Below are 213,176 nucleotides of genomic sequence, written 5' to 3'. Positions count from 1 at the left end.
GTTCAAAAAGGTACTTAACGTGGCAACATCCGTTTTCTTTCACTGCTTCCTGCTATTGACAGAATACTTGAAATTTATGAAGAACTGAAATCTTATTTTATTTCACAAGAACGTAGCTCAGTGACGATAAAAATGTTTTCTGATAATGATTATGATGAAGTATATTTGTAAGTTTATGCAAGGGCACTTCAAATTATTTCTCAATTATTTAACGAAGGTATTTTGTATTAATTTAGAAGTCAAATAACAAAAACCAGCGTTATATTTGTAAATTTTCACAAGACTAGTTTCGATGGTTTTACCGAACCATCATCGTCAGCTGCCAAAGCGCAAATGAATGATTTTTCATTCATTTGCGCTTCGGCTCTTAATAATTCATTTAAGCTGCTAAATGGATTATGTCCAATAACTTTTTGGATTCTAGGGGAGAGTCGTTCTGTATGCTGCACTGAGATTTACTCCTCAATTCTAAAGCTTGGTTACTCAGATGGAATCCGACAGCTTGGCTACTCAGATGGAATCCGACGGCAATGCATATATTGTTGCACCCAAATTAGACCTTGAAACAAAGCTTCATTTCATTTTAATTTCTCAACTGATGTTCCTCTTGAGAAACTGTCAACTGTGGTTTCGTTCCCAGGGCCATGAAACAAGTTAAAAGATTCGGTAAATTTATGAATGTCTTCGACTCGGTTTCGAACAATTGGTTTGAATTTTAATGCGTGTCATTTCTAATCCAGTGATAAACAATTGACGAATCAGTCTAAAAATAAAAAAAAAAATTAAATCATATTTCAAAGTTTGGGTATCTTTATGAGGTAATGTCACAACAATTCTCCCGCCGGTTCTAATCTAGGCAAAGAAGCAATGGAGCAACTTTGCTTCTTTGAAGTGACAAAATTAACATGGATATCATCATATTCAGTAATTTTCAGGTACCTAATTGTCTCATAAGCGTTTTGGGAAGCGTATGAAAAGCACTGGATTTCAATTCGATCGTTTTTCAATAATACTACTTGTCATGTAATGGCGAACTACTGAAATCTTATCCGGTTCATTAAGCTCATCACACCATTTAGTCCCGATTGATTTTAGATCGGAGGGAAATTCTTCATTCCATGATATACTTAACTGACAAACTCGTTGAATCAAGCAAATCCTAAAGTGTCAAATATACGGCTGCAACCTGTAGCAGAAATCGTTTCGAATTTATTTGTTTCAAGAGAAAGTCACATAAATAACGAGTATCGAAATAGAAACAGTCCCTTTTTATGTCCCAAGCAATACACGAATCTTTTGAAGAGAAAGTGAATTAGCCCATGGTTCCATAAATATTTCCGTTGGCATGCCATTTTATCCCAGAGCTTCCTAAATTCTTCAGGATTTAGTGGTAGTTCAGTGGTAGAATGCTCGTCCTGCTACGCAGGCGGCCCGGGTTCGTTTCCCTGCCAGTACTCCATGTCGTAAATTCAGCTGACTAAAAAATTCTCGAAAGCATTATCTTGTAGCTCCGTGTACTTTTCAAATTCTAAGTTTCAAAGTCTAATTCGAAAAGAATTCAGAAGATACACTGGACATGTACTTCTTTATAATCATGCAGACACATATTTAATTACACAAATCAGTGTAAATCATTGTAGATCACTCAGTCTAGGACTGTCGTGAAATTTATCAAAATACTGAGCTATAACAGGAACATAAACTTCCTTTCTTTAAAAATAAACACTCAAAATAATAATTAAAATATTTTCTTTTAAAGTATAATAGTTACAGCTCAATGAGGATTGCATAATGTTTGGGCCATGGCGCTTCAGAAGAATACGACGCAATCGTCTTTTCGCTGTCCGCCAACGGAGGCTCAATCCAAATTCAGACCCTAGGGGAGGAAAGAAAAGTTTCCCGGCGAGTTTAGAATGAAAGGAGAAATTTTAATACATTTTTTTATTTGCGTTGTTGTTGTTGCTTATGCTCACTTGTCTGACGTAGTCAGCCCAACCCCACGAAATTCCTCCTGACAAGGAGCGCTAGATTACGCCTGCCGTTGGCAACAGCCTTGAGCACCATTCAGGTGGCAGTGCGATTAAACTTAGTTCCGCCCCCAATTTTGATGGAGAGGACCCCGGGGGGGGAATGGGTCCGAGGGTCTCCCATTCCTCTCCCCTTCCACCAAACCACACGAGAAGACTTTCGGCTCGCCGCATATTTAGAGTGCCACCCTGCCGCACCGACACTATACATTTACAAACATCCATGCCTTCTCCGGGATTCGAGCCCGGCAGTCAGCAGCGCTAACCACTATACCGGTTGGGAGGCTTTTGATTTGTTAGGAATCATAATTATTTAAATCAAACATCGAAAACATTTTTCCGCTGTGTCACACACATGGTTCAAAATCGAAAGTTCCAAACTTCACTGCTGTTTCCAAAATAGGAATCAAAATAAACAAAAATAATCTGTGAGCATCGCAGCGCCCTGCAGGGCGGAGAAGAACCTCCGCAGCTATTACTGAGGATGTATGATGCAAAAGTTGCAAAAGGAAACCTAATATTTTTCATCTTTTATGAATATTTATGAATAATTACTATATGTCATAAAAGACTTAGAACTTCACGTATTATATAACCACTTACAAAACATTAAAATATATTCAAAATCACAATTTCCATAGGAAATTTGAGATATTTTCTTATTACTTGCGAACTTGACGACATGTTAACCAACTAGATTTAATATATGATTTGATGCATTTCTTGTATTTTTAACAAACACAGAATATTAAATTTCGCGTATGCAAACTACTATATCGAATCAATTAAATTTTATACTTATATTATTTAGCAATTTTTACTCTCCAAAACAAATTTAATTACCATATTTGATGTTCATATATATATAATCCAAATATTTCGCATAACAGAAGAGTAACACAAAGCGAAGAAAGATGAATAACCGTATCACATAGAGAATGTTCAAGAATTAGCTAAAAAATATATTCATTTGTTGAAAATATAATAATATTTTATACAATCATATGCATACTACATATGTTCAACACATTTCTAAAAACAGATGCCTCTTTACAGCACTCATTCTTACCTAACGCTCATTATTGAAAATCATTTCTTACTCAACTTTTATAATAATACATTACAAGATTTTACACTTCATCGAGAAATACGCTAAAATTTACTATATCCAATGAATGGATTTTCTTAGGAATCATGACTATTTTTGATTTTTTTAATTCATTTTTTCCCAAAAATGTGTGTGACCATTCTAATAATAAATAGCGTATAAGTGCTTAACATTCAAAAATCTTTATTAAAAGTTGTAAGGGGTTCGTTTTAGATAGGGCTATAGAAGAGTCCTGTATAGTGTAACAAGTATTTATTAACAGGTTTAAGTGACACACGGACATTACATTTAAGAAAATTGCAGAGCAAGAGTCTGATACAACCTATCAGGTTAGACACTTGGCTTTTACTGAAGTACTTCTCTGGCTACTCATCAGAGGGCACCCTTGTTGTCATAGTTAATCCAACAGTTTATGTTAAAGGACTGGTTACAAACTCCCCTTCTGGCTCCGAAAACGTCTCGGGAAGGAGACAGAACTGGAAGATTTGGGAGGTCTTGCAATATTGTCTTTAGTCTCAGTTGTTTTGTTTTCCTGGGCAAGAGGACCTCTCTTTGAAGCACTGTCTGGAACAAGTTCTTGATTATTTCGGGAATGCAAAGTAACTTTTGGCGGTTTACCTCTCTTCTTCATCGGAAGAATGGGAGAAGTGGACGAGTCTTTGAAAGGTGTTAGTGCAGACGTATGGTACTTTCTTAACGGTTCTGATGGTTTATGAAGGCTTGAAATCACATAGGAAGTAAGTGAGTTCTGTGTCCTTACCAAGTATGGACCGTTACGCATTGGTATGAACTTTGAAGTCTTTTTGTTTTTTGCATTGCTAACGGGATATAAATTGACCCATACTTTATCACCTGGTGAATAAAACACTTGTCGCCTTCTTTTATCATATTACTTTTTACGTTGATCTTGCTTTATTTCGATACGCTGTCGTATATCCTTTTTAATAGATGCGAATCGTTTAAGATAAGGGGTGATTTCAGGAACAAAGTTATCATTTTCGACCACAGCTTTAAAATCGTGAACAACGTCGTCGACAGTCCTCAGCTCTTTTCCAAACATTAGGAATGCTGGTGTATGGCCTGTAGTGTCACAGACGGCCGTATTCATAGCGAAGCGAATAACTGGAAGTTTCGAATGCCAGTTGTCTTGCGCATCTCCTACAAGAATTGCAAGACGAGGTTTTAAGTCTCTATTTTTCCGTTACACGGGATTTTATTGAGGAAAGTAAACTGGTATCAAGTTTTTATTGACATTTAATGTGCAGCAAACTTGTTGCATGACTGCACTGATAAACTGGGTTCCCTTATCGCTGATGATTCTTCGTGGTATACCATGCCGCATGAATACTTCTTCGATGAGGGTTATAGCGTAGTCGCGTGCTGTAGCTTGAGCAACAGGAAGTAATTCAACCCATCGCGTAGTACACTCTTCGACAATGAAAATCCATTGTTTTGCAGTGTCAGTTTTTGGCAGTAGTCCAAACAAATCAATAGATATGATCTCAAAACGTTGAGAATAGACAGAGGTTCTTAGCAGTCCAGCTGGCTTTTGATTGGTAGCCTTGTAGCGGTTGCTTTTCACATAGTCGGATATGTACCTTTTCATACTAGTCCAATAATAGCGTCTGGCAGTTAGTTGGAATATTCCTTCCTCTCCATAATGTCCAGCCATTGGGTCATCATGGTGCTTTCGCATGATGGATTCACGCTCAACAGTTGGAATTACTAACTGGTCCTCTTCTGAATCAGAGTCAGAGACATATCGGTAGAGAACACCGTGATTCATTAAGAATCCCCGTTGGCACATTCTTCAGTTTTCTGAGTGGATTCGAAACTTTCTATAATTTTTTTAAAGTTTTCATCTTTAAGTTGGGATGCACGCATGTCTTTTGGACTTCTTGTGGGCATTTCCACTACAGATATTTTTGAAATCTCACAAGGTGAAACTTCATGTTCGGAGCTTGGACGGGACAGCACGTCAGGGATGACGTTCGCCTTTTCAGGAATGTGTTGTACTTTCAGGTTAAAAGACTGAATTTCAAGCGCCCATCTAGCAAGTCTTCCGGTTGGAGACTTGAGGTTCCAAAGCCATTTTAAAGGTTTATGATCGGATGCTATAGTTACTTCTTATCCTTCGACGTAATCACGGAATTTCTTCAGGGCCCAGACTTCAGCGAGGGCTTCTCGTTCAGTCGTCAAATACTTTCGCTCCAGCAGAAAAAAGCAGTCGGCTGGCATATTTGATAGGGTGCTCTTTTGATTCTTCCCCTTGAAGTAAAACGGCTCTAAGAGCATAATTGCTTGCATCTGTTCGAAGAATATACGGTTGAGTCCTATTTGCTTGCTTACAGGAGGTGTTATGAGGTAGTGTTTTAGAGTTTCAAATGCTCTTTGCTGGTCGAAACCCATTCCCATTGGACTTTCTTCTTTGTCAAATCACTAAGAGGTCGTGATATTTCCGCGAACTTTTGTATGTATCGTCTAAACCAAGAACACGTTTGAAGGAAGGATTGGAGTTCCTTGATGTTTTTGGGAGGTGGAATTCTCTGGATAGAGCGAACTTTTACTGGATCAACTTCGATTCCTTTTTGTGTGATCAAAAATCCCAAATATTTAACACCAGAAGAAGCAATGTGGCACTTCTCTCTGTTTGCGTGCAGTTTGAAGAGCAAAAGTCTTTCGAAAACAGCTTTCAGATTGGAAAGGTGTTTCTCGAATGATTCTGACAACACGATTATGTCGTCCAGATAGGTGAGGGTTAGTATGTCCTCAAGTCCGTTGCGAAAACTGTCTATCAATCTCTGGAATGTTGCTAGAGCATTTCGAAGACCAACAGGCATTCGTTAAGAAACGATATGTTCCGAAGGGACACACAAATGCTGTTTTGTTTTGATCATCAGTATGAACCTTCACTTGGTGATAACCTGCACGAAGATCAAGGGTCGACATGAAAGGAGTAGGTTTTGCCCCCTGTAAAATGTTGTAACAGGTCATCCGTTCTCGGAAGTGGATAGAAATCGGGAACTGTAATCGCGTTCAATTTTCGGTAATCTATGCAAAGGCGTACTGTTCCATTAGGTTTCGGTATTAAAACAACTGGGGATGCATAAGGGGATTAGCGTTCTTCAATTATTCCTTCAGGTAAGAGCTTCTCAATTTCTTTCTTAGCAGGGTTCATTCTGTATGGTGGTACAGCTACTGGGGGATGGTTTCCAGTTTTAATTCTAAGTTCTATGAAAGGTGTTGCTTCTCCCCCTGGTTGGAAGATAGTTAATATTGACTCAATAATTCATTTAATTGTGATCTTTGATGAGCCGATAGATGTTGTCCTTCACCTTCTCTTAACAGTACAGTGTCAACTTCCGACGTACATTCGGTTCGATCATTGGGTTTAAAATCAGCGTCCATAAACTTAAACTTTTGTTGGGGATTATCGTGGTAAAATCACCAATGATTTTGTAGATCTAAAACAATTCCAACGCTTCTAAGAAAATCCGATCCTAAAAGTGTCCTGTTACCCTTTGCTGAGGGAAGCGCAAATAAAGTTATGCGGAATGATCTTCCTTCAATGTAAATGTCTACCTGGGTCATGTGGACCTCTTCGTCCCTTTGAATACCGTCGGCAAGTGTGACCTTCATAGTAGTTTTCTTAAATTCTGATCCCTGTTTTTTCAAGAGATTATATAATGTTTCTCCCGCTATAGTGTGAGTAGCGTCAGTGTCAGCACAGATAATTCCCGTAAATCCGTTGATTTTTTAATCTTAAAAGAGTCGTGTGAGGTGTCTCTACAGACAATGCATGTAAGTTTATAACTTTGAAGTTTACTGATTCTTTACTTAAATAAGGAGAGCAGATTGGACAATTAGCCTTAACGACGCCTGATTTTCCACAACCATAACAACTAACAGTTGGTCTATCTTTTCTCATGCCAGAATTCCTTGTCGCTGAGTTTTTAACAATTCGAGGGTTATTTTTATTATTTTTAAGACCACTACGTTGAGACGGCTTTGGAGTATTATTACTGACGTTTCTACTTCTGATATGTTTAGCTTCTTTATATAAATCTAATTTATCAGCCAGTTGAAGCGGATCAGTCCACTCGGACCAATAATCCACAAAATATTCTCTATACTCAGAAGGGGACCGTTTTTTTTAATTTGGTCCGATATTGTCAAATCCCTTAAATTCTCAAAAGTATTGACTTTAATTCGCCAATCCAGCCATCGAAGAAATTTCTCAAATCGAAGTAAAAATCTCGCCATGTACTATCAGGACGTTTACGATGTTGCGAAAATAACTGTCGAAACTTTTCAGCGCTTAATTTAAAATGCTTTAAGAGAATTTGATTTTGTCATAATCTTGTATATCACCAGCAGATTCCTTTGCAGTCAGTTTTGCAACGTCATAAAGTAACAAACCTAAGAGATACACTACCCATTTCCTTTGAGGTATGTTCAAAATCTTTAGTTGCCTTTCAAATAAAGTGAGAAAAAGGCTCATGTCATCACCTTTTGGATTAAAGTGAGAAATTAAAGTTTGTAACTGTAACTTAGGGATATCCGTGTCAGTGAGTTTCAAAAGAGGTACGGAATCATGAATAGCACCTGAACTAGCTACTTGTATTTTCAATTTCTCAAGCTCGTGCTCGCGTTCTTCTATCTCGTTCCTTTCGTTAAATTCCCGTTCCTCTATTGCTTTTCGATCCGTAATAATGCTAAAAAATAGATCTTTAGTGAGCTCTTCATTATATCCCTTACTCATTAAAATGGCATCCTTAATATATATAATATTGTCATTTGTTCCGTAACATTCACACCAAAGTCGAATGCTAGAATACACATATCTTGTTTACGTTCTTTAGCAAAAAAACGACAGGGTGACGTGTTTCACTTAAAATAAATTCTACGATGAAAAAATCACTTTATTATGTCACTACTAGAAGGTTGTAATGAGATCAACTTACCCAGAAAAGATTTATAATCATTTTACCACAGAATAGCACTATACATAAAGTTTGTTGTATCCAAAGTAACACAGTGTCAAAATAATATATAAAAAACACTCTCTTCCTTAAAAGAAAACATTTTACAGGGGGCTTAGAAATGTCACAGTTTAAATAAGTTAAGTTAGGGAAAGTGCGATGTCTGCTGAAAGTCAGAATTCCTTGGAACAAGAAGGGCCTTACATGCGCAAATAGTAGTTCTAAAGACATTTTTTGTCTGGATAGTGGTGCAACATCGCATATGTGTAACAACAAAGTACTGTTCCAAGAAATTCATGAGGTAGGTGATACTTATGTTAAACTATCTGCTTATAAAATAGTTAAAGCTATCTGAAAAGGAACTGTTAAAGTTCGTATAGGTTCTAATGGTTTTCACCACGTGTAACCTGTATACGAACCAGTTTCCGATAGAAAGTCCTTCACGAAGGCATCCCTCCACTTAGGAAGATAGCCCTAGTGTGCTTTGCCCTAATTAATAAATCAAACCAAACCAAACGTATATGTTCTAAAACTGAAAATCTCAAACTCAAAAATGTATTATGTGTACCTGATTTGAAAAATGATTTAATCGCAGTGTCTAAAGTAACTGCAAATAATCTTTCAGTAATTTTCAAAGAAAAATGTGCTCAAATACTTCATTCTAATAAGAAAACAGTAACTTGAGCTAAACGCGAAAATGATCTTTATTATGTTATGCCAATATTTGAATCTGTATCAATTGCTAACGAAATAGATCAATGGCATATAAGATTTGGCCATTTGAATGAAAATAATCTTAAAAAACTTCAATTAAATAACATTGTTAGAGGTCTTTCTTTTTCTCAAAACGACTCTCTTTCGACCTGTAAGTTATTCATTCAGGATAAACAAACCATAGCCCCCCTTCCCCAAGAATCTGAATATAGAAGTACTGAATTGTTAAATCTAATTCATTCTGATTTGTATGGTCCCATGAGAACCGAATCAATAGGTAGCTCATGTTATTTCGCAACATTTATCCACGATAAATATCGATATGTTCGTGTTTATTTTTTGAAATCTAACGTTGGTGTTGGTGTATTGAGAATACGACAAAGCACACTAGGGCTATCTGCCTAAGGAAAAGGATGTCTTCGTGGAGGACTTTCTAAGGGAAACGAGCTCGTATACACGTTACACATGGGGAAAACCACGAAAACGCCCATGCAGACAGCCCGTTCGCGGGATTCGAACCTAGGACCGAACTACCAGTGTTCAGCGATTTTACCGCTCGGCCGCTGGTGGGCCTTGAAATCTAAGGATTAGGTCAAAGAAGCTTTCAAAAAATTTAAAGCATTTTTTCAAAATAAACTTAACTCTAAAATAAAAATTCTCCGAACTGATAGCAGAACTAGAATATTTAGGAAGGAAAACTTAATAAATTTCTTAATGACACAGGAATAAAACACGAAAAGAGCACTCCTTACATGCCAGCCCAGAATCGCGTTGTTTATTATTGCAGTTCAATCTGCCTCAGAAATTCCAAGCCGAAGCCGTCAATACGGCTGCTTACATTCGAAATTCGAATTCTACGCTGTTATTCTACGTCTTCATGGCATAAATAAATGTTTTTCATGTAAATGGAAGACGTCATTTTATTCTACATATTTAACATTGAAATAATTGGCTGTCTCACTAAATTCGCGAGATATCTCAAATTTAGCGAGATAGCCATTTATAGATGTAGCTAACCTGATTTATATTAAAGAATATGATTAGCAATGTTAAGAGTGAGACAGAAGTAGTAACTGTAATTACGCACCTAATTCTGCACCTATTAAGCTCCTTATGTGAAGGCAATGAGAATTAAAATCATATCATTAAAAAATTAATAATTAAATTATTTTTAAATTATAATCAAAACAATCTTTATTTAGTTGATTAAAAACTATTTGGGAACATTTACCTTTTCATAATATTTATCACAATTTATTAAATCTTATCAGCTGTAAATTTCCAGTTATCGTCATAAGAGTATTCTTAATCATTACAAGAAATGTATGTTTTACTTCGAAGTAAATTCAGTCTAACCAATTAAAAACTGCTTTCAAAAACAATTCGTTAACAACATAACCTTTTATTTATGGAATATGTTTTATGGATTACTCTGGGAATTATCGATTTTACGCAAATTGATACTTATATGCAAGGAGAAGTTATAACTATCGGAAGTTCTGCCGCTTCGTTTTTACGGCCTTGTGGCCGTGACGTCAAAGACAGTCCTAGGCCTTTCTATATTTAGGAGGTAGTGGTCCAACATGAAATCGGGAGACCAGCGAATATTCAGAGTTCGAAACCCAAAGAGGGTATTGCACGTTTTTCCTGTTTCTTGCATCGATATAACTTAATGATTCTGTATAGTTAGGAAAGAGAAACATAATTGTTATATTTTCTTCTCTTAACAGCTCCGCATCAGAATAGTGTGAGACACTTTCGAGAGCGAAAAATGTTTCCCTTCACAGAATTTTCAATTTTAGAAATTTTATACCAAAGGAGCAAACTGCTCGTGAAGCTGATCCTTAAAAATGACTCCGTTCATCCATGCATTTGCCAAATTCTTGTAACAAACAGGCAGATTATAGAAGTTGTGAATGCCATCAAGGAGATTCTTTTCTTTCAGTTGTTTCTTTCAGTTGTTAATGAACACTAGTTTGAGCGTAGCTGCTAGTTGCATTGCTGAATGCTAAGATTGTAATTCTCTCTTTGCTTTTTTATAGCCTGGAGCCGATTTTTCTTCCCCGAATGCAGGCGTTTTCGAAAGCAGCAATCAAAAATGCAGACCAGATTCATCACAGATGTAAATTTGATTCCCAGGTGAAGTCTCCTTTTCAATCAAAACTATTGGAGTTTTTCTTGAATTTATTAAATTTTCCAAATCAGCAGATAGTTTCTTGCAACAGAAGCTTAAATTCTTAATGCGCTAGTGTTTCTTCCATCTGTCGATATAGCAAATACTAGCAGTAAATCCAGGCTCTTCTTGAAATTCCTCATAGAATTTGAGGTCTTTTTTATCATTCTTAAATTTGTCTTTCATTAAATGCAATCAAATTTTGCTTCATTTAGAAACTTTTAATGTCAATATTCTGAAGTTTATTGAGTTCTCCTCCTTTTTTTCTTATTTTTCATATTCGAAGTATTCAAAATATCTGACATTAAAAAAATTCGAATCTTTTCAGACTAGGATTCAATTTTTGGGGAAATTCATGTTTCCATCTACTTTACATTTTGCTTACAGTTTTCCGCTGGGTTTTTCGCTTTCGTGAAGAGCACGTCAGATGTAAAATATGGCAGAAACCTAAGATGACCAGAAATATCAACAGATGCAGGGAGACTGGTACTTGTAATGAACTAGAAGGGAAGAAGATGGTCGATAAACCACTCTCCGGCTGAGACTTCAACGCCTAAGGGTTACATTCAAGATCTCCAGGAACGATCTGAATTGATGCAAAAATCTGCAAGAGAGCAAGTCAGTTTTGAGACAGAGAAGATGAAGACTCCTTAGGATACTAGAGCTACAGGACCTCGATTCAAGGAAGGTGACGATGTGTGGTTATGGAATCCGATGCGACGGAAGTGACTTTCTCCAAAACTAAAGTCACCTCGGAACGGTCCTTACGCAGTCCTAAACAGGATGAAAGACGCGTGATTCGGATCCGTAAATCATCAAATCCTAAGCCTAAAGTCTTTCATTACGACAGGATAGCGCCTTACTATGGCCATAGTAGGTATATCCCATAGTGCATATTATATAAATAGTATATTAAGACCATGATCCTATGTGTATATAAATTTGTAAATTCGTGCATTTATTTATTGATTTCGTGTTTGATTTGTTACATATTATTTATTGAAATAATTATTTTAATGTTCCACTGATTTTATCTCGCTTTAAGCATGGCTTCTTGTCAAGGGATTGTAGTTTCCGGGACGTGCAGTTCTTGAGAAGGGGCAGTGTTACAAATTGTGTATATGAAAAGACCGAAGAGAAGAAACTCTTCGGAAAAATGAGATTACAGGGTCTGTTTAACATTGAGGTAAATGGCTGTCTTGTTAACTGGCGAGATATCGCCAAGCTCGCCATGGTTTTAGCGACTAATTTTTGTCGCCAAATTTACCAAATCTGTAAATGTCTCCAAAATTGACAGCCATTTAGCGGCATTAACATTTCCCTGGGAAAAAAAAAAAATTAATGGATATGTAACTGTGACTATATCCGGCTCTCAGATGTAATTTTAATCGTATATGTCTTCCAATAATTTCGAGAAATGGAAGGCAGTGGAAACACCTTGGCGGTCGGGGAAAAATAATACCGGAGATAGCAACAGTTCTCAGTTTTTAGTTCAGAGAAGACTTCAGAGTATTGAGACAGCTCCGTGTGGGTTTCGCTCTTAAGCGGTGCTTTGCATTGTGTAGTGTTTAACGTTCTTTGTAGTTTGAAGTGGTATTTACTGACAGTACTCTGTTATACTGAGAACAGCTGGACGAGTATTTTTGTGGAAAGTTTCAGAACTGTAAATTGTTTCTTTTCATAAAATAAATTTAGGCTAAACTGTGAATTGTTTCTTTTGATAAAATAAATTTCATTGTTAATTTATTATTATTTAAATAACAATAATAATAATTATTTATTATTATTATTATTACTATTAAATTTAATTATTATTATTATTTATTATATCATCGGTTCTGTGCGCATTGAATGTATTACTAACCCGTGTGCATATAACGACATATTCGCCTGTAGAGTAGCAAAATCAAAACGGGTTAAATGATGAATTTAGATAAACAATGGACTTTAAACTGATTAATATCAATAAGAATAATAATAAACCATTTCTGGTGTAACATAAAATACAGGGTGTCTATAATTAAAGAACCCTATTTCATAGCTGCCTACAAGCGAAACTGATCAGAAATATGTGAAACTTTGTAGCGGACTGAATGAAAGGATGAGAATTTCTTTCAGCGAAAAAAAAAATAGTTACAAATAGCGTCACTAGAGGGCATTATATTAATAAATTATACATTTAGTGACACCTTTACAATATTTTTACAGTTTTACAAATTTTGTTACAAAAAAAAAAAAAAAAAAAAAATAGTTACACATGATGGTCATCATTTTTAGGTTTTTTTTCCACAGTTGACCGAAGTGTGTGCTGGGAAAAGCTTAGCACGTGGCTTGAACTGCTGGCTTTGAGATGAGGCAAAGTTCTTGGATTGTCACTACTTACCAGATGTTTCAAATGTTCCCAAAGCCAAAACTCGCATGGCTTGAGGTATGGGGATCGGGGGCACATTACGAAAGTGCCGACTAATGACACGTTCTTCTATAAAATGACGTTTAAGAACATTCATAACACACCGTGCAATGTGTGAAAGAGCTGCATCTTGCATAAAGATTGTGCGTGCAAGACACTAACGTGATTGCAGAGACGGAACAATTTCGTTTTCTGCAAGCATTAACAGCGATGCATATCGCTCAGCGATTGAGTATGTCACTGGACCTTTGGAACTTAACTCCTCAAAGAAGTACGAGCCGAGAATAAATGGCACAGCCAAATACACACCATAACTTCACTTTTGGTAAATGCAGTGGGAACTCTAAGACAGAGAGCGGATTTCCTGATTCCCTAGTTCGGCAGTTGTGAGTATTCACTACACCGTCCAAATGAAAATGCGCTTCGTCTGTCCAGAGGATATTCCATGGCCATTCTGAATTACCTCACAGTGAGCAAGAAACTGAAGTGAAAAGCGGAGTCCAGCATCAAAATCATATGGAAGCAACCGCTGCGCTAGTGAAAGTTGTAAGAGTAATATCGGAAGATATTCCGCAAGATCTTACGAACAGATGAAAGTGGTCTATTCAGCGCCTCTGGTAAACTCCGGACACCGTTCCTAGCCTGAACGTTTGAAGATGTGTCCTCTACGACCTGAGATCTTATGAACAGATGAAAGTGGTCTACTCAGCGCCTCTGTTAAACTCCGGACACCGTTGCTAGCCTGAACGTGTGAAGCTGTGTCAACTACGACCTGAAGCGCAAATTCCTATACAGCTGCAGACACAAGTTTTCTTCCTCTTCCAGGACGAACAGAAACGAGCCGGTTTATTCAAATTGCGTTATCATTTTCGAAGGTTTTTAGCATTCATTGGATCTCTTACAATACCTTTCAAAGTCTGAAATTTCCGTAGAGAAACTACTGCGGATTGACTGTTTTGGTAAAACAATTTTACCAACCAAGCGCGATCTTGTTAACTTATCGTCATTGTGACCAACATGCACATTGAAAATAAAGTCTCCGAGAATGCTTCTAGGTTTTATAACAGCTACTGCATGACATCGACAAAGATTTGCATTTTTACTACAGGTTTTCAAAGAAAAACGCTTTCTGATGATGCTATTTGTAACTTTTTTCTTCGCTGAAAGAAATTATCAGCTCTTCATTATGCCCGCCCCAAAATTCACAATCTTCTTATCACTGGTTTCGCTTGTAGGCAGCTTTGAAATAGTGTTCTTTAATTATAGACACCCTGTATATAGTGGTAAAAACGAAAAAGGAAAAAACATCAAATTACCTGAATTAGAAACCCATTGAATTCAAGTGATGTATTAATTTCCTTCAGTTCAACAAATGGAATAAGTTGAAGTGTTTAGTACAATGAATGGAATATGTTGCTGTGTTAAATATCAAAATAATAAAAATATTTTCAAAAATTGAAATATTACCTACATTATTTAATATTGTGCACACACAAATACCTACCCCTCTACGCAATTCTAGAAAAATCATCTTTCGCCATTAATATTTATTATAATCTTAACTATTTCAATAAATATATTTTGAAATTAACCGCAATTATGATATGGGTATATACTAGTAGGATTCATTTGTGAGCTTCACCTACTTCACTCACTTTGAGTAGTTTTTTCCGCATAAATTTAATTTTTACAATTCTATTACAATTATAATGCAAAGTAGGATTAGATTTTATACAGCAAACCAAGCAAAAGTTAGTTGCTAAGGGGTAGGAACGTCTCCGCAAGATAACTCTCTAACCTTTTCCGTACCCATGTAATTGAAATGGATATAACTTTCAGAAACCGTCATTTTAATACGTTATTTACAATCTTCGTTTTACATTTCGGAGATTGGTTTTCTGCCTCAATGAAATTCAGCTTCGATTCTGTTTGATTTTGATTTATTTTGCTACAAACGCCTACTCTCCTTTTAAACAGTACCAATAACATTTTTCGTAGCTAGAAACAATTCGCGCTTGAAAGGTCTAATATTTCCGTCAACAATGGGGAAACCCGATGCATCAGCTGAGAACGAATTTTTGGATGATTTATCAAAAAAACAAACCGGCAAAGTATCAAAAACTCCCGCTAATGATGTTTCTCGTGTAACGAAAGACATATAAATGCAATTTAAAATAAAATTACTTTCTTAGAGCAACAATTGAGTTTTAATTTTATTTTCTCTTGCTTTCTTCACTAAGAAAGTCCTACATTTTATTTCGTATTTCTTACATTTTCATATATAGTGGACCACCGTTCATACGTCTTTCAAGGGACCATTCACAAACGACATATAATGAGAAAGATGTATAAATGAAATTTTAATTTCCTATGTGAAACATATGTATATGTATTAGCTTCACAATTTTGATACTACTAACCTACTACTGATGTTACACAGTTTTATTATTATACTTTGAATTGATTCAAAGTATTAGTTATGTTGAAATAAATATTAAATTAATATTTGAATAAATATTTAATTAATATTAATATTAAAAAAATTAATTAATATTTTTAAAATGTTATTAATTCAAATTTCATATTTTCAAAACCGTAAGAATTCAAATTTCTGTACGAAGTTACGTAAAAAAAAATAGAAGCCATACCTTTATTTGAATTACTATCGTAAATATAATATTCTTCCCTTAGGAACATTTTACAGCAAATCTTAGCTCTTTTAAGGGGGGAAAAAAGGAAGTCTTTAGTTGTCGTCTGACGTGTCTTTTGGTTCTAAATCTTAAGCCAAGCGCTATGAATAGAACTCATTTCTTCAAATGTATTATTACACACAAAATTCTGACGGTGTCAATATAGGAGACAGTATTTTGAAAATAAGGTGGGGTTTTTTCTTCATTTTCTTCTTCATCACTGTAACTTAAATGTTCATCTAGACAGTTTACATATTCTTCGATTGCAATGTCTGATCTCAGTAATTTCCAATCATTTTCGTCCATTATTACATTTTCATCATCATTTCATTGTCAACACTTTGACATGATTCTGGGTTCGAAACTCCCCATTTAATGATCCAGTTTTTAATTCTTTGCAGTTTTATTTTAATCCAGGCAATTGGAATATTTAGAAGGGCTATTTGAATCAATGTTTGCCAGTAGAACATTTTCTAATTCGTAATGGCATCCAGATTTAAACGTTGCATTACCCTAGTGAAATTTGCCGGCAGAAAACAATTTTCACATTGTCGTGACCAACGGTTATGGATTCTTTTTATCCGTTATTTGACGTCAATCATCAAATAAACTTATCCTTCTTGAACGTTTTTATTCACAGTAATACAACACAATAACTATATTTTACATATATTTCTCACAACTCTCTTAAGATTTTCTTTTTTCAAACCATTCAGTTTGTTCCGCATGATCCGTTTCGTTGTTTTCCTCTGCATTTTGTTCGTTGGCGTTCTCATTTTCCCCAGGGGGCGTCAGTGCTTAACACCTCCCCATTCGAGTAGGTGCTCAAATGGTGTGATTAGGAAAATACTTTACTTGGAATCAACTAAATGAACAATATCTTTAAAAAATTAAAGACATTAATCATATACGAATACAAACATATATATTTAAAACATAAGATTTCGATAATGGATATTATAATAGTAAAATGTTATTAGGAAATCGTTCATAAAAGTTTAAATACCTTCCCAGTGAGTAGTTAGGTCGACTTAGACCTAACTACTCACTGGGAAGGTCACTTAGTAGTCGACTTAGACACTTGTGGTCGCTCATTATCTGGACTTGAGATCCGCATATACAAGTTTCAAACTTTCTCAGAGCGAAGATAATGGCATACTCTTCTTTTTCAACAGTAGCATATTTTTTTTTGGGGGGGGGGTTGTGTCAATTTCTTATTCGCAAAAGCCACCGCTCGCTCAATTTCATCTTCATCAAATTGAAAAAGACAGTCTCAAACGGCGAAACTGGAAGCATCTGTGGAGATTATAAAAAGGGTTTGAAAATTTAGAGCGACACAATCAGGAGCGTCAAAAATAGTTTTTAGAGTTTTTTAAAGCATCTTCATGTTTTTTGTCCACTTGATGTTGCAAGCAACTTTGTTCTTCGTAAGCTCTATCAAAGGAAGTGCTATTTCCGCAAATTTTGGGACATAAGATCGGTAATAGAACAGGAGAATAAACTTCTTACATCTTTCTTTGTCTTGGTTGGTAAAATGCTTTTAATTGCAAGCACCTTTCAGGATCAGGTGAGTAGTTGCAGGAGTCTGCAATATGTCCCAAAAGTTTCACTTAAGGCTCAGCAAAGCTGCATTCTTGGAGTTTAATAGTGTAATTTGCTTCATCTAAGCTATTTAAAACAGCGTCAAGTTGTCTTAAAAGATCTATCCAATTATTCTATTAACGATAACTTTATCGTCTATTTCGAAACTTTTCTGCTTTTTTCTATGATTATGATAAAAGACATATACTGCTTGCTTGGTATCAGAAGCAAGACCGGCCTGGTCTACAGCTACAATTTTTAACTTTCGTTTAGATATTTCATAATAGATTTTAATTGTCCAAGGGACACAGGATGTCATCTGTCCATGAGCTTTCCAATATGGATAAGGGACCTGTGGGACATCTACCGTATAACACCTGAAACGAACTCTCAACAGTTATTTCATTGGGCACTTTGTGGTAAGTCCATAATAGATGAGTATATGTATGTCCCAATCATCATGATTTTCTCTCATCACATGATGTACCATATTTTTCAAAACACCATTCCATCTCTCGACAAGCCCATTTGATTGTGGATGTCCTGAAACAGATAGCCTAGTAGAGGAACCTATTTTTTTCATAAATTCTTTTGAATAATAAATAAGACTCGAAGTGAAATTTGTACTCTGATCTGTAGCAAGTTGGTATACCAGTTCTCGAAAATATCTGCAATAAAGCATCACAAGTTGCTACAGCCGATATATTCTTAAGCTTTAGGCCATCGTGTACATTAGTCTATTTCACACAATACGTATACAAATCCTCTCCAAATATGGTTTATCGAACCTATGAGTCAACATTTAATGATCTAAAAAGGCTCATCAAGTAGAGATACTGAAGTTATGAGAATTCCATCGGATGGTTTCTTTTTTGCTTGTAGCTGACATCAAACGCAAGTACCACAAAAACCTTTGGACGTCTTGGGGTTTTATATTTGGCCGACAGAATAAATATCTTAATCGTTCTAAAGTTTTCTTTTTTGTCCACTTCATACACTAGAATTTACAAGCTCTAATAACTGAATTTTGCGGTCAGGTGGAACATCTAACTGACTAAGAGATTCGCATAATATTTTATGTTTATGACAAGGAAAGTCATCTTCGATAAAATATCCGTTAGAACCGTTTTTGGCGTTTTGACAACATTTAATTAGTATCTCATCGTTTTCTTACTGAAAACGAAATTTATATGAATACAAAACAAAATTATCATTCACATTACTGTCATTAATATTAACACTCTTTAAATTATTTACAGGGCCATCTTCGATACCGTGCATGAGAATTTTTCGGCAGTATTGGATGTTAGGTTTCTCACCAGAACTAACAGAAATAGCTTCACGAAACAGTTTTATTTCATCAACATTCAGAATATTAACAGAACATTCAGACTTTACTTTTAGATGAAATCAGTTCGTTATAAGCAGTAAACCATAATAGTCAATAATGCAATGGATTATCAGCTATAGCATACATAACTGTAACAGGTGTGCACACAGTATTTGGTAGTGAACTAACTCATCACTAAATTTACATTTATTATAAAGGTGTATAACCTTCCTAAAGCAGATTTTAATATTACATTTCCACGAGATCTTTTATAATCAAGATAATCTTTTAAAATCAATATTTTATAATCACGTTTCTTTCCACCTGATCTTAATAACAGTACTCTTTATAATACTAATCTGAGTGGCAAGATCAACGACAGCATTTAACACATTTCATTATCACATTCTACTTGCACTCTAATTAAAGAATCAAAATGACTTTTAATTTTGTCAGACCTATCCTTCAAATTTATTAAACCATCTTTTGATACACTTGATGTAAGTAAATGATTTTCTGTTTTACTACATTATTTATCGATTTTCAAATTTTGCTGTTCAGAATTACATAAGATGTATGATGAGGCTTACTGCATAATTCATAGCGAATTTTTATTCTGAAGTCTTTCCCTATAAGCCTCTTGCCGAAGCATTTGTAACAGCGGTCCTGTCCTTTTAATTTTTTTTTTCTTTTCAAGCCTATGTCAATATCCGAATAATTTTCTATATGGAGTGTTAAATATTTGCATAGTCGCCTGTAGTAACGGCAACCGCCGGCAATAAAAGGAGGTGCTTTCCTTAGTGGCACCGCAGTTCCTTTTAGTTCGAGCCAGAATAGACCTGCCCGGAGAGAAGCCAGGGGATGAGAGATTCCGGTTTCCGCCCTGTTCCGGTTCCCGTCTTGTAGCGGATCCAGTCCTGTTCCGGTCCTGATCCAGTCCTATTCCAGTTCCAGCCTGGCCGTTTAAGTCCAAAACACGTAGGAGCGGATGTCTGAATTCAGCGGAATGGAGATATACGCCGAAAGGGCTAGATGGATTCTGTCTTTTAAAGGAAAGTGTTCTTCACCGTGCCGGCATAGCTGTTACTTTAAAGCACTTTGAAGTTTTCCACCCAAGATGTTAAGTTTTTGTTTGTGATGTTAAGTTTTCATCAGTGTTGAAGTTCCAGTTAAATAAACCTTTAAGTTTTAGACAAGGTTTTTGTGTTCTTCAGAAAATTTTAGATTCGAAGTCAGATACAGCACATAGGATTATTATCGGAAAAATCAACATGGAGGGTCTCGAAATAAACATGGTTTTAGACACGGACGATACGGTGTAAGGCTTTCACTAATCGGTTGTTTATATTCTCGTGGCTGCTGATAGCGATCTACATCTGCTCGTAATGACTTGTTAGAGCTAAACCGAAACTTGTGACTTCATGTAGCCATTCTATTGTCGGCATTAAATGCGTTTGCTCTCTCTCGAGCTTGTTATTCTTTTTTGAGGAAATCTAGAAATTTATTTATATCGAAACATGTCTAATCATCATTCATACTACTGTATTTTAATCCTAAATCTGCTGGAATTACTCTGAATAAAACTGATATCAACACATTGTTATAAGTTTCGGGATCAATATTTAAAGAAGAAAGACTTCGAACCTGCATTTATCTTGTGTCATATAATTTTCTTAATTTGAACACGTCACTTGGTCGGTAAACAGGAGAGAGATCTAGGAGTTTGGGCATATGTGCATTTATGATAACATCGCGTGTTCCAAATCTAGTATTTAAAATGTGTATTGCTGCATCACACTTTCCTTCAGATATTGAGAAAGCTTCTGTAACTGTCTTACAATAAAATGTGTATTGCTGCAGTTCCACTTAAGTACGATTTTAAGTAATTAAATTTTCTACTTTCGAAAAGGCAATATTGTCATGTATCGCGATTTTGAATGAATTCCAAAAATTTATCCAGTGGCTGACGTCACCATAAAATTTAAAAATCTCTAATTTAGGAAGGCAAACTTGATGAGTTTGTTTTGTGTTATTCTGCACTGGACTTTAAATAGTTAGCTGCTCTAGATTTAAATAAAATTATTTTATGATTATATTCATAGTACTTTCAATTTTCATTTCAAGTTTCTTTTCATCTTCTATCAATGATACAATTTCTCCACCTAAATTATGCGGTTATTTTTATTTTCAATTAATAAAAAATAATATAAATTATTAATAAATAATATAATAAATTAATAATAAGCAATCTTCTAGTAAATTTTCAGAATCACTATTATTTTTTATACCTTCGTTTACATTGTTTACAATGTTTCTGATGTTCTGAAAGCTCTGTGCTTTTTAATAAGTGTTTTCATTTCATCCATTTTTAACATAAACAATACTAATTTCTTACCTTTAAAAATCTTTGTACACTTTATAATCTGATTCAAAGGAAAGGATAATCTGATTTTTCACGATACACAAAATTTTGTGTCTCTTTTTTTAACCTTATGAAGCCATTATTCTATATCATTTCTGACACCAATTTGTCGTGACCGATGATTATGAGCTCTTTGCATCCGTTATTCTGGTGTCAACCATCAAATAAACTTTTATTTTTTAAACGTTTATATTCACAGCAACGCAACGCAATAACTATATTTTACAAATATTTCTCACATAACTCTTTATAACATTTTCTTTTTTTTTTTTTTTTAAACCATTCGATGTGTTCTGCGTGATCCACTGTTTTTCTCAGCATCTCGCGGGCGTTCGCCTCCTCACTCTTCATAGAAGGTTAAGTGTCTCACACACATTTTGCAAGAAATCTGGCATTTGAGAATGGGCGCTACACTTATCCATAAAAAGTAAAATTTTGTGGTCTTCTTTCCACATAGTTTCGCCTATGTTTTTAGCCCCATTCTGTAAAAATGTCCGTAGACATCCATGCTTTCTTACTTGCTTTACATTCTAATAGCATAGCTTTAACATGTTTGAATCACCTTGTTTTTTGTGACTTTCCTATAATTAAAAGAGTCCTTTTTTCCTTACAGTCAGCATTTGCACAAAGTAAAACAATGATACATTCTGCATTTTGCTTAGCTTCATGACACAGGCTACCTTAGAATGCTAGGGTTCTTGCAGGTATATGTTTAAATAAAGGGCAGTTTTATCAATAATGAAAACGTCTTTAAATTCATATCCATCTATTTTGATGGGTAAATTCTTGAACCACTCTTTAACCGACTCAGCAGCAACCCTTTTTTGCTTCTCCATTTATTATGACATGAGATTCCATGCCGCCGTTTAATTTTATGCAATCATCCAGTTGAAAAGCAAGCTTCCTTCACATTCATTCGAAGTGTTATTTTATTTGACTCCTCGATTAACATGAGGCCATTCACTGGAATATTTGATTCAAGACATTAAATAAAAAGTTTTAACAATATGGCTTTGACCTCAGAAAACTTTCCATCTTGAACACGTAATTACTTTGAAGTGGGGTGTCCACAAATTTCTGCTTTCCTCAACATTTTTTCTATCATAAACAGCACTTTAGTGCTGTCACAGGAATAGCCGGGTTCTTTGCTTACTTAAATTTCGTCAAAAAATCATTCTCATCAAATTCTTTTAAGACTTGAATTTTAACTTTTCACGATCTTTTTTATCTTTATAAGATTTGAATTTTATCTTTTTTTGGCCTCTCGCTTTCGTGATATCTTGTATTAGTTAATTCTGCTCTACTTAATTTACTTAACACAGCGTTCTGTTTAGATGGAAAAAAAAAAAATAATAATAACAGTATCTGTTGTTCCTTTTAAGTATCCCCTCTATTCATGAACCGGTTTTCAGTTCCTGTACCACATTACGATGCTTTATGCCTTTACTTCCTTCTCGTATCACCATTTATGGGAAAAATAGTTGACTAGTATAATTGCGAAATGTAAAACCAATGCAGTAAGTCAAGCAAAAGTGACGTATAACCGAAGTTATGGGACATATAAAAGAAAATTTTACTATTAAAATAAAAGGACTGCATTCGGACCAAGATGAAACGATATATAAATTTAAAAGATCTATAAAATAGAAACGTGTAAATTGCTCTCCACACTGTATATCTTTTCAGAGAAGGCTTTTAATTTTCTCTTTAATCGTATTCGAGAGGACCGTGGTTCTATTCCTGTTGAGGGCATTGCTCATTTTTCATGTCTCCTGGTTCGAAATAACCTAATGTCTCTACAGTGGCGCCTGAACTAAAAAAAAGTTGGTGGATGATGATTCTCCACCGCCAGGATTTGGCGTTTGGGTCCCCTAATCCCCAGTCGCCCTTTAAAAGGGGGAGTATTATAAGGTATTTCTCGCTCCTCCTTAGCATGCCTTCGTGGTGTAGTGGTTAGCATGCTCGGCGCGTAGTCGACAGGTCCGTGGTTCGATTCCCGGCGGGGGCATTGCTCCTTTTTCATTTCTCCTGCTTCGAGATAGCCTAATGTGTCTACAACTTCGCCTTAATAGCGTACGACATTCTATATAGTTTTTAGATACCACTTACAGTACCTAGAGAAAGAATATATTACAGATATTTCATACTTTGCCAACAAATGCCAGACATACTATACATTCCGTAGACATTCTATAAAATGCCTTTTTTCCACACATTGCCAGTAACATATTCCACAACTTTAATGGGAGAACAGATTGCGGAAACGATTCCTGAATCATAGGTACTGCTATTTTTTCATAGCGACTTCAAATCTACATTTTTTCAACTGCAGAAAATTTGAAAGTTTTCTATATTTTGATTAAAGATTAACTTTTGTGTTTTACTCTCTCGTGCATGTTCACCCCGCAGGCAAATGCATTGGTTTAAGACTATATGCAAATGAAACAAACATCACCGTACCTTGCCCCGCCATCTATACAAACGGCTCCAAAATCGCTATCGGGGTAAGATGTGTATTCGTTGACTATCTACTGAATCTAATCTAATGCGCCACAATCTACTGAAGACGAAGCCAGGTTCTTCAAAAAAAATGAACCTAGAAAAGAATTCAAGGCATCTCGTGGGTGGTTTGAAATTTTTAAAAGACGAAATGGAATTCAATGTGCCGTCCGCGAGAGTGAAGCAAAGAGTTCAGACATGAAGGCAGCGAAGGAAGTTCCATGAAATTTTTGTGGTACCGATAGGAGCGGAAGAGTGCATCTCCCAACAAGTCTTCAGCTGTGATGAGACAAGGCTTCTGAAAGAGGATGCGAAGGAGGACTTACATAAGAGAGAGACGTAGAGAAGACAAAGAAGCTAAGCCACAAGCCCATTAAAGATCTGTTGACTCTTGCATTGTGTACAAATGCAAGTGGCGACTTCAAAATAAAACCGCTCCTCGTATACCATTCAAAATTAAGGCACATAAAATTGCAAAAGAAAACTCCAAGTTAAGTGGAGGGCAAACCACAAGGGGTAAGTCACACAGTAGTTTTTCGTAGAGTGGGTCAAGCTTAATTGGTACTGCTGTTTAAATTTATCTGGAGGAAAATAATCTTTACCTACAAACCTATCTCGTACCCGTCAATGCTCCTGCGCATCCACAGAACTTCGAAGACGACATTCTTGAAATTCTTAAGTTAAAATTTATCAAGTTTATTTGTCACCCAACGCCACCGCTATCCTACTGAAAAATTGATCATCACATGATTTTAAATTTAAAAAAAAGCTCCTCATCAGGGGATCTGTTTGGCTGTGCTTTGATGTTAAGGAGAGCACCAAATTCGTCATTTGCGAGTTTTGGAAGGACATAATAATATTGCAATAGACCTAAGAATTATCCATATGGCATGACAGATTCTTTCCAGGAGAATCTTGAACTTATATACTTGAACTAAAGCTTGAATATGAACTTGAAATAAAGCTAGAAAGTATGGATTGAGGCTGTGTTCGAAAAGGGTTTTGATTCAAACAGGAACTCGGTAAAAATATATTTACGGGTGCCCCTTGGCGAAAATTGGAGATTTTTGGCGGTATAAGGATACCGAGTTTCTGCAATTCTTTGACTTATTTTGGCTTTGTGTAGCGGCAAAAAATCGCCGCTACACAAAGGCAAAATAACAGTTCAACACAAACTCGGTATCCATGTAAACATCAACCTATTTTCTCTTAAAAAAAAAGAGAGAGTTGCACAAACTTGGCATTGCGCACTCCCTTGACTGTTTTCATTTAAAAAGTCCAAGGAGCATCCAATTCTGCAGTAGAGCCAAACAAAAAATACATAATCTCAATAAACTACATTTTAAATCAAACAATAAAATAACATAAAAAAAGGAAATTCATGTTATGCATCTAAGTACTACATGAAACAAATATCCACTTACCTTATTTAGAAATTTCTGAGTCCTTCAGTCTGTGGCACACAAAATTCCTTAACAGCATCCAAAAATTTCCTAAAATTATCTGAACTAAAATCCGTATATCGATGTTGCCACATAAATTCACAAAAATAAGAGTCAAAAATATCCTCCGACGTTCAACCATACGCATTTCCTTCCTACAAACAGGACACTCATAATGCCTACTAAGTAAACCTTCATTTACACACCAGCGAATTAATGCACTTTTCCTCCTTTCGGGTTCCAAATCGTCCCGAAATTCAAATTAATCTTACATCATTCAGCTATTTTACCATCTAAACCACATAACAAGTAATGTACTTCCTAACCAACACACACCACAAGCACTGAAAAACCTTTTTCCCGACATTCAAAAATTTACGGCAATCACGCAAACGATTACGTCATAATAGGGTTTCCATAGCATTCAACAACTCAGGTTACCATAAATGAAATGACAACTTGGCGATAAATGAAACAACAACTTCGCGATAATACAAGGGACACCCTTCAATCTACACATGAACCCTTAGAAGTGTGCTGGAGGACACTGTGCTCCTCGGAAAGGTCATGGTCTGAAGATGGATGAAGGAAACGCAAATGAACTCGTTCAGTTTTTAGGAACTCATGATCCAGAAGTTGAATGAACTTTATGAAGAATAAAGATAGCAAACTTTGCTTACCTTTTATTCATGTGTCCAGAAACGCTGGTTACATCTCCGAAACAAAATTTGTTCTGAAAGATGTTTCAACGTGTATCCATTAATTATAGATGAGCATATTCATGCTTAAATCCCGTTTATTCAGTTCTAACTAAAATAATTAGAAGCAACGGATACATTAAAGATATATACAAGCACACAAAGGAGAGTAATAATAAAAAGTTAAGAATAGAACAAGAGGATTATTTTTAGCCATGGTTGCCGCTCGCCTTGGCGTTGCTAGGGTTACTAGAAGAAGTGAGTTGCAAAAGATATTTATCAAATGCTTGATTAATTTACAATAGTCCCTCCTTTAATCATGCATTTGGGAAAATGGTGGAAATTAAATTTAGCTCACTTCTTAATTTCAGAAATTTTGATTTGGGCAATGGCTTGGTGAAAATATCTGCAACCATGGGAATTTGTATTGCAGTATTTTATCTCGATTATTTTATTCTCTTTCATTTCTCTTAAAAGAAATATTTAACATTAATATGTTTTAGCCTGTATTCATTTTTCCCTTGTAAGGTATTTCTCCCGCCTTCCTAGCATGCCTTTGTGGTGTAGTGGTTCTGCACACTGGGTCGGTATTCCAGAGGTCCGTGGTTCGATTCCCGGCGAAAGCGTTGCTAATTTTTCATCCGGCCTCAAAAAAAAAAAAAAAAAAAAAAAAACTTATGTCTCTACAGTGGCGTTCGAACTAAAAGGGTTGTTGGATGATGATTCTCCATACCCAGATTTGGCGATTGGATCCCCTAAAAAAACCCCAGTTGCCCTTTAAAAGAGTGAGTACATAAGGTATTTCTCCCGCCTTTCTAACGTACCTTCGCGGTGTAGTGGTTCTGCACACTGGGGCGGTATTCCAGAAGTCCGTGGTTCGATTCCCACCGAAGGCGTTGCTAATTTTTCATCTTGCCTGCTTCCAAAAATACCTAATGTCTCTACACCCTATTTTATAAGAGCTATTGTGGACTTATTGTCCTCAAATACCTTAATGGGAAGTTTTGGGGGTAGTCCAAGATCTTTATAGAGCTTTAATATCCATTTGAACTCTTGAGCAGCTGCAGAAATGAGCTCGGATTCGGTATATGATAAGGAAACACAATTTTGTCTCTTTGTGGACCAAAATATTGAGTTGTTTCCTAAGAAAAATAAACTCCCCCCTGTTGATCGTCTAAGTGGTTAAATCAGATGCATAGTCAGCATCGGTATAACAGAAAAGTGTTGGTGGGCTATCAGAGTTAATTTTAAACGCTCTTCGTAGATTTCAGGTATTGAATCACTCTTAGAATTTCTTTCCAGTCCTTCTCATTTGAAGATTCATTTTTCCTGCTTAATAGATTCACTGCTAGGGTAATGTCTGGTCTGGTTACATCGGCTATGTATAGTAAGGCTTGTATGTATAGTATGACTTTCCTATACTTGGTGTTTTGTATTAGCTGAGAAATGCTTGGCGTCAGGGCGGAATCTTGGCTAATGGCGCATCCGCCGCCGGAATTGGCGTTGAAATATATTCTGTGAAAAACTTGATTTTGTGGTACATTCGAAGTTGCGATTCATATGTTACTCTGTAAGGTGAAACCTAGCGCCAGAGTGTCGCTATGGAAAATAAGTGTATTGAAACTGTGTAATGTGTGTGGTATTATTTTATTATGATATATAGCTATCGACGGGAAATAGAATAAGTCAATTCAAGTTTTGTGGCCGATCAGAGCCGGAACAGCTAATGAAGTTTTTGAGACTGTGATATTACTTTCGGTTTTGTAAATTGAAGAATTACTTAGGATACTTCCAGATTGAAGTTCTGTAGAAACAAAAGGGTAAGTACCCTCCTCCTTTTTGAAGCTCTTTATTTGTTTATTGACTTTTGCTAATTAAAATGTCACTAAAGGAGGTATTAGCGAAAAAACGTACATTGAAAACAGAGTTAACAAAGTTAAAACAAAAGGTTGCGGACGAAAATGTCCAAGGAAGTGACTTGGAAGTACTAAAGAATAAATTTAAAGTGCTTGAGACAGAAATAAATTCTAACTTCGATTCTTTGTTCGGGTTATGTACGGAAGAAAGTACTGATGCTTATGTAAAAGAGAAAGAAGAGATTGACGATATTCTCTTAGATGTAGAAGTCGAATTAAATCGTAAATTAGCTAAACTTTCCAAAGAAATTAAATCTGAGACTTCGGTTTGCACGAATACTGTTAAATGTTAAATTACCGAAATGTTAAATTACCGAATAATGTTAAATTACCGAAAATTACTTTGCCAACGTTTTCGGGTAACTTACATGAGTGGCTTTCATTTAAAGATATCTTTTTAGCCAGTGTTGATTCAAATCCTAATTTAACAGATGCAGTCAAATTACAGTACTTAAAATCTGAGCTAAGAGGAGATGCTTATCGTGTTGTGCAGTCAATATCCATAGTTGACTCTAATTATAAATTAGCCTTTTCATTATTAGAAGAAAGGTTCTCTAATCACCGTGAACAAGTGTATGCTCATCTGAGACGATTTATGAATATGCATCGTATGCAAAATGAGTCTGCGTCAGCAATATTAAACTTAATTGACATTACGAATGAATGCGTGAGATCATTAGAAGTTTTAAATCGGAGTGTTAACGGTTTTTCTTCCAATGTATTTGCATACATTTGAGGGCAAAACTTAAATCCTAACACCAAAATATGGTGGGAAAGAAAATTAGAGAAAGAGAATTTGCCTAATTTAACAGATCTTATAGAATTTCTTAAAGATCATGCAAGAACTCTCAACGCTTCAAATAGTGTGACTAACACAAAAAAAAAAAGTTAAACATAGAGTTACCGCAGTCGTTTCTAAAGCAAATGAAAAACATATGCAGAATTCGTGTAGGTTATGTAATTTGAAAATCACAAGCTTTTTAACTGCCCTAAATTTCAGAAATTAAGTGTAAAAGAAAGGGTAGAATTTGTGAAAAAACAGAATTTATGTTTTTGTTGTTTTAATTTGCACAGTGTGAGAAACTGCCGTTCTAATTACTTGTGCAAGAAGTGTAAGAAAAAACATAGCTTTCTCTTGTGTTATCAAAACGAAAATAATTCCGTTGGCACCACAATAGAAGGAGCAGACACTTTAGATCAGGAGTTGGGTGATCAAAACAGTAATGCGTTAAATGTATATGCACCTGCATTTCAAGCTAAAACTCAAAACGAAACCTTTACAGCCGCTACGAGTACTAATAGTGGGAAAAACGTGATTTTATCTACTGCCTTTGTATTCATTGAGACTAAGGATGGAACTTTAATTAAGGTGAAAGCGTTATGTGATAGTGGAAGTGTTTCTTGTTTTTGTACCACTGAATTAGCGGATATACTTAATTTACAAAGGGAAAAGACAAATATTTCGGTTTGCAGTATATCAGGTATTTCAACTACGATAAAAAGAAAAAGCAGTTGTCCTTATCTGTAATCAGGAACAAACGTATAAAAGGAAACTAGAGGTTTTGGTAATTCCAAAAATAGCAGGTTTAACTCCCGCAAAGTTTATCGATGTTAGTAACCTTGTGATTCCTGAGAAGGTGAATTTAGCGGATCCGGAATTTTATATACCAGAGAAAGTAAACCTGTTGATCGGCGCGGAAGTATTTTATGATATGTTACGAGCTGGTAAAATCTATGTTCCTAATACAGGCTTGATCTTACAAAATAGTGTGTTTGGATATATAGTTAGTGGAAATGCAAATGATTCACGGAGAAATAATTTATCGTATTTTGGGTTAATAAATGAAAATTCAGAGAGTGAATTGAAAATGTTTTTCAAACTAGAATCATTAGGAATTAAAGATGATCCTTATTGTCATGAGGAAGACAAAGCATTGGAAATATTTAATAAGACAGTTTGTTTTAAAGCTGGTCGCTACGAGGTTACTTTACCTTAGAAAAGGGACTGGAGGGAATTAGCTGATAATTACCGAGTAGCGGAAAATAGATTAAAAACTCTTGCAAAGCGAATGAATTATGACAAAATACTGTTTTCTACATATAGTGAAATATTAGATGATTATCTCAAGCAAGGTATCATTGAAAGAATGTCAGATGGAAATATACCTATCGGTAAACCAGTGTTTTACCTACCACACCAACCGGTATTTAGAGAAACCAGTGCTTCAACGAACACTAGAATAGTGTTTGATGGCAGCTCACATGAGTTCGGGCAGCTATCACTGAACGATTGTCTATGGACAGGGACAAATTTAAATCCTAATATGTTCCATCTGCTAATTAATTTACGATTAAATAAAGTTGCAATTTCAGCGGATGTAGAAAAAGCATTTTTGCAGATTGCTTTGGCAGAAAGGGATCAAGACGCAGTGCGCTTCCTGTTTGTGGAAAACACACAATTAAATGATCTAAAACTAGCGACATACAGATTCAAGCGCGTAAATTTTAGGATTAAGTCAAGTCCGTTTTTGTTGGCTGCAACAATTAAAGAACACATTAGAAAATATCGAGATGAGCAGCCAGATGTATTTGAAATATTGAATTCTTGTGTTTATGTTGGTGATTTTATTACTGGACAAGACAGTATAGATGAGGCTCTAAGCTTATCGCGTAGAGCTAAACAAATTATGAGTGCAGCAAATATGAACTTGCGTAAATGGGTATCCAATGATCCTGAGCTGATGAGAAAATGGGAAAAAGAAGATTTCGAGATCCATCCACATAAAATCAATGACTCAAACGAGACACTTAAGATCTTGGGAATATCTTGGGATACTAATGAAGACAGTCTGAGTATAGACACAGATTTTTTTGATGGAATTCCTTAAGAATAAGCGTAATACGAAACGGTTCATCTTGAAAACTGCAGGAAAGATTTTTTATCCCTTTGGGTTAATAACTCCATTTACTGTTAGACTTAAATTCTTGCTACAATAACTTTGGGTTCGAAAATTGACATGGGATGATGAACTACCTACAGATATCTGTCAAGAGTGGGCAAAGTGGTGCTGTGAGTGTCATCATCTAAGTAAAATTGCAGTTCCAAGATTCATTTCGAATCCCGAAGCCGATCCCATAGAGATCCATTGCTTTTCAGATGCCAGTCAGAGGGCGTACGGTACTGTTGTCTACGTAAAACTGCGTAAGCAAGAAGAAATTTCTGTGAGTTTCGTCGCATCAAAATGTCGTGTTGCACCTGTGAAAAGAATTACGTTACCTCGTCTTGAATTACTTGGTGCATTACTAGCAGCGCGTTTAGGTTCTGGAGTGAAAAAATTGCTCGATCAAAAGAAATCCTCGAGAATATTTTATTGGACTGATGCCAAAATAGTGCTATGCTGGATTAAAGGTACCAGTATCAAATGGAAATCTTTCATCGCCAACAGAGTTAACGAGATTAGGAAGTTAACACAGCCGACAGAGTGGTTCTATTGTTCAACTAAAGAGAACCCAGCAGATGTTATGACGCGTGGTGTTCAAATTGACTTTCTTGTGAACTGTTCCAAATGGTGGTCATGCTGTGACTTTCTAACATGCTCAGAGATTCCTCATCAGAACTTATCAATTGAGGTAGTTGAAGAAGTGTGTCCAAATGAACTTAAAAGGGACAATGAACTGCATAACGATTCTAACTTAGTTTTAATTGCATGTAATGAACCAAACCTCTTTAATGATATTCTTAATTTGTCTTCTAATTATACTAAACTTATTCGTATTGTAAGTTTCATTTTCAGGTTTATCCATAATCTTAAGAACCCTCAGGTAAGGAGGTACGGAGAACCTACTTTAGAAGAGATAAAGGATGCTGAGGTGCATATTTTATTAGAGGCCCAAAAAAGTAAGTTTCGAGAAGAAATAAATCAATTAAAAAGAGGTAAGTGTGTAAACCTCAAAAGTACTAGTGTATAACTAAATAAAAAATGCAAAAATTGGTTGAGTGTCCAGGTGAGAATTTAGCGAATTTTTATACCACTGAAGATATAGTGTGGAAATTTATTCCTCCAAAGTCGCCAAATTTCGGCGGAATTTGGGAGGCCGGGGATAAATCATTTAAGAGTCATTTGAAGAGAGTTATTGGTAATCAGTGTTTAACTTTAGAAGAAATTTTAACTGTTTTAACTGAAATTGAAGGAGTATTGAACTCAAGACCTCTTACTTCAATTTCAGCTGATTACAATAATTTTGAAACTTTGACCCCAGGTCACTTTTTGGTTGGTAGACCTATCACAACTGTATCTGAGCCAGATTTATCCAACATAAATGAAAACAGACTTTTTAAATGGCAAAGAATCACTAAGTATACACAAAAAATTTGGAAATTATGGAAACGTGATTATCTTAATAATTTACAAGAACGGCACAAGTGGAAATTTTTAAAGGATGACGTTCAGTTGGGAACTCTTGTATTAATAAAAGATGAAAATTTGCCTTCAACCAAATGGTTAGTGGGGAGAATAGCTGAGGTTTTTCATGGTAGGGTTAACAAAATAAGAGTAGTAACTGTAAGATTGCCTATCAGCATTTGCTGAAACGAAATGTTCGAGATATATGTATACTTCCTGTAGAATGATGATTTATTTCTATTATAAACTGGTATTTGTTGTAATAATTTGAATGTATATTTTTCAATATTGTGATTTGTTATTGTGAAGTAATTTATTGTAGTGTCTTTATATTTACATTTATTGAAATAATAGTTTTGAAATTGTTTATTTCAATGCCGGAAGTGTTTTGTATCAGCTGAGAAATGCTTGGCGTCAGAGAGGAATCTTGGCTAATGGCGCATGCGCCGCCGGAATTGGCGTTGAAATATATTCTGTGAAAAACTTGATTTTGTGGTACATTCGAAGTTGCGATTCATATCTTACTCTGTAAGGCGAAACCTAGCGCCAGAGTGTCGCTATGGAAAATAAATGTATTGAAATTGTGTAATGTGTGTGGTAAACTTTTATTATGATATATAGCTATCGACGGGAAATAGAATAAGTCAATTCATTTGGTATTGTCCACTGGTGGAGAGGCGTGCTCTTCCTTTGAATAAGAAGTATCCATTGGTATGTAAGATGGCTTGTGGATATCAGGACAAAAAATCTTCTTTTTGATTTTTGGATCAATAGGAACTTGTGGTCATCTCTTTTGGTGTTGATTCCTAAATAGTTTCTGATTTCTCATAAGTCTTTTGCTTCGAAGAATTTGATGACAGATTTGATTAGCCTTTTAATTTTATCTTCGCTTTTGTATGCTATAAGGATATCCTCGACGTAGACAATAATCATTATCGTGTCATTTCCATCTTTCTTTAGAACCAAACATGGGTCTGCCGTACTCTGCGAAAAGTTACTTTTTAATACTTCTTTAACCATTTAATTCTATGGTCTAGCAGTTTGGTTTAATCCATAAAGAGCTTTTTTCAGTTTGCAAACCTTTTCTTCTTGTCCTCGTTGAACTGTGCCCTCCGGCTGTTCCATGTATATTTTTTCTTCTAAATTTCCGTGTAGAAATGCCATAGTGATGTCTATATGCCTTACGTGCATTTTACCGTATGCTGCGACAGCAAGAAATGTTCTGATGGTTGTATGTCGAACTACTGGTGCAAAGGTATGATCGTAATCAGCTCCAAAGTTTTTACTATAACCGTTTGCGACTAGTCGCGCTTTGTAACGAATGACAGTCCCATCTTCATTTTCTTTCAGATTGATAATCCATCGACAGCCAACAGGTTTCTTTCCTACAAGAAGCTCAACTAGTTCGCAAGTTTTATTTCGGGATAAAGAATTAAGTTCTTCGTCAACTACGAGTAACCACTTTTCTTTGGAATTCAACTTATCCAAGTCTTTAAAATTCTCAGGTATGTTTTTGATTGTGTTTGCTAAGAATCCTAGGCGTTATGGTGGTTTCCTCTTCGTTTTCCTTTCTGATCGTCTTGGCTCTTTTCGGACACAACTTTGTGTTTTTCTTCAGTTTCTTCGTCGTTTTCAACGTCTTTAACTTTCGAATGGACGAAAAATTCAATATTTTCATTGTCTGATAATTCTTCGACAAATTTTATGGTTCTACTGAAATTTTATGACTACTGATTTTATGACTACGGATTTCGCTTGCGTAGATTCTGTATCCCTTAGATCGTTGATCGTAATCGACAAAAGTTGGTTCGATCGCTTTCTGGTCTAATTTTTTACGAATTTCCTTATGTACGTATGCATAGCCTGTGCCACGAAATTATTTCATATGAGCTAAATTAGGTTTTCCTCCACTCCATAATTCCCAGGGAGTCTTATCACAAGCTCTGGTTGGCAGGCGTTTCTCGGTGTAATTTGCTGTATTGACAGCTTCACCCGAGAATCTGTTTGAAAGTCGTCCTTGAAACAGCAGCCACCTGGTAATATCTGTAAGGCTTCTATTTTTTCTTTCACTCACACCGTTCTGTGGAGATGAAAAGGGAACAGTAAATTGATGTTTGATGCCGTTATTCGATAGAAATTCCTCCATTTTGTCGCTGGCATATTCACTGCCGTTATTGGTTCGAAGAGTCTGTCTGGTTCGTCTTAAATTTATTTCCTGTTATACCGATAAAGTCTTTTAATTTACTAAGAACTTCATTATTTTTAGCGAGCAAATAGATGACAGTGTATCCAGTAAAGTCATCAATAAAGGTTACGAAATAAAGTTTTCCACCAGTATTTGGAGTAGGCATAAGCCCGCAAATGTCACTATGTACAAGTTCCAGTAGTTTTCTTGCGCAAACACTAGCAGCTTTGAGATAATAAATTTTCTGCATTTTATTCTTTATGCATTCTGAACAACTATCATTATGAGTGCAATTATCTAATTTTATTCCTTCAGCACGATTTTCTCTTACAAATTTTCTGATTGCATCATAACTTCGATAGCCTAACCGTGAATGTCATATTTGTACACAGTTTTTATTTTTACATTCTACTGCAATATCAGCGTTTTCTGCATTTTTGATCAGAACAATTTTATATAAACTATTATCATCAGAACATGCACGCATAATTCTTTGGCTATCCTTTTTGACATAACAATTTTCTTTTTCGAATGTAACGAAATATCCCTTACCAGCAATTTGCTTAGCGGAAATGAAGTTGCTCTTTAAATCGGAAATGTAATAAACAAGAGTCAGTCTAATTTTCTGCAATCCACATTCATCTTCTAAATCAAGGTAAACAAATCCTCAGTCCTGCGAATATAAAATTTTTCCATGTGCTAAAATGACTTTTGCTCGAGAATCCTCATATATGAGTTCGGTAAACAAACTTTTATCTCCTATTAAATGACTGCTCGCACCAGAATCAACGTACAAAATGCTTTTATTTATATTTTGTTCTGAGCAATAACGTTGAATAATTATTAAACCCTTTTCGTAAACAGTACTTTGGACTGGCGCCGATGGACGCCTGTCGCTGGATTCACAGCTTCTTTCAACGGAAGTGTCTGCGCTCATACAATGTCGGTTCGATTTTCAGACATGTTCGGTTGCGCGAGTTTCTGATTTTGAGTTGTCAGAACAAGAATTGTTATTTTTGTTTTGTAATTTAAAACAACGTTCACGAGTATGGCCACTACGTTTACAAAAGGTAACAAATTTGTTTTGTCTATTATTATCATAATTTCTTGCATTTATTGCAGATTTAAACGCCGTTGAAAAATTAGAACTTCGATCTGCTTGTTGTTCTTGTCCTCTGTTGTATTCGTCAGCCAGTTTCTTTTCTACCAGATCTGTAGTTATAAGAGTTTCCTCTCTAGCTTCAGTGGCAGTTGTAAGATTACTGTATGATTCGGAAATTGAAACTAACAAAAGTGCGGTTACGTGCTGATCTGGGATATTCTCACCGATAACTTTCAGTCTTTCGACTAAGTCCATCATATGAGTGATCTGTGCGATCATATCACCGTATTCAGCCATTTTTATTGAATATAATTTTCTGAGAAGATATAATTTGCTGCTCAAACTGGTGCGCTCGTGAATTCGCTTTAAATGACTTTTAATTTTTAATTGACTTTTTGTTGAATGAACTTTATGAAGAATAAAGATAGCAAACTTTGCTTACCTTTTATTCATGTGTCCAGATTGGAGATTTTTGTGTCCAAATTGGAGCGCTCATGAATTGAATTTAAATGACTTTTAATTTTAAATTAACTTTTTGTTGAATGAACTTTATAAAGAATAAAGACAGCAAACTTTGCTTACCTTTTATTCATGTGTCCAGCAGCGCTGGTTACATCTCCAAAACAAAACTTGTTCTGAGGGATGTTTTAACGTTTATCCATTAATAATATATGAGCATATTCATGTTTAAATCACGTTTATTCGGTTCTAATTAAAATAATTAGAAGCGACAGCTACACTAAAGATAATAAAAAGTGAAGAACAAGAGGATTATGGGATATCATTTTTGGACGTGGTTAGCGTACGCCTTGGCGTTGCTAGGGTTACTAGAAGCTGCTAGGCTTATTAGAAGGGAGTTGCAAAAGATATTTATCCAAATGCTTAATTAATTTACAACACATTGACTTGAACTACAGATCAATGAGCATATAAAGGCTATTGAGGATGTTAATAACTATGAGGTGATGGGGTACAGGGGCCAATCTTTTCAACAACAATCTTTACTGGAAGAATGAAGCAAACTGCCTTAGAAAACTTAAAACCCACTTTACATGAAAGCGGGGAAACAGTGGAGGAAAAGGAAGCAAAAACCAGTAACCAATAATGAAGGTATGGTTTTATGTAGGTAGTAACAGTAATTAAGCATTATAAAGCAAGTTTATTTCTCTTTGGTCCTCTTTTATGTTTGAATTATGTTTTATAAAAGTTTTACTAGTTGTCTATTTGTATAAACAACTGTAGACAATACAGTGTATTAGTTGACACAGACATAGAAAAAATACACTGTATAGACAATATAGTGTATTTTTTCTCATTTAAAAATAAATAATAACAGCAAAAAAATTAATTTGATCTGAAAAGAAAATATTTAAATGTATTTCATTGACCAAAATTATTTCGGGATACCGGCAGATCGGCTTACGAGCTCGATCAGGGAACGAATTGTAAACTCATATGATGAGGTACCATTGTATATTAAACCTCAGCAGAAATTCTAGAAATCAAATAGCCTGGAATGAGCACAATGCATGTCGTCATCCCAGGACCGTTCCTGGAGGACTGAACGCCTGCAGACAGGTATTTTGTGCTCACCTATAATATTTAAAATACATAATTTAATAATTTATTGTTGCCTTTGAACAAAAAAATCATTGGATAATATAATATATATGTACTTGTACAGGTAACATCCACTTTATAGGATTGCGATTGAATTTGGCATCCTTAAATTTTGCTGTCTGCATATGGAGCAATTCGCTGCATACTCTTCAGAAACCGGTCTGCATCACCCTAAAAACATCATTGAAAAAAAGAGGTCGATATGGCACTCGAAGTGTTCTCAATTGGGAAAACAATACAAAACTGCATATATTGGAATCCGGTAACTGTAATCAGTGCCCGCTACTAAACCAAAATATTCATGTGCTCCTGTGCCAAACAGCCACTAGCACAAATTTCATTTCTGTGGTCCATAATGTGACATTCTATCATACTGTGACTATTGTTTGAATGGGTTGGCTTACTCATTTCCTGTATCCAAATCCAAATAGACATATCTAGGCAGATGCCTAGTGACATGACTAAAACCATTGTGGCTCCAGCATTTTCGGCGCCCTAGGCGATCGGTACAGTTATGGGTATGGATGTGATGAAGTGTGGTGGACACCCATTGTTTAACCATAGTCATTTTGCATATTGCCCAGCTACAATAATTATCCAGACAACAACTCTTCACAGGACCCCACCAGACGTTACTGCCTTATATGCTGTGCTGTATAGCTCCGTGCTTCTTTTGGAAAGGAAGTTTATTATGTTTATAGTTTCCTTTCTGAGATGTTTGTTGTTGATAGCATAACTTCTAAAAAGGATTTACTTCATTTTCTGAGTTCGGAAGTTTTAGAAGATGTCAGCTGTAAGGGAGCACTTAAAAAATAAGTAGTATTTAGGCCTGCCTCTTTCTCCATGTACACACTGATCTAGTGTAACTAATCAGTATAGCTGGCGTTTTAGGTAAACAAAAGGTGATAACAATTCAAAGAAAAATACACATTTATTTATTTGCTTATCAGAGTAACCTAATTGGCCCTCTTCCAAAATTGACATTTAGTCACTGCCTATGTCACCTAGGCTTGGAGGTGCTGTCTACATGAACCGCCAACTACTGAAAATGACACTAACAGAGGAATGCACTATTGTACAATTGAATCAACAACCCCTCTCAAAGTAGAGGCACACAATGCAAAACATGCATGAACATTCGAGAGGATTTTACACCATACTAGAAACTGTATTTCCTCTCTCATATATCTGTATCATGGCAATAAAATACTTCCAAATATTTTTCAGACATTTAGTATCTATTATTACTGTGTTGTTTTTTTCAATCTGGTAATATCTCCTGAAGTATCTTTTGCATGATTTTCTGATAATGCAAAACTAAAATCTGATTATTGTTCAAATTATACATTTAGCATATTAGGTATCTGATTACAGGGAAACCTCGTTAACATGAATTTGTTATGCACAATAATCACCATACCTGAGAGTGAAATGCGGGAATATTATTTCTCGCTTTACACGAGTCTAAATTACCAATATATTTTTTTTTAAATTAAGCTATGGCAATATACTTGTTTAAAACTCAATAAGACTGATAAAAGAAGTAACATAAAAGGAGCTAATGTATTGAATAAACACTACGCCATCATCGATATTCGTGACATATTGCCAGAAGTTCTATAACAAAAGTTACTTTATTTTATTAATTAGCTTTAGTAAACATAGCATAAATTTTTAATAAATAGCATTTCTTTCTTTTTCGCAAATGCAATCTTGACCCTTCTCAGAAGAAAAAAACATATCCTCATTCAGATTCTCTGATTTACAACTTTATTCAAAATGAATGAAATGATTTCGTGAAGCTATATTTTGCTAAAGAAAAGAATTTCTTTCAACCAGGCCAGAAGTATTCTACTTATAAAGTTTTATTTCTTGCTCTCTATATATTAGTAATGTACTTTAATTAGTACGGAACTTGAATGTAAATGTTATGACCTGACCTCTCTATATATTTGTGTGAATTACCATTAACTCATGGCTAGGCATGTGTTGCAGACTTCCATGAGCTCTGCTGAGAATACTCTAGAACCAGTGGTTGCTCAGGATTTACACACATTTACATGTCCAAGAATTTTAACACATGCATCCACTGTCTTGAAACTTCCTAAACCATAAGGTACACCTTTTCTTGAGATTTTATCCATTTTGATAAAAGGGGGAAAAAAGACACCAAGCTTTGAGGGGGGCGGATTGTATTTAAAGCAGCCTGATGGCAAAATGGGGTTGTATCATTCCAAGATGTTTGAGGATTACAAAACAAGTTCCTTTTTAATACTCTTCAGTGTTAAAACTAGACCAAAGATTAAGAAGCTAACTGTAAAGGAACTTTAACTAATTTTAAATCAACTCAGCATGCTACCTGATATGCAAAGGTAAACTTGTCATTATCTAGCTAAGTGATCACCATTATTATTCTATTCCACACTGCATGGAGGAGGAGGGATAAAACTCGACCACTAAAGCATTTCAATGTTTTTTTGTACAATAGCACTATCAGAAAAATGCTTATACCTCTAAATTAAAAACTAAACAATATATTTTTATTAAGATGGAACATTTTGGCCTTTAGTCTCTATGTGAAATGAAAACACGAACCAGTTTCCTTTGAGAAAGCATCTCTCGTATACACAGATATCTCCCTAACAAACTGTTCTGACATAGGTTTTTCATAAATTTAAGAAAAAGTTTAAGACTGATGAGTCATCAAACAAATGTGGTTGATTAAGCTTCAACTTACATAAAAGTATTGCATGGTGTATTTGATACACCTGAAAAAATTTACCTCTGCAATTTGTAGAGATTTGAAAAATCTTTTAAAGTATATTAATCTTCTTATAGCTACAAAGAGAAAAAATGTTCCCCATTTTTACTAGATTATTCAATGCTCTTGCAAGAATAAGGAACATAATTCCCAAAAATAGCTTGCTCAACTTTTTTAAAGTGCATTTTATTAATAAAGTAAGTGAATATCTGTACCACACAGCATATTCAAATCATACTTGGACAACAACCTTAGACTTTGAGGTAAAAAGACAGTACATCCATGAATTTAAAACTCTGAGTATGTTTTATTTATAAAGCAGGTATAAATATTTACAAAAAATATGAATGTGTTAAATTTACCACTTGCACATTTTTATTGATGAAAATTGCATTTAAACACACACATATTTGGATATATAATCAAAGGAAATTAAATATTGATTTAAAAAGTCTTTCATGAGCCATAAGCGCTTATCTTTGAGTAAAACTATAAATAAAATATTTTTAACTACAGATATTTCTGAATTTTGAAAGAAATGGAAATTTTAAAAACATCAATTCATTAATATTACTAACTGCTACATACAAATCCACCAGTGTTTCAGATAAAAGCTACTTACATAATTTTTTACTTATAATTAACAATCCGAGTTCTATGCTTTAAATACACAGCTTTAAGTTAAGCTTCTTTACAGCTAACTTAAAGGTACCCAGTAGTGAGCAAGGGGGGTGGGAGGAAAGGGAATAAAAAAGTCTGGTAGTTTGTGTCAGATTCAATTCCCAATAGCTGAATCAGTTGGCTTGTAAGTGTGATTGAAATATCAAGCATGCTCCATTTGAAAGTCCTTCCTCTAGGTAAATAGTTTTGACTGCTATGCTTAATTATAATTAACCATTCTCAGCTTAAAAAATGTTATTCAGTACATATGGGTCATCAAAAATTTATATCCTTTTATTTTTTACTTTCTGGTTCACTATTTCATCATAAATTTAGTAAAATTTTGCTTCATCTAGCTAGCCAAAGTCCATGGAAAGGTATTAATAAAAAAAAAAGTTCAACAAAAACTTTCATCTGGTGTACTAGCACAATGATCAGACATCTGATACTTGAATGACTGGCATTTTATACACTACCAAATGATCTAGTTTGGGATTTCGCTCTCGTCATTAGAAAAGTTATGATATGCCCCCACTATTAAATTAAAATACAGTTCTTAGCTATGTTCCTGATTTGAATGCAGAATAAACAATTAAAAAATCTACACTAAATTCTCTTAAAAATGTAGCAAAGAAAGTTTTGAATACATCAAATTTTCCCAAAATCTGAAATTAATCACGTTTTAACAATCTACGAAGAACAAAATTAACTCTAAATATGGAAAGAGAAAGAATGACAACTCATCTTTACATAACTAGAATAAAGAAAAACTGAAAAAAAAAAAAAACACACACATACATAAAATACTAGTTGCTGAACAATGACTGCAACCCAGCAGTAAATGCTACAAACACACTTGCAATAAAATATATTTTCTCATACAATACTTTTAATATATATTCATGTGATGAATAATACATTCAACAGTTCACATTTTGATAATATATATCCCCATAGCTGCCAACATGGGAAAAATTATCATTTAAATTTTTACACATGCATTGAAGAGCGGGATGTAAAGGTTTTCTTTCCATAATAACATATTTTCAAATACACATTTACAGAATATATACATTCTTATCAAGGAAATGCAGAAAACATTTAATAATTACATAAGTATACATCTGTTTAGAATTAAACTGATGCATTCGCAAGTTTAACTACTTAGTACTTTTCAATGATCTGTGTGCAGACAATTATTGGAGTTCTTGATTTAATACTTAAAATGACAAATACACTAAGAAAAAAACATTTTGAGTAAGAAAAATAAACAATGTTTTCTGAGGAGCTGCTACATTGCTAAAAATACTCACTAAAAGATTTCAAATCTCATGCACAATGATAAACCAATAAACATTTATAACGCATAAAAATGAAATTATGAAGGAACATTTTTTTACAATCTGGAAAAAAATCCTGATATAAAATAAGAGTACATAATCTACAAAAGCATAAAACATATAAGGGAAAAAAACGATTATGCAAGATGACTAAAAGTTGGCAGACATACTCTACCTGCTTAAACATCCTTCTTACAAAGAATTCATTGCATTTCATACTTTTAAATATTGCGGTGCAATACTGCACTTAATGAGTATTACTGCAACACTTAAGTCGAACAGATATTCATGAACAGTTCATCTGCTGACAGTTGCTTAAAATCTCTCATACATTTAGCACAGAAGTTACATTAATTCACAATTGTTGACACTAACATGTTTCAAGAGGAAATGGAAAACAAGCATATTTTCATAAAAAAACAACTAAAAATAGCTGATGTATAATTTCAAAAAATGTCACTTCCCATGAAAAATATAAAAAAACAAGAAGCACAATTAAAGTGACAAGGGAAAGTGATTATATCACACTTATATTAATAAATGCTAATTTATGGCAGTAGTCAAAATTAAATTTTTCTATGACATAAAATATTGATTACAGTTTGTAGAGCTTTTAATAAATTAACTGGCCACATTTTCAAAGAAAAAAGTAAATGGCCATACTAATAACAGATACCGAGGATATCATAGCACCAAAGTTACACTTAAATTGCGCCTTTTCAAAAAATGGCTTCATTTACTGAGAATAAATTACAAGTTCAGAATAACTGATGATCACATTCCTTTAAAGCAACAAAGTTTATCACATTGGATGAACTTTTGGGGGGTTGTGTACAAAACTGTCTTCGAAAAGTACAAAAGTATTCATTCTATATACATACATACATATCTATCTCTCTATATATTTCTCTCTCTATATATATAAATATCAAAGTTATAAAGATTAAAAATATCAAAATTTGAATTTAAAAAATTTAAATATTACAACTTTGAAAACAGTATTGTTTATGAAATAGTTAAATACCAAGTTACACACTGGATATTATTAAAACATGGTAAAGATTGTTCCCAAAATAATAACCATATTTTAACCTAATTACATATAAAGGATTTAGTTTTGCTTTACTATTCCTTTTCTTAAAATTACAATTGTTTTTTCACTGAAAAATTATTGATATCGACAGCTGCCATACATTCATTCATATTTAAAGACAAGGATGCAATAACTACCATCAAAGACCACCAATTTTAGGGCAAGACATAATGGGATTTACAATGCACACTTAATGTCACATAATATTATGCATGCCATATGTGCAGCAATACTTGACTTCTTTGTAATAAAATTATAAAAGCCCCTTCTGAACAAGGTCAGATAATTAAAAATAAATAATATATCATTTACATGCTGAGAAATACAGTTTTCAAATATTTTCTTGATACAAGAAAATTGTTTTTACATGGGTACACATTAATCATGACAAACATAAAACATAAAAGGCTGAAAACAAACTCAAATTATAAAAGTTTCTTTTAAAATAACACAGTTCACACACTTGTTTATGATATACCTTTTACAATGGTACTAAAATTCTCAAAGCAATAAAAAATTTAAACCAACAGAGAGCTTAAGAGTAGAATCATTTCCAATAAAATTACAGATATGTTTAATATATTTCACAAACACACACAGACATTCTTCCTTTCGTAAGTGTCAATGGAAACAATTATTTTATAAGAAAATTATTCTAATCTTTATATTTCTCTATCCTATTTATTACATCTTTCAACCTAAATGCATTATTATAATAAGGCTGCAAACTATATAGTTTTTGAGAGTTTTGTGTTCTACAACAAATTATCTTCCAACTTTCAAAGAGTTTTAGAGCATTTTTCAGAGTGTCCAAACCTAAGCACTCTTCTGCAATAAAAAACATGCATTTGATTAAATAGCTGCATACAGCACTAAAAGGTTTTGCAACATACAATAACAATATTATGAAGTAACCAAAACTAAAATTAAATTTTAAAGTATAACAAATGGAAGAACCTTTAAAAATCATGACCACATCAAACAAGCACAATCTTACCATAGAATATTTGTCCCATTTGAATCTTCTTTAGTCCTAAGCTCTTTACTTCTTGTAAAAATAATGATTCTGCAAAGTAAAATTCATAATGAATATTATAAAATCAGAAAAATAAGAGACTGGGATATTAAATTTTTAAATACAGGAAGCAATTTTAAATTGCATTTTACTTTATTATTTTTAAAATATGCTTTTATTCAGTAAATTGTAAACATTTCCATTTAAAAGCATACAATATAGGATAAGAAATAACAAAATATTACCTTCCATTTCTACATTAGAAAGTTTAGGCAAGGTGCATGCAACTAAGAAATATGCTTCCACAAAAGGAGCTAAAATGCACTGCAAAAATTGCAACATGTTCCGATTATCTTCAGCCATGTTTACCTATAATAGAAATGACTCACATAAGTATGCAAAGATAAGGGAAAGGAACTCACATAAGGGAAAGGAACAGAACCACCCTTCAAAAATGTTTGGTCTTAACAACTTATGCAAGGAAATTAATATACTTTTATTTGCTTTGTTCACTCTGTTTAATGTGTTATTTAAGAGCCATAAATGAACTCAATATAAAAAAACTAAACTAACAAATATGAGAAGTCGCAACTCACCTCACTGTAGTTATAAATGAATAGCTTATTTCCATAGGAAGTCTCAATTTAACCGTAGCGCTTAAATTAGGTGTTAATTTATTGTGCAATTTTAGTCTTGTTTAGTGCTTAAAAAATGGATTAAATCATTAAATTTTTGGTTATTTGAAAAGCTATTCGTGTGCATCGGTTATACCTATCCTGCATCAAGGTCACAATAACAGGAAAAAAAAAAAAAAAATTCTCCACATTTTTAAATGTGGCCCTTTATATGATATAATAGATGATATGAATGAAATGATTTTATGAGATTCCTTTTTTTATGGTAGAAAGTGGTTGAGAGAAATAAGGGTGCCTTATTTGTGACCCAGGAATGCACACAAATGATGTCAAGACTTTTTTTAAGAGCCAAAAACATATGCTCCTACTTACAAGAACCACTAGAAGTACTTATTTAGCAGGGTCTTACTAAATTAACTATTTAAATAGAGTGAAGTTTGCAGTCATAGAATATTTCAATTTTTCTTTTGTCAGAAGTCCACTCATCAATGAAGGCTATAATTGATTTCTTTACTGAAAACTGCTGAAAATGCAGCAGCCATCCTCTCCCAAATTTGTATTCCAAAAACATGAATTCTTGACATTTTATCACTGCTTCAACAATCCTCAAACGCCATTCTCTATTAAGCTATTGTTAACTATTCTCTTCGATAGCATTATACGGGGAAAAAGTCTAAAAGAATTGCTGTCAAAACCACAACATTTTTATTCTTTTGATTTTAGAAATCCCACTGCAGAAACTTGAAAATTTTAAGCAACTGACTTTTCACATTATATCATACAATCTGACAATCCCAAATACCCCCCTGAAAAACTAACACAATAAGATATAGCTACAGTATATTTCAATATAAGTGCTGGTGATATTAAAACATTTACTTTTTGCATTTGTTTTAATTATTGTACTTATACCATGAGAGAAGTATTTCAATAACACAGAACTAATTTTCATAGGCTAATGATTTTTTGTTTGTATGAGAATGTAATTCAGAAGATTAGCAAATAGTGAGCACAGGAACAAAATAATCATGCCAATGTCAAAACAACATAGGAGGGATTAAGAGAAAAATCTTAAAATCACAAGCTGAACTTTCATTTTTGCTGATGCCGCTAATAACATTATTATTAAAAACAGAGTGTGTACAAGATTTGTTCATAAGCATACCAGAACACTAAAGATTTGCAAAAAAATACTAGATCCAGGACAAAAGCAGTTTTACTGGACATGAACTCAAAATATGCATCACAAGAAAGAACTTCTATGCTTGATATACTAAGACATTGATAAACACAAAACAATCTAGACTCAGCATAAAAATTATGACTTTACAGATTTAATCAAATATACATAATTTTAGAAGGATTATTTGAAATGAGAGATACTGTCAGCTAATTTTAAATTTATTCTTTTCAAAATACTTCATAGAAACAAGCTATGGATTACAGGATAGGTTTCTGCATTTTCCAATGTGAAATATTTCTCTTTCATAATTTAGAAACTTTGCGATATGCATGGTATTATGATTTCTATTTATGTCCAGAATATGCAATATTATTTAATCAGAAAGGGAAAATCCATCAGTCATTACTTCTACCTGGAAAGAAGTCCAAATGAATACAAAAATAGTTCATAATGTTTCCAAGTTTAATTGTTCATAACAAGAGAAAATCAGTCAATGTAGAAACCAACTGCAAAGTCTTTAAATACATCTGTAGCAACAATAAATAAACCAAGATTTACAACTGAATAAAGCTTCATCAAGCAGGAGATAAATGGAAATTCAAACATCTGAATAATGACTCAGAATTGCAACAGATGTAGCATCTGCTTGAGCATCCAATTTCGAACTTGGATCACATCAGAATACATATTTGAACGATTTTATTTAAATACTCCACCTGGACAAAATGAATTATTTTATGAATTACACTGTTTGCTTTATCAAAACTCCACCATAATTCATACATTCGCTTCATACATTCGCTGTTTGTTGGTATACAAATAAAATCATCAAAAAGATCTACTAGTTTATTATTATTTTGGCCAGAATTTTACTATTAAATGAGCAAAAATTTGTTTCATTTTGCCTTTGTATTTAGAATCATGACATTCCTATTATATTGTTAATGATTAAATGCAACTTAATTTATTAAACACTGCATATATATGTACAGTATCAAGTCCAACATCCACTAGCCAGACCTCCAAACTACTAGCAAATTTCTTTGTCTCTTTTAAATCCCCCCCCATTAAAGTTTAGTTTAGGAATGCAGAATATAATACTTTAGCAGGTTATTATAGCAAATTGTACTGTTCCTTAACTTTCTAATTTGACCCAGATTATTATTTTTAGACTATTATTACTACAACTATTTTATCAAAATTAAAGCTTAAAGTATTGATTACATTGAAAAGAGTTTCCAATTCTGCTGCTGCAGCAGATCTGAAAACAAAAGCATATCTTAATGTCACTGAAGCGAAAAGTGGAATTGTTGCAAAAAATTAATAAAAGCACACTCATCTCAAAATGATACAAGGAATATGGCATTGGAAACACAGTAAACGAACTTTTTGAGGAATCTGAGTTACCATTCTGATCAGTTATTCTAAAAGTTGATAAAGTGATGATACAATTGGGGTCAGTCAAGAGTCACAGCAACATCATGCCTTTTATGGGTCCAGCACTACCCTAAATACTTCATGTGAGGAAATGGGCTTAAAAATTAAATGCACAGATTAACAGATTGCTTAATTAAAAAATCACCATGGTATACAGCAGATAAAAATTTCAAGCGAAAAAGCTTCAGTAATACCAAAACAGCTGAAGAATTTGTATATGAATTCATCAAACTCATTAACACCAACAAGTTATCTTCAGAATAAATTTATAATGCAGATGAAACAGGTCTTTACTGTCAATATATGCTTCAAAGTATATATGCGACCTCTGCAGAATAAACCTCACATCATGTCAAATATTCCAAACTGAAGCTAATGATTTTTGCATGTAGAAATAACTGCAGGAAGCACAAATTCTCATCCCTTTTTGTGCTTCCAAATTACTGTGCAAATATATTGACAACTTTTAAAGCCTGAAAAAACCTGTCTGTGATGTTGTCACATGATGATTCATTGAACTTTTATTCTTTTCCAAGATACTTATAATGCAATGTTTCTTAGCCTCTTTATTTTCGACAGTGATGTTTAGTACCATAATGTTTTAGAACTGCAATGTTTTGTCCTTGCTTTTATTTCTTTCACTATGTTTTTGCCATGACATTTTCATCTGCAATGTTTTCCTCTGTACCCTTGGGAAGGAGGGGGTAAAGGTCTAGCAGTAATGAAAGGATTCATGGGACAAAAACAGGTTGAAAATTACTGTTCTATAAAGTATTTTCTAGAATGCACTTATATTCTAAGAAACTTACCATTATTAACTGTTGTAATTCTGACTGATCGCCATATGCAAAGAAATCATCAAGCATCAAATCTGGAAGTTCATCTGGAATCATATCTGGTTTCTGGAAAGAAGAAATGCAATCAGCATGAAAGAAAAATTCTGAGAAAAAACTGTAGATTTTAGATGTATAGTACAAATTTGAGTTATTTCTTCCCTCCTGCATTTCATATTAAATTTTGCTCAATCCATAAAGCTGTCAATATGTTTTCTTATTTTTAGCTAAACATACTTTCTCCAGGCTTATTAGTTTCTCTACTGTTATTTTCAGATAATTCTCAGCATAGTTGATTTAAACAAAAATATCTATGGAGAATTCCAGTGGTCAGAAATCTTTATAGCACTGTTGATCTGCACATGCATATTACTAACAGCTGAAAAATAAAGAATGACAATTGCATGCATTACACCTTAAACCTTCATGTTTTGTCACACTTTTTGCAAATAGCTACGTGACCATTTCCCACATATATAGATTAGCTTATGTGCTTTACAGAAATACTGTAAATCCACAAAATTTAAAATACTAAATACATGTTCCGCATGAATACTGCAGGACAACATCTATCAAATCAGAGAGATTTCTTCTTCAGATATTTATAACACACACGTACTTATTAATATAATACAAGAATATTTATTAATATTTATTTAATTTTTTACTTATGACTAGTATGGAATTTTTTAGTTACGCTACTTTTCATAATTACTGTATATGATAAAATATTTTACAAGCAATTTTTATTTATCATAAAGAATACAATGAGCTGCAGACTTACATCTTTAATTAAGAGAAGAGAATTATCAATGAGTTCATCAATAGTAGCATTCAAAACTGTACAGATACTTGTACCAGGCTGAAAAACAAACATAAACAGTGAAGTTCTTTAACAAGAACATGAAATATAATATGATAGTTAAACTCTCAAAAATTTAAACATCTTCACTTACAGGAGTAAAAATAAATTCATACTGAAGAATGCTACACAGTTCAAAAGACTGCTTTAAGATACAACTCCTTTGAATATATACTGGTTCAACTTCTTCATCCTTCTCAGATTCTTTAGAACTCGATGAAAATGCAGCACGAACTACAAAAACAATGCTACTAACACTTTTGCTTTTTTTACATTTCAGTACTAAATAAATTGAAATCATGAATCAAAACTTCCTTTACAGAAAAATCTATGAAAAGTAAAATCTCACCTACAATACTTTCAAGAAGAAACACTGGTAAAACTGCATTTGAATAGTACTGAAGTTCCAACACATGTGGCAAACTTACAGATGATTTATAATAAACTAATTTCATATTGTTATTACACAATCCTGAAGACCATTCCATCTGCACAGCGTCTACATTAATCAGATTTTTTCCCAGCAAGGATGTTGCTCTAGTAATTAAATCTGCAGAATCACCATAGAAATGTATTGTTTTATTTCTTTTTGTAATTTCTTCTCTTAACCAGTTCAAACTACTGACAAGCTGACTAAATGTAGCTCCCTATAAAAATAAATTTAAACAAAAAATTATTACAGACTTGACATTTCAACCATGCTTAAAATGAAATCACACTGATTATTAAGGAAAAAGAAAGAAAAAAATTACATTTTTACAAAATGGAAAATAAAAAGGAAAACAAAGGTAAACTCAACTTGCCTTTCTGTGCTTAGTTAAAAACAAAAAAGCCAAAATGTTTGTGGACATCAACGAATATGCATTGAAAGCATCTGAAAAGAGAACAAGAGCACGCATTTACTTATAAATAACTTAAATAAGAGAATAAATTAAATGGACTTCATTAATATAATAATTAAAAAAGCAAATGAATGCTACACAAGAAATGGCTAAACATTCAAGAAAATAACTGAGTTCATAAGGCAAAGGTATAATTTTTTAAATAATTATATATTAAAAAAATGCATAGTTTTTAATACGAATAAATCTCATCATCATGACAAAATTTTGAATTTAATGGATTATTTATCTTTGAAGAAGATTCTTACATAGAAATATTTCCAAATGTAAATTGGTCTGCACAGTTGCCAACTTTAAAATATTTAAAAAAAAAAAAAAAAAAACAGATTCTTGGAAGTTTTCACACTGAGCAGCAATGTCATTTTGAAAGAATCCACATTGACTTAAAATCACTTTATAATGCATGACTTTAGGTTAATGAACTATTTATAGTATGACTCAGATGTAAAACTTAACACTTAATTAGATATTCTAAAGTTATCATTTTGTAATTTTCTTACACTTTTTATACTGAGTAGGAAGGAAAGCTTTTATTAATCAAAATACTTTTAAACACAATGAAAATCAAATGAATTATTAATACACATATTATTTGATGAATAAACTCTGCAATGTACCATATATTGATGTAAAACAAAATTACGCAAAATATAATAACTGACATTAGCTGAATATTTATAAAACGTTCTAGAAATGTCTATAGCAGATAAGGCCATTCAAATCGTATAAAATTTAATTAGAAAAATTATGGTGAAAATTACTGCAGCAGAAGAATGGAATTTGCATAATTAAAATTTTATTAATTCTGTAGATTTCATTCTTTCCTGTGAAATGTTTTCCGTAATGAATGCTAAAACCAAGAGATTCAATGTAGGAGACTGCGAGATGTGACGAAAAAAACCACGACAGTTGGTAGCTATGGATTTGTGCTTACTTCACATGAAGAAAATCATTAAAGTTCATACTTCGATTATGACACACAAATATATAGATCACATTCACCTAAAATTACTCTATATTTTATATAGATATATTTTTAGAAATTACTGTAAACAATGTAGTCTGCAAGGTCCTTAATAAGCTGTCTATGATCCTCCGAAACGATCTCTGTGCCATACTCCGATCTACGTCGAGCCTTCATGTCATGATTAAAGAAACACTGGTTTTGCTTGATTACACAAGGCTGAAGAGTTCTAGCAGGTGAATTGTAAGAATATTCCGCAGCATAAAGAAACTCCTAGAGTAAAGAAAAACGCTTCAGAACATGAACAAATAAGCTAATTCATTAAGAAAACTTTAAAAATAAGTAAAATAACAAACACACAGAGACAAATCAGGCTGTAGAAACAGAGGGATATGTACACAGCTATTCTAGGTTCAGAATGGCCAAGATAAATAAATAAAGTGCTACAGAACAAGCTTTATAAAAATTACTCAAATATGTACATTTTTAAGGTGCTTTTTACATATTTATTCTCTAAGTTGAGGAACCAATATTTACATTTACTGAAATATGAAAGCATGAGAGTTTTTACTGCATAGTTCTGTAATCAAAAGTCAGAATATATTTTTTTCCCCTGATTACGTTAAGACATTTCAAAGAGTGTTGTTTGACGGCAACAAAAATAAATGTCTAATAATCAGTAATAATAGAATATACCTTATTTTTCAAATTATTAAAATGTGCCTTACTTTAAAAAATCGACTTAAAATCGGACTCTTTTTATCTCACTAAAGTATGTTCTGCTATTAATAACCAGCTGACTGCTTCATTTAAAGTAAAATGCAACAATGAAACTCATAATTTTTCTGCCCTCGAATAGAAAATAAAACTATGCAAGTAAACTTCAATGCTATTTATTTAGTCATTATGCACAAAATCAAACTCATTACATATATTAAATATTTTCCAGGTATGACAGAATGTGATCAAATTTGATCAAACTGAAACTAAATGATTATCTTCAAAAAGATATCCAAACACAAGAAAAATATTATCATCAGTTACCAAATCATAAAATTACTGGAAACCATCCAAAACAATGAAATGCTATTCTGATCTAGGCAACAGCTTAGAATGTTTCCTCATACTTTTATAAGACAAATGGCTAAGCATAAACTTACGTAATATGAAAATAAAGTTAATGATTTACAGGATAGATATTTTATCATCTTCCCACTATTAAAAGATCTACATTAATTATACTAGGCAGCTCCATGTAGTATGCTGCACGCAGCAAAGAAACTAATTTACAGAAGGGCAGCTGAAATTGTCGTAGATAAGTTTTCTCAGATTATAAATTGCACACCAGGAAATGCTTAAAACTTGATGCTATCATTGAAAACAACAGCAAACACTTTGTTCTTGATATTTCAATATCTCTGCTCAGTTATGTTATTATGGCTCTTGATTGTTATTGGTTTCAATGACTATTTTGAGAGATTTGCAATAAAAAAAAATAGCGAGGTGATGATATAGACAAAATAATTTTCCTATAGAAAAACTGCATAAATCCAGACACCATTTCTTAATATGAATATTCTTCATGCATGATATTTATCATTAAAAGTACTACTGCAGTCATGGATTTATTTCATATCAGAATGATAGTTCACAATGCATTTCATATTCTATTAACATAAAAGGCTTTCCCCATCTGGAAGGCATTAACTTATTGTAAAATTACAAAAATGCATGCAATAAAAAATTAAAAATGTTCAGAGAACTTACAGAAAAAATAATGCTTAACTAAAATTTGATAATAATTAGAAATATATACCTTCAGAGAAAATGGCTGGCAAAAGTCAACTCGTACAGTCCCAAAATTAGAATGCAAAGTTCTCCATATGGCTTGTATCGCAGATGTGAAGCTTTCCATTTGCTTTGGTTTGCCCTGTTAAAATGTTTAAGTATTCATTACATACATCATACAGATGTATACAAAAGCCAAATATAATTTGAAGTGATGAAATAATATGCAAAACAATTAAAACATTTATTATTATGGTGGAAATTAAAAATGGAAGACCTCCATTCCACTGAAAGAATAAAAACCGATAATCTGCGCTTTGGAAATCCTAAACTAGTTTTATACCAACAACTTTTTAACCCTTTAATACACACTACCCTTTAATGGTCAACAAGAAAAATTGCAGGCTATCTACATAGGCCTAAAGGAGTATGCAGGTATAAATTTCTAAAGATTGCACTCAACGTTTTGGACCCAAAGATGTGACGAGAATTTGGGAGAGTTGCCAATTATTACAAAAGAAGTAAATTGTGTGTTCTCACTTTCTCCAAATAAAACACATCTAGAATCACAGTTCAGGTGGCTATGTCAGAATTCCAGAGTAAACAGTACACGACCCTATTCCTCTTGGTTTCATTCAAAAATGACAATGACACTATGTTCAGCATGCTTCTTTGGAAGATAAGTGAGTGAGACGCAAACCTCTCTTCTCCCCCTCCCCATGAAGCCATATATGCTGTAAATCTTTAGTGCAGCAGTAGAACAACTCATTATTGTTTATGTGCCAGCCTGAAGATTTAAACCAACTCTAGTAGTCATTGAATGATCATTTTTCAAGCTGACAGTGACAGGAAAAATCTTTGAATGCATTCGTTGCTCAAGGCTGCCCTTGAAAAGGTTGTTTACTAAGTAATTCACAGCTTGGGAAGTGGTTCTGAGTTCTTTATATGACACACTGTGGATTATATAGCTCTGGCCCACCATAATATGTTTAGTTTCCAAATCAAATCTACCAGTTAACCCCAATTTTTAATCTTATCTACAAGTTAACCGCAATTTTTACTCTTCACCTAACAGATGCCTTTGACTCATACCTAATGAATACTGATCACTATGAAAACACATCAATTTTAACAAATATACACCCAAATTTAAACTATATCTAATGTGCAACATCTTGTCAATCACCTAATTTACATATTTGATGCACTAATCTACATGCAGAAGTTTAATATTGCATTCAGTTGCTGGGAAGCAACAATTATGACCGACATTGTTTGAAAATTCAAGTTTATGAGTATATTTTTTTGTCAAATTCTTTTTTAATTTTGAGTAAGTAGTGTATTATTATATGTCCTAGAAAGAAAAATTTAAATAATACGCTTGTGCACAAAATTGAGAGAATTTGCAATTTACACCATTTTTTTTTAAATTATTGAACCATAGGTATTAATTATGTTTCCAAAGCATTACACAAATATCAAGAGTCGAATAGGTAAGCATACACATGAGTGTCTGCGGAGGGGATATAAGCATATAAGAGGTTTTCGGCAATTTGTGTACTTCATGATATTTGCCATTTTTCACAAAAGCTGGGTAAATTTTGTAAAGAATCAAGTAAAATGAGTAGCCATGAATGTATGCATGATGGAATGAAACAGACTGTAGGTACACTGGAGACCAAATTTCATGGTCTACAGTTGCCAAAAGGCTTCATGAGATGGGGCTACATGCTAGAAGACCTGCTGTTTGTTCCCCCACTCAGTGTAGCACAGAAAAAAGTGCATTTAGCATGGTTCAGACACCATGTGCCTTTGACAAAACTTCATTTGAGCACTGTACTTTTTACAGATGTTCAGTCTGAAACACCGATTCTCAGCATCCCTGTACCTGGAAATAGCCTGGAACACATTACCATATCTCTCTCATCAGAGAAAATAATTATTATGATGGTGGAGATGTAACGGCTTGGGCAGGTATTATGTTGGATGGCAACACACCCGTGCATGCATTTCAGAAAGGCTCCTTGACTGCTATGAAATATACAGAGGAAATCTTAAAGACCTATGTTTGACTTTTCAGGGGTGTGCCCTTAGACTTGGGTTACTGTTATTGTAGGTTCAGCTGGTTGACAATTGTCGAAAGTGAGGATATTGGCTGCATGGATTGGCCAGCCAGATCTCCTGACCTTAACCATATACAGCATGTCTGGGATGCTCTTGGGAGGATAAGTAATCTTGCCACCCCCATTTGAAAACCATTCCATAGTTGAAGATCTCCTCAACTGCCTCCTACCCAGAATGCCATCAATTAAGACTCACTTTCATTTCGATGTCACAACATGGATTTTGAACATCTCTGCATCAAGAGTTTTACTGATAAGCATGCATACATAAAATAACTTTTGAATGGTGCATCTCTTGTACCATTAAAATAAATGTACATTCCTACCAAATTTCATTACTTTCTCAGAAAATTTTCTTAATTTTGCACAAGACTGTATATTTTAAACAATTTAAACAGTATATGTTTTAGAAAGTTTCAATTTAAATGCTCTGTAATGTAATTGTCAAGTAAATTTTAAAAAAAAACTGTGCATTTCAGAAACTTGCATACGATGTGATGTGTGAAAACGAAGGATTATCTTCTACCCTAGTCCAAGAAAGCACATAACTGGATACTTTGAATACCAGAATGCATCTGCAAATATGAGGTTATAGGAAATCCTATTATTTTCAATGTCCACACATATACTTTCATAATGGGCATGTCAAAGCCTGATGTAGCAAAATCTCAGTATAATCAAAGATGAAAACAAAAAAGTGTTTAAGAAGTATCCAAATTTTTATGAAGTTACAAAACAAAAGTTACAAATGAATAGGAATTTTAAAATATCCCATTAAAAATGGAACAAGCCAGTTTTCTATTAGAAGCTCATTACCTATTCAACGTATTCCTCCAGAGTACCCTGACATTCACTTATAAACTACTGTGAATTTCGGTGCTTGAAAACAGCTCTTTCTAAGTGCAAACCAACCACACATACAAGGACAGTCCGATAAATACTTAGCCTCACCACCCGATGGCGCCACTATCGTAAGAGAAATTTATTATCGTGTAGTACATCCTTGTAGACGGGTACTGTCAAAATTTCAGCCATACTGGATTTGTAGTTTTGTTTTGACTGCGTGTCCGCGGATTTCAGAAAAAATTGAAAAAGAGCAATATCGGTAGGTGATTAGATTCTCATTTTTGGAAGGGAAATCACGCAGCGAAATCAAAGAGCGCTTGGTTGCTGTGTACGGTGACTCTTCTCCTTCAATGGCGACAATTGGTTTAACGAGTTTCAACATGGTCGCAAGTCACTTTTTGATGAGCCACGCCCAGGTGCCCCAAAAACGGCTACCACGGAGGATAACGTGACAAAAGTCCACGATCTTGTATTGGCAGACCGCCAATTGAAGGTGCGCGAGATAGCTGAGACAGTAGGCATCTCAAAAGACTGCGTGGGTCATATCTTGCATGAAATATTGGGCATGAGAAAGCTGTCGGCTCAATGGATGCCGCGTTTGCTCACTCCGGACAACAAGTGCATCCGTGAGACCACTTCAGAGCAGTGTTTGACATTGTTTAAGCGCAATCCGAAGGAGTTTCTGCATCGTTTCGTGACCGTTGATGAAACATGGATTCACTGGTACACACCAGAGACCAAGGAACCATCGAAACAGTAGACTTTACCCGGCGAATGTGCTCCGAAGAAGGTGAAGACTGTCCCATCAGCTGGAAAGGTGATGGTCACCATTTTCTGGGATTCACAAGGTGTGATCTACATCGACTACCTGGAGAAGGGCAAAACGGTCACAGGGCTCTATTATGCCGAACTATTGGGCCGATTCAACCTTGAATTGCAGAAAAAAACGGCCCCATTTGGCAAAGAAAAAAGTGCTCTTCCACCATGACAATGCACCATCTCACACCTCCGCCGTCACCACGGCCAAATTGGTTGCATTAGGCTATGAACAGCTGCCCCATCTACCGTATTCTCCAGAGTTGGCCCCGTGTGACTTCTTTTTGTTTCCAAACTTGAAAAAGTCACTCGCCGGGCAGAAATTTGAGTCGAATGAGGAGGTTATCGTCGCCACGGAGATCTACTTTGCAGACCTCCAGAAAATGTATTTTTCAGATGGGTTAAAGAAGTTGGAGCATCACTGGGTCAAGTGTATCGAGTTGAAAGGAGACTGTTGAGAAATAAATCGCCACTTTTCCAAAATTTTCATTTTTCTTTTGTAGGCTACGTACTTATCGGACTGCCCTCATCGTTATACTTTCTCTGGATGGACTCTGGGAAGCAGTGGACGAGGAATGGAAATCAATAATCCTGGAAATTTTTATGAAATGCCCTTCTACCATGCAAATCATAATGCAGACTTAGTAGTCCCGAAAAAGGGTACGAGATCGAACATTTAAAAAAATACTCTTTAAATTTTAAACATTAATTAAACGACCCCAAAATCATTCTAAAAATGTATAAACACACTTTGTATGACCTAGAAATAAAGAAAATTAATAATCATGAAAATATATTGACTTAGGTTTGTAATACAAAAGTTTCCTTTTCAAAGCTGAAAACACACTTAACACTCTGATAATTACATTACTTCATATATAGATCCAAAAATTAATAATTTTGCACCTGCAATGCCAAAGCAAACATGACACATACCAGCTGTTCAGATACAAAATTTCCATCCAGCAGTTTTTCATAGCTCATTGCAATAGGGATTATATATGCATCTCTTATTCCTCCTGAAACAAAATTCAAAGAAAAATGGTACACAGTAAATTACAGAAAATATTTGCTACTATTATAAATAGAAAGAATATATTAAAATAACCTCAAAAGGAGGAGGGAAAAGTGAATACCTGACATCAAGGTATCAACTACAATAGACAGCAATCCCGCTTTAGGCAAAACAGCTTTTCCTGTGCGAGATCTACCACCTTCAATAAAGAATTCCAGGCTATGGCCTTCCTTTAAGCTCTCTTCCATGTACTAATACATACAAAAAAAAAATAAATACATAAAAATTAAAAGAAAAATTCCTTTCTACAATAAGTAAAGATAGGGAAGCGAGAATTTCTATTTTTACTCTTGTAAAAGAAAACATTTTACAAAAATATTTCTATAGAATCCTTTAATTAATATGCAAAATTTTAAAATCCTACATTAATGTCAAAATGGTTTGCAATTAAACATGGTAAACTAAGAAAAGTACTTAAAATAAACAATAATCCCTCTCACACTATGGCTGAGCTTGTTTGGAGAAACAAATTTAGATGAAATTTTTTTCCTTCTAAACTTTGCAATGGTCAGGTATACAAAATCAAAGAAATTTAAAGAGATTTGAGCAAAAAAACAATGGGAAAAATTCAGAACACCTCAATGCCAGTATAAAATGAAAACTCACAAGTATATTAAATTTTTATGAATGAAAAAAAAATTTAAACCCAATTAAATATGTCAGCATACACTCACAGGACACTAATACTTTTGTCCATTATCAAAGAAATGTGTGCTGATGACGTGCACTGGTCTCCTACTTCAAGGGTACCTGAATTTTAAGAACTGTTCGTAATGAGAAATGTTCATTAATGTAGGTCAGTTCACAGTTTCAAGTCAATCAAAAGAATAATATACAAAATGCCCCATTTCGCAGTCAAACTAAAGGTCTGTAAATTGCTTACAAGCAATACACACAGAGCTTCAAGGAAAATGTCCCTTATTAAAATACAGCAGACAGAAACATTGTTTTTTATTGGCAACTAATTGATAAAAATATTTTTTAAGAAAAAAACAAAAAGTAATGTCAAAAAATTAAGCAAGGTAAGCAATTTGTTTAATTTCATCCATATTTATTGTATTTTTTCCCATATTTATTTACAGATATTATGTTCACAAGAAAAATGTCCAAAATGTAATACTGGCATTGGAGATATTGAATATGATGGTTTATTATAATTTCAATTTTATTTATAATGTGTGTTCATAAAACAAAACTTAAATGGATGAAAATGGGACTACATATAATGTTTCAGATCATACAAAGACATTTTTATCAATGTTAAATGAAATGTAATATTCTCTCGAAATTTTAAAGGAAAATTATTCCAAGATAAAATTTTGAATTGTGATAAACCATAATTTATTTAATGAACCTAATGTTTGGTTTATATAGTTTGAACATTTTACGGTTAATATCATCAAGTAATTGTAAACAGATTTGTGGCAAAATATCATCAAGAACAATTTGCTTTTAAAATTAATTTTTTGTACCACATCATTTTTTGCATTATTTCCTTAGAAATAGTTTGCATAAACATTTTTTTCCCAAACAATTTAATTATCCATTAACTTCTCATGTTAGTATGACATATACATGTTCACCCTGTTGATTTGAAATAAGTCTGACATGCATCTGACCATGATAATTTCTGGTTCGTAACTCATGAGAATGACAAGCTACAGTTTTGTTCTTTTATTGGCGTGTTAGAGCAAATTCACTCTGTTATAGGCCAATGCAGCAGCCATAAAGCTTATGTTCAATACAGGGTTTGCTATCATATTTCTTTGTGCACTGCAGTCTTTTCACAAAAGTTATAATAAAAAGAGTAATCTATCTATCCTCAGATAAAAAAAGCTCTTCTAGAAATTAATGAATACTTTAGCAATAGCAATAATTGTGTGGACTAAGTTATTGATTTTTGGTTTACTTATAACAGCTGAAGAAATGTGCTGCTTTACAAAATGACCTGATGTGCTGTTTTGTATACTTTATGAACAACTCAGTATCAGAAAACAGCAGATCATACATGAGGGTTGGGGCAAAAGTCAATGCAACTATTTTTTTCTTGTAGATATGTGAACGGATCACAAAACATATATGTGTTGTGTGGAAGTTCTGCAGGCATAGTGTGTATGCAGAACAACAAATGACTCTGTGATAGCTGGCTCTGTAGTAGCGAGGGCTCTGAAATAGTCAGTTGGTGAGTGTCATGCGAGATGGAAGTAACCCGTGTTGAGCAGTGCGCTTACATCAAAATAGCCGTTCTCCGAGGGAGAAATGCGATGGAATGTCACAGTGAATTAGTAGAAGCCCTTGGGAATAATACCTTACTATATCGTACAGTAGCAGGGTGGGGAGGAAAGTTTTAGCATGGACATGTGTCAACCAGTGATGAGCAACGTTCGAGACAATCTGTGAGTGTGCGGACCGACTTGGCACGTGCCGTCATCGAGCACCTCATGGATGAAGACAGACGATGGACGTTACTGGAGTTAGAGAGGGCAAGTGGCATTGAGGAATGCACCGTTCACAGGATATTGCATAATGAGCTAGCATCAGAACCCTTCCCCAGTCTAATTGATGGTGATCGTCGCGTATGATGCCAGGGGTGTTATTCTTTGTCACTGTTCCTCATGGCAGAACAGTGACCGCACAGTACTACAGGGACTTCCTGGTGCAAAAGGTACGACGTGGCTTTCGGGATAAATGTCCGGATCTTGTGAACAGTGCAATAATTCTGCACAACAACGCAAGACCACATACAGCAGAATGTGTACAGCAGCTATTCCGACGTTGGGGATGGGAAAAATTGGAGCACCCACCGTACTCTCCTGACCTTTCGCCCTGTGACTTTGATCTCATTCCCAAGATTAAGAACAAATACGTGGTAGTCGGCTTGCAACACGAGAGGACATTGCCAATGCTGTGCGCCAACAGATGACCTGATTCACACATGATGCGGCAAATGCTGAGGCTGATGGTATTCAGCGCCTCCCACATCGTTGGCAGCATGTGGTGACAGTAGCAGAGGACTGCATTGAGGGTCTTTAGGCCCAGGTTTATCATATCAAATTTATGTGTATTGTGTTATCATTCTTTTGCACGGTGAAGGCCATATTGCCCTGTATACTACCATAATATATTCGTATGCTACGATATTTCAGTGCTATTCATTGTCCAAACATGTAGTTAAGACCTTGTCTTTTCGTCTGTATATGTCACATTTTCCAACGGACTGGTATCTTAATGAAAAAAAATAGTTGCCATGACTTTTGCCCCAACCTACGTATTTAACAACACAATGCTTCTCATTCTAATGTGACAACTGTTCTTTGGAAAACTAATGAAAGAAGAGTTCTGTTTAAATTTCTCCACTTTCCAGATGATGCAGTCTATGATTCCCAACACTACCACTAGAAAACTTTTAGAGTACAAGTTCAATCAATCAAAGAGCACCTCAGGTCTAAATTAAAATCAATTTATGGAACAGAAATGCACAGTGCAATCAGAGTTTCTACTGCTCTAGAAAAGATGCCTTGGATGAAAAGAATTTATTCTATCAAAAGTACTAGATTTGGTAAGAAATTTTATGATCTATGTGAAAGCTGCTCTGAATATATCTCATATGGGATTTTGTTTATATTAGCAAGGAAATTGGTATACTTGTAACTGGTATATTGGTTCAGATTTGTTCAATAAACTAACCAATCCTAACAGTAGTGCGATAGGAGCAAAATGCAGCATGACAGAAGGGAGTTTTCCTACCCTGTGAAGAAGAGAGAACATAAATAGGAACATACTGTTACGAAATGTAAAGGCACGGTGAGATGGCTTCCCCGCAAAGCAGTTTTAGGGTTGCCATAAAATGGCAAGGTAGGCAGGGTTGCCATATTTGGTGAGAAATCGCCCATTTGGCGATATACCATGGACGGTTGGAGAACCTTCTGGAACAAATTCTTACCGGTTTAGTCCAGAATGTTCCCGAACACAAGCCGAAAGCCCTGCTGGTCTGCAGTCAGTGTGTCTCAGACAGTGTGCCTCGTCTAGCGAGCAGTGCGGAGTCGATCGAGTTGACAGCCAGGCAATGAGTGCCAAGTGGGTCGTTGAGTTCATCAAAGGAGTCTCGTAGTCTATCACGCTTAGTGCATCACCGAGAGAGCGTGTTGAGCTCCACGAACGAGTGAACCAAAGTCGGGAGCTGTGCTCATTGTGTCGCCGACTGCACCATGAGTTGTAGCGTGGAGAGTCTCAAGAATATGTGGAGTTCCGAGAATGACCAAGCAGAGTCGGGTACTTTGCAGGAAGCTGTCTCCACCATAATAGCCTGATAACCTGAAGGATGTGTCGCTGATCGTGTCAGCGTGTTTATAGTAAATCTTCGATGACTGTAAAACGTGTTTTGGAGCTGTCCTGACAGTACTGCTAAATAAAGTGTGTTTCAATACTTCATCAAGTGTCGTCGTTATTCACTCCAAATCTACAAACCCCGTACGAACATGAAGGAAGAAAAGAAAAACGTAACAATATGAAAAGCATTTATTAGTTTTTGTGAGATTTAGATTCCACTTCTGAACTTCACACTTAAATGTAATACACAATACTAGGTAGTGTGTATATGTTAACTTCTTGATTTTATTTTATTGATACTCTTACGTATTGCATTGAAGTATCAAGCAGCGAAGATAAACACAGAACTTTGTGAAAGTGCAGATGCAATATGATGCAAATTTCAAAATCATGGTTATTCAGCATGCAGAAGCACTAATTAATTGTGTGACAGCTAGAAAATATGGTATCACAGAAACTAATATTCAGAGGTGGTCAAAGGACAAAGAACTAAAATTGACGCTTCAACTAAGAAAGCTTTCAGTGGCCTGCAGTAAAGACATTTCAAGAACACAGAAATGGAAGTAATGGCATTTGTGTGTGAGAAACAAAATAAAGGAATGGCTGTTTCACGAATTAAAGCATATGAAGCATTGCAAGAGCACAATGTCAAATTTAAAGTCAGCTCTAGATGCTGTGTACAAAGATGATGCGATGCAGTGGATTTATGTTACAATGTCAAACATCTCTTGCTCAGGATCTTCCAGCAGCACATGAGGGAAATTAGTCAGTTTTTAATGATAAGTTTCAAGATTGAGAAAGAAGCATGACTACCACTTAAGGCGAATTGAAAATGATGATGAGACTCTTAATTACTTTGACATGCCATCCAGTACAGTTGAAGTTTAGAAAATAAACACCTAGTCTGTGCTATACACCTTTTTTCACCAATTCATTTCTAAAAATGGAGGATGGAGATCATCCTGGATTCCAAGTTATAAGGTATACTATTTAGCTTTTAACACGCTGACTGCCACAGCACTTTTCGGATTCCGGGCCGAGAAGCCAAATCGATTTAATCATATTATTAAAAATACTAATGATGATTCGTAACAATCATTAAAAAGTTTACAGGATGTTTTTTTTAGAAAAAAGGGTCCTACGAATTATCTTGTAGTCAGCTTTTGTTAGACAAAGCTCTTACTATGAGTTGATTCGTACGGACATGTTTCGACTTGTCGCCTCAGTACAACTGAAACAAGTGCTAAGTGAGTAATTCGTGGTGGCGCAAAGGTGGCAAATCAAGAAACTACGAGATAACTCATATTGGGCGTCCTGAAGAAAAGCGCTAATACGAGTTATCTCGTGTTGGGCAGTCAATGTGTTAATGAGGCAGTTTAGTAAAAATATATGTTTTGGAACACTCACTGTGTGAAGAACAGCTCTGTACACAAAATCCCGTTGACCATTTTGTGGATCAAGCTTTCGTTTGATAAAAAAAGCCCCAAGACCCCTCAGCAGTGCACTGTATAAGAGAAACAGTAATATAAATTAAAACAGGAATACATACCTAAACACGACAAAGAATCTAACATTTTACAATATTTATGAGAGTACTGTAAATATGAACATTTATGAATCTTGTATAAATCCGTAAGCAAACAAATGAAAAATTATAGATAGATACTACTTATAAGAGATATTAATTTCCCTTTAATATTCAATAATAAGCAATATTTTCTTAATCCTAAAAATGAAACATTTGCTAATATTTAGTTTTTCCAGCTTGTAATTACCATACTTGTTTGAATCTAAGATGTCCCTTTCCCTTAAAAACACTGGGGGGGGGACTGGATGCATTTTCAAAACATACTTCTTTTCTAATTGCTAATTATTCAATTAAAAAATTTTCACCAAATTATCTATTTTAAGCAGGACTATTACTTGGGTAATAAATTGAAGTCAATTATTAAAACAATACTTGCTGGATGTATTTTAGCATTTACTTTCATTCATTTTATTTTCTTAAAGTATTTCACTATGCCAAAACTGAAATTAAGTGATGAATCTTATAACCAAGGCCATGCTAAAATCGAAGAAATATACTATTACCTTGTTTTTATAGATTATTTTTCTCTATTTTCTTAATCCTAGAGTTAGTTCTACCAAAAAACTTTAAAATGCTACATGGATGATAAGTTTCACTCATATTATTCTTTTAGCTCAAAATTGTTGTTTAGTAAAATTGTTATTTATCTGAGCTTTTATAAAGAAAAACAGCTTTTTAAACATGTTTTATAAAACTTCAAATATATTTCACATATAAACATTCTATCATGAACATGAGTTTGCAGATCAGTTATAATCCTCATTTTCACTCTCATCACTAAACATTTCTTCAGAGATTGAATTACAGTTTACTTCCATAACATCTCATGTTGTTGTTCATCGTCAGTGCTTTTATCTGAACTCTCCACAACACTACCTTCAACTGCATTCCTGAATCATTACTTTTTTATTCATTTTCCATAGCATAAATTGCTGCTTAAACACGAAAAAACAGTCCATTAATTTCCTGGTTAGTAAAGCAGTTAGTGGATGCTACTCCCAAACTGACATGGTTTCAATCCTGGATTAAGGCGCACACTGCAGTTTTCTTCTCTGGAAATGCCATATTGTCTAAGCTGTTTTGTGTGTCACAAAAAATGTTATTTGTGATACAGCATTGAAATGACTCCGATTTAATTAAACAGCAAAAAATAAAAATCACACCTTATTAACGTTAGTTAATAAGTTACATAGTTAATATTAGTTATTAGCTGAACCAAACTAGTTGCAAGATCACTGGTTTTTGAAAGAGAAATTATCATAATAAAAGAAAATATAAAAAATGGTTCCTGATGAGTACATAGCAATCTGGTAAAATTAACCGTAGTTTAGGTAAAGCAAGAAAAAATTTTAAGTGTGTTCTTAAGGAAAATATAACTGCATACATTCATTTGAACTTATTATTAGATATATATAATTATAACAGCATTTCTAGAATACTTTTTCTCTCTATTATTTCACACAACTACATAAAAAGAGGTTATAATAAAATGTTTCAAAAAATAAGTTGCAATGCTAGAAAGTTTGGGAAGCACTGCAGAAAACAACATTTAATACATTGCAATTCAAGTAAGAAAAATAAAGCTAAAACTGGCACTTTTAAAATTAAAGCTTTCTAAAATATTATAACAACCAAAATGAAGCTGAATGTACAAGTAATCAATACATTATGAACCTATCTTCTTACCCAAAAAATGGAATCATTAAATTGTTCCCAGCAGCAACTAATGGAGCTCTAAGGTCATTCAAGTAAAGAATAAATGTAACAAGAATATAATCTAAATGACTTCGATGAAGAGGCAGGTATATCATAGGTATGTCTTCCTAAATTAGAAAAGAAAAATGTGACATCACCAAAAAATTATAAATTTCAACCATCAAAAGACATTTACATAAATTCCACAAAATTTTACTTAATATTTTAAAATGTGTCAGTATTTTGGCACCCAATGATTAATCAAGTTGGTAGCATTTATCACCAAACAAAATAGAAAAGCCAAGCACAATCTATTTTGGAAGGGATGGTTCAAAATCATGACAGTTTTGAACTAATCATCAAGTGAAAAATGAAGATAATGCTAGTTATTTTTCCAAGAAAAGGTACTTTGATGTCAACTCATATTTGTGGAAATGCTTTTAAATTAAGTTATATACCATGAGAAAAGACATAAGATATGCAATGTGAAAATCTGCCAATAAGAGAATGGCCTTAAATAACAGTAACAGCTTTAAAAATTGCATCCCTGGCAGCATTAAGTTGCTATTGCCAGTTCATTGCCACCTTGAAAATAAATTACGACTTATATACAGAAGGATTTTATATTTTTGGATAAATTTGTTTTTCTTCCTGCCTTTTTTTAAAAAAATATTTCTCCTAAAATTCTATCATTTAAAAGTGCTTTTTTCTTGGCACTGGTTGTAAATAAGCTGATAAGTACCTTAAAATTAATTTTAGTCTATCATCAAAAACTTTTCTTCATAAAAGCTACACTCACTTTATAAAAAGTAGGGCATTACACGTAGAAAAAATAAAAGGTATAACAAAAATATGGTTTTAATATGATTTAAGACTCTTAAAGTAAACAGCAGATCTGATTACTATGTCAGTGCAACACACTAATATACAGAAGCTATTGGTGCTTAATGAGAAATTTCATAGCTCCATTATTTACCCGATATATAGTAAACAATATTCACAAAAGACATAATAAATATAGTATTGCCAATCAAACATGAAAATGAAATTCCCTAACTTTTACAGGCATGTTTTAAGAAAATTCCAGTCTACCCACATAGTGTGCGTTGGCTGTGCTGAGAGGTAAATTAACTATGGTACCACTTGAAACCACAAAAATTTGCCAATTACATATGAATTATACCAAGAGCATTATTATTATTATAAGTAAAATAGGAATTGTTTTCTACACTGAAGATTGAGATTAGATTCTGCCTAATCTGGATTAAAAAATGTCTTTTTTGCAGACATTTTACAGCTAAACAAAAGAAAGAAATCTGTTTAATGATGTTTTAAAATAATTTATTTAGCAGCAGACATAAGCAAAAAATATGTGCATTAAATTTCGTGATATATCACACTGCTAGAATTAGTTTCAGAAGTATGCCAGAAAAAGATTGCCTGAAATTTAAAAGTATTATTAATTAATAATAAATAAATTTAGAAGAAAGAAGACACATTAAATGATATGAATAACATTAAAAAAAGTTAATTACTTAAAGATTAAAAACTGAATTGCAATAATCAACAATATTTTGGTGGCTATAATTTATATTAAGTGGTTCGCCTAGATGTCTGATTACTATTTTTTTTTTAATTTTATTTTACTTAAAAATGACAAATTAGACATTTATTAAAAAGAGAAAAAAATAGTTTAAAAGATTTTGTGGTAAAATCCTAGTATACAGTACGGCTTTGGAATGATTTTGAAAACTATCGCCAACACCAAAATGACTCGTTTAAATGCTGAACATAAATGCCCGGTTTACTGCTCTATACTGTATAATAGGATTATACCGAGTTTGCTTTATACGAGAATGGGAAAGAAATTTCTTTCATTCAACATGCACTCCACATGTGAATATCTCGATTCTCGAGGTTACTGGAAAGCAAAGTTGCTGGGAGCTTGCTTTGCCTTTCTAAAGGACAATCTGATTGGAGCTGTGAAACCCGGCTCTATGCCAGCTTCCCAAATGATGCTCACACGATACATAATTTGACAAGAAAGTGATCGCTTCCAACGTTTGTGTAAAAATTGATTTGGGGGGGGACTGGCGTATGAAATTCCGCCTTTTTCAGATTTTGGTTAAATATTTAAACACCCTGATTTTTCCATGACTTTTTTGGTCAGTTTTCAAATTTCCTAACTTTACCCGGTTTTTCAGGTTTTGCAGGTAGCGTGACAACCCTGTAAATAACTTATGTTTATTGTTGAGCTAGATACTTTAACTTAAAAACTTTAAAATTAAACCTATGAAAAATATGCATAATTTAATAAAAAAAATTGCCATCTATCAAGACAAAATCTATTACACCTCTAATCACTATAAAAAGGTGAAAAACCTTTATCAATAGTTTGTAGAAATGGCCTATAAAGAACAACTAATAACAGTAAGAAAAAGAAGTTGCAAAGATTTTTCTTAACATAGGAAGAAAATCTGACATAAAGATGAAGGCAAGACATTTTGAATAAATTTTAGTACTCAAATTGGACTATTATGTTCATTAAGATGCCATGGACAAGAGCCGGTGTGTTGCTAATGTTAACAGAGACCTGAATGACAAGGATCAAGAGTTCACTACTGACAAGATTTTCTTTTTATGCTCTTTCTTGCCATAAATACAATTAAACATATCACACCACATTCTAATGCTTTTGTTCTGTTATTAAAAAAGACTTCTAATTTTTTGTTTCTAGCATAATTTAATACTTGTTCTTAAATACCTGCTCTTACTGAGAAACTTAAAAGTGAAAAAGCTATTGTTATGGATACACATTTCAACTGCTGCCAAGAAAAATGCCAAAACAAAACAACCAAACAAACAAAAAAAGCCAAGTGATATCAGTTTAACGGGAAAATCCCCAATTATTCATGCGATTTTACATTTCATAAATTTATTATAAAGAAATAAAGACAAACCTCCGATGCCTTTTTTATAGCTTCTATCTGCTTCTTTTCAACTTCAATACCATCTAGCATTTTACCAAGAAGTTTATACATAACCCATGCAGCAATTCTATGAAAATAAAGCACAAAAGATCTCAAATGACAAATATGTTCTTATGTATATATAATTCAGAATTGAAAAATAATTAAGAAATTGAAATAAAGCCGAAAAAGTCAATAAAGTTACACTTTTTGCTGATGAAAATAATTAAAAGAAAAGATAATTTTTTATAGAAACACTGGAAGTTTAAATCACCAGGATATTCCTCGTGTTTAAATAATAAAAAAATGAATTTTATTTAAACTTCTAACATTTCTTCATAATTTATTTGCATAGCACATATAAAGTTTTAAAGGCTTAAAAATAAATTACAATTTTATCTTATATAATTATGAACGAATACAAAAATGGTGCAAATTAAAAATGAATGAAAATATTTTCATATTTGGTCAAATTATTAGCAAATCACATGAATTATTATCATCATTACTGCAAACAAAAAATATCATTACATTTTAAGGCATCAATCCACATGAAGGGCATGCTTGTTTTTTTCCTTCATACTCCTAACAGAAAAGGCAGAAAATGAAGAAAAGTTTATTGCCCATTTTGTGAGGTGACTGTAAACTGATTTAAAGGACAGGTACATTTCAAACTTCATGATTTTCAATCACTAATCCATTAAATCTTATTTGTTTGTAAAGAACAGATATATATAAAAAAAAAAAAAAAAAAAAAAAAAAAAAAAAAAAAACTTCAGCAGAATACAAGACATGATTTTCTGAAAATTTAGAAAGGAGTAAAACTAGCCACTCTCCACAATAAATTTGTTTACAGCTTTGAAGAACATTTGGTTCTCTGAAAGTGACAGGGTACACGGTTTTCAAAGAGGCAGAAAAGGTTATTTCTTCACTTTTGCTTCATTTTTAGACACCGAATGCAATCAAATACTTTTTCAACCACCAGTCAAACACAGTTTTCAATACGTTTCATCCACACCCCCATTTTTGACTTTCAATAGAGCATTCCGATTTTCAGTATATTTATGAGTATACACACAATAAAAAAATAACCCATGCATGCTCACACCACACATATTTTAGTATTACATCTGAATTTACACACTTAACAGTCATTTCACTAAAGAGTATCAACCAGCTATGAAAATGAACTTTTTGACTTCATACTTTTGAGGGGGGGGGGTAAAATATCTTGCTTCATCTAAATGCTTCTTTTATTACTATTTATGAATAGCATGAGGATCTATTAACTGAAAATATAGCCAAACAAGTTTTTTTTTTTGCCAATTCACAAAGTTACCAATAAACTGGTCTTTTCACAAGTGTGCAGATAATCAGAAATACCCAGCTTTCTTCCTTTATATCTCCAAAACCATAAAAAAAGCAGCTGCATGTTCAGTCACTTCTTTCACAAAAATAACATTTTCCATACCAGGAGAAATATTTAGAACATCAAAAGAAAATATAGAAAACATGGCTTTTCAGTGTGAAATCCTTGACTTACAAGAATGTAATCATCGTCTCTCATATTCAATCTAAACTCATATATTGTGTTAACTATTTTTCCTCTTCTACTGGTCAGAAAACCTGCCAATCATTAGCCAACACATACCATCACCATACTCAAATTAACTGCTTCCCCTTCTAAATCTCTGGAATTGGTTAAGAACTTTCCTGTCATCATTAAAATTTCTAAATTCAATGAAGTCTATTGCAAGCATGTGTGTCAATCCCTAATTTTCTGCACTGCTAACACCATGAGCTTGAAACAACCTTAGAAATGTGCTTTACATACTCCTCTACTTTGAAATATAAAGATTGTTAGTGTTGGTATGTTTATTGACAAGAAAAAATTCTCTAGCACCAGGTAAATGGCTAAAAGCATTCCATCTAGAAGGACATGTGCACATGACATCAGAGTAGATCTGATACATTGACTAAGACATCGGCAAAAATGTTAAAGTCCACGATGCAGCAGCCATGAACATGGCATTTTCTGAAGTAATTTTTGCCATGCCTGTGATTTCATAGCAAATGATAAAAAGCAGTACCGTATTTGACGGCATATAAGACACACTTTTTTTCCTAAATTTGGTCTCAAAAAAGTTATCTGTGTCTTATACATGAAGAACACAGGTTAACTTTCAATACTGAATGCTACTTTTAGCCCGGATTAAGGTCTAGACACATATAACTTTTTGCCCATCTGCCATAATTTTTTTGTGCATGCGTGAAATATCTGTCGCCAAAAAGGGCTAAAGCTCAAAGCTGATGTCGAAGTTCGAACAGGTTTGACAGTCACATTACGTCTATGGAGCCTTTCCTTCTCTACATAGACTTTCTTTGACTCGCCGACACACGTGTCAGTATCGGTGCTACTTGTATAAACGTGTCGGTATCGGTGCTTAAAACTGCTTGTTTTAGAAAAATACCCTGGAAAATATGACTACAGGAAACAAGAGATTAAGCTATACAATACAATAAGTGCATGGAAACAGAGCAGCAGTAAGGCATTTCGGTCCACCACCTACTGAAAAAAAGATACGTACTTGGCGACTGCAGGAAGATCAACTGAAGACTGCTAAAAAACTGTTGAGAATAATCACACGTACTCCCAGTTTCTGATTTAATGTCATGTATTTTAACCGTAACTGTTTTATACTTTTGCTTAGGTTGATCTGGCAACAGTTGTAGTGTTCTTGGTCATGGTGTGATATGTAGAAACGTTCTATGCCATGTGCGTGAAATTTCATCATTTAATAAAGCCTCTACTTAATTATCATCGGCCTCTGATTCACCTTTTTAAAATCTTTACAGCAGAGCATGGTTCTGATATTGAACACGCTAGAGGCGAAGCATTTATATTTGCTTTGTGGAACTCATTTGTTTGGAACGGAATCGTGCGTTAAGTGAAATTTGAAATGGCAGCACGTGATGAGAACACAAAGTATTGTGTTGAGCCGTTTAACAGTAAAAACTTTTCTCTGTTTAAGCGCCGTGTTGAAGCTGTGTTTGCGGCCAAAGAACTTGATAAATATTTAGACGTTGAAGCGGATGAAACGAAAGTTGCTGAAATCAAAGATGCAAAAAAGGCTTACGCATTGCTGCTAACCCTTCTAGATGATGCCATATTGCGACCATGTCGAGTGAATCTTCTGCATGTGAAATTTGGAGCAGTTTAAAGAATAAATACCATAAGGTAAGTGCAGTTAGTCAAATATTAGTACGAAAGAAATTATCGACACTGAAGAAACGCCGAGATTGCAGTATGCAGTCACATATTAACCAACTGTTGGCGATCGTAAATGAACTGCGGCTCTCGGGTGCTGAAGTCAAAGATATGGATGTGTTTATTTATTTGTTGATGTCACTACCTTCTGAGTACACCATTATTAAATCGACGATTGAGAACCAGCCAAATGAAATGCTTACGCTGGACTTTGTTATGCAAAGGCTCTTGAATGCTGAAGAATTGCAAGGTGAGAGAAATTCTTGCGATTCTCGTATTTCTGGCTCAAGTAATAACGTAGCTTTTAGTGCAGATAAGCGTGATATCATCTGCCACAAATGTAAAAGTAAAGGTCATATTGCCAAGCTTTGCAAGAAAAAATTAGTTTGTTTTGGATGTGGACGCCCAGGGCATTACAGGAAGGATTGCAGATTTAAGCATAAATCAGATTATAGAGAATCGGCTGCAGTAACATTCATGGTTGGTGAGCCTGTTGGAAATTTCATTCTGGATTCTGGAGCATCTACACACATGTGTAATAAATGCGAGTGGTTTGAAGAAATTAAACCTTTTTCTGGAACTGTTGCATGTGCTTAAAAATGAAGTTTTAAAGGTAGAAGGTATTGGTACAGTACCTGGAACATTAAATGGAAGAGAAATATTACTTAAAGATGTGTTATAGGTGCCTGAGTTGAACAGTCAATTAATATCTGTGAAGAATATTCAAAAAGCAGGTTACAATGTAATTTTTAAGAATGATGTAGCTGTTATTGAAAAGAGGAATGAAAAATTTGAGTTTGCTAAACTCAATGAGAAAGGACAGTATGTGAGTCAATTTGAACCTGTTAAAGCTTCAACATACATTGCAAATCATAGTGCAGAATTGTGGCACAGGCGCATGGGGCACTCATCTGATAAAATATTAAAAGAAATGGGTTTGCCAGTATCTGAGTCACCTTCAAGCTTTCGTGAAGAGTGCGTACTGGTGAAGTGTTTAAATTGTTCCTAAAGCAGAATCCTGATGTCTACAAAATCTGGTGTGATAATGCCAAGGAATATGTGTTTGGTGAACTAGCTCGTTATTGCAAGAAAAATGGTGTTATGATAGATCCTGCTCCTCCATGTTCACCTCCTTTAAATGGTGTGGCTGAGAGAGCCAACAATATCTTTTAGAGAAGGCCCGAGCTCTAATATGTGAAGCAAAGCTTTCTAAATCCTTCTGGGGTTATGAGAATTCCAAATCAGACTGTTGAAAATGTACCTTATAAGCTCAAATATGGGAAGCCGCCTGATTTGAATATTATTAAGGTGTTTGGATCTGATGTATACATGAGAGTTCCTGATAACTTAAGAAAGAAATTGGATCCAAAATCAAAAAAGATGATTTTTATTGGATACCATGGGTTATCGTTTACTGGAACTAGTCACAAATCATGTTGTGGTTTCTTGAAATGTATTGTTCAATGAAGAGAAAAAGAAATGTATCTCAGTTCAAGATGATTTTTCCATAGAAAGTAAAGATCCTGCTAAAGATGAAGTAGTATATGATTCAAGTGATGTAGAATCCAGAAATCTTGAAGAAAGTCATGAAGAAATTACTAGGCAAAGGAGAAATATAAAATTACCTGTGAAGTTGAATGATTACTTTGTGTATGAAGCTAATGTAGCAACTCTTGATACAGTAACATATGAGGATATAACATCATTGCCAAAAGAAGAGCAAGTCCTATGGAGGAAAGCCATGGATGAGGAAATAGCTTCTCTTAATAAAAATGAAGTGTGGGAGTTAGTCAATTTGCCAAAGGATGAAAAGCCAATATCCTGTAAATGGGTGTTGCGCATCAAACGAAACAATGTTTACAAAGCTAGATTGGTTACTCGTGGCTTTGAACAGAAGCCAGGTATTGATTACTTTTGAGACCTATGCTCCTGTAATTAGTACATCATCACTTCGACTTGTGCTGGCTATCATTGTTCAAAAGAATCTTGAAATCTATGCATTAGATGTAAAGACTGCATTTCTGAATGGTGATCTCCAAGAAACAATCTACATGGAACAACCAATGGGCTACAGTGACAACACTAATCATGTGTACAAGCTTCGTAAGAGTCTTTATGGACTTAAGCAAGCACCGAGGCAGTGGTTCAAGAGATTTACTGATTTTACAATTCTGTTAAACTTCCAACAACTTAACTGTGAAGCATGTACTTTTGTAAGAAGAACTAAACAGAGTGAAATATTTATTGTGCTGTATGTGGATGACTTGCTAATTGCTGGTTCTAATGATTCAGAGGTAAGAATTCAGATTGAATTACTTAGAAATGAATTTGAGATGTCCAAGGCTGAAGTTGAAAATGAATTTCTAGGAATAAGTTTTGAATATTCACAGAACAAACTTTAGGCCAAAAGTCTTATGTTGAAAAATTGTTAAATAGATTTAGAATGTTAGATTGTAAGCCATCTGATACTCCTCTAGTGAAAAAGTCAACTTCATCAAATTTTGTGAATGGTGAAAGATTTCATGGCCCTTATCGTGAACTTGTAGTATGCTTTGCTGTATCTGTCTATGACAACTCGTTCTGATATTCTGTTTTCTGTGAACTGTCTGAGTCAGATACAAGAACAACCCACTAACAGTGCTTGGGCTGGTCTGAAGCAAATTCTTCGATATTTAAAAGGGACATCTGAACTGAAATTATTATTTTGTAAATCTAATAGTGTTGATATTATGATAAATGTTTATGTTGATGCTGATTGGGGGTCAGATAGAAATGATAGAAAATCTATTTCAGGGTACATTATTTTCTTTAATGATTGTCCTGTAACTTGGTCTGTTAAAAAGCAAACATCTATTGCTCTGTCCTCTACTGAGGCAGAAATTTTGGCTTTAGCAAAAGCTATTCAAGACCTAACTGTATTTTATAATGTATCTAAAGAAATTTTAGGAGTCGACAATACAGTCAAAAGTCGTTAATTCGGACACCCATAATCCGGAATGATCTATAATCCGGACCTCAGAGCTAAAAACTTTTTGCGCATGCGCCGCATTGACACATGCGCATAGGTGTTTACGCGTGCGCGTAAGACCTTTACAACTGCGCATATGCGTGTGCGCAAGCGCAGAATACGTTTTTGCGTGCACGTTTAATGCACAACAGACGGTATAAGCTAAAATTATTATCTATTTCAGTTGATGTTGATGATTGCGTTGTTCCTTAATCTTCGAATTGAATCCGGCTTATTATTTTTTGCAGACTTTAAGAGCAATTTTATAAAAATAAACTTGAACTTTCGATTATGTCAAATAGAATTTCCGATGCTGGAGCTCCCAAAGGTCTACAAAAAAAAGTATGTTTCAATTATAAATATTAAGCTTTTTTTTATATAAATTTTGATACCCTTTAGATCATAATTGTTCTTTATTTCATAAATTACGGTTTCATATTTTTAATTTTAGAATTTCTGCATGTCATCTTACGAGATTTAAACTGATGATCTATAATTCGGAAAAATCGATAATCCGGATTAATGACTTTTGACTGTATTAAAGTTTCAGTTTGTGAGGATAATCAGTCTGTAATTAAAGCAATATTGAATGAAAGTAATTGTGCTAGACTAAAACATTTGGACATTAAATTAAAGTATATTAGGCATATTGTAAAATTGTATGATATAAATCTTGTATATGTTTCTAGTGAAAATCAGTTAGCTGATTTGTTTACAAAATGCTTGCCTAAACCAAGATTATGTTATTTAAGAGATAAATGTAAAATAATATGTGATTAAGGGAGGGTGTTGAGAATAATCACATGTACTCCCGGTTTCTGATTTAATGTCATGTATTTTAACCGGAACTGTTTTATACTTTTGCTTAGGTTGATCTGGAAACAGTTGTAGTGTTCTTGGTCATTGTGTGATATGTAGAAACGTGCTATGCCATGTGTGTGAAATTCCATCATTTAATAAAACCTCTACTTAATTATCATCAACCTCCGATTCACCTTTTTTAAATCTTTACGAAAACAAAAACATAACCTTCGATGTCCAGCTCCATCTTGGCCTGAACTTGAAAATGCCGTAAAAATGTGGGTGATAGATAAGAGGAAATCTGGGATAAGTGTTTCAACCAAAATGATAATCAATGAGGCCAAAGGATTTGCAGAAAAACATGGGAATCAGAACTTTTCAGGGTCTGAGAGCTTGTGCTACAGGTTCAAGAAAAGGCAAGACTCAGTGCACACAAAAACAACTATGCTAGAAAATGCCAGCAGATTATGAAGAAAAATACTAGCATTTCATAGGTTTGTTATAAATGCACACAAGAAAACTTCTTTTGCACTCAGTGAAATAGGAAATATGGATGAAATTCCACTCACATTTTATGTACCATCCAACAAGACTGTGAGTGTTAAAGGGTCTAAATCAATAACCATAAAAACCACAGGTCATGGAAAAACCCGATATATGGCACAAAACTACCGCCGTTTTTCTTATTCAAAAGAAAAACAAAAACTCATCCGAAAGAAAAACTTCCAACAGGTGTTCTGGAATGAAAGTGTGGTTACAGAACGTATGGGCGAGGCGACCTGGTGGACTCTTAACAAGACTCTCTCTTTTGGTTTTGGATCAGTTTAGCGGCAATAGAACTGAAACCATAAAGAATAAAGTGAGAGAATTAGAAACCCAGATAGCTGTCATTCCTGGTGGACTGTCTAGCCAATTGCAGCCTTTAGATGTATCGGTGAATAAGCCATTTAAGGAAAAAGTGCAAGAACGATGGAACAAGTGGATAGGAGAGCCACATCACGCCCTCACCCCCTCAGGTAGAATGAAGAGGCCCTCTATTTCACAAGTGTGCGAACGGATAAAAAGATGTTTGGAGGACATAAAGGCTGAAGTAATTGTTAAGTCCTTTAAGAAGTGTGGAATCAGTAATGCTCTTGACGGAACAAAAGATGACGCATTATTCGAAGAAGGTGATACTGGCGATGACGGAAACAGTAGTGATGACGATATTCTCGTTTTCAATGATGATGATAGTGAAAAGGATTTTTATAGTTTTGAAAGTGATTAAAGTCTAATTTCATGATAGGCAATGTTTTCCTTGAATCTGTGTCTTTTGTTGTTTCTGCCTTATTTTGTATTATGTTCGATTGCTTGCCGTTTATTCATTTATTCATTATTGAAATTTACATACCATGTTCAAAATAGCCTGCCCTTTGTTAATTTTCCTTAATAAAAATATGTTTGGTAATTGCATTCAATGATTGTTTATTTGGCTTTTACGAAACGTGAGAACTAAAAGAAACCACATTTTAAGTTATTGTGGTACCATGCTGTCATGCGGACTATTGAAACTTTTTTTCCTTGTGTGTGGGGCCTTCTAAATAAGGGTGTGTCTAATATGCTGTCAAATACGGTAATAATTATAGAAAATCCATAACAGTTGGTATCATTACATAAATCAACTTTTTGCAAAAATTTTAAAACAGATTATATAATTCATGATAAGAAATACAGTAGAATTTTTATAATTAGAAATTTTTGTACAGGTAAAAAAATTTTAAAAATGATCTCAATGAAATAAATCCCTTAAACCTAAAGTACCTGATATGTAGAATTGTTTTCAAATGACAAAGAAATTCTCTTTTTGCTTCCTTCTCAATAAGCTCATGTCAGATATCCGAAAACCATATTTCATAAAATCCTCAAATTTAAGAAACTTGTATTTTCATAATTTTCCAGATCACATTTTTATTACATTCTTTACACTATTGCTTAAAAAATTTTTGTTTTAAAAGAAAAAGCATAAGGAAAACATGAAATTCCATTATCACTTTTAACTGGATTTATATATACATTCATATTAAATGGAAAATCTTTATTTCCCATCTAATTATGATTTGATGCTACTAGAAGTAGCAATTTTCTAATATCCATAAAAAAACATGATGTTTTTATTTAACTAAACCCTTTTTCTCATAAATCAAATTTTTTGTCGTTAATGTAAACATACTTTAATGCCCAGTCTTTTTGGTGCGTGTATATGTATGCACTTGCGTACACATGCATGTATGTATGTATGCAAGCAGAATCCTAAATGTTTAATATGCCTATTTCACCAAAGTCTCATTTACTTAAATTTTCAAAATTTAAAACATTTTCTATTTCCTTCAATTTCATCTCATCAAAGTTTAGCAATATCTGCATGCTTAAAGCATTAAAAAATAAGTTAACTTTGATGAAGACAATGCTAATGGTACTTATTTAGCAACTACACAACTTTTATGATAATATTAAAAAAGAAATTATTAATGAGATAAATCCAAAATACTTGACTGTTAGATACATAACAGCAGACTCTAAAGAAGGAATACATGATGGTTTATTAAGACACATATAACTTTCAAATTAATTTTTCATTAAAAAAATACATACAAATCACATGAATTATAACAATTTATAATCACCTTTTCAAAACTATTTTGCTTAGCGCTAACAAGTTCAAAGACATTTAAAAGAATCCAAATAATAAATTTCAATAAGCATCTTAGCAAATTTTGTGGCTAGGACTGAACTTTGAATATTAAAATTCTACAATTCAAATGGCTTTAAATTATCAGAGCCATTAAAAACTAATGCAAAAATTAATTGATCATGAAGACAATTTTTGCTATCATAAGCAAAAATGATATCTCATCCATCTTAAAACTAATTATAAGTTCATGAGAAATAACTGCATGTATCAAATTAAAAATAAATTTTATCCAAATAAGATTGAATTAAGTATTGAAAATATTAGTAGTCCATATTTTGAGGTATCACTTGGATTATTGACAAGTTGTTGTTTCAGTTATGGCAACCTGAGTATTCTAAGGTGTATGTTTTGGAAACTCTATAATGACATGATTGGTTGTAATGTGTGATTGCGGCACTGAATATAATTCATGGGAAAATTTTTCTCAGGGCTTATTTCTGCACTGGATGTCAGTTAGGAAGTATGTTGCTTATTTTATGCTTTACACTGTAAAATGGCTGCTGGTAATAAGATTAATCTGAAGGTTCTGTATGACTTAGAACAAATGGATAAGAAAGCACTGATTAACTGGTGTGCACATGAAGGTTTAATCATAATTCAGCAGAATATCTTACCTGGAACAACGATCATATCTGATTGCTGGAAGTTATATGATTGTCTTTCTGATAATGGCTTCGTTCACCTCTCAATAAATTATGCTGTGATATGTGGAAGTTAGACCTCATATCAACACTAGGTATGTGAGGTGTAATAAAAAGGGATTTTTGATAGAAAATGCTACCGACAGTCCGGCACTAGAGAGGATATTTTTTATTCTTATTTTTGTGAATTTATGTGGCAACGACAGTATACAGATTCTAGTTCAGATAATTTTAAACAGTTTTGGAATGCTGTTAAGGAATTCTTTGTGCTACACACCAAAGACAAATTTATAAATAAGGTAAGTTGATATTTCCTTTTTATACTGAGCAGATTAGATAGCATGCATTTCCATTTTTATGTTATTTGTTTTGATTTAAAATTCAGTTTATTGAGATTATAATTTTCATGTTTCAATTCATTATGTTTTAGGTGCCATTTTATTTTGAAGGGTTATTACAATATTCTCGTTTTCGATTTGTTCACCTCTCAATTAATTATGCAGTGATATGTGGAAACTAGACCACATATCAACACTACTGAAGGTATGTGAGGTGTAATAAAAAGGGATTTTTGATAGAAAATGCTACCGACAGTCCGGCACTAGGGAGGATATTTTTTATTCTTATTTTTGTGAATTTATGTGGCGACGACAGTATACAGATTCTAGTTCAGATAATTTTAAACAGTTTTTGAATGCTGTTAAGGAATTCTTTGTGCTACACACCACAGACAAATTTATAAATAAGGTAAGTTGTAAGTTGATATTTCCTTTTTATACTGAGCAGATTAGATAACATGCATTTCCATTTTTATGTTATTTGTTTTGATTTAAAATTCAGTTTATTGAGATTATAATTTTTCATGTTTTAATTCATTATGTTTTAGGTGCCATTTTATTTTGAAGGGTTATTACGATGTCTCGTTCTCGTTCGCACATAAACAACGGGAATGGTTCCAAAAAATCATCAATTTTTGCCATGAGACACTGAAATATTTTTTCTCGAAAATATGTCATCCATAAAATAACGGCGAGTGAAACTTATAAGATTTTAATTACAATTAAAACATATGTGAAGTATACCTAAAAAAATATTTAACACCTGTTCAAAACAAAGTTTTGTTACATATATTTAATAACTTATCATGAAACTCTTAATGGTCTTAAGAATAACTGAGCAAATAAAATGTGCATTTTTTCCCTTAAATTTGTTTAATACTCTATTTATAAATCTTCTGAAATAATTAACAGCTGTACTAGCCACCGTTAAATAAAGATAATGAAATAAGGAATCAAAAAAAGTGAAACGAAATACATGCTTACTTCAGCAAAAAGGATGATATACAAGATCTCATTTGATGGAGGACTTGAACTGCTCTTTGCTTATGAACTAACTGTGCAGCTATAATTCCAGAGTCCACAGTGTCTTGTCCTAAAAAAGAAACCAAAATTTTAATAACAGAAAGCAAAATAACTATTCATTAGTTACAGTTAAGAAGCTTTCTTAAACAAGAATAAAAGGTATTTCCTGATTATTAGTACTCCTGCTGAAAACAGCTATGAAAAAGTATTTATGTGGCAACCCACAATGTTACCAAAAAGCATATATATGGCAACACAGGCATGGGCATAGCGTAAGTGCTTTAGTATACATGGATTTTAACTTTGGAAATTCAATGTTTTTCTGATTGGTATTTATTTTTAACTAAGTACACTTGTTTTTTGTTGCAACAAATCATAATGGAACTGTGGGGTTTACACTCTTTTATCTTCATGACACTGGAGTGTACACTGAGGTTTCAACTGTTGTGTAATCATGGTTGGTGTACGATGCTGAATTTCTGCAATTCTTTGATTTCTTTAGCAAAAACAAATTGCTGTACACAGGGCATAAGAACATAACAGCACATAAGAATTACAAGATTTTTCGAAAACTTTTTTTTTTTTTTTTTAAATAATGCAAAAAAAAAAAAATACACAGCATTGAATGCACCAATAAAACACATATAAAGGTAGCCAAATAAATATTTCTCTTTAAAGACGCTGACAAGTAGGACAAATATCATCCAAAATCACCAAATTCGCAACTTTCTGGCGAGTGTGTGGATGTACCACAGTAAATTACTGAATGTTGGCAGAGATATAAAATACTATGTATTGTTTTTAGAAAACTATTTCAATGAATTGCATAAAAGATAAATTACTCAGTAAACAGACACATATGCACAAAAAAGGGGGGAGAAACAATTAGGCAAGAGACATGTGTTTGAATAGGATTCGATTTTATAATAAAAATGGAAATTCTGTTTGAAGTCTTAAACACTTAAAATTATACATGATTAATTTATGAGGGAGTTGGAAAAATTACCTCTCATCCCTGAAGCATTTTTTCTAATCTTCAAAATCCACCTGCATTCTTGCAGATGACAACAAACATATTTGATAGATATTAAACATAAATAGAGTTAGGTTTAGTACCTGTTTAGTGGTACCAAATTCACTTTGGACCCCAATGTAGTAAGTCATAATGGTACCTGAGTAAAAGTACATTTTAGGGAACCCTTTGGCGAAACTTGGCGATTTCTGGCGGTACATGGATACCCAGTTTATGCAATTCTTTGATTTGTTATTTTGGCTTGCATAGTGGCTATTTTTGGCGCGAAAATCGCTGCTACACAAGCCAAAATAACAATGAAAGAATTGCTCAAACTCGGTATCATATCGCATCGACCTATTTTCACTTAAAAAAATATCCCTGAATTGCATGAAAATGGCATTGTGCACTCCCTTGACTTTATCCATGTACATATTCACCTATTTTCACTTCAAAAAACATCATAGAATTGCACAAACTATGCTTTATGCACTCCCTTGAGTTCATCCATGTACACATCGATATATTTTCTCTTAAAATGAATGTCAAAGGAGCACCCAATTCTACAGTAAAGGCAAACAAAAAATATATAATCTCAATAAACTACATTTTAAACCAAACAATAAAATAACAGAAAAAAGGAAAAACCTGTTATGTATTTTAGCACCACACAAAGCAAATATTCACTTACCTTATTTAGAAATTCATTTGTCTTCAGTCTGTGGTACACAAAGTTCCTTAACAGCACCCAAAAACTTCCTAAAATTATCGGAACTACAATCTGTATATCGTTGTCGGCACGTGAATTCACAAAAATAGTCACAATAACGTAGTTTCGGACTATGGCTACTAAGTAAACCTTCATTTACATACCAGTCAATTAATGCACTTTTCCCCTTTCGTTACAAATCGTACAGAAACTTCAAATTAATCCTACTACATTCAGCCATTGTACCGTCTAAACAATGAAACAAGCAATGTACTTCCTAAGCAACGCACACCACAAAAGTCCTTGCAAAACATCCCATGATTCAAAATTTCCCGGAATAATGCAAACGATTACATCATAATAGGGTTTCCATAACATTCAACTACTCAGGTTACCATAAATGATACAACTTGGCAATAAACGAAACAACTTGGCGATAAATGAAACTACAACTTCACGATAATACAAGGGGTACCTTAAAGTCAACTCTAACCTGGTACCTGTATATTAATACCTGAAGCTATATCCCCAAAAATACCACTCCTGCCTTTGATCTCGGCAAGGGTTAAGCAATTTTAGATGATATTCAAAACTCTTCTAGGAAGAGGAAAATTTTTATTTCTTTTCGTTCCTTACTAATGAACCATTTATAGGGGCTATGGGAGCTTGAGGATGGGATCATTATCATCATTATCATCATTATAATGATCCTTGCTCTGATAACTTCAGACAACTTAGAGCTAGGGCATATCCACAGTTTGCCATTTCTTTCCTCTTTGATTTAGAAATAACTCAAGACAACTTTTGTTCACCTGATGTTAATGTTTTCAGCATTTTGCATGTCTTTAGAAGTTTTGCTAAGAAATGGAACAGAAGACTTTCATTATTTCTAGGTACACAGTATTTTGCCAAAAAAACTCAAGTATTCAAATTCTTATACAATGAAACTATGTATGACAGAAGATGCAAAAGTAATGTCAACAAAGTGTTCAAATGAGAGCTGGAAATGTGTTCAAGAGAATTTATTAACTTTCTTATGAAGTAGAGTTCGTATTGAGGAGAAACTGTGAACTGCTAAAAATCCAAAAGCGTATTCAATCAATTTTGCTGACATCAAAAACATACAGGGGTTGGACAAAAATATGGAAACACCTTTAAAAAAACATGTTTCTTTGCTTAATATGGTGTAGGAAACCCGTTGGCATCCAAAACAGCTTGCAGTCTTCTCGGAATGGATAAATACAGTTCCTGTATGTTTGCCAAGGGAATATTATACCATTCTTCCTGCAAAACGGTGGCAAGTTCAGATAACGATGTTGGCGGTGGATAACGAGAACGCACTTTCCGTTCCAATGTAGACCACAAAGGTTCGATAATATTCAGGTCTGGTGACTCTGGTGGCCAGGGGAGATAGAACAACTCATCCTCGTGCTCAGAAAACCAGTCCTGGACAATGTGAGCTGTGTGAACAGGGGCTTTGTCGTCTTGGAAGACACCATCACCATCGGGGAACAAAGTTTGTACCATAGGATGAACTTGATCGGCCAAAATGTTCACATAAGTCTTGGCAGTCAGTCATGTGCCCTGACACAGTCATCATGGGGCTAGCAGAGAACCACGATATGGCTGCCCAAACCATAACAGAACCCCCGCCATGTTTCACTCTTGGCAATAAGCAGTCTGTATTATAGGCTTGAGATGGCGTTCTCCAGACGTAAACTCGGCCAGAAGTGGGAACCATGTGAAAGAAGACTCATCAGACCATATTACTCGCTTCCACTGCTCTATAGTCCAGGCTTTTTGACTTAAACACCACCTTTTCCTGTTACGGGCATTAGCATCACTGATGAGTGGCTTCTCAATTGCAGCACGGCCAGCAATTCCCTGTTTATGAAGCTCCCTTCTAATTGTTTTAGTACTCACAGGGTTCGGTAACACAACATTCATTTCAGCAGTAACTTTTGCAGCTGTGGTCTTCTTATTTTTCGTCACAATTGCCCTTAATGATCGTCTGTCACAATCACTCAGGACACACTTTCGTCCGCGCTGTGATTTAGCAGATGATGTTTTTCCGCTTTTCAAATATGCGGAATAAATCTTCGATACAGTACCTCTTGAAACACTAAACACCTCGGCTACCTTGCTTATGGAAGCACCTATCATACCTGCTCCAACAATTTGCCCACGTTCGAAGTCTGTTAACTCTGACATAATGCAATGACAACCTCACATAACAGTACTCCGACAACAACTGAACTGTTTAGCATATTTACGAAGTTGTATAGGTGGCGTCAGTAGTCAAAAACGCCAACGCCACCTACATATTTCATTAAAATTAATCTTTCTTTTCAAACATGCATTTCACAAGGTGTTTCCATATTTTTGTCCATCCACTGTATTTCATCACCAAAAACAAGTCAACAGATTACTTGGCACTGTATCTGCAGGTATGGATTAACCCTTGGATGGTTATGAACGATTTCAGCTCGCAATTAAATTGTGCTTCATAATGCGTGCAAACGAGTTCCGCTCAGGAGTAAGATTTAGACCGAAATGGTTAGAAACGACCACTATTCGCGTAGTGAAATTTTTCCCCAATGTGCGCTGATGAGCTGAGCTCGTTCGCCATTATTATTCTGCATTGATTATGTTACAAAGGAATCCTACTCGTGAAATTTAGTTAGTTTTACTGTCTACAGATGGCAATACGGGTTCCATGAATTTCTTTTCATAATGAAGGGGAAAAATTTTTTTTTACCTTGTTCTTTTCATGTGTATTTTGGCACGTTTTTTAGGGTGTTTGTAAAGTAAAATGGCTCAAAAGCGAAAGTTAGACAATTATGATGGTGGTTATGATAGTGATACAGAAAGCTTATCAAGTTTTGAGTCTGATGAAGACTTTGCTCACAGTATATAAAGCTCAGAAGACGATTCAAGTGACGAGGAAAATTTTTCGTGTTCAACAGTGGTGCAAAATGTACTCATGTTCTCACGCTCCTAGCCAATTTAGTTTTACTGGTAATGTGGGCATGAAAGCCTGCATGACAAATATTTCTGATCCACTAGAGTACTTCGAGCTGTTTTTAGGTAATTACTGTATTTAAATGCTTCATAAAGTTTTACATTAGTTGTATTTATTTAGTACTTTCAATTTAATATTTGTCTTATATTTATAATTAACTATTACTATTTATGTAATTGATTATAATCATTTATAATTTACTATTTAATAATTATGATTTATTGATTATTTTAAAGTATGTAAAAACTGTTATTTATGTACTACAAATATTTTAAGAAATTTTTTAAATTCATGATGCAAGCTATCTACGGCATCGCCAGAGAAGGGTGACATTTTTGGAAGAACAGCAGGCGGAAAAATGCCACTTTCGACTACTGTTTACTCATAATACTGCGTGAAGTAAGTAAATAAAAACTGCTCATTTCTCTAACCGTCAAAGGGTTAATACACAAGTATCTAGTAACATTCATTCAAATAATTCAGTTTGTCCTATACACACAAAAAGAGCTATCAGATAGTTCAGATATAAAAATTTTACTGCATAAAAACTAAACTATAAGCCACCAAAATTACACTTCATGAATTAAATCAAACAAGTTTTAAATTGAACAGAAAGAATTTCTACATGAACTTCCTGAATTTATGAAGCAAGTCATTTGAAAGGATTATATTTTATGCAGAATATTAGCAAATATTAATTATGATAGCAATGAAGATACTATTTTAAAATATTACTGATCTATTTTAAAATATCACTGATCATGTACTTAATTTTTCAGAGCAAAGAACTGTCAGTCAACCTTTTATGCTTAATTTGCTAGAGAAAGTCATCACTATAAACTTTTCATACATTCATTCCTTCATTCATATGGAGCAGAAAAATGGTAAAATATTTAGAATTTAACATCAAATATGAAATGATATGATTTAATGTTACCTCCGGAAAAGCAATGCAAATTTGCAATAATGTGGCATACCTAAAAATTACCTAAACAATGACAATATAGTACATAATTACAAGGGGAAAGAGAGCATTTATACATAAAGATACTTGGCTGGAGGATTTCCCACATTTTTAAAATCAGAATATATGATGTTAAAAATTTGTAGCTGCAATTAAAAATTAAACTTTTGTAGTGATGGCAAATTATCACTGCTAGTTACAAGACCAACTCTTACAGTATTGTGATATCCAAGTATCCAAAAAAGTATCCAAAAATTACTCAATACCATTTTTATGAATAAATTCATAAAGAAATAAACCACCTACATAGTTAATATGCAAAACTAAATACCTTTCAAATCTTCCATAACAGATGTCTTAATGGCTGTCTTTACCCTAGGGAATCAAATTAAGATTTTAAATGAATATTCAACATTAAATGAAGAATATAAATTCATGAGAACAAAAAGAATAAAACAACTTATATATAAATACTTAAAAAAAAAATATATTAAAATAAGAAGTTATAATTGGAAATAATTATATCAGATGAACTTAAAAATGAGAGATGGCATTTTAGCAAGGATGCAGTGCAAAAATATAGTAGATATCCTATTAATCTAAATATTTTACTACTGATCTATAAAAACAAAAATTTTAGAAATTAAAAAAAAAATTCTAATAAATATAGGAGTTTAAAAAATTATAATTAATGTAAAACATACAGTATATATTAACGCTACAGAGCTCACAGTTAAATTCAAGCAATGCAAATTTTAAAACTACCCAGACAGCTGACTTGACTCAGACACATATAAGAAAAGCCTGATTATTTGGATGTTTTAAGTATTCTTAACAGAACAAACTGACATTATAAACGTGCCCCTAATACCTATTTTGAAAAGCAATGTAATGAGGAATAAATGTAAATTTTACGAATTCATAAAACAAGCAAAAAATACAAACAATATAACTGAAAGTACCTTTCGGAAGAAAGAACTTTTTCCGACACATCTGTATAGCAGACTGAAGAATTTCGGCATAAAATAAGAGACACTTGATAGAAAAGACGACTGAAGATAGAGGAATTTCTGAAAGTATAAAAAATAGATAACTCTTATAAGAAACTATTACTCAAGGAATTTAAATATATTTCTTTTACAAAAAATTTATACAATTTAAATAAATCAGTAAAAACTTCCTCAAACTACACACTGTGACTTGTGTTTACTTCCATCTTCTACATTTGCTAGATATCTAAAAATGCATGCCTAAGTTAAAATCAGAAACATGAGTGTTTATAACACATATGAATCAAATAAGTTATTTTCATAGCTATTCGAGTATACACCAGGCACGGCTGGTGAATGATTCACTCTTTTTGTCTACATCTTTCATTGTTCTATGCTTCAATTTAGATACTGATGTACCATATTTTAATATTTAATGTCACTACTTAAATCTGACTGCAGGTCACCTGGGGTACTTCCTCATTTTAGAATAAAAATATTAATCTCACGGAGTGCACTGCAGCCCAAAAAAAGATGAGCCCCATTAGTCTGATTGTATAACTAAGTCACAATATTAATAGACAATTTTGCAATCACTATTGGATTTTAGATGACATGTAGTTTGTATTTTATATGCACTTTCATTTAATCTTATTTTTTTATGTTATGTGTTACATATGCTTTTTGGCAATTTAAATGTTTAGGTTTGCATAAATTCCCATTCACAGATTCATTTAGAACCAAATTTGAAATTCTTATATTTTTTAGATTCTGAAGAATACTTTTCATTTTTGTTTCAATTCTAACACCCTTGTCTCTATAATCTTCAATAGCATCGAACTCTGCTTCAAATTTCGTTTTCAGTCATGAAGCTGAGAAAACTTATATGCATATTTTCCAAATGTTCAGATTTTGAAACAAAAGCATTAAGCTCCACTGAAATTCAGTAGAACCTACCTAATTTTTTTTTATAATATCTTGTGACACATTGAAGGTTTTTGTAAATACAGCTCTGTGAATGTTCTTACCAAGTTTCATAGCTTCTTTACCTTCCATTTTTATACATTAGAATTCCAAACAAAGGTTCTTCGGTACCATTCAAGATTACCAAAAAATGTTCGCTTGTACGTCAAAATAAACTATTAACCTACCAGTGTATTATAGACTCTACAGACTAATAAATATATTCTAAAGTATTATTTATGTTTGAAAATATGTTTTCATCTTAAATAAAATCTCACAAAAAAAAAAAAAAAAAAAAAAACCACGTAAAAAACATTCTTTAATAAGCCTTACTACACGCATATATTTTTAGTTGATTCTAAAAGCTTTTTTTTTTTTACCACTTCCAAAAACAAAACTAATAATAATTATTATTGGCTCAAAAACATTAGGTGCATAAGATTAAATGAAAGTACACATAAAATACAAACTACACATCATCTGAAATCCAACAATGAAACAAGCACTTCATTCAACAGTTAGCACCACTGACTGATAAATAAGACACAACAAAGTAAGTGGGAATATGTACACAGCTAAGGAAGAAAACTTTGTTTAAATGTGATCCATTTAAGAAAAGATCAAGAATGCTGAAGAAAAAAAAAAGGGGGGTGTAATTTTATCAACTGTGAAGAATACTGTTGGAAATAAATTACCTGCCTTTTTCATATGATATTTTGTTACTTTTACATTAATCAGAATTAATTTTTTTTTCTTTCTATTTATACATGAAAATTGAATTCAGTGGTTCTTATCTGTGGTATGCATACCCTCCTGTGGGTACATAACTACATAGTCATGGGAATGCAGAAATTATCATTTATGGTAGAAAATATAAAAGTGTTATAATACAGCTCAATAAAGACTAAAATATTCAGAAAATTTAAATCTGACACTGTCAAAAGAAACAAAGAAAATCAGTCTGACTAATTCCAATGTGAATATTACTATTTCACAATGTATTAAAAGGAAAGTTTTAGGTAGTCCCATCACACTTGTCATATTACTCGATTCTGTATACATTATATTTAACCATGCCCTTACTTGTTCTATTATAACAAATCGTATATGGTGACTGCACTTTCAGTTTCTGTGAGTGAATTATCAAGTCGGCTATATAATTCTGTTTCTTTAAATTGTGATATGCAAACCAATTTGAGTGTGGAGCTTTGTTTTAAATTTGTATTCTTTTCTTTTTGTGAAACGTAAAGTGTTGTTTATATAAAAATGGTAAATAATTAAGAAGTAGATCTTTTCACAGAATAGAAACTACTTGTGGAAAATAGTTCCAATATGGCGTCTTTGCCAATTAAGTTTTGGGAGACCACCCATTTCAAATGAGCTGGAAAATTCACAAAGATGAGTGCCTTTAAGGGCTTACATAACTGTCTGATATTTTCTCAAAAGTAAATAAACTGAGCTTAGGATTATTGAACAGATCCACAGCTGTTTTCAAAGCATAGGACAAAACTGATCCTATGCTCAATATGCTCAAAAATTTATATTTCTGGGAATCTGCACCGCAAAAAATGATATCAAAGTATTCGAGACACTTTACAAGTTCTTGTCAGAAAATAGCTTCAGTTTATAGACACATTTAAAGAGAGCAGAAGAACCTGCTTAAGGCTTCCATGGGTCATTCAAACATGTTTTGCCCAAATGAAGTGAGAAGGACATTTCAACTTCAGATACTATCAATGAAAATTTCTTTAAAGCAGACTCAAAATTAAATTATTCTGGAAAAGAACAACTTATACTTTTCTGACTTTATGCATCACAGTTTACAATTTAATGGTATTAAAATAAAAGCATTATAAGATATACTATGAGAATATTCAAAGAGTGTCAGCAGGTTTTAGGTTCTTAAAAAGAATGTTAGAAGGGTTAGGAGAAGAGATACATGAAATAATTAAGTCTCATTATACGGTACATGAAAGAAAAAATGTTGGTAACTGGTATTTTAATTTATTATTAGCTTACCATTTGTACCTCCATATAATATTTGTGATATTTTATTATTTACTTATTTATCTTTAATTTACTAATGTTTTCTTTATCTCTAATTTAATATTCATTTTATGATTTATTTATTCTACCACTCTTGTCAAAGGATTCAAAAAATCAGTTTTGTGTATGAGTTTCACTTTGTGGATGTACCTTTACCTGTATTTTCAGGTTACCTCCCAATCTCAAATATAATTATGACAATACAGCCATAAACAACTATATTTATTCCCTCTCCCTATAGTGATACAATCATGGTCAGGGTCCCTCTCCCTATAGTGATACAATCATGGTCAGGGTCCTTCTCCCTATAGTGATACAATCATGGCTCACAATTTTAATCTTACGGGAAATCTCATCTCCTACCTCTCTATAAAAATCAAGCTGAAAGTTTCATATACAGCAGGGGTTGGCAATGCAGTGCGCCTACCATTCAAATGGCTAAATTCTAAATATTTGGACAACAAATGCTCATAATTGTAATGAATAATTTTGGTAAAATTTCTTATTTTAATCTTTGCCATTTTAACAACTGTGTGAAATGTACAATTAAACTTTTGACAAAAAATGAATCTTAGTCACTAATTAGAAACTTTTGTCTTACAGCAACATTATATTACTATACAACTTATCTGAGAGAAAATTCCTTGACATACCATTTTGTAATGAATAAGTTTTTTCTCTACAATCGCATCAGTGCTAATGACAAATTGGTGAAAAATTTATCTAAAAAAAATTCCTGCAGTTCACAAGTTACAATTCAAGCAATAATACAACTCTGAAGAAGCATCTTTTCCCCTATTTTAAATCTTTAGTTTTAGTATGGTTGCCCTAGTATAGACAATAAAATGTCACACAACTACTTTTACCTTCACAGGTTTTATAACTTTGTATGCCAAAGTATGATGAACACTTCTACATTTACTGATGGAGATCCAGCCTTCCCTTCTACGCAATCAATGACCCATCAACACAAATATTTGCTTTAAGCAAATAAACAGTTCTTGATTATGACAAAGTTCACTAGGGCTGCCTCAGGGCAGAGATGCTTTTGTGGAGGACTTTCTTAGGGAACCTGGCACGTCACGAAAATGCCCAAACAGCCAGCCCATTTCAGCTCGAGTTCAGTGATTTCACTAATCAGCTGCTGGTGGGAGGTTGTTCTCATTTCAACAAATCTTATAAATATCAAACAGAAACTGAACCTGATGAAGAATTTCATACCAAAATGACATCCAATACATCCAACAAGGACTGGATTGTTCCTACTCAAACAAGTGAATTCAGTTCATTTCATGGAGAATCTGTTCATGGTACAGTAAAGGAAATTAAAAATTTAGATCAAGAAAATATTACATTGCCTTTTACAAGTATAGTTTCTGAAAGTGAAATCAATGGCAGTAGTCGAGCTCCAGAAAGTAATGAAAGACAACAAAACAGAACTCAAACATCCTCAGCAAAATATCTTACGGGACGTAGATGAGCCAACTTCGCATGCAAAGAGATTAATAATAATTTATGGTAACTCATGCAGTGCATGGAGATTGTTGATCAGAGGAAAAAATATTGCATCACAATCAGCAGTGCTCTGAAGAAGAGGCACATAAGAAATCCCAAAATCTAAATTGGTGTTTTCCACTCAATGAATTAAGTCACTTTCATTTCACTTTTTTATGTTCGTGGAGCTTTAGCTGCAAAAGGCCCTTCTATTTTGAGTTTGAAATATTTGCACTCGAAGTATAACAGTGGACGAACAATTATTTCCCATGAAGACCCAATGCCAATTTATTCAGTATATGGCTAAAAACACAGACAAATTCAGCAGTAAATTTTGGCTTGCTACTGATGTGCAGTCAAAATATTTATTGAATGGATTTCCTATTTGTAAGAAGATGAAACAAGACCAGCAGGAAAAACAAGTAGGTGAATGTGCAGCTTTTAGCTTGATGGAACCTTACTACAATACTGAAAGAAACCTGTCAAAGGACAATTTTTTTACATTGCTTAAATTAGTAAAAGAAATGACGAGTTCAGAGATAAGCTGCATTGACAGAATAAATCACTTAAAAAGACAAGTATCTTACTCTTTCAAAAATACGATGGATGAGCTCTATTCCAGTAAGATTGCTAAGTATGACAATATAATGATTACATCTTATCAAGAAAAAAAATAAGAACTTCCTCCTCCTGAGTACCACGCATCCAACATTGGACATTGCATTCGATGAAAAAAGACATCGGAAGTTGTGAATTCGACCAAGTATGGAGTTGATATTTTGGACCAGATGGCCAGAAAATACTCAGTGAAGTCCTCGTCCAGACAATAGCAATTTCAACTTTTGTTTAATACTCTTGATTTGGTTGTGATAAATGCACAGATAATTGACAAGGAAACAACTGAATATGATAATATCAGCCGCCATGACTTTATTTTGAATGTGGCTGAGGAGCTTCGAAAGATATAGATTTAATCTAAAATTCACAAATTTTCTGTATCTGACGAAAAGAGAATTGATACTTGCATCAACCCTTCCCATAATACCAAATAAATGCATGCCCCCCTCCCCCGTACAGTATTGCTTTGCTCGCTTTGAAATCGCCGAGTTTGCTAATAAAAAATTCGTTATAAAGTGTTACAAAATATGAAATCAATAATAAAACAAATTTCAAATTAAGGCTTCCAGATGCCCATATTCAGTGGAAGATGACATTATTCAAAATTTGATGGCTCTAGGTACAGTTGTTTTATCACAATGCAAGAAACACATATATACACTTATGTAGATTCTCACAGGGCTCTAAGATTTGGTGGCAACAATTTGAAAAGTTAACCAACATTTATAGTGAGCCAATGCAAAATGCAGAAACGAAATTAATAGCCCTTCTGGGCTAATGCCTTTTGGGCTAAAAAAGAAAAAGAAGAAAAGGTGGTATGACACTGAAAGTTAAATTTAAAGAAATTAGTCTAGACCAGCAATTCTCCACCAGTGGTATGCATGAGAAAAATATTTTTAACTCTTAAATTCAAAAATTAAATACCCCAACAACCTGTTTACATTTTTTCTCTCACACTCGTAAATTAAGCTATTTGAGCTTTGTTCAAGGTCAATAGCCACTCATAGACTTCAGCAAAATACCCATTTTTACTTTCACAAATATTCTTTTAGCCACAGACATAACAAAATTTGTCATAAATGATGTTTTTAAAAGGATTAATAGAAACTGATGTATTTAATAAGAAATAAGTTCCTATAAAAAGATAATAGTATCTCATTAATTATCTTAGAGTTGATCGATTTATTGGCATGTCTACATTTTATGTTGCTATCTTTTCGGGCTCAGATTGCTCGATTTTCAATCAAAATAATATTTTTTTACATTGATTTCAAGTCTCTAATGCCAGGTATTTTGTCTTCTTGTTGCTTTGCACTCCTTCTACGTGATTTGAGAATATCATTGTTTGTTTTTGAAGACCTCGAAATATACTGTGCATTTAAATACTTGTAAAGAATAATAAAACAACCCTAGATTTTTAAAATGGAAAAATGGCTACGATTGACTAAGTGGAAAAGTGATGATTCACAGGTGATGGATCCATGACCATCTACTAGCACTAAGAATACTGAAAACAGAAGAAAAAATATTTAAAGAAAATATAATGAAAGTTATTTATCATTTGGGTTTACTTCAAACAGAGATGAAATGAACCCTCAACCTCAATGCATCGTTTGCGGTGAACTATTATCCAATCAAAATATGAAACCATCGTTTCTTAAAAGACATCTTGAATCTAAGCATGCCAATTTAAAGGATAAATCTGAAGAATATTTTTAAGACGAAATTATTGGAGTTTAAAAATAGTAAACAAGTAATAAAAGGTTTTGTTACATCAAGTGAAAAAGCTTTGAAAGCTAGTTACCTAATAAGCCTATGAATTGCCAAGACTGGCAAGGCTCACACTATTGGAGAAAACCTTATACAGTCAAAAGTCATTAATCCGGACTCGTCGGGACTTCGGTGATTCCGGATTATAGATCACCAGTTTAAATATGGTAAGATGGCATGCAGAAATTACAAAATTAAAAATATGAAACCGTAATTTATGAAATAAAGAACAATTATGATCTAAAGGGTATCAAAATGTAAAAAGCTTAATATTTATTTGTTTACTTTATTAAACATTTCTTTCAATGTAAGTTGTTTAAGTTGCTTCATTTCATGTGATAATACGTTCTCTTTAATTCTATTAAACAGACATAATTTCTTGTTTAGTTACAAATTTCCGCTGTTCAAGTCTTATAATTGCTGTGTCGAGAATACCGACTAATTTGTCAATCGAAATTTTTTTTGTTTTCAATAACCTCTGTGTCACTTTCTTCACTATCAGAAGTGAATTATAATGATGAGGAACTTGATTTAAATCATATCAAAGACGGAGTACATCGAGATGAAATACTACATTTAGTAAGAAATTATAAGCCAAATAAAATCATCTGCCCTGAAGATAAGGATAGTGCTGACAGATCAACTTCCAATTAATAGCGCGCCAATTAATGCGTCAACTCGCGCATGCACAGAAAGTTTGTAGCTTTAGTTTGTAATAGGTCTGGATTATGGGTGTCCAAATTAACGACTTTTGACTGTATATTACCAGCAGCTAAAGATATCATTTTTAACATTACTCAAAGAAACAGTGGCTACTGAATTACTGAACAGACCTGTTCAGAATTACTTAATAATATTCCATTATCAAATGATATGGTATGTCGACAAATTCACCTAATGGCATATTTTATAAAAGAGACAGTCAAAAAATAAAAACACAGAGAATATTTCACATTGCAGTTGGATAAAAGTACTTATATAATGAATGTTCAATTATTAGTTTACATGTATTTCGATGAAGATAAACAAATTGCTGAAGAGTATTTATTTTGTGAATCTCTTCATGATAAAGCAACTGCAAATGAAATTTTCAAAGTAATTGATAATTTTATGTCTGAGAATGATATTTCTTGGAATAAGCGCATTGCTGTATGCAGTGATGGAGCTCAGGTTTCAACAGTAAAACATTCCCGTATTATTTCTGAAATAAAGAATGTTGCACCTGAAAATATGGTTACTCACTGCTCCATTCATCTTGAAGCTTTAGTAACCAAAACAATCCCTGAAAACCTGAATATTGTTTTGGGTTGATCTTTACAATATGGTAACTGGTAGTTTGGCGACATTTTGGAGGCGATAAAGGTTACTACCTGGGACTTTGGTAATAATGTGAGCAGTACTCAGTTCCGATTACGCATTATTTTGTGTGAGGGAAATGAGAGATCATGGGATATGTCATGTGATATTAATGGACGAATTACGGTTCTTTAATCGGAAAAGGGGGGAAATCGGGAAAAAATCTGGAAATTTTGTATTTGGTTTATTCTGTGTTGTGTGAAACAGTGTTCGTGAATTTTTGGATCCCATGGCCATAACTAAAGAAAAGTTTATCAGACACGTAATCAAGATTCTGAAGAAGGTTAGGTAAGTTAGTATTTTTAATTATTTGAGGATATTATTTTTATGCATTGTTCTAAATGTAAGGTGGAAGTAAAGGAATTTGGTATTACTGGGAAAATTGTTATTAGCAATGATTTAGTTTCAAGTAATTAGGATTGTAAGGTAATTTTTATTAATTTAATGTATGTGCTCATTTATATTTTAAGTAGTGTTTTTGAATTTATTTATATTTTAATTAAATGATAGTTATTTTGTGAATTTTATGTTTGTAGGAATTTGGTATACGTTTAAGTTGAAGTAAACGTGCATGGAAATAATTTAAATATTTGATACTAAGTATTTGTAATGCTTGCGGTATGAATTCGTTGGTGACGTGTATAATGTAATAGATGATTTAGAGGTAAAAGTTTTTGGATATTTTATTTATTTTATATGTGGAAATGTTCATATTTGGAAAGGGTAAATACTTTTTCGCGATCAGGTAATTTCATATATGTTCTTTTTACCGGGTTTAAAGATTGAGAAAATTGTCATGTATTTTCGTGAAATTTTTCTAATTTATGAGAAAAAAGCAGTGTACATGGATATAGTGAAGAGTGTGCGCAATGCCATTTTTGTGCAATTCTGGGATGTTTTTTTAAGTAAAAATAAGTCGGCGTGTACATGGTTTATGTGTATGTGTTATTTTGAAAAACGCGTAAGGAGTATGGTATTGTGCACTTTTTCCCAATTTTGCAGTGAATATTTGTCATGATTAAGCAGTTTTGTTAGATAAAATTTCTAGCATAAGTGTAATTCGGCTAGTAGATTGTTGGAAGAAGTGTTCAGTAGATAAAAAGAAAAGAAACATGTCTTTACTTCGTGAAGACAAAATGGCGGCGGGAAAAAAAAAATAGAGGGTTGCTGTAGGAGAGTTGGTCGCCAAATTTTCGCCAAAAAAACGCCAAGTTACCATAATGTAAAGATCAACCTTGTTTTGGACCAAGCTGTGAAAACTGTTAATTTTATCAAAAGAAGAGCTTTAAATTAAAGAATATTTGGGATTTTACACCAAGAGATGGGCAGTGAACATGAAATAAATGCTTTTGTTACATTCCAAAGTGAGGTGGTTATCCAGAGGCATAGTTTTAAATCGTCTTTTTGAACTCCAATCAGAAATTCAAATTTTCCTCTGCAATTCAAAATTATTTGTTTAGTAAATTATGGTTGGAAGTAAGCTGATAGTTTTTAAAGTTAAATGAATTAAAGTTAGGATTACAAAGGCAAAGAGTTAATTTGTTTACCAAATGCAATGATAAAAATAAATCAAGCTAATAATCAAAGAATTGGATAATAATATTTAAAGCTTTTTACCACTTTTAGAAAGTTTTCTAGCCAAAAAGAATTTGAAAATAGCATTCAACATTAAAAATCATTTTTTTCATTGATAAATAATTTCAACACGAATTTTCCCGATGATTATGAAAAAGAAAATTGGATTAGAAATTCATTTGTTAAACTGTACCTGAAATTTTATCTCATGAGAAAAAGAATAATTGATAGAAATTTCCTGTGTTCGAACCCTAACTGAAGATTTCGGAAACAACATGGTTGTTAACTTTTGGCTGAACCATGAGGAAAAAAAAAATAAAATTTAAAGGCATTTCAAATAAAGCTATTAAATTTTTCTTGCCTTTTTGCACAACCTATTTCAGTGAACGAGTATTTTTTTCCATGTTATACTTGAAAAATAAGCAGAGAACAAAATTATTAGTGAAACCTGATTTATGGTTAAAACTAAGTAAAATAAAACCAGACGTAAAGAAATTGATCTCTCTTAAACAGGCCTATATTTCACACAAAATTTTAGAATTAAAGTATTAAAACTTAAATTTCAATAATTTAAAATACCAATTTTTAATTTAATATTCTTTATGTGTGCATACTTAATACAAATAATCAATAGGTTATGCAAATGGCAAAATATACTTTTTTTTTAATATTTCTATTGAGAAATTTAAAAATAACCATTATGAAATATAGTGCAGGTTTTTCAGTTTTTGTTGAAATGGTATGCATTAGTCAAATGGTTGAGAATCCCTGATCTAGACACAGATACAATTATTGATCAAAGGTAAGGAAGTCTTAACTGATTACGCAGCCTGAGACTAGACATCCATCTAAATCTTACTTTCAGAAAAATTTACAATTTACAGTTTACAATGATACACATGGAATGCATTAGTCTTTTAAATATAGTATATGCACTATTTTTCAACTTTACTACAAAGCGAAATTCATGCATATAGTTACAACAAACTGGTTTGAGAGCTAGCATATGCTTCTTGATTCAAATTATAAGCTATGGTTAAAAACCTTTTTTTTTACACATCTATTAAAAGAACTGTAATGATAAGATCTACTAAAAGAACTGTAACAATGTATGAAATTAAGTTGCGTATATATGGATGAAAAACACACCAATATCAAATATAAAATAAAGCCAAAATTGGTGGTATACTGGTGTTAGTTTCAAAGAAAAATTGGCTAATCTTTGGAATATGGTAACAGGTAGTTTGGCGACATTTTGGTAAGGCGATAAAGGTTACTAGCTAGGACTTTAGCAGTGTACATAGATAAAGTCAAGAGTGTGCGCAATGCCATTTTTGTGCAATTCTAGGATGTTTTTTTAAGTGAAAATAGGTTGGCGTGTACATGGATGCCGTGTATGTGCAATTCTTAAAAACGCAGCAAGCAGTTTGCGATTCTGCACTTTCTCCCAATTTCGCACCTAATCTTCGTCATGATTAAGCACTTTTGTTCCATAAAAGTTCTAGCATAAGCGTAATTCGGCTAGCAGATTGTTGAAAAAAATGTTAAGTAAAAAAAACATGCCTTTACTTTGTGAAAACAAAATGGCGTCCAAACAAAAACGCGCAGGTTGCTGCAGCAGGGTTGGTTGCCAAATTTTCGCCAAGTTACCATAATCCAAAGATTAACCGAAAAATTATTAATTTCAAAGAAAACTTATACATAACCTTTCTTCTTAAAGGTCTTGCTTGCAAGGAGCAAAAATATCCATGTATATAACTTAATCATGGATATAACCAAAATAACAGCTCTCTTTAAGAGCAAAAATATGAAGAGAGCTGCTATTTTGGTTATATCCATGATCAAGTTAGATACATGGAATTTTGACTTATTTATTAACCACCGAAAATTCAAGTGCCTATTTTGTAGAATCATACATCTAAATACAAATAACAAAAACTGATTTTTCAAGATTATCAGCAATTGTTTTTATAAAATGTAAAATTTAAAATTATATACATTCTACCTTTGGACAGTAAAACTTCTCTAAATCCTATAGAATATTTAACGTTTACCATAAAAAAAAATACTTCTTGACACATTCAATAAAAAAATAGTATTTATTTTTACAAAATATAAAAACATAATATAATATACACACATACAATATAAAAATAATACAGGATATAATTTTAAAATGGTCAAACATGTTTAAAGGCATATTTCGATATTCATAAAATACAAAACTTCTTGACAAGCGCAGTTAGGTAAAGTATTTTTTTTTAATTATTTATTTTTTTAAATTTTAATCCAGATGTAAAACAAATATTGAAAACATAAAAAGAAATATTACCAAATTAGTAAATATATGAATTCATAAGCAGGAAATACTGCAGTAAGCATTTCTTTATTTCATCTTACATCTGGCCAAGGAAAATTGTTTCAGGATCCAGAACTGATCCAAAGCATCAAAATTTCTGCAGCCTTATATGAATACAGAAAGAAGAATAGAATTTATATTTAGAAAATTACTGTTCACGTGCGCTCTTAGAAATTTCATAAATTAGTGATGACAGATGATCTCCACCAGTGACCTTACCAAATTGTTATGACTGAGATTTCGAATCCCGATTCTCTCAAAACACCACGATGAAAACATTACGGGATATTATGCATACAAAGCGCAAAACTACCCATACAGGATAAGACACACTAATTTGACATCAAAAATGGTTTAACAGATAAATTTAAAGGCAGTTTTCTTTCTGATGTAGTTTATCAAATAGAGAACTCGAACAATTTTTACTACTGATGACAACAAATACAACGTATATTTGTATTTGTAAATACAACGTATATTAGCATAAAACTATTACACACTATAAATCAAATATCCCAATGAAAATTCTCTGACTTACCGGTTCTGAGTAGGTACCTTTAACATGTTGACAGTATTTTCATCAGGACCTCGAAATGAATCATGTACCTGTAGCATCATAGAATTAATAGTTAACACCAGTAAACTGCTAAATTCATTAATTAAGACATAATAAATCGAATATAAAAGAAAGGTGTAAAACCAAGTAATTTTTAATTCACAACAAAATTTCAAGTAAAACAGCAAATATTCCTAATAGTGTATACACACCATAGACAGCATAGATAGAAAATACATTATGCACGCAGTTTACGAAATGCAAACATAATCTCATATAAAAATCTTAATTGCAATGTAAGAAAACACGCATTTTTTCAAGGTGCGAACATCATGATTAAATTCGAACCTGATGAACGAAGTTCTTCAAAACAGCAACGAGTACACTTAACATCACAGCAAAACATTTCTTACGCACCACATAAGCAATGCCGCTTCAGCTATAGCAATACATATCACCAAACCAATGAGACGTTCCGCGAGGAAAAGTCGGACAAATAGCCGTAAAAATGTAATTGTTTATTTATGACGAAAGATTCTGAATTATTGCCAGACTGAAAATTTTTCAAAAAAAAGAGTTTTTATAAAAAAGCTTTTTTCTTTTAACTTATCAAACAATTAATGAACTAAAGGGGAAAAAATTATTTATCATGTAGTTTCCTGGGAACAAGAGATTAAATAATTTTCTTTACAAAATTCATCTGCTAGTTAAAGTCCCATAAAAGAATATAATATTATCTATCAGGAAAGAATTAAGAAAATCAAATTTAAAAAAGAAATGAAGAAAAACGAGCCCACCAGCAGCGTAGAAATAAAAGCGGCTAAAGAATACTTATACGATCCAGGGTTCGACTCCAGCGAGAACGGGCTGGCTGCATGGCATTTTCCTAAACTACAGTCACCCTGTGAACGGTCTTTACAAAATTCTAAAAAGACTGAACGACGTTATAATTAGGATCCGTAGGGTATCAAACTGTAAGCCCAAAGTCGTTTAATACGACAGGCTAGCTTCTTATTATTGCCATAGTGTCTAATCCGCATTGTATAATTCGTAAATTCATGTGTTTATATAATGGTTTATTGTTTGATTTGTTGTATGTTATTATTGAAATTATTGTTTTAGTACTGTATTGATTTTTCTTAGTTGTAAGTATGGCTTCCTCTTCAGAGATTGTACTGCCTAAGACGTGCAGTCCTTGGGAAGGGAAAAATGTTATGAATTTCGTATAAATTTTGGTATGTAAATAATTTTAGTAAAATTATGTTTAAAATTGTAGTATCTCGTGTATAATGTAACTTCAAAGACTTCAGGAGGTGGAGCTTCTCCAGAAACAAAGTTTACAAGGGCAAGTTCATTTAACATTGAGGATAGCGTCAAGGTTGCAATGTTTTTGCGAACCATTTTTGTCGCCATATTTGGCGAGAAATCGCCAGAATTCGCTAGAACTGGTGACTGTTTGGCGACATTTTGTTACGATCCCTGTGTAACTGTAATTATTCCTGTACATAACTGCGATCCCTGTACATAACTGCGACTGTATCCGGCCCTATATGGGACTGTGACTGGGCGCTGTGATCACGTACGATGGAGGCAGGATTTTAGAAGAGCTCCTAAATTTTCAAAGAATTTTTTCAGAAAATGCTCATCTATTTAAGAAAAATTTTCGCGAATATCATCTACATTTTCTCGTTCTCAAAACCGAAAGATTTTCTGTACCTGAAGGTCTTATCTTCCTTGTAATCTTTAACAACACCAAGACGGAACATTCAGATAAGTAGAACTTCTTTTCTCTGAGCTAAATCATATATCTGTCACTAAAGACCTTTAAATTCATTTATTTATTATGATCATTATTATTATGCTCATTTTAATATGTTCTGGCATTAAATACTTTAAATACTTAGTAATTGCTTTAAATCACGTGGTTCTTTTTTTTTTTTTTTTTTTTTTTTTTTTTTTTGGTTACCATCTCGTAGGGACGCTATCCTTATCAGTAGCCCTTATCAGTAGTGTAGTCTGTTAGCGCTACCCATTGGAACCCCTTTGAGGAATTTCTTGAGAGGGAAAAACACGATCTTGGGCCTCAATGAATGTATAGATTTGTAGTTTTTGCTCCTTTAATCTATATTTCCTATGTAATTAAATTAAAAGCATATATTAATACAGTGTGCCTCAAATTGATAAAATAGTACACATATAATAAATTATGACCATTAACTTAATAAATAAATAAAATGCTTATTTTTTTAAATTAATTAATATTAAAATTAAAAAAACTCTGTATTTTATTTACTTATTTATTTTTGCTGATGTGTTCTCGCCTTGTTTTAGATTTCTGATTTTATCTGATAGTGTTTTCTGAGTATATGAATATGTTGGATACCGCAATAGATGATGTTACTTAAGTTAATGTATAATTTTGCATGATATTATATGTAGCTTGACCTTATGTGTCTTCTGTTACTGTGTCTCAAGGTAGAGGCAAACATATTGTTTCCCATGTTAAAAAATAAAAGTTTAATTTAAAAATTTTTAAATTTTAGTTTCCCTGTTATAGCATAAGTTAGCTTCTAAACTAGACTTATACTGTTATGTGACTGGACCCCCAATATTTATATTTTATTATTAATTTTCCCCCATCTTCACATCTATTCAGCTTTACAAAACACATTCATTACACACACCTGGAAGACTCTATTTAATGTAAATGATAACAACTTCGTTGACTACACTCATGGACACAATCGTGTTTTTTTTTTTTTTTAACAAAATTCTCTTACTTCCTTTTCTTTCTATAGGCTCTTTTTTTAATTATAAATATATTTTTTTTCCCTCTCCATTACTTTTGAGCCATTTATTTTTTACTTTATTCTGTCCCATCTTTTCTTCCTGGCCTTTCGAACTCGTGTAAAATATACGAAGTTCCTTTTTACTCTCCTCTGAAATACGAAATTGCCCCCTTTTCTATATACCTTTCCTTCGCACCTATGCTTGATTTTTCGCCCATCGGTACAGAAAGACTTAGCGGGTGCAACAAAAGACATCTGTCTACTTTGTCTGTCTGTCTGTCTTTAATGCTTTTAAGTAACTTCGAGAAATCGAAGGTACTGAAAACTTCTTATCGGATGAGGGAAAACTGTATGTGACCGAAAAGAGGATCAGTTCAGTGTACTGAGAGTATAGAGAGCTCGCTGTGCGAGCCAGGGGCGTAGCTAGAGGGGGGCAAGTGGGGGAATCTGTCCCCGGGCGCAGAATCCAAAGGGCGCCAAACTGATGTTACGATATTTTAAAATTAAATGTTTTCCATCCTTGGCAAGCAGTAGGGTGCGCGAAATCTTCAGTTGTCCCTGGGCGCTGAAAACTTTAGCTACGACTCTGCTGCGAGCTTATGCATTAAAGCTACATTGTTAGCTGTTTTAAGTGGTAACTACTGATTGTGCTCTGTCATACTTAGAAAAGATGTACAGGAACTTTTGTAAAAAGTTCCAGACCTCTAAAGTATTTCTTTTGGGGAAATAAATTTTATCAGGCTGACATCGGCTCTCCGTGCATTCAGTCCATCACGGACCCGTACGCACGTAAAAATATTTTTAAAAATAGTTACAAAAAATTTTCTAGGACATATTTATGTATACAGCTAGACATTCAGAGGATTTTTATCTAGCTGTGAAATGCTTTAACATATTCACAGTTAAATGAATGCATGTACTTAATGATATTATTTCCTCATTTACCCCGCGATCGAACATACGCATAATTTAACACGAGACTGCGTTTAGCATAGGATTAACCCCACAGAATTTGAGAAACATATAACAGTTTTCTCTTTTATCTGGTACCTGGTTTGTTGGAAAAATTATCATCCACGACGTGCTTTATATCTAGAACCGACTCGATCAGTGTGTGTTGCTGTCATTTAAGCGAACGTTGTGATAAGGCTATGATATTTCTTTATACGATTTGAAGTTTAGTTCCTCGTGACATGGTTATTGCGTCACAGACATGATTATCAAAAGCGTTCTTAAACTTTTCTAAGTTCGTACTGATAGCTTATTTTTCGATAATGCAAAAGATTACTTCGATGTCACAATTTCAAAATACTCTAGTAATAATAGCTGGACTTGAAATCAGTACACTTTCGAATATTTATTCTATTCTTTGGCATTAATTAAATAGAACTGTTTTGAAAGGAGCTGAGCAAAACTGGCAGAAAAGAGTTGACCTGATCGAAAATCTTTATTTGTCGAGAAGAAAATGCGGTTTCTCTTCCATTAATGAAAATATGAATGCCCTGCAAATAATGAGAAACAGTTTCCAAATATCTTGAAATGAAACCATCGTTAAACGCATGTATTTGACACATCTAGTCCAAGCCTATTTAAATACAGTTCTGGAATTTTAAGACTAGTTTTAAAGTTTTTTCTTTTAATTTGAGCAAACTTAGAGAATTCAATATTATTGCCCGACTTTTAGAAAAAAAAAAAACTGAACAGAAAGAAAGCAAACTTCTTTAAACATATCTTGATTTTCAGTTACTGAGTTATACGATTGCTAGAATTTGACCCTTATGAGCAGCAAGCGATGCCCTACAGAGAACGTAATCAATTTAATTATTTAAATTACGACATTAGCTAAATTTGCTAGAATAATTATTATTTAATTACTTTTATTTATCACAATTACACCAAGACGGGTCCGGCCTTAAGCACCGTCCCCTAAAAACCGAAAGTAGCGAAATTAAGACAGAAAATTTTGCAAAAGATGCATTTTCGCATTTTCAAGGAACTTTCGATTATTTAGATCGATCTGGGTGTAGCACTATCTTTCTTTTTCCCCTTAAGGTAGCTGCTGGACCCAAATCTACAGTTTAAAATTGATTTTGAATTAATAGTTCACGTATAATTTCATTGTGCCCTAAAATCAGCACCTCTAAATAGAAGGCATAAGAGTAATCATTTAACTATCATGTAAATTATTTTATACAGGAGGGAAAGGTTGCGTTATGAGATGGAAGTATAAAATTTGTTTCGAATGATAAAATGCAAAAGTTTTAAATTTATTTACTCTATCTTACAGGATTTTTCTTGCAAATTTCTGGAACCTGAGATTATTTTAAATGATTCATCAACACAGAATCAAGGAATCTAATTAGAAATCAAGTACTAAATGAACTATTCATGATGTCGAAACCAGTTCTGTATAAAAGAAAAGAAATCTGAATTTTTGCAACATTTTGAAATGACTAAATCACAAAAAATAGAAGTAGTTCTGTAATAAATGAAACCCGATTATTAAAAAAAAATATTAAAAAAATTTAAAAAAAAATAAGGCATAAAAGGTTTTGCTGCTTAAAAATTAGAATTATCAATCAACCGCTATTAATGTTAAACTGATATCGTCAGAACCACTCGGAAGTGCATGATGAGTGAATTAATCACAGAAATCTGAAGTTGCAGTGGGGAGCGATGAGAAAAAGAATTGAATAAATGCGAAATAGTATCACTTAATAATAAGTGTAATTATAATGATAAAAGAGAGAGAGACCTGAAATTTTGCTCACACGTAGATTGTCATCCTTTGCTTGTCTTTGTTCGTCACGTTGGTGTATTATTCTGTAAACTGGTTTGGATTTACATTTGGAAGTATATTTGTTATCAAATTATTATTCTGACTTGCCTACTCCGTTGACAATTTCCTTTTTCTTTTCTTTCATCACTTTTTTCCTGAAATCATTATTGCTATCCGAGACAGATACAAACAGTTGCTTAGCTGCAGAATCGAAGTTATTCATTAGAAGAAATAATTGAATGCAGGATGCCTCTAACATAACCGAAGAGAGTGTTTTCAGCGTTTCGAGTGTTTATGCTGCGTGAATAGGAGGTATAAATGTTTCATAAATTGCTTGATTCTCAATGCAATCTTAATTACTATGATTAAGGCTACTTTTTTTAGAGTTTGTCGCTGCATGCAGTTATGAATATATTTTTAATTATTGTATAATTTGTATTGGATTTTGCGTATACTAAATGCAATGCTGCAGCAGAAAAAAATTGTTCTTGTAAAATTTACATTCACTGAGGTATTTTGCAGCTTCTAGCCTATAAAATATCTCAGCTTCGCACATGATTATCTAATTAATAATATTTTAATTAATTAATTAGCTGGAGTAGTTAGTGATTTATACTAGACTATGCTAATTCCAAAATTAAGTTCCTATTAACTTATTCAAGTCCACATTAATTACTTCCCAAAATAAAACAACGCAGAAATGAATGAAAACAAATATCACAGTCTGGAAGCTACTATTTGTAGTTCGCAAACTAAAGTGATATGTATCGAAGTATTGTTTTTGGAAGTGCAACAGTGTGCAACGAGCATGTTCTTCGTTGCCTGAGAGCTAAGGATATGTCTGTAGCAAATTCTTCTACCAATGCAATATTATAGAATAGAATTACTTACTTACCAAAAAGCGATTTGATTTGCCTAACCCTTAGAATTGGATAAGCAGGCTAATGCAGAATCGCTCATTCAGCTACACTGGATCTATCCTCAACATACTAGGTTATAGTTCAGAAGTTATCTTTTACCTGTCAGCAACGCCTCTTTTACTAACTCAGCTATTTTGCATATCCTTTAGGAGTGTGTGCATGTGTATTTTGAAATCGAAATGACGGAGTCAAAATGAAGTAAAACTGCCATTTAATTTAAAATAAATATTACAATCTAAAACATGCGTTTTATTTCCCTACGTAAATTTTAGTGTTACCTTTTTGTTATGTTTCACTCAGTTTATTTTCTAACTGAATTATTATCCAAGGAATTATGTCCACAGAGTTTCCCTTCTTTGTTTACGCTATTCTCTGTCTTAGATTTTGCACTAATTACTATTTCTTAAACTTTGAGATTGGTTCAGCTGTGTGTTGTCAAATACCACTACATTTTACCAAGATTTTAATCTAGAAGTAGGCAAAAAGATTAGTTTTTATTGAGTTTCAGTAAAGTCGCATGACTTTTTTATGTATCGTAAATATATCACCTAATCTTTAATATAGGTAGCATTACTGCACATAAATTCAAAATCACGGCGCTTGTCATTGCCTATCCTTGTCAATTTAAGACCGCTGAATTCTTTTAGAAAGTATACAAAGCATTTTTTCCCTTTTTTACCACGGACCTTCGTGGTGTGACTGGAAGCACATTCGACGCTTATTCGGGAGGTCCGGAGTTCGAATCCCGGCAAAACCGCTGCATATTTTTCAAGTTTCCTACTTCAAAAGAAAAAAAATAATAATAATCACTTTAAAAGTGTCACCCAAACTAAAAGGTACGAACGGTAATTTGTCACCACTAGGATTTGGCGATTGGTCCCTAAACCCCAGTCGCCCTCTAAACAGGGAAGTATATCCTGTATCACCCTCTTTTCCGCATGTATTCGTGGTGTAATTGGAAGCACACTCGACGTGTAGGTTCGGAGTTCGAATGGCGGTGTCTCCTGCGTAAAAAAAAAAAAAAAAAAAAAAAAAAAAGACTCTACAAGTTAGAACTATGGAATAGTTATCATGAAGCTTACATTTCTCTCGCAAAAAATTTCAGCTCCTTTTACTTTAAAATTATAAAAAATAATACAATAAAATATAAATAAATGAACAATAGATGAATTCTAGCTGCAGAAATTATCTTAAATTAATCTTAATTAGAAATTAAATTAATTTAATTTCTATCTTAATTAGAAATTAAAAGTCTGGGCAGGTAAACATCCGAAAAATAACGGCTCTTATAAGCGCCGTTTCTTTTCATTTTTTTCAAGCCGAGAATTTACCGGCTGGGCATTCCTCAGCCATGATTAAACGAGTTGATCGTCGTGAAGTTATTTTCTATCTTATTACGCAGAACATTTTCCAGAGAGCTACTGATATTAAACCCGCAGGGGGAAAGGAAAGACAACACAAATATAATCAGTTTTTTACGGAGCCAAAATTCAACCCTTGTACCTGACAGTCAGTCTTACATCGTCCAAATGTAGATTATAAATTATATGGGGAAATGTGGTAATTCATTATAAAAGAAGAGGTAATTTTATTTTTCAAGTCTTCTTTTAACAATCAGTAATCTCATTTTTTAAAACTACCTTATACGCATAATGATCGCAAAACAATTTCTAAATATACTACAAGCACAAAAGTAATACGCAAATAAATAAATAAATAATCTCGTTTTTCTGTTTTACTGCCATCGCTATGCTACTTTTATAATGAAGCATTCAAGCTAACGGGATGGCAAAACTGACAACTGCGTCAGCAGTGCCAGTGACATAGGGGGCGGGGGGGGGGGTACCATTGCGCTCGCCAACACAGGTCAGAAAATCAATGGAAAAGAAGCACTTCATCTTCCAAAGAGGCCCGTTTAAGGTAGAGTTGTTGCATGTCTAGTGAAGTCAAGAAGGTATGGGACTGTACTGTTTTCTGAAGAATCCAGATATTCAAAGCGTGTTTTGATCAGGAAGAAAAGAAGAATGCATAACTTGTAATCCCTTATTGAGGAAAGATTCCGTTTCCGCTCATGCGGTTTCATGGTTTGAGATCGAATTATCAAACGTAGCTGTACCGAGCAGTAAATCTTGAATCGAAGCTCTGTAACCAGTCACATTTATGGATGAGATCTTGGAATCCATTGACGGACATGGACATACGCCATATTAAATAAAGATTTAATGCGAAAAAGGAAGATTATTTTTTTCATTTTAAAATTAATAAATTTGACTTATAAAATTCAATATTTTGAGATTAATCAACTAGTAAACATATAATTTTATTTTAAACAATGATTTTGTACATATTTGTTGTAATCAATTTTCAATTACAATATGCTTTAATTTGACAATATGCTTTAATTTGACAGACATAAAGAAAGATAACTTGCTATAATGACTTTTTCAGAACATATTTCATATTTACTAAACTGACATTGAAATAATGTTCTGTGAAGCCAGAGAGTATAAAAGCCAAAGAATATTCCGCTTAGTAGGGATACCTCAAGTACAGCAAATACAAGCTCGCAAGTGTAACTGATTTAACCACCTTAATTTTTCATTTAATTTAATAGCATTTAATTTAATAGCGGCAAATACAAGCTCGCAAGTGTAACTGATTTAACCACCTTAATTTTTCATTTAATTTAATAGCATTGAAGAATGTCAGGCACCTGGTTTGCCCGAACCAACAATGTAAAATCATAGTCAATAATTGCACATTAAACGTAATTAAGTGGGATAGTGCAATAGGTACCTTCTGAGTAATGCTTAGAAGTAATTCATCATTTAAAGATATGTTTTTAGTACAAGCCTCTTTGAAATTTAAAACTGATTTTAATAAGCAGATATTTAAATATTTCTTTGAAGAAACGAAATATTGGTGAAATGCAAAAGAGGCGTATTTGTAGTAAGAGGAAATTCGGAAACCAAAATAAATGAATACTTGAATGTAATAATGTGAAATACACATCGATAAATATTACAATATAGTTTTTAAACTTTTATTTATAGCACTGAAAGTTTAAGTAGAAAGGCAATCGTAATTTAAACAGACAATTATTTGAGGTAAACACACACAGAACCCAAATAAGACCGTTAGCATAACGTAAATGCTATAATACTAAAATTTGCATTTTTATGCATTCAAACATGAAAGCCAGTTAGTATAGACAACATTTTCATGTAGAGCAATAGGGGACTCATTTTCAAGTGATAAAAGTAAATTTGCATTATGCTGCTCATAAAAATTTTAAATAAGTAAGTACGTGTTGTGTTTCATTCATAATTAATTGTAAAAAGTTCTTAATGCTTCTGAGATTTTGTTTGACAGCCTTATATTACTTAGAACAAGAAACATTTGATGTATTTCAATTTAGATTTAAAGAGTATTTTAGTTATAAATATAATTGTATATAAAAAAGTTCCAACCACTCTCCAGAAAAAGAAAAAAAAAAAAAAAAAAGATAAGAATTTTAAAATTTCAGATTTCATTGCTGAAATCTCTATCGAATATTAATATGTACCAAAGAATAAGCTATTACCGTGTAATAAAGTATTATCCTGTGCTAAAGTATTACTTTAAGATAATACCGTGTGCCTTCGTGGTGTATCTGAAAGCACATACTGCTGGCAGATGGGAGGTCCGGTGTTCGAATCCTGGTGAAGGTTCTCACATATCTGGCTTCAAAAGTTTCTAAACTTCTCTACAAGTGGCTCTGAACTAAGTTAATGACAATAATTCGTTATCACCGCGATTTAAAGATTTGAGTCCTTTAAATAGGGGAGAATGCAAAGAATTTCCTCCCTCCTTACAGCGTGCCTCCATTATGTAATTGAGAGCACGTTCGGAGTTCGAATCCCGGCGAATGCATTGCACATTTTTCATGTTTACTGCTTCGACAAACCTAATAACATAAAATCTTATTTTATTTTTTAATAAAATAAGTTTCTGTGTATCAATTTGCCATTCATCATGCACAATAAACATGTTGCCAATTACCGGCAACATGTTTAGTTAACTAACAATAGATGAAATATTCAGTAAGATTATTGTGTAATTTTATTTTAGTCAGCTACTTTCTTTTCTTTCTACTTTTTCTCCGATTCTTCCGGTATGAAGGTCCGGTTTCTCTAACTATGGGAACAACAGCTGCTGAAAAAAGGTAGAGTCGGTTAACTTCATTTCCGTTTAACGTGTTTCTCTTTGTGAAAGGCACGCAAATCAAAGCTGATTTGAACTTGAGCCTCAAAAGGCGCGGAGAAAAGAAATGTTGTGCTGTGATGACGACATGAGTTATTATCGCAAATGATGGGAAACTGGCAGTGGCCTTTAACTGCCTATTTAAAATAACAGATTACAGTAAAATCGATTAATATTTTGTTACATACGTCTTCCACAATAGAGGCATTATCAGAAATTTCCAGAGAGAAAAGATGCTCTTTTACAAAGAAATGCGATTTATGTGACAAAAATTTCTCTACATCCCTCATGTGAATTCCTCAGCCAAAATATGACTAGGTAAAGTGCAACGTTAATTAATTAAATGATGAAAAGATATGTTAAAGTTCTGGATTATTCAAATGAACGTGAAGACTTTTAGGCGCAATCAGTATTTTAAAATAGTCTTGCAGGAAAGAATTTTTTTTTTTTTTTTTTTAATTTTAAATATGACATTTCAAAAGATTTTATCATCTCTTTCGAATTTCCTTCATTTGGGATCTTGAAAGCCATCCTAACTGCAGATAAAAAAATAGCATAAGTAATAAAGAGGAAATAAAAGAAAGACGTGCTGTACAATAACCGGGAAAAATTATCAAGAAATAAGTAATTTCACTTTATTATTAGCCTAATATTACGCTGATCTTATACTTACATTCGTGGCTGATCTATCTGAATGCTCCTTTTCATTCTGGAACCAGTTTCCCTAGAATAAAGGAAATTTATGTGAAGATGAGATACTTCGATACTTTGTGCTAATAATGTTTTGTGCGTAGTAGTGCACATAGATTCGAAATTGTTTATTGTTTATGAACATTAAACCTGTTTAATGTTAAAATATTATAAACCCTATTAAGATCTATAACGGAAATCAAAAGTGTTAAATTTGATGTTATCTTTAATGCAATTATTTATTTGGGAAGAAAGGAAAGACTTTTTCATGTGAAATAACGTTTATTCTGCAGTCATTAACACAGTGAAGCATTTTTTATGGAGCATTACTTAAATCTTTTCTTTCCTTATACATAATTATATTTATATTAATGTAAATATTTGAAAAACAATGAAAGAAATGTTTACATGTAATCAACAGAAGAGAATGCGAACGAGGATACATGTGAAATACCTCTTGTGTTCTACTGCTTAGGTTCACGAAACATTTTGAAGTTTATATTAATTATTAGAAATATATTTTTAGTTATTAATTAAATAGTATTATTTCCCATACATTTAAATTTTTTATTATTATAGTAGCTTTTTCTAGGATGATTCTTTCATCCCTCCTTCTTTCAGAGGAACTATATATATGTGCGTAACAGTAAATTATAGGGCCCACCAGCGGCCGAGGGGTCGCTGAACACTGGTAGTTCGGTCCGAGGTTCGGGCTGGCTGCATGGACGTTTTCGTGGTTTTCCACATGTGTAACGTGTATACGAGCCATTTCCCTTAAAAAGTCCTCGACGAAGGCATCCCTCCCCTTAGGCAGATAGCCCTCGAGGCTTTGCCATAATCACACACGCAGTAAATTACAACATTTGCGGGTGGGTAATGATGCTAAAAGTTTTGAGAAACATCACCAATAAATAGACTGTAGATTCAGAGGTGATAAATATTGTAGCTTGATTTGTAAAAATCATGTGTTAAATGCCAATAAACGTTCGAGAAGGCTCAATAGGTTGTTCTAAAAAAAAGGATTTTTAACAGTAGTTGAAGAAATGTATAGGAGGAAAAAGCACAAAGACTAAAAGCCATGCATACACAATAATTATACTGCATTCTTCATGAGCTGGATAAAACATTGAATGTCGTCAAGACCTTTCACATGATATTATTTTAAAGAAATGGCTTTCATTACTCAGACATTATTTTTGATAAGAACTACAATTAGTTAAGAAATGGAGATCTTTTATAGTTCGACTCCACGTAAGAGTCAATAAGCTATTAAAATCTTCCTGTCACTACCAGAGTAAAGAATATTTTTCAAAAAATAGTTATCTGTATATAGCGGAATGAGAAGAGCTCCATCTATCATGAGATTTTTGAATTGCATTGTAACAAATCAACAGATTCACGAATGGAAGAATGTTATTCATCTCTACTTAAAAAATAGACTGGCCTTAATTAAAATATAAAGGAGTTTGGAGCATCGAGCAAACACCATACATTGCGAAGAAAAAAAAACTTTCTTCAATTATGAAATTTTGCTTCATTTTTCTTGTTCCAACTTGAAAACCTCTAAAAGTACTACTTAGATGAGAAAAGGTACAGTACAGATAAAGAGCTCAAAATAGTATAAAGATTATTTTTTTGCCCCTAAATTCAAAGAATTTTAGGCGATGGGCAGTAATAGTGCAAGAGGAAATGGAACAATAAAATGTTGTTTGGAACTTAAGCATAGAATTTAATCAAAAGAAAAAAATCAACATTATTTTTCATTCCGAATTTTTTTCACATTTTGTATGCATTTCACACATATACACAAATTAGATAATCTAAACATTTGCCCCGAAAAAATTCTCGAGTCCTATCTCGGAAAATTTATACTTCTGAGGTGTTAAGGTTTCCTGAATGTTTTAGAACATGCTTAAGATAAATTGTGTAGCATTTATTTAATATCTAGAACCTAATTTAGAACTTGAAAGATACCTGCAAGGTATTTAAAATACCTGTTGAGTAAGAACAGCACCTTTAACAGCTAATTAATAAGAAATATCAGTTAAGACACAAGAACACGCCGAACAAATACTAATTCAGAAGTCAAACAACAAAAATCAGTGTTATATTTTCAAATTTTCACAGAAATAAAATTATTTGAAAATATAACGCTGATTTTTGTTGTTTGACTTCTGAAATATCAGTTGCCCACACGGGTCAAGATACAAAATGCTGAAAGGGTGCACCGTTTCATATATGAATAACTTTGTCATTTCATAATACCTCATTAACTTTGGTTAGTACACAAGCTCCAAAGACGTAACTAAGTTTATTTTATGATGAGTCATTCCTTAATAACATTTGAAAGCAAATTAAAATATAAATAATATTGTTGCGTGTGTACGGATTTGTAATGGATTGAATGCATGCAGAACCGGTGATAGCTTGATAAAATTTATTCTACCAAAAAAAAACACTTCACAGTTTTCGAAATTTCCACAAAAAAACTCGGACAGCTCTTCTCAGTATCATAGACTACAATGAGTAGTGTGACTTTAAAATACTAAGGACGTTAAACATAGTTCACTGCAAAGCGCATCTAAAAAGGCGAAGCTCTCACGGAGGTCTCTCAATACACCGAAATCACGCTGAGCTAAGCTAAGAATTTATGTTCTTTACGGTAGTATATAGATTTACCCCGGCAGGATAGATTTACCACAAAGGCACGCTAGGAAAGTGTGAGAAATACCTTATACGTTCCTTTCTCGAAATTACTGGAATCGCTGATTTTATCACATTTTCTGTTCCAATAAATACAAATGATTGGACAATAGAGCTCGAGTAAAATTCGCTATCACCTGTATTTGATGACTAGGTATAATTGAAAGCACGCCCGTCTAGCAGTCGGGAGATCCGGAGTTCGAATTTGAGTAAGGGCGTTTCTGACTTTTTACGTTTCCTGCTCGGAAACGTTATCGGATGGGAAAATATATGATGCCTCTGTAACATCATAGTCATTTGTATAAAACTGATGAATTTTGAAGAGAAATTTACCTCAGACCGGCCCTCTCTTTTTGTAAAAGATTTCGCACTGACAACACGTTATCAATTAGAAGGAATGAACTTTAGACAGAATGTTGCTATTGAATTTAGTCAGATAAATATGTTGTGCAAGGTGACTTTAAGATTTACATATTGCATTATCACTTTCCTTCTCTATGATGTATATTTATTAAAATTATAACTGCAGGAAATCTTTTACCACTTAGGAAAATTAAATTACCCAGTAAATGATTAACTGATGATAAAAACGTGATGTCAAAATGTCAGACGAGAAGATATATTTTGGAGGAGATAATTCTTTTGGAGATACGCGTTCCCTAATTTAAAAATTCTTTTGGAGATACGCGTTTTTTAAAAATTTTATCTAATCATTATATCTCTTATTTTTCCGGCGCTAGAGGAAAATGAAATAGCGAATACTACTATCCAAAATTTAAAAAAGTGTTTTTTGTCAAGAAAGTTATCTTAATTTCTGTTTGTTGTGCTTGTTTACATTATGATTGAAAGAAAGACCATTAATTTAAAATGTTGTGAACCTTTCATATAGTGAAGCGAGCATAATTGTAAGATAATTTAATGCATTTATATTGCAAATAAAGGCACCTAATAATGATATTAAGCCACGAATGTACATAAATTGAAATTTTTGAGGAACTGCTCATTCTTTCTTAGCACTTCTAAATGTGAATTCATTTCCTAATAGAGATGTAATCGTCTGTATTAAGTTTGCTTACTTAGTTATGATAAAGTATTTCATTATATTTCCTACGTCCTATATTCCTTCTCGGAAGACGTATATTTAAGGTGAGACCTGCTTGCATTTACATTACACGTAAGGGAAACTTGGAACGCATCTATGTACACTGGTTTCCAAAAATTAAGGGAAAAAAAAAAAAACGACAAAAATAGCTATAACTCGTTCAAAAATAAGCTTGTCTGCTTAAAATTTGGATATGTTGTGAAATAAGAACTGTTGATCAAAACTGCGGTATGCAAATTAGTGGCGCTGCAATCGAAATACGTCACCTGAGAGGAGTATAAATGTGCATGTTTCAGAGCAAGCCTGAAAATTTCGCTGTGCTAATGAGATAAGAAATCTGGAATAGCCAATTTGTAACAATGATCTCCAGGCATGATTTGCCCAAAGAACTGCGATAGAGAGCCATTGGGAGACTAGAGGCAGGACAAAGTGAAACAGAAGTGGCCAAATGGCTAAACGTGAGTCATTGTGTAGTTCATAGACTTTGGAAATCCTATCGAGCATTTTTGGGATGTTTTAGGAAGACGTATAGTTGCTTTCAATCCACCTTGTTCAGACCCTTGCTACGCTTGCAACTGCTTTGCAAGAGCATTGGTTCTCACTTCCTGCATAATTGACATCGCACATCCCTGTACGTGTTGTATTGTTTCTAGGGGAGATCATACTCCATACTGAAGGTAATTTTTCTATACAAAACTGGCACATCCAATTTGTTCATTTTATACATATGCTAATTTCTATAGCACCATAATTGTCTGGTAATTTCATTCCATGTTACTTTATACCTTACCATGTGTCATATACAGTGGTTCACTTTCATTAAATTCTACACGTAACTTTTTGAATAATCATCATTTTTGTGATTTTTTTCTAAATTAATCATAACCAGTGTAGTTAAACCTCTTCGAGCCAGAAATAAAATCAAGGTGTCAGTCATTAGTAACCTGACGGCTTTTGACGGATCTGCTATTATAATTCTACATCAAGAGCTTAAGATTTGGCTGAGTATATTTGAACTATTCTGATTTTGCGCTAAGGTGACTATAAAATTGTTTAAGGCACGAAAACCGACTATACTTAGCAAAATATGTTAAATAATTCAATAAAAGTTCTGCATTAAGAAATATTTTTAAAACCCGAAATTTTGCTTAAAATGATAAATAAGTAAAATTTTAAGCTAAATAATCCTTTAGATTTTAACAAATTATTTGTTCAAGAATTTCATTTACGTACAAAACCTGACGGAAGTACTTTTCTTTCCATGTTATCAGATGAAATAGAGGGAATGACTTACGAGATATGTGGTATGTTTGACTGTTTCGAAGTAAAATATGTGTCAATATTCTTAAAACTTCACGAAAATATATTTTTAACTATGCGAAGAGTAGACGTATTCAAAGAAATCTGCACTTTGAAACAATAAAAATAGAAAAAATTAATAGGTTTGATTATCATAAGTTATTTGAAATTTTCCTTATAGCATAACAAACTGTTTGCGCATTTGTCGTGTAGTTTGTCACGCAATCATACTTTTCCCTCGAAGTTTTCGTACGTTGTGATAAGCCTCGAGCGTAGAACTACGAGAGAAGATTAGAACTGAAAACATCTGACGAATATACTGAAAAGTAAACACTGGAATAAAATTAGTTTTAAAAGCCGTCGACTGGCAAAACAAGCTTGACACAAAACCCAAACGTAGCTATAGAATATGTAAAGGGCCTTTTATCAGGAATAAACTATTCAGTTAAAAGAATCTGAGAAAGCAATCAAGGAAAAAGCATACTGAAATCAGGAAAGTGTGAATTTCAAAACATGAGGAATTTTTGATAAACTTCCGCGCTGGGAACTGCCATCCAAGGACAAATGCCGACTATTGTTTCATCAAAAGCGATATGCAAGCGGCTATCTTTCTTTATAAATAATATCTAGATATTCTTCATTAAAATTTAAATTTAAAACTGGTCTTAGCTAAAATATTTTAATGAAATATGATTACAAGAAAATTTCAGATATTCTAATTTTTATGGTTCTGCAATATATTTTTATTTATAAGTATCCTAAAGAAGGATAAAAATGCTTTGTTAATTTTATATTCTTGTTTCTCTGGAAAAATCTGCAATAGCTTCAACGGTTTTGGGTTATGCGTTAACGCATAACCCAAAACCAAAGTATGTTACTAAAAAAGTGCGTGGAAGAGGAAAAAGTGAATTTGCATTCATAGAAAGGTAATAAAGCAAAGACATCCGGAGTGACTGATTTGCAAATGCAAAAAATTGAAAGAAAATTGCATGCTTTCCAAATATTTATTTTCTGCTGTAAATCATATTTCATTTAATAAGCTGTTGACTCAGGAACTGATGAAAAAGCTCATTTCAGCATCATTATGCAAGACGAAGCTGCAGAATGCTAGATTTCAAAGTTTATAATGTCAGCATTCACCGATATTAAAGTACAAAATATACATTATTAAGACATATCAGACAGATATGCAGATATTTCCCTTCTATATCACGGCAGCTGTGAAATCTGCATATAAACACCATGCCCTATGCCAAGTTAACATCTTATCACATTATTCTGCGAATTTCGTAGTAGTTAGGACGGATTAGAAATGTAATTTACCAGTAATTGAATGCAGATTTTCACCTTACTAAATTACATACAGGAATCTGAACCTTTTTTTTTTTTTTTTTTTTCCTTTTTCTTAAATGGCCTTTTGGAAGCAAAGAGATTAAGAGGAAGCATTAATGAAAACATTCTCCGTAACACAGTTGACGCGATTGATTTAGATCTGTTTTAGCCATGAATGCAGACTAAGGAAGTTAAAAAAATTCTCAAAGTTATTTGTCTTTAGAATTTAAAATTTACTGACTATACGGCTAAAAATGTTTGCTGAATTCGGGTGCTTAATAAAAGACACTAATTTAGTACTCTTAAATGCTGCTTTAATAAAATTTCTAAAAAAATTCTAGTTCATTTCTGTCAATACATTCAGGAATTTCGCATTCCTCAAATTTATCATCCAACATTATCTCTCATTCCATTCATGGATGAGACCTTTACCTCCTTCTGATGTAGATAGAGGGGAGCAAGGGGAGACATCTGTTTCTAAAGCGCAGAATCCCAGGGGACGCCAAATCGATGCTAACGGAATTTTAAAGTTAAATGTTTTACATTCATGGCAAACGGAAGGGGGGTGCAAAATCTTCAGTTGCCCCCAAGCGCTGAAAACCTCTGCTACGACTCTGGGATTCGAGTAAACCCAACCGAATATACAGAATGTCAACTTCAACGAATGCACAGACTGAGCAACTCTTGTGACAAGCTCTTAAAATGAATTTTAGAATCCGAAATATCACTCACTCTATTTTTGAAACTAAGTGAATTTTAAATTAAACACAATTTAATATATAATAAAACCTTAATGGCTAAATAAATAAACATGCAATATAAAAATTAAAAAAATTACATATTAATATAATTTTTTAATTATAATTGATTGAATAAGTCGAATTTTACTAAAGTTGTAAATCAAAAGGAAGATTAACAATGACATAAAAAAGTCTTTTTCAGAAAAGCTAAGAATTTGCTTAATTAAAAGCCATCTGGTGATGAATTCCCCAACGTCTTCCAAAATCCGCATATGAGGCATTTCTTTTTTCTATGAGAAATATGTTGTCTAAGGAGTTTGTTTACACAGTACAAATACCCTAACCTTTCTAAAATTGTACATGAATGCAGGCGATTACTACATGCATCTAAATAGGTCGCAAGACGCGTGACTGATTCCGCTATTTGAAACCAGGCGTGATATTACGTTGGAAAGTCATATTAAAGAATGGGAAGAATAAAAAAAGGAGGAGGAGAATTTAGAAGCTATTTACAAGGAAAAGGGAAAAATAAAACAATCTGGAAATAAGGAAATTGTTCAAAGTCTACTATTGTTAAAGCATTAAGTTACCGATACTCATTTGATCCGCTGCAAATAGGCTTCAGTCTTGTGCTATTGGAAAGAAGTCATTATCAAAGCATGTTAAGAACGGATACGGATGTGTGATTAGCGTTAAGTTTTAAAAATTTTGAATTAGATATACTACTTTTCGCTTACTCCTTAACACCGAAAATCGTTACCACCACGAAGAAAAACTGCAAAACATTAACAGTAGAAAAACAATATTGAAGAAATTGAATACAGCAAATTAATTACAGTCTATGGTTAACATTTGATTGTTGTATTTAACCTATTATTCATACGAGCCTATTATTCGTATAATGTAGAAAATGTTTATTTTGAAAGACCTTCACATTATTTATTTTGAAAGTTCATTCATTCAGAAGAATATTTTTAAAGTTTAGACATTTTATTTTAAGATGATGATGTGTGGACATTGACATGTGTGGACTTAATTTGAAGACATTTGTTTCCGCATTCGAAATGCTTGAAGTTGAGAAAAATTGTTTATTGCGAAAGTTCATGAAATGGCTATTATAGCCATTATAATGGAATGTTACTTGAGTAATCACATCAAAACTTTGACCCAAAGATTTCTGTTGTACGTTTTGTCAAGCCTAAATAATGTGCTTGAAAGTTAAGATGCTGCCCTGTTTTGGACTAAACGTAAAATTCAAAATTTGTACGTGACTTGTTAGACATCTGGGATAAAGGTGTTTCTAATCTTTCTTCTCGAAAAGTTTATTTCATTGGTAAATGTTTATATATTTTTAAACATTTATTCAATTTTAAAATGTTTCTTTATTTTATAAAGTTTATTTAACTTGACTTAGTCTGTTTGACTATGTTTTTTTTTTTTTTTTTTTTTCTTTTCTTTTTCTTTTTTTTTTCTCCCCGATAAATTTATTCTACTTCCTCTCATTCTCTACTTCTTTCTCTTCCTCAGGGAATAGCAGATTTGCATTCATCATGTATCTGCAAAAGTGTGCAACTTGTGCGACCGTGATCAAATTAGAATCGGAGGAGGGTTACTCGAGATCTTTTGTTCTCTAGAAAATTCCTGCTTGCTCTAGGTAGCTCATTTTGTGAAGATTTGTAGTTCCAGCTGAAAGCAACTGTAATTTTCAACATGCAAAGCAATTTATCATTTAACGTTTTAAATCGAATTAAATTAATACATTTCAGAGCTAAGGTTATTAAGTAATTTGAACGATTTGGAAATTAAATTTTATAAATATCCATTTGAATTCATCTTGTAAATAATTCTTTTACCCTGCAATGATATTGATTAAAATATCGAAAGGTAATCTAGTTAAATAAATTTTAGTCTCAGTTTAGTTTGTTTCTCTAAATTTAGCTTCAATTTGTTTCGACTGAAAACTCCCCGTCGTACTTTGGTAAAGGGTACTGAATTGTCTAGAAGTTAGAAGCACTCTTTACAAATTATTTCTTCCTACTAAAAATAACTTTCGTAATTCCTATTTGTTTGAGATTCATTTGAGGTTTCATAACATTTCTGCATTCTCAGAAAAGGAGACCTATAAAGCAATAACTTTCAAGCGGAGGGATAATGATGTCCCACGAGTGAAGTACTTAGACACGTTAATAATTTTTTTCAATCAAAATTTAAAAAAAAATATATACTATCTGTCCTACTATGTAAAGGCTATGAATGTTCAAAGAATGCTGTACAAATATTTTTGATCACCTGATCAAATTTCCGACATAATCAAATGTAAATTTAATTTGGACTTTTAAATGTTTCGTTAGAAAATCTCACGCCAGTAATAATGACGCTTCGGTTCATGATTAGGTCGTAATGATCATTCGCAAAAATTATAAGCAAATAAAATCAAATGAAACATAAAACGCTAATTTGATAATAACCAGTAATAATGAACATTATTATTAAAATATATTAATATCAACAATGAATGCATTTTTTTAAAAATCTCTTTCATATGAAATGTTTTTTACTAAAACTTTCAGACAAGTCTCGGAAAAATCTTAGTTATTTTTTAATTCGCAGGATCCATGTGATTCATCTTGCAGCATGTTTGCGAAAAATCAATAAAATTATAAAAAGCCTTGAATCTACACACCTTCTTTCTTGTGTATTTCTGATTAGATTTTACTCTATTCTCATTAAATGACATTTAGATGTTAGATAGCTTTCCTCTCCTTTGATATTCCTTTCACTTCTAGCTCCATTATGATAATGTTAATGAGCTCATCATGATTTAAATGAGACTTCAGTTTAAATTTCGGTTTTCTTTTCCTTATATTCATAAGATTCAAAAGAAAATTATGAAAATTAATTCAAGAACGCTATGTTATCTTATCTTATTTCTTTAAAATTCTTTTATCCTATAATTTGTAAAATAATAAATTTCCTAATACTCTTTCACAAAACAAACGGCTTTGTTCAATAAAAGTGAATTTAGTTCCAGCTATTAAAGAGTACATCAAAAGGGCAGGTTTAAAGGAAATTTAACTTCTTTAAAATTTCTTCTCCTATGCTCGCACTTATATTTTTCACACATTTAGAATATTGTCCTTCTTTAACATAAAGGGAACGTTCAAAACTGATAAATATTTATGAAGTTTATTTGCAGTTTCTTCAATTTTTTTTTTACAACATAGTTATAGTTGTGATAACCTATTATATATATATATATATATATATATATATATATATATATATATATATATACAACCTATGTTATCCACACACACACACACATATATATATACATATATATATATATATACACATATATAATTACAAAACAATTCTTTTGAAAACAAAACATAAACATGTCTAGTTATTTTCGCGAGTTAAGCTAAGAAAAATTTATATATATATATATACAAAACAGCTCTTTTTTATTTTGGCAACATAGGTATAGTTGAAATGCGATTTACGATTAGTTTATACAAACATAATCTTTCTTTAATTTTAAGGTTTTATTTACTTTGGAGCAGGAAACGTGAAAAATCATTTAAGCCTTCCCTTAATTCTTTATATTCTCCCCACGTAAAAGAAAAACTATGGAAAAGCACGAGAACCAGGCGGTAGGAATTATCGTCACCACATTTTATTTCGGACAATATTGTAGAGACATTAGGTTGTAGAGTCATTAGGTTAATTGGAAGCAGAAAAGATGAAAAATATGCAACCGCCTTCGCCGGGAATCGAACCACGGACCTCTGGAATACCGACCCAGCGTGCTGAACCACTACACCACGAAGGCACGCTAGGGAAGTGGGAGAAATACCTTATAAGGTTTTTCGGAGCAGGAAACGTTGAAAACTAAGTCAAAACCAAGACGGGAGTCCAACCACTGACCTTCCAGTTGCTAGCTGGCGTACTAAGAACGTTCTCAATGAGAGCATAAACGGGGTAACACGATAATTAATTACTTTTCATTGTTGTTAGATTTACTAAATTTTATATTATGAAGAAAAATTTTTAAACGTAATTCCAGTTTTACTTTATACTGTGTTATATTTTAATCTTATTTTATCTAAGAGATTTAATTTAATAGATATTACGATTATTTTTAGATATTTCTCACTGCATTTAGAACGAGGAAAAAATGTAATCTTTTGACAAATATTCTGTTCCGTCTTAGAATAAAAATTAATCTTGTTCATATCGTTATCGCTGAGCTTATAAGTATTAGTACGTGCTCATATCTTTTAATCATAATTATTTTGTGGTTATCGTTTCTACTTAAAATTAGATGAAAAGGAGAAGATAACGCTAAGCGAGCTGCTAAAGTTCTTCAAAATTTAAAAATACCGTAAATAATTATAGCATTCATTTAGTATACGTAGTGATTAGCACATCTGGCAAGCACTGAATGTAATGCCTTAAGACATACAAAACCGACAAATGCAATTCGACAGAGATCGGTTATTGATAGAGGAATAGCTTTTAACTGGATTGAAGCCTGATAATAAATTGCTGCATTACAGAGAAAGTCCACAAAACTACACCCTTGCCCCGGATAGCAATCATCAGTTTCAGCAATTTTATGTGAATGACGCGTTCAGAAAGTATTTAGCATAATGGGCCTCTCACTGTTGCGCAAGTCCGGAGTTTTGGGTAACATTGTCGCAGCATGTGTGACCAATGTGCGTCTTCCCCTTCCCTCCATTGACTAAGATACACATGTCGATCAGCCTAAAGTGTTCAGTACACGGGATTTAATTGATGCAAAATAGAATCATTTCAAAGCTGGAAAAAATTACGAAGAAATGATATTTAAAATTAGCTTAAGGTACAGTATGCAATTTTATCTTCTAAATCAGTCGTCCACATTTTTTTTCCCCACAAACGCTTAACGCGTTCATCCCAGAATAAGTCAAGAAAAAGAAATACAAGTTTTGTGGCTAAATAGAAATTATCCGGAGCTGTTTATGGTCCCTTAATGGAAAAGTTGCTGGCAGTGGTGTATAGTCAGCGAACTAGAGGGACTAGGGATGTTCGCTAGCATTTTATGTATTAACACTTTCAAGTATATTTTTACTTCCTTTTTCAAGTATTTTTTGGAAACGGCGCATTATTCATTTTTTTTTTTTTTTTTTTGCGGAAATAGGAGCTTGGATCTCGCCTACTCTATGTGAGAAACGATTAGCAGGTGTTCACCTGTTCCCCTAAGATATGCTGTTGATAATACAGTCTTTGTAATCAGTTAAGCAACTCTTGAACTAAGAGAAGTATCTGATGCAGCTCTAGAGAAGTATTGGAGGTCAACGTTAACACGACTCAGGAAAAATTCAACGAAATTTGGAAGCAACAAAAAGCTAACAATATCCAGGAAAACCGCAAGCTTTCGTAATCTACAGGTATTCTGAAAAATAACCAGATTACCAAAATTCCGCATTGACAATAAAAAATATCAAAATAGTCAAGTACTTAACATATCTGGTAATCATAGCAGATAATAAACTTAACTTTATTTAACACCTACAGCAAATTAAGAAGAAAACTTTCAGTATAACTAACAACCTGAAAAGAATGCTGGAAATCGGACGGGGCGAGAATCACCAGATACAAGAACTGATGTAAATACTGTTATGGAAAGAATTGCACTGTATGGTGCAGCGATAAGAGCTTCCCGTTGACGGTGATAAAACAAAAGCAACTCCAATCTATCCAAAAACCCTTCCTTTTGAATAATTCCCTAGCTTATAGAACAATTTCACATGCTGCACTGTACCACTTCAGAAAGATGATCACTTTCTTAATGTGACCACTTCTGAAAGTGGCCAGTTCTGTGAATTTAAACAAACACTAGTACTGAATCTCATTTCTTTAAGACGAACACTACCACTATCCGTGAGCGGAATCTTAGAGAAGTTTATAATTTTTTTTCGTGCCTAATCCCCGTCGGTGAAACCACGGCATGCAACTGGTTGCTGGAACTGCTGCTGCTATAGTAATGCCCACTCAAAACACGATCAATGATCAACGAAGGGTCTGTTACGAGTTTCAAGCCTCTGACCCCATAGCATCACAGATTAAAAATTTTGCAGCTAAAAATGGGTTTCGCAAACAGAAATGAAATGTCAAAGATTTCTTTCATAAGAATACTGCCTTTTGCAGGAAAATAATCAAAGAGCTTTTTGAGGTGTTTAGCCGACGGATATTGGACCTGACAGGAAAAGTCGTAGCAGCAAACTGAAACATAAGTGTGACGAAAGGACCGGTTACCCAGGTGTAGGATTAATTAGTCAAGGTCAAATTACACAAATTTCAAATTTAAGTAGAAATTAACTGGAATGGGTTAACGCTTTTGTATAGCTCAAATGACTAGGCCGGGTATCAAATACTGGCCAACGATTTGCATAATGTTATATTCCGGTCAAGTAGCGGCATTATCCACTAGTATAAAAGCTTTCAATTCCAACTCTAGCATTGCAGAGAGGCCGAGTGCTGCTTGGCAACCGGAGTCTGTTCCAGAGAGACAAGCGAAGTTTATTCCAAAGGGTCGAATAGTAATTCCCAGTGTTCCAGGAAGATAAAGAGTAGACCGTGAAAATGGCCAGTTCCCTCTAAGGCAAAAAAATAGCTTTTATATTTCAATAATTTGTTTCTTCTGCTCGCTCACTTATATTATGCTATGTTTCTTCAAAATTCAAGTTTTGAAGCTGCTTTGTTTTCTACAAATATAAAGATTCGATGATAGATAATAACAAGTTTTTTAAAACGTTTGTTTAAATGATATTTGTTAAGTTTCTTTGAGAAAAATAATTTAAAGAAATCATCAGCTTTGCATTTATTTAATTTTTCTTGCTTTAATGGTAAGTGATGCACTGTAATAAAATAACTGCGAATTCTCAAAAAAAAAAAAAAAAAAAAAAAAAATATATATATATATATATATATATATATATATATATTGTCGCTACTGATTACAGATTGCTGCCTCAGCTTCTTCTGGGAAGACCATCCTGATAACAAAGTATTAAGTGCTTTTTTTTTTTTTTTTGAAATACAAAAACTAATTTTTTATGAGTTTATCAAATCAATACGTTTGCTTTTACTGATCCATCTGTATCTTGCTGGGCAGACATTACTGATGAACAAAGAATAACGTAGAATTCTTTTATTACCGTCGAAGGAGGGATAATACAAAAATATAAGAACTATTTGTGGAATTGTACTTTTTATGTTATATGAAATAGCATGCGTTTCAGAAATTGAACAGTAAAAATAAAGTATCTCTTAGTTGATGAAATAGAAAATAACTTACGGTATCCATGAATGGCAGAGATAATTCCTTTCTTGTATATTTTCGAGGCTCTGCATTCTGGAAGGCAACCATGCCATTAATAGCACCGGTGCGCCTCTTCGCCGATGACTGCCTTTTAGGCATGGCTTCTATTTTCTGTTGTTTCACCAATCGCTTCCAGGCTTCTCGTACTTTAGTCAGTCGTCTATATGCTTCAGTTAAGCTTACTCTTGAATACAAAAGAAAATTTATCAGCTTTTATAAATTTAAACTGTAAATATAATTTTATGATCTATAATTATGTTATCAGCTAGAAATCTTCTAAAATTACTGATAAGTTAAACTAATTAATTAATAATATATTTATTAATTAAAATTTAATTATTATTTTACTTTAATTTATTTGAATTGCAATTTTTTAAGAATACATAATTTGAAGTATACTTATTAAATGAATAACAATTTAAAAGGGCAAAAATAAATATGCCTCATTTTCTTCTTTTATTTTGAAATTTACGTATTTTACGTTCTCTAGCGGCAGTGATAAAGCACATTTATTTTATACCAGGGGAAGCCAAAGTTCAGGGCAGCAGGAGCTGCATGTTAGGATTAAGGATATTTCGAGAGCCGCAGCTAGATTTTATAACGTTTATAACTATATTTATCACGATTTCTTATTTACATCATTTTTAAAAGTAATGAAACAGATTTTCATGCAAAGAAACGTTTGAAGTGAATTAATGAGAATTTCGAATTTTTATGCAATTAATGTGGTTGCAAATAAATATAAATAAGAAACTTTATTTCTCTTGTTATACAGACAAGGAAATTTGTTTCTATGATATACAAATCTGAAACTATTGTACGTGGCAAATTAGTTTTTCCTTTTTTTCAAACAGAAAGAACGTTTTCTTCTAATTTTCTTCTTTTCTCCCGCCGTTTATAATTTTTGAATGGCTTATTATATTGTTGAATGGCTGCGTTTATAATTGTTGAAGTATTCTGAAATCGAAATAAGGAATTATAATCGTCTTTGCGAGTACAACCATGTAAAAAGCTTTTCATGTAAGTGAAGAATAAAATACTAATCTGAAAAACAGATCCAGTAATTTTTATTCATTTTTAACTCATGCGCAGTTCTCTGAATGGATTAAATATGTGAAACGCGTAGCGAAGAACTTGCTGTTTTAGAAAGGTTTGGTATAATTTATGTGATTACGGCAAAGCCTCGAGGTCTATCTGCCTAACAGGAGGGATGCCTTCGTGGAGGACATTATAAGAGAACTTGTTCGGATACACGTTTACACGTAGAGAAAACCACCGAAAACGCCCGTTCGCGGAATTCGAACCTCGGACCGAACTAGCAGCATCCAGTGACTTTACCGCTCGGCCGCTGGTGGGTCTTGTTCGAGAAAGATTTGTTTGAATTTAGTGAAATACACAATTTATTTGAATTTGTCGAAACACACAAGGACTACCTAACGAAGAGGAAGTGTGCCTTCCTAAAGGATTTTCTATAGCAACTAGGCTCATCAAGAAAGTAATGTTGTTTCAAAATAAACAGTTAGATTTTTCAGGATTCTGCATAAAAACAATAATGTAATTTTTCCCATACAATTAGCATGAACATTAACTTTTAAAATCAAACCCAGCCTGAAATAATTAATTTAATTCTTTACATGCGATTTATATTATCAGTTACTTTTCATTTTTTCTACGATTAAGCCATTCATATTTTCGGAACCTGTGGAACTTTAAAAAAGATTTGAATTTCTTAGAGCTATTATTATTATTATCATCATCATAATCAGCTGAATCCCAACTAAGAAACTGCCGAATGTTTTTAAATCCTATATTTTTCAAACACAAGTTTTAATGGTACTCTAAAAAACGAATGCAATTGTTGCTTCTGGGGGAGCGGTGGTGGAACCTGAGTACCTGGGTGACGATGACCTACTACGTACAGAGTAAATTTTCATTCCTGATTTTGACACAAGAAACTAATAAATTGGCATTTATTATTTTTAAAGCTTATTGAATTTTAATTAATATAATATATATATAAATATTTTTTTATAAATTTGTATTTAGGTTTAAAGTATGTATAATTGCTAAGCAAATAATAACCTATACATAAAACGACAAAACACACGACCCTAATTTATTCACAGACCAAAAATACAAGTTCGATTTCGTGAGTTTGCGGGAAAAAACATGGATTAATGTAACACAGGCAAGTACGAGTCATAGGCCCTTAGGGTAGTTGTAACAACAAGAATAAAGTGAAAAAGCAAACAAATGATACACAAAATATATTACACAGCAGTACAAGCAATGATGAGGAGAGAACAATACAGATACAGATAAACGAAAGAGCTGGATTTACACAATACACTAAATTACATAATATATTTGTTAAGTACGGCCGTTGGCCTATTGTTATTTGAGAGGTCATCAGAGTCATAGGTACAAATTTTAATAACAGGGTTATTGATTATCCCCTGCCTTTAGTGGTATCTTTTCGCAAGGAAATAATAATGCGTCCTGAGCTGAACAACATTCAGTTCTTCATGAATTAAGTTATTGCGAAGATACAACGGGCCATCTACTATCTAATGCAGAACACAGTTCTGCGCTATCTGCAATCTTTTCTCATTACTTTTACAAGCATAGGCCCAGACTGGACACGCATAGCAAAGCATGGGACTTAATGTGGATTTGTAAATAAGTAACTTATCGTCTGTATATAAAGCAAAGATGCAATTATTGTAGTTTCAGTGGTATAGTGGTATGTGAATCACTAACTTCACCCAGGACGGCAATGTTTGGTACACTGTTTTAGTAAGACATCCAAACAAATTCCCTCTATTCTCACTCAAGTAAATGCACGCTGCTCTTTCTGGAAAATTCTCGACTCATCTCGATAATTATAAATACAAAGACCCTATTACAAATAGCTCTTGGAAGTTTCTATAAGCTTACGATGCAAAAACGTTCCGTCGTGAACGTGATTCTAGTTGTCTACCAACTGAACTATTTAGCTATGGTTGCTGAATTTTTAAGTGTTGATTAAAATTTGAGCTAGTACTCATAAGGAAGTTTGAATTACAAATTACATTAAAAAGATAAAACTCGAGATTCTATAAATGAAATATGTAATTAATTACATATTTAATTAATAGAAGCTCGAGTAATTAATTACACAATTAATTAAATGAAATATGTAATTAATTACATATTTCATTTACCACATTTCATTCGCATTTTTTTAAAATGTAGTTTCATATTTGTTATTTATGAAAGGCAGATTTCATATTTTACTTTATTTAAAACGTTCAGCTTTATTATATTCGTAACACTGCTGTGCAAGCTTTGAGATACATCATCATAATGTCAATGTAGGTAGATATTGACAAATTGCAAAAGGCAGCAATACTACAAACTGAGGAAGACAGTTTTAAAATTGTCTAAGGTCAGGGGGAAATCTTTCCCTCCCACTATCGACTTCGCTAATAAAACGCTGATTAGGTCAATAAAAATGAAAATTCATGAGCTAAATGTAGCTGAACCGTGGCACAGAAGGGATGATCAGCTATGCAAAAGAAGATTCATGGTAATATTCCAGTCAAAGTTTCTTATAGAATGTGCATTTCAAATAGACATCTGAATCGAGCTTTTGCTAACCATGGATATTTTCCGATATATTATCTAAAATTTAGTATAAAATACTGGGCACGTCTGTGTTGTTGGTCGGATGAAAATCTTACTAATATTATTCTGCAGTTCACTCGGTTTCAAAACGTATGAAAGAACTACCAACTAATGATCCTATAAAATTTAATGTGGGATAAATAGGAAAAAGGAATACTGGAGGAAAAAGGAATACAGAGTCATTAGGTTATTTTGAAGCAGGATACGTGAGAAATGTGAAATGGCCTTGCCATAACTCTAATCTTGGCCTTCTCGAATGCGCGTCGAGTATACTTCCAATTACACCCCCGACGGTATATGGAAAGGAGGGAGAAAATACCATATATACGCCTTCCTATTTTAAATAGAGTCTGGGGATTAGAGGACCTAATCGCCAATTCTTGGTGGTGGCGAAATATTGTCCACTGCCTTATAGTTCGGGTGCCACTTATAGAGTTATTAGTTTTGTAGATGCAGGAGAGTGTCCAGTTAACGTCTTTAGAGCATTTTGAAGGGAAAAGTGCTTAGAATATACTTTGTCGATGCCTAATTTAGTATGACAATAGGAAATCAAATATCGCATTTCAAAACTGAAAATTTACCTGGCAAAACTTCAAATGAATTTTATAGTGAATTGCGTGAAGTTTATAGCGAATCAAGCATCAATAAATCCTACTTCAGTCTTCCATTGAGCTACCCTTTATGGAAATTTGATGCTTGCAAATGTGCTAGTAAGGAAGAAGATCGTCGAGTAGCATGTGAGGAAATATCTCAAGCTACAGTCATATCACTAACATCGTTATATCATATTTTTAAAAATGCTTTGTAGAAAAAACTACTTTTTCTCAATGGTTTCCTTACCACTTGACGGGACTTTATTGAAACAAATTTATGTTGATAAAAGGTAAAAGACATATGTGTCGAACAATCTGACGAAACATAATTCAGTTACTTTCGAACAGATTTTAGATGATGGTTAATCTAATGAAGATAATCCCATCTACGACACCAAACATTTTGGCATGTACAATCAATCATAAGATGAAGTAAACGATGATCTCTGCCTAGGATACGAAGGAGTCTTTGAAAGAGGTTTCTTCAGCGTAAGTTTAAGCCATTCGATGAGTGAGAAGAAGCAATACCTTACAAAGAATAGTAACTATTCTGAGAAACTAAATTGCGGTTATTGGGAAGCAGGAGGACTAGGAGAATTTCAAGGAGAAACTGCCTGAATTAAAAAAAAAAAAAAAAAAAAAACTTGAGAAGAAAAACAAAATATATGATTTTTTAAATGATCTTCACATTTGTCTTCTGTGCTGTCCCTATAGTTATAATCTGCTCTAAAATTAACGTAGTCCTTACAGAATAATTCACTGAAGCCGAATTATTTGATTTGCTAATTTGTTTCCTACTCTAACGATTAGTTGACGAAGAACATTTTGAAATCGATTAAATTATTACACACATAATAAAGTAATATAAGAAATTAAATTACCAATGGATAAAGAAGCAGTTCATGCATATGTTCTGAACCAAAAGCAACTGTATTTTAAAAATAAAGAGCTGAAAGCCACATGTGTGTCACGAGCCGCAGTTTGGTCCTGTCTGTCTTATACATTCAATGTCTCCTGCGAATTAGGTAGTAATTTACAAGAAGAGAACAAGGCTGCCCGATCTTGTTTCGAAAAAGAAAAAAAGATTTGATATAAATCTTCTTCCATACAAATAAAAATCATTTAATGATTGCAGTAACGTGTCTAAGAGCAAGTTATAATATTAATATACGGTTTGTACAATACACAAGAGGAGGCAAAAAATAAACTTTTCAGAGAACGTATAACTATTCCTGACGCAGACGAAAAAACTATGCATCATCCATTGATTTTGTTACTGCATCTCGAAAAGCTGTTAAATATTTTATAAGGCTTTTTGAGATTACTGCAAAGCCTCCAGGGCTATCCGCCTATCCGGATGGATGCTTTTGTGGAGGAATTTTTAAGGGAAATGGCTCGTATAAACGTTACACATGGGGAAAACCACGAAAACGCCCAGGCAGCCAGTCCATTCGTGGGATTAGAACCTTGGACGGAACTTTCAGTGTTCAGCGACTTAACCGCTCAGCCGCTGGCGGGCCTAGTTTCTCCATGCTTTCGTGGTGTAACGGTAATAGAGAACGTGGTGTGGCAACGTGGTGTAACGTAGTAGAGAGGTCCATGTTCCAGTCCCAGGGAGAGCACTGCTCATTTTTCACACCTCCTGCTTAAAATAAACTAATGTCTCTACAGTGGCGCCCGAACTAAAATGTGGTGGATAATAATTCTTCACCACCAGGATTTCGCGAATGGGTCCTCAATCTCCAGTCACCCTTTAAAAAGGCGAGCATATAAGGTATTTTCTCCCTCCTTTCTGGATGCCTTCGTGGTGTAAAGGTAGCACATTCGGTGCGTATTCGAGAAGTCCAGGTTCGAGTCTCGGAGATATCATTGCGTACTTTTCACATCTCCTGCTTAAAATAACCTAATTTTTCGACAAATTAATACATAATTATTATAAACAAATAAACAATAATTATTGTATTATGAATGTTTTTAATAGACCGTTCATTAATGATACAATTTATTTCAATAGTCTACTAAAATATTATGTATGATCCTTGAAATTAATAATGTTTTTTAAATATTTATAAAACCTTCATTATTTAAATATTAAACTGCTTCGTTTTTTAAAAAATTACCATTTTTATGTTTTTAAAGTAAAATGTAATACATCACAAAAGGGGATGTACTGAGCTAATAAAGATTTATGCTTCAAAATTTTGTATTTATTTAAAGGGTGAATTTAAAAGTTATCCTTATGCATTGACTGTTTTCTAAAAATGTGATAAAAAACATGGGCATATCTTAGTAATGGGTCCCCATGGGTCCTGACACCGTGCCCCTTCCTAATCACCACTCGTGTATGCACAATGCATGTTTGAAATACGTAAAATATTAAAACATGCAGCGCATAAAATGTATCCTGTCATATTCTATTATGATAGACTGTTAAAATCTAGTTAAATGTTTCCAGAAATTAAGTCCAATAATTAAAAGAAAAAGAAGTGAATATTTTGCAAGGAGTTGAATTTTTCAAACGTCAAAATTTTTAAGCAACTTGTTAGGATTCTTTCTTATCATTTGCAGAAAGTCTCGCTAATTTTCGATACTTCAAGTTGTAAGACAGTAGAGTATTCTCAATCACAAAAACATCCAGAAATTTTAATCTAATCGTAAATATTCTCATTAGGTTGGAAAAAAAAAAAAAAAAAAAAAAAAAAAAAAACCTCATTTAATATGCTATGTTGCAGCAAATTTTCTGCAAGGATAGAGGATTTCTGAAAGGCAGGTGTGCAGCTAGAGAGCGGTAAGGGGAAGCATTAGTCCCCGGGCGCAGCATCCAGGGGACACCAAACTAATGTTACGAAATTTTAGAATGAAATGTTTACACTCTTGGGAAAGAGGAGGGGCGCAAGATCTGCGCTTACCCTCGGGAGCCCAAAACCCTAGCTACAGTTCTGGAGCTAAGTGATTTGAATTGAATATAACAATTCACTGAGTTCTAAAGGCACTTCTGAAATATGCAGAAATCTTGTAAGGATTAAAAATGAGAAGTTGGAAATATTTCCTAGCATTAAAAAGGAAATTAAATTAAAATGGTTAGTTTAACCACACATATCTAAGTACTCCTACACATACAGATCCAAAAGAGCTACAGTGTTTTATAAAGCAGATTTTCCATTTAAAAGAGAAATTCAGAATACTTGCAGTGAAGGCAAAAATGATCTTAGAATTGCTCTCAGAAGTTGCATGAAAAACATATACAGACGTATTCTGTAAATTTCATAGCACTCGAAAATAATTAAAAGACCCGTCAGTGTTTATCTTTACAGCTTGGCGTTTCTCAATGCAGAAATCTTAAATTACAAGAATCATTGAAGTTTTAATCAGTTTTTTTAGACTTAAATTAAGTTATTCAACAAAGAAAAATTATTTGAAAAAAATGCTAGCTTTGAGGAATAATTTCAAAATTATTATTTTGAAAAGCTAAACGGAATCTGTAGAAGACTACAAAGGAATTTTGAACATTTGTCAAAGTGTTAAATTACCATCGAAAAAGAGCCATTCCGTTAAGTTTTCATAGAAGAGACGTGTTTAAAAGACAATTTATTATCACGAGAAAAGTAAACTAAAATACAACCCCCTTTTCTCAAAAAAAAAAAAAAAAAAAAAAAAAAAAAGCATTTTTAATTACAGTTTGCTCACCTAAAAATCTTAAATGCTCGAAATTTAGTAACTCAAATCACTGATACTGTAAAATGAATGAAAGAATATATCAGCGTTCTGTAGTGGAAAATGTTTGCTATTGAAGAAAGGTACGTAGTACAGAACTAGTTTGGTTCATGACTTAACCATTGGGCTGCCATTCTAGCGAATTGTGAATTGCGTATTAGAATTATGTTTTTTAGTTTGTATTGATACACATTTAATGTCTCACATACAGATCAAAATTGGATACTTTAATTTTAAACATGGTGGCAGTAATTTAAAATCACTCCGCGATTGTAACATAATATGTTTAACCCTAATTTGTGTATTAAGAGATTTTCATAGACACCGCAATGCTCACATAACAGGAAAAAAAAAAAAGATAAATAAAAATAGCAAGTAAAATCCTAATTTCAATAAATATAAATGTAGACTTATTATCGTTTGCACTTTTAAAGCAATAAAAGAATGACCATTAAATCATTCAGCTCAAACAACTAACTGAGTGATCATAAATCAAGTTAATATCAACAAGTAAATGGAAAACGAACAAATGATGAAATCAAAAACGTATAAGTGGAATTTAGATAGCAGCAGGAAAGGAATATTCTTTCAAGCAAGCACAAAGGGTGATTTTTCTCCGCACATGTCTGATCAAAGTCTTTATTTCTAAAAATACCTATAAGGTCGTTCAATCGGAAAGATAATCGAATTGCGTCGCATGCGTTCTCGAATGGATATTTACTATCACTTATGTTTTTAATTATTCTGATTTATCGCTGAATAAAATGATTTCGTATTTAAAGACAGATTCTTGCGGCTTACAGAAAAGCAATTCGTTTTGGAGTAGGCACTGTTAAGCAGTGCGCATATCTATATTTAACAGGTAGAGTTGTAAGAAATTATAGTATCCGCCCCCCATGCACGCTTTTGTGGCACAAAGATTAGCACGTCCAGGTAGTAACTGGCTTTGAGTCTCGGCAAGGGCATATTTCATTTTTCACGCCTCCTGGTTCCGAGAAAAATCTATCCTTTACAGTAGAGCTCGAGCTAAACTGCAGTAGACGATAATTTGGCATAATTCATATTTTATCAATTGGATCTCCCCAGCCGGCCTTTAATTCGGAGAGTATATCCCTGTGTGTACTCTAGTGGTATAACAAATCTCTACACTCAAACATCATTGTCATAACGAAAGTAAAATTTAAAATCCTGACACACTGTTAAAAATTGAAGTTGATCAGACGAATTCTGAAAAACGCGCTTTCTGAATCCACAGATCTTTTAGTTTCTATGTTAAATACTTCCCGGGTGAGCTTATTTTGGTATTACACAGATAACATAATATGCAAATATACGAAATGAATTAGTTTTACTTTAGCGTATATAGTACACATAAAAAACATCTGAGCATCTTGGGGACAGAAAAAATGAATTTTCTTGCTTTATATGAATATTTTAATTAACATTTCTAAGCGGTATTTTTGCTTTCAAAAGGTAATGGTAAATAATGATATGGTTTTCATTAAGGACGTTTTAAAAATCTTTCATTCACATTTGCTGTTATACAGTTGTGCTTCTCAGTGCAGCTTAAATTTGTAATATTCTAGCTAAAATAGAGTTCTTAGAATACTGAAGAACTATGTAGCGACTATTCGTTGAGTTCTTGTTGCGTAAGTAACAACTCCAAAGTAGTGTTATAATACCCTCTTATTCTAACTCAAAAATGGATTAACAGTTTGGCTCTTTTGGGCGTACAAGAAGCTCCCGCTTGGGGCTTAACTCAAAATAGAAAATATAAAACTGACCAATGAAATATATATAATCAGCCGAAGCTGCACAGAATCAGTCTTGTTGGCGCATAACTAAGAATCAACCGCGTAAGCTAACAAGCAAGTAATAAATATGGCCGTGGAATAGCAAGCTTTAACCTATTAGCAACAACGTGGCTGAAAGGTAGAACACGCTTTTCTACTGAAGTAACTCCAACCTCAGCTTAAATACTAGTTTCTACCCAATTCGCAGAAACAGTTAAAATAAAAACTCATTCTGGTAGGAAAATGTAAGTGGGAAAATGACAGCGTACAGGAAAGGCTTGTTTTAAAACAAAAATGACTAGCAAAATAATGTAAAACCTAACAAATTAATCACTAAAAGAGTAGTTCATAAGACTTCTTAATAACACTTTATAATAAGCATTTTATGAAAATAGATTCCTAACGTTCTATAGTAGATCGACTGTAAAATTTTTCCGATCCAGTCCTAGCATTAATTGGTCTGTACCCAGAAAAAACCCAGTTGTTACGATGAAATTCCTAAATACAAATCTTTCTCTCTTTCTGTCTCTCTCTCTGTATATACGGTAATCATTACTTATAAAACTCACTGTTCAATAAAACTAGACGCTTATTACTTCCATATTAACTCGGGACAATCATATATGATGGATATTCTAGGATGTTATTCCTTCTCGAGAGCCAGCTAACAGGTAACCTTTGCATCCTATCATTTTTAGAATCCGTTGGATAAACACATTACGTTCATAGGAAGTTCTGACAGAGTTTAAACAAATGTTTTCTTCTCTTATCGTACATTATTAAGCTTTGAATAGAAAAGGAAGGGGTCGCTGTAAACTGAACAATAAAGAAAGCAATGGGTTTGACTGTAACCATGAAGTAGGATATCGACCTAATAGAGAAAGTGCAATCTTCCTGCATGTTAAAAATGGGAATTTTGTATTTGAACAGATTACTAAAAGAAGCATTATTTAATATGCTGAATACGCAATTAGTAATATGTTGAAAATACCGAAAGGAAAAGATTTAAAGCTGGAAGGAAAAGATTTTAACCTGGAAGGAAAAGATTTAAACCTGGAAGGAAAAGATAAATTGCTAAAAGATGTGACGCTTTTGATAAGTGCCTGCAATGCAAAGTTTCATTTAAACTAGGAATTTTCCAAACAACACTGTTCTATTAACTTAAAGAATTATATTTGACGAAGAGCTAATAAAAAAGGTAAGGGTCTCAAGGAAACGCAAAAAGGATGGGAAATCAAGAGATACTACTTTTTTTCTAGGATGTTTTCATGTTATGAGACTAAAACATATTCTTATTTTTACAGGTCTTTTGGCTATAAAAGCTATGCATTTTGCGAAAATGGTAGAAGAGAGTATTTTGTCTATTAATGGATGACTCAAAAAACGAAAAGAGAGAAGTAATAATGTTCTTTGGAAACTGCGTAGTAAGAAATATGAAGAAGATCATCATGCGACTAATAACTGGATAAAAGAAGTTATACTTCGGTAGCTAAAATGATAAAAGCTACACAAAACTTAAAATACAGATGAGACTGGTCTATTTTACACAGCTTTGACAGAATCCACGTGAATATTTAAAAATGAAACAGCAATTGGGTTTTAAAAACTGAAGGAGCGAGCTATTAAGATGAGCTGTTAAGGAGGAGTTATTAAGAAGCAGTTGGATGCAGCAATTAAGAAGACACCATTGGTTATTAGAAAAAGCTGAAAAACTCCATTTTTGGAGCGAGTCAAGGATTCACTTCTGACTTGTTATAACAAGAAGAACTTACGAATGGTAAGTAGTATTTTTATACATTTTCTTTGGAAATGGAACAGCGAAATGAAAAACGAAAAAATAGCTTAAAATAACTACTGTGCTGTCCGTCCCTTTGATCTCGTTCTGAAAAGTATCAATCCTGCGTTTATTCCTGCAAACACAACTTTTGCTCTTAAGTCTTTATACTAAGGTGCTTTCAAATGCAGTTACAGGAAAGATGATGTTAAACAAAGGATTTTTCTGAACATGTGAACACTTCGAAAGAGGTAACTAAGTTGACATTTTTGTTAGAGGCTAGGCATATGATAGTCAATACATGGAGAGCAGTTTCTGAAATTTCAATTCTGAAAAACTGCTTTCGAATTTTATTTTGACAAGCCTTAGGGAAATTGCAAGTTATAGCCAACGTTTCAAACGTCAGTGAGCGAAGTTATGAAGATTCTCTTTTAGAATACGTTGCAAATGAGTGGGTGTGTGAGTGGGGGCAAACTACTATATTATCAAAGAGTTTCCTGAGTCAGCTTAGATTTAAATGTAATTGTGTAATCTACATTTTTAAATTTGAATCTGACTGTTACTTTAATTATATTATGGTAGTAGATTTTGTTAGCATGGGAAGCATATTTATGTTCAAAAAGTCTGGTTTAATAAAAAGTCTTGTTGAATCTTTTCCCAGGGCTGGGACCACTTTAGAGACTTAAAATTTGCTGAATAAAATGGAGTGGGATGTAAAAGAACCTGTTACATCGTTTCTGTTTACTTTCTTGACTGAATATTTGTTTAAATGGCCAAAATGAATAGAAAATTAATGTCTATAGCCCACGGGAAAAGGTTGTCTCTGTAGTTAATTTCCAGACACAGCGATAATTCGTTTTACGTCTGTAGGAGTTTGAAGCTAGTTTTGTCTCCCAAAGCCAGTCAAACTCTGTAAGGTGAAGTTAAGAGTTTTTTCTTAAATTTTCGGATTTGTAATTTTTCATTGACTTTTAACGTCTCTCGGTCATATTCTTACGTTATATTACTTGAGTATTAGTCTCATGAAAATTTCTTTCTTGAAAAGGAAAGAACACTTTATCAATTGATAATTTACATCTTGAAATTCATTTCTGTCAGCCTCTTTGCAATTTATTTCTTAACGTGTTTAATGACTATGAATTCGAGAAAAATATGTATTCAGGCAATATTTATTGTTTAACTATTACGATCTAATTAGGCTTAGCTATTTCAAAAAAATCATTAAAAACCTTACATGTATGGTCTGAATGGATTTAATTAATTTAATGCTAATTCTCTTACAAAGCTGCAAATATATCGGTCTCTTTATTTCAGTTTCCGATCTTCATAAATACAAGTTTTCATTTTTGCAGACAGAAAAATTATTAAATTTTTAGAGTTAATTCTAGGGTATTTTTTAATAATTATTTTTCAACTTATTTTAAAAGGGTCATGTAAGAGTTAATAATCCTAAGAATGCTGCATAGAAATGATATAATATTTGGTCACATATATGTAGCAATTAAACATAAAGAGTAATTACTAAAGCACCGTTATTCTGAACAATGCATAAAGAGACATTAATCCTAAAAATTTGAAAATATTTAAATATGACTGATTTGGTTATTGTATATGTCAATTATTAATATTTATTGTGGAATTAAACCAATACTTTTCATATACTCAGAATGCACATTTGATTCTCCTAGTCCTTATAGAAAAGTCAAGGGAAAAGTAAAATCCAACCATTTATATTAGTCTAAAAATACATAAAATATGTTCCTCATCAGTCGGGTATGAAAACATTTTTCTTCAGTTTAAAAAAATTTACAGTAACTTATTTCTCCCCTCTTCAGGCCGACTAGGAGTATTTATGATGCAACCCAGTTTGAAGAAATTCGAGTGACTTTAGGTTCGAAGCACAGAATTAGTTCTGATATCTGTTCCCAAAGATTTCTGGGTAAAATTTCTTGGTTTTCCTCAAATTTAGCGTTTCCTCAAAATTCACTTTCCTTCAGGATATCTTACGTCTTGTTCTTTGAGAGATAGCCCCCGTATGCTGTGTCTTAATAAATAAACCGAATCCAGTCCTCCCCTCTTCAACTACTGCATTAGTTATTGTATTACCTTTTTCCAGCCTCATTTAAAAAGTATTACTCTCGCATACTTCTTTAATCTTAATGAATCTCCACCCCATCCAGATATCTTCAGCTATTGCCTTACTCATTCTTCTATTCTTTTAAGAGGAACATTGCGGATAATCCTCACATGTTTTTTTGCTTTGAGAAATGAGTCGACTCATATCCTCACCTCTTCAGCTATTGCCTTATTTATTATCCTATTCTTCCTAGCTTCATTTGGAAGGAATATGGAGGGAGGGATAATCCTCGAATTCATTGCCTTAATGAAAGAATCTACTCCAATCTTCACTTTTTCAGCCATTGACTTAATGTTTTTCCCGTTGTAACTCTCAGGAATATTTCGAAAAATTTTCTTAGCTGCTACTATTTTTAGTATATGCTTAAATCTGCCATGAGAAAAATTCAAGAGAAGGCGATTAGGGATATTTAATATACTTTCTATAGATGTTGCGTGATAAGAGAAACGCAGAATAATTTCGAAACCTACATTTTAAAATTTTGTCTGAGTTTATTTAATTGAATATATTTTACTTTAATTTTTTTCGGATTCTGTTAAAAACTAAAATATTATGCAACCTGGGCTAAGCACATATTTATGCAATTCTTAGGTCTGGTATTTCTAATTGTAATTTCTCATATAGATAAAAATTGCACGAAAAATGCATAGTATATAGACTGAGTATTCAAATTTCTATGCTTAGAATAATGGTAATGAATGGAGGTCTCTGCTTACAAAGCTAGCAGAGACCGAATGTTAACAATTTTGCAAGCTTACAATTTCAGGAAACTGAATCAAAGTTTCGGTTGGGATGCGATCACTTTTTATTTTCGTTATATCTATTTAAGTATATTTTTCAAGGGTTTATTAGGTGTATAATTTTAATTTCTTCAGCTTTGAAATATATATCATATCCGACATCTTTTCTTGAAGGTGTAAAAGTTAATATATATTTCACAGATAAACTGGAGTTTCTTCAAAATACGAAAATGTAAAACTGTCGTATGCGTTTGCAGCATTGCGAATTACTTTGACATCATATATGATTGTCCCGAGCTTTAAATCGTAGTAATTAATAGTAGTTTGCGGCGAAAGCATTGCTAACTTGTCCCTCGCTCTCTTCTTTAATATATTATTTACGGGCTGCAACACTGGCACAGATCAAAAGATAAGAATTTTTAATAATGACCGTTCCTTAAACATTGTAAAATCTTCTTCTTTGCAGGGCAACCACTAGTATATGTTTTGGTTCAGTACCGCACTAAAGATCGGCAGCAGTGTCTGTGTTGCATTCTTTGGTTTCTCGGGTACATTTTCTGCAATATTGGAATTTCTCAATTTGCGTTAGGTACTTGGTCGAAGCATTACGCATTCTGTTCTATAATAATCACCCTTCTTGAGTTGTGCCGGTGTTGCTGATTTAACTCACTTGTTGTGGTCTATCTTAGATTTTGCCTTTACTGCAGTGTTTTGAAAATAACAAAATTTTCTAATCTCTGTTATGTGAATCAAAAAGATGCATAATTTGTGTAATTATTATAAGCTATGAACTTTAAGTGTAGTTCAGCATAGTATAAAAAATGACAATAATATAATTCAATAAAATTTATTATGAAATATGAATTTTATAACATTTTATAATTTTTATTGTTAACATAATTTATGTATAAACTTCTGGTAATGCTTGTTATTTAACGCACCACTTAAGTGTATGACTTCCGCGTTTTAAAATCAAAGGAAACGTTAAACATGTTTATTTAAAAACTTCACTTTTTGAGCTGTTCTATTATTGCAGCCCATGAGTGATACATATATATATATATAAAGCCCTTTGTTCTGAATTAGTACTAGGCTTACTAGAATATTGAAACTGATATTAGGATTATTGGTTATTACGACTCTGATTTTGAAAGATGACATTTTTCTACGCTTTTCGGTGATAATCGTTGACTGCCTAAGAGCACAGCTTTTAAAAAGTACTGTAATTTTTTGTTGTCCTTATTAATGATAAAATTGTTTACTTATCCTTAATGCATGGGCCCAAATAATGAGTTTTGTTCACCAAGTAAAAGTTCGCAACTCAATAGATAATCAGCAGTAGTTTTATCTCTAAAGGCCAGGGTGAAATAATAGTTATACAAGTAAAGCCTGTATAAAAACAGTATAGACAGCTATATAAATAGAATATCTAAAGGCTCGAATGTAAAATTTTTTTTAAAGTTTAATTAACTTATATTAAGATAGATCATTAAGAGGGGATTATCTGTTGAGTTCAAAATATCACGAAGATAGCTTTGAAGTTTTCTTTTTATCTCTGTTTTTTTTTATCTGGATGAAATAAAAATCGATAAAGCACTTGGTAACGGCACACTTTTTTTAGAATACTGGTTATATTGGCCAAATTAGAGACCCCAAGGTCGTGGGAATCTACGTTTATCTCAAAGGGACTGACATCAATATCTGATAACTCCTTAAACGTTATTTCGCTAAATTCCCCCCCCTCGAATAATTGCTTTTTTCTTTTATTTGATACGTGAAGAAAGCTGAGCAGGAAATAACAAACCAATGAAGATCCAGAAGATGCATATAACTGATAGATCTCTGATTTGATTTTGATTCTACATCTAAGAAAAGACTGTGCTAAACTACGAATTAAATAAAATAAATTCTGATTATTCCATTTATTATCTAATACATAATAATTGGATTAACTAAAGAAATGGCTTTATTTTCAAGATTTTCAGCATTTTGTTGACTGGATAACTTATGATATTTTCTGGCTTGCAAATGAAATGCATCCAATGAAGAAATATGCTTTTTATATTTCTAATAATGGAATTTTTTGGGAGTACTGCTCTTTTGGCACACAGATAGCGTAGAAGTAAAACCATTTTGTGTCTGAGCTACTTATTTACCTATTTAGGTAGAGCAAAAGTAAAACAGGTAGCTCAGAAATTATGCGCTAATTGTGTGATGAAAGAAATAAAGGGGAATTCTCCAATTAGTTTTCAGTTTACAATTTTGTTTCTGCTCAGCATTTGGAAAAATCAAAAGTAAACTCAGCCATTTATAATCATTTCTTCTACATTCTACATTATCGTTAACACATTTAAATTCTCTTTCATGAGCTACCTTAAGAAGTAATGATTGAACCTGCTAACATAAATCGCTAGGTAAATGGTATAAGTCTACTGACTTTGTCAATTAGGAAATAACGATAGCTAACAGAAGAAATTGAAATTATGAGAATTGTGATGACCGTTGCTAAACGCTGGCGTGTTCAGAAATGATGGGTCCCACATATGGGTAAATTTAAAAGTTTTGCACAATGAGGCAGAGTACTCATTGTTATGAAATAAGTCCTTAATTAATGATATTGAATAATTACAATATGAAACAAATCAAAATGCGAAAACACATTAATATATTTCCAAGATATCTTTACCATATAAGAGGATAAACTATTTCAATAAGTCTATAAGGTATTTCTCCGGCTTTCCTAGCCTCCTTCGTGGTGTAGTGGTTCTGCACGCTGGGCCGGTATTCCAGAGGTCCGTGGTTCGATTCCCGGCGGAGGCGTTTGCTATTTTTCATCTTATCTGCTTTAAAAAAAATACCTAATGTCTCTACAAGTTTAATTTTTAATCTAATCACCTCCTGCAAACATTATTGTGTTACATGTCTAAACGACGTACACCATATTTTCCATATTTCCTTTTTGCTAAAATCAATGGAAATTAATCAGTTTTTTTATCCTTTGCTCCTTACAGTTAACTGTATGAGAGTAGTTTCTGTGAATAATTCTGATTAGATATTTTGCTTCCAGAAGGAAGAGATATTCACATATTCCTTTCTTCTGTAAAATTATGACTTGACATTTGCAGCTTTTCAGTTACAGAAAGAATAGCTCTGAGTACCGCTCTCAATTGAATTTTAATTCTAAAATGATATTTACACAGGCCCACCAGCGGCCGAGCGGTAAAATCACTGAACACTGATAGTTCCGACCTAGGTTCGAGTTGAGGGTAACAACGAGCTACATGAGCATTTTCGTGATTTTTCCCCATGTGTAACGTGTATACGAGCCAGTTTCCTCAAGAAATTCCTCCATAAAGGCATCTCTTCCCTTAGGCAGAAAGCTTTGTTGTAATAAACTAAACCATGATATTTAAACTGTTGACTTGTATTAAGACAGTTGAAATCAGACCTCACTCTCAAGCGACTTCTTCAAGCTATTGAGATATCGGTTTCAGATAATTTTATTTAGTAATAAAACTCGTATTATCGACCTTCATGTCATGAAATAACTGACGTGAATGTTCTAGCCATATGTAAGATGTGGCATAACCACCCGCGACAGGGTGTTAAGGATGGTTCGCTTAATCGTCATTACCCTGCCGTCTGATTGCGGATGTAAAGGTGTGTTTGGGTTTTGTCTATGCCGGAGTTCTAATGATAGCCTTGATAAAGTCTTCGAGCTAATTCTCCCTGACATCTTCGTTACTCAATGGGTCTTGATCAGGCTGGTGATGAAATTGCAACTTGATGTGTCACCGGATTAAAAAACTTTTACTTTGCTTCGACCCGAAACAATACTGGCAGCTCTCTGGTCAGGAACTTCTAGAGGCGTCAGCGTTTCCTTGTGATAAATCTTCCCGATCACGGATAGTGTTGTCCTATTTCTGGAGTCCTCTGTATCCATCTTGATACTTGGCATTAAATTATAAGGTATTTCTCACGCCTTCTTAGCATGCCTTCGCGGTGTGGTGGTCTGTACGCTGGGCGCGTGTTCCAGAGGTTCGATTCCCGGCGAAGGCGTTGCTCATGTTTCGTCTTTCCTGCTTCCAAAAATCCTAATATCTCTACAAAGTATTCTTGAAATTAATGAGGTAGATCAACGATGCATGATTTTTTCCGAACACGAATTTTCTGCTATAGTGGTAATGGTAGAATCGTTTTACGGCTTTAACTATGGCTGGCGAGAAATTCTTTTTTTTGGGGGGGTAAACACAGAAATTCCTTTCCAGGTTATATAAAGACTTGCTCCATGCTCCAGTACTCCAAGACACGTTCTTACTTGTTTTCTTGTCCGGACAAAACAGCACCGCCGCTCTCATTACTTACATCGGTGTTAATAGGTTTATCGAGCTGAGGATACGGCAGGATTTTCGCACATGTTAAGACACTTTCAGTTTGTTAAATGCATCCCCATATTCGTTTGTCCACAAGAACGTTTACTTGTTCTCTGTCAGTTCGTGAAAGGGTCTTGACATGGAACAGAAGTCCTTCACAAATTCCTTCTAGTATGTGCAAAGCCCCTGGAAACTACTCAACTGATGGACATTTTCACTGTGTCTTCAAAGTCTCAAATTTTTAACTGCCGATACCTTTTCTGTGTCCGTGCTCAGACTTTCGGCGGAGATGACATGTTCTAGGTAAGTCACTTCCTGTCTCAACAATTTAGATTTTGCGGAACTTATCTTTAGACTGGCTTCCTTCAATTTATGAATAACCTTCCTAATATTTTTGAAATGTTCTTCAAATTTTTTCCCGACCATTGTGATGTTGTCCAATCGACGTAGCAGTCGTCCAGTCAATGTTCAGTCTGACTCTCAGCACTGTCTCCGCCTTCTTAGCATGCCTTCGTGGTGTAGTGATCAGCACGCTCTGCGCATATTCGAGAGGTCTGATTTTCGAGTGCCGGCGAGGGCATTGCTCAGTTTTCATGTCTCCAGCATCAAAATAACCTAATGACTCTACAGTGGTGCCCGAATTAAAAGGTGGTGGACGATGATTCGTCATCACCAGGATTTGGCGATTGGGTTCCCTAACCTACAGTCGCCTTTTAAAAGGGGGAGTATATAAGGTATTTTTTCCCTCCTTCCCGCACACCTTCGTGATGTACTTAGAAGCGCACTCGACGCGTATTCGAGAGGTTCATGGTTCGAGTCCCGGCGAGGGCACTACACATTTAAAAAAACCCTAATATCTGTATAAGATCGTTAGAAAATATGGCTTTCAAAAATCAGATTTTAGTTTTGAAAAGTAAGCCAATAAATAATGTTCAGTTATTATTAAATATACTTTCGAACTGGTGATTTAGAAATAATCTTGAATTATCAACGAAAAAGAGGTTATATGTTATACGAAGGCTCACCAACTCTGACATTTCTTCCAGAAGCCTACCAACTTTCCGTGTTAGCGACCGAAACTGCTGAGTAGTTGTAATCATACGTCTGTCTAACATGACTGCAGTTAATAGAAATATGATAGAAAGGGTTATTTATTGCTGATTCTAAAAGAGTTTTAATGTTCCCAGTGTAGTGTTAATAGGCTTGAAAGATAATAATTTATTAAGTTGGGAGAGAAGAAAATGCATTAAATTTTAGCTAACTGCTTAAGTTTTGCATATTTCGTTGCAAAAAAACAATTGTTAAATTAATAGGCTTTGTTAATTTTCTCAAAACTTTATTGCTTACACAGTGATAAAAAGCTAATCAAATTTTCTCAGAATGTTCAGCAGAAATTTTCTAGGTCGAAGTATTCTTCCTTGTATGTATGTCTTCCTGTGTACATTTACAGAGTAAACAAACGATGAAAAGTATGGTGTTTATGTAAGTAATTATGAATGGAAAGAAAAAGAACAATTTTATGTGTAAAGAAGAATTCGAGTGAATGTTAATTAAGGCGCTTGGAGGCGATTATGAAATTGTAATCGTTTTATGTGTCCCAAAATATGTTTACAGAGAGAAATACCGCGGAAAGTTATTTCGTGCAGAATGTGTACATTTTCTGACAATTTTTTCATTAAGGCTGTACGATCGTCAAACATTTAGCTGAATTAACAGCTTTAGAATACCTTTTGTGCTTCCTGCTTTTTGTTTTCTGTAGACGGTAGGAAGAGTGTCAGAAGAGCGAAACACACAAAAGATTCCTTGCGTCATCCAGTCTCGAACACAGGATACTTATTGTCCCAGACCTTGTATGCTAATCGTTGCACCACAGCAGCGCGCCGGAAGAATATCTTTAATTCCTTATAATGTAACTAATGGTTACATTCTTCATCTTTTGGACTACTTAGAAAATTCCTTCGGGTTAAGACGGAAACGTGCTAATTATCAAAAGTAATCAAAAGCGCTCCTGCAGCCGAAGAAGGTTCTATATTTAAACCTTCGAAACTAGTCCTACAAATTATGACTATTACGTAATTTAAAACTTTTAAATGATAGTGAGAAGCACTCGTGTGTAAACGCTGGTCTGGTTTTACTATTAAGCAATGGCGTAACGATATTAATGCATGCGTGTGCATTTGCTATTCATAAACAAAGGCAAGGTAATTCGTTAGATATTTGCGAATTTCTTATTCTAGTAAAATATTGTTTAGTTTAGTTTTAAATTAGATAAATATGTAACAAGTAAAAAAAAATACCAATGCAAATAATATAACCGGTTTTAATCAAATGTGGATTTACTTTTCAGTTACTGATTCATTATAATTATAGAAATACTAACGAAACGGCTTTATCTAGTGAATAGGAAATGGTAGTGAAGAGAAATCAATATAGAAATTCAGAATAATTTACAAAATCTAGAAATTTCCAGAATATTTTACAAAATGAATTTACAGATGTGTTTATTAATATTTGCAACACTGTCTATAGCGTTAAAAAATCAGATCATTTTCCTGTTTAAATTCATAAAGAAGAAAAATCACTTTACAATGGCTTAAGAATGACTCACTGGCATAGGAATAATATCTGTAAAAATGAAAATTCGTCTATAATCAATACTTAGGAATTAATTCAAGACTTCACTTGGAAATTTTGATTGATTTTTATGAGATAAAAGAATATTCTTTCTGTAATTAGAAGTAATCATGCATATCTAATATAATGCATTATCTAATAAACACTTTTTAAATGTTCATAATAATATTTCTCTTAAAAATATATATACGCGAATGTTTATATGTTTGTGGGATAAATCTTGCATAAGGATTCCTAAATTTCCTAGAGGAATCATATAATTTTGCGCTGTGTTAAGGTAATCAACTGCTTAATTATCTAAGGGAATATAACTGAAGAACTACTCAAGTCTGTAAGTGAATAAACACTCGTTTGTTTCTAAGTGCAGACTTTTGATCAATAACAGGGTAATAATTAAAACCCATCCTTTTTTAAAGTCCGTAAATTAATTATTTTAAAGCAATTTTAGTTATTTTTAATCAAAGCTGGAAAACTCCATGAAGCACTTTCGATAAATTGCAACATAGCTCCTTAAGGATAATATTTCCCGAGCAAGGCAGTCACCAACACAAGGAATAATTCGTATGACGTAGGAAGTTTACAGCAGCGTCCTTAAGGAGCAAAGTAGGATTCATTTGGCTATATGTTTTATGCATTCAGAGAAATACTCAGACATACATGACGAAATGTCTTTAAACACTAATATTCTGATATTGATAATATCGATCTCACTTGAAATCGTTTTTTCATCGATCAGTACTTTCATGGATTGCTTCTCTTCACCAAGACATTCCAAGTATGCAAGAAATTTAATGTTTTCATTTTCCAACTTGTATAGTTTCAAAAATTCAGCTAAGAAATTTCTTTCGTTTAAAGTTATACAAAATCTTGCATGATATTTTTTAATTTCTGTACATTTAATGAGATAAATTTTCACTTGGGCTACTAGGAAGTTTTCAAAATACAAAACTAAAATCAGAACAAGCAGGAATGTATGTAAATAATTTAGAACTTTCTTCTTTTATAAAAATAAAAAGCAGTTTTCTCGTTTTTGAATACATGTCTGTAAGAAAATTCGCCTTCCACTTTTTTCAAATCCATAAAAATTTCCACTGTAGTTTTGTTATAATAACGATCTGTTTAGGATATAAATATATTTGAGCTTTAAAATATCACATTTTTTTTTGCAACCATGACCATGATTTTTTAATACAGATTTTGGGCATCAGAACAGGCTTTCATAAAAATCAGTTTTAAGAGTAATCATATAAAGACAAAAATTCTGAAAATAGATCTTGATTAAATCATGATTTTCTTCATAAAATACAAGTATGTATACTGATGAAAATGGTCAATAGTTACACAAACTGCACGAGAAATAAGTTTAGGGTGAAAATTTGTAAAACAAGGTTCCAGACAAAGTCCTACATCCTGTTTTACACATTCTTTGCAAAAAATACGTTTTCTTAGCAAATTGTTTTGCAGTTACAATTTGCTTGGGGAGCAACAAACATCACTCTGTCTGCAAGATTCATTTTTTGTGAGATAAAGAGGATGTGGCTTGCAAATGACGAGCTGTCTATTTCAAAGTGTTGAGAGTAGAACTAGGTCTTCACATGTTCAAAAGTTCAAAGTAATCCCAAAAAGGCGGACATATCAATTTTGTATCACTGCCGAATATTTTGGATGGTTGCTGAATCGTTTTCTTATTCATCACTATCTGGAGATTAGCCCGAGAAATAACAATCTGTTTCGCTATTGCTATCTCAATAATAACTAAAATCACTTTCAGTATCAGGAATATTATCAGAAACATGCGTTCTATCACTCGTTGAACGTTTCCTGCAAGCCAATATAAAAAAAGAAAACGATAACAACGGGAGCGCTTGCAAAATCAGTTGATGAACTCTATGCAAATACGAGAATTTATACGACAATAATGCCATCTGCTGACCAAAATTTAAATATTATAGAAAATGCATTATCAACAATTAAACGGGGGGGAAAGCGGGATGCGCTTTTATATAGACTGGAAAATCGCGGAATGTTGCTTTTATATGCTTTATATAGAATGCTTTTATATAGACTGGAAAAACGCAAATTTTGTTACTTTTGTGTTGTCGCGGCATAAGCAGTCAGAATGTTAATCACTCGGTCACTGGTGGGGCGGTCATTGAATATAATGGATTAAAAGGTTTCTAGCATAAAGTACTTACAATTTAATTCGTTTAAATACTTCACAATAATTATAGTTTTTCATAAAACAAATGTGTAAATTGATTTTATTACACTGTCATTCCCCAGATGAGTAAACAACTAGCCTGCAAAAATTGTATGCATGAAATTCAAAGAAAATCGCATTGGGGTTGTTAAATTCGCAGCTGCAGTTAGAGTACTAAAATCGCAATATATTAATAACGGAAAAATTTTATAATTTGCCATGGCTGTTACTCAAATGTTTACTTTATATTAGGTAAATTATTAATTGCAGTAAAACGTTTCGCTTACACTCACGTTTTCCGATAGGACATTAAATTAACCATCATCAAATTAAAATAAACCAAATTTTCTACTTCAAGCCAAAAATTTTGCTTTTTTAAGCTCATTATTGCATTATAATGAGCTTAAATGTCAGCTGGATTTGATTTGTGAAAGAAGCCACGAGCGGGAATGTGGTTAAGACCGCTTAAAGGTAAATATTTCGGCTTAAGATGCTTCTTAAGAACATAAAGAAAGCATACCAATGATACACTTTAGAATTATTGAAGCTTAGAAAGCCTTTATTTAATCTGTATTATGCATAACACACAAACTATTCGTATCATGCATTTGTGTCATACGGACTATATATTTCAAATAAATGATCGCCTAGGATTATGTCCATGTTATTAAGTTCGAGCATATTTACTACGAGATTCGATAGTGAAATATACAAATGTTATCTAATTTTTGTAATGCAATTAAAACTAAACTAAACGGCATTAAGTTACGAAAAATGTTCCGAAATTCTTGATACACGTGTACACACTCTGAGATAAAATATGGCAATGAAATTAAAAGAATGATACGCATTTAACACCCATAAAAAACGCCTTTTTTAATGTCTAGCAGAATTGCCATGTAGAAATCAACCTTGAACTCCAATTCTAGCGAGCAAAGAATATAAATTACTTCACAGTGGTCTCGCGTACAATAAAAATATTTCAACAAGGCAAAATTTCAAGGTTGAGTATTTTAAGACATCTAGTTGCTCACATTCGAAATTTCTTTCGAGTTAATAAAGGAAGGTGAACATATTAAATAGAATTACATCAGTCATTTAAGCAGCCAATAAAATAAAATAATCAAATCTTCCATTTGTAATAATAATTGCATAGTTTCAAACTCAAGAAATTTTGCTTTCTTTGCGTAGTTAGAATTACGCATTTCATATGAAGCGATATAATGCCCAATATTTATATCTTAGAGTTTTGATTGCCATTCTGAAAATGAGTAAGACATTTTACATCCATATCCTTGAACCGGGATAAAATATTAAACACCTAGGTTTTATTTTACGTCTGCGATATTCATTATGCTTTCGTATTATATGGTGATAATAAGCTTTCAAATCCTTTTAAACGGAAAAAAGTATTTAAAATATGTTTAAATTTATATATATTTTTAAATTCTCGGTTTTAAAAATATAAAATTTAAAACAGGAATGAAATTTTAAATTTAAGTTTTTAGTTTTTCCTGTGTTTGTTCACAAACGACACACTGCACAGTTGTCTAGCACTTACATAGCGAGCGATATTTTTAAGCTATTGCGTACTTTTATAATTTTAAAGCAGACAGAGCAAATTTCTCTTCCAAGGAGGAGGAAAAACGTCAAAAAAAAAAAAAAAAAAAAAAAAAAAAAAGGTTTTTAAAATGGGGGGAGGGGCAAAGGGAGAAGAAAAAAGAAAAAACTCTGAATTATTTAATTCTACATTTTTTATATGCTTAAATATTAAACTAATAAATAATGTAATTACAATGATTTGATCTCTTTTTACAATTTAATTAATTAAGGTGTCTAATTAGTAAAAAACAAGACACTGGTTTGAAATGCATAAAGTTATATTTACATAGCAAGCAATAAACTGAAACCTTAAAAAAGATGAAAAATAATGTTTGTTGAAATAACGTTAAATGAAAGAATTATTGAGTCATTTCATAAATGCGTTGTGTAATTTGAATTAATATTATTTTCTATGTTTAAAACACTGAAAAGGGGAGCTTTGCTAAGAGGTTTTACCCCAAACCTCCAGGGTTCTAAAGGTCAGGTCATGTTGAAGCCTAAGTTTTTTTTTTTTCTTTTCTTTGGGGAGGGGTTAAAGGTTTTTATACGTGAATATGCAATTATTTGAAAAGGTCATTAAACAGTGAAACCACCTTTTAATATTGAAAAGGGCTATTTGCTAACAAAAGGCATGCACTTTCAGCAGACGTTTTCTTAATGGATATTAACACAATCTTTTCCTTACCCCATTTCTGAACCATAAACAAATAAATTTAAAAAAATTACATTACGATGGATAAGCTGCATTTTATACAGCTAATTAGCTAGTATTCATGAGTTTCAGAAATTGTTCTAAACTTCAGCTCCCTTTCATTTTATTGCATCTTTTAGTTTTAACAAATTAATTATCTCTTCATCAAGTCAGTACATTATAATCTAATTTACCTTTTCTCCACAATTAATACTACTTGTTATGCATAATTTTAGTTAATTAAGGCAAAACACTTAAAAGCTCTCTATTTAAGTAAAAATATGCCTTCGTAAAGAGTTTTCTAAAGGAAATTTGCATTTATAGTTCATAAGAGGTAAACTACAAAACCTCTATATAGCCAACTGTTCAACCGTTCTCATTAAAATCAAACCTACATATTTTTCCCATATGAGGAAAGTCACAAAAGCTCCAGACAACCAACTTCTCTGGAAATCGAAAGTCACAAAAGCTCCAGACAACCAACTTCTCTGGAAATCGAACCTACGATAAAACTACTGGTGTTTCGCTGTTTTAACTACTCTGGCATTTAATGGATCTTTACTTCTTCTCCGACTAAGTAGCTCACATGGAACAAAAATTCGGTTTTCACACTTTTCTTGGATTAGCACAACAAGAATAAAGAATTTCTTGGGATTCTATTTTGAATTCTTGGGATTCTTAGATTTCTTTTCTTGGATTAGCACAACAAGGATTTTCTTGGGAGTAGTTTTGCATTGATATCGTTTTGAAGACGTGAGATAGCTATTAGAAAGTCTGAAACTTAATGATTCTGAACTGACAGCGAATTTAATAATTCTAAAATTTAACGAAAGATGAAACTTCCGAAACTTAATTATTTCTATCGATTTATAATAATAAAACTGTATTTTCTTTCAAAAGCATTTCTCTAACTTCTAAAATTCAGACTTCAAAACTGTACTTTTGATCCATACTACTGAACTTCGGTTAGTTCATTCTTCATTCTATCACATCGTTTTCTTACTGTTAAACAGTATTATAATTTTGTACTTAGTTTGATATGGTATCTTAAATACATTTATCCACAATTAATATCTTAAATAACGACAATAGATGAATGTATAGAGAAAACTATTATATGTTTGAGGAAAATAATAATTTAAGCATTTAATATTTTAAATATTTTTATAATCAGAATTAATATTGCAAAAGACCTTCGAAGCTGTAGGAAAATTTTGGATTTGTTCTTAAAGCTGTCAATAATATTAATTTAATACACAAATATGCATAGACCAACAGCTAAACTTACATAGCCAGTTAACAGTCTATCTTCTAATACATATTTCCGTAAAATTCCTTTCGTTACGACTTTTAATACTGTAAATGTGGTTTTTTTTTTTTTTTTTTTTTTTTTGTTACTTTAAAATTCTTATTGCATTATAATAACAAACATTTTAAGACACAAAAGTTTTATTAGACATAAAATAAAAGTTGAATAAAACTTTTATGTTTTAAAATGTTTGTTCAACTTTATATAATAAATAAAATTTAAATATTTATGGTTATGAAAAAAGACCCACGACGTAATATGATTGAAGAATAACATCTTTCTCTGAGAATGATTAGTAGTTAATTAAATGAATATATATATATATATATATATATATATATATGAAATAAATATTATAGAAAATGATTACATAAATAATAAAATTGAATTAAAATCAGTAAAATAAATTAAATACTTCAATTCTAGTAAAAGAAAAAGATTAAAGATCTCACTTTATGGCGAGGTAGAAAGAGAGGAGCATGAACAAGACGGCGAACATGACGCTATGCGGAGATGAACTGAACGAGCGAACGTTTCGATAATCTACTATCTTACTGACGTAACGTAGAAACACTTTGACCTATCAACATTTTTTCAGTTAAAAAAAATAATAAATAAATACATAAAAAGGAAAGGGGGGAGTGAATGAAGAGTGCTGCATGTGCCCCTTCATAATCTTTTGAAGGGTCAAATCAGTTAACAAAAGTATCAATTGCTTGGATTAATCGCGAAGTCTACGCAATCGACTTCAAACAGGAATTTTCAACACGTGGATATTTAAAAACTGAGAGAACTCCTATTATACGCTTATTTTTCATTCGTGTCATTTTTCCTATACTCTGGAGTTCATCCTGCTCGAAAAAGGAAAGCTATATAACCATTTAAAATTCAAGTTAAAATATTTCGTCACATCAATAAGATCGCGCTTAAGAGCCATGAAAAAAGTAAGACCGCAAGAATTGAAATTATAAATGGAAATGTTTAAACAATGCTTAAACAATGGAATTATAATTATGTTATTATACCTTATACAAGGGTTTGGGAACATACGAACGTATTTACTTTAGGAAATTAAATTTTATTGAATTAAGGTATTATTACTTCATGTGCTGAGAATTAAACACATATAAAGTATTTTGTCCCTCCTTAGCACATGCCTTCATGGTGTAACTGGAAGCACATCCGTCTACCAGTCGCGAGCTTCAGAATTCGAATTCTGGCGAAAGCATTGCAGATGTTTCTTGCTTTGACAAACCCAATGACTCAGACGACCGAGCTAAAATGTGATGGAGGAAAGCTGGTCATCACCTGGACTTGGTGACTAGGCTTCTCCTCCCCCCGCCTCCGCAGTCACCCTTTAAGTAGAGGAGAATATAAATTTTCTTTGTGGTGTAACTAGAAACACGTCCGGTTTCGTCGGTCGGGAGGTTCAAAGTTCGAATCCTGGTAAGATATTGAGCATTTTTTATGTTTCCCGCTTTAACAAACCAAACGACTCTATACACATGCAAAAAAGCAGCAGCTATATTGTTATAGGAGAAAAAATAATGAAACAAAAAGGTAAATGGGTTGAATATAATTTAAAATACTTTGAATTTGTCATGATATGAAAGACATACTTCTATCTGAAATAATCAGCATGAGCAACAAAATTAATTCATACAACATGAGCAACTGAGAGTGAAATGAAAAGACATCTACCTAGAAATTTGTAAAAAAGTTGTGACAGTACCTATACTAATTGGGATTTAACTCAGTTGTTACATTTGTAAGTTTCTTTGTTGTCATAGGCTCTCTAGCGGCCGAACCACGAATTAGCTGAACACTGGCATTTCAATTCTGGTTCAGAGGTTTGAATCTCGCGAACGGGCTGGCTGCATGGGCGTTTTCGTAATTTTCCCCATGTGTAACGTTACATCCCTGCCGGAATGTAAATTTGTTATAACGTAAATGCAAATCTAAACGTGCTTCAGAAGCAGTATTTAAGCTGCGTTTCAAGAGTTCAAAGAGAGTAGTAGCGGACTTAGTTCTGAGTTTATGCTGCGTGTTTAAAATTAGCTCTGTAGTCGGCGTTAGACATCTTTCAGTTCATACTGATATTTCTCGGCTCGACCTTGTTGTGTGCAGCCGATTTAGCGTTAGTTAAACTAAGGAGCCAGTCGTTAGATATCTTAACTTATTAGTGATTTGTTATATTCTTATTTTCTGCTAAATTTACTCGAGCACTTGTGGTGGTGATTTGTCAGCACGAAGTGCGTGCATCTGTTTAAATTAAGTTTAAATAAAAATGTTATTTAAAACCTTTTTTCTGCAGTATTTTTTCTTCAAGACATAGCGAGAATTCGCTACTTCGTCTTCTATATAGATTCCAAGTTGCATACTACAAAAAAAGAACAAGAATACTCTATAACTAGCGCCCGAAACAGTTTAGGACAATGGAAAACTTCACAAGTGACCTGGCCCCAACCACGTCCACAGCACTGGTGTCTCAAGTCAACTCTATGGAAGGCTTTGGATACATTGTCGACACCATGAAAGCGTAAATGAGACCCCAGTGCTTATTTGATGGAAAAGATTCATCAGCAGCATTCATGGACCCGCTGAACGACCACCTCATTTTATACCCAGTGGGTGAAATCCAAGAAGTAGCAGTTTCAACTTAGTTCTCTCAGGCAATCCTTGAATTGGTATAAAGGCATCGGCAAATTTTTACTTGGAGAACCAGGTGCGCCAACGTACACGTACCAAAACTTCAAAACCGGCCTTCTAAAAGCCTTCCTAGTCGTGAGGAATCGTGCGCGGTTAGAAGCCGAACTGTACAGCCGGTACGAGATGAACGGGAAAGATTTGACAAGCTTCATTCTACGTAAACTCCAAGTAGTGAACTTGCTGTATGGGAAAAAAACCGACGAGGAAGTAATCCAAATCATCTTGCCGATATTGCTCCCACCAGCGCAAGACTTTATAGAAATAAGGAATCCGTCGATGTTGGAAACTCTATTTGAGCTGGCCGCAAAATAAGAAAGCCGCCGCATTTCCAACAACGAACACACGCAGACGTATAAGCAAGAGTACAGAAATTTCCGCAAACTCCTATACCAGATGAACGACGGCATCATAACTTTAGAGCATTCAGATTTAACAGCCATTAGAAACATATCCACCAATGACGAAATTATCGATAATCTCCAATTTTATTCAAAAGCTACCAACGAAAATAATGAGCTAAAGGACGTCATCCGAACGAGTTTGATACTTAGCGTCTCACAAGAGTTACATGATACATTGGTTTTCGGGCATCTTGGTATTAGAAAGACAATTAAACGTGTTCGAAGGCGGTATTCTTTCCAAAATTACAAGAAATTGTTAAAGAATAGATCAGATCCTGCCATATTTGCGAAATAGTTAATGATGCTAATTATTACCGGCCGGCCGGATACCTAAACAGCATTAAGGCTGCTTTCCCCAATGAATTGCTGGGGGTCAATCTCTTAGTGAGTTATCGGAAAAGCGATAAGAATAAACACCGTTACATACCTGTAATCGTAATCATTTTAGCAAATGGATTGAAATCATTCCCCTGTAAAAGGTTCCGCCAAATTAGTCGCATATTCCCTTCTAAATAAATTTATTTAAAAATATGGTGCACCATTAAAAATAATATCAGTTAATGGTCCCCAATGTGTTAGTCAGATATTTCATGATCTATATGCAGGGCTTGGCATACGCCACTTGAAAATCGATTACAATCTAATATTGCAGAAAGATTCAATCGGAATATCGTTAAGATCATTCGTAGTTATGTGAAAAACTATCACAGACGTTGCGATGATTCGGTTGATCAGCTCGCGTTTGCATTACGCACGATGATATACAATACGACTGGTAAAACCCCTGCGGAATTATTTCTACGGAGGAAAATAATGATACCCCTCGATAGATTAGTTTTCGTGCAAAAGCGTACTCCGAAGTTTCAGATGTCAGATATTAAGAAATTAGTCAATGAGGCCATTAAATCTTCTGACATGGCAAAAAGTAAGCAGAAATATTATCACAACAAAAGGTGGAGGGAAGGAAATTTGTAAAGAAGGGAAAAACTGTTAAAATAGAAACATAATGTATCCCGTGCTACCGATGCAAAAGTAGCAAAGTGTTGCTCTAAATTTGAGGGGCCATTTATAATAAAAAGCATTCGAGAAACTACAGTAATTCTTAAAAATGTCAATGACGACGAATCAAAAGCCAATATTGATGAGATTAAAAAATGCTACGATCGGGGTGAAATGACACTTCTTAAAGATTTATTTAGAGTTCCAATGATGCCGATGGTAATAAAGCTGGACTCCAGCCATGCAGCATAACAAGCATAAGACCAAAGCGGTAAATAACAGAAAGAAAAAAAAAGAATCAAGTCAATGGGCCAGGGGGAAGAGCTAGTGAAAAGCGAAAAACATTGGAACAACCTACAAGGCCGGTCAGCAAACAAGGTTACCAACAGCGGTTCCGTGGAAGGAAAGCCGCAACACTCTACGAAGCAACGACGACAACCAGAGTTCCACCAGCGGTCAGCTAGAAAGCATCCACCACAGCCAGCGGAAAACACAAAAGGATTCTCCAGCAAGCGGCAAAGGCTGGATGATGGAGAACAGACAGCCAAATAGACGGTATTTCCACCGCAGTCTACGGACGACGTGTCTCGAGGGGAGGTAAAGACTATCTCCAGAGAATACTTTTCCTAGGAAGTCAAGACGGATAGAAGAACGTGTCATGAAAAGAAAACTGGGTCTCCAGTCCGACGAGCAATGGCCATCCAGACGCCAAAGGCTGGCCGCAACAAGAGCATTTCCATCTTGGAGCGAATTTGTGCAGAAACGCATGACGGACAACGCCAATTAAAAAAGTTAAGTATAAAATTTGATTTCATTTTCGAGTATTCAGTACTGTTATGTCTAAAAATATACAAAGTGCTTTTAAAGAGTTGTCTAATTGCTTTTGCCGCAAGGGAGGTTTTATTATTTGTTGCAGCAATAAAGCTGAATATTTTATTTTTTATGAAACTTTTGTTCGCTTCAAGAATTACGCCGTTTAGTTGAGAGACTGTTTTATGCAATATAAAATGATTTATTCCTAGCAACTTTGTTTAGATTTGGATGTAAGAACCTGGAAACTTGTGTGTATATATATATAGTGTTTTACAATTGCCTTTAATGTAAATATGTCTTTCCGAATGTAAAAAAATGTGTAACTTTGTAAAATTAGTTGTAAATATATTCAGAAATTGAAACTTAAAAATTTAGCAAAATGTGAAAGCTAACGGGATAAAAATTTAAAAGAAAGCTTAGGTATTTTAAATGCTAGTTAGGCTCTCCGGATAAACACAAAGTTAATTCACGTTGAATAAGTACACTAAGATGAATTGGAAAATAGGAAATCTGTTGAAGTCTAGATTGTCTGAGATATTTAACGTGTAGGCTGTCGGTTAGAGGCAGAACTTGTTATTTAAACACATCACCTTTACTTGCGTTTAAAGATTTCGGTACACGCATATGCTGAAAAAGAACTAGCGGTGAAAAAAAAATGTAAACTCGTGAAAGTGTAAATAAAATTCATGATATGTCTACAAATACATGTATAATCTGGAACTTCCACTAATATGAGTTTCCTTCCATATCCACTGGAAGTACATGAGACTCAACATGAAAGGTGTTTTTTTATATATAGGGCGTAGCCCGGTCCACCTTACAAAACAAAGTTTGCCCTATGACCCTATACGGGCTACGCCAAACATAAAGGTGTATTCAAGATTTGAAAATTGTGTTCCTGGAAGTTGTATTGTTAAAATTTCAAATTTAAAGTATTTAAGTAGCATTATATTGTAAGGCTGGCTCTTCAAGTTTAAGTTAGAATTTAAGTTTTTGAACAGTTCATTTAAAAGCCTTATTTTCAAATATTTAAATTCTAACTGGAAATATTGTAGGGTCTTTATTTTATCCTAACACATTATTTTTATTTTTCCTTTCCTTTTCCCTCCTGATTTCAGTTTCCTGCCGGAATGTAAATTTGTTATCAGGTAAATGCAAATCTAACCGTGTTTCTGAAGCAGTATTTAAGCTGCGTCTCAAGAGTTCAAAGAAAATAATAACGGTCCTAGTCTATGCTGCGTGTTTGAAATTAACTCTGTAGTCGGCGTTAGACACCTTTCAGTTCATACTGATATTTCTCGGCTCGACCTTGTTGTGTGCAGCCGATTTAGAGTTAGCTAAGCTAAGGAGCCAGTCGTTAGATATCTTAACTTATTAGTGATTTGTTATATTCTTAGTTTCTTTTAAATTTACGTGAGCCACAAGTGGTAGAGTTTTGTGAACACGAAGTGCGTGCATTTGTTTAAGTTTAAATAAAAAGGTTATATAAAACCTTTCTTCTGCAGTATTTATTCTTCAAGACAATGCGAGAATTCGCTACTTCGTCTTCTACATAGAGTCCAAGTTGTATACTACCAAAAAGAACAAAGAGACTTTATAATATGACAGCAGCTCGATATTTCCGAATCCAGTATTAGCCTAAGAACCAGGCTCTTGTGCTAACGCGCCTGCTTATTTAACTATAAGTGAAAACTCACCGAAAATCAACACTCAGGCAGGAAGAAAACAGAATCACTCCTGTTCAGGGTTAAATTGCCAAAGTTCTATCTCTAAACTTAGATCTTTAGTGATTATTAAAATCAATTAATTTGTATTTTGCATATACTAGGCAAGACAGTAGAAACGCAACAAAGATTTTTTTAAATTGTTAACTCTAATTTTACACTTCTACGTTTTCACAAAGTATACCCCGAGGCTTATATAAGTAAGATATAGTACTAACAAAATAAATAAGTAAAACGTACAAGAAGACTGAAAATAGGGAGGGGAGAATATTTAAAAAAGTATTAAGAAGAAAAGAAGAGTAATAAAATAAAGAGAATAAAAAAAAATCTAAATTTAGAATGAAATTCCTAAATTCAAAAGTTCTCTCTTTAGTCCGAAAATCTTCAAAAAAACTGGTGGCCAAGACACATAAAGGCGATTCAAAGCTGCCTGAAGTATCTTCCTCTACTGGGCATGACGAATGCATTCAAGAAGGATATGTTTTACATCTTCTTAGCCGCTGCCGTAACTGCAAAAATCACTCGAAGCAAGTCCAAAGCGCTTTAAATAGCTCTTAAAGTACCTTTTAAAAAAACTCCCATGTCAGTCAAAAATTGAGCTACTCTAAAATCTGTTCGAAACTGCTCAATTTTTATTCCGTGAAAAATTGTTAAGAGAAAATCTTTTGGTCCATTATGCTTTTGGTGAGGCTGTTCCAAATACAGTTAGCATCATTTCTACAAAAGCTCTTCCAGTAAGAAACAAGAACAAGAAGATTTAAATGAATGTGAAGTTTCGTGGTTAGATTTGAGAGAGAATCAGAGCTCTCATTTCCATAATTTGCAGTGTTCACGAACGTAATCAAAAAGGAATGTCGTTATCAAGACCTTGCAAGGTTTTAATAATAACTTGAATTTCAACAGCAAGTTTCTCTGAAACACTAATTTTCTTTAATAATTGTAGCGAAGAAAATGAATACACTATATGAAAATGAATATACGAATAATATTCACAGGGAAGATTTACAGGACATATTTAAGTACACACAGGAAAGATTTAAAATAAGAAATAACGTATTTATTAAAATAAAGCTAATGATAGTGCTTTTGTGATACAAATTAGCTCAGACTTCTATTAATTTTATTAACGACTTTTATTAAAAGTGGAATTTTTATATTAATGCGTTGCAGCAGGATTGAAATGCGAAAATCAGCAGGATAAAATCATGTAGGGTTGAAATCCGAAAATCAATTACAAATTGGATGAGAAAGAAAACTAAATTTACTTATGAGAGATTTAAACAAAAAGGTAGTTCAATTGCACATTAAATAAACTCTAAAATAAGGAAGAATATTGAAACGGTTCATAACTTGACTAAAATGTCTGCAATAAGTAAAAAGAAGAAAAGTAAAGAAGTTTGTTGGGCCTTTAAGAGAATGAATGATTTCAGGCAGTATAGATCAGATCAGATAAAGATCAGAGTTTAGATCGCTGGCAATAAATTTTTAAGATTTAGGTAATGTCAGTATTTTATCTTTTCTGAAAATTCAATTTTCGGGTTAAATGTAGTTTAGTGTTTCGACGAACCAATGCTTTTTGTCATTTGAAAACAAAACAATACACTTTTCATATTGAATTACATTATTAGGTTAGTAAGACTAATAAACATTACTTTACTTGTTTCGTAGCATATGGAGGACTTATTGCCATAATTTTATTTATTATTTGCGTATTGCCGTTGACCCTTGATTGCATGTGCTGGTGTATAAAATATGTACAGCATCTACAATAAATGAAAGCAAAGTGACCTTGGAATGCATCCGCACTGAGCTGCGTGCTCATGTAAACAATCATTGAAATGTCCTAAACAGGTGCCATCAGTCTTGTTGTTGCTGCAATTAATCCTGAAACTGAGAAGCTGGAGATTATTATGGACTACAGGTCCAGTAAAAGGACCGGTAGATGCAGTGGATAAAATGTATTCCGTATCCGGACGAACAAGGAGGTGGCCTCTGCTAACATTTTTCTAATTGGTAAATATAGCTGGAATAAACAACCAAATTCTGTATAAAGCAACGCACATTAAAGATGCCCAAAAATTCGGGAGACTTTTCTAAAAATTTATCTATAGCTGTGATGAAGCCACACTCCGCAGAAAGAGCAGAAATAAATACATTACCTCCCAATATTCGGGTTTTTTTTTTTTTTTTTTTTTTTTTTTTAGAGATAAAAAAAAACCTAAAAAAGAGCGACTAGAAGATTAACCACCAGCAAAAATATGGGGCAGGTGTTTCTGTTGCGGAAAATAGAAAAATAGAGTGACAACGATTCCATGTCATAGATGTGTGCAAAGAAAATGAAATTATAGTTGTTATTTATCGTGAGCACAACACTAAGGGGAACATCACAGGTGAATTTACTATGTTTAGCGACTAAAATTATACTTTGTATTTTGCTTTTATTCAAAGAATTTTGATTAGGTTTTAGCAAACGTTTTGATTATTAAATCTATATAATATCTATAAATATAGGGTGGGGCAAATAAAAGTGCCCGGAAAACAGAGTAACTCTGTTCTCCGGACCACTTTTTTTTTGCCCTACCCTGTATATGTTCTTATTTAACTTATTTGGCTTTACTCTTATGATGGTGTACAAAATATACCACGCTAGTACTTGTATTAAAATATTAAGCGCAGATAGTTAAGTGTTATCTTACTCAGATCGCAAAGAAGTACCTGAGTTTAAGTGCATTTGACTGATTCTAATTCCGAAGAGTTTGCCGATTTCTCACAGCTCACTCTACGAGATGTTTCAATTGAAAGAATGGAGTTGTTGCTTACCGCTAACTCCATCAAATTGTTTAATTTGTTGCTTTGAATTAAAGTGCGTTTTGGGTAAAAATTTTCTTTAACCATAAAGGCCATACTGCAGCAACCTTCGATTTCAAATGCTCAGGCAAGGGACTATCAGTATCGAAAAAACTTATAAAAGAATAAATTTTCCATGAGCATTCCAAGAATGCTCATCAAAGCTGAACTGAAATTAACTTCTTATAATTTCATCATATATTTCTAAAAGCTTTCGGGCTTCCTGACGGCGTTTATTATTCCAAACTGCTTGTCATTTTAATCCATTTTTACATACATTGGTCTTAAAGGCTCTTTCAGGGTTGGGTTTTAAATATTTTTTATTCGAAGTTGTTATAATGCTCATTCTCTGATTTTTTTCCCTTCACATTCCAAATCAAGCAGTTTACCATGTGGTAAACAGATGTGAATGAAACTGAGGCTGAAGATTATTAAAACCGTTATAAAATGTTACATTAATTAACCCAGTTACCTAATTATTTTGGCTTTACTGTAATTTCTACATTTGTCACCTTGCACTAGAATGCAAATTAATTAAATCATATAAGACCACAGTATTGAGCTGAAGAGAGAGCCTTTTTCAGCTATTACTGACCACTACTCTGTTGCCTTCTCAGTTACTTGAGCTAATGTTTTTCGGTTTTACCTTCAGCAAGTCGTGTAAGCTTCGTGAATACGTAGAGCCCGCGCTGAGGCATTTTTAGGCACATGTAAATTGATTTGGCATTTTTAACTTGACTTAAGGGTTTTTTTCTGCGTTGTGCAGCAAGATTTGGTTCTATTATGTTTTTCAATTTGTGCAACCATCAGATTGACTATTCAATAAATAAATTTAATTTTAAAACCTTGAATTTGAATTGTAATTACTATAATCAGAAGAAGACGGGAAGATAAGTTGTATGTGTGCCCTTACGGGTCTAGTGGTTTGACTTTTTAAAGTGGTGTAGAACAGTAGACTTTAGTATATCAAGGTATCATTTAACATATTAAACTTAGAAAATTACCGCCGTAATTTAAGAGTAATAGTTGAGGTATTTTTCCAGATTAATTAAACTTTCCATTCTTTCCTACGTGATTAGAAGTAGAATGGGCATACAATTTTCTACAAATAGCAAACATTCACACCGACACAGATATTCCTATTTTTTTTCCAGTTTGCGCCAAGAATAATTCACTTGGCGAGCTTATTAATATATGGCAACCTATTTTCTTTTCCCTTCTATTGTGTTGGAACGAAAAAAAACGTCACATCGTTCCTACCTTTTTACATTGTGGATAAGCGGAAAAAAAGTGACTTCGTTCCTACTTTCAAATACTTTTAAAGTGCCTAAACCACATTTGACGTTACTATCGCTTTCAACAAATATGTCAAATTTCAAAGCGCTCCAATATATAAATTCACGTATATCTTCGGAAATTTTGAATAAAAAATTCAAATTTTTTGCAGGTATGCTTAGAAATACAGCTACATTAAGATGATGGGAAAAATTTTGTGGGTTATAATTCAAAATGTTTTTCAAAAACTTTATAAAAATTATTTTAAAATGCAAATTTTAAAAATAAATCATAAAAAATAGGCGAATGTTATTTGGAATGAACCTGAATTTCGAAATGTGAAAGGAAGAATCAAATAAATTTAATAAAAAAAGAGCCATTTATAAATAAATACCAAACTCAATTAACATTGAGGAACTAAAATTTTGAGGGCTAATTTTTTAAAAACTACTCTTGCGATTTTTACAAAACTTGGCAGTTTGGCGTAATTTGAGTCGTAAAATCGAAATATGGAAAAAATTTGACATGTCATTTCAGAAAACGTACGATTTTGTGTCAAAATACCTATATTAGAACAATGCTATATGCAAATCTAATGCATATCCTAAGTCGCGCTTTCGAGACATGAAAAAGCAAGTTGAATTTCGTCAACCGGCCCAATAGAACGGGACATAGAGAACTGTCTCATTTTTTTCCCTTTGGGCAGTGTACATCCTGATGAACGAGAAAGGAGAGAATTTTCTATCGGAAAACCACTTCGGTAGTTCAAGGTGATGCCGTCTGGTAACTTCCCGGTAACTTTCGAAATCCTTATGTAGACCGTGCTAACAGGTCGTTTTTACCTAATTTGGAAGACATCTTTACTGTCGCGAAAAGTTTTGAAGAACGTTTCGAAAATACTGGGAAAAGACTTTAGAAGCCAATCAAAAGCTTAATCCGGGCAAGTTGTTGAGACATGAAGTGACTTGGCTGGGACATATCATCTCCGCCGAAGTTGTGAGCACGAACCCAGAAAAACTGTTGGCAGTTAAAGGCTAGAATCCAAAAATGTCCATAATCTGAGTATTTTCCAGGTCCTTTGCTTATACTAGAGGGAATTTGTGAAGGACTTCTCTTCCATTGCAAACCTCCTTCACCAAATGACAAAAAGCAAGCAAATGTTCTTGTGAACAAACGAATATGAAGATGCATTTAACAAACTGAAACAGGTTTTAACATCCGCAACAATTCTGACGTAACCTGAGATCGATAAATCTTTTATTCTTGACACGGGGGCGATCAATGAGAATGTCAGTGGTGTTTTCTCCTAAAACATAAACGGTCAAGAACGTGTCGTGGCTGTAGCAAGTTTTTATTTAAACGGGAGAGGAGTTTCTGTGTCACCAGAAAATAGTTGTTCGCTATAGTTAAAGCCGCAGAGCGATTCTATTATAGCCACTATGGCCTGCTCACCATAGATCATTCATCGTTGGCCTATCTCACATATTCCAAGAATGTTGAAAGCCAAATAGCCAGATGGATACAGAGACTGCGGGAATATGACAACACGGATCCGTGATCGGAAAGATTCATCATAAGGAAACGTCGACTCCCTGTCTAGAAGATCCTGCCCAGAGAGCTGCCGAATTTGCTTCCGGGTCGAAGCGAAGTACAGGTGTTTTAATCCAGGGACACGTTAAGTTGCAACTTCAACATCAGCTGATCGAGACCCATGGAGTATTGAACACGTCAGGAAAAACCAGCGGAAAGATTTTATCTAGGTTGTATTTAAGAAACTCTATTAACAATCGGCGTAGACAAAACACAAGCAATACCTTCACATCCACAATCAGACGGAAAGGCAGAGAGTTTCATGGAACCATCCTTAAGAAATTCTCGTGGGTGGTTTCCAGAAAACAAGAGGTTAGGGAACAAAACTTGCCTCTGTTCCTGAAGGCCTATCGCAGTGCAGCCCACGAGTCTACTGGCTATTCCCCATCCCAGATGCTCTTAAGTCAAGACCTTCGTTTGCCATGTGATCTCTTATTCGGTCACCCGATGCGTCTTCATCGCCTGTAGAGAAGAGCTATAGGATATCGACTGAACGAAGGTGACCAGGTATGGTTCCACGTCGACGGAAAGAACTTTCGCCTAAATGACAGTCATCCTGGAACAGTCCTTACAAAGTCCTAAATAGGCTAAACAATTTCGTAGGTCTTATACGAGAGTCATCAAATTGTAAGCATGAAATAATTCATTACGACGAGCTTGACCATTAATAAGACCATAGTACCTAGTCTCCATAGTGTATATAATGTAAATGACAAGCTAACAAAATAGCACAGTATAGAACTGATAAAGAGGATCATCCAACAACCAAGCAACATCCAAGATGTCTACCAATTACTAAACAGGAAGAGACAGGAAAACATCTAAAGGGATATGCAAGAAAGCGCCGTTATCAAGCCTTCAGCAAGTCCATGGTCGTCTCCCGTCTTCCTGGTTAGATAGATAAATGGTTCGATTAGATTTTGCGTACGTTATCACTCGGTTAAACAAGGTTACGAAGACAGGCAGGTACCTTCTTCACAGAACTGACGATATTCTGGACACACTTTCTGGAAGAAAGTGGTTTTCAACTCTTGATTTAAAGCGTGGATATTGGCAGGAAGAGATACCATCTGATGACTGAGAAAAGATGGTATTTAACTACTGGAAAAGGACCTTGGCAGTTCAAGTTAATGCCGTTTGGATTACGTAATGCTCCAGAAACATTCGAACGTCTCATGGCGATCGTGTTGGAATCTCTTTCCTACGAAAGCCCTATGATTTACCTGAATGAAATTATCATCATCTGGAAGAGATTTTAAGAATACTTAGAACATATTGGAACAGGCTGCCGAAATTGAAGGAAGCCAATCTTAAATCCCACCCAATCTAAATTATTCAGACAGGTGGTGATTTATCTCGGACATATCATCTCTGGCGAAAGTGTGTGTACAGATCCAGAAAAAGCGTCTGCGGCGAAAGGTTGGAGACTCCCCCAAAATGTCCATCAGCTGAGAAGTTTCTTGTTGCTTTGCACCTCCTGAGATTTCTGAAAGATACTTCTTCCATCTCAAAACACCTTCATAATCTGACAGAGAGCCAGCAAAAGTTCTTGTGGATAAAAGAATGTGAGGTTGCATTTAACAGCCTGAAGGAAGCGTTAATATCTGCTCCAATCCTCCCGTATCCTCAGCTCGACAAACCATTTATTCTCGATAATGATGCTAGCAATGAGAGTATCGGTACTGTTTTGTCCCAAGAAATAAACGGTCAAGAAAGTTCCGTGGCCTACTGTAGCAAATGTCACTTTAAACCGGAGAGGAATTACTGTCACCAGGAAAGAATTACTCACCATAGTTTAAGCCGAAAAACATTTCCATCATTATCCGCTACAACAGAAAATTCCTACTCTAAACAGATCGTGCACCGTTGACCTAATTATTATCGTTACCGGCTGAACAACATCGTAATTCGGATCTGTAAGTCATTAAATATAAACCTAAAGTCGTTGATTACGACAGGCTAGCCCTTGCTATAGTACTTAGCCCCATAGTGTATATAATGCAAATACTGAATTCTCTGATCTAGCCGAAGAATACTCTGAAAAAATAGTTGAATAAAAATTTTATTATAAAAACCGAAAGAAACAAAATAAAAGGCCTGTTGAATCAGTCACGGAAACTGGTATTGGCTGTAGCTTTGGAAATAACTTTAATATGCTTACATTTCCGAAATTGTTAACATCAAAATTTTGTGATGAATGAGGCAATTTTTTAAAATTTTGGTGCCATTTTGAAAATGTTATTCGTGGCAATAACAATTTACGTAAAATCGCGAAATTTACTTACATGAAAGTTTGGGTGAATCTGCATTAAATTTTATTAGGGGTTTTATCTTAACTGATGAAAATTATGACTTTTGTACTAAATTGTTGACTGAAAGATTTGGGAGAAGAAATATAATTATAAATAGTTATATGACTAAATTACCGAATTTAGATCGAAAAAAATTCTAATAATGTTAAATCGTTAAGGAATCCGTACGACGGTTTTGAAACAAATGTATGGTCCCTCGAAAGTTTAAAAATAGAATATGAAACTTATGGAAAGCTGTTATGTCCAATTCTTTTTAAATTAATTCCCGACAGTAGGAATTTATATTTTAATCGAAAACGATCATCAAAAAAGAAATTTAATTTTCAAGAATTGTTAACCTTCATTAAGGATGAAACTGAACGTCGAGAGGTTTCATTAATGCCACATAACTCTACGAAAGACTAAAATACAAATTTGTCTTAGTTCAAAACAAATATGAAAAAGGTCAAACAATTATATACCAAAAGCTGCAGCATTTAGAATTAATTTAAAATATAGATCTTGTTTTGCAATCTTAATCACGATTCTTATCAACGTAGTACTTACTATATCTGTGCAGGAGAAAAGAACAAAATTGAAAAAAGGTCGTTGCTCTAATTGTTTTCGGTATTCCCGCATTAGTTCTTTTCGCAAAATGAAAACTGAACCGTCAAAAAAATGTAAAGGTACATATTATACATCAGTTTGTCTATTGAAAACGAAAACAACTAAAACCGTTTCCAAGTCAAATTCTGGTTCTGAGAAACGGTCTTCTACAGAAAATGTGCCTTATTTAAATACCAGAAACCAAATAATAAATTAAGTTTTACAAGCTTGTGTAGCAAAAATATTACCCTCCCAAATCGGAAAATGTAACTGTATTATTAGGTAGTACTTCCACTAAGTCTTTTATACACTGGTCATCAAAATGAAAAAATAATGATAGAAATAAAACATAACTGATACTTAATGAAAAGATATTAATAAAAATTTGTACTATAGAGTTATTAGTTTATTTCGAAGCAGGAGTAGAGGAAAAATTAGCAATGCCTTCGCCGGGACTCGAACCTGAACCTCTCGAATACGCGCCGAATGTGCTACCGTTACACCACGAAGGCAGAAAATACCTTAGGAAGAAGGAAGAAAATACCTTATAGTGGAAAACCATTAGTTAACACAAATTACAATGTTTGGCACCTGATTATTCACAAAATATTGAAATTAAAACCAAATCTGTGGAAATTGGAAAACGAAGGAAAAATTAAGTCCCTCTTCTGAAAATACTTTTCTCTATAGTGTATCGTCACCTCCGATAAATATGACAACTCACGTCTTGATTTTATAGACTTTAGCAAAGTGTTGAGCAAGTCTTGTGGAATTGTACGCCTCTCTTCTGAGAATGCCCTTTTACAGCTCCTGGAATGTCCGGGGAGAAATTTGGCTCTCTGAAATTCGTCGCCCTAAGGTATCCCGCATTTGCTCAATAGGTTCGGTCGTGTGAATAAGGTGGTCAGTGATATCTTCTGTTGAAAAGTATTCTTACACCATATATGTTCGATGAGGACGAGCATGGTCAACCATTAGTAAAAACTCTGGCCAACTACACTCCCTAAACAGTCTAAATTCAGGTTCCAGCACCTCGTGACTCCTTCCGAAACCATTAAACCAGGGTTGTGTAAACGGGATATTTCACAAACAAAGGACGGCAATTTGTTCTTTTCTCTCTATATATACCAAAACAAGTCTAAAATCACTGTTGAGACTATATCTGGACTCGTTAGTAAACAATACTCGGGCCCAGTCGTCATGGCTCCATTGAACAGGACGACTGCACCTGTTTAAACGGACCCCTCTGGAAACTGGAGTGAGTGGAACATAAACCATTGATTTTCTTGCATATAGTTCAACCTCGTTAAGCCTTCATGCAGCATTCGAATGGCTAATTCGAGTCCCCCTGGCAGCCTTGAAGGTCTAAAACCAAATCTCTTGCAGCCGCTTCACGGTTTCTTTGAGCCGACAACGACAGAAAATGGCCTTATAATGCAGTTGTTACTCTTGGTCACCCCTGACCAGGCTGTCTATCAACTGATTCAGTGCTTGAAAAGCGGCTCCAAACTCTTGATATAACACTTCGAGGGATTTTCAAATCTTGTGCGAACTTCATTTGTGTTTGACCTCCCTCAATTCTACCAATTATTCGCCCCTTTTGACCTGTCTTAAATGATGCCTTTGAGCCATAATTACTGAATATTGATCACTCTCAGCTACATTCATTGAAACAACACTAAGACCGGAATTCAACATGTGTCCAATGCCCACCACATTCTCAATCACCGAATTTGGGAATTTGTAGCGCTAACGTATGCTCGGAAATGCAGTTCTGTTGCATTTAATTAACGTAAATATTTACAGCATTGGGCATTGGTCACAACATTAACTTAATAAGCATATTTTTTCTCGTTATCCTTTAATTTTGATGACCAGCTTGCATAAACCAGCAGCTGTAACTAATAACTATCGATTGTTAGAACAAAGGAATTGAAAGTATTTACTTTCGGTTCTAGAAACCAATTGAAAAAAAATTACCCGATTACTAGCCCACAGCTAGTAAATACTGATGATTCGCAAAGAGGCAACAACCTTGAACTTTTAGCTTACTGATAACAAACATCACGAATGCATGTGTCGCTATTCCGAACAACATAATAAACAAATTACGTCAGAGAAATGAATATTTGAAAAGATGTCTTTTAGAGTGTAAACACCGGAAATAAAAAATAAATTTTAAAGGGTCTGTTTTATGTTGAAAGAATATTTAGAACACTCTCAGCGGAAATGAAAGTAATGAATCACAGCGTAATTCTGTTGATGTTCAAAATTTTTGTGTCAGTGAAAGTTATTATTCTCTTCTGAATCAGTATCTCTTAATGAAAATCTTAACGATTTATTGCGTAAGTTCTGGGAGTTTGAAAACATCAAACGATAGATTCCAGACGGTGGATTTTGCGTTAAATTACGCATAAAAATGACGATAAAGATTTTTATTCTTCAAAAATGATGGCTGTTGAAAAGGTTTCCCAGCTTTGAACAAATTTTAGAAAAAAATCCAAAATATCGAGAAATGTATAATGAGTTCAGATACACATATTAAAATTAAATCATATGGAAATTTTACCATCTCATTTAAAAAAGAAAAATTAAATGAAACAAATTATCTACCTTATCACTTTGCAAAGAAAGAGATTAAACCAACAACACAGTGATTTTTTTGGTGATGATTCCAATAAAATGAGATTACACCACGTTCAGATTAATTGTAATCCTTTTATTTGTGCTAGACGATTCTTGGTTACACAGAGTTTCTTCCTCTAACTTTACGATCCTCGTAACAGCTACTTGCCACACTGGGAATTGCACATCACTTGGAGTTCCTTAACAGGCATTATCCTTCGCTGCAAGCTTTGCCCCCCCCACACACACCCAGTGCTGCTTTGTACGGCACACACAGTGCTGCTTTGCACAACACACACACACACCCAGTGCTGTTTTGCAGCTGTATGTAATAGGAACTCTTCTGATGTCACTGCTTGTGACGCGACATGCAGCCCTTTTGAATCTACTAGGTTCAATAAAAAGAAAGTCAATTAGTTTAATAAATCAATAATTTTAGTACAGTTAAAACTTCACGTAAAGATAAAATTTTAACAGTTATAGCTGAGATGTTCCAAAATTATTCTCAAATGGCAAAATGCAAAACTTTGAAACACTTCTTTTCAATGTGCCATATTTTGTCTTCAAATTTACTACTCATATTTTGTTATCACCTACTGGAAAGACAGCTTTTACTCTTCCCAGTAATCAGCTACAAACTGGCGTATTATCTTCCTTGATGATAAGTCCCTATTTTCAAATTATTCTTAGTGAGCATCCACTTACTCCTTTGTTGTAAGTTGTTTAAGTATGAATGTGACCACTTTTTCCAAATGAGCTGAGTTAATTATGTTACACGTCGCCAATGGGAAAGGTCTATTACCTGGTAAAGTACTAAAATCTTTCTCGGGGATACCCGCTAATGAACTACCTATAAAAAAAAATGGGCAGGTGTTAACACTTCGAGATTATCTGGATCTGTTCACAGAGGAGACATAGGACTTCTGTTAAGTATTAGTTCAATCTGATTTATGTTTAAGATAGCTGATGACACCACTTACAACTGACGCTTCACCAGCTAGCTGCCACTTTACAGGAATATTCACACAAGACGCCTCCGATATAGACGAATATATTACAACTGCTTTTAGAGATTTTTTTTTTTTGATAGTTCCGCGTTAACATCATCAGCTTTATCACTAAATAACAAATTAATTACTAGCTGGCACTTAACTGCAGGATATCTTTGACATCTTGATTCGATTCCGTTGTTACAAATATGCCATTCATGCAGATACCGCGAAAATGTACCGACAAGTGCTAGTATTTGACGCTGATGCTGATTTACAAAAGAATAGCACGCAGAAAATCTCCTAACGATAAATTAGCATAATACCGTTTAGAAACTATTACTTATACAGATACAATGTACAAACAACTGATGACAGCTTGATAAAATTCGTTTTACCAAAAGAAACACTTCGGAGCTCTGGAACTTTCTACATATAAACTAGTACAGTTTTTCACAAAACCACAGAGTGCAATCAGTAGTTACACTTCAAACTACTAAGAATTTTAAATACAACGCATTGCAAAGCGTATCTAAAGAGCGAAGCTAAAACGGATTCCTCAATACTTTGAATTTAGCTCCGCACTAACAACTGAGAACAAATGCTCTCTCTGGTCATGTATAGATTTCACCCAGCCGCCCGGCAATCTCTATACTTCTCGAAATTCCTGGAAGCAATATACGGTTAAAGTTACATCTAAGTGCGGGATACGGTTACAGCTAATACAGGAATCAATTACAGTGGTTCTATTAAAATATCCATTACAGTTATACAGGAACGAGACCAAAATGTCGTCAAATGGTAGCCAAGTTTGGTGACTTTTGGCTATTTGTCGCCAAATCAGCAAGATAGCCATTTACTCATTGTTAAATAGGCTTGCCCTTGTATTCCTATTTTTTCGGAAGAACATCGTCTCTCTAAAGCTTCTCATGTTATACTATACAAAAAATACTTTCACATATAATTTTCACATATAATTTCACTAAAATTATCTATCTGTATACAAAATCGTAACATTGCCCACCTTTTCCAAAGACTGCATGACCCGGGTAGAACAACCCTGCACAGGAAGCCCTACATACAAATATGGAAAATCAATACGATACTTAAACAATAATTGCGATAAATGACATAAAACAAATATCAAATGCTAAACACAAGACGCCTCCGATATAGACGAATATAGTACAACTGCTTTTAGATTTTTTTTTTTTTTTTTATAGTTCCGCGTTAACATCATTCATTAGCTTTATCACTAAATAACAAATTAATTACTAGCTGGCACTTAACTGCAGGATATTTATGGAAAATCCATGAATTTCTATATCAGAAAATTGGCCTGTGAAACATATCTGCTCACTTATAAATTGTTGATAAATTTCATGGAATCATGAAAAGTTGCTTAATTACCTTCTCGGGTAGCGGATCGTTCCAATCAAGCTTAGTAACCAAATTCCTTGGATGAAGAGTTTTGCATTTGTTATCCCTGGACCAATCAGTTCTAATGGATCATAAATGCAATCAATGTATGACAACACTGTTCTCTTTGTGTAAGTAGTTGGTTTCTTGATCGTTGATTTGTACGAAAAACAATCTACTTTTTCATTCCATAATAGTCCTAAAGTCTTGATGTTCTGATCGTCGTCGAAATTACTGAAGGAATATTCTTGAGCCTCTCTTAGAGTATGGGCTAATGTCAATACCTCGTCGACGTAAAAATTACCTTTGCACTGTTTGTGCTGCTAAAGAAAAAATGTTTCTCTAGCGCTCTGTTAACTGGTTGAGTGAGCGTGTTACGAGATATGGGGCGTTGAAAGTATCGTAAGTTATAGTGTTCAATCTGCAAATTTTAACTTGTTCTTCTTCACTACTCTTCCATAAGATGCGTAATAAATCTCTTTGATGCTCCTTAATCAAAATCTGACGATACATGTTAACGATGTCTGCTGTGATGGCAAATTTTATAAGTACGAAATCTGCAAATAATATTAAATAATTCGTCTTGATTTAACCCTCCATTCAGTAAAACACCGTTTAGCGAAATTCCAGTAGTCGTAGGAGCAATGGCATCCAAAACTACCCTAAGTTTAGTACTAGGTATATCGGCCTTGAAAACCCCATGATGAGGAAGATAATATGAAAATCTAGATCAGCAATTTCTTCGGAATGGCCTAATTTATTATATTCTTCAATGAAATCTTCATATAAGGGTTTCATTGCGGGATTGCGAGCGAAGCGTTTAAATATATAATTCAGTCTTTTACTAGCGTTTTCTCTTGATTCGCCTAAAAGGCTAAGCCCTTCCTCCTTAATTGGCATTTCCATTACATATCTACCGTCGTCTTGCCTACAGTGCGTGAGAAGAAAGTGCTGTTCACAAAATTCCTCTTCTCGACTCTTCACTTTTTTTGCTTCATTAACCCAATTAATTTCCCAAAACTTTCGCAAATTGTCAGATAAATGATCCACAGCTTCAACAAACCCATAGTATTTATCAATACTGCCTTGCTGCGGCATGCGTACTGACCTTCTAACGATGTATCCAAAATCTAACGGCTGGAGAATCAGATCTCGCATGTTTATTCTATTTGTATTTAGTAAATCAAAAGGTACTTCCTTAGATAATAAAACATGTATTGTGCCAGGTTTATAAAGCTATGAATCAGCTAAAACAATGGGTTGTAATTGTTTAAGATACGGAATTTTTAGATATCTAGCAGGAGTTATGCGGTTTATTTTTGGAACAACAAAAAATTATAAGATATGAATAAAATTTCTGGTAGCATTAGCGATGGTTGCTATAGCATTTTCCTTAACAGCCATAACTACACCACTGATGCCTCAAACATAAGCGTTTATTTTTCTTCTTTTCAAATTCAATAATTCAGCACATTCTTCAGTAATGAAATTATTTTGAAAACTAGAATCAAGCAAAGCCCTCAGTGAAATAAATGTCCCATCAGCACCTTTAACGAAAATGACTGCAGTAGAAAGTAGAACTTGTTTATTAAAAGAACTGGAAATATTCAATACAGTACTGTTAATAGAATTTGCTTGGTTGGTTTCACTAACAATTTGGCTGCTTGCCAATGGACTAAATGTATCAGCATTTGGAGAAAGATTACTGCTAAATTTATTAGTCTTGTTTGTGTTTTGATCTTATGTGCCATTTGCTCTATCGAAATTTTCTTCACTTCGATCAAAATGTAAGAGTGAATTGTGGAACTTCTGACATTTTCTGCATATATTAGAACTTTTACAGTCCTTAATTTTGTGGGCCAAAGATAAACAATTGAAACAGAGGTTTTTAGCTTTTACAAATTCAAATTCTTTCTTGACTGTTAAATTTAAGAATTGCGCACATTTCAACATTACAATAAACACAAGTTTTTGAATTTTCCGAAAGTGACGTCAATGCTTTGGTATTAATTGAGCGTTTTGGTTCCCTTTGTGGAGGTCTGTAATGTGATAGGGTGCGAGCGTGTTCCTACAAAAAACATATCAATTTTTTAACTGTTCATTATTTCATCTTTTTAAGTGATCTTTCCCACCAACAATGGGTATTTCTATCCAACTTTTAAACTAATAAATAACCGTGTCAAAAATACTTTTCCAGCTTTTGTTCTAATGCTTCCAAAGATCGTAAACATTCATGCACATTATCGATAAATTTTAAAAGCGGAGGAATAGAATCATTTGTTTAAGATATAGAAATTAACTTCTTTTTGATAGAATTGATCAAATCTTTTTGGTTAGATTAGCGTTCAACCAATAAATTCCATGCTATGTCATAATTGGAATGGAATGAATAATGTTTAACGCATCTGCCTTACAAGAACTCTTTCAATACTGTAACTTTTTAGTATTAGTTAATTTACTATTTTTATGCACAGCTGCGGAAAATAAATCCTCAAATTCAAGCCATTCTTCGATTTTTCCAACTAAATATAGGAAGCGACAATTTAGGCAACTTAATATCCGAAACAATTATGTCTTTACTTGAACCATTTTCATTTGAGCAACTATTCCTTCGAGAACTAACCTAAAAAATTTTCTTTTTTAATTTTCAAATAAATTTCATCCAGACTTATCTACTAAATTTTCTTGTTGTTCTAATATTTTTCATTCGTATAACTCCGATAAGGAAATATCTGCTTCAAAAACTGATAAATTTACCTTATTCTCAAACTTTGTAATGTTACCTTTTAAGCTCTTTTTGTTAGCTTTAATTGTTTTCAGTTCACTCAATGATGAAAAAATAAATAATTGCTCACTTACCACGATTGCATACTTCTCGACAGCAAAACCGAAAGTGAACGATGATAGAGTAGCCAACTTTAATTCCATAATACAAACAAAAAACGAAAGCATTCCAAATGTTCTAAAAGTTAACTTTAGCAACCTCCGGCTCGACGGATCATAAATGTTCATGTGACGCGAGGGTTGTTATACAAACAATTCCGTTCCGTTCTTCAGCTTTTCCGTTACCAAGTTGAATCACTCTCGTGCAAAATTGTGCACTCCTTTTAACCTTACCTGGAGTTCTTGAATGCACTCCTGTGAATCAATTTTACTGATATGTTTCTAGTTATGGATCTAACTGCTGTTCCTAATTTTTTCTGTCTCTCTAATACTGTCATTTTAAATTGATAATTCAAGCAAAATGTTTACCTGAATAAATAAAAATCGAAACTGTATAAAACACTTTTCTCGAATCATTGTAGATTGTAGCGTACATACGGGTTCGTATTAGATTGAATGCACACAGAATTGATGACAGCTTGACAAAATTTCCAAAACAAATACCTCACAGAAACTTTCCAGAAAAATACTAGTATATCTCTTCACAGTATCTCAGAATACATTCAGTAATTATTCTTCAAACTACTAAAAACTATAAACACAACGCAATGGAAGCGCATCTAAAACGCGAAGCTAACACGAAGACACCTCAGTACTTTGTAGTCGACTCTGAACTAACAACTGACAACAAATGCTCTTTCCAGTCTTATATAGTTTACACTGTGCCCTTAAGTAATCTTTAGTACTTTTCGAAATTACTCGAAGGCGTATGAGGAGACAGATACAATTATAGCTACATATAGAGTCAATTACAATACATATTACGGTGATAAAGGGACCAGAAAAAAATTTGGCCAAATGTTTGCCACATTTGGCGACTTTTGGTGATTCCTTGTAATATTGGCGCCAAATATTAGTTATCAAAACTGTCTCCAGCTTGGCGATATCTCGCTAATCTAGCGAGATCTAGATTGGCTGGTTAACATTGAGCCGTTTACTCAGTGTTAAACAGACTTGACCCTGTATTTTTACTATTCCGGAAAAGCATCGCCGCTTTAGATTTTCATGTTACATTACAAGTTGTTGCTACGTTGTATCATTGCCAGAGTAAAGGACTAGTCTATAGTAAGGAACGACTTTAGGCTTAGAATTAAATGACTTGAGAATTCGAACGACGATGTCGTTTAGCATGTTTAGGACTGTGTAAAGACCGTCTCAAAGTGACTGCAGTTTAGTGGAAAGTCCCTTCCGTCGACTCAGATTCCGTAACCGCACTTCGTTACCCTTGTGGAAACAATGCCCTGTAGCTATTTTCATGTGTCTCAAGTCACCAAGTTGATCCCTCTTGTGCATGTTTAATAAACTTGCCCCTATAGTCTTTATTTTTCCAACAAAGCATCGCCTCTTTAGATTTTTGTACCATATTATACAATAAAAATATACTAAAATTTAACACATAATTTCACTAAAATTATTTATTTAGATATAAAATTCGTAACATTGTCAACTTCCCAAGGACTACACGTCCTGAGCAGCACAATCCCTGGACAGGTAGTCATACTTACAACCAAGGAAAATCAATGCAGTGCTAAAAGATAATTTCAGTAAATAGCATAAAACAAATCAATAAATAAATACATAAATTTAACAAATTGAAATACAACAAAGACCATGGCCTTAGTATACTATTTACATTATATACACTATGGACACTCAGTTACTATGGCCATAGTAAGTAAATAGTCGTTCAGCCTGTTAAGGACTTTATAAGGACAGCCGCAAGGTGACTGTTGTTTAAGGGAAAGACCTCTCTGTTAAATCAGATTCCTTAACCACACATTGTCACCTTCGTTGAATCAATATCCTGTAGCTCTCGTGTCATATCGGGTCTTCATCATTTCCGTCGCCAAGTTGACTCTCGTGCAAAATTATGCATCACTTCAAACCGTGCCTGCAGAAGTTGAATGTACTCCTCAGGCGATAAAGGCGCACTCGGAGGGTAACCATACAACTGATCACAAGGCAGGCGAAGGTCCTGACAGAAGAGCATCTGCGATGGGGAACAGCGGTGTATTCTCATAGACAGCACTGCGACAAGCTTGAAAGAACACTGATAATTTCTGGTGCCATTGATGTTGGTTCCTGGAAAACCATGTAAGGATTTTAAGTTTTACTAACGTTTATTTTATTTTAAAACTTTACTATCCTCTCTTATTTTCCACATTCGGCCAGAATAAACGCGAACAGATTTGGTTATTCAAATTGAGCTTGTAAACTGTTAAGTATTTAAGTTGTGGCTTTTAGCCAAGAGAGTGAGAGAGACTTCTCGCTACCTTACCTCGCGCACGCTTTTCATTCATTGCTGTCTGCCTTTGAGGCCGGAACTTAGTTCTCTTTCATACTTGAATACGTATTGTAGTTTCCAGCATTTTGCTCACTACATACGTAAAGTTTAAAAGGCCAATCTTCGCGTTACTAGTCTTTGTAAAGTATCTGAGTTTAGTTCTTATTTAATTAAGTTAATTTTAGTTCTTTTTTTTACGTTTCAGGCCATAAGTACTGGTCTTTGTATCCCCAAGTGCGGGAACGGCTATAAACTGAGCGCCGCCTAAGATAACCACTGACCTGACTTTGTTGTAAAAGTCTTACAGCGTTAATAGTCATCCTGGCAGAAGGGAAAATTTCCTCCGTGTAAAAATATACATATAAATATTACATGGGCATACAAGGCCTGTGTATAAGCACAGATATGTTGATTACAATCATTGTCTTGTACAAGTTACATATGATAGATACATAAAATCATGACAGCTATGTGTACATTTAAACATTATATGAATTCATATTTACAATACTTTTACTGCGATAATCAAAATTAAACTTGTAATTCATTTACACATTGACTGGATTTTCAATATCATTTAAACTGCTTTACAATATTATTTTTATCAAGTACATACAAACTGGATAGTAATATGCTTACATTACAATAGTTTTGCTCTTACAGCCCTGTTATTATTCTACGAGGTGAGTTATTTTCCTAGTGATGATATTCAGTTGTTGTAGTATTTTGAATTGCTACTAAAATTATGCTGCGAAGATACAATTCTCAAGAGAGGGGGAGAATTTCTTAGTATCTTGCTGAGCAAAGCCTGATTACCTCCTCTATTTTAGTTTTCGTCTGCTTGTTGCCGCGGGTATTCTCCGCCCATTGCGGCCAGTATTCACTGCTTGCCATTTTTAAATGCAGTTTATCGGTTTGTGGGCAGTTGAAGAGGAAGTGATCTGCATCACCTACCGCACCACATTCACACAAATCTGATGCTCGTATGCTGAATCTCTTAAGAAATTTTGTGGGAAGGGACCATGGCCAGTGTAGAATTGAGTTTGTGCTCCGCTGTATGTATTAACTGAGCACGTGACTTTTGGAATGAACTTGTAGGTTCTCCTCCCTGTGCTTTCCCTTTCCCATCTTTTCTGCTATTCTTGTAAAAGGCTATTGAGCGTGGTTTTTTTAAATAGGACTGCGGAACACTTACTGCGTTTTCCAATCTACTGCAGTCATTGGCAGCAGATTTCGCAAGCAGGTCCGCCGCTTCGTTGCCAGTAATACCCACATGAGCTGGAACCCAGATCAGGATAGGTCTGTCATCTGGTGTGATACTTAGAAGAATTTTCTGAATATCTTGCACCAAAGGACTCTTTGTCTTGTGCCCTCGGATGGACTCCAAACTTGAGGCAGAGTCGCTATATATGTTGACCTTTAATCCTAATTGATATTTTGCCAAATTGATGGCTGCTTTTAATGCAAGAAGTTCTGCCTGAAAGACGGTATTTTTGTCTGCCAGTTGTCTTTCCCAAGTTTAACCAAACGGCTATAAACTGTGAGAAAGAAAGGGTAATTAAACCCTTCCGATTTATGTCGTATCTTCTACCCCCCCCCACACTTGCACGAACATAGTTTTAAGTAAGTTCCCTGTTCCTACTCAGGACTCCAGTTATTTTTGCAAAGCCAGTTTGTCCAGTGGTCTCTGGGACTCAATGAATCCCAGAGAGCCCAATATTGTTTTGTTGTAGGAGTATAGATTGAAATGTCCTGTCAGGAAGGTTTCCTTTTTGAAGGCTGCATTAAATAAGTTACGGGTTTTATATTGCAGTCTTCTAAGTGATCTTTCCTGACTTCTTCGTCATTCCATGGGTCTGGGTCAGACAATGTTTAATTCATAACTTGATCCACGACCGGATTAAGTAGGTCGTATTTGTATTCGACATTGGGACGATATCGGCAGCTTTCTGGGCAGGGTCTTCTAGACAAGGCGTCGGTGTTTCCATGTGATGATCTCTTCCGATCACGGATAGATATGTTACATTCCTGGAGTCTCTTTATCCGTCTGGCTATTTGGCCATCGGGATTCTTGAAATTTAATAGCCAGATAAAAGATACATGATCTGTTCAGAGAAGGAATTTTTCTGTCTTAGTGATAATGATGAAAATTTTCTATGTTTTAACTATGGCGAGCAAATATTTCCTGGTAACAAAGTTATTCTTCTCCAGTTTATATAGACACTTACTCCAGTCTGCTAGAACGCGGTCTTTACGGCTAGATTGGACATTGCATTCTTGGCCATGATTCATGTTAATGAATGGCATTTTCATTGTTATTTTGCACATATTACTGTTATACAATAAGCTATATCCATACCTAATTCATTTATCAGTGAAAGCTTGAACAGAATCATCGACAGTTCTATCATGGGCTGAAGGCTTGCCGAGAAAATGGAAGACTCCGTGGCCAAGCGAGCTTTACAAATTCAAGAACTTATTCCTACTCATAGCTGAAATGACTCATTGAGTTCGAATCCTGGCGAGAGAAAAGTGGATTTTTTCTTCTCCGATAAATACTTAATAATTTTTTTTAAATTAACATTTTTAAAACTATCTCAGAGTTAATATATTATTACCAGAACTCAAATAAATAAGTTGTGCAGATTATTAAATTTTAAGTTGTGCAGGTTATATGCACTTTCTAAACACTTTTCTTAACATCAATCATTCTTCTTAGAACTAATTTTACTGTAATAAATTTAAAAAAAAAAAGCCTGCTTAAAATATACCTCTCTATTTAAAATAAAAATGCAGTTAACATTGTTATTATTCAATACGATGAGCAATGTACATAAGCCACATGCAAATACTAAATTTTTGCTTATTTAAAGGAAATAGATACATCATTAATGAGGCCAAACCTAGGGTCTGTGCTAGAGTCTATGTGATTCACGATCTTAATTTAGTTGACACATGATATGTATTCCACTCAGATATAAATGACAAAGTACTGCGCCATAGCGGTCCCTCCAACATGTAATGGCACCATTATGCAAATCAGTCACTGTTTACAAAGACAGAAACTTTCACAAGGCATAAAGGGACTCTTTATGAAATTCACTTTTCAACTTAACTTTTCTTAAAGATACTGTTACTCTTTTTTCCTGGTGAATATTGTGAAGATTTCGGTCTTGGCGAATGCTGAGCGACTTGAATATAGGTACCGGCGATTCTATGGTGGACACCGCTCTCATAGGTAGGATATGGAAATTCTTACTTTTATATTACAGAGTAAAGAATTAGAGTGAACAACGATGATTTCTTCTTTAGTTTATGACAACGACTTTAAGGCAATGAGCTTAAGCCGGTTATCATTAATTAAGCCTTCAATTATGTTTTAATGTTACTAAATCTCTCTCTTTCTATGCGTTTCACGTTTTGAGCTGTATGATATCTACAGTTATGATAATTGTTTCATAAGTTTCTAAATTGGCATAATCAAGCGACAGAGCGTCGCCAAGGCTATAAGCCTCAGGAAGTTTCCCAAATTTCGGATGATACCGTCCGGCTCTCGAGAGGAGGTTGTTGGCAGGGGTGAGAGGCCGTCGGAATTCCCCCTGAGTTTCTTCCTCTGAATTCCACTCGGGGAGGAAGCTTAGCAGTTAGGAAGGCTTGGAGATACCTACTAAGCCTACATGGATGCACAGGCTCTGCCCTTGCTTTGAAATCTCTCTGTCATTGTTCAGAATCGCACGGACTAATGTGGTTCGTTTGTTGGCTTGGACAGATGTGATAGGACATGATTGTGGGACGTTGTCTCCAGCAGTATCTTTTATTAAGGCTTAAGTTCTGCTTTTAGACACTAGATAATAATAAATAATGCTTTAAAACAGTGGCATTCAAACAATGAGTTGCGACCTCAAATGGAGTCGACAAAATTTGGAGTGGGATCGCAAGGAGGATAAAAAAATTTTTTAATTGATGATAAATACGTATTCCTCACCAGAATACAAATTAGTTTTGAGTGTATTTAAGTTGAAGGTTTTGAATCTTAGAGAGAGAGAGAGAGTTTCTGACAATCGTGTTTCGTTCTTAGTATTTCTCGTCAGCTCTACTTCTGGCTTCAGAATTCTTGCTAGTCAATGCGTTAAACTGCGCACCGGTAAAATACCTCTTAAGCAAGCTTATATTATTGAATACATAGACTACGTTTTCATCGTTTTGTATTTAATTGTCTGTTATTGTTAAGTTAATAGCCCCAAATGGTGGTAGTTTTCTTCTGTACCATGAGTTGTGACTTTATGTTCAATTTTAAGTTCATTTATGTAATTTTAAACTTTCTTCAGAGTTTCTGGGTATTTAAGACGTAACGATAACTCTGTCTATCTAATAGGGGCTGCAGGACTTATAGGACTTATAGTTACAATAGCAACCCAACAATGGTTTCTCCTCATTGTAACATATACAAACCAATTTCCCTCATACGCCCTCCACGAAGACATCACTTCCCTTAAGCAGTGTATTTCCCCAATCCTGATAGTTCGTAACCATGCAGAGTTGTTGAGTAAGTTTTTGTATATGAGTGTTTCCATGCTCAAGATTCCTATGGGGATCCTGTCTTGTTCTGCATTCTTATATTTTCAGACTGTGGAGTGGATCCGATGTTGTTTGACCCGAGGCAAAGTTTCTAGAGCGGTGATTCTCAACTTATTTTGCCCTTTAACCATTGCTAGAAGATCATTCCTCTTTTTCCCAAAATTCTAAAATTATACATTATTTATTCAGGTTTAAATTATTTTTAATTACAGATCACCTGCTATTTCATAACAGAAGCTCATTTTTCTATCAATTCATTCATCTAGCCTTGAAACCATCCACCTCATTAAAAATAAAGGTTTTTACCTGCCCAGGTACAAAGTATTCACTCAATAGGTGGATAATGGCCGCCCAGACGATATAGTGGCTAGGGGAGCCTGACTACGATACCGAAGTGTCTGGGTCTTAGGTATAAAAATTGTCTTCCCTTCATAGGAGGCAAAGGTGACCCACCTATTATGCGCCACCATAATAAAGAGACCGCCACATCTGGCCTTAGGAGTAGCCGATGCCGGCATAGTCAAGCGCCCACCATTGAAGGAAAAAAATTGAAATAATTGGATAATTGAAAATGATGACTATTCATTTAAGATATTAAGCAATACTGAGAATATATTTATTAAGGAAAACGGCTAACCATACTCTAGCATAAAACGTACGAAAATTTTGATGTGTAAAACATATGAATATGTCCTTTTTACCCAAAACTTGTTTCTTAATAGCAATTTTTCCTATAAAATTATTACTGAAACTGTGTTTTCTCAAATATACAGAATTTTGCATTTAAGATTTTTGTTCCCAGAAATTTTTCAAAAAGCTTTATTATATCCTTAATCTGCAGCTGCTACGTGCATTTGAAAATTCAGCTATTTATGTTGTGTAAATAAATATTTTCAAATTTTTTATCTCTCAAAGAGCGACTGGAATATTTACTAGCACACTTTTCTTTCAGTATTTCGGCAGGTTGGGTTATATTATTAAGCTGCTTTCGGCCGCTAAGTCAGAAAACAAAATTTAAGCAATAAGATGATGCAAATATAACACTACGGAAAACTATAATGAGGTTTTAGAAATTACAATAGGTGATTCTAAAGATATCGATTCTAAGATTCAGGCTGAGAATTAAATTTAGAATATTTGTTTCAATTAAAGTTGTTTGCTCTAATGATATTGGTTACGATATCTTAAATGGCGTAAATGTCTGAATCAAAATGTTGAAGAAACCAACAATTAATATTCAAGCACTTACAGAAAATCTCGAACTCATTGCAAATGATTTGAAGAATCTCAAGTTCTCCCCTCCCATTGCGATATTTGAAAATATGAAAAATCTCCGTTCAAATGTTTGTTAACGTTCATTGTTGCTACAAAGGTAGTGGTAATCACCTCATTACAGATCTTCTTTCTCCGGAAATTTTGAAACAGAACAAGAAAAATTTAAATGCTTAAGTAAATTTTAAACCCGGTTCTCTCTCACTCTTTTTTTTAATTTAAGACACCATTATAAGCAAATTGAAAGAAATAAGATTTATTTAAACACTACAGTGATATACGCTAGAAACACAGGAACAATAAAAATTCTCACAGTCAGGATGGTGATGATAATATTTTGTTTTAGAAACAAAAGATTTTTGAAAGTTTTATTTGAAAAAAAGATACAGAGCATTTGCAATGTTTTAGAACTGAATTTGTTCAGAATTCTCAAAGAAATTACTAATTAATAATTTGTAGCAGTGGCTATTATCATATTTCATCTTGTATCATTGAAAGTAACGTCCACTTGTGGAAAGAACTTTGAATGGGAACTTTATTTTGAATTTATGCAACAAATTCTTTATGGATTCAATGATTAAACAGAGAGAAGCAAGAAAATTTTCTTCCCGCAATGCAATAATCATAAAGCAGCCTATTGAAAAATAAAAATGTAACAGTTCTTAATAAGTCCCCTCACTCCCTACGAACTAAGTACCTGCGTAATATTTTCTGCTTCGAAGTCGTCCAGGAAAGCGTCGCTTTTCTTAAACAGGTACCCCTTGTATGCTTTTCCCTTTTCAATTAAACAATCAAAGAACTTACCTAAAGGGAAATCTTAATTTAAAAGCATCCTTTTGACAACAGTTAAAGAATTTATCACACCGTAACGATGGAATGAAAGAGTATTGCAGGACTGTCAAAGGATGAAAAATGATAACGTCCTTTTTTTTCACATCTTAAATTTTTATTTATAAAATTCCTTCTTAAAATTTTGTTGAGGCACTGTAAATGTCCCCTCCCGATGTTTCAAATATTTATATGAAAAAAATTAAACAATACATTTGATATTTCATATACACATGCATATATCTCATGCTTTTATATTCAACAAATAAAAATTTACTGAAATTAACTTTGAATTTCATATTTTGTTTTACTGGGTAGGAAAGAGTTGCTGAAATATAACTTTAGACAATGTCTCTGATCCACGGAGCAGTGTAGAAATTTTATTGAATGGATCGGAGAGCTCACAGAGTGTAAATAATTCATAATGACCACGATACAGGTATGAAAAATTTCCAAATTTTTCATAACTGTATGAGGTATTACTCCAGCCTTCTTAGCATGCCTTCGTGGTGTAATGGTCAGCACGCTCGGTGCGTATTCGAAAGGTCTGAGGTTCGAGTTTCGGCGAGGGCACTGCTCATTTTTAATGTCTCCTACTTCGAAATAACCTAATGTCTCTACAGTGGCGCCCGAACTAAAAAAGGTGGTGGATAATGATTCTCCACCACCAGGATTTGGCGACTGGGTCTCCTAATCCCTAGTCACCCTTTAAAAGGGGGAGTATATAATGTATTTATCCCGCTTTCTTAGCATGCCTTCGTGATGTAATGGTGAGCACGCCTGACACGTATTCGAGAGATCCGAGGTTCGAGTCCCGGCAAGAGCATTGCTCATTTTTCATGTCTCCCGTGTTAAAATAACCTAATAATAACAGTTATCAAACTAACTGTTCCTTTTCCATTATGAGCAACCGTTCCTTAATGTGCCCCACATTTTTCTAAATTGTTTCATGTCATTGTGGATTAAAGTACATGTGAGATACCCATTGCCATTATTTGGTTTCTCACAAAATGTTACCATACTTACCCATCTAAGGAAGAGTAGCATTTTACAATCAAGTTTTCATTCAAGTATTTCCTATTTACGTTTCACAGACAGCAATTCGACTCAGTAAAATTCTTCTGTCCTTGTGGTTTGAGCTTGTGATATGAATTAAAAATTAACTTTATGTCACTCATAAACATACACCTGGTGCTTATCTACCTGTAAAAGAAGTCAGTGCTTTTCTTTTTGTTGCAGGAACAATAAATTATACGAATACTGTTTACTTAGATTTTACTATCATGGTAACTTATCAGAGCTCAAAATTTTCATCTACCTGCTGCTTGTGCAGCAAAGAAATATATGGTCTTCTTAATCAAGGTAAAATCTAAGACATAAACCTGAAAGTTGTTTGCTCAGGAATTCTCACACAAATTAAAATGCGCACAGCATAAGAATTTCGAATCTAACGCTCAGACTTGTCTAATCGCGTAAAACGTACCGGCTGCTGTATTTTTCAAATTAAATGTTTGCTTTTGAGAAAATAATATAATTGAGTAATAATTTCTAATGATCACTCTTTTTTTTTTAGTTGATATTTTATTGCATTTTTCGACTGTTTTGAAGTATTTATTTGTTGACAAGTGTGTATATTTCCCAAGAGCAGACAAGAAAAATATCCATATGTAAGGAACTTTCCTAAAATATGCTGCAAATTCCATTAAACTTTTTACGTTTGTAGTCTGCTAATTGACGCTGGTTGATTGAAAAATCTACGCAGTCGTGTCGATGACTTAAGAATAACTATAAACGTCTATTGGTTATTTTTCATTCCACCAGTTTTTAAATAAACAACAAAATCATATTTTATTCAGCAAGTGTCAGTTTAACCTAAGACTGCTCTACTGAGATTTACTTTTGACAAATGGTGTGAAAGAGTTGATCAAATATTTGTACCTTTTGTGAGTCTCCTTTATATATCCTTCTGAAACCATGATATTTAATAACAATAAGAAGATCTTAATATCTTTTTTCAGTAATAAGGGAATGGAACCTGGAAAACATAAATTGGATATGAGCATGGTATTTCGAGATCAAAGCAACTCGAAAACTGAATTCTTTACAGTGTCAAAACTATTGAAAAAAAACATTCTGCACACTATAGCAGTGTTACCAAAATTCACTTACATTATTTCCTTTTGATTGAAAATTTGAGATTAATTTTTTTTCCGAAATTCTCTTTGGTGCCCCCTTTCCCCAGTTCTCCTTTGTTTAGGATAAAATGGATATTCTTCACTTTATCTTGCCTCAATAAATAAAACAACAATTCTTAAACATTAGTATTTAGGATAATGGAAGTTAATAAAAATGATAGCAAGCCTTTTAATAAATGCAAAATAAACGCGTGTATTTTGATTACCACAAAATCATAAATTTAGGCCTTAAGCAATATGAGAATGTCTCACAAAATTTGATCTCTCGAACGATAGAGGACTGAAGTTAATTTCTTTTTTTAAGACCGTAAAATGTTTATTGCGAAGAAGCATAGTTCTATCCTTGAATAAAATTTCAGTCAATAATGATTAATCTTAGTGAAAGAAATATGGTAAAAGGCTTCAAAAGCATTCGTTTGAGAACTATGGGCTAATTAACAGATAATTTGAGTTACGAGTTTTATCAAGGCCAGTTAGTAATTGATCCTACAGCTAATGACCTTTTCTATTTTTTTTTAAAAAAGAAAAAAAATCGCTTCAAAATATTCACCACTAAGAACAATATTGTAGTATCTATTAGAGTTTTATATTTTATGTTTCAGTCATTTGGACGCAATACGCAGCCATTCTGATAGAGAATAGCTTAAACTCATTTCTTACTCAAATTCTGAGTTGTTGATCCTTTTCATATCCTTGAAATTCTTCCGTTCAAGACGAATTCTTTTTCACTGTAGAATATCCGTATTCAAATCGTACTTTCTGTATACAAATTATTCACATAAATAGGGCTTCAATAAAATCGGAGCCCACCGAAATCAAGCACTTTAATTTAATAAAATTTCTGAGAGAAATCATAAATCTACATGCAGCAAGCAGAAACCTCTAACAAGCACAAGCTGCGGTACCATCTTATGTAACTGAATCACAGTATTTTACTAGGAGGAAATTCCTTTTTTATTGCAATACTGATACTGATACCAGATATTGAAAGGATGACACTCTTTTATTGGGAAGAGAAAAATAGCACAAGGAAGTTTGAACAGCTGAGAAAAACATTTTCCGCCCCTTCAGAAAGAGGAATTTTTCTATGCTGTATTCATCTGCTGAAGAAAACAGTTGCTGGACTAATTTTTCTCTGTAAATAGATGTTATTGTTGTTGACTGACGCTCATTTGTCTGACCTAGAGCTACTAGAGATACAGGCTGACTCGTCAGCGATTTTGAATCTAAGCTTTAGGGTTGCAATTTAGGTGTGGAGCGGCAACTTTGGCTCTTTAGCGCTGTCCGCTAAAATTTAACATTCTAGAGAATCCGAATTTCAGCTTTTTTCTGCACTCCTATAAAGATGTGTGGCTTTTTCCCCTTCTTTTGTCTGCAGTACAGATTCTTTCTCGTATTTTTATTTTTTTTTATTTTTTTTTTTTTTTTAAATTGCCAAATTTCTCGTATGATTCAAGTTATTTTAAAAATTTCTAAAACATTTTCACATATCATATTTCAAATTTGTATTTTTAGTTAAAAATGCTTTCTTTTTGAATTCCTTTATTGAATTTTCAATTTTTTCTTTTAAATACACGCATAATGTTATTTATCTCAAAATGTATTTTTTGACAAGAGCTTTCCCTCAACCACATTCTTAATATGGTTGAGGGAAATCCCTCAACCTCCATTAATTTAGGATAAGGTTTAATCTTTAATTTTTGTTTTTTATTTTTAATATGTTATTTGAATTTTGCTCACATGGAATCAAACGTCTATTACTGTAGCAAATTTGTTAAAAATGTTATTTTGTGTGTGTTTCCAGAAAAAGCTGCTAAACACTTTATGATTTTAAATACTGATTCAAGATATACACCTTTAAATTATAATGCTTTTAGAATGAAGTGCAGAATGCTATAAAAATTACTTCAATGCTCAGATGACTGTGGGATTCATAGATTTAATAGAGTAAAAAATTCCATTAATTTTTTTTTTTTTTTTGTTCTTTATTTAGCTATAAACAATATTAAAATAATACACACACAAATAAATAAAAATAAAAATAATACCTTTACATACAGAATTTACAGATACTATTTACTTATAAGTTTATTTGTTGTTGATGGTTACTTTTTATTATACTTGGAAAATTATACTTACATACATATGCTCTTAATATTACACATATCTGAATATTTAAATGATAATTCCATAACATAATAAGATTCAATCTATATCACAGCAAAGACAATACTTAAATCACAGTTCTTTTTATTAATTAATTTGCATAAGTAAAAACATAAAAATATTATTTAGCTTCAAATCTATAAAATAAGTCCTCTAGTAACAAACATATGACAAACACATATAGTGAAAATAAAGATAAATAAATAAAAATGTTTTGCTTTTTGGTCTAATGTAGTGCAATTCAGTCTATTATATTCAAATTTTATTAAAACATACTGCAGTAATTGAATTTTTTCCATTATACATCAAACAGCTTTATATAGAATGATATTATATTAGTTTTACTTTTAAAACTAATATAATATAATTAATTCTCATTTATATGCGGAGATGTTTGAATAAATGCAAAAAACCATCTGAATAAATTTTAGCCAACACTATTCACATAGTATTCTTGTTTTCAAGGTATATCATTTTTATTTTGTTCTTTTTCCATTAAAGGAGCTAACCTAAGACCACAAAGGTTCGATAATATTCAGGTCTGGTGACTGTGGTGGCCAGGGGAGATGGGACAACTCATCCTCGTGCTCAGAAAACCAGTCCTGGACAATGTGAGCTGTGTGAACAGGGGCTTTGTCGTCTTGGAAGACACCATCACCATCGGGGAACAAAGTTTGTACCATGGGATGAACTTGATCGGCCAAAATGTTCACATAAGTCTTGGCAGTCATGTGCCCTGACACAGTTCATTTGGGGTTAGCAGAGAACCACGATATGGCTGCCCAAACCAGAACAGAACCCCCGCCATGTTTCACTCTTGGCAACAAACAGTCTGTATTATAGGCTTGAGATGGTGTTCTCCAGACGTAAACTCGGCTAGAAGTGGGAAACAATGTGAAAGAAGACTCGTCAGACCATATTACTCGCTTCCACTGCTCTATAGTCCAGGCTTTATGACTTAAACACCACCTTTTCCTGTTACGGGCATTAGCGTCACTGATGAGTGGCTTCTCAATTGCAGCACGGCCAGCAATTCCCTGTTTATGAAGCTCCCTTCTAATTGTTTTGGTACTCACAGGGTTCGGTAACACAACATTCATTTCAGCAGTAACTTTTGCAGCTGTGGTCTTCTTATTTTTCGTCACAATTGCCCTTAATGATCGTCTGTCACGATCACTCAGGACACACTTTCGTCCGCCCTGCGATTTAGCAGATGATGTTTTTCTGCTTTTCAAATATGCGGAATAAATCTTCGATACAGTACCTCTTGAAACACTAAACACCTCGGCTACCTTGCTTACGGAAGCACCTACCATACGTGCTCCAACAATTTGCCCACGTTCGAAGTCTGTTAACTCTGACATAATGCAATGACAACCTCACATAACAGTACTCCGACAACAACTGAACTGTTTAGCACATTTACGAAGTTGTATAGGTGGCGTCAGTAGTCAAAAACGCCAGCGCCACCTACATTTCATTAAAATCAGTCTTTCTTTTCAAACATGCCTTTCACAAGGTGTTTCCATATTTTTGTCCATCCACTGTATCTCATTGATATATTATAAATATAGCTTAAACATGTTTTATGTGCATACCCAAAGGGGGTGGGAAGTAAGCCTTGATTCAAAATCTGTTTTAAAGCGATAAGTAAATAAATAAAATACACTGGTTCTATTAGAATGTCAAAAAATACTGTTATGTATTCTATAAACAAATCCAAATTATCACATCATACTATATAACCCTGGTACAAAAGAAGAAATGTCTGATTAGGAACATACTCTATTTATTTGGTAAAAAAGAAGAGTAAAACATATGCAACATCCCATTATGAAAAATCCTGCAAGCCATTACAATACTATAAGACATTGATTAGTAAGGTAAACATCAGTTGATCATTCTTTCACAACAGCAATAAATGTTTCATTTAAAATTCCTAATAACATGCCAAAACAGATTCACAATTGATGCCTCATTTAAGGTCACACAAAAGTAAATCCGATTTAGCTGACTATGAGATCTTCTATTGTAGAGGACTTTCTAAGGAGAACTGGCTTGTATTCACATTACACATGGGGAAAAACCACAAAAAAACCAATCATGCAGCCAGCCTGTTCGGAAATAGAACAGAAGATGGAACTCCCAGCATTCAGTAACTTTAACCATTCAGCTGTTGGTGGGCCTAATTATTATTCGAAGAGACAAACAGCAATTTTTCAGTGACAACTACTCTACTTTTTTACAGACAGAATTGAACAGCAAAAACTTCTTAAACTCTTGATTAGATTCTAGTTTACTTTCTTCCTTTTAAAAGCAGGAGATGCAAAACTTTGCCGCTCCTGCCTTTTATTTTGAAGAAGCTTCTTGAGACCAATTCCACGGGCAGTCAAATAATATTTTATTATCTTTGTTTTGATATTGCAACAGGAGGGAATATTTACCTCGCCTGCTTTCTTACAAATCATATTAACAAATTCCACATCCATAGTTACATTTCCATGTATTATTTCGTCTCGAAAATTTTGAATTATTTTTTCACACAGAAGGCACAATTTAAAAATTTCTGGAGAAGGACATTTAAGCCCACCTAAATTTGCAAAATTAATTATGTACTGCTTATTTTCATCAATGGAAGGAGTATTTTGCTCACAAACTAAGAGAAACTGGGAGCATGAATTACAAGCATTTTTCAAAACAGAATATATTGCAGCTCCTGCAATATAACAGACGTTATTTTCCTCACTAAGGGTGAGATTCTGTAGAGATACATCAGAAACTTCTGGTATGGTAACAGGCTCTAAAGCTTTTTTCTCCTTCAGAAATTCAAATTCATCTTTCGCATAGTTTAATAAGTAAATATCTGAATCAGTAGCATAACTGGAGTTCTTAATGTCAGATATAAACTGAGATAAACAGATAAGCTTTAATGCTTTCACAGCTTGCAAAGCACTTGGCCTCAAACCAGCTTTTCTGCGTATCTGAGAAAATACATTTTCTAGAGCATCTTGTGTCAATCTGCTCGTCAAAATAAACTGAAAATCATTCAGAAAACATGCCTCTGCTAACTGTATGGCTGATAAAGCAGAAAGAATCAAACCAGTATGTAATGGTTTCCACCCTTTACCAATTTCTATAAGCTGTATAACATTAATAAATTCAAAAAGTAACTCAATTTTTTTGCTTTTATTTGTCACAGAAATTGAGTTCTTTCTACATCTAGAGGATAGCATTTGAAACCACTGACATATAAATCTTATCCACCATGCTGTTGTAAGAGCATTAGGGCTGATCTCTTTTAAAGCTACTGCCTTCTCCAATCCCACAGCTGTTTTAATTGGAAAAAACCTCACAGCAGAAGCAACATTCATTTTATCAAAATGTGAGGGGAAGAGGTCTTCTTTGCTGAGATGATGCATAGTTCTCAAACCACAATTTTGGTTTGTTTCAGTAATCCAGATATCTTTTATAAATCCTGCAGATACATGCAAAGTAACCAAATTTTCTTTATTGCAAACATAACTGGGCAGTTTTATACTATGATTAAGAGTTGCAGACCAGAGATTTTTTAAAAGATGTGGCACATCTGCAAATACATAAATAATTTTGCCCTTAATTTCAGTAGTGAAATTATTTGTTTGGCTTCGAGAAACAGATATTCCCAAAGAATTCCACAGGCTTCTATTTACTGCTGCTATATCGCTAACAATACCAACAACATTAAATCCAACAGAATTGACAGCTTCGATAACATTGACAACAAGTTGTTTGAGCTGGCATCCTGTTACATGTCCAGTTATCTCATGGGCAACCACTTGCTTCCATTTCAGCTTCAAACCTCTTAGTAAAATAACTAAATAGTGATTTCCTGCACCCTTTTGATTTCCTAATGTACATTTACCAATAAATTTACGTTTTGAAATATCAAAATCAGGATTGCCAGAAATCTCCATTTCATCCAATGATAAAATACAGTCTTTATCACTAGCATTCATTTTTTCTCCTTTAATTTTCAAAGGTTCAATCATCTCACTGATGACTCCAAAATTCATTTCAAGACCTTGAAGTCTTTTATTTAAAGTGCTGTATGAAGGCACGGAAAACCTATTCTGTGCAAGTAATTATAACCATGCTTGCCCAAGGCAAATCTAACTTTGAGGCCTTTTATTATTCCCTCGTTAGACCATTTTGCAATGCTTCTACGAGGAATTTTCAACATTGCTATTTGTTCATCTGAAAGAAATGTTTTCACTCCTTTCAGCAATTCCTCATGCTGTACTTGAAGGTCATGAAGTTGAATTTCAGTGCTATGCCATTTTTTTAAAACATTAATTTCATTTTTTTGGTTGCTGTAAGTTCTTTCAGTAATATTTTGTTCTGGCATTGCAGAAGCGAGATCAATTCAGTCTGCTGTTTTATAAAATTCCTTAAAAGAACATCCTGGAATAAAGAAAAAATCTATATGAATAATCATCAAAGAAGGGGGGGAACACAACAAACAAACAAAAAAGATCTGAAAGGTTTCAGATTTTAAATTACACCCAAAGGGGCCTTTTTTTAACATTTTGTGTTTTACCTTTATTTATTAAATATCAAGTTTTTCACACTTAAACTATAAAATTCAGTTCAACAGCAATATTGCAAGATAATTTTAAAATGAACATATCTTCAGAATTCCCGATTCATTGTCTCACACGCTGGAGATAAAAGTGTCTTTTCTGTACAACATTGCCATTGCTCGCTTTGAAATCCTCAAGTTTGTTAATCAAAAATTCGTTAAAGTTTTACAACATATAAAATATATATTAAAACAAATTCCGAATTTCAAATTCGGTCTTCTAGATGTCCATATTCACAGTAGAATTAAGTCATTCAAAATTTGATGGCTCTAGGTACCATTGTTTTATCAGAATGCAAAAAACATACATGCATTTATGCAGATTCTTCACTATATAATTTCTTTAAATATAGTACAGGGTGATAATATTTGGTGGCAACAATTTGAAAAGTGATGCAGCCGTTTATAGTGTTTCAATACAAAACGAAAACAATAGTCCTTCAGGGACAAAGCCCCTTTGGATTAAATGTCAAACTTAAACAGATAATAAATCCACAAAATAAAAATGCAAGTTCCAGGTCTCTTTTCCTATACTGTGGTGGGTTTTTAAATTTGACTCTATTGTTTTCAGCATTTTCTAGATTATTTTTGTTTTATTTTCTAATATTTAAAATTTATTTCACTTAAAAATAGATTTTTAAAATTTATTTCCAGCTTTTCAAGGGATCGATTATCTCCATAATCATGAGCAATTTAATAACACAAATTATCAACTTATATCACAGCCTTCACAAATGCTGATGAAATTAATTAAAATTAATTACAATTTGGTTGCAAGATGAATCTAAAGGTTGTTTTTGCAAACAAAACTGAAATTTACATAGAGAATTTGCAACTATTGATGAAATTAATTACATTCCTTTTACCAAAATTTATTTTATAGAACATTTTAAATGCATATAAGGAAGTAATTTAATTATACATTAGTTATCAACTTACATCAGAGCCTTCACAAATAGATGGTATTTCATTGCAAAATGAGGCTAAAGGCTGTTCTTGCAAACAAACCTGAAATGTACACAAAGAATTTGTAAATGCTGATGAAATTAATTACATTCCTTTTACCCCCCCCCAAAAAAAAAGTTAATAGAAACGTTTTCTATAAGCAAGCAATTTAATAATACACTAATTATCTTACATGAGATCCTTCACAAATAGATGGCATTTTATCACAAGATGAAGTTGAAGCTTGTTCTTGCAAACAAACCTGAAATATATATATAAGAAATTTAGAAATACAGATAATGTAAACTACATTCATTTTAAGAAATAATTATTTTACATAACATTTTATAATTCATAAATAGATAATAAATTGTTAACACTCAAAATTCAAAAATAATTCCATAGCACAACAGCCAGATATAGTACAGCTGTTTAGCAACCATAAGACAAACAATTTCATATTTCAGAAATCGTATAAAAATTCATTAATATATGTAAAACATATGACATTTAATAGCTGCTCAAATGAAAACATAGAATAGATTCTTTACTAGCAGCTGTTATTTAATCAGAAGGTAATGCTATATGTTGTTGCAAACACACCTGAGATGTACTGTAATGTACACATTTGCAACCACTGGTGAAATGAAATAAAGTGCATGATTATGAAGATGGAAACATTTAAAAAAACATAGTACAGTTTACGAATAGATGTTAAAAAACTATTAAAATTTTTTAGAAGTGCAAAATGGCAATTTACATCAGATACTTCGGCAGCAAAATTTATTTCTCCAAAATATGAAGCTGAAGGTTGTGTTATAATATATGAAATATGTGGAAGTGAAAGAAATTATAAACTCTGATCGGATAAAAATAAATACAAATAATCATTACCATTTTCAAAGTAACTCAACTTATAAAAAAGCATAAATACATTGGACTGTTCATAGCATTCATACTTCTTAAACATAAGTAAATATTACGTTAATATATTTTTTAATTTTAGAAACAGTGTTAATACTTTTTAGAAAAAGTTTATAATACTAAATATTTAATAACTGTTCAAATGAAGACTTACAACAGATGGTTCAGCAACAGAAATCGCTTCAGTTGATAAAGGTAAACCGTGCAGCAAGCCACCCTGAAGATGCAAAAATTATGAAACACATATAAGTAAGGATACCTGAAAATGCTGATAAATAAAATATACTTAATGTAATTTTAATAATAAATAATATAAATAATCCTAATAAGTTTTGTAAATCTTTAAACAAAAAATAACAACATTCAGACAAGACATATAAGACATTAAAATATACATTTAAATCAATGTATTATAACTATATTATTGTATTACTCAAGATTAAAGTTATTAATTTCAATATTATTTCTTTTACTTACTCCATACATATATCTCTCTATTTATCTGGAATTTAAAATTAAGCAAAAAAGCAACTTTAGTTTAATACAAATTTTGATTTAAACTCTTTTGACTTTGAAGGCAATCAGATACCGGTTTCTTTCTTTTAGGAGCAAATTTGAAGAAACCAGACCCGTGTATGACCGTCCTCGAAAAACTACAAAAACTTTATCCAAAAACTACATCAAATTGAGGTTTTATGCTTAATTTTCAATATATGATTATAATAACAAAGTACATACTTAATTATATATATAACAACAGCAAAATTTTAATTTTTTAATCTAATCTTAGGGACTGTAATTACAGCTTTATCACATAATGCCTTAATTTCAATATTTTGATTCTTTTATAAAGCAATTTAGTCCATTTGTAATAAAAACATATTTTTTTATGAAAACCCATAAAAATAAAAAACACATACATTACAAAAATTGGATGTAACTGAACGGTGCTTTGGTAAACCAATGCCTTTTAGACGCTGTGGGGTCAACAGTTGTGGGGGATTAGGCACAGTGAAAAGAGTTGGCACAGCATTGGGCTTGAGTTTTTTACGCCCATCTTGCCTAGAGCATTCAAATTGATTTTCTTCAAAATGTACCTGCATATTTAACAAAAGCATGCATGAAATTTAACATTAAAATCAAAAGCACTAGTATTAAATTACAGTTACATATATTATAATAATTTAAGAATGTAATTTTCTGATAAATTTAAATTTTTTTATGAAAATAGAACAAAATTTTTAAAAAGTAATCATGTTTGTAAAACTACTTAAAACATATTTCCTGCTTACACACTAAAAATTAATTTAAAGTACCTATAGTTAAAAATACAACATTAAGATTTACTACTACAATAAAGGATAATAATGGGATCAAAACGATTTATCGAATATTTAAATTAATATTTAACTTCTTAAAAATGTCTAAAAATACAGAATATATTTATCTTACTATAAAGAAAAAACAAAATCATTTATTATTTGGATCATACCATCCAGTTTTTAACATTGGCGCCAACTATCCGATTTGGCGACAATACATCAGAATCAAAACATAGAATGCTACTTTAAATCACCAATCGTACAGTAAAATTAAAGAAAAGAAAAAGGCACATCACATTTCTAACTGAGCACAAAGTTTACATGAAATGTATGATACAAATTTTACAAACGGTATAAACTTTTCACGATAACAAAAGAAACAACGATATTTTACTGCACAAACACATACACATTCCGCAGTTGATTTTGTACTTATAAAATCAGTTGATCGTCAATAAGTGACAGTTAAATGAAAATAAATATTTTAAAGTACCAAGAAGAGTAATTTTTCTAACATTCTATGGAAAAATACGAAGCTGAACTTACCTCACAAAGATACGCTCCTGGGCCCGGGATCCATTGATCTCGACGAGAATTAACTATCCATTTTCTTCGTCTTTCTTCATTTCTAGGGAAACGAAACATCCTAAAGTTATTTTTAGACTGATTCGAACAATTTGGTGCAGCACAACCACCCATTTTTCTGAAAATTAGGTCGAAATCGATCCACAAATATGTCAAGAAATCAGTGCTAATCCAATAGCGAATACCAACAAGTTAGCTTCAAAATGGATGATGATTCAGCTCCCCTTTATAGTAGCCTTAGTCTGACCTATAGTCAGCCCTGGCCCATGAAATTCCTTGTGGCAAGAAGCGCAGGATTACGTCTGTCGTTGGCAACAGCCTTGAGCACCTTACAAACGACAGTATGACAGTTCCTCCCCCAGTTTTAATGAAGATTACCTCGGAGAAGGGATTGGTCCAAGGATCTCCCACCTCCTCTCTTCCTACCACAACCTCTCGAAAGGTCTTCCGCCTCGCCGCATGTTTAGAGTGCCCCTATGTCGCAAAGACACTACAGATTTACAAACATCCGTGTCTTATCCGGGATTCGAAACCCGAGCCCTTCTTTACGGCAGTCAGCCACGCTAACCACTATACCGGTTGGGCGACAGCCCTCTGTAAATAGTAAAAGAGACCAAAGTAAAAGCAAAAGCTAAGAAACCAAAAAGAATTTAAGTATTCATAATTCTTTAATATCTAGAAATGCAATCCTTAATCTAGTTTTTAACATTATTTTAAAATATTGCAAAGGAAATTATTCTAAATGATGAAACAGGGGAAACAGAGGCTAAAGAGAATTAAAATGCATGACATGAAATAGATGATAAGAGGAGGACTTCGATTCAAATAGCGACAAGGCTATTTTCAAGCAATGAACGATCGAAGTCCTTCCCTTACCGTTTTTCTAGCTAATAGAGTATCAAAAATTGTGCCTCGAAAGCAAAATTTATAAATATCTGATTGTGGGAAGGGGGGCATAGCCCTCAGCGTGTAGAGACATTAGGTTATTTCGAACCAGAAGACACGAAAAATGAGCAATGCTCTCGCCGGGACTGGATCCTGAACCTCTCCAATCCGCGCGGAGGGACCATTACACCACGAAGCCAAGCTAAGAAGGTGGGAGAAATACCTTATATACGCCCCCTTTTAAAGGGCGACTGTGGATTAGGGGACCCAATCGCCAAATCCTGGTGGTGAAGGATCATCATCCACCACCATTTTTAGTTCGGGCTCCACTGTAGAGACATTAGGTTAGTTGGAACCAGAAGACTTGAAAAATGAACAATGCCCTCGCAGGGACTCGAACTTTGGATTTCTCGAACACGCGCCGAGCGTGCTGACCACTACACCACGAAGGCATGTTAAGAAGGTGGGAGAAATACCTTACAAGCGATTGTATTGGAACAATATTTTCTCTCAATGTAGAGACCTACATGAAGCATGCATAGATAATATCAGATGCAAAGAAAAGAAATCATTTTGTTAGCCAGCATCACATATACATAAGAATAATTTCAGATACTCATCAGTTTCAAAAGACATTAGAGTAACTTCGTGGTGTTTAAGATGCAACTGAAATTTCAAAATACAAGATAAAAGAATCAACAGTGTATTATCCCCTGGAAAGCTTGAAGAAGCGACTAAATATGTAATTAAGTTCTTCAAAAATAATAATTCAAGCTTACGTACGACTAATTTAAAAAAAATCTTCCCATCTTCCTCAAAAAAAAAAAAAAAAAGAAAGAAAGAAAACTTATTCCTTGATAGCAATGGAATTATTAGAGTAGGAGGACGATTAAAAAACTCGAACTTGGACCAAAATCAAAGAAACCAAATTCTTCTACCAAGAAGAATTTCATTTCATACCTTAATGGTTCAATATTTTCACAAAATTCATTTACATAGTGGTCTTCAGCTTACTTTGTATTGTATGTGTCAAAAATATCGGATATCTTCTAGAAGAGGGATGTAGTTCGATGAAATTTATCTAATTGTTTGACTTGCTTTCCAACAATGCAAGTCGCAACCAGACAATGCCATCATTGAAGATTTGCCTTCCCGTACATTTGGTATTGGCAGAACATTTCTTAATGTTGGATTTGCTTTTGATAAACCATTTATAACAAAACCTAATGTGACCCGCAGTAAAGTAAGAATTAAATCGTACTTTCTTTCTCTTTCTATTTGCTTTCCCTCTAAAGATTTTCACCTCGAGTTTCAGCTTTATCAACTGATCAGATTTAACAACATTAAATTTGTATTGCTTGATAGCGGAACGAATTTTCGAAGAGCAGAAACCTATATTAAAAGCTCAATCAGTGCCTCTTTATTCTGCTAAAATTCAAAATTTTAGTAGCTCAAGAATCTATTTTATCGCACCTTTAACTCCACATTTCGGAGCCTGGAATCAAGTCTGAGTAGCAACATTTATTCAAAGTTAACTCTTGAGGAATTTACACTTTACAGATAGTAATACAGATTGAAACATACCTTAATTTTAGGCCTTTGGCTTCTCTATCTTCATATCATCAGGATTTAGTATCTCTTACTCCAAGACATTTTAATATGTGCTCCTGTAACACCGTTTCCTGAGAAAGCTCCAAAAAATCGCTTTGCTTAAAAGTTAAGATGACATTTATTTTATTCAGAAAAATAGTTTTTAGCGAAAAGGCAAAAAGAATATCTGAGTCAAATGCAACTAAGATAAAAGTGGACTTTACGTGAAAAGAATATTCAAGTGAATGACTGTAAATACTATCTCAGGGAAGATTCTATGTTTCCTTTGAAATGGAATCTTGGAAGAATCACAGACGTTTTTCCTCGAAAAGACGGAGTCATTCGAGTTGCTGAAGCAAAGACGTCGACTGCACTCTATCGACTTCCAATTTTCAAATGCCGTCTGTCTTCTTACTACGTAATCACCCTAAACTTTAGAGTTCAGCCGTGGTGAGATATTTTAAGCTTCAAAATACTTTTATATCTTAGTTTAACATCTTCATTTATTTGTGCAGAAAATTCTAAATGAATGAATTTCAAAATTTGCCTACGTATTTCGACCAATATTTTCGAATCAGAAAATATAGCCAAAATCGAGGCAGACTAAAGAAAGTTTATTCCGAAATTTCTCAAAGATCAAAATCTTGTAACATGAAGCGTCTCGTTACAGGTATGGATTAACAAGTTATGCTTCTCAAAAATGTTTAATAAAGAGTGGGAAAAGGACTGCTGCCTGAAATTGTAAAACTTGCTGCAAGTGCAAGTTCGTTGAAACTGAAGAAACTCTCCATTTGGAATGTATTCAAACTACTATAACGATTTTACGCGCCGAGACATTACTAGTCTAGCTGTATGGATGATGCAAAATTAATGCTTATGTACACAAGCTTCTTATACATGACACCACCAGCATCAAATCCACTGCACTGCCTATAGGACAATTGCCCGAAAATATTGTAGAGGTGAGCAATAAAAACATAAAAATCTCCGGCCTTTTTTCCTTAGGGACAGAGCGGGAACATAAAGCCTTTAAACAAGAGATGATTGCCATAATTGATATTCGAGACTTCTTACATGGAGCCTCCATGGATCAAGCTGATTACCTCTAAATTGGTGACAAAGGATAATAGTTATTAAGTCGTTTCCTGAATTATTAAAAATGCCTAGTTTTCAGCTATTTTATTCTGTTACTGTAAAATAAATATCAGAAAAGTATACATTTTTATTTTTAAAAAGTGTCTTAAAAAGCAAATATTAACTCTGCAACTAAATAAAATTCTAAAAATATATTTTTGCTGATAATTTTTACGACATATTTTTGGATTATTACTCCCTTTTAAAATAAAGTTTTATATTTTCCACTTGAATTCGACCAGCTATATCGCCTGTTTCTGGAAAAGGTTTGCTCCATTCATCTCGCATAACATACTATATTTTATTACTAATTTCTATTTTTGTTTAAATTTCTATTTTTTGTTGTATTTTGACTTTGAATTTTCTAATTTTGTTTAAATCTGGTTGATAGGTCTTTAATCCTGAGTCCTGTGAGATGTTTTGATTTGTCAGGACAATTATACAATAGACAGAATTACAAATTCCTAGCAGCGTCTCAAGGATAATCTTAGTCCAAACTGCAAATCGTTACATATGGTTGAATTATAAAATTATTTTGTGAGTTACTTTGTGAGTTTGCGCTGAAGATTACAAATTCATTTTCAAAATATCCTGATTTTTAATAAAATTTTGTTTCACGAATGGCTATTCAGTGCTTTAAGTTACCCAATTCAACAAATATTTTAACTGTAGATTAAGATTTAATTTACAAATTTCTAATGACATCTGTTTATTTAAAACAATCTTGTAAATGGCAGATTGAAGTAGCACAAATTGTAAGAAAACTTTAATGGAGAATTTGAGGAGACAGTTTTATTAGATGTTGGTCATTGCTCCGATCCGAAATAATGTTACGAACTAATACACTGCATATATGCGATTTTGTTTATAGTCTCAGTAGTATCAGAAGATATTTTTACCACGACTGTCCCTCTTAAAATCGAAAACTTTAATTTTTTAGGTTAAAGATTAATCTTTGGAAAACGTATTTTACACAATAAAGAAAATTATGCAGATGTATACTTTGATGAAAAACATGATTTATGTTTCAATTTAATGCGTTTAAAGTTTTTGCATTGTTTTCGGAATCTAAAACTATCTCATCACTTTGTCAGCCAGACAACGCAATTTGAAAAGATATGAGTTATACATCTATGGGATAACCACTTTTTTTCTTGTTAATTAAGTATTATTTAAATCTGTGAATTTTGGGTAATTTTTTGCAGTGCAACAAAGTAATTGTAAACTGTTAATATCATAAAACAAATTGTCTTCCTTAGTTGCGAATGCTGCACTACTTTTCACGGAAAAAAAAAAAATGATGTGAATTATTTCAAATGTATTAAAATTAAATTCGGCTGTATTTTTGCAAGTGCAAAGAAATTAAAATTAAATTACTCGAAATTCTTTTATAGGTTAGGTGTTTATTTCTATTGTATGATGAAAACATAATAAAAGACTTTGACTTTTCATGCAAATTTATCTATAAGAATTACCCAATGTTTAATCAAATTTGAAACATAATCAAATCACGATGCTGACACGATCCATCCAAGACTCCTGAATTGCATCATAAACTTTCGAACTTGAGCAATCCAAACTCCTATGTCAACTGAGACATAAATTCCGGGCTGTTTAAACACTTTGAAAATACTTGATAGTCTGTCTATTTGTTTGTGTGAGCTTTGAACCCATACATAGTTAATATAGGATACTTATCTCGTTTTTTGTTAGGATAAAAGTTATTTTGGTACTCAGACAAGGAAATATTTGATATCGAATGTCAGCAAGAGTTCAGAGTTCCTGCGATATCTGATTATTTTCCAATTCCTCATGGAGTTCCAATTATTAGCGTTCATCGAACACTTATGAAATTGTTACAAGTTGAAATTGTAGCATACCTCCACATATCATAGAGCAACTGTTTTCCTTTGGAGCATTTTTTTTCCTTCTAGTTGTTTCATCCATTGAATAAAAATTGCCGGAAGTTTCTGTCTACGGAAGAAAAAAAAAAAAGAAAAAAAAAGAAACAGATGTGATTAACCGCCAAAGTTCCCAGCTCAAAATTCAAAAAAAAAAAAAAAAAAGTGATTAATCGCGAAAGTTCCCAGCTCAATTTTTTTTAATAATTTCAATTAATTGTTCTTCAGATCTTAAACAATAACTTATTTACTTCAATAATTGAATAATTGTATGAGTGCAAGAGATTTGTAAAATAATTTGTCTCAACAAAAATATAATACGTTATTATTTATTATTTAATATAAAGACACACTTCTAATTTCTTTTACATTGCTTGATGTAGAAACCCCAGGAGTTAAAAAACAACTAAATAAAAGTTTGTTACATCTCCTTGGTGATTATTTATTGATCTTTTAAAAATTAGATTAATGACTACGTATTACTAATACATTTATAAGTGAAATAATACTGGTCTTTGAGTTAGGTGTGGATAATCTCAATCGACAGCACAGATTAAAAAGTGCCCAGAATCTTTTCGCTTATAATAATAATATATCTCCTCTAACTTAATTGAACAAAAGTCCGGAAACCAGTTAGTGGATTTTCCCAAAAATTAGAATAACTTAAACTGAAGCTTTGAACTCTCTAACCACCACCCCCCTCTAATTTTCAGAAAAGTTTTTGTCATGTTTTGTTTGCTTTTATTCGCTGTAGAACAGGAAATGAACTATTCATTATTTTCCCATGCTTATTATTCTATAACTTTGATATGTATAATTTCATAATTCACAAATTTTTATACATATTTCAACGGTTTCATACTTTGTGTATACAGTTTGCATTGTGTGCTATTCAAAATTGATAAATTTTACACATTTTATGTCTATGTATGCTTTTGCATTCATAAAATTATATAATTCTGTTAATTTTGTATTACATATTTAGAATTATTACAAATGATTTGTATTCATAAACACTTTTACGTATTCTGGAAAGTATTTTAAATTTGCCCTTTCATTATTTGATGTAATAATACTATCACGTCTTATAGCACATAATTAAAGTAGAAATTTTATCACGACTGGAACTTCTGCGAGTTTTTTCGGAAATTTTAGATTTTTATGGTTTTATGGTTTTATGATGTTTTTTTATGGTTTATAATTTTAATACTACCTTCCATTAGAATTATACAAAAAATATGCTCTGGAAAGTAATTCTATTACAAAATCTAAACCAGAAATTTGAACCCTGTGCTATCAGCGTTCAGGTTTGCTGGAATACTTGAAACGGCTGTTTTCCGAAACGATGTAAAGCAGATTTCCGTTGCTTTTCAATAGCGACAAACAGTCTTTTGTTTGAAATTTCTGACCCTCCCTTGAATGAATAAAATCTGTAAATACTCAATAAATATAGATTTAAATATTTATTATTAGACTTTGTATGTAGTCAGTATCCATTAAGAAGTCAAAGGACTGTTAATGCTTGATTTCTTCAAATGAAAATCAGTCACAAGGAAGCGTCATGCAAAATTGCGAGGTATTCATTCGGAAGTCAAAAGGCTGTTAATGATTGATTTCTTCCAACATGGAAATCGGTCACAAGGAAGTGTTATACAAAATTGCTAAAAGAAAAAGGCAGTACAGACTGTAAATTGCCTAATGACTTTGACTGGCATACCGATATGTCAGGGTTTGAATCCCAGATAAGGCATGGATGTTTGTAAATGTATAGTGTCTGCGTTGCAAAGAAGCATTCAAAGTACACGGTGAAGCCGAAAGGCCTCTCGAGTGATTTGTGATAGGGAAGAGGAGCTGGAGATCCTCGGATCACTCCCCCCCCCCGGAGTAATCTCTCTCAGAATTGGGGTTGAGCTGCACAGTTAGCGCCGTGGAACTATACCTGTACAATTTATGGTGAAACTATGGTGTCCCACCCACTTATATCTGTACCTGTTAAAAAAGAGGACATAACTCGTGAAGGGTAGCTGAAGAAAGATTACCACGTACCTTTGTCAAGACAATCGTTACTATAACCGCTGCAATATTCCAAGTACTCTTTCACCCTTCTCACGCGCCCTAAGTTAGTTTCATGTTTAAAAACTTACAAAGAAGACCTTTATAACACCAGTTTCCCGTATTTATATGTGTGTATAGTTACCGTCTACTTTAAGGGAAACCTTGATCTTAAGTAACAGCGTTGATTACATTACCAAAGTTTGATTTAAAAACATGCAATATAGTTCTTATTTAATTACCTATACTTATTTCTGTCAATGCTTTGAAATTAGAAGTTTTTTCCCCCAGAAAACGTTAGAACAAATCTTGGACAACAACAAAATTATTAACATAAATCTCCAACCCCCAAAATTTCGCAAAATTTCAGAAATTTTCCCGGAAACGCTTTGTGACATTTTTACAGTGGCATAATTAAAACCTTAGTCATAAGTGATGTACAGCTGACATAACACATTCAGACTTACTCATTCTGATAAAATTTACTCTACTTATTTGTATAAAAAGCTAAAATTTCATATTTTAAAAAATTTTCTACATTTCAAATTTTAGCAACTGTATATCATATGGGGTGTAGAGATTTATCATATTCGTTCTGTATAACATACATAATAAACACAAGAAAAGAATTAAGAGACGATAGTATATATCCTTGTTAATTTTCAACAATTAGGTCGAAAGGTTTTAAACATTAAAATGGTATTTTACATATTTTTCATTTTATGAAAATTTTACATAAAAAATGTTTTTAGTTATTTTTCGCTGAAATAAATTAAAGGTATTTACCATCTGGTTGAAACTGTGCTGCTTTTAAAAATGGAATTATTTTTTGTCATTTTTATTTCTCGCATTGATAGTTATAAAAAAAGTTTTAATTTTTGGATATAAATGCATTGATATGTTGCATTTTTATTAATTGCATATTGTTAAACTTGAAAGAAAATTTAATAGCTATTTATATGTTGAAAACACACATCATATTATTATGTGTTTGTCTAAAACCTAGATTTTTATACATTGAAAGTATCCTCTTAAATAAAAGGGAGATCACTGCAATGAAATTGATAATTAAAAGGTAATTGATGGCAATGAAATTGATAATTGACTCAAGAAATGCAAAAATTATATCAGGGTCTCATTTTAAATATTTCGTTTCAAGTAATTTAATTAAAAGTTTGTGCTTAAAGTATTTTCTTTATGCCTATAGTGAAGGTACACATGCAGTACAAATTCTGCTGCTTAAAAGTTTAAAAAGTGCTATAATATTATGCTCTAATATCAGTTTTTCAAAATACAGTAAATATAAGTCTTAAAGTTCTTTAATATTCAAGCTAATGTAAGTTACTAAAATACACCCTCTAAAATAAAGGGCATCTACTATTTTAAGCATTTGAAAAAAAAAAAACCTAATAAAACTCATATTTCTCATTTTGCGTTGTTATTTATTAGCTGATGCACTTTAAAACTTTATTATCTGATGTTATAATTTTTATTGAATGTTTCATTCTTTGAAAATAGTTTCAAATTGCTAACTGATATCGAAATTAGGTACAATTTATACTGTCAATTAGGCGTTCTAAATTTGAATTTCCTGAAAGCAATGTATATTAATGCCATTTTTATTAGTTATATATGATAAATATGAATTCTAGTTTCTCAGCTTATAAATGAAGTCTAAAAGATTTATCAGAAAACATATTCAAAGCCTCCTGCTGAAGATTTTGCAAATCAGTTTGTGAGAAAGTACCATTTCAATAGAGCATATTAATTATTTTCTTGAATTTTACAAATTGCAGATTTCATTTTACATGCTTTTAATATTAATTGATAAGATTATCATCATTAAAGATAACTTTTAATTTGTAAACTATGAATGAAAGATTTTTGATGCAGGAATTCTCTCGTGGATTTTAAATTTAATAATGGTTTGTAGAAAATCTGAAATGCTGGACTACTCTGAAGTTTGTAATAACCTTTAATGTTGCATAACAGCAGCATTAAAATTTATTACTTCCCACTAAAATTCAATAGAGATTATTCAATTCAATTTTAAAGTTATTTCTTCATGTTAAAATTCAACAGAAAGGAACTTTCCATTATATTTCTATTAAAAAGAATTATGAACGTGAGACAAAGGGGAAAAAAGCAGACTAGGAAAATCCTACTCTCCTGTTAGGTTAATATTGTTATTTAGTATATAGTATATGTGAATATTAAGTTGCAAAAATTATGGAATTCAATTATTTGGCGTTATCAAAGGAATATTTTTATGTGTCATTAATTAATATCTTGAAAAGGATAAAAATTGACAATTGGTATAAAGTTCGCATAGAAGCAGCTAATTAAAATAATGAATGCTGTAGACAATTCATATTGTGAGAAAACATGGGAGAAAGAGGAATGAATTTGAACAGTTAAAATGTAGTGTTTGATTAAATGAAAAATATTTAAAACTCAACATGTACAAATAAAGCAATATATGTTCAGCAAAAATAATGATATTTTGCATTATTTCTATGATTGATTATTAACAGATGAATATTTTTATATAAACCTATAAACAAAACTTCCAACTTAAGATACGTACTAATTTACAGAATTTTTATTTCGTAACAGATTGTTGAAAAAAAGAAGACTTATACAAATCTATTTTCTAAACTTAATAGGATTTTCATATACAGAAATAATTAAAATAAAGCAAAAAACAGCTATTCATAATAATACTTATATTATTAGGTCAGTTATATTACATACAGAAAGATTAACATGGCTGAAACTTTTATTTAAGTTCATCATAAGCCATTCTTATCTAATTAACAGTTTGTTAAATAATTTTTATTAAATGTAATTTATATTAAATATGCATTTTATTCAGATATTCCAAATAATAAGTAAGTAGATATATATCAGAATTTAGAAAAACAGTGAACTAAAGTTCAATATTAATACAGTGAAACAGTGAACTAAAATCCAATATGATAATATTTCAATAAACACAATGGTTTGATATAACAGACTATATTTATAAAAAGACATTGTAACGAGTCTTTCCAACAATACCAAAAAGGTAAATTACAAAACTTCTATCTTTTTTTTTTTAACTCGCGAAATTCGCAAAAAAAGTACATTCAATAAAATGTCACTATACGATGTCGTTGCAACCTAATATCATGTTTTCGCGACGAGAATGTGGAATGTAAAGAAGCAAAAGTGATATCTTTGAGAAAAAAGAAATGAAGATAAAGATGTGAAACAGACATCTTTGCGATGATGGCAAAAGCGGGAAGTTTCGCTGACATCTGGACGTCTTTTTAAAGACGACATAATGCGACATCATGCGCGACGTGATTGCTACGTCATTGCGCTGCATGGGTTATTGTTTATATACTACTTCTAAAAATAAGTTTACGTAACAAAAATAATCAGCGTTAATTGTAAACATTTATTCGACTGGACGCGTGCAGCCAGAATATCTGGTATCTCTCTTCCTAAGATTGTAGAACTTCGCGGTTATAGACCGCTCTTCCTCAATTTGCATTCAAAGGTGATTCTAAAACTACGTTCTGGCCGGTAGTTGCAAGTTGAAATTAAGAAGCGATAGGAAAGGAACTTAAACTCAAAATTTAACTTTTCATAAAATTAACATAATCCTTACAATGCAAAATTAATGCATATTCAAAAGGGAGGGACTAACTTGAAAGAGACTAGATTCATTTAAGGTAAGATTTCAAAAATTTGGGTGTCACTCTTTTTTCTTAAATCATGAATGGTTTTCCAAAGAAATGTATAAAAGCTATGGATTCGCTATTGATTGCATTTGCGCTTCATTTTTTCCGTAAATATTTAATTTTTTCATTGTGTAAATCTTCACTTTTAGTGTGGTTACACAGATAGGGTTAAAACAAGTTAAATTCCTGTTCTAGCTCTCAGAGGTCTGATAAATTTCTATAATGTATCAAAACTCTTCATTTTAAAAGTAAAACTACAGTTTCTTTACACTTATCTTAAACAGAGAAGTTTACAAGACTTTCCCTTGATTCGTGGTAGATTCCTTTATAACAAAATGTAGCATACGTTTTATCGAATAGGAAAATTAAGCTTTTCTAAATGATGATGATGATCAGATACCTACTTATAAAACGGAAAAAAAGATCATGAATATTTATTTAATTTTTTATTCATATTGCTTTTATTTCTTTTACGCTAAAATATTGCTGAGTCGTAATAGAATTTAAAATCTAATGAATTTTGGAGTCATTCGGTTATTTTGAAGTATGAGACGTGAAAAAATGCAGCGCCTTCGTCAGGACGCGAAACCTAGACCTCTAAAACACGCGTCGAGTATGCTTCCAGTTACACCACAAAGGCACGCGGACAGAAGGAGAAAATACTTTGTAGAGTACCAAAAAAAAACTGGTGATTTCATTTTGAATAGACAAAATAGGACACAACGGTGACAAAATTAAGAAAACTAACATTGTTGCCTATCCATGCCGCATGGAAACTTTCATCTATTTTCCAAAACATAGAAGAGCTTTGCTTATCTACTTTAATGAGCCATTAAAGACACTGCGCATTTCTTTATTAAGATCACGGTATTCTATTTTGATGCTGTTCTATACTAACAGGCTAAACATTTATAATGTAAGAAAAAAGCAGCATGTATAAAGTACACAGCACAGTTAGCATTGTACAAAGAGAAGATAACAGAAGCAGAAATGAGAAGTTGCAAAAATTTTTGCACTAACAACAATAAGGCTCAGGACAATAAGACAACTTTATAAAATGGCCACAAGTAAAACATACCAAACACCAAACCTCACCCTCCCACAAGTCTTCGTTTCAGAAGAAAATCCATTTGAAAACGCAACAGCTCTTATACTCAACAAAATATTATAAGCAGTGTTTCTTAAAGACTCTTCAATAGATGATCATCCAGAACAGAGAATAATCAAAAATAGTATTTCTTTATCGAACACAGCATATGATAAAAATTTTAAGCAATCAGAGATCTCAAGTATCATCAAGAACTTAATCAACACGAAAGCACCAGGGCCGGATGGTACTGATAATAGAATCATAAAAAAAGTCTATCCAGCAGTTCCACCATTTTCCTCAAGCTATTTAACAAATGTCTAAAATTTCATGTGTTTTCATAACACTTTAAAAAAGAGCAAATAATTTAATCAGAAAACTTAATAAAACCCCATTAGACCGAGGTGCGTTTCTTCCAATTAGCTTACTTCCTGCAACAGGGAAAGTTTAGAAAGAGAAAAATGGCTTACATTATAAAAAGCCATTGCTGATAAAATACGTCACCATATCGAGCGAAATAATATCATCCGAAGCCAATATGATATTATACTCCTAAAATCAACACTACATGTAATCTCCAGTCTTCATGATATTATTCACCACAACAAAATGTGCAACAGCGTTCGGACTTAAAGAATACATTCAATTCAGTATGTTGGCCAGGTATCATAGAAGCATTAAGAGTCATCAAATGCCCAAAGAACATTTACGTGATAATGAATAACAATAATAATGAAAAAAAAATCATGAATAATGAATCATGAAAAACAGTTTTTTAAATAGCTCTAGCATTATCATTAATAATAACCTACTAACTGAAAGAAAGAATCAAAATTGTGTCCGCATGATTCTTGCCTTCGCGCAGGTCAGTGGAACATTACATTCAATAAGATAACTTTTTATAAATGGATAGAACGTACATAGATGACTGTATTTGCAGACAACGCAGCGTTTGTTGTGAAAGGACATTCAAGGGTTATTCGGGAGCACAACTATAATGATACCCTTTTCAAAATTCAGTGATCTATGTAATAAATAAAAACTAATCATCTCGGAAACTTAATCAAATATGATTCTAATTCCTAAAACGGGTAAAACTTTGCAAAGCCATCCATGCACCAAAGTCAATAATCAAAAAATGAAAATAGTCAAGGAAATAAAATTTTTGTGCTTAATATTACGGCCCATGTTCATCTGGATACCACACTTTTACAACATACATTAAAAAAAAAAAAAAAAAAAAGGGGGGGAATCTCAAGATCCCTTTTCAAAATACGTAAGGTCTTCAATCAAAAATACAACGCGGGGTCTTCAATCAAAAATACAAAATATCCTTTATCGTACAGCAACTGAAAAGATTATGCTTTACGAAGCAGCCATTTGGGCATACCCAATAAACGCATGCAAAAGAAGAAACTGACTTCAATCCAACGACCATTTCTCCTTCAAAAAAAAAAAAAAAAAAAAAAAAAAACAGTAAAAGGGTTTCTTTCAACACCAACTGCGGACTTACGTGTGCTAACAGGAATTTCCTTCTGTACATTCGATCAGAAGAAGGAGCTAACGCTGGAAAAATTATAAAATTAAAAACACTTTTACACATTAATGATCAAGAAATTAACCCATTATATTATGAATTTCCAAGGAATTCATAGTTGTGGCTCCCACCATCAGATTCGAATATCAAAATTGGTATAAAAGTACATATTAATGCAGTAATCAAATACCCTAGCGGCGTATACAAACGGGTTGAAAATTAGCTACAAAGTCGGGAATGCCCGTGTTTTCTAATTTCAGAACATGAAGAAACATCTAAGAAGGCCACCCGTGTCAATTATAACAGCGAATTCCAAGCCGAGCGGACAGCTATAAAACGAACAATTATTTGAGCAATACATCGGAACCTCACTGTAATTACCATTTTTTTTCCGACAATTAGGCAGCAGTCCGGGCAATTGCAGATTACAGAAATAAATCTACAGTTGTATAAGAGATTCATGATTTAGCCATGGAAAACGACAGTACTAAAATAGTAATAAAATGGGTAAAAGCCCATGCTGTCAAGCGTATTATAAAAAAGCAGATACTCTTGCCAAGGAAGATGCACAGAATGAATCACTCCTGTAGGAGAAATACTACTCCCAAAAACACATATTAAGAGCTCCTTAAGAAAAAGGATACTTGAAATCTGGAAAAACGAATTAAATGAAGCAAAAGAAGAAAGAAAAATTTATAAAATGTGCAAATTCCCCTCGTATAACCACATCTCATATAATTTCTGAATAAATCTATTCATAACGGGACATGGCCCTTTTCCCGCATATTATTTTGCTCGAAAACTGAGCGAAACCTATATATGCATATGTGAGGAAAAGGGGCGACCCCGAGCATTATATATTTATTTGTCAACTCGCAAAAGAAAGCCATTGCAAAACCAGGCAGCCAATCACACCAGAAGATATCAAATATACCCTGAGTGTGAAGCAATCAGGACAAAAAATCTCGCAAGATGCAGCTCATGGTATATGACAGAACAAAAATATGCCAGATCTAATAGCATGAAATATTTATACATGGATCCAACAAGTTCCTCTATGAAACGAATAAAAAATGTATCTATGAACAACAAATATAAATTGACACCAAGGTATTATCAAAATATCAATTGACATTTCAAAATAAAACAATTTCAATTGTGTATAAAGAAACGCAAATTGCATGTCGGAGACCGGCAATATGAGGGAGCCACCCAATAGGAGAAAGGTGAGAACGCTGCACACTGTGTAGTGAATCCCTTGCTGAGCTGGTTCCTGAAGGGGGGGGGCGCAACATACCTCAGATGAAAGTTGTGCTAGAATAGTAGTACGAAGAAGCAAAACCTGTAAATAAATAAGCGAAATTCTGGGCTTCATCCACATTTCCCTGTCCTTGTAAGGAATTACACCCCCACCCCCCGCTCATGTATGTATTTTCGTGTACCTTTAGCTAGGAAGCGGTATATCCGACATTCGAATCCTGAAGAGAGTACAGCTAATTTTTCCTATTTCTTGATTTCCAAAAACCTAAACATTTCAACAGTGGCTCTCAAACTAAAACTGACGCCATCAGTTGCATCTGTCATTTGGATCACGTTCCTCTCTTCTCAGTCGTCTTTCGGTGGAGGAGAAAATAAAGAATTATGACTCTATCCTACGCATGTTCT

At 33.3% G+C, this 213,176-nt stretch overlaps 2 protein-coding genes and 1 long non-coding RNA gene across 5 annotated transcripts; 1 reads left to right on the top strand and 2 right to left on the bottom strand.

The window, feature by feature from the left end:
• Positions 1-40,346: 40,346 nt before the first annotated feature.
• LOC118191650 (glycerol-3-phosphate acyltransferase 1, mitochondrial-like) lies at positions 40,347-153,257 on the bottom strand. Of its 3 annotated transcripts, XM_085809242.1 has the most exons (22): positions 153,102-153,257; positions 125,400-125,607; positions 110,862-110,912; positions 99,441-99,508; positions 86,695-86,802; positions 86,064-86,107; positions 79,987-80,095; positions 68,208-68,304; positions 65,239-65,375; positions 63,372-63,468; positions 57,697-57,826; positions 57,497-57,579; positions 52,804-52,917; positions 51,071-51,260; positions 49,921-49,995; positions 49,471-49,764; positions 49,216-49,355; positions 49,044-49,121; positions 48,236-48,328; positions 44,417-44,540; positions 44,154-44,222; positions 40,347-43,984 (listed from the first exon to the last, which is right to left on the bottom strand). In XM_085809242.1, the coding sequence occupies exons 1-22, from the start codon at positions 153,146-153,148 to the stop codon at positions 43,812-43,814; spliced, it is 2,529 nt and encodes an 842-aa protein (XP_085665368.1). In that variant the 5' UTR covers positions 153,149-153,257; the 3' UTR covers positions 40,347-43,811. The 3 variants fall into 3 exon arrangements, with proteins under 3 accessions (XP_085665368.1, XP_085665369.1, XP_085665370.1); XM_085809243.1 differs by lacking the exons at positions 110,862-110,912; positions 125,400-125,607; positions 153,102-153,257 and adding an exon at positions 99,807-99,950; XM_085809244.1 differs by lacking the exons at positions 110,862-110,912; positions 125,400-125,607; positions 153,102-153,257 and adding an exon at positions 99,671-99,808.
• Positions 103,423-190,910, top strand: LOC146992771 (uncharacterized). The gene is made up of 3 exons (XR_015038977.1): positions 103,423-105,338; positions 136,494-136,966; positions 189,705-190,910. It is a non-coding gene; the product is annotated as an uncharacterized LOC146992771 (long non-coding RNA).
• Positions 190,911-195,606: 4,696 nt separating this feature from the next.
• On the bottom strand, positions 195,607-197,867 carry LOC146992770 (peroxynitrite isomerase THAP4-like). Its single transcript, XM_085809245.1, has 3 exons — positions 197,559-197,867; positions 196,611-196,787; positions 195,607-195,907 (listed from the first exon to the last, which is right to left on the bottom strand). The coding sequence occupies exons 1-3, from the start codon at positions 197,709-197,711 to the stop codon at positions 195,818-195,820; spliced, it is 420 nt and encodes a 139-aa protein (XP_085665371.1). The 5' UTR covers positions 197,712-197,867; the 3' UTR covers positions 195,607-195,817.
• Positions 197,868-213,176: the final 15,309 nt, after the last annotated feature.

The sequence above is a fragment of the Stegodyphus dumicola genome, chromosome X2, assembly GCF_044657685.1.
Source record: "Stegodyphus dumicola isolate Sdum_Otavi_A_Nest chromosome X2, ASM4465768v1".
Lineage (NCBI taxonomy): Eukaryota > Metazoa > Arthropoda > Arachnida > Araneae > Eresidae > Stegodyphus > Stegodyphus dumicola.
This window is presented reverse-complemented; position numbering and strand designations above follow the sequence as displayed.

What these genes read in the sequence shown, in the direction of transcription:
- LOC118191650 (XM_085809242.1), bottom strand. Translation starts at nt 153,148, where the DNA reads ATGTTCGCCGTCTTGTTCATGCTCCTCTCTTTCTACCTCGCCATAAA. An exon ending in CAGATAGATCAGCCACGAAT is followed by an intron (nt 99,509 to 110,861) that starts GTAAGTATAAGA and finishes ATGATGCTACAG; the next exon opens with GTACATGATTCATTTCGAGG. An exon ending in ATTTTGTATCTGAACAGCTG is followed by an intron (nt 52,918 to 57,496) that starts GTATGTGTCATG and finishes ACATTTTAACAG; the next exon opens with GGCAAACCAAAGCAAATGGA.
- LOC146992770 (XM_085809245.1), bottom strand. Translation starts at nt 197,711, where the DNA reads ATGGGTGGTTGTGCTGCACCAAATTGTTCGAATCAGTCTAAAAATAAC. An exon ending in CAGGAGCGTATCTTTGTGAG is followed by an intron (nt 196,788 to 197,558) that starts GTAAGTTCAGCT and finishes TTAAATATGCAG; the next exon opens with GTACATTTTGAAGAAAATCA. An exon ending in TTACATCCAATTTTTGTAAT is followed by an intron (nt 195,908 to 196,610) that starts GTATGTGTTTTT and finishes TTGCATCTTCAG; the next exon opens with GGTGGCTTGCTGCACGGTTT.